Raw genomic sequence first — 288,358 nt, 5'->3', positions numbered from 1 at the left:
ACGATGGCAAAAACAACGGTGATAAAAACAACAACGGTGATAAAAACGACGATAATAACAACGATGACAATCGACACCGACAACATCGGTGGTAACAACGCAACGCCGTGGACAATGCAGGCGGCCGCCAACCGTGGCGGCGGGGAAACGTACCGACTTTGGTCTGCACGTAGACCTCGGCGTCGCTCTTGGCGTACGTGAAGTTGAAGTAGAACCAGCAGTCCTCCTCGTTCTTCACCTTGCAGAAGGCCGTGTGCTCCGTGCTCTCCCGCTTCTCCATCTCCTCCACCTTCTTCACCTCGAACTCGCACTTGTCGCATGTCTCCTTTTTGGGCCCCGTTTGGAAGGCCTTGCACTCCGCGCAGTCCCTGCGGAACGGCGTCGTAGATTAGGAGCTGGGACCGCGAGCCTCTAAACTTGACAAGGCCCGCGGGCCGCTGGCGGCCCCTGGTGGCCTTTAGTGTGACCCCACTGACGTGTGGTCCCCCGACAATGCACAAAAGTGAAAACACCCCCATCATGCTGTCAAACCCAATGGTTTAAAAATTGGTGGCCCTTATCGGCAAAGGTGGCCCACCTATGGAAATTAGTGAACACTGCTGCAAACTAAAACAATATTTACTTTACCAGGTAAAACCCACTGAGCTAACGAGCGCTTTTTCAGAAGAAACCGGGTCGCAAATGACAGCTCAACAAAGTGGCTTATTACGTGGACATTTAAAGCAGCCAAATATTCGAAGTGCACGTTTCTAAATGTGGTGGGGAAAAACTGGAGGACACGGAGAAAAATCCCGCCACCACAAGGATAACATGCAAACTCCAAATATCCAGGCATCAGGGTTGGGATTGAACCCACGACGTCCTGTATACCAGGTAAGGTAGTTAACATCTTGCCACCGTGGCTCCCATATAGAGCTTGGGCAATCGTTGGCGCCTGCATTGCCGCTCGTCTGCGGTTCCTCATCGCGCCTCTCGAGTCGTTCTCTCTTGACAAGAGCATGCAAACACTGCGCGGCGCATTATGCATTTAAATGATTACAGTATTACGATTCAAATCTACATTCGGGGCAGTGTGAAGTTATATTCATATTCTTAGGTTTTTTCGGTAAAGTCACGTAGGTAAAAAATCTAAATTAATAAAAGTTATGTAGACTAGACGTAGTCTCAAGCCGCACCTTACCATCCCCCTCCCCTAAACCAGTATATATACGGGGTAGTATCCCTTGGAATCTCTCATTTATTTGATTACAGCAAGCGTGCTGTGACGGTTCCACCTGAAGACGGAAGCTTGTGTTGCCTCCGAAACGTCGTGATTTTTATTTTATTTTTATTTTCACTTTTATTAATTTTGATTTTTTACCTACGTGACTTTACCGAAAAAAACCTAAGAATATGAATACTTGCAGTCACGAAAGCTTCAAATCTAGAATGAAGTTATATTCTCCGGCGTCGGCATTCGTCGCCGCAGTCGCACACAGGCGACCCACTTACTTGTGCAGCTCGCACGCGTCCGGGCACGAGGGACAGTGCTCGCACTTGGGCCCCTGGTACTTGGGGTCGGTGCAGGTGCACGTGCCGCAGGTGCAGTTGCCGCGGCCCGAGCACATCTCGCCGTTGCGGCCGATGCAGGAGCGCGCGTCCAACGAGCAGTCGCAGCTGCTGCCCGTGAAGTTGCTGAAGCACTCGCACTTGCCGCACTCGCAGCGTCCGTTACCTTGGGAGGGGGGGCCGGCGGAGGAATGGTGGGGTGGTGTGGGGGAAGGGGGGAGGCAGAGGGGGTGCGGAGGGGGGTAAGTTGGGATCAGGATGATAACGCGAGAGATAATGTATGAAAGGTCAGGGGGGGAAGGGGACATGAATGTAAAACTAAACTATAAAACCTTTTATTTTTTATTTTACCAGGTAAGGCCCACTGAGCTACGAAGCTATTTTTGAGAAGCAACCTGGCTATCACAAATGATAGCTCAACGAATGTTGATTCTAAATGCGGACAGGACTCGGAGAAAATCCACACAACCACGGAGAGAGACACGCAAACTCTAAATATATAGCAGCAGGGTCGGGATCGGGATCGAACCCATGACCTCCTGCGTACGAGGCGAAGTAGTTCACATCTCACCACTGCGGGGGATGGAGAGAGAGGAGCAGTGGCAGGGGGGCTGCACAACTTCGTATGGAGGTTTAGGGTTAAGGTCAGGCCAATAATTTGAGCCTAACGTCGGTCTTAGGCGATATAATCTCAGTGGATCCTTACTTAGCTGGTAAAAATAGTGTAGGGATGTTGGAGAGAGGGCCGTTATGCATGGCAGCCTATGGGAAAGAAACACAGTGGGCGGGGCTACGTGTGTGCACAGGGAGATGCCCTCTGCGACGTCCGAGCCAGACACCCTGGGGGGGGGCTGGTTCGGCGTTACGATCCCCCGGGGCCCCACCCCTCAAGGAGGGTTGGGTATAAAAAGGGGTCGTTATATGGGCTTAGTCAGTTATGTTATAGTTAAGCTAAGAAGTCGGAAGACGTCGTAGCTAGAGCCCTGGACTCCCCCTGATCGCCGCCCTTATCAGGGCCCCACGGGATCAGGCTCGAGCCAGTGGCGTGGTCCCGTGAACCAGAGCCAGTGCTCTGGGACTCCGGGTACCGAGCCCGATTACCAGTGTCGGGCCAGACAGCCTCCCCTAGCTCTTAGTGGAGGACTCAGGGGATAGGCTATGGATAGCTAGGGGTATTCCCTGAGTTATACGGGTGAGGGGGCCGCTACCCCCTCTAGGGCTGTCCTGTACTGGCAACTTGTTAAATAAATATACGTGTGCCTCAACTCCGTTGTCAAGCGTCCTCGACGGGTACTTCATCTGGCGTCAGAAGTGGTAAAAATGGAAACGCGCCATACAGCTCGGACCAGGGTACCACAAGAGGAGGACGCCGCGGAGATCGCCGAGCCCGAGACAGAGCAACAAGATGGGGTGCAGCCGGAGCCTGGCGCCTTCTCACCGGGACGTCAGCATGGAGAGGGGCCGCAGCCAGATGCACTACGACTGGCTCACGAACGGCTGGCGGAGCTACTTTATGCCGCTGCCGCCACACTGGAAGGCATTACGCGGTTGGGGGCTGGTGGTCCACCGCAGGGCGAGGAGAACCGGCGGCCGGAGCACTTTCCCGCCATTTCAGCGACTTCACAATTTGAATTTCCCGCCATGGACGCCGCGGCTGTTCGGGGCGTGGCCAGCTTAGACATCGGCTCCGACATCGCCGTCGCCGGGGCTGCAGCGTCATCGCAGCCGAAGGATGCGTCATCGCTGCCGCGACAGGCGATGCCATCGGCCAGTCGCGCCGAGGCACCGCCAAAGGGAGGTGAAAGCAACCTGCGGGAGTCCACATCGACCGCTGCGCTTCACCAAAGGCTGCCCCCGCTGAAGGAATTCATCGGTGCGGAGGGTGACTGGGGCGGCTTCCGGCGACGCTTCCTCGCCCATCAGGAGATGGCGCGGTGGTCCGACGAGGAGGCCCTTTGCGCGCTGCCGGCGCTCCTCGATGGGGACGCGCTCGCCGCACTCACGTCGGCGCCAAAAGAGAAGCGGGCTACACTACCAATGGCGCTACAGCTGCTGGCCGGGGTCTATGGACCTTCAGCCGAATGCCGTCAGCAGTTCTACGATCGCAGGCGGGGTGAAAAAGAGTCGCCTCTGGCTTTCCGGACAAGTCTTCTGGCGCTGGCAAAAACAGCCTTTCCCCGCATGGACGACGACGGCGTGGACGCAATGGTCGCGGAGAAGATCCTCCTCTTGGCGGACGACCTCGACATCGTCGTCATCGCACAAGGGGATGCAGAAATGACCTCCCTCCAGGCTGCGCGACTCCTCCACGCCAACCTTCTGCAGCAGCGGCGAAAGGCAAACAGGGCATCGGCTGGGCGTGCGGTGGCTGCAGCCACCCTTCCGTCAGAAGAACTTTATGCCGTCGACCATCGACGGCAACAGACGACGGGGGCGCGGCCGGGTCGGGACGGGCCGAGGCGTTTCAACCGTCCATCGTCTCCATCGGCGCTCCCGCGGTGCTTCAACTGCGGCATCCGGGGCCATGTCGCCTCGGGGTGCCGTTCTCCTCGACAGCGGGGGACGACGCCTCGACAGGACGCCGGCCCTCCTCTTCCTCCTCCCAAGCTCCAGCACCATGATCCGGCGAGTCGCGGCACCTCACATGTTTGGCCAACGCACCCACCTGTCGCACACTCTCGCACCGTAACGAACGGGGGGCCGGTGGGGCGCTGCGATGGACCGGCGCGGATCACTGCGGGGACTCAAATCGAGCCCGAGCGGTGGTCCGTGTTGGCCCATCGCGTGGTGGCCGCGGCGTCGGGATCGTCGGCCGTGGTCGGTTACATTGATGGGGTGGAGGTACGCATCATAGTCGATACAGGGGCATCGGCGACAATTATTTCGGAACTAATTTACAATATTCTACCGGTGCAGAGCCGTCCTTTGCTACCGGTTAATGTCCCTTTCTATGCCGCTAACGGGGGCTCTCTCGGCATCGTGGGACAGATTCGAGCGCAAATTTCTATCGGGGACATCAAATTGTCGGGGCCGATTTTTGTCTCCTCCTCACTGGCAGTTCCGTGCCTGCTGGGGACGGACTTCTTGGGCAGGATGCCAATTCGTATTTTGATCGACCAAGGATGCATTGAGCTTCCGTCGGGGCGACGTATGGCGTTCCTGCCTTCCCCTGTAGCGACTCGGACGGCGTTCGCGACGGTACCGGCGTTCGTCGTAAAAACAGTGCGTGTGCCGCCGGGGGCACAAATGCTGGTACCTCTTAAACTTCGTAGGCCCTTCGCTAAGGGTGTTGGGGATCAGGGTGTTGTGCTGGGGCCGTCTAGGGCCGGGGTTAATGGGCCTCATTTAATTCCGGCCCAGACCATCGTAAGGGGGGACGAGGATCCCTTCATCGCGGTCCTCAATGTCGGGTCGCAGACAGTAGTGGTTCCCCAAGGGACTGTGCTCGCTCACGCGACGCCGGTGCCCTGCGAGGAACCTGCCGTGAACCACATTGACACTGCTGCTCGGACGCACCCGCATTCGGACGGCGATGAAGGGTGGCTCGACGCGCTTTGTGCGGGATCGACGAACCTGTCCAATTTAGAGCGCCAACGGCTTAGATCGCTGCTAAAGGAATTTTCCGACGTTTTCAGTCGGAATAAATACGATTTGGGTTGTACTCACCTGCTGCGTCACCATATTGACACGGGTGACAGCGCGCCTATTCGCCAAAATCCTTTTCGGTTGAGTCCCGCCGAAAAGGACCATGTCAAATCAGCTGTCGATGACATGTTAGCCGCCGACATTATCTCTCCCTCTACCAGCCCTTGGGGAGCACCGATTGTCCTGGTTAAGAAACAGGATGGCTCGTTGCGGTTTTGCGTAGATTTCCGTCGCCTTAATAAGGTTTCGGTTGCCGACGCATACCCGCTCCCACGGATGGACGAATCGCTGGACGCCTTGGCGGGAGCGCGATTCTTCTCCACACTAGATTTACTTTTGGGATTCTGGCAGCTTCCTCTGGACGATGATTCGAAGCCTAAAACCGCTTTCCGTACACCGCACGGCCTGTTCCAATTCAACCGGTTGCCGATGGGCTTACACTCAGCGCCGGCAACCTTCCAGCGGTTGATGGAATTGGTTTTGGCTGGATTGCAATGGGAATCGTGCCTGATTTATTTGGATGACGTAATTGTTTTTGGAAGAACCTTTGACGAACATCTCCAGAGGCTGCGGGCGGTTTTCCAAAGGATGCGGGCTGCTAATTTGAAATTTAAGCCCCAAAAATGCTATTTGTTTCGCGAGTCAGTGCATTATTTGGGGCACATCGTGGGGCGCTCGGGTATTGCTACCGATCCCGCCAAAACGCAGTGTGTCAGCTCCTGGCCAATTCCGACCTCGGTGGGGGAGGTGAGGCGTTTTATTGGCTTCGCTTCATATTACCGACGGTTCGTCGCTAATTTTGCTACAATTGCCAAACCCCTACATGCTTTGACATCAAAAGGGGTTCGGTTCCACTGGGGTCGGGATGAGGAAGTAGCTTTCTGCTCCCTTCGGGATGCATTGGTGAAGGCTCCTCCTTTGACTTACCCCGATTTTTCGAGGCCGTTTTTGCTCGACACCGCTGCGAGCAACACAGGTATCGGAGGCGTGCTTTCCCAGGTGGTTGATGGCGTGGAACGGGTGGTTGCGTACGGCAGTCGGGTGTTGTCTCCAGCGGAGCAAAAATATTGTGTCACCCGTAGAGAACTGTTGGCAATTGTTTTCTTCATCCAACAGTACCGCCCATATCTGTACGGTCAGCATTTCACTGTCCGTACGGATCATGCGGCACTGCAGTACGCCCTGAAGGTTCAACAGCCATCGGGACAATTGTCCCGATGGCTGGAGGTCCTCCAGGATTTCGATTTTGACACCACCTATCGTAAGGGCATTCGCCACACAAATGCGGACGCTCTGTCGCGCATGCCAACCACCTCCGAATGCGCATGCCTCCTGGGGTCGGGGCGTTGCAAGCCAGCTGGGGACATGACGGTTCCAGTCCTGGCGGCCGCCGCCGATGTTGACACATCGCTCCCCGATGAGATCGGGAAACAGGGAAGGGATTCCCTGCTTGGGTTGCCTGTGATTGAGTGGGGACGCCTCCAGATGGAGGACGCCTCCCTCCTCGCGCTGCGTCGTCGCGCCAGGGAGAGGGGGTGTGGGACGGGTGATGCCGACAATTGGGAAATACACGCGGGCTTGCTCATGCATTGGGACGGTAAATCCCACCGTCACCGGCTGGTAGTTCCTGCGGGGTTACGGGGTAAGGTGGTGTGGGCTGCTCATGAGCGCCTCCTCCACCTGGGTACCCAAAAGACCCTCGCCTCGCTCCAGCTGGATTTTTTTTGGCCGGGCATGACACGGGATGTCACGGATCTCCTGGCAGCATGCCCCCGGTGTGCGCAACGCAAACCACCAGCTCGGGAGTCGAACCCGCCGTTGCAGTCCATCACAGTCTCCAGGGTGAACGAACTCGTAGCGTTGGATATCCTGGGGCCGTTTCCCGCCACCCCTAGGGGCAATAGATATTTGCTAACAGGGGTCGAATACTTCACACGCTGGCCTATGGCCTGGCCCCTGGCAAATCAGTCGGCAGCAGCCATCGTGGACGCCTTTGTCCAAGGCTACGTCATGGACAAAGGTGCTCCGGAGCGGCTGCTGACCGACCAGGGTAAAAATTTTTCCGGGAACCTCCTCAAACAAGTCTGTGATCTCCTAGGTACAAAGAAGATTCGTACCTCTCCCTATCACCCACAAACTGACGGGATGGTCGAGCGTCTGCATCGTACCATCACGTCTATGTTGTCGCACCTGGTTTCGGAGTCACAGACCAATTGGGACTTGCAAATTCAAGGGGTCCTGGCAGCATATCGATTGGCCCCCCATGCTGCCACGGGATTTTCACCCTTCTTTCTCATGTATGGTCGCGAACATGACCCACCTGTTCGGGCACAGCTGCAGATCCCCGCGCCTCTAGGTAAAATTAAATTGGACGAGCACGTTAAATTTAACCTTCAAAAGCTAACTGAGGCGCGGGATGCTGCCATGCTCAATTCCCGCATGCGCCAAAAGGCGAATGAGCGCCTCAGACTCGCGCGCGCGCACGTGCTGCAGTGGAAGCCAGGGGACAGGGCATGGCTGCACTGTCCCCAGGTACCGCTTGCGACCTCCTCGAAACTGGTACGGCCATGGCGGGGCCCCGTCGAGGTGGTCGAGGTTTTGCAACCGCAGTGCGTTCGTATCAAGTGGGGGAGGCGCCGGTGGTTCGTTCACCCCTCTAGACTAAAACCCTTCGTTGCGGTGCGGGACTCTGCTCCACACGCGCAGGGCCAAGCATGTGAGGGGTCGACCGACCCGGAGGGTCCGCCTCTGTTGATCTCACCTGACGTCTTGCCGGTTGCCCCGCCCCCAGGTTCTCCCGGAATGACGGGCTCGCGCACATCCCTCACGGGGGATGCCGAGGGTCCCGCCACTCCAATTGCGGACTCGCCTCGGATGGGACAGCGGCCACCGAATGGTCCGCCATCTGAGGTTGGCCCTTGTGACGGGCCTGCGGCAAGGACGCGCGCTAAAATGCGCAGACTCTTATAAAAACACTGGAACGCGAACAAGAAGTGAAAACGAAACGAAAATAAGAAGAAAATTTTTTTTATTTTTTTTTGCGTTTTCTGGTACACTTTCGTGTGCTATTGTTACTGGACGCTGCGTTCGTGTGGCGCTCTTGGCGCGTTGTTGTATTATGGCTGTGTGTGTGTGTGCGTCTTGTGTGCGTGTTGTGCGTGCGCTGAGGGTTCCGGGAAATGTACATATCTTGCCTCTACGGATTTCGTATTTATTCGGGGGGGGGGGTGCGTCGGTTTGTTCTCCCTTTAGGGGCATTGTTAGTGTTGTTGTTCAATTCTCGTTCTGTTAAATGAAAAAAATGGGGCACACACGGGGGGAGTCAAGGGGTAAAGATTCATTTGTTGAAATTGTTGCAGCCGGGACGGCTGCGAGCTATGCGGGGGGGAGTGATGTAGGGATGTTGGAGAGAGGGCCGTTATGCATGGCAGCCTATGGGAAAGAAACACAGTGGGCGGGGCTACGTGTGTGCACAGGGAGATGCCCTCTGCGACGTCCGAGCCAGACACCCTGGGGGGGGGCTGGTTCGGCGTTACGATCCCCCGGGGCCCCACCCCTCAAGGAGGGTTGGGTATAAAAAGGGGTCGTTATATGGGCTTAGTCAGTTATGTTATAGTTAAGCTAAGAAGTCGGAAGACGTCGTAGCTAGAGCCCTGGACTCCCCCTGATCGCCGCCCTTATCAGGGCCCCACGGGATCAGGCTCGAGCCAGTGGCGTGGTCCCGTGAACCAGAGCCAGTGCTCTGGGACTCCGGGTACCGAGCCCGATTACCAGTGTCGGGCCAGACAGCCTCCCCTAGCTCTTAGTGGAGGACTCAGGGGATAGGCTATGGATAGCTAGGGGTATTCCCTGAGTTATACGGGTGAGGGGGCCGCTACCCCCTCTAGGGCTGTCCTGTACTGGCAACTTGTTAAATAAATATACGTGTGCCTCAACTCCGTTGTCAAGCGTCCTCGACGGGTACTTCAATAGTTTATCGTTTATATCCCCCCACCTCCACAGATGAGTCCGTTGTGTCGGTCGCAGGAGAAGTTGTCGCACTCGCAGTGCTTGCCGGACACGAGCTCGGGGCTCTCGCGCTTGTAGCAGATGCACTCGCCGCACACGCAGTCGCCTCGCCCGCTGCACACGACGCTCGACGAGTTGTCGCGCTTGCACGACGCTTCGATGTCCTCCGAGTTCACCTCGTCGGTGCCGCACTCGCACAGGCGCCCCACCCGACCCTCGTTGCACCTTCGCCACGGGCACGCGGGGGCGACGGGGTCAACGTCGTCGTCGTCATCAACGTCGTCAACATTTTCGTCATCAACGTCGTGGTCAACGTTGTGATCGACGTCAATGTTGTTAATGTCGCCGTCAACGTCGTCAACGTCTTCGCCGTTGTCACGCCAATACGATCATTATTGTGGTCCTCGTCGTCATCATCATCGTCGTCGTCATCAACATTACCGTTATCCATCGTCATGGTCATCCTGGTTGCTACTCGCACCGTCATCGTCATCACTGCAATCATCATCATAATTGTAGGCATCATCATTATGACCGCCACCGTAGTTGTCGTCATCGTTGATATTGTGGTTGTCATTGTCACCGTGACAAAAAAAACATCATTATCAGTGTAGTTGTTCTGACTAGATCATTGTTGATCTCATTAGCCCACTTGTCTTCAGGCTCAAACCGAGGGCGTCAGCGATGCTGAATGGGCGATGGGGGGGATGGGGGGGGGACAAATTAAAGAGTTCATTGCTAACTGCCCTGCCATCTGCTGTCCACCTCACAACCCAGGTAAGGCCCACCCAAAGAAACCTGGCTTTAAATTTCGATTTAAAGATTTTCTGCCTGCAGGGATTCATCTTCTTGGTTCTTTCGGTAAAGTCACGTAGAAGGGAAATAATAAAATAATAAAAATAAAACATAATAAAATAATTCTCACGACGTTTCGGCCACAATGCAAGCAGCCGTCCTCGGGTGAAGAACAGGTCTGCCGGGAAGTATTTTTTTATTTCCCTTCTCCGTGACTTTACCGAAAGAACCAAGAATATGAAAACCTGGCTATCACAAATGATAGCTCTACGAAGTGGCTTATCATCACGTGAACATTTATAGCAGCCAAGTAATATAAGGGCATGCTTCTAAATGTGGAGGGAAAAACCGGAGGACCCGGAAAAAATCCGTATGACCACAGAGAGAGAGAGAGAGAAAACATGCAAACTCCAAATATACAGCCGTCGGGGTTGGGATCGAACCCACGACCTCCTGTATACCTAGAGAGGGAGTTAATATCTACGAACACTAGGGAAATTCATCTCGTCGCTCGGCGCCGTGCGTTCGGTTTGCAGTGATGCTAACGCGCGCTGTCGCACCAAGGCGAATTGGCAGGTGGCCAGAGAGGGAAACTTTTTGGCAGGCGGAGTTAGAATCTTTTGGAAACGATGAACGTTATTCAGCTGTAACGACATTACAAGGGATGGAGATGTATTCAAGAATCGACTGCGGTGCTGCTGCCATCTCTTGGCCACCTCGCAGCCCGAGCACTACAACACCCGACCCCGAGCCCAGGGGTCAAATCTATCCCCTTCAAATCAAATCATTTTTACATGGGTGTTCGCGCCATTCTTAAGAGTGCAAGGCTATCACGAAAGGCGCTCTTTCACGGATGAGTAGAAACTGCAGCAGGTTTACAGGAGGGGACAACGTTGCTGCGTAGCTTCAGGAAATTATGTAAGTCGAGAGTAATTTTCAAACTACATTCTACGCATCTTACGCGTTATCGCGGACTGTGCTTTACCCCCTATATTTGATATTATTTATCATCACGTGGTGTTCTTCAGGAACGAAACCACCGCGTTTTTTAGAACAGACTGGAAGCAACTTTTGACCGTGACGCCGGCACACATGGCCCTGCTCCTTTTGCAAATAACGTCACGGGGGGGGGGGGGGGGGTCCTTTAATGTCCACCACAAAGCAGACGGAGCGTGGGCATTCCAATATTTTGACACACCACGAGACTAATTATAACCAGGGCGGCCCTGCAGGGCTCAAAATCCGCGAACCTCTTGCCGCGGAGTGACCGACGCGCCACCCCGTCACCGCCACCGCGGGGGGGGGGGCGGCCGTCGCCGCCACCACCACCACCGCCGGCATCCGCCGACCTCGGCGCGTTGGCGGGAGAACCCGGGCGACGTGGGGGACGCCGGTACCTGCACGCGCCGCACTCCATCGTGCCGTTGCCGAAGTGGCACTCCATGGAGTTGCTGACGCCGGAGGTGTGGCACTGGCACTCGCACTCGAAGCGCAGCCGCACCGTCACCTTCTCCTGGAAGCCCAGCGGCCGGATCTCCACCTCGTGCGCCTTGCCGTTGTTGGGGCACTTTGTGGCGACCACCTCGATCGTGAACTGGACCTGCGCCCCCGTTCGATGCAAGCGCGTGCTCGTTAAAATAAACAAAACATTCAACTATTTCTCCCGAGTTACATCGCGAGCGCGCCGTTGCCTTATGAAAAAAATCACGAGAGGCGGACGACTTCCTTCGTGTAAACATCGTGATTTTTTATATTTTTTAGTCGATTGATCAAGTGACTCGTCTCGTCGTCCCGTGGGCCACGCGCGGCCCTCGCGCCCGTACCTCGTCGCCGATCTGGATGTCGGAGCACTTGCGGCCCTGCTCCCCGCGGAACACCTTGTTGTCCTTGCAGACGGCGGTGTAGCGGAACTGCAGGCCCTCGGGCACCTTGCTGTTCTCCAGAATAATCTCCGACGACAGTGCCTGCACGCCAGCGCCGCCACCGCATTGCCCGTGAGCCGCCACCCACGCACGTGCACCAGCGTCGCGGGGCACGCAGATTTCCGCCCCGAGCCGTGTGCGATTATCGTTTTGATCCCCACCAGAATTCTAACCCCCCCCCCCCACCCCCGTTGACCAACAGTGACCTTTCTGGATTCTCTGTAAATTCTAATTCCTAGAATCAATCGCCACAGAATTCTGCGGGGATCGATATTTGGAAGCCACTGGAGCACTGTGCACTTTTAAATCTAAATTGAAAACTCATTTATTTAGAACTGCTTTTTGTGTTTATTTTCTTGTCCCCCACCCACCTCCGATTAGCACGGTTGGCTACGTACGGTGCAAAATTGTGACCCCGGGTCAGAATAGAATCCTATTATTATTATCATTTCAAACTCCCCCCACCCAATGGTAGTTTGACCCCCGGCCTAATTCCAACCACAGTGATTAGAAACGTAACCCTCATCCTGAATCTTACACAAATTATACTGGGGGTATCCGACAAGCTATAAACCTCTTTTTCACAGATGTCCAGCTTGCGCTGTTTGTCAGTTTTTCTTTTTCCGTGCTCTTTCAAAGTTTGTTTTTCTCCGTAAGCATAATCATAACACACCGCCTGTATAACATCGGCTTGTCGACTCGCGCCCGTCAGGATCGACCGCTCACACGTTTTAAAGACGAGAGGGTGGTTCACTCACATCGTAGGCGTCGATGATGAGCTGGATGACGTTGCTGGAATTCGAAGAGAGAACTCCGACGGCCGATTTTGGGATCAAGTTGCTGAGTTCCTGAAGCAAATCGCGCAGCAAGGTAAAAAAAAAGGACACGTTCATTTAATTTTTTTTACTCCACACCAATACCTCGCAGATAAACCTTGGCAGATACGATGACACGTTGTGCCATCACAAGGGTGTGGACTAATTGTGAGGTATCAAATGAGCAAAAGTATTTTTGTTTAATTGGCAAACTGCAATTATAACTAACGGCCCTCATTGCTGAATGGGGACTCGGGGGTCAAAACGATGAAAGGAAGAAATCCAACGACGGCGGGTCTGTAGCCCTTTCGGAAAACTGAATTTAATCATGAAAATCAACAAAGCAATGTGCTTGAAGGAGAAAAAAGTTTTCCATCAGTGCACAACAAAACCTGCTATGACTTGGATCTGGAATATGATGAAGCGGTGGTCGAGACTCATGAGAGGAGTGGCAGCCAAAGGAGGGAACATGCCCAACAGGACTTCTACCGTGGACATGGAGCAATGAAACCAGCCCATGTGCGAGTGCTAGACGGATTGTTGTAGCACAGGGTCATGAGGAATAGTAGCGATGGCTTCGTGGAACCATCATCCAGGAGCGGATCATGGCTGATGATGACGATGATGATTCAAACTGTAACGTCACTAACAGTGCCGGATTAAGCTAGTGCAGGGCCTGTAGCAGATGTTATAAAGGGGCCCTAAATATAAAAAAACACAAATATTAAACCAAATACATTTTTAACTTGCACAGTATAGCAATTTTATTTTTTAATTTGATATACAGCCACAGATAATACGACAAATCGCTAACCGTAAACACCCATACTCTTAGGTTTTTTCGGTAAAGTCACGTAGGTAAAAATAAACACCCAGTTGTTCATAAAATTCTAGATTTGAAGCTTTCGTGACTGCAAGGATTCATACTCTTAGTTCTTTCGGTAAAGTCACGTAGGTAAAAAATGAAATTTTAATTAATAAAAATAAAATAAAAATCACGACGTTTCGGAGGCAACACAAGTCTCCGTCATCAGGTGGGACCGTCACAGCCAGATGCAGATTTGCTGCTGATGCTGATGCAGCAAATCTGGCTGTGACGGTCCCACCTGATGACGGAGACTTGCGTTGTTCATAAAAGTTGAAGGCAGTATAGTACTATAGTAAGAGCAAGTGCAGAATCACTGAACCGGAATTGATAGCTTGAAAGCGTTTAGCGTGGGGCCCTTGAAAGTGCAGGGCCCGTAGAATATGCTACTGTTGCTATTCTTTGGGTCTTTCGGTAAAGCCACGTTGCTACTACGATAATCCGGCACTGGTCACTAAGCTGACCAAACCCAGACGTTTACTTTTAATAAAGCAGATCCGTTCGCGCTGTCACACGGAAAAAATATTCTTCGTTACCTTGTAGACGTTATAGAACTCTTCCGTGACGGCGAAGATGGGCTGGATGCTGTTCTCCCCGAGTTTCTGCACCAGTTGCGCGACTGACGGGTAGTCCTGTAGGCACACACGGGTCCGCACGAGAGGTCACGGATAATTCCCACGGCTTTATCTCCATTTCCTCATCAGTGCTCTGCCCGGCGTGGTTGTCATCCTCCGACTGCTCCTAAATGGTGGCAATCGCCGCCAATCGAAGTCGGACTCGCCTCTTTAGGTGAAGCCACCCATTGGCCACTTGCTTCATCACAGCGACACCGGCTGTGGTCCGACATTCCGCCCCGCAACTTTCTCCCACAAGTTTCTCGTCGGCCGGCGGAATGGGCCCCGTTGACAGGAGGTACATTTAAAGGTAAAGGCGCAGCCCTGCAAAGGCTCGCTCACGCCACTGCTGCTGGAAGGGAGCTGTTGCGAGATGCCCCGTCTGCCTCACGTTAGCCGTACCATAGCACTGTCCAGCGCGAAGATGGTTGTGTAAAAAAATTAACCCGTAAAAACAAAGTTTTTCACTATAAATCCTTTATATGCGTGGCATCGGTTTTATTTTATTATTCATTTCTGTTTTTCTTGAGTAAGAGTTTCATTTTTATCACATTGGTATTTTAAATTAAATATGACATTTTTTTCCCCTAAAAAGTGCTAAATTTTGGAGAAAAAAAATTCACAAAAATAAATTGTCACGCACAACGAGTCTGTGTGGAAAATGTCAGCTCGATTGGATCACGGGAAGTGGGTTAAAAAACGACCGAAAGATTTGCACGGTCCTAAGCGCGCAAGCAAGTGAACTTAATATAAAGGATTTAAAAAGCCCCGGCACGGTGAGGTCAACACCTGGGTGACCGGTGGTGGCTGGGGTCACTGATGAGATAACGGTCGATTGCTGTCCATGATGATGGGCGGCTGCCATGGTTGTAACGGTCAGCACGCTGGACTTGCGATCGAGAGGTCCAATACATCTCCCAGCTTGTTGATACAATGGGGCACGTTTCCCAAATCTCCCTCCCCCGTTGCCTCTGCCCACCCAGCAGCATGAATGGGCACACCGCAGGCCGCTATTCGGCAGGTCACGTGTGGTGGGTTAGAGTGTGGGTACTGGCACCTCGATGTGGTTGTGATATTAGCCCCTCTCGACCTCTAGCGTGCCCTCCAATTGACTGTACACCTTTCACTGTCATGAAAATTGGGAAATATTAAGAAATGTAACGATTGAGCACTTTTAAAATTACAGAAAATTTTTTCCATGAGCTCATATTATTATTGTTGTTATGCTTGTTTACCCAGTAAAGCATCTTCTCTTTGGTTCTTTCGGTAAAGTCACGTAGATGGAAAAATAATAATACAAATAAAGTGAATGCAAATAATAAAAAGCACAAATGTAGACTGTAGCCTGGTTCTTAATCGGAGTGAGTGTACTGGCAGTCTATAATGTAGACTGTAGCAATGGTTATTAAGCTGGGTGAATGTACTGGCAGTCTATAATGTCGACTGTAGCCTGGTTCTAAACCTCGGTGAGCGTACTGTCAGTCTATAGTAATACAAACAAATTGCCGAGAGAACCAAGAATAAATCGACATTATAGACTGCCAGAACACTCACCAAACTTAATTACCAGGCTACAGTCCCCACGAGTGTTTTTTTGTTTAATCTTTTTATTTTATTTTAATTATTTATCTTTTTATTCACTTTATGTATTATTATTTTTCTATCTACGTGACTTTACCGAAAGAACCAAAGAATATGAATTCCTGCAGTCACGAAAGTTTCAAGTCAAAATTTACCCAGTAAACCCTCAATGAATCTCAAGACCTTTTCAGGAGCGTCCTGCCAATGTTTTCACAGTAGGGGGCGATGCTGCTGCCGTGAGTCACCCCAATTGAGTAGTTTGCAATGTAATAGCTCAGCATTGTGGATGTTTGGCCAATACTTACCAGTTGCATTGTACGATTTTCTTAGCTATCGGAAGAAACAGGAGAACCCAGAGGAAACCCATGCGGAACAGGCGGAGACCGCATGAACGCCGCACAGAAACGGTGCCCGCGTCGCAAATTGAACCCCCCGCAGATCAACCTTGCCGCGAGGAACATTCGCCAGACAAGAGAACACGGACGAGCGGGACCTTATCTTGTCAAAACTCACCTTATAAATCCTTTACCGAGGCGCTTCACAGCAATTATAAAATCGTACACGGGACGATAACGAATTCGAATGAAGCATTGGGTTATTGCAAGTGGTCGTGTAGTTTTGATGACCGCAGAACTACGGGAGATTGATACGGAGAGGGGGGGCGGTTGGGATAGGCCTGGTTGTAGCTGGAGGGGGGTGACAAATCTACGAGGCGCCGTGCGACTCACGTAGAAGTCGCTCTGCGTGTACATCCCCTTCCCGTCCAGGTGGCAGCGCCCGTCGTTGGGCAGCACGATGCCGCCCAGCTTCCCGTCGCCCGCAAAGTGGAAGCCGGCGTCCGTGGAGAACACGAGCAGACGCGTGTTGTTGCGCCAGCCGATCTTGTTCTGGGGGACACGGGGGAGGCGAGTGGTGGGGGGGCGGTGAGGGGTGGGGGGTGGTGAGGGTCGGGGCGACGAGGGAGCTGGCGCAGCGATAGCGACCGTCACCCTGGGTGGTGCCACCACGCAAGCTGTCGCGCTTGCGCCGCCGTGCAGCTCTCCGACGCGTTTCTGGGTCGAGCCGCTGAGCGTCGTTGGCGAACGGCGTCCGGCAATTTGCTCCGCACAGCGACCGGCTTGCTGGGAGCTTCACGAGAAACTAAATTATATTCAGGCCCAGGGCCGGTTCAGATAATCGTCACTGGTGTTGGTGACCGTGAGCGGGAATTGAACTCGGGTCGCCGGGTTTGTAGAGCAGCACGCGAACCGCCGCGCTACCGGCTCCCCACAGGCAAAGGTCCCCCCCGTATAGCCTTTAACAGACTGTTGGGGAAAGTGTTGTTAGAGAGCACCTATGAAGGTCGGCACGGCACACGAGGGGGTGGGTTCCCAGCGCCGCGCCCGGCCGCCTTTGTCTCCCTCGTGGCGATGTTTACACACCGCACCAGGTATTCATTCAAGACCGAGTCGACCTAGCGGAAGCCCAGGACCAGTTCAGATAAACGTCACTGGTGTTGTTCATGAGCAGTGTGCTAGCCGCTCCCCAAAGACGCACGCACGCTCGCACACTCGCACACTCACCCCGCACACGGCTGCCTGCATCATTGCGTCGAAGCCACCTTCGGGAGAGTCCAAGTTCCCGGAGATCTTCTGGCGACTCACGAGCGAGTTGAATTTATTTCCTTCCGAGGTGAGAGACAGCACGTTCTTGTAGCTGAACGGGCTGGTGCACACCTGGTACGGGCAGTGGGGACAGGGATGGGGGGAAAGGGGGGGGGGGACAGGGAGCTGTTGAGCGGCGACGGTACCTTAGGGTCATCGTTACGATCAGCCATTGTCTATACGCTGCAGGACGAAGGCCTTCCCATACTGTTGTCCAGTGATCTTTCTGGTCATCTCACTCCGACATAAGAACTGATATCGTGCCACTCAATCTCTCTCCACGGCGGTCGTACCCTTGGAGGTCTTCCCTTCTGTGGCTGCCATTCCCTCACCAGTCTTGTCCATTGGCCATTATCGAAACTAAACAATTTTTTTAGTTTACCCGGGAAGGCCCACTGAGCTATGTAGCTCTTTTTCAGAAGTGACCTGGCCATAGATGATAGGTCAGCAAAGTGGTTTATCATGTGGGCATCTAGAGCAGCAAAATACTCGGAAGGCATGTTTCTAAATGTGGAGGGATAAATAGGAGGACTCGGGGAAATATCCACGCGGCCACGGGGAGAACGTGCAAACTCCAAATATACAGGCGTCATGGTCGGGATCGAAGCCACGATCTCCTGCATACCAGGCGAGGTGGTTAACATCTCGCCACTGTGGCGTCTCACTTCGTGGCGTGCCCTGCTCGACCCCATTCACTTTCCCCGATTGTCAATATGAGCGGTGCCACTGGCAGAAGATGGATAGCTGTGGATAAGCCGTTTCCCAGTGTGCAGTTGAGTACGGGAAAGACTTCCAAGGTACAGCGATATTACATTTCCGCACCTCTGATTAGCACGGTTGGCTACGTACGGTGCGAAAGAAGTTCAACATCCACGCATACTTATTTTACTTGTATTACTGGAATAAACTCCCTGTTAAGACGTACACAAGTAACGGAAATATAAATATATTTTTTAAGCGATTACGTACAAACGTACCTGCTTTTCGTCATTGTTACCGCACGGGTTCTGCAGTTTCTTGGGAGTGGTGCTGATGTAGGGCATCACCGTCTTATCCACAAACGATCCAAAGCCTGCGCGCGGAAATTCGACGCAGAGGCAACGTCAAGAGCTCGCCGAGCAACGCCCCACACAGTGAAACTTCGACACGAGTTGGAGTGGGATGCTGCTGCTGCTGCTGCTGGTCAGCACACTGGACTTGTAATCCAGAGGCCACCGGTTCTATTCAAAACTCCCAGAGTGCAGCAGCTGAAACAAGGGGCGAGTTTCTTAAATCCCTCCGCCTCTGTCTAATCGACAGAATACAGAGGCACACCACAGTAAGGCCATCTGTAAGTTGGACTTACACTGATGTACCGCTCTTCTCTATAATTTTACAGCACTTCGGTAATTTTAACCAGTGGAAATTGAGCCTTTGAATTTGCACGTATGTTGAATTCTTTCGCACCGTACGTAGCCAACCACGCTCATCGGAGGTGCAAATTTGTGCAAACTGCACAAGTGGACAGTGTGCTGACCACAGGATACTGCCACGCACACTCCCCAATGCGTCATTACACCTCGTCGTTCAGATCCAGAGGTAATCACGGCCAATGCCGTTGATGCCACCGCACCTCGTAAGCGCTTTCCATCCCTCTGCCACACACGACCTCCAAGATGCGTGTACAGCATTCCCTCGTTATTCACGGACTTGCTACCCGCGATTCTGGCTATCCGCGAATCGCATGCGGAACTCAACAGGACTGCGTCGAGACAGAAAGTGATGAGATAAAGTGATGAGAGAGAATGTGATGCGAGAAAGCGATTTGTTAAAGTGATGTGATAATTTGCATATATTTAATTGCTTATTTACGTATTTAAAGCAATTGATTAAAAATATAGGTTACCGTCGGCCAAAATCATTATCCGCGAAATTAGCTGTTCGCGAATATCTCCGGAACGTATCCCTCGCGAATAACGAGGGAGAACTGGACTACGTACGCGCGTCGAAATTATTTCGCACCGTACGTAGCCAGCCGACGTGCCCTTGCAGTCTCCCAGCAACCACCCGCTGCTCTAAAGATCTTCCCCTTAGACGCGGGGGCCGAGTGGAGACCCCTCGGACGCCGCGGGGTTTTCACAGCTGTCGTTACGCCCCGGGGTAACTTTAGCGTCGAGTCAGGCTCGGCTCACCGATAAAGAAGTCGCTGGTGATGTCCTTCATGCGCTGCTGCAGCTCCGTGCCGAGCTTCTTGACGTTCTCCAGGTCGTCTTTCATGGAGTAGGAGAGGTCCATCAGGTAGTACAGGTCGATGGGGTAGTCGGCCGCGCGGCGGAAACGCAGGTCGATGTTCTGCGGTTGACCTGCCGGTCCGGTGGGCGGCAGTAAAGCAAATTGTTTTTTTTTTTTTACAACGCAGTGAATTGGGGGGGGGGGGGGGGAGGTCACAACTTAACCGCACCGAGAAATAACTCGCAACAACTGCCATGAGGGTAAGGTTGACCCACTAATTCGAGTAGGCTGCAATGACCGAGATACACACCATCGTTTTTGACAGGCAGGAAGGGTGTGAGCGGTGGCTGGCAATCACCGCCTATGAAAAACTAGCTTAACGCAAGTACCAAAAGCCCCGTTTATTCATCCGCCAGCAGCCACCGCCGGACGACACTACGTACGTTTGTCGAACTTTTTTCTCACCGTAACGTAGCCGACCGTGCTGTGATACTCGGGCAAGCAAAAATGAGGAGAGCAAAACGAGCCTCCAGACCGACGATTCACGAGCACTGCTGCGGCACCACGACTCTGTCGAGGAGCCACCGGTGATATCGTCGTTGTCGAGCTGCCAGTGCTCGACAAAGGTAGGAGGGGAACTCCACCAGCCAGAGGTCGCAAACGGGTTTTGATTCCTTACCCGTACCCGTACCCGGCCGCACCAGGGTCGCAAATGGGTACCCGTATCCGGCCGGGTACGGGTACCCGTTCCCTACCTGAAATGAGTGACAAATGGTTACTCACCAGTGACTCATGGCATACCCGTACCCGTACCCGGCCGCACCAGGGTCGCAAACGGTTACCCGTACCTGGCCGGGTACGGGTAGCCGGGTATCGGGTAGGGTACGGGTATCGGGTACCCGGTTGCGACCTCTGCCACACGGCCACCCTGCGCGCATGTACATGCACGCACACACACGCACGCGCACCTGAGCGGAGCGTGAGTTCGATCAGCTGCGGAGCAATCTGCGTGATGTCCTTGGCCGGCAGCTTGCTGCTGCGGTCGGTGAGTTTCTTGTCCTTGAGGATCTTCACCTTGCCCGTGGGGCTCTCTATGGACGTGGGCGGGCACTTGCGGCGCTCCAGGTTGTCCGCGTAGTCGCAGCGTGCCGAGTTCGACTCCCCCGGCCCGGTGAAGTCCTAAAATCGGCGAGCGACGGGCGGAGACAACGACACGAGCGGTGAGCGGGGGGTGACAGCGGTTCCTGTGCGCGTGTGTGTGTATTTTACATGTGTGTGTATGCACACGTGTGTGTGTGTGTGCTCAAGACTTTATTGAGTAGCTGGTGCAGTGTGTAAATATCGCCACTGGAGAGACAAAGGCGGCCGGACATGGTGTTGGTCACCCACTACCGCGGATGCTGTGCCGGCATTCATAGGTGCTCGCTAACAGCACTTGCTCCAACAATCGGGTCAGGCTATATGGGGGATCTTTATCTTTGTGTGCGGGTGTGGTTTAAAATTCTGCAGGCCACAGTGCTTACTTGCAAATTTTGTTCACAACATGCTCCTGAAATTCCTTCAATCGCTGCACTTGCTTTCTGTTGAATTCAGGATTGATTTAAAAATTCTGCTTACTACTTATTTGGCCTGTCATGGTATTGGGCCTTTATATGTTCAGGAACTGTTGATTCATTATGCAAGGCCCTTTAGTTGTTATGTTCTTGGCCTCCGGAACTCATATCAGGAATGCTGGAGCCGAAATTTTTTAAAGAAATAGTGCCTTTGTAAAGGCGGACATATGGAGAGCACACGTACAAACGTGAGTCAGAATCAGTATTTATACTCGAGGAATCTGATGAGCTATAAAGCTCAGTAGGGGCGGTCAGAAAGTTACAACAAACAACAATCTAAAAACATTATAGGAGTGCTAAGTATGGGAAAGGTAAAAAAGTCACAATTTTTTTTTTATAAACTATTTTTAAAAAAATTAAATTTTACCAGGTGAAGCCCACCGAGCTATTTAGCTTCTTGTTCAGGAGCAACCAGGCCACAAATGATAGCTCAACAAAGTGGCTTATTAGTTGGAAATGTATAGCAGCGAAATAATCGAAATGCATGTTTCTAAATGCGGAGGGAAGCTACCTGGCCACAAACTATAACTTAACGATTTTAAGCAGCCAAATAAAATAATTGTAACGCACGTTGCTACATGTGCAGTGAAAAAACTGGAAGACCCCGAAGAAAAAAAAATCCACTGGCTGATACACATACGTCGGTATACGTTCGATACGCCTAAATCGGCATTCGTCATTGGCACTACGACAGAGTTACCAATGCGGTTCCCATGTGTTTCCTCTACCTCTGTCACAGATCCAACCCCACGTTGACTCTCCAGAACCCCCCCCCACCTCCTCTGGGCTTGACAAACCACACGGCCTGTCGTCTTATGTGGCCCGATGTTTTAGTCCGGTGTTCTTCCTTGCAAGGCCTGCAGGAAGCCACTGGCGGCCCCCCCGATGGGTTTTAGTGCGGCCCCTGATGTGGCGACCCCTTGCAGGCGGTGTGGTGGCTCTTACGCTGAAGATGTCTTACTGGGCGAAAGTGGGCCCTCTAAAAATTAGTGAAGAACACTGCTTTATTTTTCGATTTAAAGCTTTCGTGACTGCAGGGATTCATCTTCTTGGTTCTTTTGGTAAAGTCACGTAGAATGAAAATAATAAAATAATAAAAATAAAACATAAAATAATTCTCACGACGTTTCACACTGCTTTAGTCCGATTACACACACACACCGGTGCAATTATCGCCATTAATCTACGCCTACTTTTCTGTTACTTAATTTGACTGCAAAAGTTTTTTTCCCAAAATAACTTGTCAAAGCAAACTTTTTCGAATTGTAAATGTATTTGAATTAATATTGGTTAATTTTCGCGATTTTTTTTATTTCTCCCATGACGTTATAAAATGTCCTTTTCCTTCATTGCTCAACTTGATTTTCATGTTCATTGCTTTTGCCATTTTGGGGACCATGGTCACTCTTGAAAACAAGACTCCATCCTGGCGCTCTTGCGTTTTTGCCTCGTCTAGACGAAATAATCCTGGAACCTGTGACTTCACCCGTAGGTTTTGTGCTTGGGGTATCGATGGAGCAGAGTAAAAGACTGACACATGAATAACCTCAAGCTCGAAAGCTTTCCGTGTCCGAGAAAAATGTCTAAATTGCTGTGTTGGTTATTCTGGCGAGGCGGCCAGGTTAATGATTTCATGAATTATTTTCGACCCGGGAAGAGCGTTGTTGTGCAACTCACAGGCTTTGTACACCAGGCACACTTGCCGCCAACCTGAATGCACTCTCCACATGACTTGGCATTAGCAGACAAACACTCGTTGGTCGTCTCTGCAAACGACAGGCAGCACACAAAACACACACACGTGTATAAACACAGCACAGTGTGAGTGCCTGTGTGCGTGTGTATTCTGTGTGTGTGGGGAGCAGTGGTGTAGCGTTAGCGCGCGCTGCATTGCAAACCTGGTGACCCGAATTCGATTCCCACTCACGGCCAACACCAGTGACGATTATCTGAACCGGTCCTGGGCCTCCCCTAGGTCGACCCAGCCTCAAATGAGTACCTGGTGCGGTGTGTAAAAATCGCCACTTGGGAGACAAAGGCGGCTGGGCGTGGTGCTGGCCACCCACCCCCTCGTATGCTGTGCCGGCCTTCATAGGTGCTCGCTAACAACACTTGCCCAAACAGTCTGTTAAGGCTATACGGATGTTCTTTGTCTTTGTTTTTGTCTTTGTATTGTGTGCGAGTATGGGGAGCGGTCGTGCAGGCGCTACGAATCCGGCCGCCCGAGTTCAATTCCCGCTCACGGCCAACAGCGGTGAAGATTATCTGAACTGGTCCTGGGCCTCCCCTAAGTCGACTCAGCCTCAAATGAGTACCTCACACGATGTGAAAAGATCGGCAATGGGGAGACAATGGAGGCCTGGGCGTGGTGCTTGCCACCCACCCCCTCGTGTGCCGTTCCGGCCTTTATAGGTGCTACTCGCTTACAGAACTCGCCCTGCCGTTTGTCTTATGTCGCTCATGCAGTCTTCGTCTTGGTAGAAGGCAACAAAGATTCCTGTTTACATTTTAAAATGCATGCTATATATGGTAAAAGCGTTGTTAGAGAGCGCTTATGAAGGCTGGCAGAGCACACTCGAGATGGATGTGGCCAGCACAATGCATACTCAGTACGGATTTCCAAAACTAAAACACATCAGGTACCCACTTTAGGCTAAGTAAACCTAACCAAGGTCCAGGCCTAGTTCAATTACCAAAATTAATTAATATAACGTGGATGCATCCTAATGAATGGGGAAATGTTACGTACAGTGCATGAATGCATCTCGAAGTATACATTCGGCTAAACTATGACACAAATACAATATTAAATTCATCCTGACACACGTGAATAACAGCCATAGATCTGGAAGCAAAGGCCACCAAGCTTGATTTGTAACAGTCTGACTCACCACAGTGGCATTTAATAGTGGAATGCATTCCAGAAGGGCCAGTGTAAAATTAGTAGCCGTGGGGCAAGATTTGGCCTCCGAGGCTGCTAAATATATTTTAATGACTTGAGATGCACTTCAAATCCAGGCACGTTCCGACATGTGCACTGGCGTGATAGCAAAGGCACAAGGTTATTTACCCAGGAATGTTGAATTATTTTACTCAAACTACACACATCCAATCCAACCATTGAACAATGACGGTTACCGTATCGCGCGATTTTAGTTGCGGTTCTGTGGCCATCTGGAACGCTCTTCCTTCCGATATTAGGAAGCCACTGGAGCTATGCACTTTTAAATTTAGATTGAAAACTCATTTCTCTAGAACTGCTTTTTGTTTTGTATTTGTTGTCCTTCCCCCGCACCTCCGATTAGCGCGTTTGGTTCCGTACGGTGCGAAATCAGCTCAACATACATGCATAGAAATGTGTACTTGCGTGATAGCAAAGGCACAAAGTGATTTACCCAGTAATGTAACATCATTGAGCTCAGAATACACACATCCAATCACGTGTGCAAGAATCAACGTGTTTTTATTTCTTACAAGTTGTATGGGGAGCAGTGGTGCATTGATTGGTTAGCGCAATAGTCAAGGCTATATCATCAGTGGCGAGTTAAATGTCTAAACTGGCCCTGCTCTCCCCCCCCCCCATCAGCAACACGCTGTGACCGGCATGGTGAAGTACGGTCAAACAATCCCCATGAGCAGAAAGGCGTGGGAAGGCCTGAATCCAGCAGTGGCTTGACGAAGGTCTGTAACTTAGCATTTATGATAATTATTCTTACACGTTGCATGTCATTTTTGTTACGTGACCTCTGGAAACATGTAGTGGCCACTTTAGTTGATGGAATTGTTAAAAAGTAATTGATTAATGAATCGTGACAATTCACAGAATGGGGGGGGGGGGTCTCGGGTGGGGGGGGGGAGTGGGGGTGACCCCTCTGCTGGTCATTGTCCCCGCTACCAAAGTTAAAGTTGTATTTTCAACTGGCCATCGTCGTGCACCGATTTTCTTTCTCAAAGCCTTTAGTTGTCGACGAAGTGGTTTAAAATAAAAGAGAAACGTACGCGTCGTTCAGACCAAGAGCAAAGCCCCGGCAAAGTAAACGCCGCTCACGTAATCGCGGGGCGTCACGCAGCAAACGCAAGCAACATCCTCCAACGTCTTCGTAAACACTTTGCGGGCGACGATAAAAAATTCGCGATAAATAACGGCGGCCCCGTTTGTTTTGGTTGGCACCGTGCTGTTGAGGAGCCGCCCACATTACTTTACGTAACCCGACAAAACGAAATAAACTCCTGGCGTAATACCTTCAGTGAAGATAAACACTTCCACCGCGTGGCATTAACCATGTGCACGGGTTGAATGTTCAAGCGGCTGGAAATTAAAATTCACAACTTGGCATCCAGATTATTTTTCTCACCTTGTTGGGCAAAGCACGCCGAGTTGATCATTAACATGCAGCAAAGTACGGCCACAACATCTCTCTTGGCTCCCATCTGTGAAAAATAAAACACATAAATTACACTTTGTTTAACACTATGCACTGTGATTCATAGAATATATTTACCTGTATATTACATCTGTTAAGCAATTGCTCAGTGGTTCGCTGGATTCCAATTCACGACATCCAAACTACGAGCCTTAAAGCAAACCACTGTGATCTGCGCTCTTTCAACGGAGAAGGAACAGTAAAACTACACGCACTCTCACTCTTAGATTTTTCGGTAAAGTCATATGACTTTAAGTCATATGACTTTAAGTCATATGACTTTACCGAAAAAACCTATGACTTAAAGTCATATGACTTTACCGAAAAAACCTAAGAGTACGAATCCTTGCAGTCACGAAAGCTTCAAATCTACACGCACGCTCTCATGAAGCCCTCTCTTCGTGGCCAACAGGCCTCAACATTGGCACGTCGCTTGCTGAACATATTGCTGCCATACGAAAGAAGGGAACAGTGGTTAGAGATCATTGCCCTAGGGCTGCGACTGCCGGCTATGGCAAACATGAGGCGGTGGTTCATAATGTGAACCGGTCCTGGGCTAAAGCCTCACCAACCCACAATAACCAGGGTGGTGTGGAGGTCTGATCAAACAAGTCTAATGACAACCCTAAGATGGTGGTCACCAATTTCAGACGCGCTTCTGCGGCCGTCTGGAACGCTCTTCCTCCTTTCGATATTAGGAAGCCACTGGAGCTGTGGCACTGTTAAATATAAATTGAAAACCGATTTCTTTAAAACTGCTTTTTGTGTTTAGTTTGTTGTCCTTCCCCCGCACCTCCAATTAGCACGGTTTGGCTACGTACGATCCGACAGAAGATTCAACATACAGACAATACATTTTGAAGGTTATATTTACGCCGAGACTATTTAACTATAACGTATGTTGAAATTCTTTCGCACCGTACGCAACTCCAGGAAATAGAGAACTCAAAGTTAATTCGGGGGAAAAACACCTCTAGCCTGCCTTCCTGACCTGCCACGCTTATTTACAAAAGCTATTCAAGCGACGGAATTTTAAATGGGAATGGCAATCTGACGGCAGACAGAATCCAAGACGCGGAATTGAAAATGACTGCTGCTATTGAGAACTCTAAAGAGTGGTCAAGAGAAACCCCCCCCCCCCACCAACCCCCAAAGCCAGCTTGCACGACCTGGCATATGGTTTCTACAATTATTTACTCCGCGAAACATTGAAGGTAACAAAGTGTGGCGCTCCAAAGTACCGCAAACAGACGACGGCTTTTGCTCGGCGATGTTGGCTGCAGGGAGGCACGGCGTGCGGCCACCGACAATGCCGGGCCAGCATCAACGCGAGCCGAAGCATTGTACGTATGCGTGCATGTTGAGCCACATTGTAGGGGCGCACTCGTTACACACAAAGCGCTCGCCACAAATGAACCAGCAAACACCACGCTGATCTCGTCAAAGAGCATAAACCATCGTCACGCCGACTCTTAGACCTTCACGCAGCAGCAGCGACGGCGGCGGCTTTTGGCCGGCCGGCGAACAAAGACGGCGGTCGCCGCATCGAGCTCTTTCAAATCAAGTTTTCAAGTTTAAAGTTTCATTTATTAGGTGTAGCACTGTGAGCCATGCGGCTCTTGAGTCGGGTGCAACCGCAACAAACAAAATATGAACAGAGAACATCTTAAAGCGACGACGCGCAACAGAAACATCCTGGAAAAACCAGCAAATCTTCCAGAAAAAAAACACTGTATTACCACGCTGTGTGCAAAAATCCCAATATGATGCAAGTCAAACAATAACAACCATAAGACATAATAATAATAGGTTGCGTGCTTCTGCGGCCGTTTGGAATGCTCTTCCTTTCGATATTAGGAAGCCAGTGGAGCTATGCACTTTTAAATCCAGATTGAAAACTCATCACTTAAGAATTGCTTTTTGTGTTTAGTTTGTTGCCTTTCTAGCACACCTACGATTAGCAAAGTTCGCCGAGTACGGTGCAAAGGACGTTAAAAATTACACACGTGCATTTGCATTTACGCAATGGAACACAAAAACAACAAAATAACAACTTCATCACGAATGCCAAAAGAGTCCGGATGCGGCAGCGCGCGCGCACACGCACGGTGGCCGCAGCGTCGCCCACCAACGGTCTGCCGTCACCGCGGAACTGAGCATGCAAAGCCATTGCCGTTGAGGGTGTGGCGATATCAGCGGAGAACAATAACAACCACAATGTGGGAGACCAGCGGGGACTTGAAGAAAGGGGGAACAGTTGTGGTGGCGGTGGCGGTGGGAGGATGTGCAGATGCCATGAGAAAGGGGGAAGGAAAAACGCATGATGAGGAACAATTCTAACGAGTCACAGCCCCAAGTGTCAGATAAGAACACTCATCTGATAACTGCCCTTCTTCACAGCAGCGAATGACCATTTCCCAAAATGTTGCCTTTAGATAGAGTTGATTCTCCTCTCTCGTGCTATTGACGGATGAGTTGAGTTTTTCTTGAGATGAAATTATTTCGAGAACCACTCGGCTATCCAACCGCAATGTTTGTATGTCGTTCGCTCGCAATCGAGGCGACCTATCGCCAAAGAATGCAGGGCGAACTGGCGAAAAGGCACAAATCATCCGCGTAGCAAGCAAAATTAACTCTAAACTAAACTATTTTGATTTCAGAAAGTAAGGCCCACTGAGCTATACGGCTCTTTTTTAAGAAGCGACCTGGCCACAAATGATAACTCGACGATGTGGCTTATGACGTGGAAAATGATCGCAACCAAATACTCTAAACACATGTTTCTAAATAAGGAGGGGAAAAACTGGAGAACCCAGAGAAAAATCCACATGACCACGGGGAGAGAAAACACGCCAACTTCAAATACACAGCAGACGTCAGGGTCGGGATCAAACCCAGGACCTCCTGTATACCAAGCGAGGTAGTTAACATCTCACCATGGGGAGAGACACACAAACTTCAAATATACAGCAGACTTCAGGGTCTGGATCGAACCCATGACCTCCTGTATACCAGGCGAGGTAGTTAACATCTCACCACGAGGAGAGAGACACGCCAACTTCAAATACACAGCAGACGTCAGGGTCGGGACCGAACCCAGGACCTCCTGTATACCAAGCGAGGTAGTTAACATCTCACCATGGGGAGAGACACACAAACTTCAAATATACAGCAGACTTCAGGGTCTGGATCGAACCCATGACCTCCTGTATACCAGGCGAGGTAGTTAACATCTCACCACGAGGAGAGAGACACGCCAACTTCAAATACACAGCAGACGTCAGGGTCGGGACCGAACCCAGGACCTCCTGTATACCAAGCGAGGTAGTTAACATCTCACCATGGGGAGAGACACACAAACTTCAAATATACAGCAGACTTCAGGGTCTGGATCGAACCCATGACCTCCTGTATACCAGGCGAGGTAGTTAACATATCACCACGAGGAGAGAGACACGCCAACTTCAAATACACAGCAGACGTCAGGGTCGGGACCGAACCCAGGACCTCCTGTGTACCAGGCAAGGTAGTTAACATCTCACCACGGGGAGAGAGAAACACGCAAACTTCAAATATACAGCAGATGTCAGGGTCGGGATCGAACCCAGGACCTCCTGTATACCAGGCAAGGTAGTTAACATCTCACCACGGGGAGAGAGAGACACGCAAACTTCAAATATACAGCAGACGTCAGGGTCGGGACCGAACCCAGGACCTCCTGTGTACCAAGAGAGGCAGTTAACATCTCACCACCACGGCGACCCAACAGAACTCCACGGACAACGATGCCCCTCAGCCCGGCACGGACTGTAGCGGCTGGAGCACCTCCTTGAAGAGCGGAGTCGCGAGCATCCCTCAGCAGTGACGCAGGCAGTGCCATCGCGCGCCGCGCAACACGCATTCCTTCTCCATATAGAGCGCATTGGTCGTTTCAAGCCGAAACTAACGACAAAACCAAATTTCCCGTGCGAGCGCACACACACACAACCCTCCGCATCCCTCTAACCCCTTCCGACGGTGGTGGGGGGTGGTGGGGGGGGGGGGGGTCAGCCACGCACCTTTTGTTTGTCGCCTCGTCCCAAGGAAAGTTGCAAGACGGAGTCGTAAAAAAAAAGATCCACGGGTTTTCTGGCTTTAAATCACTGTAATCCGTGGCACAAAGGCAAAACTCTCGCGGCCAAATGTCCCGAACAGCCCGGAGAGAGCGAGCGGGCCACAGCTCACGCACGCAGCGCGAATCTAACGGAAAGGCGTCCTCATCAAGCGCGCTCGCTCGCTCCAGATACGTTGGTGGTGACCTTTTCTGTGCCGCCGCCGCCTCCGCCACCCACCAGTCGCGCAACGGAACGCAAAGTTTAAAGAAGTCGGTCCCGGCGAGCCGGCTCTGGCAGCGGGAGAATGCGCGCGCGTGCGATGACCCTGCAGTGAGTGGGAGGACGGGGTGCGCGAGGGACGTGTGTTGCGTGTCTGTGTGCGTGCCTGGGGGAGAGGAAGAGAGGAAGAGAAGGGAGGGGGGGAGAGGCAGGCCGGGAGGCTTGGACTCACGAGAGACGGGCACTCCGGAGCAACTACCCTTCAGCGAGGCCCAACAGCTGATGGTGGGCGGCAGCATCACAAAGGAATGCGGGACGCCAGCCTCCACTGCTCCACTCACGGGCACGTGGTATTTGTGAAGAGGGGGCAACCGACTGGCTCGGGCTATTTAAGGGATCGTTACAAATAGCCGGCACTGCCGTTGCAGGCCTTGAACAGTGGTTCCGGCATGCTGTGCTCGAAAATACAAAAGTTTTAAAATATATATTTTTTAAATGTGTTGGCCGGGTAGCCGTGTGCCGCTCTATCTGCGCGGCAATAAGAGACGGAGACAATCTTGAACCAGACCTCCGATGTGTTTTTTGGGTTGTCTCCGAGTGATGTCTTGACGTCTTGCTTGTGTATTTGCCGGGGAGCTTCTTCAGGAACTCGTGCAGAACAACGCACGGCGCAAGCTACAAACGCATCGGAGAGCTAAATCCTCAAAACACGTGTTCGGTAAAAAGTTGGCTAATACAGTTTCTTGACTCATCACAGCCGAGTTCGGTCAAGGTGTCTCATTGCTCAGCAATGGGGGCGATACTCATCTCTGCCCACACCGAGTCATTGGTGTCGCCTCCACATTCCCAGGACGTGCGACAGTCGCTAGATGCGATGACCGCTGTTGACTTGCCCACGACCAAATCTCCCAAACGTGTCCGATATCGGTGGCCAATCGAAGCTAAGCAAAGTGGGCCCTGGATAGTCCTTGGATGGGCAACCACCATGTATAACATAGGTGTCGCAGGCTGCAATAGGGGTGGTGCATCCAAAGAACAAGTGTGCAAAAATATGAAGAGGCTTTTACCCTCTCTGGCAATACAACAGGAGGTGATAAGATGTTCAAACACCAAATAGAAACCTTTCGCAAGGAATCCAGTTAGTGCATTAACCACACCAGGTGCTTGTGGGGAACTTGCAAACAAACATGCTCTGATAATATATGGGCATCGTCTTCGCAAGTGATTGGCCTACACCAGAGACAGCCTTCTGCATACATTATTTTCCATGCTGTGGATTTCACACCTGATGATGATTGCTTGTGTTGCAGTCAAAACGTCGTGAGAATTTTTTATTGTTTTATATTTATATTATTTTATTATTTCCCTTCTACGTGACTTTACCGAAAGAACCAAGAATAGGGTAAAACCTATTCTTATTTGTCATACTTGGATACTGCCAAAAAGGTCCCGTGATGAAAGAACAATTGTTGGACTCGACGATGCTCCAAGGTCTAAATGCTGCTTGCTTTCAACAACCTACGCTGACCAAGTATGGTGAAGTAACCACCATGGCGCGCGTGGGGTGGAGAGGCCCTCATTTAGCAGTGGATGGACACCCAGTGCTGCTGCGCATGTGCATTGTTGACACCCCACTAAGGGTGAGCTCCGTTAATCCACCCGGGAGGGATGAGAGTGTGGGACAAACACGACGAAGATACATTCGTATTTTCCGCACTCCTATTCCGGTTGTTCTATTTCTTATCATGCGATGGGGACAGTTCCAATTCAGAACTGCCGCAGTACAGCATCGCACGACTCCCGTGTAAAAGTACGGCTTACAGTAGCAGGTGGATTTCAGAGATTCACTTGTGGGGTGGGCTGAGCTTTTGTGAGCTCCTGACAAAACAACTTGTTAACATTTCTCCGGTTTTCTGAAAAAACTAAAATAAATTGGCATATGTGACAACTTGATTTCATTGGCTCTGTTAGGTGGTGGAGGGTTATAGGGGTGCTGTGGTGGCGGGATGTTAACTACCTCACCTGGTATACAGGATGTCGTGAGTTCAACCCTGATATTTGGGGTTTCCATGTTCTCCCCGTGGTCCTGTGGATTTTTATCCGGGTCCTCCGTTTTTTCCCTTTACATTTATAAACATGCGTATAGTCTTCGGGGTGATAATTTCAGCGTAATAAGCCACTTCGTTGAGCTATCATCAGTAACAAAAAATACCTACGCGATGGTCTATTCCTAAAGAAACTACCGTAATTATGAACCATAGCAAAATTAGTCGTGAGAGCCTACGTATCAATATAAATTCTGAGCTTAAGTTTCAAGTAATATCTGATCCAAACACACTGCTACAAGCAAATCTTCACGGCACGACAACCAAACTAAACTGTATTACTCCCGACAGCTAGAATTTATATACAATGTTCAGAATCAAATTTTTAAGTGATAGGTTCGAATTTGTGTACGCAGTCATTGGTGGCTGGACCAATAAACCCAGTGCACTTCGAGCATCCGGTTCTAATCTCGGTTTGGTGGCTGAAACCAGAGGTCGCAAACGGGTTTTGATTCCTTACCCATACCCGTATCCGGCCGCACCAGGGTCGCAAATGGGTACCCGTACCCTACCCGATACCTGGCTAGGGTACGGGTACCCGATTGCGACCTCTGGGATGAAGCCATGTTGCAGGTGCGGGTGGGTTGATTCTAGGAACTTGAATTGGGAGAAGAGACAAGACGTTGGGAAATGAGTGACAAACGGTTACTCACCGGTGACTCACGGTCTACCGTACCCGTACCCGGCCGCACCAGGGTCGCAAACGGGTACCCGTACCCAGCCGGGTACGGGTAGCCGGGTATCGGGTAGGGTACGGGTATCGGGTACCCGGTTGCGACCTCTGCCCCATAGCCACTTACCACCCTTATCAGGAATTGAACTCGCTTATTTTTTGGTCAAGAGTCGAGCATTCGCAACTTCAGCAACCATGAGGGCAGTTTTGTTCGGTTGACTCGCTCTGCTCAAAGTGAATTGTAGGAACACAAAGGTCGCAATAAACGGAACTCAATCGGCCTTGAGACCTTCAAGGCAGATCCAGAGATGTTGTGTTCAAGCAATCGCAACTGGGAATTAGGTCCCGTAGGTTCACAGATTAAATGCGATTTCCTTCCGGTGGTTAAACAAAGCTCCTGAAGCTAATTCTTTATTTGAATTATACTGTAATTTTACCAAAACACTGGGCTCATTCACCGAGGTTTAAGGCTATACTGTAGCTGAAAAACTCATTAATACTCGTATCTGCATGTCCTTCACCAACGCTCGCTGACCAGCGCGGCGAAGTATGGTCAAATAACTCCCACCAGCCGCACAGTGCAGGAAGGCCCTCGTACAGAATTTAATTGACGCATCATCGTCCGTGGTCTATCCACTGCTGGATAAAGGTTTCCCTCATGCCACCATCATCTCTCACGATCCTGCGATGCAATTATCAACCTGGCACCGTCACAGGAACTGGTGTCATCTCCCCACCTCCTCGGACGCGTTCCATTTTCATCTCGTCAAGGAGCATAAACCTTCACGCAAACTCCGGTCATCATCGTAGACGGTCACTGCATCGCGCGCTTTAAGATGCGCGTCTGCGGCAGTCTGGAACGTTCTTTCTTTCTTTCGCTATTAGGAAGACAATGGAGCTATTCACTTTTAAATCTAGATTGAAAACTCACTTCTTTAGAACTCTTTTACTGTGTTTAATTTGTTGTCCTTCCCTCGCACCTCTAATTAGCATGGTTAGCTACGTATGGTGCAAAATAAGTTAAACATACAGTACATAATTCCTTGGTTGTACATGCCCAGTAATGTAGCCGCTGCATTCACCAGTTATCAGTGGAGGAAGTGGAACTTCGTTTTATCCCCACTGATACAAAGGGGCATTGTTGGGTGGATGTATTATCCGCCTATCTGCATATTTCAATGATCTTATTTTTCATGAAGACAGGCGGATGGTGGAAATTAAGTATATTTTGCCGGTAGTATCCGAAAAGAATCGTCAAACATTTTTCAGACACGTCGCTGGTGCCCATATTTTGAGCTCAACAAGTTCCGTGCAGGATTTGCACCTCCACGCGCATTATGGGACGAGTGTTTACACAGCTTGCGGATTTACCGCTCTTACCCGTGGAGAAAGTGCCGATATTCGGAAGAATCATTGCGTGGCTAAGCGCTAGATGTGCGGATCGATTCGGACTCGCGGACAATCGACATAGCAGCTAATAGGCGGACCGGTAGAGGGCACAGTGCATTGCGTCACTTGCTTCCCATGAGTTTATTGCTGGGAGCAAGCAGGAAGGAGTCGAGGGCTGCCCACGCAAGAGGTGGGCTGAAGGCAGAGGGGGAGTTGCAAGAGAAGAACGCAGGTCCAGGGCAGTGGTTTCTCAAGCGTGTTTGACTCGAGGACCACCCGGCCGATGCAAACATTTCCATGGACCACCCCCAGTACCCCCCCCGACTCCGCCCGCCCCCGGTGACAAAACACATTCACTTCTCTCTCCAAATACCAGGAACACAAAATAATTCACATTACCGGTATAATTTTCATGCAGCTTTAAGGTTTTTTTTAGGAGGCGGGGGGGGGGGGGGCATTTAGATTTCAGGGTTATGGTAGTTTACCTAACTTCAGCCAAAGCCAATAGATAACAGGGGAGACGGCGCGCGTTAGTAACACGCGTCCGTGCGGGAATTATTCAAAAAGCTCGGCAGGAGAACCTGCGAGTTGAAAGGAGGCGGCGGTCAGATGCGGTCAAATGTGATGAACGCTTTGGCAGCGGATTTAAAATCCGTCTTGGTAGAGTCTTAGCACGGTAAACGGACGCACTTTTTTGTGGCCTAGAGATGCGCCCCACGAGGAGGCGCGCGGCTTCGGACGTTAACCCAACGAAGGCGACGGTGGCCGATTTTACTCGTGGGGACCCGAAGGTCGCCGTTTGTCGTCACGCAAAACGAACCGAAAGCAGTCACAATGGTCACCGTTTGGCGGGGGGTGGTGCGGTGTGTGGGGGGGGGGGCAGCGTTGCGTTCGAGAGTGAAACGGTGGAACACAATGGACCCACAGGAGAAAAATGGACCGACAGGAGAAAAATGGAACATGCGTGCCCCACTTTTCAAGTCGCATGACAATTGCCCCCCCCCCCTTCCTCGGTACTCTTGGGAGGGAGGAATCAACTGCCCGCCGGTTAATCCGATGGGTCAGCACGCTTTGCCATCGAAGGCACGCGGCTTCGCTCGGTCGACCACTTCCAAAAAAATTGCGCAGCTCATAAATGCACGCATTGAGTGACACGTGCAAGAATTGTCGACATGGATAATTCGCGTGCGCACTGACGATCGTCACGAAGTAACCCAGAATCTACTTGTGTTCTCACAGGGCTAGAGATGATCATTTGGAGGCACAATTACGGTCACGTCTAAGCTTACAACCAGAAAACTCCAGAAAAAAACGTTTCAAATGGACATCCTGAAAAGAGACAACCCGGATTGCGAGCAGTTTCACCGAGAGCGCAGGTTCAGCCTAAATGTATAGATATCGCAAAGTCTCGTCGCAGCCAATACTTATAAACGTACAATTCCCATTCTCAGTGAACCAAGTAATTCACCTTCTCTTGTAATGCGACAATGAAGCCGCTAGAAAGCAGAGAATGCCCAAGCCTGTTTACTAGTGTTGCACGTAATCGACGCATGGAAACCGTGCACGCACGCTCTGAAACTCCACAACCACCACAGGGGGGGCCAAAACATTTAAAATAGATTCTCAAATCTAATCGGGACCGTGACCGTGAATAGTGACAATTCATGGAGTCGTGGAGCGGGTGAACTAAATAGTTACGTGGTCACACGATGCCTGGATGCTGTACCGTGCGGTGTAATGGTTAGCACACTGGACTTGCAATCCAGAACTCTCTGCTTAATTTCCATGTCCCTACGATGCAGTTGAAATAATGAGCACATTTATTAAATCTTCCCCCGCCCACCACCCCCAAGTCTCTGTACACACAGCAGTGTCAACGATAACACCACACAGTTAGTCGACTGGCATGTCACAAAAAATGGGATGAAGTGTGCGCACTCCGACCTCCTCCGAAACGTGTGGGCAGTGTGGGATATCATTCATTCAGGACCACCGTCCCGTATTCACCACAACGGCGTTGCGACCCTTGAGTTTTTATTTTTTACCGAATTCTAAAGAAATGGCTCTTCTTGTTATTTTGGTTGCCGAACACCAGCTCGAGAGGGCGGGCTCTTCAACTTGGTCGAGCAGCCAGCAAAGTGATTTCAGGATGGCACTTTAACCTTTTATTTTTTGTTGCTGTTGTTGTTGTTGTTGCTGCTGCTTTGCCCGCTCTACAGGGTGTGTCTCTGTATTCTCAGGACAGCGGACGCATCCTGCCTGACCTTCCGCGACGACAGCAGCGACTTTTCCCCGCGCTCCGACAAGTCCGGAACAGTTTACATTCAGCGGACCCACTCGTCACCGCGCGGTTTACACACAAAGAGTCTTCTTTGCGGTGGAAACAGCTTGCCGATTAGCTTTTTTTTGGCTTTTAAACTTTCCACGAGAAATTTACTTCGAGCGAGCCAAACGGAGGAAACATTCATTCTTCCAGCGGTACGCTCTCCGTCGCCGAGCGTATAGTCCTCGCCTTATAAGTGCACACCCCGTGCGTCGTCTGTGCCTCTGGCTGCTTTGCGAACAGCCGTATGGCGTGCGGGCACGGCTGAGGGCGCAGCGGTGGCCGAGCAGCGACGATCACCACAACGAGCGGAGCACCGGACAGTTAAAATTCAGCGAGTTGGCACGGTAGAGGGGCACAGCTGGTGCATCTGCTAGTCATCTCAGTCGGTCAACCCATGCATGGCATCTGGGTCTGTCCCGTGACATCCTGTCAGCGAGCCTTCAATGCTGCACATATCCTTGAAGTGCACCTGGCCTGGCACAGTGGCAAATGGTGGGTGTTGTTGTTGTTGCAGCAGTAATGTAGCGGTTAACGCGCTGCGCTATGAACCTGTCGACCAGAGTTAAATTACCGCTCACGGCCACCGACACCAGTGGTGATTATCTGAACCGGTCCTGGGCCTCTCCCCCAAGTTAACTCAGCCACAAATGAGTACCTGGTGTAGTGTGTAAACATCACCACTGGGGAGACAAAGGCGGCCGGGCATGGTGCTGGCCACCCACCTCCTCGTGTGCCGTGCTGCTGGCATTCATAGGTACCCACTAACAGCACTTGCCCAAAAAGTCTGTTCAGGCTATAAAGGGGAGATCTTTGTCTTTGTGCAGGGAAGGGTGAGTCACACCCGAAATTGCTGCTCTGGACACAACCGATCATTGTTATCCCAGTGGCAAATAATAAAATAAATGACACTGACCCATGAATCCCTGCATGCACGCCTGCGCCGACATTAAGCCTATAACGGAATGCACAAGGGGCCTAGATGACTTAAAGCCGTTTGCCAATCCACCACTGGATGAAAGCCTCCCCACGCCATGTCAGTGATTGGTGGGGGAGCGTGTAAGACCATACTTCACCACACTGATCAGTGCAGGTTGGCGAAGACATGGGGATCCCAGGAACAGTCGGTATATCACAAGCCACTGATGTCAGTCGCAGACAGGAACTGAGCTTGGGTTACCTGGTTTAAACCAAAGTGCGATAACCATTGGCGCCACTGATCAACCGCAAAAGGGAAAAATGCTATAACTCGTTTAAAGTGTAATTCAGGCCAACTCCAAAACTGCAAACACGGAGCCAGATATAGCCATGGTAACAGCAGCCATAAAGAGAAGAAACAACCATGTGAACCAATCTTGACTTCAAGCTTTCGTGACTGCAGGAATTCATATTCTTTGGGTCTTGCGGTAAAGTTACGTAGATAGGTTCAAAGAAAAAAACAAAAAACGATGACGTTTCGATCGCAACACAAGCGGTCGTCATCAGAACAACCATGCGAACATTAAAAAAAAGTCTAATTTTCACCGAACGCAAGCGCAGTATACAGAACTGTGCCTGCAAGGGATAACTGAGAATTCACAACCAATCAGACACTTTAGTGACAGGGCCAGTACCTGACTGCTATATGTGTGCGCTGTCTTTTATTATGTTGCGGTTGAGATTCACCGACTCACACGTCCGGGCAATAACATGAATTGTCGTCGCTCTTCAGGGTCGCGAATTAATTCCATAATTAATTGTCCCGTCTTCTTTGTACACGCTTTCATTTAACTCACTCTGTCTGTTGTTGTTGTATTCTCAAATATTGTAACTCAATTTTAACCCACTTCTCAATGTGGTATCGACTGCAAACTTGGTATACTTATGTCATACTGATGACAATACTATAAGATGTTAACTACCTCACCTGGAATACAGGAGGCCATCGGTTCGAACCCGACCGTGACAACAACCGTATATTTGGAGTTTGAATGCTCTTCCCGCTGGCCGCAAAATTTTTTTTCTCCAAATCCTCCGGTTTTTCACTCCACATTTACAAATAAATTTGCAATAAATTTCCACGTAATAAGCCACTTCATTGGGCTATCATTTGTGGCCAGGTCACTTCTGAAAAACAGCTATAAAGTACAGTGGGCCTTACCTGGTATTATAAAAATAGTAGTAGTATTATCCCTTTGGTCAGATCCCTCGACAGGGCGATGCAACCGTTTGTGTTGCAGAACGGCCTCGTGGAAGCAGACATCACAGACCTACATCCGAGATCAAATTCAAGTGACCTCTGGCTCACAAAGTCAGGGGCAACACCTTCCCAATAGCCCGGCCACAGAGAGTAACGTTAACGGCACGATGGTCAAACTCGTTACTTTGAAACCTCAGATTTGGAATTTAGCCCAATGAAGTGTAAAACCAAATTTTATACGATGTCTTTTGTGTTTGTGTGTGCATTCATTGCTGACTGAGTTGAGACCATCAAATTACTCCATTTAAGAACCAAGTTCATGCACAGCTGGCTGAAACCTCAGATTCGAGCCCAGGACCTCGGCAGTGTAAACTCGGCATTATGACCTCTGACCTCTGAGACACCAGACCACGTTTTACTTCACTTCCAAACAGAAACCCAGCAACACATGTTGGTATTGCCCTGCAGAAAGTCCCAGGCAGCTGTAACAGGAGTTGAACCAATGAATCATACATGCCGAATCGGCTGGAAGTAAGCAGACCGCCAGGCTACATAGTCACCCACGCACATAGTGGATAGTCAGTAGCGCTGTGTGGTACATTTCTGAGTGCTCTATATGCATAACAAACCGAGTCACACTTTGCACACGCAAAATTTGAGTCACTTCTGAATTGCAATGCAGAACACACGCTGGGAGCTTTTTCAGGAAGTGAAGCTGCCAGAGTGTGTAGCGAAACATCGGACATCCCGCCAGACAAACCCAGGCGCAAACAGAAACACATGAAAGAGCTGTACGGCACAGAAACAAAAAAACCCTCCCCAGTATCAAATACTCAATAGGCTAAGAATTCACGAAACAAGTGTTTATAATAATACGGATACGTCCATACGGAATTATTCTGGGCAACAGTGCGGAGTGCAGTAAGAGCCAATGTTGTACTGTTCTATGTTCCCAACCTTCACCAACCCCGACTGACCAGCGTGATGAAGTATGGTCAATTAAACCCCCACGCTCTGCACGGCGTGGGGCAAACCCTCATCCAAAAGTGGATTTCGAAAAAGGCTGACCATGAACATTTATACGCATTTAATTCACAAGCTCTATGCAAATTAACAATGGAAACGTTTTCAATGACACATCTTACAAAAAAAAAGTATGCTTAATGTTGCAATGTTATTGCGTAATGTTTTTCAAGAGTAGCCACGCTCGGGTGTGATGGTTTTTTTTGTTATTGTGACTTGTCCTGGACCTTAACCACAGACATTCCACCCAGTTCTCAGACTCGCAAGAATATTCCGCGAGAGTGACCTCTGTGCTTTGAGGTTTAAACCCTGGGAATAAGAGGTCAGTTTATCACGGTCAGAGGCTAGAAACCAGGTCTCGTGAAATTAAGACTAGTTTTTTGGGGTAATAGCACCGTAAACATTTTTTTCACTAATATTTTTTTAACTGTTTTATTTTACCGGGTAAAGCCCACTGAGCTATGTAGCTCTTATATTCTTGGTTCTTTCGGTAAGGTCACGTAGAAGGGAAATAATAAAATACATTTTCTTGCTGTGGATTTCGCACCTGATGATGATTGTTTGTGTTGCAGTCGAAGCGTCGTGAGAATTTATATTTTTTATATATTTATTATTTTATTATTTCCCTTCTACGTGACTTTACCGAAAGAACCAAGAATAGGAACCCCTGCTGTCACGAAAGCTTTAAATAAAAATTTATGTAGCTCTTTTTCAGAAGCGACCTAGCCACAATTGATAGCTCAACAAAGTGGCTTATCGCGTGGAAATTTATAGCAGCAGCCAATTACTCTAAACGCAAGTTTATAAAGAAAGGTGGACATGGTTCTGCAAATGACGGCTCAGCATTCACTTTCTTTTGCTTTTGGGCTGTTGTAAAATAAAAAAAAACCTGCATTGCAATAACCACCGTTTCTTTTCCCATCTATGCAAGAGTTGAGAACGCAGGTGAACCTCTGCTTGATCTGTATACGAGGGTTGACACCTTGGAGGTGTACCAATCTGGGACATGTAGTGAGAAGAAAAATATCTCACAATAATCACAAGAGGGGGGAAAACTTCATGTAGACGCATTGCCTTCAGTGGTGTAATATTACACGACTGACAAAAACAACTGGCACTCTTAATGTCCTGGGAAGACTTACAGATGTCCCAAAAAAAAGGATGACCCTGAGAAATCCAAAACAGGTGGAAAACCTCTCCGTACACCCAGAGCTTAGTTTTTTTTAATGAACATTCTCCCAGGTCGCTAGTGGACTGTGTAGTAGGTGGCATGTGACTATTAGCCACTGGCATAGCCAGAGATGGAGTGTGCCGGATGCAGAATCTTTTTTCCAGGTCACCGATCTAAAACGACCCGGCAAAAAAAATTCACGCCTGCGTTTATTTGTCATCCATTCTTCCTATTATCTCAGAATCTGCTCGGACAACAGGAGTGCCCTGGAGATGGAAGAAATTGCGTTTTTGCTATCCATATAAAAATTGCCATCCAGGTCTGCTAGGAATGCCAAGTTCTAGTCCTGAAACAATTCCATACCTCACCAGCACCCAAGCCCGTACCTTGCTATTTGAATTGTCATGATTTGCGATCAGAATTTGTATTAATTAATATTACATGGAGGGTGGGTAGAGCAGCCACAAGTGGTTACAGGTCATGTGATCCCACACTCCCCCCACGTTGGCCATTGCTGGTGAATGAACGTGGGGAGCCAACACATTCCTGCGGAGGGAGCTGGTTGGAACGTTGGGTTGCTCGGTCAATGGCCAGGGTCAACGGCGGCGTGGTGTATTCCGCAAATATGCCCGACTGTGAGAGCGGGCACAAGCCGGCGTGAGTAGGTTAAACGTTGAGTTTTATAAGGGCACCACGGGGTGACCAGCCCCTCCCCACCCAGCAACACCCCTCCCACTACCCATCCAGCCCCACCCTCCCCACCCAGCCCCTCCCCACCCTCCCCTCTCCTTTTTGGATGCACGACGGACGGACACAATAATCCCCTGTGGGCTGGTGTAACCAGGAGGTTCCTACCAGTAAAATGTGGGGGCATAATAAAGTCTGCTGCTCGCCACGTAGCCTTGCAACCAACCCAGAACAGCTGTGCATGAAACTATTTCTTTATTACTGCTTTTTTGAAGTTTGCTGTCCCTCCCCCCACACCTCCAGTTAGCACGGTTGGCTATGTACGGTGCGAAAGAAGTTCAACATACATACATTGTGGCCACCCATTCAAGCACTATTCAGGCTAAACCCTGCTTAACTTCCGAGGTCTGATGAGACTGGAGTCTTTCCGGGTGAACGGCTTTACTTTACAAACAATTTAATTGCATCTTTCAGTCAAAACACGACATCCTGATTACAAATATGAAATCCGCTTTCAGATCAGATAAACAAACATGTTTAGAAAACTAAAAATACCCATTACACGGGCACCGGGTCGTGGGCTGTCCTTTATCGCGCTAAACACGGCCATCATTACCCAGGTTTTTAACGTCACTGAATATTTTTCACAGAGACGTCCGTGTTTTTCTACTTGTAATTTTTTCTTCTCTATTCCTGCCACGATCCGGTGAGGAATGTTTGGCCATAGCTGTCAGCGTGGTAGAGCTATAGAGGGAGAGTCCGTGGCGGCGCTAGGCATGAGCAAACCAAGAAGAAACTTAGGGCCCACGATCCATCAAACCAAAAATTGTGATGAAGCAAATATCAGCTCAAACTCAAATTCTAATAAACATCATCATGATCATCAGACATGGTCAATCTACTTTTGGATGAAGACCTCCCCCAAGTCACCGTCACCTCTCATGATCCTGCTGCACGCAAAATTATTTAACCGCTCCATCTCCATGGTGCACATCCTCTCGGACACATTACAAGCTAATCACAGCAACATAAACAAAATCATTTTAATCTCTCTCATCTGTCTTGTCCCGAATGTCCCCTCTTCTTCTTCTTATCTCACCACATCGACATTTGTGTCTACATTTCTCTTATCTCACTACTTTAATAACTCTCGTCCACATCTCTTCTGTCGTCCCAATAGGACTGTAAACATCGAATACGGGAGGCGGGGGGCCTACAAAAGATAATTTCTGCTGACCCCCCCCGCCCCGCAATGGGCTAGCACCAACACCGGGGCAGGGTGGCGCGGGCTATATTTGTGTGCGTGCCGTTCGGGCTGGTTTTAGTGGGGCGTGCGGCGTGCCTAACCTTATTTGGTGACTGCTCTGAGCGCAACTAAGGACCTCACACCAAGCGCCCGCCGGTTCTGTTGGCGCGCAGTGCGATGAGGTTGAATTCTAGATTTGAAGTTTTCGTGACTGCAAGGATCCATACTCTTTGGTTCTTTCGGTAAAGTCACGTAGGTGAAAAAAAACAACTAAATTAAATCACGATGTTTCGGAGGCAACACAAGCTTCCGTCATCAGATGGGACAACCACAGCAAAAAAACTGAATTATTGTAGTTTGAAGTTCGCGCAGTGCGATGAGGTTGAATTCTAGATTTGAAGTTTTCGTGACTGCAAGGATTCATACTCTTTGGTTCTTTCGGTAAAGTCACGTAGGTGAAAAAAAATAACTAAATTAAATCACGATGTTTCGGAGGCAACACAAGCTTCCGTCATCAGATGGGACAACCACAGCAAAAAAACTGAATTATTGTAGTTTGAAGTTCGCGCAGTGCGATGAGGTTGAATTCTAGATTTGAAGTTTTCGTGACTGCAAGGATTCATACTCTTTGGTTCTTTCGGTAAAGTCACGTAGGTGAAAAAAAATAACTAAATTAAATCACGACGTTTTGGAGGCAACACAAGCTTCCGTCATCAGATGGGACAACCACAGCAAAAAAACTGAATTATTGTAGTTTGAAGTTCGCGCAGTGCGATGAGGTTGAATTCTAGATTTGAAGTTTTCGTGACTGCAAGGATCCATACTCTTTGGTTCTTTCGGTAAAGTCACGTAGGTGAAAAAAAACAACTAAATTAAATCACGATGTTTCGGAGGCAACACAAGCTTCCGTCATCAGATGGGACAACCACAGCAAAAAAACTGAATTATTGTAGTTTGAAGTTCGCGCAGTGCGATGAGGTTGAATTCTAGATTTGAAGTTTTCGTGACTGCAAGGATCCATACTCTTTGGTTCTTTCGGTAAAGTCACGTAGGTGAAAAAAAACAACTAAATTAAATCACGATGTTTCGGAGGCAACACAAGCTTCCGTCATCAGATGGGACAACCACAGCAAAAAAACAGAATTACTGTAGTTTGAAGTTCGCAAGCGGGCGCGGATAACGCCAGGGGACGAAGCCGGGTGACCGGCGTGTTTTTATTTCTCGCTAATCCTTTAAGAAAGTCCTGGCGAGCGAGCGAACACAACCCCACAGAGCCTCCCGCGCAGAGACCGGATTGATGGCATTCCGTAGATTAATGGCGAGAGCAAAGATATTACTTAATAAAGGGTTTACAAGTCCTGTCGTACAAAGTGCAAACATGAGTTAGTTGTGTTTTACGACAAAAAGAAACATCCTAAATATTTCATGGTTAGGAACGTATCATTGCAAGACATCTTATAGAGGTGGCCAACATGCTTATTACTGCAAGGGAAGTTATTATATCCCATGTTCGTTCATCCAAGCACACTTCAGATATCTTCAATAAAACTATAAAATGCTCAAACAAATGTCTACGAAACTCACCATCCAACTTACCGATTCCGGCGTTGAGAAATGTATAGCCTTTGGGCAAAATTAGCACAGAGAAATTAACGGTACATTATGTACCAGAGGGAAGGAGTGGTGATGCAGTGGTTAGCGTGCTGCACTACGAGCCGAGCAAGCCGAGTTCAATTCCTGGCCACATGTATGTATCGATGTTGAACTTATTTCGCACTGTTAGAAGAAAAACCTTATCTCGCATCAGCAGCGAGTGATTTAGAATCAGAATCCTTATTTGATACTGGAGGAATCCGATGCGCTATAAAGCTCTCTTTCACAGATGTCCAGCCAGGGCGGGTCAGAACGTTACAACAAAGAATACAAAAATTTTTATTTTAATGAAAATAAACAATTTTATACTCTTTGGCTCTTTCGGTAAAGTCACCGAGATATTTTACCAGGTAAATCCCGCTTGGCTATTAGCTTCCGTTTTCAGAAGCGACCTGGCCACAAATGATAGCTCAACGAAGCGGCTTATCACGTGGGAATTTATAGCAGCCATATAATCTATATGAATTGGTCCTGTGGGGGATGCCTCTCCTTCACCAATCCGCATTGAGCAATGTGCTGAAATACACACAACACCCATGACTAGCACGGCATGGAAGAGAAGCCTTTACCCGGCAGTGGAATGATAAAGGAATGAAAGTACCAGTGTGGTACACTCTGAAAATATGCATACGAGGGCTGTTAAGTCTCTTGCGTTACCCGCGTGTCACATACACACACTAGGGCCCCTGCTAACGCACGCTAGCCTCTCCCTACCCACAGACAGAACCAACTGCCACGGTTAACCATTCCCATGACCTTCACGCGCCGTTACCTCCACCTACGTTGAAACTCGGTCTACCGGACTTGGCTCTGGTCGTCTCACCCACGGCCGTGTTCAACCATCGTGCACTGCAGATAAAAACCCTTCTTCTTTGTGCTTCTATCCGAGCAATGCTCAACTTTGGAATTTCCCTTCCATAATCTCTTTCCTGAAGCTCTTGTAACCTTGCTTAACTGAAGAAGAATATTTGCTCTTGAACGGGTAGGCTTTCGTGACCAATTTTGTTCATGAATATTCATGCAACTGTTTTTTTGGGTTTGATCGTGTAAATGTATGCGAATATTCATGATGACTTTTTTTGGGTTAGATCACGAAGAAAGCTCCCAACACGTGGAGCGAAACATCGGGGCGCATCCTGCCGAACAACACGCGGTACACAACCCGAAGACCTATCAGAGGGCTTGCCATCTTGTTGAATTTTCTATGCCGGTCATGAAAGAAACAGCTATTGAGCACAGGAAGTTTAGGAACACATGACAAGCACCGATGACTTTGAATTGCCTCTCGGTGGTGCAGCATCACCACGTGGTGCTCATTTAACCCTTACCCTTGGAAGAGATGAGGGCGGAGCGGTGGCAGTGGTTAGCGCAATGCTCTTTGAACTTGGGAGATCCGAATCCAATTTCTGGCCAGGGCTAACGTCTGTCACGAGTGAAATGGAAACCGGTTCCTGGGTGCTGTCCAGAGGTCGCAAACGGGTTTTGATTCCTTACCCGTACCCGGCCGCACCAGGGTCACAAACGGGTACCCGTACCCTACCCGATACCCGGCTACCCGTACCCGGCCGGGTATCGGGTAGGGTACGGGTACCCGGTTGCGACCTCTGGTGCGGTCCCTCCAGCAACCTGTACTGGAGCAGCGAGGTGATGTATGATAATAAAAAACAATAAAAAACAATGCCCCATGATGGGGATGACGAGGCCTTCATCCAACAGTAAATTAACCAAGAGACGTAAATAAAAAAAAAAATCATCACTAGTATTTCTATTTGAGACGATGCGCCGAGTTACCAAAGACTCTGTGACGAAGACTCTTCAAGGTTGTTTTTATCGCTACGGTACAGAAACAAACTGCCAATGCAAGTTATCATTGTTGCGTTGTCATTGTGCGCCACATACTTTCAAGACAATATGAACGCAAAACTGTGAAACCGACGGTTGCCAATAACACGCATCACAATTTGCAAAGTACGCGCGAGATACTTCAACGTATTTTGGCTTTTGAGGTCCCTTTGTCAAGAATGTGCAATTTTTGGCCGTTATCCGATATGGTGGCATGGCTCTCGTCTCGTTCATTCTTTCTGCGGTCGACAGACTGTGGCTGCAGCTGTGCGCCACAAGCATTCATGTGTGCGCCACATGTCACTATAGGTCTTTTTGCAGGAATCCGGATCGTGCCGCCACACAGACCCACACTGCTCCTTAAAGAATGTGTGAGCGGCGGAACGAGCGCAAATCGGGACCCAATGTTGCTTTACATATTGGCCGTTGTGATGTGTGAAATACAACGGACAGCGGAAGCTATTGTGTGACGCGCCTCCTCAAATTGTAACAGTTCCTCTCTCAGAGGGTGTGGAGCTGATAAACAATATTTATGTCAGAGATCGGAACAAGATGCTTTACCACATTTAAATGCCCTTAACCCTGTACACGCGACGATTAATTTGTTGGGTCGTGCCGGGTGGTGGAGGGTTTTAACGACGCAACTTTGGCCAAACCAAAGAAAATACTGTAATTATAATTCGCATAACTGCATGTGAAAAGGCTGGATTCGTGAGCATTAACAGAACGTGAGTGAACACCATGCACAAATGAAAAGTAAGCTAAATTTTGGCAATTCTTACATTGAATCAAACTGCTCAATTCCTCAGTTCAAATCCAGGCGGCTCCTTACGATTAACCTGGGCTCTCAAGTGTAATGGGTTGATGGTCTAAGTCTGGTCACCAACGACTGGACAAAAAAACCATTAAATGTAATCCGTCACTTAAATTGGCTTAACCTGCAGCTCTGGGGATTAAAACATCGCTTTACCGTCACGCGGCAAATATTACTCATACGGCAGAGCTGGTGGGATAGTGGTGCCCTCTACTGTGCAGACTAGGTCACTTGGAGGGATCTCAGAGGTAACTCTGTGATATCCGCTTCTGGGGGTCATTGCACTGCTCTGCCAGAGATCCAGATGGATCATTCGCCGTGTTAAATTGAAGCTGAGAGCACAATCGAGGTAAATGAAATAAAAGTAAACACCCATGTGGGCAGGCGATGGGAACATTTCCTGTAGTGCGCATAGAGGTTTGGTTTGTTTGAAGCGAAGGTTCGTCTCCACTTGTGGTTGTGTAAATGTGCGTACGCTCAACGCGCAACTGCCAAGTTGTTGTAAGCCACAAGTGTTCAACATGCCACAGCTGCATACGCCATTCTGGAACCACAGCTGTTGTGTGAATAATGCACATGCAGCAAATGGACATGCATGCATGGGACACATGAGAACCGCTGAGAGATTTTGCGGAATGCTTCAGGTGAGGTTAACAATTTCAAATACTCCACGTTTTTCGTGGGTAAGTGCATTGGCCTATAAAACCCAGCTACCGGAGTTAATTTCCCAGCAATTGCTACGAACATCAGTGGCGAATGATATAAGAACCGGTCTGGTTCCTCCTCTCACGGACCAGTGAGGGGAAGTATGGTCAAACAACATGCATGACTGACACAGGATGGGGAAGATCCTGGCTGGCTGGCTGGAGGGACAAAATGTGCGCTTTGCCAATTGTTTATTATAATTAGCATTGCACTGTATTCTCAATAAGTCTTGCCTACAACCAAATCACCTTTAATGTGCCCAATATAGTTAGATCCCAGTAGCTAACCAGGGTTGATACTTGATTAAAGCCTGCCTGAAAAAAAAAACGAGATGCTGCGAGGTTGCCAGGGGAAGTCAGTATTGAAATATAACTTTTAAATCTGCGCGTGTATGCATGCTGAACTTCTTTCGCGCCGTACATAGCCAACTGTGCTTACCGAAGGTGCGGGGGAAGGACACGGTACCACGTAGCAATGGAATTGATCAAACATCCCAGTGTGTAGCAGGGCCTTTAAGAAAAAAAAGCCTAGAGCCTCAGTGAGCCCCCCCCCCCCCTTTTGTGGGTGAAGAGCATTTTTTTTCAGGAAATATTGTAATGTGCTTGGACATATGCTGGATAAATTTGCGAACGGTGCACTTAGTATGTAACGGTGAAGTTTGGAAGAACAAATTTTAACCAACATCGGGGAATGGAGTTACATAGGAAGATGTCCCGTTGCACAAATACAAGAAAAAACGAAGTTTCTATTCATCTTCTTGGTTCTTTCGGTAAAGTTACGTGACTTTACCGAAAGAACCAAGAAGATGAATCCCTGCAGTCACGAAAGCTTTAAGTCGAAATTTAAGTTTATATGCATCAACCGTGCACCTTCTGCAAAGTGTAAAGCACCTTTGCGTTCCACAAAGCCACTCTTCTCTCCAAGGTTATAATTAAGGCTTTTTGTCCACTTAAACCAATGGATGAGGAGTACCAATCGTAGGCAAGAAGATTAATGATGTTCAATAACAAACACATTTAAGTGTCCACCCTCCCAAGGACCACTCGTTTGCACGTGATTTCATTAACAATACTCTACGGTTCACTGGAACACAGGAAAAGGAGTGGTGGTGCACACCCACAGGTAGATTATGTCTGTCCTGTATATTTAACTTCCATATCCGGCTATTATCTGCCTTTTCATTTCTGCCGAGCTGCTGATTTAAGATTTGTACCCAAGAAATCCATGGCAGTCGGGTCAAACCCTCCATGCACCGTATCAGGTCTGCAATTCTTGAAATCAACTACATATCAGTGACTGTTATTTAGATCCTAGGAAGTTAAGCAAGGATGAGCTAGGATAACGCTTGGGTGGGTGACCCATCACGCACAGCAAGGATGTTGTTACAGGCTTCAGGGCAACGTAATGGGCAGGAGAATGTGTGTGGGGGGGGGGGGCTACTGCACATTGTTGTACTGTAACTCTATGCTCCCACATTCACCAAACCCGCACTGACCAGCGTGGTGAAGAAAGGTCAAATAATCTTCACAGAACGTGGTGGTGGGGGGCTCATCCAGCAGTGAATGTATAAATGGCTGTCTGTACACGTACATTGATAAGTTGTGTTGTTTTACAATTTAGGAAATCGGTGAGGATTGGTCGATGCTGAAAAATGTACCCTGTTGAGTGGCATCTACCCAGTGAGCATGCCAATGTTGAGCCAACGTTGGGCCACGTTGTGCCAACCTTATTCCAACGTTTCATATATAAATATGTACATTTTGTACATGTAACCCACTGCTGTGTCAATGAGTCACACGCACTCCAAAGTGAGAATAAAAATCAGTAATGTCTTCTTCAAATGTCCATCTCTGTAAATAAACAAACCCACAAACGATTTCTTACACAATCACTCGATCCGTCTGCTTATTTGCATTTCTGGAGGTCATCTTAAGCACGAGGCTGAACTCTCTGCAGAGTGCCCGAGTTGCATGACCACTCCGAACACCACGAACAAGTATAACCCGTAAAAACAAAGTTTTTCACTCTAAATCCTTTATATGCGTGGCGGCTAGAGTCCTCTCGTCCTCTGGCTTGAGATGGCTGCCACCTATGGGTCAGATAATTGTCTGCCAGTATTAAGCAATTGGTAATTAAATATTTAATTCGTTTTCCCTAAACAGTGTAAAATTTTGGAAAAAGATTTTCACGAACATTAATTGTCTCGCACAACGAGTCTGTGTGCAAAATGTCAGCTCGATTGGATCACGGGAAGTGGGTTAAAATACGACCGAAAGATTTGCACGGTCCTAAGCAAGCAAGCACGCAAGCAAGCGAACTTAATATAAAGGATTTAAAAATCCGCACGTGTGTATAATAAGTACAGTCGTGATAACACACGTGGTGTGACACCCACTTATCAACAGCAAAGATCGACTCAGCGGAGACGACTCACAGCAACATGGACTAGTTATGTAAACTGCTGTTTCACCGTATTTGTCATCGGCCAATTCTATAGAATTACAGTTATCTGGGTCAAACACAGCAGTCCGATGTTGTACACGTGTAGTGAGTGTACTGTACCACATCTAACACTTGAATAACAGTACACGTGGTGTACTATACCATAGAGCACACTTGAATAACAGTACACGTCTAGTGAGTGTACTATACAGTAGAGCACACTTGAATAACAGTACACGTGTAGTGAGTGTACTATACAGTAGAGCACACTTGAATAACAGTACACGTGTAGTGAGTGTACTATACAGTAGAGCACACTTGAATAACAGTACACGTGTAGTGAGTGTACTATACCATAGAGCACACTTGAATAACAGTACACGTCTAGTGAGTGTACTATACAGTAGAGCACACTTGAATAACAGTACACGTGTAGTGAGTGTACTATACAGTAGAGCACACTTGAATAACAGTACACGTGTAGTGAGTGTACTATACAGTAGAGCACACTTGAATAACAGTACACGTGTAGTGAGTGTACTATACAGTAGAGCACACTTGAATAACAGTACACGTGTATGTGTACTGTACCATAGAGCACACTTGAATAACAGTACCCGTGTATGGTGTACTATACAGTAGAGCACACTTGAATAACAGTACACGTGTTTGTGTGCTATACAGTAGAACACACTTGAATAACAGTACACGTGTATGGTGTACTGTACCATAGATCACATTTTAATCACAGCACACGTGGTGTACTATACCATAGAGCACACTTGAATCACAGTACACGTGTAGTGAGTGTACCACATCTAACACTTGAATAACAGTACACGTGTTTGTGTGCTATACCGTCCAGGAAACTTGAATAAAAGTAGAGCACACTAGTTCAGTGTACGATACTCGTGCATTTTCGTACACGTGTAAAGGAACAATGCAATCAAAGCTATGCCTCTTGATATGGACAATTTACTGCTGGATGAAGGCCCCGTTACCATGTTTGACCATACTTCACCACGCTGGTCAATGCCGGTTGGTGAAATGTGGGTCGGCGGTGTGGAGAGGTAGTAATGGGATCAATCGATCATCGTGTTGCCACTGATGTTAGCCGGGATTGGGGATTTAATTCAGAATGCCGGCTGGGTTCATATCACAGTGCGCTAACCACTGCGCCACCGCTCCACTCACAATACTGCAATAGGAGTACAACTGTACAGTGTTATACAACAAAAATACTTTTAATTAAACTGTTATACGATGTAACTTACGCAAGCATTGTGTATATGTACCGTGTGATGTTTTAAATACATTTAAACATGCAATACAGTACTCAATACAGTACTGTGTAGTAGCCGGTTGATTTTAAATGCAGTATTTAATTAGCGTGTTGGTTACAACAAGTTAATTTAACTAAAGTATGTGGTGCGGTAAACTTCAACAACACGGCGGTACATGTTGTATGCGTGTAACAACAACAACAACAATAATAAACAACAACAACAAAATAATCAACAAAGACGTTTACTGTACCGTATTGTTGTGTAAGACGAAGGCTTGTACCACTTTCTTGTCGAAGCGATCGGAAACTCGCACGGCGAAAATCGATCAACTATGCAACGTTTAAGACCCTTTTATTATTTGTTTAAACAGATAACTAATCAATAAATCAATAAAATTAAATATAAAAGGGTCCGATGGCGACGATGCAGTGAAGTGGTCGTGGAAGAACGGACCGCCCGAGACTCGATACTAAGTTATTGCGAAAAGCTTTATAACTTCTAACTCGAGTTTATCGTCGTTGTTATAATAACAATCATCATCATCATCGTTATTATTATTAGAGTAACTAAACCTCGCCACTCTTGTAGAAGCATTTAACGAAACAAAAATTCGATTGTTGCTTTGTGTGACCCGGCGAGGCGCGTGCGTTCCGTTTCATCCGAAGCAAACGCCACCACGTGGACTTTAAAGGGCACGACACAGAACCCACGTTCATTATAATATAATAATTATTATTAAGATAAAAGTAGGATTCCTGTCCATAATAAGTATAACCCGTAAAAACAAAGTTTTTCACTCTAAATCCTTTATATGCGTGGCGGCTAGAGTCCTCTCGTCCTCTGGCTTGAGATGGCTGCCACCTATGGGTCAGATGATTGTCTGCCAGTATTAAGCAATTGGTAATTAAATATTTAATTTGTTTTCCCTAAACAGTGTAAAATTTTGGGATTTTTTTTTCACGAACATTAATTGTCTGGCACAACGAGTCTGTGTGCAAAATGTCAGCTCGATTGGATCACGGGAAGTGGGTTAAAAAACGACCGAAAGATTTGCACGGTCGTAAGCAAGCAAGCAAGCACGCAAGCAAGCGAACTTAATATAAAGGATTTAAAAAGAGAGAAAGTGAGGTTTTTTTTTTTAAGCGGCTGAAATAAAAAGAGTATAACGCGTTATAACAGTCACAGATTTTTTATTTTGTTATCGCTAAACGCTTTTTTAGGTAAAGTCACGTAGGTAAAAAAAATAATGATAAAATAATAATAAATTAAAATAACTAAATTAGATCACGACGTTTCGGAGGCAACACAAGCTTCCTTCGTCAGGTGTAAAAAAGCTTAAAATCTAGCTTTGTACTATAACCACGCTTTTTTTAAATGGGACCTTTTTGCCAGAATCAAAAGTACTAATCGGTTTCAAAGGCAATGCGTAAAAAAATCAGAGAATGTTTGTTTGCATGTTAACCACAAGCACCGTGTGTGGTTAATGTAGTAATTGATTCCTTGCAAAAGGGGCCGTCCATAAATGACGTCACGCGATTTTGGACAAGTTTTGACCCCCCCCCCCCCTCGTCACACGGCGTCACAAAAAGTCAGACCCCCCCCCTCAAATATGACGTCACAAAGGTCTGCCCCCCCCCCCCAAAACCATATTTCTATTTGAAAATAAAACATGCTTCGAATCACTTTCAACTATTGTCATTGTATAGCGTATTTAATGTGGCGCTGCACTCTGATGTTGTAGGAGTGTTGTTATAACAATTAGTGTTGTTATAACAATTCTATATTTATTTAAAGTTGCGCATTTTGATGGGACGTCACATTTCTCAACACCCCCCCCCCCCTCGTCACACATCGTCACAAATGTCTGACCCCCCCCCACCCCTAGGTGCGTGACGTCATTTATGGACGGCCCCAAAGGTTTCTATTTGGTGTTTGAACATCTTAACGCCTCCTATGTTTTTGCCACAAAGGGTAAAACCTATTATTATTTATATTCTTGGTTCTTTCGGTAAAGTCACGTAGAAGGGAAATGATAAAATAATAAAACTATTAAACAATAAAAATTCTCACGACGTTTCGACTGCAACACAAGCACCCGACTTAAGAGCCGCATGGCTTCACAGGGTTATACCAAATAAATGAACATTGAAAACTTGAAATGAACTCACCCATCCAAGCACTCTCTCCAGGCTCAACGCATCTTGGATTTCGATAATCTAACGAGATCGGACGTACTCCGTGTGATTTGTTCACAGGCATTCTAAAGACGTCTTCATATATATTGTTTAAAAAAAGTGTGACGATGTTCAACCACCCTTTGCAAGGGATCAAGTCTGCATTAACCGCAGGGACTTGTGGCGAACATGGAAACAAAAACCAGAGCTTGCTTTGTCCGTGCTTTTAACTTCCTTCCAAAAAGGGTATCCCATTCAGTGTTCGAACATCTCAAAGCATTGTTTATTGCCTGAAAAGGGTGGGGGGAAAAACCCCACGATCATTATTCCGTTTGACAGCAGCTTAAACATTTCAGAATCTCGATCATAGTTTTTTTGGGGATAGCTTAAATATATCCTTAAACCCGCCACCACCCGACACAGCCAATTAGTAAGGTTTGTTACGTAAACAGAACGTGCCAATTCGTTACTAGTACATCACATCGGTGCGTTGGAGAGCCAAGCCACAACATTTACAATCCGAGTACGACGTTTCGCCAGTAATTACATCTAGCTTCATCAGGCGACACAGCCAGATTTGTGGAGAAGTCTTCCTGTTTCGTTCCTTAAATAGAGGCGTAGATGTGATGACAACACGTGTGCGCTCTGCTTGGGGGTTTAATGAATACATATAAACGACAATGGGTATCCATTGCCACTTGGGTTATTTATATGGTAATAAATGTCGAGTGTGTGTCCTATAATCGCCGTACCAACGGTAATCCCTATTGAAGTAAGGTTACCTGCATAGCCATGCAGTGAAACAATGTATTATTTGATTATTCGCTTCCAAGCAGCACGAAGTCTGTAGCTATCCGAACGGTTAAAATTATTTTTTATTTCTCTCAATTTCGATAATTGGCCAATAGTAACTAGTTTTGCACAGAACTTGTAACTATCAATATCAATTGAGTGTCCGCGTTGACACGCGTGTTCCGCTACTGCTGACAGTTGCATTCGAAATAATTTAATATTTCTTTGGTGTTCCTTCAGTTATATATTTACGCGATCTCACAAAAAAACACCGATATTATTGATTATATTGGTCGCGAAATCCTGCTAACTTAAGTGTTCAAACATTTCAGTGTTCAAACATTTCAGTGTGAAACATTTCAGATTAATATTTCTTTGGTGTTCCTCCAGTTATATGTCTACGCGATCTCACCCAACAAAAAAAACACCGATATTATCGATGATATTGGTCGCGAAAGCCTGCTAACTTAAGTGTTCTAACATTTCAGGGTTAAAACATTTCAGTGTAAAACATTTCAGATTAATATGTATTTGGTGTTCCTCCAGTTATATATTTACGCGATCTCACCCAACACAAAAAACACCGATATTATCGATGCTATTGGACGCAAAAGCCTGCTAACTTAAGTGTTCAAACATTTCAGTGTTAATACATTTCAGTGTTAAAACATTTCAGTGTTAAAACATTTCAGATTAATATTTCTTTGGTGTTCCTCCAGTTATATATCTACGCGATCTTACCCAACAAAAAACACCGATATTATCGATTATATTGGTCATGAAAGCCTGCTACTTAAATGTTAAAACATTTCAGTGTTAAAACATTTCAGTGTTAAAACATTTCAGTGTGAAAATTTTCAGTGTGAAACATTTCAGATGAATATTTCGTTGGTGTTCCTCCAGTTATATATTCACGCGATCTCACCCAACAAAAAATACCCTATATCATCGATGATATTGGTCGCGAAAGCCTGCTAACTCAAGTGTTAAAACATTTCAGTGATAAAACATTTCAATGTTCAAACATTTCAGTGTGAAACATTTCAGATTAATATTTCTTTGGTGTTCCTCCAGTTATATATCTACGCGATCTCACCCAACAAAAAAAACACCGATATCATCGATGATATTGGTCGCGAAAGCCTCCTAACTAGTTCAAACATTTCAGATTCTGAACACGAGGAATGCCCCCCCCCCACGGGGGATGACCTCTGACCCCGGCCGAATCCGGTTCCACGTTTTGGATTCGGAGGGCGGCAAGGCCTGGGCTCAGACAAAAGCCTGCGCCCTCAAAACCTCCCACACTCAGCAACTCGGGTAAACGTCTTCGCCGCGTTTTTGTTTAAATTCTCATCGTAAACGAATTCTACGTGATAGACAGCTGGCTGTGGAATTGTGTGCGGGTTTAAGGTCGTGCGTGCGAAGGGATTGGAGGTGCTTTTAAAGGTTTGACGCGACGCGGTTTTTGTCCTTAGGCCCCCCCCAGGTCTGCCCTTGACAGGTGACGGCGGTGCGGAGTTTTAAGTCGGGTTTGTTTCGCCACCGTTAATTGTAATAATCACTAGATTTTGTCATCGCTAAAGTAAATTGTGCGAAGGGATACGGGTGTTGTTTAAGCCGCTCGTTGAACAACATTGATGCGGTGGTTACGAGGCGCCCGTACGATCACGTACGAGGCCCTTCGTAATGTGATGACGTTAAGTTAAATGTAACTGGGTTAAAAGCATTTCTATACACTTGTGCTGAATTAAGTATAGGTTATATCAGCCGTAAGTGTATTGTTATTCTACGCTTTGTATGAAAACATACGCATTGTGTGATTCTCTGGACTTGTAAACAACATTACGGAGACGTTAATGCGTAGAGGGCGCTGTTTGTACTTCTTTAATGACCTCTTTACCCTTACTGCTGTGTTCGTCTTACGATTAAATGCTTATTTTTTGCTCTCAACACACAATTAACACAACTTTAGGAACGAAACAAGGACATATTTACAGCGCTCAGAGTCTTTAATGGAAGTTACTTTTTCTCCAAAATGCGGTATTTTTTTCTGTCAATATTTAAGTTGTACATGTACTGTACAACATGTCATTGAAATTATAATGCCATTAAGCCCGCAGTCCCGCAATGTATTATTAAATCCGTTGTTTCATACCATAACTTGCATTACAGGAAACGTTTACAAAAGTTTGTCGTTGTGTGTGACTTTTGCAGTCTCTGCAGTCATGCAGCGCATTCGGACCCTGGCCACTTTGGCCAAGAACATGAAGACACCTTTGCCCGCTACTCATCAGAGTGAGTGACTTAACCGCATGGAAATTAATTATTCGTGTTGTTGTGTCGTAGACAGTAAAGTATAAGCTGGCTTAAACATGTTGTCAGAGATTAGTCAGAGAGCACACCCGTAATGCAAATGTTTTAGACAACACACTGGGTTCCATCATTGGACCTCCTTTGCCAGAACCAAAATGTGATAATAGGTTTTTCCCATTTTTTCTGGCAACAAAACAAGTGTTAAGATGTTAAAATACCAAACTGAAACCTTTTACAAGGAATCATGTCGCAGAACCACAATGCTTGTCATCAGAATGCAAGCAAAACACATGCTCTGATAATATATGCATTGTCCTTGAAACTGATTGGTCTACACCAGAGACAGCTTTCTTTTGAGCCTCGTCTCAAACATGTATTACTTACGTGTTAAATGTCTTTTGATTAGTCATTATTTTCTGTATTTGTATGACATTTATTATACAGTACTACCCTGGGATAATGTTATATTATTGTCATAGAAATGCATGATAATATTTTGCACTAGTGCCATTAAATTGTGTAAATGGTGAGAAAACATTACGCTAGAAAGATGAGTGCAGGCTGGAAAACAAATGGACTCAACAACACACAAAAATGCTGGTGGTCTGCATAAGGGACAGAGCTCTTGTAAATGCAATACACATCTTTGAGTGTTAAATCTGAAGCCAATTAAGTTGACGGCCATGGAATTGTATTCATCGTTTCGTTCCGCATTGCGATGAACAACGTGCGACGTTCACGTTCATCGTGATACCACATTGCAATATATGCATACTCGTGCATATCCTACACCAAATCATTTTAATCTGTGTGATGCCTCTCACAGTTCACACAAGTGCTGCTGCGAGCAATGCGATCGAAGTGTTTGTCGACGGGCAGTCGGTGATGGTTGAGCCGGGCACCACGGTGTTACAGGTGATGAATGTACCTTCAGTTCTTTCTTCATTTCCTTGTGTTGGGCATTGCATTTTTCAAACCTAGGCTCCATGTTTCTTGATTCATACGCATGTGTTGCGGTGAAATTAATGGCTGCTATAAAAAGTAAAACTGCCGCCAATCAGAATTAGTTTCGGAGATAAAAGAGTGTAGTAATGGGCATGCTACTGGGTGTGTGATCAAAATCGCGCATGGGGAAAAAGGAGATGATACGTTTTTAAATCCTTTATATTAAGTTTGTGTGCTTGCTTGCTTGCGTGCTTGCGTGCTTGCTTGCTTACGACCGTACAAACCTTTCGGTCGTTTTTTAACCCACTTCCCGTGATCCAATCGAGCTGACATTTTGCACACATACTCGTTGTGCGAGACAATTAATGTTCGTGAAATTTTTTTTCCAAAATTTTACACTGTTTAGGGAAAACAAATTAAATATTTAATTACCAATTGTTTAATACTGCAGACAATCATGTGACCCATAGGTGGCAGCCATCTCAAGCCAGAGGACGAGAGGACTCTAGCCGCCACGCATATAAAGGATTTATAGTGAAAAACTTTGTTTTTACGGGTTTACTTGTTTTTAGGGATATGATTGGCTACTGCATAGTTTTTCAGAGGGATAGTATTTTTCACTTCAGTGCCACTACAACCAGATTTTATTGAACCCCCTTAACGACTCATGTGGACTGCAGGCATGTGAGAAGGTTGGTGTTCAGATCCCACGGTTCTGCTACCATGATCGTCTGTCCGTCGCTGGCAACTGCAGGATGTGCCTGGTGGAGATAGAACGGGCACCCAAGGTGGGTCTGCACATTCATCGGTGTTATTACTCAATACAGACAGTACATTTTATTGGTTACGTAAAGAAATATGTATTTTTCCTAAGTTTATATCATAGCGCACCTTTTCTGTTACAATGTTTCTCTCATGTAAAGAAGATTTAAGTGGAATATTGTGTGTTTAAGGGTCTTGCAGTACCAATATTTACCATAGTCTAGCTAGTGCTGTTAGGTAGAGTAATAATATATCTTTGTAACATCTTGTCTTTCAGCCGGTTGCAGCCTGTGCCATGCCAGTTATGAAGGGCTGGAATATCTTAACAAATTCTGAAAAGACCAAAAAAGCCAGGTACAGCAATGTGCTTTATATAAAAACATGATGAGTGATATAATGTTTGTTTTGTATGCATGTAGATTGGCTATCAAGAAACAAATCCCATCTGTTTCAAAGAGCAATTTTATACGTTTGGATAATGTCTCATTGCAGGGAAGGCGTGATGGAGTTTCTGCTTGCAAACCATCCCTTGGATTGCCCCATCTGTGACCAAGGTGGCGAGTGTGATCTGCAGGTAAGCGCGCATTCATAAAACCAGACATGAGGTTTAAACTAAGGTTTAATCCTGTGTTGCCTCAATTTTTTGAACAGAAACATAATAATTAGCACCCGGAACCACACAGGCATATATTTTTTCGTACCTCCGATTAGTATGGTTGGCTACGTACGGTGCGAAAGAAGTTCAACATACATACATACACATACCTTACGTGGAATTGATACCTGCGCACACAGGACCAATCGATGATGTTCGGCAGTGATCGGAGCCGTTTCACCGAGGGCAAGCGAGCCGTCGAGGACAAGAACATCGGGCCGCTAGTGAAGACCATCATGACGCGCTGCATCCACTGCACGCGATGCATCAGGTCAATTTGCCATTGTTGTGAAACCTCTGTGTTGGTTACCCTTGGGACAAATTAAGACGCATTGACTTGGTAGAGGTGAGCCAGATTGAGTTGGTAAGCTGAGTCACGTTGACTTAGCAGATTGTAAGCTCATTAGCGGCACTACTTTCAAGTGTTCTGTTGGCAAGGTGTTGTGTAACATAAAAAAAAGTCTTAGTTCATTGACTCAAAGAAGAAAGAAGTGGGATTCATGCCTGTTTCTTGTGGGTTACATGCCTGTTTTTGCATGGTGTGGTAATATCTATGGGCGAAAATGATATTTCTTTACTGGATGACTTAAAAAATATTCTTGGTATAATGCATAGCTCCAGTGGCTTCCTAATATTGGAGACAAGCATTTCATTTGGTCGCAGACGCACATCTGAAAGCACACAATGCGGTGTTTAATAGACTGGAACATTAGTGTTTTAATGAAAGAGCACATTGGGATGTGGTGTTCGTTCTGTGTACACGTTTGGAGTCTAACGTAACCATTAGCTTAGTGATTCACAAAGACCGTGCTTGGTCCTGGCGTTGGTGCACGCTAGGTTCGGGAGCGAGGTGGCCGGCGTGGACGACCTAGGCACAACAGGCCGTGGCAGCGACATGCAGGTCGGCACCTACATTGAGAAGATGTTCCACTCGGAGCTCTCGGGCAACGTCATTGACCTGTGCCCCGTGGGGGCCCTCACCTCCAAGCCCTACGCCTTCACCGCCCGCCCGTGGGAAACAAGGTCCCTCTGCCTTCATTATTTCGCCTTTGTTGTGCATGTTTTGTAGTTTGCTGTGATGGTTGGGGTGCCCCGGTGATTTTGTGAAGTCTCTTTTAAGTTTAAGGCTTGCTTGGTGAATCTCCAGTCCTTGGGCGGTGACGCGGCCTCGTGCTTGTTGCAGAGGTTCACGGTTAAAGTTATTGGCCACCATGGTTATTATTGCGGGTGTAAAAACCATGATACTGTGTGCCATCTGCTTCACAGTGGACGTGAAAGATCCCCTGGTGTCATTCGCGAGAATAAGCCATTGTGTGCTGGTGTCGGGGGTTCAAATTTACCAAATTTTAAAATTACACAATTTGGATTATGCATAGAAATCATCACCCCCTTCTGACAGACGAATTCCCCGTTTGCAGGCCAGGTGCTGAATCACCCATGTGCCCTCAGAGACAGCTGCCGCTGGTGGTGCCCTTTCAACTGTTTGAGATGAGATGATGTAAAGTGCTCTTGAGATGTCAGCATAGAGAGTGCTATATCAAACATATTATATTATAAAGATGTTATCTCCCTCGCCTGGTTTGCAGTAGGTCGTGGGTTCGATCCCAAACCTGACACCTGCATATTTATAGTTTGCATGTTTTCTCTCCATGGTCACGTGGATGTTTTCTTCTTTCTATCCAGTTTTTCCCTCCGCATTTAGAAACGTGCATTTAGATTACTTGGCGATTATAAATCCCACACTTCGATGCACGGGCTTTATCTGGTAAATAAAACATAGTTTAGTTTCAAATTGGGCAGCTGTAGCACTGTATCAGAATCCAAATCAGAATCTTTATTTAGACTTGAGGAATCTGATGAGCTATGGAGCTCTTTTTCAAAGATGTCCAGTATGGTGGGAGGGTGTGTTGAGGTTGCCGTTTTACCATCACGGACAACTTACCATCACATTGCCGTGTGCAGGAAGACCGAGTCGGTGGACGTGCTGGACGCCGTTGGCAGTAACATCGTGGTGAGCACGCGTGGTGGCGAGGTTATGCGCATCCTGCCACGCCTGCACGAGGACATCAACGAGGAGTGGATATCCGACAAGACCAGGTGGGGGTGCCCCGGGGTCTGTTCCACCCTCGTTTGCTAGTGGGTGACAAATACCGGATGATATAGGACGAGGTGAAAAACTAAATCAAGTTGCATGGGAAATATGGGAGAACAACATCTCACTCGGTTTAACACGTAGGCTTTCGCGACCAATATTATCCATAGTACAGGTTTTTGGGTTAGATCACGTAAAAATATAAATGTGTCGTTAAACCCTTCACCACCCGACAGCCAATTAGTGAGGTTTGTCGCGTAAACAGAACGTGCCAATTCGTTAATAGTACAGCACACCGGTGTGTTGGCGAGCAAGAAAAGATTGTAAATGTCGTGGCTTTGTTCTCCAACACACCGGTGTGCTGTACTAGTAATTGGCATGTTCTGTTTACGTGACGAACCTTACTAATTGGTTGTGTCAGGTGGTGGTGGGTTTAACGACACATTAATATATTTACGCGATCTAACCCAAAAAAAACTGTATTATGGACATCTCACTCACTGAAGAGATCCTGAATCACAGTGGTCTCTTGTTTATAAAAAGTTGACAAAACTCAGAAAAAAATATATCTGTCACCTTTTAGATGCGTGCATAATATTGCTTTGAAGCTTTTTTCATGAAAAAAATACTTTTAGTGTCGCAAATAATAGCACCGCCATCGTGTGCTGCAATGAAGTCTTAACACGTATGAATGTAGCATCACTAGAGCAACTTCATGATGAGATTGACCAAAATTTTTACTCTGCGAGTTATTTTCACACAAACAAACGATCTAACTCGGCATAAACAGCCGGGAACACCGCTTAAGGACTTATCCAACAAGTTCACACCTGTTTTACGTATTGAGTCATCCTCAAAAGAGTAAAGGGTACTGGATTTCATGATTGACCTACTGATCGACTTTTTCCTTCGAAAAGTGCGATGGCTATACGAGTGTTAACGCCACCACATCCTGCGTGGCAGGGCCCTGGAAGTACGGCCGTAGAGGCTGTCGCAGCAGGGGGTATGTACGTATGTACGTAGAACTTCTTTCGCACCGTACATAGTCAACCGTGCTAATCTGGGGTGCGGGGGAAGGGCAACAAACTTAAGTGACCGATGTCAAGCTGCCCCCCTTTGCAGGTTTGCGTACGATGGGCTCAAGAGGCAGAGGCTCACGCAGCCGATGGTGAGAGACGATCAGGGCCGCCTGGTGCCCTGTGGGTGGGAGGAGGCATTGGGTCGAGCAGCAGGCGCGGTGAGTTTATCCTTTCCCTCACTTTTAACGCAGAATCCCCTTTCTCGGGCCGATTCGACTCAGGGCAGGGTTCTTCAGCTGGGCATGTGCTGGCAGCCAAGTGACGTTATTTGGTGATGCGTTGTGTCGTCGATGGAATGGCTCACAATAAAAAAAAGCAATTGTAGCCTTTTGCTTTTTTTAAAACTCTCATATAAAGAAGATAGTCTGTAAATCATGTGCTAATCTATACCCCCTGTCTCCAGGTCTCTTAATTCTTTGTGTGTATCACATGTATACAGTGTTGTTATCTTTGTCTCTCTCTTATCTGATTAATGTGTTTCTCTGATTCTGTGAGCCATTAATCTCATCAGGCCAATGTCAATGCAGTTGAAACTGCCCCCTCTTAATTATCCTCTATGTATTCCATGAAAAAAAATACCCTAATTGTCTCAGTGAATTATCATCTTGGTATAAGGCTACGTATCTACCAACCTGTATTCCTACCCACAAACAAAGACAAAGATCCTCCTTATAGCCTGACCGGACTTTTGGGACAAGTGCTGTTGGCGAGCACCTATGAAGGCTGGAACGGTACATGAGGGGAAGAGTCGCCTTTGTCTCCCAAGTGGCGATGTTTACACCGCACCAGGTACTCATTTTAGGCTGAGTCGACCTTGAGGAGGCCCAGGACCGGTTCAGATAATTGTCACTGGTGTTGGCCATGGGACGGAATTGAACCCTGGATTCGTAGCACTGCGAGCTAACCGCTACATGAACGCTCCCTACCCACACACACACATTCACCTTCCCATTTACTCACCAATCCACCTGCCTGCCCAGATACCTAGTCACCTACTTACCCACTTAGTCATCCGCCTGCCCACGCACCGGCTAATGATCCTGTGTTGTATCTCTGTGGATTCAGTTGCACGGAGTCTCTGGAAGTGAGATCGCGGCGATCGCGGGCGGAATGGCGGACGCCGAGTCCTTGGTGGCCCTGAAAGACCTGCTCAACAAGCTGGACAGCGAGAGCCTCTGCACGGAGGAGATCTTTCCCATGTCTGGTGCTGGGTGAGCTGTGGCACGGCAGAGACGCCGGCATTGACAGCGAAACGGTGATTTGGATTTTTTGTGTTAGATGGCAGCGTTTGGCCAGCCGCTTGTGTACCGTAAACACTGTGTGTGTTGGATTGGATTCGCAGCACTGACTTGCGGTCGAACTACTTGCTAAATACGAGCATCGCGGGCGTGGAGGAGGCGGATGTGCTGCTGCTCGTGGGGACTAACCCGCGCTACGAAGCGCCGCTCTTCAACACGCGCATCCGCAAGAGGTCAGCCGTCCACGAACGCCTTATCCACTCGCACCTTTCACTCTCATATCCGCTGTCTCGCTCCCTTGGCGCATTACCTCTCTCACCTCACACTCTTTACACGCTCGCTCACCAGCTCACTTGCGCCCTCGCCAGTTCACTCGCTCCGTCTCCTGCTAACTGTCATTCTCTCATATTTCCTATCCACTGTCTCGTTCGTTCAGACACGCCTCGCTCGAACGCTCTCATTCGTCCAATCGCTCCCTTGTTTGCTCCCCCTTGCCTCTTCACTCGCTTGATCGCCGCTCACCTTCGCACTCACTTGTTTACCTGCTCATTCACACGTCCACCAGCTCGCTTGCCGGACCACTTGCTCGCCAGCCTTCCCATTCACCTGGTCGCCTGTTCACAGTTTGAACTGCGTCGCACATTTCGGTTGTCTGTATGTGTCCTGGCAGCTGGCTGCACAACGAGCTGCAGGTGGCTGTCGTGGGCACCAAGGTGGACTTGACCTACACCTACGACCACCTGGGTGACTCCCCACAGGTTTTGAAGGATCTGGCCTCTGGGACGCATCCCTTCGCAAAGGTACAGGGAGCAAATGTGCGACCGTGATCAAGTCAAATAAAATACGCAATCAATCGATATCCTATTTATTCATCCAATAAACAGACTGCTAAAATGTATTCTCGCTTTTGTAGACAAAGGCTAAATGTCAGTGTACTTAAAATGTCGTACCTGTGTGGTTAGACCAAATATGCCCGACTGTGAGGGCGGGCACAAGCCGGCGTGAGTAGGTTAAACGTTGAGTTTTATAAGGGCACCACGGGGTGACCAGCCCCTCCCCACCCAGCCCCCACCCCTCCCACCCCCCACTGAGCCCCACCCTCCCCACTCAGCCCCTCCCTGCATGACGGACGGACACAATAATCCCCTGTGGGCTGGTGTAACCAGGAGGTTCCTACCAGTATAATTGTTCTGATCGGACCAATGCCAAGAGAGCCAATTGTAGTGCTCCTGCTGATCATGATGATGATGACGGTGATGTGTTATCCAGGTTCTTGCGGCTGCCAAGAAGCCCATGGTGGTGGTGGGCAGTGCCGTTCTGCAGCGCGGCGACGGGGCTGCAGTCCACGCAGCAGTGAGTGCCATCGCACAGAGCGCCCGCCTTGCCATCGCTGGCACCTCCCCCGAGTGGAAGGTCCTCAACGTCCTGCACAGGTGATGCCCAGTGTCTTCTGACCAGTTGTGTGGAGTTCGGCAGCTGCGTGCGGCTCTTTAAGGACTGCTTCGTGACGTTATCTACTCGGGGCCACCGTCTCGTATTCACGTGCATTGAGGCTCTTGAAATATTTGTTTTTTAGTTTTTATCGAATTCTAAAAAATGGCTTTTCCTGTTATTTTTTGGTTGCCGACCCCTGAGATAGGAGAAAAATAACCGTTACTTGATCATTTAGGTTTTACGTTAGAATAAAACCCTGGCTAGCTGGACTAATAGGGGGGAGCCCTGGTCTAGTGAGCTGAATGTACAGACCATGACATTCGGTGTGCTCTACAATACTGCATGTTGGTGCGAGGGTACGCCGCACGATTGATGTAATCTTCTAGGTTGTATTAAATGACAATATGTACGAGATTGCTTATTATGCTAAACAGAGCTCCATCATAAGGAAGTAGTGCTCTTGCCAATAACATTAGGGCATTCCAGCAGTATTGTTTCAACCCTATTGATGAAACCTGCAAGGTCAAAGCTGGTGGTGTAGAGTTTTGATAGCTTAAACAAATGCCGTCGGATAAGATTGGCCTGGAAATCCATATGTTATTGGGTAAAAATGCATTTTAATTGGAGAGAGACAAATTGAAGTCTCTAATTTTCCATAATTATCCACAACAGTGCCTCAAGAGTTATGCAATTTTCTAGAGAGGTGATTATTCCCAAAAACGTATTTTTGACTCTCAACCTGGTATGCGATAAAATAATTTTCGTTGTTGCACGCTCTCGAAGAGTGATTGTTGCCATCTGTTCAGAGTGGCGAGTCAGGTGGCTGCCTTGGACCTGGGCTACAAGGCGGGCGTGGACACTATCCGTAAGAGCCCTCCCAAGGTGCTGTACCTGCTGGGGGCTGATGGGGAGACTGTGACACGTGCACAGCTGCCTAAGGGCTCCTTCATCATCTACCAAGGTGAGAGAGCCCCAAACTGTGATGCCTTCAAAAATAACTTGGGGGTCATTTAAACCAAACGTCCCAGGATTTTATATACAGTAGACTCTCGATTTATCCGCGTGCGGTTTACCCGATTTGCAGATTAACTGCGCACCTGAGATTTTGACGTAAATTAATGACTCGTGGATTTTCTCTGATGCCCAAATTAATATTCTGTTATTCTTGGAAATGTTTGTTACAAGTCATGTGCTTAAACCGAGCAAATATGTGCTCGGGTTAATCCGAAATCCACATGATGGCCTCTACAGTAAGGTCCACCAGTCGCATATCTTTACAATAGTGGGCGGAGTTTGATTGATGTTGATTGACGTGGCTCTGCCGCTTTCCACTCAGTAGGCCGAGTCTTCTGCGCGCGAGTAGGAAAGTTTTATAACTGAGCACGCGCATCGATCGGATGATCGTTAGTTTTTGGCATAGAGATCCGCGGAAAAAGGATATTTTTGAAATATCTGTGGCAATCCTCCCCATTAGCACGGATAATCGAGAGTCTACTGTACCTTGTATTGTGCTACTGTTGATTTATTGAATGCTGTTTGGTGGGGAGAGGTAGGGATTGGCTCTGCGTATGTGTGATTGACCAATCACCAAATTAGCCTGAATGCTCCCGAACTCAACCTATGTCGGAAGCTAAGCAGATTTGAGCCTGGAGAGCATTTGGATGGGTGTAACTATCACAGAAACACATTTTCATAAGACTTGCGGAGCAAGTGCAGTACAGCAACATTCATCATTGAACTGCAGTTGGATACTCCAGCATGCCTTCACCAACCCCGTACTGCCCAGCGTTCAAGGGCTGTACTTGTACATGCTCGATTGGCTTTGGAATCCCAGAGCGTTATTTCCAGCACCCCATAACGCACACGCCTTCCTGTATCGACTGTGGTGAACACCCCCACCCCCTGCCCCCCCTCTGTGTCGCCATAGGCCACCACGGGGACACGGGTGCCCCCATGGCCGACGTAATCCTGCCCGGCGCGGCCTACACAGAGAAGACTGCAACGTACGTCAACACAGAGGGACGTGCCCAGATGACGCACTTGGCCATCACGCCACCCGGCATGGCGCGCGAGGACTGGAAGATCATCCGCGCACTCTCGGAGGTAGGGGCTCAGTCGGTGATGGCTCGTGGTATTGGTTGGATTGGTGAGGCTGCTGCGGTTTGGTGAGGTTCGTGGGATCGGTAAAGCTTGGAGGAGCTAGTAGGGTTGGTGGGGCTGTTTGGATTGATGACGAGGCTGGTTGGGTTTGTGAGGGTAGTGGGGATTGGCGAAGTAGAGGTGTGGTCTGAGGGTTGACTAAATTGGTGGGCTGTTTGGATTCATGTGCCTGGCGTGGCTTGTGGGAGCTCATGCAGCTGGTATGGATGGTGGGGGTTTGTGCAGGAGCTGTGTCTTGTGCAGTTGGTGTGCTTGGTTTGGATTGGCTTTGTTAGTGGGACTGATTTTTTTTATTTAAATCAGTCTGGCTGTGGTGGGGGTTGGTGTTCATATACAGTGTGCTTAAAAAAATGTTAACTCTTCTATGGGACTATCGTTTTTAATGGAAAAATAACGGATTAATTTACTGTTACATGATAACAAATGTATGCTAATAGCTTCAAAAAGTCAAAGAGTCTCCACTTGATCGCCATCGTTGTCAACACATGGCCTGGAATCTTCTCCAGGTGGTCTCCAGAGCCCAGAGGCACATTTCTTGTGGTATTGTTGCAAATTCTCAGAAGTGTTAACATTTTCTTTGAAGCACCCTGTATTGTTAGGGCCATTATATATGGCGTGTTGGTGTGGGTTTGGTGTGACTAGTGCAGTTGGTGGGAACACTGTTATAGCTGGTATAGTTGCAGGGTTGGTGTCTGGTACAGCTGGTGTGGCTGATGTGGTTGGTGGGTCTGATTGCGCTGACAGTGGCTTTAGTTGGGCCGGTGGGGTCTGGATGCTGGGTGGGATTGGTGTGGTCTCGTCAAGCCGCCGAAACCGGTGGTTCCTCTAAACCTTGCATAACGCCGGCTTCCCCGACACCCCTGGGATTGCCGTGCGGCAGGTGGCTGAGATGACCCTGCCGTACGACTCGCTGAAAGAGGTGCGGAAGCGTCTGGCCGAGGTGTCCCCCAACCTGGTGCGCTACAACGATGTGGAGGAGGCAAACTACTTCACTCAGGCGACCGAGATGGCCAAGGTCTGTCTCTGGCATTCCATAGTTCAACTCATGCACCCAAGAATAAGGATTTTGCACTTATTTTGCGCTTGAATGTAAAGCATCAATTAATACAATACATTGCTATGTATTTAAAATAAAGAATTGCCGTGTCATTGCACAAGACGTGCGTTTGTTTTATGAGTCCCTGGAAACTCGACTGAATTATAAGATCTAAGTTCAACAAAGGTTACAAGTCAGAAATAAGATGGTAAAACAATCCCAAGTTACACATGAGACGAGAGGCTGATTTGGTGCCCCTATTTCAAAGTGTGACATTTAACTCAATGCCCTGTTCTACTTTATAAAATATTAAACTGGTGAAATGTATGCCATTTACAGTTTATAGAGTCTAAATGCCCAGTGCATTTCCATCTTCTATGGTTTGATGTGGTGTTAGATGCAAACCTTAGTTTTTCTCGCATGCATTGTGTATTGAAAGTGTTGAACCATGTACATTGCCTCGTATCACTGGGGGCTGATGTTGTATTGTCTGCTTGCAGCTGGTGAACCACGAGCTGTTAAATGAGCCCCTGCAGCCTCCACAGCTGACATTGAAGGACTTCTACATGACAGGTCATTGTTGCAATGTGTTGTCGTACACTTATGAACAATAACCATAGTGCAACTGAAATTGCAGGTATTTTAGAAATAAGTTGGGCATGCATAAACACATATGGTGGTTTGTGTAGTGCAGAGCAGTATAAGTGAATTTATGCACGTGCCACACATGCTGAAACACAACTCACTCGTAACACACCATGTATATTGATATTACCACACAAGAACATTCACACGCTCCACCCATACTCACACTACTCACATGCAAACTGCATTCCACACTCACCTACTTACACACACTAATCCACATTCATGCACATTACTCACCCACAAGCATATATTCACATTGCTCACCTCCACACACAATCACATTTTTTAACACACTACTCGCCTGTATACACATGCACCCATTCACCACACATGAACCCATTCACCACACATGAACTTCTGTGCGTGCGTGTTCTTTCTCACAGACTCCATCAGCCGGGCCTCCCAAACCATGGCGAAGTGTGTGAAGGCGGTGTCGGAGGGAGTCAGGGCTGTCAAGGAGCCCCTCTGAGCAAACGACAAAAAATTGCCCACCCCAATGGGTGGACTAACCAATGGCGTCACTTGGAGATAGAGGCTGAGCCTCCCTTGTTACTCCATTGTGGGTGGATGTTTAGCTTCTTGCTAGGGATGAAAAGCTAAAACCGAGCTGATTTATTGTTTAGGCTGGTCTCCATTTTACAGCACTTGTGACGCTACTGGTTAAAAATAAGTGTGGTCCCTTCTAAAAAATATCAACCGCGCACATAGTCCAAGGTAATAACGACGTCTCTTGCATGGTCGGTCATCCACGTCTGTAAATGGCGTTAATTAAAATGAAGAGCTTTTGCTGTGACTGTGTATAATGGCACAAGTACCTTTACACTGTTGCAGAGTGCTTGGTTGTCTCCGTTATAAATAAAGCCTACTTGTCTAAACACATTCGATTCATTGTCAAGTTATTTTAAACGTTAACGGTGTACCCCAACAACGCATGACACATTGAGAGTAGAGTACTCGATAAGGGCAATTAAAATATAATTTTAACTGTATCGTGCATGGTATAAACAAAACGTGCAAATTTTTTGGGCAATGTATATTGAGCAAATAGGTGCAGAATTAAGATGAGAATGAGATAGTGCAAATCAGAGATTAGACTTCCAAATTGCCAGACCTTGCTTGAATTGTGACATAGAATCTCGAGGTGAATCATAACGTTTACCATAAAAACATGACCCTCACACCACTGAATATTATCTGTGATATTTATTCACGTTATATACAGATGTTACAGCATTTGTACACTGGAAATTCTTTACAGTCGTAAACTCGGGGATGAACATCAACAGCTTTACAGGACTTTTTAAAAAGTGTGAAATTACACAAAATCTAAACGCTACAGCAACGGTTTAATATACATTCAAAAATACACCGAGAAACACTAGTCACTGTCCCGACCAGCCTGCAATCTCACAATTTGTAAAGGCAAGTGTTTTAAGGAAGGGGGTGTATGCTGCAAAAAGTAACCGTGACCATTACAGTGTGCATTAAATTTTACGTGCGAGTTAGGTGAAATTATCAACGGGGAAAGAAAAGCTTTTTTTCCATGAATGCTTAAGTGAAGATGTCTACATCTAAAGCTTTAACTTCCCAAAGGGTGTGGGGAGAGGCAGGGGAAAAGGAGTATTTGCATTTGCTTTATTTGATTTAAAAAAATTCCATTGGTTTTAATTCAGCACCACAAACCCTTCCAAACAACACTTGCAAACCGGTGCAAAGGTTACAGGCCTCAACGTGTGACCTGCCCCTGCACCGGTGAACTTTTACCAGAGGAAGTGAAACGCTCCACGCGAAACCCACCGCGAGGCTACGCTCGTTTTCGAGTGACGCCACGTGGCGGCACCTCCACCCAGAAGTAAAACCGCGTGCGCGCCTCCCAAACCGCCGACGATTAGGTAGAATCAGTTATGAAAACCTGATTGCCATCACAGATCTGTAACGCGAAGTGTGGTTTTGGATTCTGAGTGTAGGAAAGAGGACAAAGTGCATTTTTCAAAAAAACCGAAATAAAAAAAAATCGAACAAATTAAAAAAAGCGATCATTCATGGCTTTCAGTTTCATGTAATTGGTTTGTCGCAGTAAACATGAGCATCTGAGGTTATTTGACTAACAATGCATTTGCTAGGGCCATGAAACAGGGCAATTGAAGTGGCACATACCACCACCACCTATATACACGTATCACTTGTTGAAATACACGGTGGGCTTGGAATCTTAAGAGCACAATTTCCGTTTGTGGGGCTATGGGGAAAGGGTATAAATTCAAACTATAAACGTCATGGGAACTCATCACAATTGTTAAATTGGCCGTTTCTTACCTAAAGCACAGCTGGCGTGTCTTTGAAGCAATTCACCTCTGCCCTGTATTCAATCCCCTGCCGACATTTTTCATGCCATGTCACAATTTGTAGGAAGTGTCGCAAGCTTAGATCTTTTACTTTAACACCGCGCACAAGAAATATACATTTAGTTAAGTGTCAAATAAATAGAGCAGTAAAAAAATAAATTGGCTGGTAATAGTAGACAAAACAATTGGTCGTTTTAAATCAAACTTCAGTTTCTGCCCAGTTACCACTAACTGCTTATTTCCAAAACGAAAAGTCACACGTAAAAAAAGCTTAGCACACGTTTTTTTCCTGATTATCTTCTATTCAAAAACATGTCGGCACACAGTCAACAATCACCTCATATACAAGTGTACAGCAATGATTTAAACGGACAATTTTTCGTGTTTTATTTTTCTCCTTTAAATCTGGGATCATTTAGAATAGAATACAATGCATACGATACAATCTCACTGACAAAAGACGCAAATTAATATTCCTAAGTCACCCGGCCTCGCCAATTCACAAAACGCCACGTTCACAGTGCGTCCTTAGCTCTGTGGCAATGTCTTTTGAGGGCAGTGGACAATTTATAGAATAAAAAAATAGGTCGCTTTACAGGATAATTATATTAACAGCACGACCTTTACCAGGTGAGCATTCCAATAAATCTGTATACCTTACACTTGTATTTCACCATCGACAAGCAACCACGAAGATTTAAAAATGGTGCACCTTGCGGGAGCCCTAAGTGTTCATAAGTACCACCCGGTCTTTTGCCATCGCATTGACAGTGGTGTACAACTACGAATGAAACCACCGTCAAATGAAGTTAGTGATACATATTACGACTCACTCTCTTCAGGCGTTCTCCTCCGTTTGTGAGGATCGAGTTTCCTGCTGAACGCAGTCCGGGCACTCAACGCGGGTACTTTCCTCACAGGCATTACGAGTGGCACGCACAACCAACCCCAAGCTCTCCTGCCTCTTGTTGAAAATCGGGAGAACGCAACAGCGCACCGTTCAACATGATAATTTAATGGGATAAACAAAAACAACTTTTGGGCTTGGTTTTATTTGAGATTCCACCCTTTCGAGTGTGGGCTTAATATTTCATTTGTAGTGCTTCGACTTTACTGAGATAAACACTTACAAGCACGCACAATCGCACAACTTAAAAAGTACACTTGGCTCAGAAGAGCTACTGCGTACACAAGTGTCTCGGCCTATTGTTGGGTCTCACCAGCAGTACAGCTGCTTTGTGGTCATACGCACACAACTGCTTATAACCCGTTCAATGCCCATACTGAAGTTTTAGTTGAGAGAAAACTAAACAGTTGTTACCTTTATCCCATCGTTCACAAAGCTCATTGAGAGAGAATTATGGTTGACCATTTACAAGTTTACCTACCCACGATGTTGTTTGACCATACTTCACGCGAGCTCGTGTGGGTTGGTAAAAGGTGGGGGGGGGGGGGGGCAGGATTGCTTCAGATTACCACTCGGCACTAATTTAATCTGTGGCTGAGAATCAAAATAAGGTGGCCCGGGTCACATAACCACTGCGCTTCAATTATTTCCCTTACACATTACTTTTTACATAGATACACGTGCACAGCAAAGAGCTTCTGATAAATTATTTCTGTAAGTGCTCTTCCGATATGTTTATCAGGCGGCATGTCCACATGCCAAATAGTACAATGCGGTCAAGCTGGTGTACCGAAAGGGTGGTCCTCTCTCAGTGACCAACTCACACCCATAACCCACCAGCATTTCCGGCTGTTTGTAACTGTGGCATACAGCTGGCTATGTCTGGACGTGACACAAGCACTTTGGTGTCCTAACATATTAATGACTGTCAGTGAGCCAACCGTGGGCCAAGCATTACTGGATGGCAATTAATACTATATAGCAAGAGGTGGGAAAGATTCCTGGCTTAATTGTAAAATTCCTAAAATCCAACCGTACTGCATGATGAACTTCAACACCGCTCTTATATGCGCTTCCCACACCCACTCCCTTAACCAGGCTTGCATATTATGCCAAGACAGAGTTTGGGGAAAAAATAACCCTCCCAAAACATTGTTACATTCTAAGATCCTTATACACTTTTGTAACTATAAAGTCACACACACGCACCTCGCACACACCTGTTCATCACAGCTTTCCCTGTCATGACTCACCTCACTCTGCACTCAAATGCCAACGACTGCTGCACAACTTTTCAAATCGCCTACGGAGCATTTCATCACCGATTTGCAAATCTCCAGAGCTGCATTCATTGTCCGCCAAGATCCACCACCGCTTTTTCCCCGCAAACCCAAGCAATGCCCGAGCGGCGTACGTTTCTTTATTATTGTTTTTTTTTTGCCAGTGGCTGTCAGCGTCACAGTGCTAGAAGTAAGAGTCGTTGCGTTTCACAAGCGTTCGCAGCCACGAGTCACGATTTGCTCTGCGATGGCGATGTGGGAGGTGGGGGAGAGGTGGAGGAAGGTGGTTGTGGAGGTACCGTGGGAGGCATCGCGTTGATGGTGCTGCTGACACCGCCGTCGCCACTGCCGCCCGAGTTCGACAGTGTCGAGGCGGTCGTTGAGTGAGCCAACGGTGGCACCACCGAGCATAGCGGCTGCACATCTTTGGGAATCCCACCTCGGCCACTCGACAGCTGCGAGCCAAATGCTGCGCTGAACTGTGGCAGTTTATGCTGCTGCGCAAGTGACGAGTTCCAACTTCCTGTCTGCTGCTGCTGCTGCAGCAGCTGCGCTTGAGTCTGCAGTTGCGCAGAGTTCGAAAGAGGCGCTGTCCCCATGCTGGCCACGGCCGCTGCAGTCGCCAAGTCCTGCCCAGCGCTCGTGCCGGGGGAGCTCAGCACCTGCCCGGTTGCGTGCGCCTGAGCGAGTGGCCCCAGCGGCGATGCCGCCAGCTCTGCCGTGAGCAGAGCGGGCGACTGAGCTGCCGCCCCCGTGGTGCCGCTCGCGGAGAATGGGGAATGCGTGGTGACATCAAGAGCCTGCGGGAGACCGTGCGCGCTGGTTGACGCTAGCGTCTGAACGAGGCTGGTGCCGATGGGTGCGGGGATGCCGTCCGGGGAGTACGCGAGCATTGTGGACGCCGTGCATGGCACCGCCCCGTCCTGCGCCGCCCCTGCGGCAAACGCACTAGCGTCGGTTAACACCAGCGACCCCCAGGAGGGCGACCTCTGCATTACCAGCCCGGCGGTGGTGGTGGTGGTCACAGTGCCGGGGGGTACGGACAGCGACATGGAGGGCGGCAGCGAGTGTCCCAGCATGGCCTGCGATTCCTCGCTCCCCGTAAATTGGGTCGTGACAGCGACCGTAAGTCCGCTCACCGACGCCGGCTCCTCGCCACTGTCGATGCCAAGGAATGGTGACGGCACTCGCTCGCTGCCGAAGAGGGAACTATCCTGCAGCGGCGACTGCACCGATCGCTCACCGCTTCCATCACCGACAAAACCGGCTGGTATCAGCGGCGGAGGTGTTGACGACGATGCTTGACCGTCTGGCTTAACAAGCAGCGGCCTTGCGGGCAGGAGCGGCAACGTCTGGAAGGACGGCATTGGTGGCGAAAAGTGCGTGATGACAGACACACCGCCACAGTCCTGCTGATGTTGGTGGTGGAGCTGCTGGTGGGGGTGGTGCTGATGGTGGTGGTGGTGGTGCTCCAGACCCAGGCTCAGCTGCGTTGCCGCGGCCGCCGCCGCCGCCACGACGGCACCGGCGCTGCCGAAGTGCTGCTCGAGGTCGAGGGCTGAAAAGGAGTCGGCGGCGATGGTGCCGCCCAGCAGCTCGTGCAGGTCGGGGTTGAAGGAGCCGAGGTCGTCGCTGGGCACGAGCTCCTCGTCGTCGTCCATGGAGCCCAGGTGCTCGAGGGAGGTGACGGCGTGCGATGCCGCCACCAGCGCCCGCTCCAGCGCCTCCGCCTCCTCCTTGGTCGGGAGCAGCTCGCCATTCTTGCCTGTGCCAAGGGACGAGAAATGTGTCGGGTGTTTTACAGATTCACCGAATCTTCACTCAAACTAGATCGTTATATTCGTAACACTGCTGTCGTGCAATGGTTGGCAACTGGACCGAATTTAATCTCCTGGTACGGCATTAAAACATTGGGCTAGTTTCCCGAATCCCCCCCCCCCTCTCCCGCCCCGCCTGTCTACCTACCAAATGGATACACCACGGTAAGTCAATCGGCAGGTCTCGCCGCAGTGGAAGAGTCGAACCAATGCCCTCTAGTGGAGGCAGGGCCTTGTGGCAGCAGGGATGCACTGAAAATACGTATTTAAAAATCGAATTGTGTGCAAGAATCAACTATTTATGGCCCATCAGATCTCAGCAGCAGAGCAGAGCTGAGCATGGATAGTGCTTGGCCAGGTGACCACAGGCAGTGTAGCAAAATCCAATGATGTACTGTTTGTACTATGCTCAAATGCCTATGCTCACCACCTTCGTACTGCACTGGCCAGCATGGTGAAATATGTTCAAACAAACATACACCGCCGCAGTGGTCAGATGTTAACTACCTCGCCTCGTACACCGGAGCTTCTGGTTTCGATCCCGATCCAGATGCTTGTATATTTGGAGTTTGCATATTCACCCCGTGGTCATAGTTTGGGGAGGCCTTGATCCCGTCGTGAGATAAAAGGCTGCAATCTTTTATTATTATAATGGCGTGATAGATATTGACCTAAACCCGAGAGAATGCATTGCATTCACGAGCCTCCTCCAGCTCAGTGCTACCTTCGAAGAGGTCGAAGTCGTGCAGGTCCACGTGCAGCTTCGGCAGCACCTCGTCCAGGTCCTCTTGGTTCAGCTCCAGCTCGTCCGACAGCTCCGGGGCGATGTCATCCTCCTCCACGTCTCCGCTCACCGGGCTGTGGGGGATCCGCGGGGTGGGGTGTGGGAGAATGGTGCCGCGGTGGCGAAATGTTAACCACCTCGCCCGGTATACAGGAGGTCGTGGGTTCGAACCCAACCCTGACGCCTGTTGTACATTTGTAGTTTGCGCGTCTCTCTCCCTGTGGTCGCGTGGATTTTTCTCCACGTTCTCCGGTTTTTCCCTCCACATTAAGAAACATGCGTTGAGAGTATTTTGCTACTATAAATTTATACATAAGCCGCTTTGTTGAGCTATTATGTATGGCCAGGTCACTTCTGAAAAAGAGCTATACAGCTAAGTGGGCCTTACCTGGTAAAATAAAAATTGTTGAGTATTTTAGTTTATGAGAAGTAGTTGCAGTAAAGGTGCAGCCCTGCAATTATCACTGTTGGCAGAAGGATCTCACGTCAGAGGGAGCTCCCAGGAGCCCTCCAAATGTAATTTTAGTCTACTCTGCCACACTGGCCAGATGTCTTTGAAGGTGGAAGTACCCACACTTTACCCCGCCACATGCGACCTGCCGGTCGACTGCGGTGCACACACTTATACTGCGGGGTTGACACAAGGCCGGGAGATTCAATAAACTTGTCCACTGTTTCATGTTCCACTCCAGGAGATCAAATCGAACCGGCCCCCCCTCTGGCTTGCAAGTCCAGTGTGTTAATAATTACACCATGGCAGTGGCAGATCTTAAATGCAAATAGATAAGAGGAGGGGGGGGGGGCGTTGATTCACACCTAACTATTTACCATGTGCTTTAATCGCAAGCTTGCCGTACACAACGCAAAGGGAACCATAGCAGGAAATATTAATTCATCACTGTTTAGTGTTAATATTTATTGCAATATTTTTTTCCATTGCAGGGGTGGAGTGGTAGTTCCGTGGTTTACACACTTCAGATGTACTTCTACGGCTGTCTGGAACACTCTTCCTTAGGATATTACGACGCCACTGGAGTTATGCACTTTTAATCTAGATTCAAAACTCGTTACTTTAGAACTGCTTTTGTGTTCAGTTTGCCGTCCTTCCTCCACACCTTTGATTAGCGTGGTTGGCTACGTACAGTGCGAAAGAAGTTCAACATGCAACCACAAGTAGCAATCGATAAAAAAAACACTAATTTTGACGCTCCGGGCAAGGCGTACCTTAGGCGTGCCACACAAGGAATACTAATGTGGGTGCTTCGGGCAAAGGGGTACCTTAGGCGTGCCACACAGGACGGCTCGGTGACGAAGGGTGTGGAGGGTGGCGGAGTGGCCGCCGGGATGCACAGGTTGCCCTGCGGCTCTGCGGGAGGGATGGGTTTCTGGGGTCGCATGGTCGGGCGCCGCCGCTTCTTCTTGTGCTTCTTGCTGAGCGCCGGCGGTTTTGACTTCTTACGTGGTTTCCGCTGCTGCTGTTGCTGTTGCTGCGCCTTCCGGCTCCAATCTCCGCGTAGGAAGTTGTCCTGGGGAAAGATGAAAAGCTTTTTTTTAATGATTTATTCATGTTGTTGACGTTTTAACTAGGATCAATCAGGCATGTGAAGATGCGTCGCTTTGTCGTTTGACATTATTACATTAACGATGCTGGCCAACATATAAATGCATCTAACTGTATTTCCGCACCTCCGATTAGTACGATTGGCTACGTATGGATCTCCAGATATCGTACAGAAAAACAGGGCATGCCTATTACAGTGAAAAAAGGTAGTTGCTAATATCAATTTGGTTGACGAAAATTAGAATGAAATCATGATACACATACGGTGAGGTGAAGTAGACAAAAGTTGCGACATTAAAAATATCCACCAAACGTAAAACTCCTATAAGTTAGTTGTGTTTGCATTCACTTTATTAAAGGGTCAGTAGACAATCCGGACTATCATTTCATGCAAGGTTATCATCGGATTGACGATTAAGGATGGTTCGAACATCTGCATCGTACGGATGAGTACCACCATTTGCAAGGCAGTGAACTGAAACATGGTGAAGAGAACATAGGACCACAGGAAGCAGAGAGATTTGGAGAGATACGATCGACAAAGATTTAAAGATAGGATGATGTGGCCAAGTCGACTGAAGACTGCACATTGTTGCAAAAAGCTGTTGCCCGACGTGTAGTACAGCACAGGACTCGGCTTAAGGCGTTACATTGAGTCCTCGTTACAAGCAAACAATGATACACATCGATGTAAATATAATTTTGTTTTTATAAAGAACATTTATAATTATAAATGACAGGAACCGGAAAGAGAGGAAGACCTTACAGAGAATGGCTTTATGACATTAGAGATTGGTGCCAGAAAGATGTGGCACTACTTGAGCATGATTGGCACGAGGCGAGAGTAAAGTGGAAACAAATGAGGAAACGTGCAGTGTACACCTACGGGCTATCTGCCCATGGGTCGAGACGACGATGATGAATGACACAAATGCATACAGGCGGTCGCGAAAACAACGATGGTGGCGGCGACGGAAGAATGCTGACCATGCTGGCGGGCCGGGGCCGCGCACGCACCATTTTCTTGGCGTGCTCCTCGCACAGCGGCGTCTGGTGCACGATGTCGAACACAGGCACGGAGCACTGCTGCCCGTCGGCGAAGCGCGCTGTGCAGCTGGAGAAGAGCCGCTGCGAGTTGCTGCACAGGATATCTGGGGCCCGCCACGCGGTTGAGCGTCAAGGAGCCAGCCCGCTTGCCGAGATGACGGCGCTAAAACGTTCTGGCGGAGCGTGCGCCAGTTAAATTAAAGAGGCTTCAGAGTTGCCCGCCCGTCGAGTGGTTGCAGTGTGGCCGCGTGTTAAAAGGGCGATGATGTAATCGCGTGATACAGTGTTGCTGTGCATTAAGATGCTGTAGTGGAGGTAATGTTAAGCGGCGGGAGAGTTGTGGTAAGAGGCTGGAGCCCTTCGATGCTAGGAGGGTTGTGACTTAAAGCAGCAGTCTGGTGACCACCTGTGTCAAGGGGATGTACTGTGACTTAAGCAGCTGCAATGTGTATAAAGAGGTTCTAGCTGTAGAGTGAATTTAGCAGCTGTATTGTGACCAACTGTAAATAATGTGAAGAAGCGAAATGTATGTGTAGAGGCTGGAGTCTGACTGTATGGCTGTGTAGTAGAGGCGGTAGTGTGACTATTTTAAGTGAATGTATACATAGACTTTCTAAAGAGATGTCATGTAGCTATGAGCCAAGAGGCTGGATGCACCATAGACTTTCTAAAGAGATGACATCTCTTTAGAAAGTCTATGTATACAGTCACTTAAAATAGTCACACTACCGCCTCTACTACACAAGTTTGTACTTAAGGCCGTGCTCAAGGTGCCAAGGATACGCTGGAAGCAGTGCAGGCTGTACGGCAGCGTCGGGCTCCTGCACAGCTGGCCCTTGACCTGCACACAGCACTGCCCGGCTCGCACGGTCTCTGCAGACGCCGCTGGTGCCCTGTGCAGAGTTAGCAGGGGAAGAACTCCTGAAACTCACATCTTTATGCCAAGGACTGCATACGTCAACATTTTTTAATTGTATGAATAGAGTACACTTTGGTTCCTTGAACACCTGTGTGCGAATGCATTCCAATTCCTTTTCAGCTTATCTTCGTGGTCATTTTGATTATCCGAACCGAGCCAATGAAATAGTAAGGAAAGAGAAAATTATCAACAAACGCAAAACGGTTCCGTACGCACTCTTTCGAAGCAAGGGGATGCGTCGCGGGCTGCTGGTGCAACGTCGCGGGCTGCTGCGTCGCGGCGGGCTGCTTGTCCCGGCGCAGTAACACTGCCACGCCGTCCGGGCACACGGCTGCCCCGCGTAACAAGGCACGGCTGTGAGCGCGTAGGTGCCTCTGCCTTCGCGCCGCCGCTCGCTCCACGCGGCTCAGCTGCAAGTAGCGATGCCGCAGCGAGCTGTAGAGCGCCGCTATCCGCGTCTCACGGTCCGAGCCTGTGCACTCCGACCTGACGCCACGCCGGCCAAGCCAACAAGTGAGCGGACTATAAAAATAACGTCACACCGTCGTCGCCTTCCAAGTTCCTACGACGAAGTATCTGGATCGTGCCCGATCATCACATTGGAGGCCAAGCAAGGATTGAACCTGAATGATACTCGTATGGCTAATTACAAGTCTAATTAGGTGTTTGGAGGTTGCTGTTGAGCTACATTGTCAGCAGAGGCAAAAGCAGAAAAATAACATTGTTGTACTGTATTAAGCTCCAATGTCTATGTTCCTCACACTTTACCACACTGCATATGGGCAAATAACCCCTACGTCTAAGTCTGCAGAGGCCCTCCTCCAGCAGTGGATTGACAAATAGGGCTGTACAATTTCGATTCTGTCTACTCGACAGACCTGCTCTCCACCTGAGGATGGCTGCTTGCGTTGTGGCCGAAACGTCGTGAGAATTATTTTATTATGTTTTATTTTTATTATTTATTATTTCCATTCTACGCGACTTTACCGAAAGAACCAAGAAGAGGGCTGTACAATGTTGCGAAGAAGCTTAAGACGCCCCTAATCAACAGCCATGCAGCTAAATTTCGATTTAAAGCTTACGTGACTGCAGGGATTCATCTTCTTGGTTCTTTCGGTAAAGTCACGAAAGAACCAAGAAGAAGAGCCATGCAGCTATTACGAAGTTTACTGCGAGTACCAATATACAATGTTTTGGCTGATAACTTATAACTTGCAACTATTGAACACTCTTGCAGTCAAGCAGCACTCCGTACAAAACACAATTAACACCAAGGCATCAGATAAAAAACAAAACTTCAAGTTTAAAGATTAACATGAGAACTAAAGGCCCTTTTATGGATATATGCACATAAGCAGTGGGTTTCCTGTTGTATAACACAAACATGAAGCTTCATTTAAAAAAGGACTTCAAAATCGCAATCATTATTTACAGATTTTTTTTTGTTTAATGTCCTGAATGTTATCCTGATTGTCCTGTCAGTGTTATGAGACAAAGCATCTATTTGGATCTCACACAGAGCAGTGCAACCCTTCTTCGTACAGATCTGCCCTAAGAAGCAGACATCACAAAGCTATCTCTGAGATCACTTCAAGTGATCTCTGTTGCATAAAACGGGGCAGCACTTTCACACCGGCCCTGTCACAATGTCAATGGCATTACTGTCAAACAGATAATTTTTCTCAAAGATGGAATTGAACCAAATCAAGTGCAGAACCAAACGTGATGTTAGGGTCTTGATTTGAAGCTTTCGTGACTGCAGGAAGCCATACTCTTTGGTTCTTTCGATAAAGTCACGTAGGTAGAAAATTAATAGCTCACGACGTTTCGATCGCAACACAAGCAACCGTCATCAGGTGAGACAAAAACAGCAGAAGAACTGCTGACGCAGGAGAAAGAGCTGTGTTTGTCTCACCTGATGATGGTTGCTTGTGTTGCGATCGAAACGTCGTGATCTATTAATTTTCAATCTACGTGACTTTACCGAAAGAACCATAGAGTAGTGATGTTAGGGATTGTTTGTGCGGTTATTGATGTTCGGGTTGACATCAACTCACTATGCTTTGAGAAAACAGTTTAAACACAGATGGCTGTCTGGATTTGAACCCAGAATCCCAACAGTGCCAGCTCAGCACTCTGACCTGTGTGACTTGGGCTTTGTACGTTATCAGGATTAATTGAACCTTGAAAAGCTTGTGGCAAGTTGCCTTTGTTTAAAAGGCCACACAATGACCACTTGGCCGTAGTAGTGTACACATTGCTCTCTCCGTGTTTAGTTTATTGTCCTTCCTCCGCACCTCCGATTAGCACGGTTGGCTATGTACGGTGTGAAAGTTCAACATACATACATACAAGGAACTTGGAACTTGTATGTATGTGGTCTGCAGCAATGCGAGCAAGCTGAATTACATTGGTTTACCTGTAGAGGACTCCATGTTCACTGAGCCGGTCTTGGTGGGATAGCCACGTTGATTGGCAAGGAAGTACCTTATCCTCATCTTCACTGCTTTCATCCTCTGACCATTCACAGCCTGCATGGGAATTCATAAAAAAAAATGGGTTAACCCATAAAGGTGTGAACACAAAGTGTACAGTGTATCTATACTTAGCAAATAAATCAGTCTATCAAGTAGCCCATGCTTCTCCTTGCTAACAATGGCTATGATCATCATCCTTTTGACCTGATTGTAAAGCGATTCAGTAGCGCCCATAGGCTATTAAGTCAATGACGAAAGTATCCATAAACAGTTAATTCACAGCACAAAATTGGCAAAGCTGAACCGTAAATGGAAATTATTGACGTTTTTCAAAGTAATTGTATAGTTTTCAAGCATAAACGTCAATCAATTGAAAGTGGTCAATGATGATGATGATTGATCCATGCTGCCTCAGTCCAAGCATGAAGGGGGGGTTACCCCCTAAAAAAAAAACCCACTCCTGAAGTGCAAACATTGAACAGCATGGGAAGCAATGCTCGTCTGTTAGCGCTGTCCCCATCCTGGCAATTAATTAACTCCTGTAAGGCTGGATCGTGCATTCCTGACACAGTTTGTGATTTTTGATGGTTTCAGTGATGCTTTGTTAGTATATTTACTTAGCTTTTATGTGTTCTATAATAAATAAAAAGTACCATAATATTACAAGGTGCAAACAGTATAAAAGTAGTTTTCACGGAAATAATGGGGTTTTGTTTAGAAAACTGCTACAAAGTACCGTGGGCATCCCACTTCCCTGAATTTGCCCCGGTATAGAAAACCGTGTAGCCTCACTTTTGTTCCCGCAATTGACCAAAAATTTGAATTAATTTTGCGGGGTTCTCGCTTGTAGTTGGACCACAGTCCGAGTGGAGGGGGACAATGAAACCTTCTGACGTACCTCGACTGTTTTCCATAGCGACAGAGCCTATGGGCAGAACAGGGTGCCAACCTATATGTGTGTCTGTCTCCTGCCCTTCAGATATCCTTTGCTTCTAAAAAGGAATGTTCTCAGATGTTGCCACACCACCAAACTCGAGCTGAGCTCATGGCCAAAAACTCAAAAGTGCTGGAATTTGCTTTACTTGACTCTAAGTTGAGCCCAATGAGTCACTATTATTTATTTTGCAATGAAGAGGTGGAAAAAAATAGCATATGCCTGAAGACTCGTTTATATTTGACTGGATAAAGGATATTATTCTTATTTAATATCAGGTGAGGTAGAATGATGGCACAGTGGTTCAAGCACTGCACGATTAACTCAGTGACCAGAATTACATTTCCAGCCATAATCTAGTGATATCTGAACTGGTCCTGGGCCCCAATTCCATAAACCCGTGCTAAACAGCTTGAAGTCTGGTAAAAACAAAACAATGAACACATATCAGAAAGTGGGGAGGTTTTCATCCGGCATTAGATAGACAAAGGCTGCAGATTATTATTGTATTAATAAGGTGTAGTGCAAACAAACACCTCCCCATACCTAAGTGTGTGAACAGGTCTTGATCGAGCAGCTTCCGCTGTCTGCTCCGGTACAGCAACCGGCGCAGTGCTCGACTTCTCTCACAATCCGGTTGGGTATGCCATTGGGCCGCCCTGGCGGAGGTATGCGACGAGGACGACGATGACGACGAGGACGACGAGGCGCTAGCAGCGGCACCAGTGGTGGCTCCTCCCAACGCTTTGCCACCAGCCACCCGTGACTCGGGGAGCGTGAGTGGTACAAGCCCCCTCTGTGCCGCCGTTGTGGTGCCCACAGGAGTCCTCGACAAACAGCGCTCCCCGTGCCGGTGTACCATTGGCAGGGGCTGGGCCGACCTCAAGGACGCGGCGGCACCATGAGCCTCAGCTTTCGCCGGAGGCGGCGTCCCCTTGTGTGGCTTTAGGTGGCCCGGTGAAGAGGCCGAGGTATTTATAATCGCACCGCTGCCGCAAATGTCCTTGACCTCGCCGTTTTTTTCGGCCACAAGTCTCGAGCGACTCCCGCCGCCGCTAGTGCCTATCGGTGGCCTTCCCTGGAGCTTGCGCTTCACGGCGACCTTTCGAAGGCCATGCTCGTCGTCTTCGGGAAAGGCGAAGGGGTCATCCGTCGGGGCTCCAGCTGTGGCTGGCGCCATATGAGGGTGGTGGTGCGGGGATTGGCTAAGCGTCTGCCACGCCGGCGTGAGCGCGTGCAGGCCGTTTGGCACCCGCGTAAGCACCGGCGGGGCCTCGAGCTCGGCGATGTGCTGCACCACGCGCTCGCGCTGCCGCTCCCTCGGCTCGTCCAGCTGCTCCGACTTTTTCTTCCGCTCTTTCTTAGGCACCAGCCCCAGAACCTGCAGGTGACTGTTGCAGTACCTGAATGAAATACAGTTGCGTGCACATAGCAGCTTTTTTTATGAAGCTAAGTAGGTATGAGCCTGGATAGTACTGTTATGAGAGTATGCCAGAGATTACCACGTGCTGTAGGCTTGGGCTGCCAGTTTCCCCCCACACAGCGAACAGATTTATTGAACGAGTCAAATATCCCAACGGAGGACTGCCAGAAAGAACATTATAAGCTCTCCTGGATACATTTTCTTAGTTAAACTTAACAGGGATTTGAATCAAGATTTGTTTTTACTTCCTTTCAGTTTCAAAATTCAAATATATTGAATGAAAACACTGCACTTGCTACTTTTATAAGCCAGTGCATCCCGCCTACAAAACACGCACAAAACTCCAAGCCTGATAATTTCCTTGACGAACATCTACATCATCAATATTATGTTCAAAGTGTTGCACCAGCGAAAATTAAGCCAGTGTTTACAAATGTATGTTTTCACCCAAACTATGTTACACATCAACAAACCTATCTACAAATAAAAGCGTTCTATGCTAAACCAACATTCAGATTTCCAGCAAAGCACAAAGTGAATGTAGAGTTCAAATGCAGGGACTCACACGCGATCTTCCGCTTTAGGGATGGGGTTGGTACAGCGCTGGTTGTTGTACTTGGCCACATATTGGCACTGCTTAAAGGGGGCCGTCTTGTCCTCCAGGACGTGACGGATGCAGAAAGCGTAGCCATTCAGCCGGCGCTGCTTGCAGAGCTTGGGGCTGTACGAGCACAGCGGCTTGTTGTCGATCTCCGAGAAGTGGATGTGTTTGCCCTCATACATCACGCGTCCCGGCTTCCCACGATCATCGGCTGCAAAGACATCACAACACCATCATCACCACCACCACCACCACCATTAATAGAGGTATAACCGATTCACTCTGTATCTATCATTCACTTCCCCAGCAATTAAATTGTGATTCATGGCCATATTCTTTTGCGGAGTCCAACTAAAGTTTAAAGTCTTTATGAATTATCTCTGTCCTTTGTAACGGGAGAGCACTAACTTCCGAAAAGATGAGTCAATATAAATGAAACTGCATGAAGTTGAATTACTATTCGGGACTTAACCTATTTAAAAAAATCTACGAAATCGAACAAAGTGTGCCCCAAAACTTGGAGACTCAAACATGGACTGACTAGTAGCTGTTGGCATTCATCTGCTATTTCAATATGTCCATGGACAAAGCGTTTTTCCAAACTTGTTTAAGCAGAGGTGAACATGTAGCATACTCGAGCCCCTACAGGGGTCACACATACAACATTCACAAATAATAATAATACATTGTTATACAAACAACTTGAAATGTGCATCATAACCTTAAGAGATTTTATATATATCGATGCATTGTTACCGCAATAATTGTCATTGTGCGTTGTATGCTACATTTTGCCTTAATTCGAATTTTGGATTGATGGAACTGTTCCCCAACTAGAAACAGGAAGACGGCATTTCGACCAATCAAGTCCCCCCCCCCCCCCGGGTTACCACATTCTTTTCACTTACACCAAATGTTGGTAACTATTACAATATGTGTCAAGGACACTGATACACAATTAAACACACTTGAAACTGTTCCAATGGATTACGGATATGTATATTATTGCAGAGTGCATTTTTTTTTCTAGAATAGGAAGAAATATCCGAGTTCGAATGAATTCAAACTGATGAACCCTAAACCGATTTACAAAGTACAGTACAAACACACAAAACTATCATATTTTTGACGTTTATGAAATAAAAATATACGCAGCAGCGATTACGTTGGATATGTTATGTTTAGTAAGTCTAAAACAATGGAAAACATTCTCAAGTTGACAATATTATCTGATGTATACAAGTGCACATAATATTTATATCTCACATCCTGTACCTGGACATTGCTCTATTGTTTAAAAACAAGAGTAAAATGTGAAAATACAGCAATGTTACGTCAATTACTGACACAAACGTCAGGAATAAATTAGTGCGGTGTTGTTTCAACACAATTTCAAATCTACTTCTATATTTCTAATTTACTGTATTACACGTGGGTGCAAATGGGATCTGGAAGCCTTAAAATTTAGGCTACCTTTTAATGACGAAAAGGCTAAAACAATCATCATATAAACTAAACAGCCGCCGGTTGACACTTGTATACAATTTTAAATAGCCAATTAATACAAGTTTGGTTTAGTCACAAAATACATGGAGCTTATGGCTCACTCCTTGTCATTATAGTAATTAATAACATAGGGATGTGTGATTAAGTGTGTCAAGGGCCAACATTTCAATAGCAATTTATCACATTTTCTTAACGAGTGACCACAACATGCACGGCCGCATGTAATAATGCGTGCGGTGTTATTAATTGTATAAACAGCCGACAATTAACAACGTAACTATTGAGGCTTGAAGCTTGAAGCTCACATAAACGTACACGCTAAGATCCCCAACAACCCCCAACAACATCCCGACTCTCATTCAGCACCGCTCTCTCGTGTAAACTCGCACAGAACCGCGCCAACATATCGGCGGAGCTGCAACTACACGAACCCAACGTAAAATACAATTGTTGAAGCACAACGAGACATTTCTAAACCATGAGATATTTGGCGAGGCAGGCACAGGTGATCAGGCAGGCAGGCGGGCCCTTGGCTATTTTTAAGCGAGAGGCGCCTTCGAATCCAACCAGAGTCTGGTGGTGCAAGCGACTCGTTAGCCCCGGGGACACGGGACAAGGTTGCGACAAACAAAGGCGAGGAGGAGAGAAAGAGAGATGAGACCATCACCAGAAGCGCGGGCTCCCGTCCCATCACCACTCGAGCCCCGAGGAGACGCAGCCACTACAAACCCCACAAGCGCTAGGCCCGAGTTGCTAGGCTGAACAAAATTTTACAAACCACGCAACGCCCCCGGGGCGTCTCGCGATAGCGAAACGCTCGCACGCTCAATGTAAAAGGGCGAGCAAAGAGAAACGTATTTGCCCTCAGAGCGTTGTCGATTTCCGAAACGACAAAAAAAATCGCCTCCCCCCCTCACCCCCCGCCCCGCGGCCCGTGTGACTCAAGGGGCCTGGTCACAATGTAGAAGCCTGCGTTCTTGCCTAGCGCTGCGACCCGGGCAGTCCCCCGCGCAAGCTCGCTAGGAAATGTCGAAGGCTTCGGCCTAAATAGTCACCTACAACCCCCGCATGACCCACCACCTCCTCAATCGCGGCCGTTAAACCGCGGGCTCCCGCAGCCTGAGGCTCGGAGTCGAAACCCTCCCCCGGTTTTAGCGTCGCGGCGGCCCCGGGGAAACTCGAAGCGAGGCCGCAGACCCGAATGGTAGCACCCCACCCCCCCTCAACTCCCGCGCGAAGCCTACGGCCTTGCCTAGCATCCACGGCCGGACCAACTCCGCCTACGTCGCTAGGCAACACCGTAGGTCGCGGCCTAGTCGCCACCCCCCCCCCGCCGTTCTTCGCTATTCTGTTTTTTGTTTGTTACATTAGTAAATTATCACCCGATTTTAACCCCCCCCCCTCAAAACAATTCCATTAAAACGAGCACGTGAAAGGCATTCTTTTTTATTTTAAACCTTTAGTTCGCAAGAAGCTTTGTCTTTAAAAAAAATCTACCTCGACGTTTGTGTTTTTTGTTCGCCGTTCGTGGTGGTGGTTGTGGTCGTGGTTACCTCCTCGACGCGTCGGGCTCCTCGGGAGGTCTCGCCTCAGCCGTGAGAGCGGCGAACGGCCGACAAGGCGGGCAACATCGAGGATTCGGTGCGATGCCTGCGCGTGTAGGTTTTGTGTGCTTGTTCGTGACGGAATGCGTGGGTTTGTTGTGTAATATATTTATATATTTAAATCACGAATTCTCTTCCTTGCTGGTTCCGCCGCCTCGGCCTCCGCTGTCGTCGTCTTCCGCTGTTGCCAGATCCAGGGGATAAAAAACCTCTAAAGTGAGAGGCACAAACTGAGTGTGTTTTGTAAATGTTGTGATATAAACTTGCAATATTTTGCCCGAAATTGTTTAGATTTTGTATGTAAATACGGCAAAAATTTTAAGTGCAAAGAGTCAACGAATTAATTGCAATTGACAGCATTGTTTTAAAGCTGGGGAGGGAAGCCCTTATATTAAAACGCTTAGGACTAGTTTATAAACAATCCACTTGTAAACTTTGTGATTTTTTTTAGCACAGACTCATACACCTTTACATCCATAGGCCAAATGCAGTATTTTCGTCTTGTAAAACTGTCTCAACCCTTTCATTAAAGCACCGTAATTGAAACGATAACAATGATGAAAAAAAATCAAAGTGCATCCATCCACACGGAGGTGCTTCATGTATTAGGTATAGCCCTGTGAGCCATTCGGCTCTTGAATCGGGTGCGACCGCAACAAACAAAAAGCAAAAACATGAACAAGAAAACATCTTAAAGTGACTATGTGCAAACAGAAAATCCAAGAAAAACAGCAAAATATTGCAGAAAAGGCACACCAACACTGTGTGCAAAAATCCCAGTGGGATGCAAGTCAAACAACAACAACCACGAGACAACTTAGATTAAGGCCATCAGTCAAACTCTGTACTACAACAAACAAACATGGCCAAACCAAAAAACTTTTCGAAAATCACCAAAATAATGCCATATGAACTGTGACCGAATTTTCACAATAAACGACATAAACAACATGTACCACCAAACTCTGCTTGACAATACAAATACAACAACCATCTGTTGTAGTTCGCCAAACGGGTTCAACTCTCATTAAAGAAGAGGTCCCGTGTAGCCTCAGGAATCGAAGACTTTTCCACCACTCTTTATTGCATATCTGTCAACCCACACGGTTTACCCCGTATTCCTTTACAGGGAAATTGAGATTCCAGGTCCATATGGAGTACAGCCGTTTCAATACGGGCAACATTTTTTTTGTCTATTTATTTGGGTTTCTCCCTTGTGATCGGACTTTGTAGGATGAACGTTGAGGTTTATAAGGGTACAAGGTGACCAATAAGGTCTGAATTGGTCTATAATAAGGTATGGCACTGATAAGGGGTTGACAGGTATGTTATTGGATTTCGTGGGGATCCTCATGGTGGACTCAAAGAGACAATGTAGGCGTATGTATGTTGAACTTCTTTCACACCGTACGTAGCCAACTGTGCTAACAAAGTAAAACACAAAAAGCAGTTCCAAAGGAAAGAGTTTTCAATCGAGATTTTAAAGTGCATAGGCTCCAGTGGCTTCTTAATATCGGAAGGAATAGCGTTCCAGACGGCCGCAGAAAGACTGGAATATTAATATTTTATATTAATCTGGAATATATTTAAGACTGTAATCTTAATCCCGTTGTCAACTCGCTGATGGATGTATAAGTCATGGGAATTGAAAGCTCAAGGCTGCTTAGCTTTAGAGACAGAATATGATACAGGTTGGAACAACAGTTCCACACTGCCCACCAGGGATTATTTGTCTGTCGTGCACGGCCCCGCCCCACCAGAGCCATCCCATTGGCTCGGGGGCGCCGACCAATGGGAGCGGTGGGTTGGGGTTGGTAGAGGGGGGAGAGGGTTAGTGGTGGGGGGGCACCACCGTGACTCGGGTCAATGAGGAGACGGGCGATGTTTCATTCACAAAATGGAACTGGGGGAGGGTGGGACTGGGTTGAGAGGGGAGGGTGTGGAGGAGCTGGGTGGGGAGGGAGGGGCTGGGTGGGGAGGGTGGGGAGTGGCTGGGTGGGGAGGGGCTGGGTGGGGAGGGTGGGGAAGGGCTGGGTGGGGAGGGTGGGGAGGATGGGGCTGGGTGGGGGGTAGGAGGGGTGGGGCTGGGTGGGGAGGGGCTGGGTGGGGAGGGGCTGGTCACCCCTCAATGGATAAAGGAAGGGCATTTCATTCCAGTTCTTCACACTGATAGCGAACTCGGATACAAACATTGATTGCAGTAAAATTTGCTTAACACTCATGCGAACTCAACAAGACGCAACGGTGAACCTAATATGTTGCGTTAGATTAACCATGACAAAATTAAGGCAGATCGTTTGTATCATAATGTTTTCAAAGAGTAATGGATTCTGACCGACCAAAACTACATATCGTCACCATGGTTGACACACTTGTGGTGCCACGACCGCGGAGCAACTCCGCAAGTGCTGCGACTCTCTCCCGGCCCTTGCACTAAACACACACCCACACGCAGCGTACACACGTAGTGTCCTGGTGGGGGATTGCCGGGCACAACGAGTTTTCATCCAAGTGCCCCTAGAGGGGAAGTTCCATGGTTTCCCAGTGCCAAGAGATTGGTCGCCCCCCCCCCCCAGGACAAATTACATTGCGGCCCCCTAAATTGGCTTAAAATTGTATGGGCGCACCGAAGCTCACCGGGCTAACCGCAATGAGACGCTCACAGCACTGGGGAGGGGCCAGGGTGAAATATTACTCGAGCAGCGCAGACGAGGAGGTGGGAGGGAAACCCCTGGGCACCCCGCGGCCGGGCGCCACTCAGGGCAGACGGGCTGAGTTAGGGGTAAGGAATGCGGGCGCGCACCATTGGCTGTGCAGGATAATGTCACGTAACCCTGGATTGTCTAAATCCCAGGGCATAAAAAGGGGGAGCCGAAAATGGCTAAGTTAGTTCTGATCTCCAGCCTCTTCGAGCCGCCCGCAGCGTTCGTGAGACTCCAGCGAATGCCGCGATAGGAAAAGTCTCTTCTGTCTTCGTCCCTCCGCCTCTCTCCGCGTCCGTGCGACGCCGTGATAATGGCTGCGAGGTAAGTAAAAGGGCGTGTGAATATTTGGGGAATTTGATCGTGATAGGATAGGTGCTGCTCGCATAATATTTCCTCCGGGCAGTGCAGCGTTTTTATGCGCCGTGAATAAACGTTAGCACAGATTATCGGTGCAGTGTGATTTGTGTGTGGGTAGAACCTCGGTGTGGTGTTGGTAATTTGAGTGTGTGAGGCGCACGTGCATTAAAAACATAAACGGCCGCCGACGCTTGCGCGTCCGTGCCGCGCGAGTATTAGGGCAGGGTGAGTTAAAACCGCTCGCTGACGACGCGCGCGTATTTACGCACGAGCGTGTGTTAAATGAATCGCCTGCAGGTGTGCCCGCGTTCGCGCTGCCACTTTAGAGCGCCTCTTAACGCGGGTAGCGGGGTAGCGGAATGACACCCACCGACGCGCACGTGTTCGTGCAGCCGCTTGAGCGCTAGTCTTTGTATGTGAACGGATTAGGATATAACCGGCCGCGTATTCACGTCGCCGCTGTAGTGGGGCGTGCACATAGTCGAGGATAATCACCAGCGGGAGCGCGCGCGTGCTCGCCGCCACGTGAGCATTAGGGGTGGTGTGCGCGGGCTTGTGTGGAGTAACCCCGTGCGGCGGTGAGCCAGCCATTCAAGCTATGTTTTGACTTCAAACTTTCGTGACTGCAGGAATTTATATTCTTGGTTCTTTCGGTAAAGTCACGTAGATAGAAAATAAAAATAGATAATAAAAATAAATTACAAATTCTCAATTGAAAATAATAAAAGCAAAAAACCACGACGTTTCGATCGCAACACAAGTGGTCTTCATCAGGCGGAGAGAAAAGAGGGGACAAGCCTCCAAATGCAACTGCTTATAAGGGCTTTCAAAGTGAATGGGCAGGGCAGCCAGCAATAATGTAAGAGACAATGGGGGGAAGGAGGGGGCAGAGACAGGGGGAGAGAGAGGGGGGAGTAGAGATAGAGGTGGAGCTGAAAGGCGAGGGCACAGTCCAAGTGTGTTAGACAATGGGCGGAGGAAGAGGGTAGAGATAGGGGGGAGAGAGGGGGGTAGAGATAGGGGGAGAGAGAGGGGTACAAGTAGTGCGTTAGACAATGGGGGGAGGGAGGAGGCAGCAAAATTGCAATTAAACTTTCATCACATAAGTCCAAGAGCTAAAATAAAAATACGTGGTGGCTATGCATGTCTGTAATTTAGTGCTTCCATGGTGAGGAGTTGGTGGATAATGCAGAGATCATCATTTGGGTATGTCTAACCTACAGGGCTGCGAGATGGCCTGTTAGTTGCAATATAGCATGTATGTTGTTACTCTTCAATATATGTACAGACTAGCTTTATTACCCGGCTTCGCCCGAGACTTGGATTCTTGTCTTTGATTAATACACGGCCTACGTGGAGGGTGGGGGGGATGCATGACGTCAGCAGGCTACCGCATGCGGGTGACATGACAGATGTGACGTCACCACTCACTTGCCGTGCAAAATATACACACACTAGCATAAGTACCCGGCGTTGCCCGGGTGAAAAATATATTTCTTAATAACCTTACATATATACACAGATGGGCTGCTACCCCCCCCCCCCCCCAGCCACGATCTCCTCGGCCGCTGTGCAGTAATATGTACGGCCTATAGTGTGGTGGGGTGTCGAGGCCTAGTACCGTGCAGAGCCTCCGGCCTCGCCTAAATTGCCCACCCGGCTGAGGCTGGGTACAGGGTGCCATTCCCCCCCCCCCCGCGCTACAATAATACTGTCTAATCGCTATAATTTTATTATCTACCGACCCTATAATAGTAATTGCACACATTGTGGTGGAGGGGGGAGTGAAGAGGACGTGAAACTTTGATAAATTTACCTCAGTCGCGTGTTAATGCGTGCGCATATTTTTAACGGGAATTAAAAATGGCGTCCACCCGGCAGCGAATGCGTCGCTACCCGTTGCCAGGGGCAACCGCCGTCCAATGAAACTGCGTATGGTCCGGCCACACAGGCACACACACAGACAGACCGACAGACAGACAGATTTGCGATTTTATATATATAGATTCACAAATTTCCCTTTTATACATATAGATATGGCAGCAAACACGCTTTAAGTATTAGTATGACATTTGAGTGTTACAGTATATTTATTTTGAACTTCTTTCGCACCGTGCTAATCGGAGGTTCAGGGGAAGGACAACAAACTAAACACAAAAAGCAGTTCCAAAGAAATGAGTATCCACAGATAAGAGATATTCCCCATCAACATTTCTATATTTAAACAAAAATATAAACGGTGATATAATCATGAGTTTTAGTTATATTTGGATGGTCAAATAGGCAGCTGCATTAATTGGTGTTTAAAACTATATAGGAACAAGGAGGAAAAACATCTCAATAAAACGAACTCCAAAACTATAACCATATTAAATCTTGACTTAAAGCTTTCGTGACTGCAGGAATTCATATTCTTTGGGTCTTTCGGTAAAGCCACGCAGATAGAAAAATAATACAATATTACGACGTTTTGATCGCAATCGTCATCAGGTGAAAAATATAGCAGGAAAGCAGGTAAAATTAAGGTAGGAATTTTTTTTCTTGCCTTTATATTTACCGAAAGACCCAAATAATATAACCATATTAAAAAATAGGTCGCAGGTGTGCATTTATCCGAATGCAAGTTCAACATCTCCGTCGAGAGAAGCAACATTGAAAATAAAGTCAAAATTATAGAGGTAAAAGTCAAAATTATAGAGGTAAAAAACCTTTGTGTTACGATACTAAACAAAAACTCGAAAAAATCCCGAGGTAAAACCTCTGCGTCCTGACACCATATTTTGTCTTCAGCCCTTGAGCAACACAATTGGAATGTACCACTTTAGCATGGAGGGGAGTTCATTTTAATTAAAATTCCTAAAAACCTTACAGTGCGAGTAAACTTTACTCACAACGACACGAATAAAGCATTTAATTTTAGATTATCATTTTTTTATAAATTATTATGAAACTCGAAAAATAATCGCTTTTAGTAGCAGTTTGTACAACCACTAATCCCCTCTCATAGTGGTACGGCCCAGAGTGCAGTGCCCGCGACTGGCTGGAAGGTGTCGCCATCTCGGCACGCCTCAAATTCAGGGTGATAATCGGCATCGTTGTGTTGTTGTTGTTGTCGCTGTCGCTGTGGCAAATTGTACTCCCTGCTCGTTAATGATTCGCAAGACGACCCCTCCGAGAGCGAACCGAAAGGAACGCCTGTGACCACAGGCAGTTTCGGACTTGCAAGCGATCAGTGTATCATTGAGTTATCAAGGTAGGGACTGAATTCGCGAAGCCCTGGGCCCTCTTAAGGCCTCAATATATTTTATAGATAATTGTTATTAAAGACTGATATTTTTATAACTGTTGTATCCTTATGCGTCTAGTACTTTACATTGTGTGTGTATTTTTTAACATCTGTATTTGCATCATGGCCATATGCACGTGATTATGATGCACTCGGGTACAGTAAGAATCAACATTGCCATGTTGGGGATAAACATTCGCGGGCAATTAGGTCTGCAGCGTATTTAAGTCAGGAATGTGTACAGTATAAAGTCAAATTGTGTACAAGTACAAATTGTGTACACGTATACAACCCTTGTTTGTCAATCCACTGGTGGATGAGGTTCGTAACTGGTTGTTGAGCTTCATTATATATACGCTGGTCAGTGCAGGTTTGTGAGGTGGGGAGAATTGACGTGCAGTGATATACAACGATGCCCTCTGCTGCCCACAACGTAGCCACACAGCAGCCTCTGTAACAACACGTTTTGTACAAGGTGGTCATCCATCCAAACACTAACCAGGGGAGTCAAACGCAGCAAGCTTGGACCGTCACGAAGTTGACGCAATTAGGTGCATCTCAAATGATTTGGTCATTTACCGTGTGATTGTGCATGTGGCGGGCATGTGGCAAGGGTGGTGGTGGGCATGTGGCAAGGGTGGTGGTGGCCATGTGGTGGGCATGTGGGAAGGGTGGTGGTGGCCATGTGGTGGGCATGTGGCACAAGGGTGATTAGGTGATCTGATAACCGCACGTGTCTCTGTGTTTAATATGAGGCCATGACCTCAAACGGACCTTAATGAGTTTCCATCCGGGTCAGAATGTTGGACTTTTTTTTACAGTTCAACGATAACATAAACTTCCCGATTTCTCTTTTATACACAAGTGCATGCTTTGGGGGAGGGGCGTAGCAATTTCACGGCAGGATAGTGTATAATTAACTTGGAATTTTGGACTAGAATGTGACAGGGAGGTGTATATAAAGTCAGGAAGAGAATATTTAAATGTGTTGGATGTGTGCAGGATGGAGTGGGGGGGTCAGGTCGCCTACAGGACGGAAGAGGGCAGGCTACCTATAGGATGGGGGTGGGGCTGGTTACCTCTTGGATGGATAGCGGGGGGAGCAGGTTACCTATAGGATGTAGGTGGGGCTGGTTACCTCTAGGATGGATAGGGGGGGGGGAGCAGGTTACCTATAGGATGGGGGTGGGGCTGGTTACCTCTTGGATGGATAGGGAGGGGGAGCAGGTTATCTACATGATGGAGGGAGGCGGGTTTAGCTGCAGGATGGAGGGTGGCAGGCATTTGATTGGCACCCAGAGGGCATATGTCAGCAACCAAGAGGAAGGTCTTACACCAGATGGTGAGATATTGTAAACTCGAGTTTGTGTGGGGCCGTTGTCACCGAAACTAGCTGGGTAACTGGCTAAACGAGATTTCCCATGCTACACATAAACATTGCATTGAAACGGTGGAAGAAGTTCAGAAGACAATAGCGACACCGATGAGGTGCGAGTAATGATTACAGAAGACTGGCATGGTTTATTTTAAATGGCTTAAACTCTTAAATTATATATATGAAAAAAATATTTTCATATTGCATTAAAAAACTGATTACTTTTAGTGCTCAGAGTATAGGATTGTGAGCAGAGTATGAAAATGTCCAAGCTGTCTCTTATTTTCCATTGCATTGCAATTGGGTTCTCAACGAGTTACTTTAGTATAGGAGACAATTACAATTTAAGCAGATAACAACCCAGAGTTTCATTATAACAGATGTAGCAATGCAGTGTTCTTTGATTAATCAGGTGAGCTGCTGCATGTCACATTTGTTTTATCTTTTGCAAGTGATGTTTTGAGGATAATTTTCACATGCGGGAGGCCGTGAAACCTGCACACAATGGGCTATGCTATTATATTGCAATTGCACGAGGTTTTCAAAATTAAATACATCTTTACATGCCAAATGATGCCAAACATGGGCCCCTTACGTTTATAAATAGGTAATAAGGGGGAGAATGTGCTTACAAAGATATCCATTTAAATATACAGCAATTTGGTGCAATATATTGCTGATTATTGAGCCACGTGCAGGCAAATCAAAGGCACCTTGATGGAAGTTTGAATGCTCTTGTCAATCATTGAATTACCTAGGCGCCTAATAAATGCATAACTTGTGTTTGCTTCAATAAGCTGTTACATATATATCATGTATAACATTACTGTATTTATTCAGAAAACCATTGCATTTTAACTAATTTCATAACATACAGTATTGCTATTATGAAAATTGTACAATGATAATTAAAAAACAGTTCATTTTCAGTACAATGTTGCATGCGTCTTCATGGCGTGTCATAACACCGAGGTGTTTTTTAAACATTACCTTCCTTTATCTATTGCACATAGAGCCGTGTTGCTAAGTTACAATGGGCACTTGTGCATGTGTAGTGAAGCAATCCTCATGAAGATATGGAAACGCTAACGGCACCAATGAAGAGTGGTTAGAGCCGCTCCCCTACAGTGCATGGGTGTGACATTAGCATGATATGCGGACAGAGACACGAGGCTGTCGGTAAAGGGAGTTCAAATGCAGTTACGGTAGTTAAGTGAATTGAAGGACAGATACACATGGGTGGAAGAGCGTGTTTGCATTATGAGAGCTGTGCATGAAGTTGTAGAATAATAGAAGTGTCAGAGTGAAAGTAGACACGCTGCCGATTGTTCCAAGCGTAGAGTAGTATGCTTGATTTAATTGTGTTACCCATTTGGGTTCAAATGTTTATATAGTAAAATTTATGCGACGTTAAATGTGCACCATTGTATGTATGTTGAACTTTCGGACCGTACGTAGCCAACCGTGCTAATCGGAGGTGTGGAATTGCTCACATTGTTCAACACACATACAGATATTGTTGTCAGAAAAAAAATGCATTTTTGGCACAACAAATGTCTCTCATGTCTTCAAATAATTAACTAACGTTCACAAACACTGTACATCGTATGCGGCGCTGGGCCAGCCAGTTCACGAGTTTCACGGTCAGCTGGCCGATAGGAATTCTTAGATCGAGGGGAGTACTGCTTCCACTCTTAAGCATTTGTGGGGGGTGGTGGTGGTGGGCTGTTCTCTTGTCTTGCGCAGGGAGGGCCGAGGCAGGATGCCGATAGAGGGCAGCGGTGGCATCGCCGCAGGAGGCGTCTCGCGTCCCTCGACGAAGCAGAAGCGCAAGGCCCACAGCCTCTCTATCGGTCGCACCAACAGCGGAGAGCCCGATCGGAACGCAGTGCACCGCGACATGCTGGAAGGGCAGGTACTCGCTCCCTGAATGGTCACAACAGTCCCCATTGCCACCACCGCTACCTCCACCACCAACACCTGCACAAGGGTTTACCGGCATTGGTGTCGGTATTGTCATAAAGCATCATTATCATGGCAGCAGGATCATCGGTGGCATCGCCGTCATCTTCATTGTCAAATTTTGTAGTACTATAATAGTCTTGGGATTATCATTTGGGATTGTCATTCTTATCGTTATCTTCACGGATCACCAGTGCCATTATTGTAATAATTATTTACAAATTAGCAGAATCATCAAGAATAAATTGTGTACTTTTATTAAAAATCATTGTCATTATAATCGCATCATTTGTGGTCTCATGATTATCATAACCCATCCCTAGGATTTTATAATGGTGGGAAATACATTTGAATGCACATCTGCTGTTGTATACAATATACAAATACAGACATTTTGCAAGAACGTTAGTGGTAACAGTAACATAGTACCTCCTGTGCATTATCACACTCCTCTTGCAAAGGTAAGCTTGTGTCTGAATGAGTTTTCACCTGCTCTTTAAAGTCAACATGTGGTTTGACAAATGATTGCGAGACCACCACATGCTGCATGTAGATGCCTTTCGGCAGAAGACACACATGATATACTCCATTCTGCACTATTATCCACGTTATTTGTTCTTGTCTGCACAATTCCATATTAAATGTCAGTGTTGGCTCTGATAAATTGACTTTGCCAGCTCTATGGCTGCCTCAACTGGCTGTGTGGGTGTAATTGTCATATGACCTAAAGTGGACAGGGTGCATGGTTTGGTTCCGAGGCCTAATGGCGCAAATCGCTTCACAGCTTGAGAAGTGGCAGCTCTGTATCAACAGTGCAGGTTTTTTTAAACGTTTTTTGTAAAAAAATATACGTTTAATGCTTGACGTTGTTACTGTGTTGCTCAGAGGGTTAACATCTGTGCTGGAGTGTTGCAGCGGCGAGACGCTAACTACCTCGCCTGGTATGCAGGTCGTTGGTTCGATCCCGACCCTGATGCCTGCTGTATATTTGGAGTTTGCATGTTCTCCCTGCGGTCGCGTGGATTTTTCTCCGGGTCCTCCAGTTTTTCTCTCCAGGAACATGCGTTTAGAGCATTTGGCTGCTATAAATTTCCACACAATAAGCCACTTCTTTGAGCTATCATTTGTGGCCAGGTTGCTTCTGAAAAAGAGCTATACAGCTCAGTGGGCCTTACCTAGTAAAATAATAATTATTAAGTAGTAGTCGTTAGCACTGTTGAGATGTTACGTTAAAGTTCTGGGTTCTCGACAAAAATGCAATCCAGCTTCTTGTGTGTAGTGAATTTAATGGGATGTTTCCCTGGTCAGCAGTGCAGAAAAATTTAAATGTAACTTGGAATTTAGTTTTGTTCCTAATTCGTTTAACATTGACAAATTTTAGTCGTCGCCCTTAACCGTTGACGATTGCCAAGAATTAAACCCATATTATATTGGGATTGTAACACAGTATGCAAACCACTACATCATCTAACATGCACATGCGTACGCAAAAGAACCGATTGCATAACTTGAAACAACATGTTTATTTTAAAATACTCGAAGTCTGGCTATGGACACCGATTGAGTGCGAACGTTTTTTGATGAAGTTGATGGTACATTGAAATTGAAAAAAGCAGGTATTGGCAGGTGTTATTATTGAGCAACATTATTAAAATATGGCACATACCTCATTGATTGCAATGGAATTCACACTTTGCAAATGTATGAATAGACTTCCAATAAAGTGTCTGCAACACCAGAAACCGTTGTTAGCGGTGTGACATTGCCGTGTTGGCAAATCACTCGTGATACACTATGAGACCTCCTTTACCAGTGGCAAAATATAGTAATAGGTTTTTACCCTTTCAACTGGTACAAAAACTGACACCTTTGTGATATGTTTTCATGGCCATTGGAAAACAGGCCTGAGTCATGCTGGGCCGTTCCTGGAATGGCCAAGCAATGCTCTTTTCATGTCCTATTACTTGAGAGCCCCCTCCCCTTCTCTATCTGCCCCTTCCACACCCTACTGCCCCCACTTCTTTGGCCAGAGGGAAGCAAACTTGTGTATCTATATTACATTGTGTATTCCCTAAATTGTATCCTGCTGCCAGCAGTAGTGTGAGTCAGGAATTGCAGGGCTGCACATTTGAACCTTATGTATGGCGGGTCCCGAATAAATGGAAGTAAAAATCGCAATTCATTTAAAAATTTTTGGCAACTCCGTCCCTTTGCGCACACATAAACGCCGCGACCCACCTGGCGCGGATCATTCTGTTGTCATGTCGTCCAAGCGCAGCGAGGACGACATGCGCAGAAGAAACAAAACTTTGAAACTTTGATTAGCGCATCGTGTAGAGCTCGTCGAGAGGAATAGATGCCATATCGTTCGCCTTCAACAGACATGAAATGACGTTGCAACGCAGTTTATGCGAGAGCCGGGGGCTTATGGGACCCCGGGGTCCCGCCATAAGGTTCATTTATCGGTAAAACCGTGATTTAATGTAAGTATTTAAATATTTGAATTTTAAGCAAAATTGATGCCATGCGTCATCAAACTTGCACAATTATCTGCAGGAAAAACACAAAAGTGAGGCGTGAAAGTGACATCACTTCCTGTGACATCACATGTTCAGATAAATCTTAACATTATCTAGCTATGCACTTATCTTATATCCTGTTCATGTTATGGTTTCCTACATATCCAGTATGTACCTCTACCCTTGATCATGTCTTTTTTTGTTTCTCTGTGGTCTTATATAGTTATTTAATGTTAGAATTTCACAATGGGTCAGCCTTATTATATGCAATTTGCATGACGCTATAGAAAATACAACTATTGTTATGATTCCCTGTTTTAATCATATTTCTGATAAAGCAATACATCGAGAACACATCCCTCGTGTATACAATTCCTGGAGAAAGCTTTCCTGTTACTTTATTGCAATAAAAGTGGCAGTGGTTAATACAGTTGTAGATGCGAGTGTCAGTCTCAGTGGGACCGTGGTAACTAATCAGAATATCAGAATCTGAATATTTATTTATACTGGAGGAATCCGATGAGCGTTAAAGCTCTTTTTCGCGCATGTCCAGGAGGGGTGTGCGTCAGAACCTCGCATCGACAAACGGTACGAAAACACAATTGGAGTGCAAAGTATAGGACATGTAAACAAATCACTTGAACAAAATATAGAAATAAAACTAAATAACAGGCGGCCAAGCAGATGTGCCATATTTTATTTTAGGACGATTGAATTGAAAGATGTGTTGTGCTTGCAGCATTGGCATCACTATGAACGTGTTTAAACTTATGAATACCACTGATATTAATATTACAGGGGCTTTGCTTTAACCCTCGTGTTGCCAAATTACATTTTTATTGAGTTTGAAAGATCAACAAGGTATAAATGAAAACATTCTAAAATTACATCTCATTCTAATGGTCTCACATTAGCCGTAACCTAATTCTAACCAACACTTACATATCTGTGTTCTGCAGTAATTCAGAATGATGATGATTGCTTGTGTTGCAATCGAAACGTCGTAATATGCTTTTATTTTAATTTATTATTTTATCTTTAGACGTGACTTAACCGAAAGAACCAAAGAATAATTCCTGCAATCACGAAAGCTCCATAATTAAGATTTCACCGTAGGGCAGTTTTTGCTATGGACTCGAGTTCCATTCTACCAGTGTGAAGGATGATGTATCCCTCTGATGAAGTTATCCTACCTATCTGTGTGCCTATATATGTGTCTCTTTCTCTATGTATATCTGTGTTATCTCTCTCTGCTTATATGTCTGTCTATATGTCTCCGGTTCTATGTTTTATCTCTCTCTCAAATTTAGCATTCTCTGGAAGAACGTAATCAACCAGGTAGGGTGTTGACTGTTATGTTAGCCGACTCTCTGTGTTGTATTGCATTATATTTCTAAGTATACTAGGTTTGTTTTCTATTTCATTTATACCTGACGATGATTGCTTGTGTTGCAATCGAAACGTCGTATGCTAGTATTAAATTTATAATTTTCTCTTTATACGTGACTTTACCGAAAGAACCAAAGAGTAATTCCTGCAGTCACGAAAGCTCCAAATTAAGTTTGTATCCTACCTGATTCAGTCCAGCGACACGCGCTCACTCTTAAGATGTCAATTTGGTAGCGTTTCATCTCATGGACAACTTGGGCCGTCTTGGAAGGTCTGGTACATTGAACGTACGTTCCAGGCTCGAACCTTGATGTTTTGCTTTGGATCCACCTTTCCAACGTCCCGTTTGAGGACTTTGATTAGAGAGGATCATCCTGCCAGATTCGTGGCTAGGTGCCTCCTGGTATGTGACTACTGCAGCCACCACACATTTTATTGAATCGTGATCCTGTATCTTGAAAATTGATTGAATTGTGACAGGTGGTGAAACGTTACATTCCTACGTGATGCCATTTTACCTGCGTGGGGAGACCCATCTGGTTTTAGTTTAGTTTTACTTTTTTCCCCACTGTTTTTGCCTCGGGGGTCAAGAATAGAATCTATTTTAAACTACAAAATTGTCCTCTGCGGAAATTGCAAAAGACTCATAATCACTGCTGACACACCTGTGTGGAGCCACACCAGCTGTTAGAATTGGAATGAGATAAGGATGTGAGCGCGTTGGAAAATCTGGACAGTCTTCTGTGACCTTTTTAAACCCATAATGGTGCCGACTTTTTTTCCGTGAACAAAAAAAAGCATGGTTGCCATGGAAACCTAATTGACTTTTAGTCCGTTTTCAGAAATTATGGTTGTCTTATGTTTCCACGCATTCGTGAGGTAGTGTTTTGAATTGTGTTTTAAAGTGATCAGCCTACTTTTTTACGTATCATTAACATACTGTGAACATAAGGTGAACATTTTGTTCACCTTATGTATATATTTTTTCGAACAAAAGCAAGCTTATTTGATCCTAGAAAGGTATTAGAATAAATCCAAGATTTACATTCATAGTCGCTATACAATGCACTAGTTTTATCTTAACGCTACAGTTCAGTTATATTGCTCCGTGACCAAGTACAGTTTTAAAGTTGAGAGGCTGACTGTATAAGTTTTAAACGAATTAATTTTTTTTATTTCCTTGATGTATTTCTGCAACATTTATAAACATTGCCTGCGGGCACGGGGATGGCTTGGGCTGTAAATAATTGTTGGTGACCATGGGTCTAGGAAAACTCATGAATGGCGACCTTTGTAAGGCAAGAAGGGCCCCGCCTTCCAGAAATGTAAACAAAGGTTCGAGACACGTCAGCTGTCTCACCTTGTCACGTGTGTGCAGCTGTGCTCAAGTGGTAACACCAGTTTCGCAAGGCTCATTCTACCCGACGCCCCAAGCTGACGACAACTGACTTTTGCGAGCTGTGCCGTTGCAGTTTTTTCTTTTTTTACTTCACAACTTTACCGCAGTGTCATCCACGCGCGACCGCTTCCATTGATTCTCACAAACGAATTGTTCACCTTAATCCGAAATTTACAGTTGGCCCTCGAGCGTTCATCTATCTCTTTTATTTGTTTCTTCCTATTGTTTTCAATTTTTAATTGATACTTTTCTTTTACTTACTCGGTCCGTTGATTTCCTTTTCGCTTCCAAGAGTTCGCCGTCAACATCGCTGTGTTCGCCCGGCACCGCAATGTCTTCGCACCCGACCTGACAGTGCCTCCCTAGGCGGTTCTAAAAGAGGGGCGGCAGTGGCGATTGCCAGGCCGCTGTGTTTGCTTAGCGAGCGAGCGTGCGTGCGTGCACGCGTGCTGTGGTGTGCGTGTTGTGCATCGCAACCTCTCGTTTTGGCCGGGTGGACGCTTGAGCAAACAACGTGGCAGCAGACTTGTTAGATACGAGCCGGGGGCGGTCTCCCAACTTCGAATGCGGTCGCTGCCGTCGTAAGTTCCGACATTCATTCGGGCCTCCTCCTGGTGTTGGGCGGCAGAAGATGGAACTTGATAACAACAACGCGGAGCGAGATTGCGAGAGTGTCAATCGCAGGCCCTCGCAGACCCAGGTACCGATTGCGAACGTGTCACCGTTTTTAGTGCCAGAGGGCAAGGTGCGAGGCTAAAGTCTTTTGGAGGATGTGGTATGTACAGCGAGCCTTGTGTAGAACGCCTTGTGACATTGAGATGAGCATTATGTTATTGTTGCTTCATTTAAGGTATATTATAATGGAATTTGTACGTTTATGTAAAAATACAGCAATTTTCTGGTGAATTCAATTGTCTCTCTCTCTCGTGGTTTGTACAACTTCAATCGGTGTAGCCCACTGGTGTGGGTTGTCATGTTTATCAATCATCAGGCACATTCTTACACTTAAAGTCCTAATTTTGACTTTTCTCCATTTTTCTGTTCTGACGAGTTGAGAACCCCTGATCTATACAAATACTGTATCATCGTCATCAATCGTGAATGACCATTTTTTGTTTATTCAGTTCCCTTAAAAATGTGCTGAAAAAACGAGACATTTACACTAAATAGAATACAACTTAAACATTGCATAAGCTATGTCAACTGTGCATGCTATATTAACATTGTCATCACGCAAACCTGACATTGCTTACCAGTGCGATTGATACACACTTAACTCTGCTGCTCTGCCTAAAATACAATTCACCGTGAGTAAGGAATGTGCACATGATGTAGACTCAATTGTGGTATCTCGTTCAACTTGACGTTTCCTTTAACTGTGCATCCTCAACATAAAACGTCACAAACGTTTGTGACACAAACGCCCGTGTTCATGCATGCATGCGTACATGTGTGTGTGTGTGTTTGCGTGTGTACAGGATTCGCGGCTGCCACCAGCCATAAGGCAGACATTGCTGGAGCTGTTTGGGCAGATTGAGAAGGAGTTTGAAGTCCTATACGTGGAGAACGTGGAACGTGAGTCTGAGCAGGGCATCGCCTCCGCTTTATCAAACATCATTCAGTGTTTACGGAGCGGCCGCTGTCTGGCACGCTGAGATAAGAGCCTTTACTGTGCGTGTGTGCTTGGTTGCGTAGGTGGTTGCTAGTAGCACTTGCCCCAACAGTCTTATAAGGATAAGGGGGGGGGGGGGGAATATATTTTTTACAGCACAGACAAAAAATCCCCTGGGTAGCCTTTAATGGACTGTTTTTGCAAGTGCTGTTACAAAGCACCTCCACATGCACACATGGCTGTGGTCCTTATCTTAAATGAGGGTACTTTGTCTTACATCAAAGGCAAAGATCTCCCTTGATACCTTACATAGGCTGTGGGGGAAAGTTCTTTTAGCAAGCACCTATTAAGGCCAGCATAGCACACTAAGGGGTAATCTGACCAGCAATTTGCCGGGCAACCTCTTGTCTCCCCAAGTTTTGGTTTTCACACACAATAGCAGCACCTAATTTAAGGCTGAGTTGACCTATGGAGGCCCTGGAAAGGTTCAGTTACCGCTTGCCACTGGTGTTAGCTGTGATCAGGAATCGAACCCATGTCGCCTGGATTGTATTGTGGTCCAGTAACCACTAGCATCGCTGCCTCTCGTGAACTTCAGTACAGACCTGTAAAACGGAGTTTAATGTGCGGTCATGGAAAACTTCAATCGCAAGTCCATATCAGAACATATTCTTGGCCTCTCCCAGGTCGATTCAGCCTTAATTGAGATACCTGCTGTGATGTGTACATTTCAGCACTGGGGAGACAAAGATGCCCTGACACAGTCCGCACTACACCACATAGCCTTAATAGGCTCTGACAATGCATGCCTTTTTAGTTTGTAAGGCTAAATGGGGGATCTTTCCGTGTGTTTTGAGATTCGGGGTCCCCCGAGGCAGGGGACAAGTGCTAGTTTTATACAAGGGATAAAGATGGAAAAAGTAAAATAAATGTTGTGTTGAAGAGTTGTATTTAGGAGTTAAGTTTTTATCTAGTTTATCAAAGAATATACATGCTCTGTCGAACAGTTAATATAGAAATACCTGTTGATACAAGAAAATTAAACAAGTTGTGTTATTATGCTCGTGATAAAGGTTTCCCTGTTGTGACGTATACAGGTGTGTATTCACGTGTTTACATTCCTGGTGAAAATATTTTCGATTATGTATAACACGTTTTACCTTGGGTTGTCACCACTGCAATTTTTGTGAAATGTAGAATGCAGTACAGTCATTTATGACTCATGCCAAAACTGTTTGGGTAAAAAAAAAAGTTCATCAGAATGAGCCTTATTTCATGACTATTTATGGCTCTGAGCTGAAGAGTGGTGTCTCTCCAACTTTAATGAGCCGTGTTTTGTAACACAAATCGCTTCTATAAATTCAAAGGCAAGGTGGCTGCAGGCATGTGTCGTGGTTTTGCTCGATCGTTAATATTATTGGAGCTTGTAATGAGCGTTGCTATTTAAGTTGCAGACTTGAAATACATGCAGTTGTGCGTTTAATGTTATTCAGTTAAACAAAAACACGATGAAAGTTTTAAGTAATATTAATTTAATGTGATCTAATTGCAGGATACATTTGCGAATAAATCATTAAAAACCAACATGTTAATTTTTCACCGACGTTTGTTCTCCACATGAGAAGGGTAATTTCTCACGATTGCTGAGAACTGTTACCACATTGTAATTGCGTGTAATGCATTATTACTGAAGCAGTGACTTTTCACAGCTCATCTTTTTTTGTCGTACATTAAAATGAGTAAATATTAGTTTCCGGTAATTGAAATACGTTTTGAAACACACGTGGAGATGCTTAACTTAACTTCGCAAATGGTGTAGCTTGCATAAAAAAAAGCGTGACATCAATTCGAATACTTCGTATGTATTTTTAATGCTTTAATCAGCAGCTGACACATATGCCCACGTGGGAATTTATGCGAGTGCACACATACGCGCACTGCACATGCACGAGTATAATTTTAGCACATTTACTGATACGTCGCATTAATTTTCGTTGGACCGTGACAATACTCTGACCCCCCCCCCCCCGCCGTTATTGGCAGCGGCTCATTAATAAACTGGTGAGGTCAAGAATAACCGACACACTTTGACTTGTGCAGATCCACGCAAGTAACTTTTCCCCTTGCCTCTTCTGCCTCCAGTACGTAAGGAGATTGATAGCTTGAACGAGCGGCTGGCCTCTGAAGGAGCCGTCACCGATGGCTCTGAACTCTCCAAGGGAGTCTTTAAAACCAAGAGTGAGTAACGAGCCCTCTCGCTTTCAAAACCTTACCCCGCCCTTGTTTACGTTGGCAGATAGCATACAGGCCACGGGCGCCCGCATCAGCTTGCATAGTGAGACATTGACCTTCAGCCTTGTGGCTCGGCCACTTTTTTTGTAGCTGGTCGACCCCGACATTCCCTTGCTTACATGAATGTGTATACAGCGGTACCTCGGTATACGTCATTAATTCGTTCCAGAAGGTAGGACTTGTACCGAAAATGACGTATACCAAACGGATTTTTCCCATGAGAAATAAAGGGAGAGGAAATAATCCGTTCTAGAGTATAAGAAATTATATTTTATACGGCATATTATACATTAATGGGGTTGTATAAAATAATTTAGACACTACTTATTACTAAAATGCATAAATAAATCAAAATAAATTGAAATAAAAATAAAATGTAACGCCACTTTACCTTGCTGAGAGGAGTTGATAGCCGACGAGGATGGTGGTGAGGAAGGGGAGGAGTCGTTAACGGGGTCTACGCGGCGGGTCCGCGGTGACTCATCCCGACCCATACAAGTTCTAGCAAGCACGTCGTATCTCAAGCAAGACGTCGCATCCCAAGACATTTTTTTAGTCAAAACACGACGTGTACCAAATTCTACGTATTCCAAAGCGGTCGTATACTGAGGTTGATACTGTATGCACTTTTGTCCTCTCGGTCACTCTTCTTCATAATTTAATGCTAAGAGCTCATCCATGAGCGATTTGTGTTGGGTGTTTATGAAAGCAAATTAATTCTCTGCTTGCAGAAAGGGTATTACGACAAGCTATATGTTTAATGAAAATTCTTTCTGCCTCAATTTGTGTGCCTGTTGACACCACACCATCTACCACTATCTGATTTGTGTAATTGTAAATAATGTTGTTTCAAGATAATTGCGAATTAATGTTTTTGCAGTCCCCTTAATCACCTGAGATATATTCGTCCTAAGTGCTCTCAGCGGCAATGTAAATGATTGCGCTTCTTAAAATATTAATCCTTGTCTCTTGCTTTAGATAATCTTTGCCGTCCTTGCAGTTTTTACAGGCATAGTCAATGCGCTCATAACCATGCTATATTCCAAAGATTTGATCAGCATAGTTGCTTTTACTATGAATGGTTTTCTTACATTTATCAGCACAATCCAATGTGAAAATACATAGCCACTGTCATCGTTACCGCTGCATTATAGTTGAAAATGATAGAGCTGAAAAAGACATGAAATGTCTCTGGTAGTGACCCCTGCTTCACAGGAGAGAAAATTTTAATGCATAAGATTTAGACTTAAAATTAAAGACCTGCCTGGAAATTATTGAGCGAAAAATAAATCAGGACTCTATGGGAACAGCTATCTGTGAAGATATATGTTGGTAAATGGTTAAAGATGTGCTGGTAAGGTTTAATGTAATCTGGCATTGGCTGTGGTGAACTCTTGACCCCGGTGAAGATAGTAAAATATTTTCATTCTTGTTTGTACATGATGCCAATGTGACCCCAAAATTTGTATTCTGAGCACCGCAATAGCATTTTCCCACTTAATTGAACTAAGGGGCAGTGCAGTTAATTTAATCATCAACAGCAATGATCATTCCACTCCTGGATGAAGATATTCCCAAGCCTATCGCCTTCTCTCATGATCCTGCGAAGCAAAGATCTTTGCAGCATCCGCAAATTAGTTGATTTGAACGCGCAATCTCCGTGATGGATATATTTTCAGGCGCGTCTCCTCCTTTGGCTGCCAATCTGTCATTCGTCCCGACCACTGAGCGTCATCCCCTATTAACAGCGGTGTCAGTATTGCGTCCCCAACTTGCGCATGTTCTCTTAATGCACGCGTTGCAGTTCATTTACGCTACCGATTTTGTATTTTAATGTTTCACTGCATACTAATGGTTAAGCTTTGTTTGGTTTTCTGTACTGTGGTATCAACAGCCGGGCATTCTACGAGTCAACTTTCACAGAAGCTGAAAACGACTTACAAAGCGTCAACAAGCAAGGTATAACAAAGCCCTGGGAATTGCATCTCACCCTGACACTGCATTTTGCCAGTTTGCAGTAAAGATGGCTCATTAATCCAGTGGTATCCATTAAAGGGGTCCGATTCACATCCGTCATCCTTTTATCGTCATTTGCCATTCCCTTCAGCATTCACTGGGCTGTGCCGTCCTCCCATCTGTAAAATCTGTCACCCCAAAGGCTCATTTGAATTCATTCACGCATGTGTACGAGATGGAAAACATGGGTGTATGTCGGCGTGTTTGTATGTGTGTCTGTGCATACGTGTTTGTGTACGTAGCCATGGGCATGCATGGGACAGCACTATTCAAGTTATTAATTTTGAGCTTCATTAAATATTTTAGTTTAGTTTATGTTGGTGTAAATTATCATAGTTTAATATAATAGTTTTTCAAAATCATTAAATTTTTTCCCAAAATTTGGTGTAAGATCGTGCTTCACATTTGTTTCACTTCCCGATGACACTTGCGCACTATGGCGTTTGTTTGTGTTTGCTCAAGTTAACTGCATTTTTGAGGTTCGGAGCAGGCGTACATTTGTCTCACCACGTGGCCTGTGTGCGTGCGTGTGTGTGCGTCTGCGTGTGGGATGTGCAACGCAGGCGTGCGTCTGTGCAACCGTGAGTGCGCTTGTACGTGGGTGTGTGCGAGTTTACCATTTTTGGACGCGCGCCCATGTGCCGCGTGTATTTCTCTCCCGCCGGCACTGCTGTAGCGTACAGATGTGAGTGGAGCCCTCAATTTCAACGTTGGGAGCTGGGAGCTCTGGGGAGGAGATTCCTGGGTAATGGGAATGCTGTCCCACGGAATGCCCCTGAAATATTTCCCCCCTCCCCGCACTCCAGTGCCCCTAACCTCGCTTTATGCATGCGAGACGTGTGATGGGAGTCTTTGCTAAGAGCCTGTTGACCCCATTGAACGCCGTTCCACACTCCGTGAGCCGTTTTCTGTCAATCGTTTGCGACGGGACTATTAATTTTGCAACCGCCGACTGTTCCGTTGTTTAAGTGTGATGTTTCTCTTCCCGTTTGTTGCCTAACTCGCACCGATGTTACTGAATTCCAAAGCGCCGTGCTGTGGAGTTTGTGATTGTGGTTTCCAACATCTTGAGCACAGTCAGGCTGTGGGTTATCTGTAAATTGTTTAAAAGGTTTCGCTTGGTCAGCTTAAAGCAGCTTAAAGGAGTTAGTGGTGAACAATGTTAGTGTTTGTGAGGTTGCAAGATCTCATGGTGACTTCTGTTTGGGCAAAAAACAGTCGTGCTGTATTGTGTAAATTTGCTTGCATGAAATATTTATTTTAGTTTACCAAAGGCTGGGTTCTTTGTAAAGACACTGCATTTTTTTGCCACCAAAGTACATGACTAGCTGGAGGTGGTCTAGATGAAATGTGGTTAATATTTAATTTCAACTCTTGCCGTGTTGGCGAAAAAAAATCCCTGGCAATTATGTTTTGAATGGAAGTAGCATAGCTGGGGTTGTCAGCAATATTTTGTGAGATTTCACAATTTCGCACGTGTGGTTTATTGTAGCGTGCATATTCTCTTCGTTTATCTTTATTGCCTGGAGCTGGTGTGGGTTATTTGAACAAATCGTGTATAGTCACACGCTTACAGGTTTTCTCTGTCCTGGTGTCATTGAATGGGCTTAAGGAATTTTTGGGTGACAGTGAATTTACAGGGTCAAGGTGAAGGCTAATCCTTTATGCACTGCATGTCAACTTGTAGCGTAATACAGATGTTTTTAGTCATGGTAAATATTGGCAATGCATGCTTTCTCAGGTTGAGGATAATATGCAGGGCTAAAGGGTGCCCTGAGTCTTTGCGTGTTTTCACAGTTTATTTTATGGCCAGCGCTTACGTTTTGAGTTACAGTATCTCTGTTTGGATTGAAAGTTAGCATTCAGGTAAGCACAAGAGGCTGTTTTTTTTGTCTTTGCTGCAGGCTACACATCTGCAATTTATGGCTACAGTGTGATTTACAGCACAGAAGTTACGGTTACTTATGCAGTAAAACTGTAATGATTTAACATGCAGGGGCATGAATGCGTGAATGTGGAGGAGACAATGACTGATTGTTTCGTGAAAAACGAACGTGTGTGCGTGTGCCGGACCGCGTGTTTGTGCGTGCGGTACCGTGTGCGTGCACGTTCGTCTGCTGTTCAGATCGTGTCCAGTTTCAAGGCCACGACTACACGTGCCGTCTGCCAGCTGCAGAAGGAGTACGCCGGACACCGTGACGGCCTCTGGGATGTGGCCGCCACTCGCATCGCCCCCGTTGTGCTCGGCACTGCGTCTGCCGGTGTGTGCCATCATTTCCAATCGCTCTTCCAATGCTTTCCAACTTGGGTTGAAAGCATTTATGCGTTAGCTCTGTCCGTCTACCTATCGGTAACGGTGAGGTACGACAACTCTTGTAAATATGGTACAAAAATAATGTACCTGTAGTACTCGGTTGTGTTGCTGGTAGGGGACCCTATTGGATATCGGTCAAACTGATAAAAGGGTTTGTTTAAACTTGAAGAAACAAACCAGAGTGAAATATTACTGTGTAGAAATGTGCAAACGCATTTATCTTTCACAGCTACTTGTCTACTTCTGTCCTGCTAAATAAATACATGTTGAAAAGCATTACATAATATGGGTGTTGTATGATTTATAGCTTGGCTCATTTTACGTTTTTCCCTCCACATTTAGAAACATGCGTTTACACTATTTCGATTATTTTTCTGCTATAAATGTCCAAATGATGAGCCACTTTGTTGCGCTATCATTTGTGGCCGGGTTGGTTTTGAACAATAAGTTAATACCTCGGTGGGCTTTGCCTGGTGGGATGGAGATGGTTTAGTTTGATTTATGTGTGTTTGGGTGATTTGTTTATCTTTCTTGCACTTTACACTCCTGCCATGTTTTTGTGTTGTTTGTTGTTGTAACATTCTTACCCGCCCTAACTGAATCTTTTTTTCAAAATGTAATTGCTATAGCAGTGTGCCTGGAATCTACATGGTTGTGGATTTATTTTTTCTCTCTCATACGTTTTCGAATTCCCTTTGGATAGCCTGTGATACACAAACTAGGTATTTTGTAAATACGAAATAAAATTTCGTGTTTTTGAGTGGTATTTTGTTTGATCCAGCATCTTTCAAGTAAGCAGGCCCCCTAATATTGTATTTCTATGATGATGACAGGCATCTCTTTTCAAAGGGACATTCCAGCACGTTTATAAATGTGTGGAGGAGGGTGGCTTAAGTAGCATAATTGGGGCGACATGGTGACGTGTCACCACCGATAATTTTCTTCATATGAGGCTTATAGAAAATTGCTTTATAGTGGGAAAGAGTCACTTGTAGTTTTCTCTGCCGAGCTGAGCTAGAGAACCATGGTAACTCCCCGTGTCGTTATTTGAACAACAGTCGCCTGGATAGACTTGCTCCTGCCATAGAAACGTGACATTTTTACCAATGGTTCAGGGCAGTTTATGGAACATGGGAAACAATATTAACCGTGACTTTTGTTGTTACTTCTCTTTGAAAGTAAATGTATCGACCTTCTCTCTGATCTGCATTTTTTTCTGTGCCCAGATCACACTGCCATGCTATGGAGCATAGAGACTGGGAAATGTATCTTAAAGTATGTTGGACATGCAGGCTCAGGTACTATGCCCGGTCCAACACACCCTTTGGCAACAGCACACATTACCCCAATTCTCATTAGTTTATCGACCAGTGATGGATTGTTAAAATGGCTACTTTTTTGGGATCACACAGTGATGAGAGCCTGAATTCATGGGTTTTACCAAGAGCCTTGATGATTGTGCGTGACATCCATCTGCGCACGTGCACACACACACACACAGAAGAGCCACCTTTTGCCACTAGGTAACGGTGATGTCACCGCGTGAGTGCCAGGCGAGATACGTTATGATCACGTACATACACACGTGCACAAACACAAAGATAATCATCCTAAAAACTCATAGAGCTGTTGAGACAAATTATTTCGAGAAGCCATTAAGACTTCTACTGAACATAAGGAGGTGGTGTGGCAAGAACCACACCTTGAAATAATTGCTCATTGCTGGTGTTTATACACCACACCAGGTACTTCTGAAACAATTATGACCTTGTGGAGGCCAAGGAAAGGGTCATTACCACGCGCCACTATTATCCTTGGCGAAGAATTGAACCCAGATCTCTGGGTTTGTAGCACAGTAGCACATGTGTGCAAACAACTGTGCAAACAAACTGCATCACCACTCCAAAATTGCGCACACATGCGCGTAGGGACTCCATAAACAAGTTATTTTTTAGTTAATCTTACAGATTATTTAGCCAAGTACTGTTCTCAAACTGCTGTTTTTAGAAGAGCAGCACTGTAATTATGTTTGTGACTTGACAATGCATTTAACGTGTAAATGTAATTTATTATTGAGCGTCATGTGTTATTGATCAGGAATAACATTTTTATAAACGCAAAATTTAAAACAATGTAGTTAATGGGTAGAGCATATCTTAACTTCCCTTGTTGATGCAACATGACAGTGAGTAGGATATAAGATCTGCTTTGCAGTGTCAACGGAAAATTTGCAAGACTGCAGCGAACATGGACAGTGAATTGTTTTCATCGGCATGGTTCATGCAAAGTTATGCTACAATTGCCACTTTTTCACGTATAACAATCTACCGTTCAATGTATAGTTGCATCAACGCCAGAAGCTTAGTGTGGGATTTTGTTTTCGAGAAATGTCTAATTTAGAGAAAAAATTCTGCAAATAATGACATTTGAATTGAACTGTTGGCTAGAATAGGGGGTGATTTATGAACTGAATTTTTGCTCAACAGTAGCGCATGTGTGCTCACTTTAGATTACTTTGCTTTCACAGTGCGTATTGTTTTGTGAAATTACCAACTGGTAGCTTGCTAAAATTGATGTTCAACTTGTCATTTTTAATGGAGTTGCAGAGCTGGAATAATTGTACATCTTGGTTTATTTAGAATTTCACAATGGTCTGTTGTTTGTTTATGTGTATAGTTTGTGATTTTTTGCCAACATTTGATTAGTGATCCATAAATGCTGTCAGAAATTAAAGTTAATGGTGCACATATTCTTAATTTGTGTTGTGTGCAGTTGTTTATATTTACAGCAATGTTGTGTTCATAAAAGTGACTGGGTTTCTCATTATATTATGTTTTTGTCCCTATTGCCCCACAGTTAATTCTATCAAATTCCATCCAACGGACCAGCTTGCTCTGACAGGTAACGAACAACACGCACACATACAGAAATATGGCATGAGCATACATGAATGTGCTCGAAGCTAAAAGGTCCTCTTTTTAGCCTTTTAAGTTGTACAGGTGAGCATTGTTAATAAGCTTGCTATGATTCATCAATGAAAATTATTTCTTACCCTCTCAATAAAAAAATTTAATTATGGATGTATGAATCGGTTATTTTAGTTTTATATATACAGAGTATGCGAGTAGTTGATGTAAAACCTGCAACCGCTGGATTTTACAAGCTATGCAATGGCAAAAAATCCCATCGATTTGTGAATCCATTGGCCGAATGGGCTTAGCCTGAATTAATTGAATTGTGGAGCCGTGAATTGTTGTGATACCTCGGTGTTGGTGAGTACCTATTAAGGCCATCACCGATGATAGCTTATCTAATTGCAATTATGGCACATTTCAACGGCCACTGGGAAGTGGGCCAGCTCGGTTAGCTGAGCCGCCTTGAATTCCAATGCCAGCCTTACCGAGCCTATCTAATCTGGGTGCTTGGGGGCCCTCTTTCTCATGTGCAGAAGCATAGAGCACAATTGTCACATCACGGGGCCAGCATGGAAGGGAAACGCACGGGCAATAGCATTTGTATCTTTCGATTTAAAGCTTTCGTGACTGCAGGGATTCATCTTCTTGGTTCTTTCGGTAAAGTTACGTGACTTTACCGAAAGAACCAAGAAGAAGCATTTGTATCGTGACTCGATTTCGAGTCCTTGTTTTTGTAACAAAAAAAGATGATTGCCTGGGGTATCCCGACCTAATCCAAGCCTGCATTAAACTTTGTCTTAATTATTTTTTACAATGGCTTCCTTCTGGCCGTGGATGTTATGGAGTGGTATGATTCAATCCCATTGAGTTTATGATCCGTGAAGCATTGGGACAGCATCTCAGCCAATCCAGAAGAGCCGATGACCATTCCTGGTCAAGCGAGCCCACTCTTTATTGGTTGTTGGAACATTGCAGAGGTGATGCGGCTAACCCAAAAAACCTGGCAAATATTTGACGTACGTTTGGAGAAACCCTTCATTGTTTGCATTGAGATTAAACTATCTCTTCTGTCAATATGTGTTTCCAAAATTAGATGTGTGTTTCTGTGACTGGCGCATGTTATGAATTTGTGAAGAAGACCACACTGTGGCATCATGAGTAAAGAGTAACTTGTGCCCTGTTTAGTTTGCGTGGGTGACACTGCCTCCTATTGTGTCAACAGCATCGGGTGACCACTCGGCGCATGTGTGGCGTTACCTGGTGCAGTTGCCGTTGACCCAGACCAGCATCGACTCAAATGTACGTCCCTGCACAGCTAGACGCCAAGTGACATACACAATCTGGCCAAATTTCCAGTACCTCGGAGTTTTGGTTATGTTTACAGTGGTAACTGATTAACAGGCATAGGTCTAACTTGTGTCACATTTATACCTAGTAGAGCTGGGCAGCTATATTGAGATCTTTCTTTCCTCTTGGTGACAAAAAACATACGACGTTTTATTCATTATTACTTCTAGATTTGAAGCTTTCGTGACTGCAAGGATTCATACTCTTAGTTTTTTCGGTAAAGTCACGTAGGTAAAAATGAAATTAAAATTAATAAAAATAAAATAATAAAAATCTATAAAAAAAAAATTTAATTTAATTATTACTTGTTTTTTTACAGTTTTGCTGTACCCATTTAAAATTAGTTATTTATTGATAGGGATACTTTTGGTCAAACTGGTCTCTTAAATGTACAGCCCTTTGTCAGTCCACTGCTTATTGAACACCTCCTCCCACACTGTATCGGTAATGGCAGTAGTTTTCCCGTATTTCAGCATGCGGGTTGATAAAGCAGGGGTCCCAGAATGGGTTCGGATATCACTCACAACTGACGGTAGCCATGGCGAGCAATCAATCTCATACCGCTTGGTTTGGTAGCACATTGCACTAACTAAAACTGAGACTAGGTGAGGACCACTAAGTAATCTAGCTCTCTTTCATAAGCGACCTGGCCATCACAAATTATAGCCCAACGAAAGTGGCTTATCATCACGTGGACATTTATAGTAGCCAAATACTTTAAACGCATGTTGATTCTAAATGTGGAAGGAAAAACTGGAGGACCAGGAGAAAAATGCACACCCCCATAGGGAGAGGGACATGAAAACTCCAAATATACAGGTGTCAAGAGTTGGAATCGAACCCACGACATTCTCCATACCAGGCGAGGTAGTTAACATCTCACCACTGTGATGCCCCTTTCCACCACTGATCCCCCAACGCTCTCTTATCTGGTAACATTTTTGAAAAGCATTAATACAAATCCAAAACACTCTGCTTGGTTGTCGGCCTTGACGACGACCAGAAGACGACGAGGCCACTCCCCTGCGCTACGCGGCCCAATCGTTGCTCTGTCCCTCGTTTCCACAGCCGTCGGGAGAGGACGAGGTTGACGCGTCGGACAAGGATGAGGCGGAGGCGTTGGACGCGGCGGAGGCGGCGAGCGAGGCGGCGCTGACGGTGCGCGCTCCCGTCACGGCGCTCAAGGGCCACCAGGGCGTCATCATCGCGGCCGACTGGCTCGTCGGGGGCAAGCAGCTCATCACTGCATCGTGGGACCGCACAGCCAACGTGTATGACGCAGAGACCTCTGAGCTGCTGCACTCGCTCACAGGTGGCTACTGCTGCGGGGGTGGGGGGTCCGCAATGTCTCCTGCCTGTGGTCTCTAAATGACACTTCCCGTGGGAAGAGAATTGTGGATGGTAATGGGGATACATAAACGTTTTTTGGGTTTAGATCGCGTTGTTTATAAATGTGTCGTAACCCTCCACCACCCGACACGGCCAATCAGCAAAACAGTGTCACGTTGACAAAAGACAAATAGTTCGCTACTTTAGCCCACCGGTGTGTTGAAGAGTGAAACCACAACATTTACAATTTTTGAGTACGACGTTTCGCTGGTAATTGCATCCAGCATCATCGGGCAATTCGCCAGAATGGTGAGGCTCTACTCTTGCTCTCGGTCTTAAATAGAGCAGCAGCAGGGTGACGTCATCATTTAACACATTTATAAATAACGCGATCTAACCCAAAACACTTTTATTATGAATAATATTGGTCGCGAAAGCCTACGTGTTAAACTGGGGATACATAAAAGCAGAATGAGTGAGAATGCGTGTATGTGTGTGTGCCATTGAGACATACACACCCAATGGCGGAGCCAGGATTTTCAGCTAGGGGGGGGTAACCCCTCCAGCAATGAAAAGGACTTGTCCCTTTTTATTCGACGCGTGTGCGGCGATGACGCAGCCATCGATTGGGGGTCGAATTCGAACCATGTGTGATCGGCATCGCGCGAGCTGAAGGTATGTCTTCAGGGAAGTCGTGTACTGTATACGCAACTGCACGCAATTCTGAGTCACTTATAACTGCTTTGCTGTTACTTATTGTCAATTATGGACTATTGTCCTATCATCTCATAGAGTCCCTGGCACATAAATAATATGCTACACAGTGGCAGTGGGAGTCGCAAAATGCCGATTTATTACTAATAAACTCCAATGATCCGATCGTAATGAGGGATTTCGATCGGATCATTGGGGGGCACGTGCCACCCCACCCCCTACTGGCTCTGCCAGTGTACACACCCCCACCCCTTTGTGTGCCGTGCTGGCCTAAATAGGGGCTCGCAAACAGCACTTGCCCTAACAGTCTCTATTTGTGTTTGTTTATATCTTCATATCGAGACGACCAAATGTTTAACCAACCTCTTCCTATGGTTCAACGTTTGGTCATCTCCATAGGAATCGCACCTTCTCAAGACAAACTAATTTGTGAAAATGTTTTTGCGCCAACGTGGTGTGCCGTGGATTATGGGAGGAAATATCCGCGCTTCCAAAAATAGCGATGCTTCCAAAAATTTGCTGATTGCTGGGAGAGTGCGGACTTGTGGCTGGATTAATCTGCAAAAAAAATAGCGGGTTATAAGGTTTAGAAGTTTTTTTTGAGATTCAAATGGTGCAAAACTTGCATCTGGGTCTATGTAAAAATCTTTTTTTGCATTTTTTTTTTAGACTTCATAGACAAATATAAGTAAAAGCAACATTCTTTTTTTTTTACCAAATAAATCACATCAGCACTGCCACTTCTACAGTTCACAGTTTGTGTTCAGCAAAGCATTTTCAATCTTGCATGGATTATGGGGGCAGTCACGAACAGCCAATAATCTGTGAATGACAGAAATGATAGATTATTGCAGTTGTGCTGTACTTTGTGTGCCGACTAAACGTAAGCACTGAAGAGCTAAAGTTAACCGACTGTGCATGGTGCTGGCTACAGCACACCTCTTACCATGTGGCAAGCCAGCATTAATAGGTGCTTGCTAACACCACTGCTTTCCAGCTGCTGGCATAAGGATAAACGGCGGCTGTTTTTGGTTTCTTTTGTGCGCAGGGCACGATCAGGAGCTGACGCACTGCAGCACCCACCCGGCCCAGCGCCTGGTGGTGACGTCCTCTCGCGACACCACCTTCCGCCTGTGGGATTTCCGTGATCCCTCCATCCACTCGGTCAACGTCTTCCAGGGCCACACCGAGTCAGTATTTGCCTCCCTTTCTCCGTTGTGTAGTTTCTCCCAGAGACGGCATTCAAAAGCGCTGTTGTGTAACGATATCATCTGGTGGCATTGTTCGGGTCTCTCTTATCAAATTATTGTAGATGTTTGTCTGTTGCACTTGAGTCGATCTCATCATTAGCCCAGTAAATAGCGGTGCGGTCTTTTGTTATAAAACGTAGGTATTGGCGCTGAGCCGTAACCTGAATGAAGCACAATCGTTTTCGATGGATTTCTTTTGTGCAGTCACTGCTGACTGCGCAGAGACGATAAAACGCATCCCATGTCAGGACCTTGTTCTTACAGTCCACATTCTAAGTGTTGTTTGGCTGCATGCTCTGACAAGGCCCATCAGCCTTCCCGAGCTACCCGGCCACCCCCCTGTCTCTAACATTGGCGCCCAGTGAATTGCGCCGCCGAATGTATTTTGGAGATTGCTCATTGCCCCTAAGGAGCGCATGTTTGAGCAATGCAGATCCATTTGAAGGCGATACCTACTCTGTGGCTTGCATCCGAAACTAGCACACTACCTGTGCGAGTCACGAGCTTAATCTGTTGGGTCTGCCTTTGCTGCTGATACGGACCCTCCCTATAATGTACGTGTGCGCTTATACACACACGCACACGCGGGAGTATTTTAATGATGTGCACCCTTGGAGTCACATTGCAAAATAGCGCTGGCACATAACTTAATTTTTAGTTTTTGGAAAGAAAAATAAATAAACGGTTGCCTGGGTTTGGAAAATTGTGCCTTTTAATTATAGCAGATGTTACACTCAAGCACTTATATGCGGTGCTTAGATTGGGTACGGCGGCACTAATGGCGTGTGCTGTCGGTGCAGGTTCATTAAGTAAGACGTATTGACACTTCCCGGTATTCCGTGATGTGCACGTGCGGGCCCCGGTGCTGCCTCAGGTGCAGTCGCGGCAGTTGTTAAACTGGGTCATCCATCTGCCTCTGTCGCCAGGATAATGGCGTCGCGTTTATCGCGGATTCGTCATCGGCGTACATTCGGAAGGGAGACACTGTTGTTATCCCCGCAAATTTGTCGAACGTGAAGGTTTAGCCCCAGAACACGCTGCTCATGTCAGTAGATGTGTAGCCGCCTGTCGATTTTTGTTGGCGCTTTCAGACCAGCTTCTCCATGGTGGGGTGAAATGTCTCTTGGAGATTACCCAACCTCTACCCCCACCATGAGTGGTCATTTACATATGAAAATATCACTGGCTTCTTTCTAACACAACCTTCAGTTTAACACGTAGGCTTTTGCGACTCTGGCTGTCCGCCTGATGATGCCTGTTGTAATTACTGGTGAAACGTGGTATTCTCATTGTAAATGCTGTGGGTTTACTCTCCAACACACCAGTGTGCTGAACTAGTAACTAATTAATTATCATGTTTTGTTTAAATGACAAACCTTACTAATTGGCTGTGTCGGGTGAGGGCGGCTATAACGACACATTTATACATAGGCGATCTAACCCCAAAACCTCTTGTGGATAACACAACCTTGGTTTTTCAAAGATTTGTATGTTTATGGTCAATAATGAAGCTCCAGAGTGTTTTTGATTATAACGTCGCTGACGGAGAGACGCGTTGTAGCAAGGTTACGTCATCCGTATATCGTGTTCTACTCACCTCGCCTGCGTGTGTGCGTGCGTGCATGCGCAGCACCGTGACGTCGGCCGTGTTTGCATCGAGTGAGAACGTGGTGTCCGGCAGCGACGACCGCACCGTCAAGGTGTGGGACCTGAAGAACATGCGCTCGCCCATCGCCACCATCCGCACCGACTCCGCCGTCAACCGGCAAGTCTTTCTTTCACACCGGCAGACCGCGGCGCCGCTTGGCGCGGGCATGATTGCGGTGGCTCTTTTTAAAATCGAGCAGCCCATTGAGAAAAAAAGTCACAGGTTCGCATTCACCTGTCGTTGCCAACTGTTTATTTTGTTGTTCGAGCAGAGAGAGAGAGAATGTGATATGTACACGTTGTTCTTCTGTGTATACGCAAGGCTACAGTGTGCAGCGCCAGGCCTCAAAAATCTACATTTAAAAGTATTACAGAGACATTCGCCAAAGCGTTGGTCATACATTTCAATGCCTACCCAGTGCTTAATCTGCTCGGTCGGGCAGACTGCAGAGCCTTTCCTTCTTTCCTTAACGAATGCCACACCAAGCAGCAGCTTACTGGTACCCCCCTCCCCCCACTGGTCCCTCCTCAGTCATATATTCATTTCATAATGGGATCACAATTCCAAAACAGAAATCGTAAGACTCACCCAAAATATTTGAATTCGGCAATATTCGTAAAACAGCTCCTACATGCAAAATCCCTAAACTGTGCTGGGTTATCTTAGAAATGTTCGTTTAGATTATTTGGCTGCTATAAAATTCCACACAATACACTTAATTGAGCAATCATTTGTGGCCAGGTCGCTTCTGAAAAAGAGCTACATAGCTCAGTGGGCCTTACCTAGTAAAATAAAAAAAATAGTTTAGTTTGTCCACTGGGTGGCAGGGTAGGATCAGGATTATCAGCTTGGCCTTGGGTCTCAATTTCCAGAATTGTTTTTCTCCCGTTCCAGCCGACCACTGTGCTGTGATCATTGCCCACTCGCAAGCTCTTGCTGAGTGTGGATGTTAATTTGGCCTCCTGCTGATCCGTTGATTATCGGAGTTAACAATGCCACAATGAACTGTGTGCACGAGTTGGCCATTGTGCGAGGGTTTTGTGTCGTAGTTGAATAGACACGTAACAATCTCTCAGTTCATAGAACCCATTTAATTTGTCACGCTCACAAGGCATGCATTGAATTGCGCATATCTAAATCTACGGTTTACTTTGTAGGCAAATTATATGGAAAGTATAGGCCAATGTTAAAATTAGGCTAATGTAGCAGACAGAACTGTACAAATGAAATAGGAAAAGCAGGAAACAATACAAGCAAAAATAGAAGTATAACTAATGTATTCATGAATTGCATTGTGGCAATTCATCAAATCGCTTAGCAGGTAAGTTCTTAAATGCGCATAAAAACGACAGTGTTCATTCCAATTGTCACATTACAAGCAAACCTCATCTGTTTGTCCTTAATACCGTTGTGCCGTTTTGGAACAACAGAGATTAGCCGTTTTTTGCAGAGAGGTTAACTTTTGTTGTGTTTGAAAATTGCCGGTTTCACGCACACTAACATATGGGCACGTCAAAGCCACGTTCCATTAAAGCTTCACACACCACTAACATTGCACGAGTGTGCGAGGTGTTTTTGTTTTTCATTTGCAATAACATGGCATTTGTAAACACAACCAAGCACATAACTAATGTTGCTTTTATGTTTTGTATTTGAATGGTTCTACACAAATAACACATTGCCGTAAAGTATAAAAAGACACGTGAGCTTAGATTTGCCGCACCTCTGATTAGCGGGGTTGGCTATGTATGGGTCGAAGGAAGTGCGACATACACACACGTGCAGATGTTTGGATATGATGGACATACGTAGATGAGCTATGCTCATTCTGATAACATTAATAGAACCCTCCCTTGAGTGGCTGAGTAGCCTAATGGGCAGTGCCCTTTTCTCTGCATCAGATTTCACGGATTTGATTTAACATATTAATTTCCTACATCAATACTCCTTCAGTTTCTGCCAGAGAATGTACGGATGTTAGAGTAAAAAAAACCGGTGGTGTCATTTTCACGATTGGGCCAGTGTATATTCGTGGTATATCTTAAATTCCATCTCGGACGTAAAATTGTAAAATAAAATGATTACTTATTTATGTTTTTCAGGCGTATATAAAAATATATTTTCAGCCGGCAAGATCCTCAGTAAAGCAAGATGCAACCCAAAAGGCACATTTTTCTTGTCGATATGCACAAAAAATGTGTGTTTTGTGCTGTCCAAATTAATTTTGAATCTTCATTAATGAGATAAAATACTTGAACATCACCGTCAAGGCATGCTCTAGTCGTGCCACTGCAACGCTGCTCCCATACTTTTGTATAAGATATGACAAGAGCACACCTGACTGATTTTAAGTAATATCATTACTTAAAACCTTTTGTGACTGCAGGAATTAATATTCTTTGGGTCTTTCGGTAAAGTCACGTAGATCGGTTCAGAGGAAATAACGAAAAACTACGACGTTTCGATCGTAACACAAGCGTTCTTCGTCATCCCAATGACAACCGCTTGTGTTGCCTATCTACGTGACTTTACCGAAAGACCCAAAGAATATGATTTAAAGTTCTTGTTTTCCCATTAATCAAGATGAAAACACGTTGAGATAGCCTGGAACGTATTGCATCTCTATTTAAATAAAGGACATCAGTTACAAAGAAACAATCATAGTTCGCTCGTGAATTTAAATCAAAAGGATATGTATATAAAAATACATATTGCATCTCACCCAACCACACATTTGTCCAAATTTATTCTTACACAAGCTGTTTACTTATCGAAGACCATGTCGTCAAGTGGAAGTGACATTGAAATTAATTGAAGCAGCTTGTGCACACTGGTTATTGGCAGCACATTAGGGTCTTGTACAAACTGTGGTGACTGCAAACAGAGACACCCACACATTATTTGCAGATTGCTTTCCGCTGTGGAGCGATTGAAATGTCAATAATTTAGTAGGCAGAAAAAAAAATGAAATGCACACAGGTATCTTTTGTTAATGCACTTCATCCGTGCAGCATTCAAAATGATCACAGTTATAGTTGACTCTTACAGAATGATAACAACTCAATTATTGTTTACCGCAGACGACCGCTGTATGCATTATAAGATTTGATCAGCCGTTTCATGCCTCTTTTTTTCCGACGTTATTCAGTTTCCGTAGCTTATACGTCGTCGTTTCCAAACACAGCTGTGCACAGGCCCCTGGAAAGGTCGTCAATGAATTGGCATTTGTTTAGTCTTTACTGGGTAAACACATGCATGGACAGAGGGGGGGTGGTCACTTACAAACCGGGTCATGGGGTCCCAGTGCAACTGTGGTAAGGAGCTGTTCGGGACGATACCTGTATGCAGGAGCTGAGAGCACGTTGTAGTCGTGTCGAAAATTAATGGTTGCCTGAGGCGCTGGGATGATTAGTTGTCTTGAGTTATCTTTAGACTAGGGACATTGTGAACACACATGACAATTATATAATCAATCACAATTTTATTTAAACTGATTGAATGGGCATGAATCGTGGGGCAGCTGAAAATGTGTTACATTATGGTTATTTGAATTGAGTGTCAGAATGGCTATGAATTTCGGCAAGATTTTTAGAAAGCTATATTTATTACCGACAACGATTTTATCACCCAGAATGCATCAGTTCTCGGAAGATAAGCGGGGTTGAAACTGAATGAACTGTTTACATGTGCAAACAGGTATGTTGCGAGGCTACATGATCAGCAGCAGAGGGCCGTGCTGCTAGAAAATATGTTGAACTGTACTATGCTCCCACGTCTATGCTCCCCTTTCACCAACCGACACTGATCAACGTGATGACGTATGGTCAAATAACCCCCATGACCTCTGCATGGCCTAAGCACAGCCGTTGTCCAGCAGCGAATTGACAAAGGGCTGTACATATATTGATCCTATTTTGTTTGCATCCGTATTTATACAATGTTGATGTCTCTCCTGTGGTCTGTTTAACTTGATCCCACCTCTCAGGCTCAGTGTGTCACCCACGCACAAGATCATTGCACTGCCTCACGACAACAGGCACGTGCGTCTGTTTGACATGTCTGGCGTTCGCCTGGCTCGTTTGCCAAGGAGCAACCGGCAGGTAAGAGTAATAATAATGATCATGAGCAAGTGTGATTCACCTTTTATGATTTGACCCATCCCCTAATTGCCCCTTTTCACTATTTTTTTAAAATCCTTTATATTAAGTTCACTTGCTTTGCTTGCTTGCGCGCTTACGACCGTGCAAATCTTTCGGTCGTTTTTTAACCCACTTCCCGTAATCCAATCGAGCTGACATTTTCTACACAGACTCGTTGTGCGTGACAATTAATTTTCGTGAAATTTTTTTTCCAAAATTTTACACTTTTTAGGGAAAAAAAAGATATTTAATTACCAATTGCTTAATGGTGGTAGGCAATCATCTGGCCCATAGGTGGCAGCCATCTCAAGCCAGAGGACGAGAGGACTCTAGCCGCCACGCATATAAAGGATTTATAGTGAAAAACTTTGTTTTTACGGGTTAATTTTTTTTCACTTTTCACTTCTGGTGCTGATGATTATTATCATCATCGTCATTAGTGTTTTCACATGTGCAATCAGCACGAGTTGCCTTCACCTCTTCGGATCTTTTGCGGCCTTCTCTTGTTAGCATTATTAGATTTTATTCTGCCAGGTCTCTCCATCTGGTCCTCCTCGATCCTTCCCGTCCATCTTCTGTGTGTCGGTTGCATTGCATCCATTTTCACAGTCACCTCTTTGCTGTATCCATCATTAGTCGATTTGTTGAAGAACCCTGCTATTGGGAATATGCTCATGGCACATGTAAGTACACGCATGGTGGAAGTGTTAATGCACGTAGGTTATCAACGGTGCCGTCAAAACTAAACTGTTCCCGTTGCTGTCACAGCTGAATAGTCTCAACTTTTCACTTTTTCCCCCGGGACATGTCACAGAGCCAACTGCTTTACGGTTCCCATGACCTGTGATCACCTACAATAAAATGTAACTGAAAAGTGTGAAAGCAGGCTGGGTTTAGAGACAGATATGGTGGCTCTGGTTATGGTTAGGGGCTGGGATAGTGTTGGCTCTAGTGGTAGTTTGGCTTGTGTACGGTTAGGGATAGGATCTGGTTGGGTAGTTTCATGAGAGTTTGGGGTTAGGGTTAAGTGTATTGGTTTAGCCATGTTTATTTGTTGTAGTACAGAGTTAGACTGATGGCCTTAATCTAAGTTGTCTTGTGGTTGTTGTTGTTGGTTGTTTGACTTGCATCCCACTGGGATTTTTGCACACAGTGTTGGTGTGTAACGGTGCTTTTTCTGCAATATTTTGCTGTCTTTTCTTGGATTTTCTGTTTGCACTTAGTCACATAGTCACTTTAAGATGTTTTTTTGTTCATGATTTTGTTTTTTGTTTGTTGCGGTTGCACCCGATTCAAGAGCCGAATGGCTCACAGGGCTATACCTAATAAATGAACTTGAACTTGAAGTGTTTGGTTAAAGGTACAAATGGGATTGATACCATATTGGAACAACTGTATGACCCGTGTCGGGTAAGGGCTATGGTATGGCTCGGTAGTGTCATTCGGGTTCGGGGTAGGATTAGGGGCCATCCATTTAATCCACACAGAAACGATCAAGGATTCATAATATGAACGTGTTTTAAACAAACAGTCCACCGCCGGACTATCTAACTAATTTGAAGGCCGATGTAGACAAATTATTATCGAGGCATCACCCCCCCCCCCCCCCCCCGCTTCCTATGCGTACGTACATTATCAGTAGACATACGTACACATTTGGGTTACCCCCCCCCCCTCGCCTCTCCATGCGTACGTACTAAAGAGTATCTAAAAGGATGGCCCCATCGAGTACATCTGGGGTTTGGTATCTGTTCATACGATTTGGTGTAGGACTATTATTGTGGATGCAAAGCATAGTTAAGAGTTATGGGTGAGGATAGTTTCTGTTTGGCGAGTGTGATTCACCTCTTGTGATTTTACCCCCCCCATCCCCTAATTGCCCTTTTCACTTTCACTTTTGCTGCCCACAGCACTTCTAGTGAATGTGATGCGCATGTGTGTGCTTGTGCGTGCAAGCTCTGCCATGTGTACGACGCGTTTTAAGTGAAGGAATAACTCGTCAAACGAGTTTGCGTTTTGTCTTACATTTGTATCATCATCATCATGAATATTTAATGTTCAGTTCTGGAGCCCGTTGAGACCAGTTTTCTTGCAATAGAGACAGGAACGAACAGGGTTCGTTAGTGCAAATTTAAAATAACGATTGTAAAATTTAACATGTTGCAAATCATAAACAAGTGTGGAAAATATTCCGATAACATGGGGCTAATCGAAGTAATTTATTGTTAAGTGAAAAGTGTTGTGTAAGATTTTAAAAGTGGAAAGATGTAATGAATTTGAATGTTCTAAATCTAAATCGTTTGGGTAAACAGCATTATGAGTGCGATCCCCAGAGTAGTCAGCAGGGGATATAAGAATCACTGGCAGTGTTTTTTTCTGAACTGTCAAAGAATCCGAATTTCTCACAGCCACAGATTTAGCAGATTTTAGAATTTCTCCCGAAGTAAAGCAATGACCTCGACTTGTACACATGCAAGGCGTTCTTAAGCACCATGTACTTCCACCGTGTGGCTTCTGAATTTATGCTTAGGCGCGATTAGAGCCGTACTCTTCACATTTTAGCCGCGTCTTAATTATTGAGCAGCTGCATGCTTTTAACAAGCGGCAGGTCACAGCCCTGGACTGCGCGTAACCAATAGATGGTCTGTTAATGACACCAACCAGAGTAAGTGCTGAGAGAAGGCATTTAGTCTGCTCGTCTCGCTTGAAAAGAACTCCGTTTGTGTCTTCTGTCAAAATGAAAGTTCTGGGAAATGCTGCTCGTGTTGCCGTTGGTGCTTTGTGCTTACAGCAGTGGTGGTGGATATGTGGAGGGGGGGATATTGTGGAATAAAGCTGTAGAGTAGTGAACGGCGTCAGACTGGCAGGACTCATGTTCACCGTCACACGGACGCAGCGGCATTACCCTGCACGTGGGAGTGTGACAACGACTATTTGAAAAACAAAACCCGGCAATTAAAGGCTTGCGTGATTGTCACATTTTGGCAGCACAGCTTTCACAGTTTCACTTGCAACCCACACTGCTCAAAGCCCATACTTGCCTGCAAATGAAAACTTTCGTTGGCAGGGTTGCATATCCTTCCCCACTCCAATTAATGCCTCATCCCCATGGCAAGTGTAGTGGCCAAAAACAGACTGGGTTGACCCTTGACCAATGAAGGAAGTAACTGCCACTGATGGTTTAAAGAAGGGGTGTGCAACCTGCAGGGTGTGGCATGTTTTTGTTTATATAACCCGCGAGCACCACGGGTACATGATCGCTGAGCAAAGTCTTTTGGGGCTGTTCACCGCAAACAGGATATCGTGATGTCCGGCTTATGAACGTGACAGCCCGTGGGGAGCTAGGAGATTCCCAATTCCAGTGTGGTTCATGCTTGGAAAAGGTTGCACACCCAATGGTTTAAAGCGTGAGGATGCATCGCTTTACCACCGTTTTTCTCCTATCCTGGCAATGAGAGTATTGAGTGCGTGAACCAGCTGTTGCCTGGCTAAGAAGTTGCAATTATGATAAGGCTTCACGTGACTTTATGAAAATTGGCTGAAGCGCAGGCTCTTTGTAAATCTCTCACGAGTGGAACCATGGTCAATTTCCTAGCGACCGAGATGCATTTGTGCTAAACTTGTTGCTAGCAGTTAAGCCACCTGCCATTTTAGGTAGCCAAATGGAATGTAAACAACAACAACAACAAAAACAACTTTGGCAGCATGGGTGTCGACACGGAACACTTTTCATAAGTATACACACTGGGCAGAGCATGAAACTGTATTCTTAGGTGTTTTCGGTAAAGTCACGTAGGTAAAACATCAAAAATAATAAAATAATAAAATAAAAATAAAGATCACGACGGAGACTTGTGTTGCCTCCGAAACGTCGTGATCTTTATTTTTATTTTATTATTTTATTAATTTTGATGTTTTACCTACGTGACTTTACCGAAAACACCTAAGAATATGATTCCTTGCAGTCACGAAAGCTTCAAGTCTAGAAGCATGAAACTGGTTCACACACCAGTGAATGGCAGGGTCGGCTTTAATGCGAATGAAATCCTCCGGCGTCATAGCTTGTCAGCACTGCAGCTTTGTAGCGTCTTTGTGCCCGTTTCTTGCCCTGAATGTTAAAGTTTATTTCCCCCCCCCCCACCCACGTGTGCAGGGCCATCGTCGAATGGTTTGCAGCGCCGTGTGGAGTGAGGAGAACAGCACCTGCAATCTGTTCACCTGTGGCTTTGACCGGCAAGCACTGGGCTGGAACATCAACACCACTGCCCTGATTCAAGAGAAAAAGGCTCCGTAGCATCAACCGCACACCGACAGAGGCAGCCTCTTCTGTCTTAGTTTACTAACGATTGTTGCAACGGCATCCAGTTTATTTGTGGAGACGAGGTTTTTTTTTTTGCGCTTGCTCCACATTTCCATCGTCTTTCAATTTGGGTCCTAGTGAATGTTGAATCGCATCATAAAACGCCGTTTTGGAAAGTATAATTTCTGCAAAGTGGTAGGGAAATTTGGAAGAAAATCACGCTCGGAACCTGGGTCGCATTAAAATTAACAGAAGTGCACAAGTCAGGGGCCGTTAATTTAAGCCGCATACAAACTTAACTTTAAAGCAGTTGTAATTAGCATATAGAGCAGTGTGGCTTACTCGCTGGCGTCTGCATTACTGATGAGGCAGTGCTCCTTGCTCGGATAATTTACCCACGTTCTGCGTGTCCAGACCGCCCATGGAGTTACCAGTACATTTCCATAACCTCTTATTGATGCCGTATATTTAAGGCGGAACACCCACACACCACATATGCGCGAGTCCACAATTCATTTGACTAATTCGGTACATATTGCAATGTGGTGGTATCATTTTAACACATTTAAGTAAAAAAACTGCTAATTTTAATTAACATCTTGCAGCAATTAAAGCAGAGAGAGCAACAACTGTTGCATCGAATTAAGTACAGTTCACACAATCGTCAAAAAAAATCTAACTTAACCGGCTTTATTGGCCCAAATGGCTGCAAATCCAACCTTCGCCAAATAATGGATGAGCCCAATGGTTTCTCTTTCACTCAAAAGCAAGTTGTTGAACCCTTACCGCCAAGCTGGCAATTCATCTCCTCGCGAGTCCACGTGGGATGTCTTTCACTTCACATTTTCGTCACGGCAGCTAGGGCTCACTAATTGTCACTCCACTGAGATCCGTTGGGCCGCGTGTGCGCACTCGTGGGCATCCGACCAAACAACCAAACCTCCTCTCATCCCACCCCCACCCCAGGAAGCGCACCTACGGCACACAGGCTGAGGGAGCATTGATTGAACCGCATCTATCTCATCCCGATGTGGCATCGCTACGGTGGTGGTCACGCATGGGGCCAGAACTTAAAGCACGGTGAAGTGCGGTGCATTTTGAAAGCTGCGGTGCGAGAGACTCGATTGTGTGAAGTTAGGGGTGCGGCTTGGAGCAATTCATCAGTCATTTTTGAACACCCGCGATAAAATGCAAAGAAATGGGCGTGGAATGCCGGTTAACGTTTCTGCTAATAATATGAGAACGTTACCTTCAGGTTATTATCATGCTCGTTTACCCGCAGGGGCAAATGAGGCATATGATTTTTGAATTGTGACTTTTCATTGAATTGCTTCGGTAGGTGGGGGAGGGCACGGGACAGGGCAAGGTGTGGATTTAATTGTTGATAGTTTGAAAATATGTAACAATTATCATCGGCCATCTAATATTTGGTGTGTGTGCAAACTCTTCACAGACACACACGGACTTATTTCTTGGGAAGTCCGATGATATCTCATCTCAATCCACCTTTCATGGCAAATCCCTCATCGGAAGGTCTTGCAGAAGCAGAATATTTACTCAATAGTGTTGATATATTCAGAGATTTCATACGTTATTAGGTGGGCAAGCTCCTAAGTCACTTGTTCAATATGGGTTGAAAACATCAATCACATTTGTTATTTTCTCCAGTCTTAAATACTTTATGATGTATTATAAAGTATTTAATAATATATAATAAAGTAATGTCAAGTGAGATATTACCATCCAGATACAAGTTGAATTCCAAATCTATTCTGAAAGAAATTGCCTTCCGTGTTACATTTTTCAGAATAGCAGATGGGTCTTTAATTTTGAGAAATAAATTTTTCTAAAGCACAGACACTCGCTACTATGGTGTTGCAATTGTGGAAACGGGAGCATTTCCTGTCTCGGTGAGAATAGCGTTACATTCGATGTGTGGTAACGCATTGGTCAATGTTCTGTCGTAAAATTCACTTGCAGCTCTTCGTGGATGTTATTTTCAAGTGGGGTTTCTATTTTAAGTGCAGTTATCGGAGCACATCACAGCCACATATCAGCGCAATATGAACATTATCCATGCTCTTAATTGAAGAGTGTCAACAAATGAAGGTAGTATTCGGTTAACAAACAAAAAGTTTCTTGTGTAAGAATTCATCATTGCCGTTTTCGGTCGCTCATTACATAAAATAAACCAGATTAGTGCAAGTTTAGACGATAAACTTCTTGAGTTCATATTCTTTGGGTCTTTCGATAAAGCCACGTAGAAAAAATTATAAAAATATCCCGAAGTTTCTATCTACGTGGCTTTACCGAAAGACCCAAAGAATATGAATTCCTGCAGTCACGAAAGCTTTAAGTCAAGATATAAACTTCTTGAGGTTTGATTATTTTTGAGATGTTTTTGATAGTTTTATTGTACATCCCATATAGTGAATGCATTGAGCATGGCTATTACACCAACTTCAGGAAAACTGGGGTTGTGTGGCTGTTTAAGCTGGTGAACGAGTCGGAATATATATAATGGCGCGTGCTATCGCATGCACACACCGCAACGCAAAGTTTATGTACAAAGAAGCATTAATATTTATTCGCAAGTGTGGCGGCTTGCCAATAGTTGAATAAGATATAACTATATCACCAAGGTTGTCCCTGCTCGTGTTTACGCGCCCGCATTCAAGGTGCGTGGGTTTGGGAGTAGTCTAGTTTGGATGCATGGGGTGGTTGTGCATCCCGTGACCTGTTGCGTGAACAATGTGATGTCCCCTTTGAATGTGCGATTGCATCTGTCCCTCTTATTCATCACTGGCCCTCTGCATTTTCACTTGCACACCCCGACTTGAAGGATAAAGCGCCCCTCGTTGGCAGTTCAGCACCGTTTTTACACATGGGAAGAAAAAAACCAACCTGATCCACAATACGCTTTAAAATGAGCCGAAATGGGAAGAGGGAACGACATTGAAAAATCTTCCATTTGTACTCAATGTCTCCACAGCTGTTACATGTACATAGAACTTATCTTTAAACATTGATCCATGCCGACCTGACAAGCCGCACCCTTTCGAGGGTAGATGCCGATGAAGATTAACTTGTGGGCAGGGCAGCCTTGGGTAAGTGTTTGGCTTAATCCTGTAAATATTAATCTGCGTTGGTGTCGATGTTTTTGCGATGCTAATTTCCTCGGGACTGAACCGAATGAGGTTGGTGGCAAGACTACCCGGCTTGGTTGCGTTTCAACTCCCGAAAGAAAAAGGTGCTGCATCACGTGTCCAAAAACCAATGCTGCTCATTCGCTACTACCATGCTTCAGTGTGTCAAATTATTACGAGTAAAGGTCCTTTGTCACTATAGTGTTTTGCCTTGCAAGTGCGTATTGCGTAGAAGTTGTCGTGTGTGCAGCTTAACTATACACGTTTATTTTTACGGCGATGTAAATTAAGATTAATGGAGCCACCCATTTCTCCAGCACGGAATGCACATCCGCCCAGAAAGCACCACCACCACCACTTAGTGTCTTCAGCGGATCCTGTTTGCCGTTCATTAATGGGCAAAGCGAGCAAGCGCTGTGTGCCTATCCTGATTAAGGGCACTCCGCGTCCCCCCACTACATGGCCAATTAAAGGGTAATCTAATTGCCTTTGTGCGCGCGCCCCCCACGGAAAGTGACGACGCGTTTTGTGTGAACGCGTTGGGCGCCAGCATTGATCGCGTAATATACGGTATACCTATCCCGCGTGCCGTTCGCTGTGAAGCTACAAGTGATTGTACAATGCATGCTTATTGTGGAGCACTTTATGCGTGCGAGAGAGCCTAGTGGTGTTGATGTGACTGCTTTGGTTGGACTGAAGAAAAGACGGAACGAAAATGCACGGACGCTGCATTTGGTTGTAAAGGACTTGTATTTCTACCAAACCAATAAAACATTGAATGAGTTGCCCATGGTTCAGATCTGCAAGCCCTAACGGTCGCCTGTACATTGAGGACTTAAATTGGTTTTGAATTACCAAAGCATGCCTACTGTGGGAGGATTCCAATACAACATGTTTCACGTCTTCAAACATACTGGCTATTATCAATTTAATTAAACAGCAGCACCAAAAGGTACTGTAATATAGGAAATTAGCTCAGGGGTATTTTCTTAAATTTCCTCTTTAAATATAATGCAGTAACTTAAACCAAATAACGCATTTAATGGATTACAGTTAAAGTAAACACAAGGAAAAAGTTTGACCCAGTGGGCATTTGACCGACTTGCATTCTTTTTCACAGGTGCATTTATTCCCTTTCAAAGCAAAACGAGATTCCATATGTTTTGTAAAGCAAGGACTCATTATGCAGCAATATACATCAAATATGTACATGTGTAAAACATCCTTGCTTTCGAAAGATAAAGGGAATACTTAAAAGATCCATCTTGCAGAGCATTCGCTTTGGGGAGTAAATAATGATTTGGACAATATTTATAATCTCCGGCAGTGCTGCAGAGTTTTCTGAACGCTTAATATTCACGAATGCGGTCAACATTTAAATTTCCAGTTAATTTGTTCACAGTTAAAATTTAAGGAACGTTAAAATCTTCCAATATTCAATATATACACAAACGTAGTGTACCTTAGTAAGATCGGAGCTCAGAAAACCACAGTATGATGGGCAGAGTGCAATTTCATATACCTATGTCACACATGTACAGATAAGTTTCACTTCACCTTTTGCGTTTAACACTTCGAAAGCGGGTAAATTTCATTGGTTCAGTGTGATTACGAATAAAAGGAGGGCTATTGTTGCCAAGTTGGCACACCGCACTAAAAAACAATCGGCCATCAACATTAAAACTTTTAATTTGGGCGGTGAGTTCTATTTATGGACAAGTGAAGGGCCAGTGGCCACTAATGCCAACCACGAACTGCTGTGGAATGGAAATTAATTTCAAGCAGCTGAGATTGTCTCCTGGAGCCTCATTGGACACAGCCAAGCGCGAGTGGGCAGCAAGCAGGGCTAACAGATCAGACATTTAAATACCACCTCTCTCCAATTCAATCTCCTCCCTTACGTACATATCACATAACTGGTACTACTTCCAGCCCTTTTCATTGGGCCCAAACCCTGATCATCCTCATGGCTTTTGAGTTCTGAACAAACAGGATAAAACGAAAGGTTACATTTGGCTACGTTGCTCGCCTTGGGACTCGCACAACGTAGGAGAGAGACAGGTTGGTGGATGGGTGCTGGTGAGGGTGTGGGCTGTACCCCAGACTAGAGATTCCACCTTGTTTTTTTCCCTCCAGTTTTGCCCTCTTGTTGAGGTTGCTGCTCAGGGAAATCTGTAAGTCGTCCCGAGGGAATTAAAAGTTATCACTTTCAGTTTTTGTTGTTGCCATTGCACGATAATATACCCACTCAAAAACAAAGCAGTCAAATAACTTATCCCCCTCTTATGGAATGGTGAGGTATTATTCTACCCGTGATAGGTCTCGATTTTTTTTTGTATCTAGGAGATGGCAACCCTAACCAACACCCCAACAGGAGCACCAAGGAGCAATCGGCTGCCATGTAACGAAGCCACTGGCCATGGACCAAGAGCCACGCTGCTTGCAAACAAGCGCGCGCTCCTTCGCACATCGGCCACTTGGTTTTCCTCGTTAAAAAGGTGTGAGCGATAGGGATTTAATGCACGCCCGTGCGCTCTGTTTACACACCTTAAAATGACGGGACAAGATCATTTTGTTTGTTAGTGCCAGTCTTTGGGGCAGAAACGGACATTAGGGTAGCGTGGTAAAGGAATGCGGTTCAACGGAGATACTAAAAAGCACACGCTCACATTTTATTTTTTACAAAAAGGTACATTTTAAAAAAGCAGGAGCTGTTCAAATGACTAAACTTAAAGGTGACGATTAAAAATCTACATTGAGCACAGGTGAAAAAGTATTTCCATATTGGGCTAAACGAAAAGTTGAAGTGACACCAATGAAGATGCACCGACATTCATTCCAACATCTCTGCACACCTACTAATTATGCAGGGTATCTCTACCACATTAAATCAAACACAGCTTATAAAATGTATGAACAGATGCCACAAAACTGCATTGCAACATTTTGGTGGCAATGCTGTAAAATTGAATGATTTTTTTCTTAATTTTTTAATTATTATTTAAACACCCTCTTTTTTCTCTTGCCCGCCCCATATCCTTCACCTCCCTCTACCTAGGGCTCCTCATTTCCCCCCCCCACCCCCCCGGTTCTGCTTTTGTTCCCTCGACAATACACTTTATTCTGGAGGTGCCACCAGCCAGACTCACACCGCGACAGTAAACTGGTCTTGCTCAATGGGTTTTTTGATCCAGGCTCCCAGTCCCGCTCCCTGGAAGCTGAGGTCAAGCTGCTGTTTGGCGAGCTGATAATCGCCGACTTCCAGCTTGGCCATGCTGTACAGCGTGGGGCGTTCCGGCTTCAGAGGTACGCGGCTTTTCAGCTGCACAGGTAAAAAGTAAATACAAACAATAATAATTGGCAGCAGCTACACCGGCTGCATCATCATCATCAGCAAGAAGAATATCCACTCAAGCAGCAGCATGTATCTGCTTCCTTCAGTATTAAAGCAGCAGCATCAGCCAGTCGAGTAGCTTTTGAGCATGCAGGCAGGGCAACTGCACCAAGCTTCAGGAGGGGTGGGGGGGGGGCAGATGGAAAGGGGGGGGCATGTCAAATCATGCACTCGGGCCCATGCCAACCACACTAAGCGACTGACATCAGCAGAATGATATCAATGGCACAATCATGATCAGCAAGAGCAGTATTGATGCTGTCAACCGACTGCTCTCGATAAGGCCGTCACTCTGTCATTAGTGTCCACCTCACCTCACACAGCAGGCCCGTAACTCTTGGCCGAAATTACTGGGTCGACTTAATTACTTGAACAAACTCTTTAAGTCCGTATCCAGTGGAAATATTGCGAGTCGCGAAGCTATTCTGCCGACAACGTGGTTAACATGAATGCAGAAGTAACATTTTAAGCATATTCAATGTTAAGCAAGGAGAATATGGGCATTATATATTTTATGACTTCTACCAAGGCCAAAAAATAAAGGAATTTCCTCTAAGGACATGTTTATTCATTTCTCTTTTAAGCGGCCAATTAAAAAACATGTTTTTGAAGTGTAAAAATATCAGCGCTCGCAGATGTACATAAATCATCATGGCGTTGGGGGGGGGGGGATTTAATAACCTCCAGGGAAATGGGAATAGCAATCCACACTGCCATTCACGAGACGCTGATTGCAAAATACGCAGCGATCACGGCGAGGTTTTTGGGGGAAATCCTTCCTCTATGGCTCTAATTGCACTCGGGGTGCCACGCGTAGTAATAACGACACACATAGAGCAGCGGGCTTTAAAAACACCCCCCTCCCCCCCCTGTTGATAAACTACTGTGGTCAATGTCAGCCCAACCTTGAAGGAGAAGCCACACCCCCAGCCATCGTGGCAACCAATCATCAGTGACAGAGCGTGTACCATCACTCACACGTAGCAGCGGGGGGGGGGGGGGATACAATCCCGAGAAAGGGTGACCTCTTTAAAGAGTTAGGGACGGGCCAGCGTGCGGGTGCCTCCCCCCCCGCTCGAACTAATGGAACAGTCCCGGCTATTGTTGGCAGTGCGTGATGAAATGGAATACCTGCTATGCAGAGCAAGCCCTAAGACCATTGAATTGGTAATGAAAGTTGGTGGGAAAAATTGAGTTCATGACCAAAAACCAATTTTAACATCGGGCTCCTAAAACAAAAGGCAGCGCTGTGAAATTAAGTGCTCGGGTGTTATGTATGATGTTACCGTTAATGGCATTAAGAGACGATGCATTGCGTGTTAATATATTAGATATTTACATATATCCGTGCGCTCTGAAGTGTTTGTAATGAATGCTGATGTGTTAAATGCCTTAATTGTTAAAGCATCAAGTGTTCATGATAAACGAGTATTAAGTGAAAATATATTAATGGCATACCAAGTGTTTACATATCAAATGTTAATTCATAGCAAGTGTTAAAGGATTAGGTGTTCGCGTATTGAACGCGACAGTGGTAGTAATGTATGAAACTGTATGCATTAAACATATTTATTGTTTAAGTGGTAATGCATGGATCAGCAATGTGGTAATGGTTAAACTATTCACACTAATTTTATTCAGTGATAATTTACACAAGTGTCTACAACGAACAAAGAGGATCCTTGGTGAATGTCAAGTATTTATTTATAAACATCAATCCTCTGCGATTCAACTTTGGGAGGAAAAATTCGAAAATAACTCCGACACTTACACACCGGGTCTGGCACTGATGTGGAAAAATGCATAAAATTATTAAAGTATGAATGAATTAATTTATTTAACCGTTAATGTATTATGTGTGGAGTGTCAGTGCACTGGCCATTCCCATTCAGGCCAGAAGCAGCTGCATTAAAAGCTTCACAAAACTAAAAAAAAGTATCAAAATTCAAAGCCACACGCAGAACAAGGCACGCCCTTGTTTCAATCCTACCTGACCCAGCTAATGAGCAAACTCTGGAATAAAATATAATTAACACTTAATTAGGCTCGCGTTTAAAACGCGATGAATACCTGTGCACCGCCGCACTTCAAGAGTCCTGCGATCTTATCGAGCTGTGGGGTAAAGCAGCCACAGATGTGCGTGCCCGCGCTCATTAATGCGCGTGGGAAGTGAGGTGCGCCCGAATCAAAAGCACTTCCTGGTGCTGCGCAAAAGGCTCCTCTTAGTAATTGGGTTCCGAGGAATGAGGCCCCCTTTCTTGGGTGTCAAAGTCACAGCGACACCGATTCGCACTTTCACGTCTTTCATCTCCCGGAAACTTATTAAACCTCCGAAACAAGAGGCTGGGGGGGGGGGGATACACCAGAGGAAGAAGGCTCTATCCGCATACAATTAGCCCCACAATCCCGGAGCAAAGGAGAAAGAAAGGGGACGAGGCAACACAGCGTGGCACACACCAATCCTGCGGCACACAACTTTTAAAGGCGGTAAAGGTATTTCTGAACTAAGCGCGATGGCTGGGATCGCTTCGTACGCCCGCGTTTAATTAACGCTGACGCGGGGCGGACTTAAAAGTGCGACGCGCATGTGGTGCGGCTAACGACACTAGTAGTAAGCCGAGTTAACCGGGCTAAAATCAAATTCTACCTGCGTTGAGGTCTGTGTAGTTTCCCAGTGGCACTTGTTTTTAAGTTGTGGTTTTCATTGGAGTGAAGCTCTAAGCTAATTCAGTCCGGGTTTAATTGTAGTCGAAGGAAGTCGAAAAGTGCAGCCTAATTTTTGGAAGTCTGGGTGTGTTTTAGTCAGGGTATACGTTTAGTTTTTGCTCACTTCAGTCTGCGTGAAAGGAATTACAAGAATGAAAACTTGTACCACACCACCGAATGCACACAGTGACGTGCAAACAATACATTGATAGACATGAAGCAATGCACAAGCAAAACAAACATGTAAAATAAAAAAGTGAAAACACACACGCACAACACACACGCATGCATAAGCCGTTTAACGGTTTCAAACATGCACACACGTGCACTGGGAGCGTTATGGCGAGAAACATGCCAAGCCACATTCGTATCATCAATGCGAACTTTGGTACACCAAAGCTACTTATTTTAGGTCAAACTGACCTAGGGGCGGCAGAGGCCAGGTTGGTTCCAACTTAAATTTTCACTGGTGGTATGCACCACGGGCAAGCAAACGGACCCACATCACCGACTTTGTGGTTCAGCAGTAACCAACAATTTGCCGGGACATGCAAACACAGAGCTCTCCTCTGTGCAGCCTGTGTAGGCTGCCGGGGCAAGTCCAATTTTACGAGCATCTGTCAAGGCCGGAACGGTGCCCGGTGGGGGTGATGTGGCCAGCAACACTAATAGCCAGCCGCCTTTGTCTCCCCCAGTGTGAATGTTTATTTACTGCCCAAGACACTCATTTAAGGTCCGTGTCAACCTAGGGGATGGGGGGGGGGCAGGATTGGTTCGACATCACCAGCAATTAACGTTGGCCGTGGCCAGAAATCAGTCTCAGGTCGACCGGGTTCATGGCACGGTGCGCTCACCAACACACTGCCGCACCCCCCCCCCCCCCAATAAAAACAACAGCTGCCGTTTGCCACTAAGTGGGGTTGACATCACCTCAGCGCTTGTGCCAGGCTATGTAACAGCCTCCCGTATCCCCAAAAAGACAAAGACCACCCATATGACTGTTGGGGCAAGTGCTGTTAGCGAGCACCTATGAAGGCCGGCACTGTACAGGAGGGGATGGGTGGCCAGCACCACGTCCGACCGCCTTTGTCTCCCCGGTGGCGATGGTAACACACCGCATCAGGTACTCATTTGAAGCCGAGTCGACCTAGCAGAGGCCCAGGACCGGTTCAGATAAATCGTCACGAGTGTTGGCCGTGGGCAGGAATAGAACTCTGGTCATAGCCGGGTTCGTAGCGCAAGTGCGCTAACCGCGACACCACCGCTCTCCACGCGTACAAGCGCACGCACACACGCACGCACGCGAGCCCACCTTTCCATAGAGCCGCACCCATCGGGTGAAGAAGGCGTTCTTGGCGAGGCGAGAGGGCCGCCCCGTGTCGTCCTTGCCCGTGGTGGCATTGACCACCTCCAGGCTGTGGTCGCCCACCGTCCAGTTCACGCTGAAGCTGGGCGCCTTGCCCGGCTGACGCGACTCAGCGTTGCTGATTCCTGCACCCAAAAACAAAAAAACAAAAAATAAACGATGGTAACGCTGCCCGGCGGAATGCGCAGCCGCCCACGCCGGAGCCAGTCAACCACCTTCACAAGTGGAAAATCAAAGGAGGCCCCCGCAGTGTGACCACGGGAGATCCTGGCCAAACTGCAGGGGCGTGCGATGTGAACCTGCTGCCAACTTCGCAAATTCAACAGAGGCAGCAGCAGCAGCAGTAATTAATTCAGCCTCACCTAAAACCAGATATAGATCTCTGGGTTACTATTCACGAATCCAAGAGAGGCAAGAGGATACCTGCCCACATGAGCAGAATGTAGAGGGAGAGAGTGCAGGGCATGAGAATAAAAAATAAATCAATCTGTATAAACAATATCTCTAACGACTCGACTTGACATTTGTGAGGACCCCAGCATGAGTGTAGTGTTGCACGTGTAGGGGTTATTACGGGAGAAACGGCGGACAACAAACACAGGGCTGTCGGCACTCACATACACGGGGGGTCACACCGACGTCCGCATCAGTTATTGCCCACGCCCCCAGCCCTCGGAGGCGATCCCTATAAAAGGTGGAACCCAAAGAGCTCGAGGGAGTTCGACACGAAGCTGACCAGTGAAGATCCAAGACTCGGAGATTAGGCCCTGGGACTCCCCGGTCTCGCCGTCCTTATAAGGGCCGAGCCGGGTAAGCCAGTGGCGCGGCCCAAGAGCTTCCAGACCGCTGCCCTTATCAGGGCAAGGCTGGTTAGCTGGTGCCGAGATCTGTGCTTGCCAGGGCCAGATCAGTCAGCCTCCCGTAGCCCAGTAGAGGAGGACTGGGGGACAGGACAGAGGGCTTAGTACTAGGGTGGGTTTCCCATAGTACGGGTGAAGGGGCCGATACCCCTTCAACTATTGTATCTGTCCCGGAGTTAATAAACAGTGTGTCTCAACTTCCTCATCGTCTCCTCATCAACTTACTACATCTGGTGTTGGAAGTGGGCCAAGCATGGATACGAGACGGAAGACTCGTGCCCAAGACCCAGGAGAGGATGACGACGAGGGAGGGGCAGTGCAAGACATCGCCGCCGACGTACCTGCACAACTGCTGCCGGCTCCGACATCGGCGGGGCCGTCGGAGAGGGCCGGGACGTCGACTGACGAGTTGGCGTTGGCTCACTCACGGCTGGCGGAGCTCTTGTATGCAGCGGCCGCTATGCTGGAACAAATAACTCGCCTGGGGCCGGGAGGAGCGACGCGGCGGGAAGATGGACAACGCCCGCCAGAAACTCCCGCCTTTACAACAGCGGGGCGACTCGAAAATCCCGCCACGAAGACAGTAGGGGCGGAGGGAGGAGTCCCAGCTCGTCACGCGGGAGACGGTGCCCAGCCAGCAGCCGCCACGTCATCGGCGGAGGCGGGTCGCGGTGGCAGCCTATCAGGGGTTGAAACGTCACCACCAGCTGACGCCAGCACCGACCATACAGTACGGGGACGCGCTACGGATGCTGCAAGAGACGCTCCAAGAGGATCGGAGACGGAGCCGACATTCCAGCAACGCCTGCCGGCCCTGCAGGTATTTGTTGCAAGCGACGGCGATTGGGGGGGGTTCCAGCGCCGGTTCTTGGCCCACCAAGAGATGGCAGGCTGGTCGGACAACGAGGCGCTGTGTGCTCTCCCGGCGTTATTGGACGGCGACGCCCTGGGCACCCTCACTGCTGCACCCAAGTCGGCACGCTCCACCATTCAGTCGGCGCTGCAGCTGCTGGCCACCGTTTATGGGCCGCCCTCCGATTGTCGCCAGCTCTTCTATGAACGGCAGAAGGGTGATAAGGAATCGCCACTCGCTTATCGCACGGCCCTGCTGTCATTGGCGAAAGACGCTTTCCCGCGTATGGATGAAGAGGGGATCGACGCGATGGTGGCCGAGAAAATTTTGCTGCTGGCTGACGATCTGGACTTCACCATCTTAGCGCAGGACGATGCGGATATGTCATCACTGCGGGCTGCAAGGCACATTCACGCCAATCTCATCTCCCAGCGGAGGAAGGCGAACAAAGCTGCTGCACGACACACCGTGGCGGCAACCTCTTCTGGAATGGAGGGAGCCTTCGCTGCGGATCGTTCTGCAGGATGGCGATCTGCCGAGCGACCGGCTCGGGACGTTCCAAGCCACCGAGACCAGCCCAAGTCCTCTGGAACGCTCGTCGTCTGCTATAATTGTGGCCTCCGGGGCCACGTGGCGTCCGGATGCCGGGCTCCTCGACAGCGCGGTGCGAGACCTGGAGCTGCGGACGGCCCTCCTCACAAGCCTTCGCAACATCCTCGGGCAAGTCATGGCACCCCACATGTTCGGCCTGCACACACACCCACTTTCCTATCACATGGTCCGATACACAATTCTCGGGGGTTGGGTGCTGGTGCGTCGGGTCGCGGCATGTCGGGGAGGGCGCTCCAACCGGGCCAATGGTCCGAGTTGGCTCACCGAGTTGTGGCTGCATCAGCGGGGTCGTCCGTTGTCGCGGGGCATATTGACGGGGTGGAGGTACGGCTATTGGTCGATACGGGAGCTTCGGCAACTATCATTTCAGATTTGATTTATAATATCCTGCCCGTTCAGAGTCGCCCGTTGCTCCCTGTCGATATACCGTTTTACGCTGCGAATGGGGGCTCGTTGGGTATTATCGGTCAAATTCGAGCGCAAATTTCGATAGGGGACATTAAACTATCTGGCCCGGTGTTCGTCTCCTCCTCGCTGGCTATTCCGTGCCTGTTGGGGACAGACTTTTTGGCCAAATTGCCCATCAAAATTCTGATTGACCAGCAATGCATCGAGCTTCCATCGGGCCGACGTATGACGTTCCTACCTGCCACCCCTGCCGTGCGTGTTGCCTGTGCTACGGTACAGGCGCTTGTTGCTCGGACGGTGCGTGTACCCCCGGGGGCACAGATGTTGGTACCCCTGCGCTTGCGTCGACCGTTCGATAAAGGAGTCTCTGACCGGGGCGTTATTTTGGGACCATCTAGAGCCGGGGTGAGTGGGCCAGATCTGGTGACGGCCCAGACTATTGTTAAAGGGGATGGGGACCCGTTTATCGCGGTCCTCAATGTCGGGACACGGACGGCAGTGGTTTCGCAAGGTACCGTGTTCGCACATGCGGTTCCGGTACCTGCGGAAACGCCGATCATTGGCCAGGTGGCCACCGATTCTCAAACGCGATTAGCCTCAGACGCTGACGAGGTTTGGCTGGATGCGTTGTGTGCTGAGTCACCTGACCTGTCTGACGCACAACGTGCTAGATTACGCGCCTTATTGCGAGAATTTTCCGACGTCTTCAGTAAACACAAATACGATATCGGATGTACCAAATTGCTACGCCACCATATTGACACCGGTGACAACGCTCCTATCCGCCAAAATCCTTTTCGGTTAAGTCCCGCCGAAAAGGATCATGTCAAATCGGCTGTAGATGACATGTTGAAATCGGACATCATTTCTCCCTCGACCAGCCCTTGGGGTGCACCCATAGTGTTGGTCAAAAAGCACGACGGGTCCCTAAGGTTCTGCGTTGATTTCCGGCGATTAAATAAGATCTCGGTGGCCGATGCTTATCCGCTTCCTCGAATGGACGAATCGCTGGATGCCCTCGCGGGATCGCGATTCTTTTCCACTTTGGATTTGCTCTCAGGATTTTGGCAACTTCCCTTGGACGACGAATCCAGGCCCAAAACAGCTTTCCGAACGCCGCACGGCCTCTTCCAATTCAATCGCTTACCCATGGGATTACACTCTGCTCCCGCGACGTTCCAGCGCCTGATGGAATTGGTCCTCGCTGGCTTGCAATGGGAGGTGTGTTTGATTTACCTGGATGACGTTATCGTATTCAGTAAGACGTTCGAGGAACACCTTGATAGGCTTCGGGCCGTCTTTCTCAAAATGCGCGCTGCTAATTTGAAATTCAAGCCACAAAAGTGCCATTTGCTGCGCGAATCTGTTAAATATTTGGGTCACATCGTCGGCCGGTCAGGTATCTCAACCGATCCCGCCAAAACGCGTTGTGTCAGCTCCTGGCCTATTCCCACCTCGGTGGGGGAGGTTAGAAGCTTCATCGGCTTTGCTTCATATTACCGCCGGTTTGTTGCGGACTTTGCTTCCATCGCTAAGCCACTACATGCCTTGACGTCAAAAGGGGTCAAATTTCATTGGGGGCCGGTGGAGAACGCCGCTTTTGTCTCTCTTCGGGATGCCCTGGTGGGGGCCCCGCCGTTAAGCTACCCCGATTTTTCCATGCCGTTCGTGCTCGACACGGACGCAAGCAATACCGGGATTGGAGGCGTGCTGTCACAAATTGTGGGTGGCGTGGAGCGCGTTGTGGCTTATGGTAGTAGAGTACTGTCCCCGGCCGAGCAGCGGTACTGCGTCACCCGCCGCGAACTGTTGGCTATCGTGTTCTTTATCCAACAGTACCGGCCATATCTGTACGGCCGGCATTTCACCGTCCGTACAGATCATGCAGCGTTGCAGTATGCCCTACGAATTAACCAGCCATCGGGGCAGTTGTCCCGATGGCTCGAGATCATGCAGGATTTCGATTTTGAGACAACTTACCGGAAGGGGATTCGCCACACCAACGCCGATGCCCTATCACGCCTGCCGATCGCCCCGGATTGCACTTGTTTCTTGGGTTCGGGCCGTTGCAAATCGGCAAGTGACGGCCGGGATCGGGTTCTTGCGGCCGCAGTTGATACTCCTTCGGACGCTGGTCCTATTTCGGAGGGTGGGAGTGATTCCCTACTTGGCTTGTCAAGTACTGAGTGGGGTCGCCTCCAAATGGAGGATGCGACCCTCCTGGCGCTACGACGTCGCGCGGAAGGATCAGGTCAAGGGAAGTCGGGCGTTGACTCATGGGGGTGGTGCCAGGGCTTACTCATGCATTGGGACGGGACGATCCGCCGTCACAGGCTGGTGGTGCCTTCCACGTTGAGGGGTAGGGCTGTATGGGCTGCTCATGAACGGCTCCTGCACCTGGGTACCCTCAAAACACTTGCCATGCTCCAGCTTAATTACTTTTGGCCGGGCATGGCAAGAGACGTGGACGATCTGCTGCGGTCCTGTACCCAGTGTGCACAACGGAAGCCGCCGGCGAAGGGAGCCAGTCCACCGCTCCAGTCCATTTCGGTCACCCGGGTTAACGAGCTGGTCGCCCTTGATATTTTGGGACCGTTTCCTTCCACGCCGAGGGGTAATAAGTACCTGCTGGTTGGCGTGGAATATTTCACGCGATGGCCTATGGCTTGGCCCCTCGCCAACCAGTCCGCAGCGGCCGTTGCGGAGGCTTTTGTTCAGGGCTACGTCCTCGACAAAGGCGCTCCGGAACGGTTGTTGACCGATCAGGGAAAGAATTTCACTAGTACCCTTTTACACGAGGTATGTGGCCTTCTGGGTACAAAGAAAGTTCGTACCTCGCCTTACCATCCACAAACGGATGGGATGGTGGAACGCTTGCATAGGACTCTTACGTCCATGCTATCCCACCAGGTATCTGAGTCCCAAAACGATTGGGATCTACGGATCGGGGGAGTCCTGGCGGCATACAGGATGGCTCCTCACGCGGCGACCGGGTTCTCGCCATTTTTTTTGATGTATGGTCGCGAGGTTGACCCGCCTGTCGCGACTCAGCTGACGATTGCCGCGCCTCATGCTAAGTCGAAAATCGCCGACCATGTTAAATTTAACATCCTTCGCTTGGCGGAGGCACGGCAGGCGGCCATGCAAAACTCTGACTCTCGCCAGAAACAAAACGAGAGATTGCGGTCGCGCCGGACTCACACGCACGAATGGCACCCGGGCGACCGAGCATGGTTGCACTGCCCTCAGGTGCCATTGGCCACCTCGGCTAAGTTGTTGCGACCATGGAGGGGCCCCGTTGAAATTGTGCAGGTTGTGCGGCCTCAATGTGTGCGCATTAAGTGGGGGAAGCGTCGGTGGTTTGTGCACCCTTCACGGTTAAAGCCATTTTTTGCTCCGCACGCTTCCTCCCACGTAAATGGCCGAACATGTGGGGAGTCCTCTGACTCCGGGGGGGTGGGATCGATGCCAGCCTCTGATCCACTAATGACTGTCCCGTCTTCAGGAGCCCCAGGACTGAAGCCCTCTGGGCTGCCAGCCTCCCCCGTGGGGGGCGGCGCTGGCACGTCCGGGAAACCGGACGACCAGGCACCTGCTGATGCGACACCTGCCACTGACTCTACCAAGCCGGCCCCTTGTGACGGGCCCGCTGCACGGACTCGCGCCAAAACGCGCCGGTTGTTACGATTAGCTTTCCGCGCGTGTTCCGTTGCTGCGGAACCCGCTCATTGTATATATGTTTTTTTAATGGTTGTATGTGTGTGTAATAACGATGACCACGCTATCTGCTTGTTGCTTGCTGTCCATGTAAGTGTGTGCGTGTGTTGGGAATGGACGGAGAGTCTGCTGTGGTTGCTGAGTTTCAAAGGGAGTGTGTGCGCTGCTGCGTGGAGTTGTTATCTTGATGGTAAAGTTAATTATTAACGTGGGAGCGTCGGGTATCCTGTGCTGTACCATCTCGTGGGTCACCGTGCGCGATGGGCTTAATTGAAAAAAAAAAATGTTTTTTTTGGGCTGTATTATGCTGCGAGGTGCTGTGTGCGATGCGGTCGTTGCATGAGAGGGAATAACTGTGTTGTGGTTGAAAAGTTACGACGGGATTGATGGTGTGTTGGTCGCCTGCAGATTTGCTTGCTATTGTGCTTCAATGTACGCGTGTGATCGCGATATGCTGATTGCATGTGCTGTTATACCGTTCTGTATATGTGTTGCGGTTCCGGGTGGGGGGTTTTTTTTTTTTTTTTAGGGAACCATCGGTTGATGTTACGCTTGTTCTTGTTATTGTTACTGTTACGAGGCACACGTGTATTGACGGTGTTAATCTTTATTCTTGGGGGTTGAGGGATTGTTGCAGCCGGGACGGCTGCGAGCTGTACAGGGGGGGGTGATGTAGGGGTTATTACGGGAGAAACGGCGGACAACAAACACAGGGCTGTCGGCACTCACATACACGGGGGGTCACACCGACGTCCGCATCAGTTATTGCCCACGCCCCCAGCCCTCGGAGGCGATCCCTATAAAAGGTGGAACCCAAAGAGCTCGAGGGAGTTCGACACGAAGCTGACCAGTGAAGATCCAAGACTCGGAGATTAGGCCCTGGGACTCCCCGGTCTCGCCGTCCTTATAAGGGCCGAGCCGGGTAAGCCAGTGGCGCGGCCCAAGAGCTTCCAGACCGCTGCCCTTATCAGGGCAAGGCTGGTTAGCTGGTGCCGAGATCTGTGCTTGCCAGGGCCAGATCAGTCAGCCTCCCGTAGCCCAGTAGAGGAGGACTGGGGGACAGGACAGAGGGCTTAGTACTAGGGTGGGTTTCCCATAGTACGGGTGAAGGGGCCGATACCCCTTCAACTATTGTATCTGTCCCGGAGTTAATAAACAGTGTGTCTCAACTTCCTCATCGTCTCCTCATCAACTTACTACACACGTGGCACACACTGAAGAAAGCTGTATACGTGTCCACTAATAATCACGTCTTCCTTTCCGAGTGTGGCATCGAATGGAGAAAATCAGATGTAGGGAAAGAGTAACGAGCAAGTTGGAGAACAATCCAGAGAAGGAGAAATGGTGTGTGAACTGGGGCACATCGCCAGAGGCGAGAGCTTGACGAGGTCAAATCTGGAAGGCTATTTGAAGAGAGACGTTAAAAAAAAAAATGCTCGACTTGAAAAAATTGACGACTCAAAAGAAGCAAGGGGGAGGGCACCAAAGGGTGAAATGAAGACGCTCAAGATCAGCCTGGATGGAGAACGTTTGAGCTCAAGACAAAACATTGGGCAAAGGACGAAAAGATGATACCTTCATAATTTAACACAGCCTCATGGGAGTACGGATATTGTAGGTTCGCGTGTCTGGTGGTGTGCTCCTGCTCATTTATAGATTATTTTGTCTTCCTCAGCAGAGAAGGCAGATATACATCTGATGTATAGTTGTAGATGGCTCTCACAACACATTGGCAAACGTGAAAACATTTGCCAATAAAACTTTTGAATGGTCACGAACAGTTTTCCATTAGCAGATGAGCAGATAAGTTAATGTGAAAGAACCTGTCATATGAACAGTTCTGAATTGACATACCAAGTCTGCATTAGAAGATAATAAGTTAACATTGGAGGAATTTGGCATATAAATAGTTTCTATTCGCATATGTACATGAACATGCCTTGGTCAATCCACTGCTGGATGAAGGCCTCCCCACGCTGGCAGTTATTGGTGGCAGTTGTTGTGAAATTTCGGTCACAGTTCCTATGATCACTGTTACATTGCTTATGGCTTTATTTTGGTGATTTCAAAAAGTTTTTAGGTTTGGCCATTTTTGTTTGTTGTAGTACGGAGTTAGAATGATGGCTTTAATCTAAGTTGTCTTGTGGTTGTTGTTTGACTTGCATCCCACTGGGATTTTTGCACACAGCGTTGGTGTACGGTGCTTTTTTCTGGAAGACTTTGCAGTTTTGTACTGGATTTTTCTGTTTGCGCATAGTCACTTTAAGATGTTTTCTTGTTCATGTTTTAGTTTTTTGTTTGTTGCGGTTGCACCCGATTCAAGAGCCGAATGGGTCACAGGGCTATACCTAATAAATTAAACTGAAGTTATGACCATACCTCACCACACTGGTTAGTGCGGGTTGGTGAAAGTGTAGAGCATAAATGTGGGAGAATACGAGTACACACAACAATTGCAGCCCGACTGCAGCCTACAACACTTGGTTCATGAGAGGTGGTCGCTCATCCAAGCGCTATACAGGGCCAAAGCCTGCTTAGCTTCCAAGATCTGAGGAGGTATTTCGTAACAGACCATGTACGTATATTTTCAGCATATCTCGAGTAAAAAATCTGATGAATTGCCGCACGGGAACACATTCAAATGAATGTGGGTCGCTAAAAAGGAAAACATGTCAAAAGGTAATTGGCAATCCCGACTTCACTGTTATAAATAAATGTAATTGGCACTTGTTAATTATTACAAATTACCGCAATTTTCAAGGCCCCAGAACTGTTCAATGAAGTGTCAAAGTCAAAAAAATTGTTGTGAACTCATTGCTGTTAGCTTGTTAAATAAAATATATGAGGGTGGAAAAAAGGAACACACACCACATATAGGCATGATCAATTGCAATGTTTTTTCTTTTGAGCTGTGCATGGAAAATAAAGCAATAACCAGGACCGTTCGTGGATGAAAACCAATAAACATCTCGTGCAAATGTGTGCTAATAGAGACTATAATGACAAGATGAGTATGACTGATGTAAATTATTTAAGCAGGCCAAAGTCCATTGAGATTCATGACATGCTGCAAAAAGACCCAGGAATCCATAGTTGGGTGTAGTTCTGCGATTTAACTTAGCGTGTTAGTGTTCTAATTTGCTACCTAGATTTTCACGAGAATACAACAGCCCACTCTCGCAAACGAGAGCTAAAGCAGCATTTTGGCAAACTCCATTCTCCACGTGCCACACCAAGGTACGTACTTCACCCCTTCCGTTCACATCTCCTGCAAGTATCCGACGATTGCTAAACACAGCCCTAGTGGCGGCGTAGAGAATGCCGATTCAAACAAAGACCGCGTGTGTGTAAATGTATCCATAAGAGGTTTTTTTGGGGTTAGATCGCGTAAATACCAAAGTGTCGTTAAACCCGCCACCATCCGACACAGCCAATTAAAAAAGGCTCGTCACGTAAACAGAACGTGCCAATGTTTTACGAGCACAGCACACCGCTTGTGTGTTGGAGAGTAAACCCACAAGACTTACAATTCGAGTACGACGTTTTGCCGTTAATAACAACCTACATCATCATGTGACATATTTATATTTATGCGATCTAACCCAAATAAAATCCCTCTATTATGGATATTGGTCACGAAAGGCCAACGTGTTAAACCGTGTAAATGTAAAATGTCGCATAGCCCTTTTATCAATCCACTGCTAGATAGTCTCCCCATACTCTTCAGGTGACGGGGGCTGAGCGAGCATACTTCACCACACTGGTCTGTGTGCAGGTCGGGGTCGAGGGAATGTGCTCCGAAGCTGCCGCTTCCCTCCGCGTGGAATCTTTGCACCGAATAATTTGAGTGGGTCCTTTACAATGCGACGCGCGACATGTTTAGTGTTATTTGCATTATTATTTGTAATTGATTTTTACCCCCCCTGGACACGAGCGAATTTGAGCGCTCCATCTCCGTTGATTGACTGCCTCTCTGTGCACGTTCCCTCCCTTGACCGTCACACCCCTTCATCGTCCTTGCACCACCGGCCATTATCCCTTCGACAAGTGTGTCCTGTCCAAGTCCACTTCCCTTGCCTAACAGTCAAAATGATATACAGTAACACCTTGGATTGCGAGCATAATTCGTTCCGGAAACGTGTTCGTAATCCAAAGCACTCGTATATCAGTTGTGATCACGTGACGCTCGGCAGACAAAGCGTATACACGCACTACTCGTAATGCAAGACCTCGCTTGTTTATCAAATTAATATTTATTTAAAATTTTAGCTCGTCTTGCAAAACACTCGCAGACCAAGTAACTCGCAATCCAAGGTTCTACTGTAGCATGAACCTGCCTGTGTTCCCATATCATGAAAAAAAACTGTTTAGTATTATTTGTATATTTTAAAAGTGATTTATTTACCTTTGCTCACCTATCGTGCTTTTTTGTGTTGTTTGTTGTTGTGCCGTTTTGAAAAAAAGAGCTTTACAGCGCATCGGATTCCTTCGGTATAAATACAGATTCTGATTCTGTTTGTGCACCAAATTTATTTGCACCTGAACGGCGTTAAATTGGTAACACTCTGAGCGCCGTGGTAGCATGGTGCAAACTCCACGTTATAACGGCACTACACGCTTTGGCAATTAACCACGGAAATGACTCTGGAGGTGTGGAGGAATCTCACCGTTTGCCTTTGTATAAAACCTGGCTTAGTGGTCAACACGGACCATGGGGCTGTGCTGCATCTCACAGAAACACTCAAGACTAATAAACACAAACTTATGAGAATGGAATCCTGATTATTCTCATGAGCACTTTCAATCTTTTTGCGCGAGTTCAGTGCAGCCAAGGAGTTGATTAAGGAGTTTGTTGTGGATATAAATAGGGTATCTGCAATGTAACCCTAATGAAAGCTACAATTTCCCCCCCTTTTTAATTTCACAACTTTTGCATTCGAAAATGTATAAAGGCAAATTAATATTCACTTTTGAGATGTAATTTCTTACATTCAAACTTCACGTGTTTTTTCTAAACGACAGCATTTAGCCTTTGATTGATTACACTGGAGGATAACGATAATATTTAACCTCGTGTAATTAAACAAAAGTATAACGAGACTATGATGGAACGAAGGCTGATCAATAAGTATCCATCAGCCGCATGTCCAAATGCCTCGAGGAACTAAAACATATACCAACTTTGGGCCTCGACATCAGCTTCCTGAAGAACTGAGGTCCACAATAATCTCCACCCGTCTTGGCAAAGTACCAAATCGTCGGTAATGGAGAAGTCCACGTTGTCGTGAAGATAAAAAAAAATCGGGCAGAAAATGTTCACTCACCAACGAGCGACATGGGCAGAGAATTCGTCGCAACTTTCAACATCCACCACGCATGAGTTATGCTACAACTATTTGACTTTGGAAAGATGTTTGCCATTTTTGCTTATAACTCGAGAATAAAACATTGTACATGGATGAGCAATGCAATAAAAATTCAACAATGAAAGTATCTTCGCAAAAAAAAAATTTTTGTTTCTTATTGAGAGGGGGTGACCTTTCATACTTCCCTTCCCATAAAATCTAAAATAATTGTCTCTTTATTTATTATTTATTTTCTTTACTACTTACCTTTCTTATGCTATTCTTTGCGCACGGTTGAACTTTATTTTGCGCGCGGTCGTAATTTACTTTGCGCAGTCGGTGTTAGCCGCTGAGGTCGTGACGGGGTTTCTTTAATTATTCCTGTTGCTCTATGCCCCCCCCTCCCGCACCGTCCCCGTTCCGTTGTAATGTGGCACCGATGCACGACTTTATTGAGGGCGATATTGACACGTGAAACGCAGACTGATTGATTGATCCGACGAGCAGAAAACAACTTTTAACGGAGTGATGGGCTGGTTGCGATTGCTCGTAAAAAAAAAACACCTGCCGAACCTGCCGATGATCGGCTTATTGAAAGAAAATCATCCTCCACACCATACCAGTACTGGATGTGTTGGAATTTTTTTGTTTTGTCTGTCACTTCACTCTAAACTCAACAATGTTAGGACAAAGCATAAAGCCCCCCCCCCCCCCGCCCCGTGTAGAGCGTCGCCTTCCTGTGTAGACGGAAGGTGCCACACGGAATCGAGTTACCGAATCGGTGTCGAGTTGAACCTTTGCATCATGCCAATTCCATGGCAAGAGCACCGCTAGCAGGGTTATACATCTCCCAAGGTCCCATCTCCCTGCGAAAATAAGCAATCGGGTGGCGTTCACCCCCGTTGGCGGCCGTGAGATATGGAAATTCCGCATTCCCATGTTGGACGAGAAACCTCTCTAAAGTCCCTACGATTCATGACCCAGCGTAGGGAGTCTTGCTGTGAAAAACAAGTAGCGGCGTTCCACTACGCCTCGATAAGCAGTACAGGGAGTCTCTATATGACTAACTGACCAGTACTGGGAGTATCTGTACGACTCATTAACCAGTGCAAGAAATTATGACTATGCATGCTGTGTTCTGCTATTATTCTGTAACCAGGGCAGGAAGTTCCACTACAGCTCATTAACCAGTACAGGGAGTCTCTGTATTAAATCAACCGGTGCAAGAAGTTTTTGCCATGCAGTGTTCTGCTGCGGTTATTTAACCGGTGAAATGATTCGTTTGCGAGACTCATTAACCAGTGCATAGAGTTCCCCGTCCACTACGGTTCATTGCCCAGCACAGGGCGTCTCCAGTTTGATAGGCGACGCGGTGCGGTGCTGGTTAACGTTCACCTTAACCCTCTTCTAGTTAGGGTGGGGACGGGGCACTCACCGCTGAGCAGGGGCCGGTTGAGCTTAAATAGCGGGGGAAGCTCCCCCACGTCGGCCATGCGCTGGCAGACGGCGCGTGACAGGTGCTCGCCGTGGTACAAGCTGCCCAGGATGATGCTGTCCAGGTAGATGGGATCCACGTAGTGGCTGAGCAGTGAGCCCTGGATCCCCACCACGTTCCACCTGTAAAGACGAGCCAAGGCAAAGATCCACCCCCCCCGTATAGCCTCTGACAAAACTGTTGGGGCAAGTGCTGTTAAGCGAGTAGTGCCTTTGAAGGCCGGCACAGCGCACGAGGGGGTGGGTGGCCAGCACCAAACGCGGCCGCCTTTGTCTCCCGAGTGGCGACGTTTACACATCGCATCAGGTACTCAATCGGGGCTCAGCCGACCTAGGTGAGGCCCAGGACCAGTTTAGATAATCGTTACCGGTGTTGGCCGTGAGCGTGAATCGAACTCGGGTTGCCGGGGTTCGTAGCACGGGGCGCTAACCGCTACACTGTGTGCGCACACCCGTGCACAGTGCTGCTCACATCACTGTCAATCGATCAGTTGAGACTGCCAGGTGGCTAAGCAATGACCCGCGCGGTCGGACTGTGTGGTTCAGCTCACAATGTGGCGTGCTTAATTCCCGGCATGCGTTTTTCCCAAGCGCATCGTACGACGTGAAGCCCAACCTTCGCACAGCGCGGGAGTCGGCTAACAACTCCCCCCACCCTCCCCCCCCAAAACCAACTAGCACACCCGTGTGGACACCTGCCCACTCACAAAAACAAAGATCCCCCGTGTAGCCTTAAGAGATTGTTGGGGCAAGTGCTCTTAGCAAGCACCTATGAAGGCTGGCGCGGCATACGAGGGGGTGGGTAGCCAGCACCACACCCGGCTGCATTTGTCTTCCAAGTGACGATGTTTACACACCACACCAGGTACTCATTTGAGGCCGAGTCGACCTAGGAGAAGCCCAGGAACGGTTCAGATAATCGTCTCTGGTGTTGATGGCCATGAGCAGGAATCAAACTCGGGGCCGCCGGGTTCGTAGAGCACAAAATGCTCACCGCTACACTACCGTTCCACGCACACACTGATACGCACACAGAGACACAGTCACACACTCGTACGCACACAGAGACACACAGACACACACAGAGACACAGACACACATTGGTACACACACAGAGACACACAGACACACACTGGTACACACACAGAGACATACAGACACACACTGGTACACACACAGAGACACACAGACACACACTCGTACGCACACACAGAGACACAGACACACACAGAGACACACAGACACACACTCGTACGCACACAGAGATACACAGACACACACTCGTACGCACACACACATGCAATCGTAACACTTCTCCCCATGTGTACACCCACCCAATCGCGCACACAACCACCCGCACGCACAACAATTCACGAGCCCACCGGGACACCTGCCCCCCCCACCCCGCCCCCCCCCACCCCAGGCCCGCGTGCCCTTGCCTCGCGATCTTGTCGCTGCAGGACATGGTGAGGAGGCGTTCCCCCTGCAGCACGCCGTCCCACGTCTGGATGGCGTTGCATGAGCGCACGGGGATGGTGCCCTCCCCGGACTCGATCTTCGTCCGCAGTTGTCCCCGCGCTTTCCGGTTCGGGTGCTTGTCGCCGCGTTCCACTGAGCGCACAAAGACACCACCCCACGCCCCCCCACATGGCCTGTTGGAGCAAGTCCTGTCTTACGAGCGCCAATTGTGGCTGGAGCTTCGTACGCCAGTGCAGTGTGCCCACCAAAAGATCCCCCGTGTAGCCTTAACAAACTGTTGGGGCAAGTGCTGTTAGTGGAGACCTATGAAGGCACGGCACAAGAGGGAGTGGGTGGCCGGTACCACGCCCGGCTGCCTTCGTCTCCCCAGTGACGATGTTTACACACTACACCAGGTACTCATTTGAGGCCGAGTCTACCTAGGGGAGGCCCAGGACCGGTTCAGATAATCGTCACTAGTGTTGGCGGTGAGCGGGAATTGAACTCAGTTCACCGGGTTCATTGCGCAGCACCCTAACCGCTACACCACCGCTCACCACTGGCTGGAGCTTCGCACGCGCCAGTGTGGTGTCGCCACCACTACCATCATCACACCCAGCCGCTGCTGTCTCCCCAGTGTAGACATTTACACAGCGCGTCAAGTTCACACTTTAAGACCGAATCAACCGAGCAATGACCAAGATTGGTTCACATATCGCTCTGCACCTAGATTAGCCGTGGCCAGGAATCAAACTCTGGTTGTTACGTTCGCAGCGCAGTGCTCAAAGCACTCCGCCGCCTCTCCGCTTAGGCACGCGTGCGTACGTACACATGGACGCACGTGCACACAACCACACACACGCAGGAGAACGCATGGTGGGCAAGTGGATCACACTCGGTCGCCTGTGCACTGTGGAAAAGTTTGACAAAGTGGGGCTCAATATTTATCCCATTCCTTAGCAGACCCGAGGCAGCTTATTTACTAAACACACGTACTGCATATGTTACGGGAATTTTAACACAGACCCCCTTCTAGATGTTGTGCCAAACTCAAGGAAGAAAGGCGAGATACTGCCCATTATAGCATCACCAGTGCCATGTCACGTTGGCGAATAACCCAGCAAAAATTACCATGAGCGTTGCATTTGCTGCCTTTTACACTGGCCCATTTTGCAACAAGATTGGGCGCTAGCTTTCGCTGCATGAAGAGCATTTTGCAATGTGTCCATCTCCTATAACAGGGCCACTCAATTATATTTCTGGTGGGCCACGTGACGTCAAGCGGTGTCACGTGCACAGGCGCTCTGACGTCGCGTCATAACGTCTGTACATGTGACCACTTATCTGTACCTCTTGTCTCCAGGGCTCTCATCTCGAGCTCTTGTAGATCTCAATATCATCCCACTCATCTTCATCACGCGTCTAAAGCGCTCTCATTTCCACCCATGGTTTATCTCACTTTAATCTCGCAAATATTAATCTTTTGCCTCCGGGTCTCTCATCTCTCTTTTTTTTTTCATCTCGCTTTCAAATCATTAATCTGTATTTCTCTCCGTCCGGGTGGGCCGCAATTCCGCGTGGGGCCGGATGTGACCAGCGGGTCGGCAGTTGAAGACCCTGGCGTTTCGCATACAAACGATGACCCACAGAGCTCCACTGAAGCTGGTTGTTGTAATCACCAGCGAAACGTCGTACTCGAATTGTAAATGTTGTGGGTTTACTCTCCAATACACCGGTGTGCTGCAGTAGTAACCAATTGGCATGTTTTGTTTACGTGGTAAACCTCACTAGGTGGCAGGTTTAATGACATTCATATTAACGCGATCTAACCCCAAAAAACCCACTTTATTATGCAAAATTTAATTAAAATTCCATTTAAAAATCATTTAGCGATCATTAAACTAATTTCACAAGAGGACCTGCGTTTAATCTCAGGCGGAAGTCTGGGATTTGTATCGAGCATCTCAGCGGTGCTGCGTCGATGCTGACGCAGGCAAAGGGACCGGTCCTCAGAGCCGCCCCTGCCGGCTGACTAAGCGGTTTTTAAAGGCATTCTAGAGGCAATGAGAACTGCTATTGTGTCAAGCAATTGACCTTCCACCACAGTCGGAGAGAAATTTTCTTTCGAGCACAATCTACAGAATTATTGAGTGTTTTTTTTAGTTTGTCAGACGTCACCCACGCCGATGTAATTTCATTGACCAATCGGAAATGATTTAGTGTAATGTTTGGAAAGAAAAACTCCAAACAAATCAAACGTTGCATTAAACGGCTTCCAAAAAAATGGTCTAAGCGACCTCCCTAACGCACTCACAATAAAATGGTCTTGAGTTCTCATTTTGCGTTTTCACCGAGCTAAATCAATTCAATTTCTATTGTACTTTTCGAAAGGCACAGGCCATCCAGCACCCATGAGGTTGACAGGGCGAGGAGGTCAAACGCTTCGTAATTACGGGACTTGAGTGTGCACATGTACGCACATTGTGTGAATGCAAGGGTAAACCCTGGGCCTCATGAAACAAGAGCCCATTCTTTTTGCAGAGAGAGGGAGGAAGTCATGGCTTATCTCCCATGTTTCCTGTGTCACTAATCCCCGTCTGTGTCTCCTTACCCCATGTCTACTTGGTCTCCCTTGCCTCTGCGTATCACCCCTCCACCCCACGACCTCTATCTCCTTACCTTCCATGTCATTTGTGGCGAGATGTTAACTCCCTCGTCTGGTATGCAGGAGGTTGTGGGTTTGATCCCGACCCTGCCGCCTGAAAATTTGGAGTTTGCGTGTTGTCCCTGTGGTCGCGTGGATTTTTTTTCCATATCCTCCATATTTAGAAACACGCGTCGAAGAGTATATTTGGCTGCTACAAATTTCCACGTGATAAGCCACTTCGTTGAGCTATCATTTGTGGCCAGGTCGCTTGTGAAAAATAGCTATGTAGCTCAGTGAACATTACCTGGTAAAATTAAAAGTTTATTTTAATTTAGTATTCTACGCTCAATGTCTCCACACCCTTTACGGCTTCACCACCACCCTCTGTTTCCTTTGCTAGAGTCCTCTCATTACAATCCCCGGTGCCCAATTACCCCCTGTACCCCCTCGCAACTGTGTTTCTCACACCCGTCGTCGTCTCCTTGACCCCCTGCGCTTCCGCTTACCCTCCATGCTGGCCTCGTGCGGAGAGAAGATGCGTGCGTCCCCGCACGGCGACGTGCTGATGTACAAGTGAAACTGGATGTGCGGCTTCAGCTGGTATCCGCCGCCTCCCTCCCGCTCGCAGAAAATGCAGCCGTCCTCGGCGTCGCCTTCGCTGCAAGCGACACGGGCAGCCGCGGGGCACAAAGCGCGCGCGCCGACGATGATCATCGACGAATCTACTCCCCCCCTCTCCTCTTGGCTTGCGTCCCCAAGGACAATCGACTGACCGAGAACAGAAGGACACGACAAGTGCCGCGTTTCCACGCTGACCATTTGGAAAACGCAGACGCAAGCCGTGCTGGGACATTCCAGGAGCGGCCCAGCATGGCCCCATTGTTTAAAGAGTCACCGATAGTTCTGTAGCCTCTGTGCCTGAAGGTAGCGATTTCATTATTAGTTAATTTAATTTCGAGAGGCGTAGCGCCGCTGTTTTTAAAGACATTGTACTCACCGCAGAGAACTACAGCGACACGACCACACTCGATGATAGCTAGCGGCAAACTGTTCCACACGCCCTCCCGCACTGTCTTTTACTTCCGATTCCACTCCGATGACGTACGCGAAGTTAAACCGACGACGTACACGTACATCATCGGAATGGGAAAGGGTTAACATCTCATTACATGAAGGGATCAAGCCATTTTTTGTGAGTAAAAGCAAATCATTGTTTGCACGGGTCTACCTGACCTGCCCACTGAACAATGTAGAGTGCGCCAGGGCTGCATCTTCAGATTCAGAAACGCAACACAATATCCAGCATACAAATTTCGATTTAAAGCTTTCGTGACTGCAGGGATTCATATTCTTGGTTCTTTCGGTAAAGTCACGTAGAAGGGAAATAATCAAATAATAAAAATATTAAACAATAAAATTCTCACGACGTTTCGATTGCAACACAAGAAATCATCATCAGGTGTGAAAATAACAGCAAGAAATTTAGAAAAAAGCGTCGTGAGAATTGTATTATTTTATTTGTATTATTTCCCTTCTACGTGACTTTACCGAAAGAACCAAGAATATGAATCTTGCATACACTTCACGCAATGGTCTTCAAATGTGTGTCCTGGTAACTACAAATTTCACAACACGACCCGCCTATACTGTACAGCATTACTTTGAAGCCAGTATTTGGGCCTCTGGTGTGTAATTAATATTGTATTGTGAGGAACAATGTTGGAAAATATTGCATATTTGAAGTAGAAAGATAACTGTGATGTAAAGATGCATTATCATCTAAAGGTAAGTACACACTCATTATGTTCCCTTTCAAAATATGTATTGCAGATATTAATTTAAATTCAGACTTTAATTAAGTCACGCAAATACAATTCTGCAACTGCACATAAATCAGGATTCAACATCAAAATATTAAATACTTGGCAGGAGTTAAAGATGGACTCTTCCATCTGACCAACTGCCAAATCGCTGTCCGTGGTGCTGACGTTAAAAAAAAACGCCACTTTTTTCAAATTTTCTTGCTGTGGATTTTACACCTGATGATGATTGCTTATGTTGCAGTCGAAACGTCGTGAGAATTTTATAGTTTTATATTAGCATTATTTTAATATTTCCATTCTACGTGACTTTACCAAAAGAACCAATAATATGAATCCCTGCAGTCACGAAAGCTTTAAATCAAGATTCTTGTACCGTTTTGACCTGTCCCTTCTGGAGTATTATTCCACCGTCTGCCCGTGTCATCCCACACATGCTGAACGCCGCGTATGCTGCGTTTCCTTGCCGACCCTGGCGCGCGCCAAGCGTCAAGCGCCTCCTATCTCACACCTTAACTCTGGACCTCATTACCCACCCGCGTCTTTCCACCAGATTACAATTTGGCTTTTTATTTTTTTAAAGTATAATTTCAAAAACACCTAACGCACTGATGTCTACCGATGCTGACGGTGACCTTTCGTCGTAACTTTTTTTAAAATAAAAAGTGAAGTATTTTTGTTTGCCTGAAGGTCATTTAGCACAAGAAATTTATTTTAAGTATCAGAAAAAGCAAAGACCCAACCACCAGATTGCAGAGTACAGATTTCAGTTATAGTTGTTTTGAAGTATTTCCTTTTCAGCCTAGACATGCGCAATAGTTTCTGTGGGATTAATTTCGATTCTGAACTTGGAGGGCATGAGGATCACTTAGGCAGGCTTAAGCAACGCGAGTCATCAAATTAATACGATCACAGAGTTTGGCAGTCGTGATATTTGGAATGGGGTATTCGCCAAGACCCAGAAGTTGAGAAGCAGCACTAATTCTTCATTAACATAAATATTAAAATCGCTACGAAGACGTGGACTGAGGACTGGCTTTCAGGCTGTACGACCATTTGGGGAAAGATGTGTGATATTATCAGAATCTTTATAACAACTGAAGGAATCCGATGAGCTATGAAGCTCTTTTTGGTAGATGTCCAGTAGGGGCAGGTCAGAACATTACAACAACCGATAAAAAAACACGATAGGTGTGCATAGCATAGGAAATGTAAATAAATCACTTAAAAAGATACAAATAATACTTGACAATTTTTTTCATACATGGGAACACGGGCAGGTTCAAGCTATATCATTGTGACTGTTAAGAAAGGTAAGTGGACTTGGACAAGACACACTTCTAGAAGGCATAATGGCCGGTGATGCAAGAACGATGAAGGGGTGACGGTCACGGGAGGGAACGTGCACCGAGAGGCAGTCGAACAACGGAGATGGAGCGCTGAAATTCGCTCGTGTGCAGAAGGTGGGGGGGGGGGGGGGGGACTTCGATGGATTAATACTCAGCAGGACGGTGAGAGATGGCGATGGCTTGGGGAGGGTCATTATCCAGCTGTGGATTGATTACGGTCGATAGCGATGACGACTTAGACACAGACTTAGATTCGTAGATTAAAAGAAACATAATTGAGCGCGTTCAACTGTCAACCTCCCTCCTGCAACAAACAGGGACACAACATAAACGCTCGCTGCTGTTCCATTCGGCTTTGCGGTGACATCGCAATTAAAGATATTAACCTCACTTGACGGGCTGACGTGCCAGCTTGTTGCGACGCGCAGTCCGTGCGAGTCTGGGCTCTTTGCAGAAACAGTGAAAACGCCGACTCTTTCGGCAGATGTTCTATACCCGTCGCCTAATTTCCCAAACACGCGCCTTGTTGAAAACTGCTGCGCTACATTCTTGATTCCTGCTGCAGGCTCAGGCACCGCAGATTAAAATAACGACACTCCCGCGTTGGGGGTCAGCATGCACACTCGGGGATTAAAACACAGTTGCCAAGGGGCCAATTTAATGGTCGAAATCCCCACAGCGAATACGAGAAACCATTTGGCTCAGGCACCCGGTGTCGATTAGCGCACAGCGTGAGTTCACACCTAAATTATTGTAATTTTAAACAAGCTACTGCAACGATTAATTGTTGGAGGGTTTTTGTTCTTTTGCACGAAATTACATTTCACGTGAACTGTGTATACATATACGCAGAGCCCTTTTATGAATCCACTGCTATGAGGACCTCCAGTTATGTGACCATACTTCACCTGGCTGGTGTTGAAGATGAATGACACGCAGACAAATGGTTTGTTATGTCCATTTCTCCAACCCCCCCCCCCCCTACGACCGGGTTGTAATTATGCTATTTAGTAGGCTTGTAATGGTTTATCAATTCGTAAATGAAATCGATTATTATGTTTACAATACACACATTGATCTGCCATCAGAAGAATTCATTATTTACAATGTGTGCCAATTAACGTCAAACATATACGCTCATGGAGTGCTTAAGAAAGCACACATTAGAAATAACAAAACAATACAAATGAGACAGAACAAGTCATCGACTCAACTGAATGGCAAACACACGAGTCAGGAGCGACTCATCGCATGTGTCCCGGTTGCGAGTCAGCAGTACTTTGAAAGCTCATGCTGTTGTACGACTTCACGATTTAAACCAATATTTATATTCTTGGTTCTTTCGGTAAAGTCACGTAGAAGGGAAATAATAAAATTATAAAAATAAAACAATAAAATTCTTACGACGTTTCGATTGCAACACGAGCAATCATTATCAGGTGTGAAAACCACAATAAATATTTGTTAGACTGTAGCCTGGTGTTTAAGATGGTGATCGTATTGGCAGTCTATGATGTAGAGTGTAGCAATGGTTATTAAACTGAGTGAGCGTTCTGGCAGTCTGTAATGTAGACTTTAGCCTGGTTTTAACCTGAATAAAATCAAAACAAAAACCTTGACGTTTCGATCGGAACACAAGCGGTCATCATCAGGAAAAAGGGGGGTTTAGCCTCTAAAGGCAAACTGTTTTGCAACCCTACTGGCCTACTGGCTATCAACAAAGATTCGTTCATGAAGCCATCCATATCTACAGACACAGACACAATTTCAACCGAGAAGATGGTTATAAACTCAGCAATCATTGGAAAGATGTCAACCACTTTGGGTCATGACTTGATTTGTGTTTTCTTGTCAACCTCCACCGTCAGCAGTGTGGGTGTGTGGAGCGAGGTGCAATGATTGCCTGGAGGCCCTTTTAGTGGAAACCCACTAACTGCCGAGTTGTTTCTACATTAACATTAGCTGCCCCGCCCATGCAGCTGACACACTTGGGCTACGCCCATCTCTAAACCTTTATAAACAGTTTGCCTTTAGAGGATAACCCCCCTTTTTCCTGACGACGACCGCTCGTGTTGCGATCGAAACGTCATGGTTGTTGTTTTTATTTGATATTTATTTTATTCAGGTTAGAACCAGGCTACAGTCTACATTATAGACTGCCAGTACGCTCACTACGATTTAGAACCAGGCTACAGTCTACATTAGTTTTTATTATTATTTTTTATTTTATTTTATATTGACTTTCTTTTTTTTTATCTACGCGACTTTACCGAAAGAACCAAATAATATTAATTCCTGCAGTCACGGAAGTTTTAAGTCAAAATTTGGGTGATTTATTTACCTTTCTTGTACTTTGCACTGCTATCATGTTTTGTACTGTTTGTTGTTGTAATGTTCTTACCCGCCCCGACTGGACATGTGTGAAAAATAACTTTATAGCTCATTGGATCCCTGCAGTATAAATGCACATTCTGATTCAGATTTTGCATCCACATTTATAAACACGCTTTTAGAATATTTGCCTGTTATACATTTGAACCTTATGGGGGTACCCCAGGGTACATAATGTCCATGATGCAGTCATTAAATCCTTTATATTAAGTTCGCTTGCTTGCTTGCGTGCTTGCGTGCTTGCGACCGTGCAAATATTTCGGTCGTTTTTTAACCCACTTCCCGTGATCCAATCGAGCTGACATTTTGCACACAGACTCGTTGTGCGTGACAATTAATTTTCGTGAAAAAAAATTCCAAAATTTCAAACTGTTTAGGGATTTTTTTTAAAATATTTAATTACCAATTGCTTAACGCTGGCAGACAATCATCTGACCCATAGGTGGCAGCCATCTCAAGCCAGAGGACGAGAGGACTCTAGCCGCCATGCATATAAAGGATTTATAGTGAAAAACTTTGTTTTTACGGGTTATACTCATTTTTAGTCTGTCGATGGTCGGCGATGCGGCAATCGACTCATCTAGACGAGCTGTACACTACGATGCACCGCCACGGTGCGTACGAGTGTTCAGGGTTTCAGCGCAATCGTGCTCGCTGCGTTTCGACATTGCGGAGTAGCGCCGATTTCGGATTGATTGGTACCCCAGTCGCGAAGTGAAGTACACCCCTGGAAAAAATAGTGTCCCAGAAATAAAACATTTAATTACCTCGTATTATTTGGTACCCCGGGGTACTGCCCTAAGGACAATTTCTACATAAGCCACTTCGTTGAGCAATCATTTGTGAGAGCCAGGTTGTTTCTGAGAATGAGCTATATTGCTCAGTGGGCCTTACCTGGTAAAAAAAATATATAGTTTCATTTTATAGTTTAGTTTAGCTGCCACTTGAACGAAAGGAACCAGCATCCCTGAAACCAAGTTTCCCCTACAAACTGCCACCCATTATGATCAAATGACATTGAATAACACCAAGATACCGTCTAACGCTGGCAGCTCACAAATTGAACTGAAATAAAATGTACACACAACGGCTTTGGCAATTCCGCGAAAATCTAAAACACAAAGTATTGTCATGAAATTTTTACCGGCGACTGTGCTTCGGGGAAGAGGAGATGGGAGTGTTATTACATTGCATGAATAATACTCCTGCTGTTATCTTGGCTCATCAGTTTGCTGACATGGTTAATCCTCCGCTGTTCAAACTCATCCCTCCCCAGCTCGGAGGAAGGACATGGCATCATCTCACATTCTGCGTTTGTAGGCGGCTGCTCATGCTGGCATGCAGTTAAAATATCACCGGTGCGGCACAGGGTAGGGAGATAAGGCCTTTTCTTTCCATACACGAAAAAAACATTATTTAGTGAAGAGCCTGGGAGTTAAATGTCAAACTAAGGCGCCATAATGAGACAAAAAAAAGCATAGGGGCTGTGCAACTCGCAATGCCGGGTTGATATTTACGACAATTCATGCCTGTGAGGAGGCACAGAGCGGCATTATGTTTTCGTCTTCACGCACGCATAACGATCCTTTTGTTGTCCACTTGCTGGGGTAATAAACCCCCATGCTAAACTACACAAAGTTCACCTTCACCGAGCAATCATACACACAGAAACATTTTTTTTCTCCGACGGTGTGCGCCGGAGGGGAGGCCCTCCTGGACACTGAAAATTTTCCGAGACAAATTTCTTTTCCCCCCTTTAAATGTTGCGTTACGTTGCTATTCTTATTATGCTGGTTTAGCCGCAAAAGCCTCGCCGTGTCTCCAGGCTCGTTTTCAGGAGGGTCCTGCCAAGTTTTCGCAGCACGGGGCGACGTAGCTGCTGCTTGCTGCAGTGCGTAATCCCAACTGAATAATTTGCAGGTAATTTTTCATCGTTGGGATGTCTGGCCAATACGAGTAACACTGTGTGTGTGTTTAGCTACGAGAGGAGAACGTGGAGGAAACCCATGCAAGCAGAAGGGGAGAATATACAAATGAATAATGAAATGGTTTATTTACAGTCAAGCATTGCAGGAATTTAAATTCTTGGCAAGAGGTAAGTGGCTCGGAGAGCTAATGAGCATGTTGAAGCGCGTGAGTTATCGCCGTTGAGATGCTGGACATCCACCAGAGATACAATTTGGTTCTCCTGTGCAATGAGTTTATGGTCCCAGTCTGATTACTAATTACTGTAGATAAAATATGCAAATTTCTCCTAATTCTCACATCAACTATTCACAAATTCAGCCCATTCACAATCTGTTTCAGCGTACACGTTATTGATTTAATAAAATATAAAACGTTTATTGTTCAAAGATTAGTATTTTGCTGCCTTGTATTTTACAATTGCATGTTATATTTGGTAATAAATATTAAATACACCGTAAGCGGGTTGAGAGTTTATCAATTTCTCCCTATGCCTGCATTTGTGCTTATGCGTTTTCCCTAATCACACAAGACAATTTTTTTTGATTACTATGCCTGTTTTACATAGGAAAACTTCACTGATTGAGTCTCATGATTCTCTTTCAAGAGGGTCCTGACAGGCTTTTTGCACGAGGGGACAACGATCGCTATGCACGTTTCAACTGAGCAATTTTCGGGCGTCATTTTACCTTGGGCGTTGGCACACAATGGCCTACTCTTGCGAATGACGTCAGGGGGTGTGTAATGTCTGCTGCAAAGCAGACGGCGAAGAGTATTTCTTTGGTTAATAATACACCCAAAGTAATAACCAGGGTGGCCACTAGATTCAAACTGTGAACCTCTGCAACAAGCATGAATGCGCTACCGGTCGAGCCATAATTCAACCATGCTCACAGCAGGAGTATCATCCTGTTTTTCCTCCGTGTCAATTTTTGTAAAACACGAGCACACTACCGATCCCGTACCTCCAAACCCCCACACCTGCGATGAGCACAGTTGGCTACGTATGGTGCAAAATAAGTTTAGCATAAGTACGTACAAAGACGATAGGTTTTCTTACAAATCTATTTTCAATTTAATTCAGCTTTGCTCTTCTCCAGATTCTCATTTAGAGGAATAAAGCTACGAAAGTAGAAGAGGCTGTGATAGAAGGGAGATGTGTGGAGCATCAGGAAGGGCAGGTGACCAAGACAGTGAATTAGCAGTGATGAGACTGCATGAGAGGTCCTTGAAATAGATGCCAAATGTGCACCAAGAGAAAGATCTAAAGCCAGATGGTGAGATGTCGTAATAGCAGACCCTGGAGGTCAGGTGTCAACTGTGCCACAGACGAGGGATCTGGCAAAGGGAAGGAAGTAATGGTGAGGTGTGACAGTATGAACGGTTCTAGCCGTGATGACCTATTTAACTTGACCTCTGCACTGCTATTGAGAAAACAACCGAGAGAATGCAGTAACAGGGCTGTCAAGAGTGTCAATCAAAATAATTGTTAAGTCAATGCTGGGAGATGCCCCAAATTTGACATGTGGCTCAGCTGTCATTGGAAAGTTTCTGAAAGGAAAACGCAATGCTTCTCTGCTCCTAGACGCCAACAGCAAAACAACTTGAATATAATTGCTGAAAGAAAAAAGCAGACGGAAAAAACGATTTTTTTTAAAGTTCCTGCCAAAAAAATTAAAGCGGATGACTCAATCATCCGTGCCTGACAGACGGCTGAATGAGATGCGGGCACATTGGCAGACTTAGATGGCACGTTCGCAAGCGATGGGAGGTCCACTGTGGGTGAACAGGCTTACACTCCCAAACTCATTGCAAATGACACGTCTGCTAGGAGAGCCAAATTTGTACGCAAACGGCGGTGCAATCGCAGGAACACGTTGCAAGCTTCCAGCGCTGTGATGCGTCCTCTGTGATGCTATCTCTCCCTGTTGCTCTATCGCTGCTACCGCTGCCTCATCGCAAACCTTTGGAATGACAAAGTCTTCTCCTTCTCTTGTGTCGTTATTTATTTATGCCATCCTTCTTGTTTACCCATATACTAGCTTAAAGGATTCCACCTTCGAGAAGTCTTACAATACTGGTTATTCCCAATGAATATAATAAAAATAAACATCTCTCTTTGGAATCCCACTGGGATGCTGTGTTAATTAGTGATGAGCTTATTATTTTTTGATAATTGTTGCTTACATTTGTGATACATATCTTGCTTCATGTGCGGTGCACGTTGGTTAGCACACTCTACGAAGAGCCCGGCGATAAGAACTTCATTATCAGTGGCTAGGGACATCTGGACCAGTGCTGCACCGCCCACCTCATTGAGAACCGGCACTGACCAGCATGGTGAAGTATGGTCGAAACAACCCCCGCGGCTAAATGGCGTGAAGAGGCTTTCATTCGGCAGGACACTGACAAAAGGACGGTAAATTATTATCATTATTCTTACGCGTCAAGACCTACGCACGTATTAAGACGCTACGCAAGTCCTGAGAGTGAACGTAATTGTGTGGCAGACCCTCCGTGAGCGCTCCATGAAGACACGCGCCCGTAGCAGAGTAACGTGCACTTGCGATGAAAATAATTCCACCTTCTCAGCCCCAATCGATCACCGCCTCCTGTGATTCGACGTGGCACGCCCTGCCTCCACACGTGCCACGAAGGCAGACACTGAAACTTGCGACAAATCGCTGGCGTGGAGAGAAAACCTCGCTGCGAGGTTTATCGATGACGCAATAAAATTCGGCCGCCGGGTTGCCATCCGAGGCTGCCAAAAAATGGGGGCGCGAGTCGGTGAGGCTTGCCCAGCTGAAAGCAAGACTCAAATGTTGTGGCCAGTTGAGCTGAACGGGTTGACAACATTAAATAAGCAAAATATAGCCTTTGGGCTCCCGTGGAGAATGAAGGAACTCAACAGACATGATGCCTAATTATGCATCTAATCTCATGTGCAATCATCAACTCCCCCCCGCCCCCGCCCCTGTTCACTTATTTTTTAATTGCTACTTACGCCGAATACATTTTTGTGGAGGTACATTACGGTGGAAAAATTAGAAATTTATGAAAATCGTCCTCAAGTTTCCGTTGTGTGCGGTTGGGCGAAAGGACGTGAAAATATTTGATAATGCACAAAGCCCCGTGCCAATAAATCTGCAGCTATCCATTTGGCAGTAATGCAACCCATAAATTTAGGCCCATTAAGTCACGATCATTTCTTTTCTCAACTCGAACGAAATTCTGCTGCTTCGTCCAATAACAGCGATGCATAAATTACGTGACAATTTCAACACCGTTTGTTTTTTAGCTTGCTTGTGCCTTCCTAATGTCCTTGAATTAAAATGGACAATATATATATATTTTTTTACTCCAATACATTTTCATTCAAAGATGATTTACTGCAGGGTATATTTTTAGTTCGGAAAGCAATGCTTATGTAAAACTACTGCATGCACCACAGGCAAGGCAGTATATGTCTGAAGCAACCTTTACTGATTGACAATGTACCTAATTTTCAAGTCTGACAGTTTTAAAAATGGCCAACTAATTAATTTTTCACACTCACCTGACTCACAGCGTCATTGTCTCATTTTAAGATTTTATTTTACACTAGAGGGAAGTAAACGGCGTTGCCCGGGGGAAAAATATTTTTCAAAACTTCTCTTAAGAACATAACACATACATACACAAATACTAAGCTATTGTGAAAGCCCGGCGGGCCGATTGTCTGTACATTTGTCCGTCAACAAAATTATAAGAGGCTTGCAGAAGTCCAAAAAGTTTAAGAAAGTGGGGGGTAAATAGTTGATCTGAAAGGTTTCCAAAAATTGTCGACCCCCACGTAGGCCTACATACAATAAAGTACTGTACTATCTAGTGACTTTATAGTAGTATCTGACTCTACAGTAGTATCTATTGACTCTATAGTATTATCGAACAACTATAGTAGTATCTGCTGACTGTAGTTGTATCTACTGACTGTACAGTAGTATCTACTGAGCCCAGTAGTAGCTACTGACTGTAGTAGTATCTACCGACTCTATAGTAATAACTCTATAGTAGTAACTACTAACTCCATAGTAGTATCCGCTGACTAAAGTAGTTACTAACTCTATAACAGTATCTACTGACTCTATAGTAGTATCTGCTGACTCTATAGTCGTTACTACTGACTCTGCAGCACTATATACTGACTGTAGTGGAATCTACCGACTGCCGTATTATCTACTGACGACAGTAGTATCTATACTCTTTGGTTCTTTCGGTTAAAGTTACGTAGGTAGAAATAAAATAAATCACGACGTTTCGATCGCAACACAAGCAATCCTCATCAGATGGAACACCCACAGCAATAAAATGCTGAGGTAGGCGGGAGAGCTGCCGTGGCAAGAGGTTATACAGTGATCCCTCGTTTATCGCGGTTAATGGGGACCGGAACCCCTCGCGATAGGTGAAAATCCGCGAAGTAGGATTGGCCCCCTAGGAATTTCCGTATATGTGTGTGTAGGTACCAGAATGTTTAAAATATGTATATTTATACTTTATATATATATTTTACTTAAATCGATTTAATTATAAAACCTTAATATTATACATTCACTCTCTCTCTCTCTCATACGATACGTATTATGGTGTTCTACACTCACCAATGACAGTAGTATCTTGAGACTTGACTCCAGTAATGACGACGACAACGACGATGACAATGACGATGATGACAGACCTGTGCAGTTCGATGAATGTGATGATGAATGATGATGATGATGGTGTTACTGCACAGGTATAATGAGGCCTTTAAATCAGTTCGAAAAATCCGCGATGCACTGAGGATTGAACCGCGAAGTGGCGAGGGATTACTGTATAGGTAAGAGGGGGGGAGGAGCAAGGGGGGAGAGAAAGAGGGGGGGGGGGGAAGTGGGCGGGGCTAGAAGTGGGAAGCTGAGTGTGGACACGGGGGGGAACAGGAAAAGTGCTAGTAGACCGGAGGAGCAAGGGGGGAGAGACTGTAGCAGAGGTGGGACAAAGTCATTGTTATGCAAGTCCAAGTCGAGTTGCAAGTCTTTGTACATTTTGCCGAGTCGAGTCTGAAGTCATCAAATTCATGACTCGAGTCTGACTCGAGTCCAAGTCACATGACTCGAGTCCACACCTCTGGACTGTAGTAGTATCAACTGACTCAATAGTAGTATCTGCCGACTCTATAGTCATATCAAAAAACTCTATAGTAGAAATACTGACGCTACACTAGGTATCTAATGACTATAGTAGTATCTACGGAATCTATAGTCGTATCTACTGACCGTAGTGGTATCTACTGACTGTAGTGGTATATACTGACTGCAGTAGTATCTACTGACTGTAGCAGTATTTACTGACCGCAGTAGTATCTACTGACTCTATAGTAGTAACTACTAACTCTACAGTAGTAAATATTGACTCTAAAGTAGTATCAACTGACCATAGTAGTAAATATTAACTTTATAATGTCTGCTGACTATAGCAGTATCTGCTGATTATAGCAGTATCTACTGACTATAGTAATATCTACCGACTTTAGTAGTAACTACTGACTAAAGCAGTATCAACTGAATCTATAGTAGTATCTATTAACTCTATAGTAGTATCTATCGACGATAGTCGTAACTACTAATGCTACAGTAGTATCTGCGGACTCTATAGCAGTATCAGTTTACTCTATAGCAGTATCTGCTTACTCAAGAGAGTGCCGTGGTGAGGCCTAGTCCCGTGCAGAGCCCCCGGTCTCCCAAAGATTGCCCAGTTGGCCAAGGTGGCACCTTGGCAGGTTGGGGCTGGGCTGCTACACCCCCCACCCACCTTCCGCTCTACAATAGCAGTAACTACAAACTCTACAGTAGTATCTACCTACTCTACAGTGGTATCTACCTACTCTATAGTCGTATATAGCGACTCTATAATACTAACTTAACAGAGTGCCGTGGTGAGGCCTAGTCCCGTGCAGAGCCCCCGGCCTTGCCTAGCTTGCCCAGCCGGCAGAGCTAGTACCTTTGGCCACCATCCCCCCGCACTACAGTAGTAGTATCTACGGACTATAGTAGTAGTATCTACGGACTCTATAGTAGTAACTGCGGGTGGGGGGGGGGGGGAGAAGAGGACAAGACACATTTGGATTTTGAACGCGAATTTCCCCCCCACCGAGTCAGTTCTCGCGCATGTGCATATGCGTACTTTGGCGCCACCCTCTGCTTATAAAAGGAACTGCTTATAATAGTAATACATTGTTAATTTAACTACTTTACATTTGTCTGATGGGAAAAAGAAATATCGATTTGTCGGTCGGGGGCTTTTTGTGTCGTACGTGTGTAGTTTGTTGAAATGTAAACCCAGCAGTTTGTGAGTTAAATGGGTCACAAGGTGTGTCCACACACACACAGACAAAAAATGTCATTTATAGGTAAGATATTGCATGTTGAACTTTTTTCAGTGTATGTAGAATACCGTGCTAATAGGTGTGGGGGAAGGACACCTAAACACAAAAAAGTTATTCTAAATAAATGAGTATTCAATCTAAATTATTTAAAGGCAATAGCTCCAGTGGCTTCCTAATATCGGAAGAGTGTTCCACACGACTGCAAGAGGGCATCTGAAAGCGCGCGATGCAGAGGTCGCAACCGGGTACCCGATACCCGTACCCTACCCGATACCCGGCTACCCGTACCCGGCCGGCCGGGTACGGGTACCCGTTTGCGACCCTGGTGCAACCGGGTACGGGTAAGGAATCAAAACCCGTTTGCGACCTCTGGCGCGACGTAGTGACCGTCTTTGTAAAGCACATAATGAAAGCACCTCGGCATACTTACCACCCAACCCCTTCACATCACAACCACTCACCCGCCTCCCATCAATACACAACCCACACCTCTCTCCACTTCTCCCCAGCAAGACACTCCACTCAACACCCACCTCACCCTCCATATCACCCATAAAAAACAAATTCATAAAAATATTTTTTTTTTAGAAAGCAATTTGCACTGAAATATGTTTCAAAACAATCCTAACAAGTAAAGAGATAGATGGTTTGATTCTAATCGGGGACATATTGCATGCACGACACTCGTAAAATGTAAACTAGGTCGTAGCCTGCACACCATTCATAAACCCTAAAACAAGTGGCAGTAGCATTGCCAAACATATAAAACACACAGCATTGTGACATACACATAATGACATACATTTTTTGTCAAGTTCCAGCTCTGAGAATTAAGAAAGAAATAAATAATCATTCCGGTTTGACTGGCACACGACGGATTCCTTGACGAGCAGAATGCGGCTCCTTGTGAAGTTAACCCATTCTTTCCCGTTCCGAGACACCTGCAAGTTGCAGGGTGGGTGTCCCGTTCACCTCTGAATCTAGAGAGGCGTAGAGCCGTTGTTTTACAGGTAGGAACAACAGGTTCCACACTGCCCACCAGGGATTATTTGTCTGTCTGTTGTACATATGGGAAGGGTGGGGGGTGGGAGGGGTGGGGCTGGGTGGGGAGGGGCTGGGTGGGGAGGGAGGGGCTGGGTGGGGAGGGGCTGGGTGGGGAAGGTGGGGCTGGGTGGGGAGGAGAGGGTGGGGAGGGTGGGGCTGGGTGGGGCTGGGTGGGGAGGGGCTGGCTGAGTGGGGGGTGGGAGGGGTGGGGCTGGGTGGGGAGGGGCTGGGTGGGGAGGGGCTGGTCACCCCGTGGTGCCCTTATAAAACTCAATGTTTAACCAACACACTACACTATACACGACACGATACCCTACACTTATACAGGTAGGAACAACAGGTTCCACACTGCCCACCAGGATTTATTTTTCTGTCTGCCTTGCACGAATGCACTGTCCAACCAAGTTCCTACCTGCCCACTCCGAAGGAACGTGTTTAAAGACATTGCACTCACCACAGAGAATAGTAGCGTCGCGACCGCACTCTACCATAGCTGGCGCCCACACGCCCTCCCGCGTGGCCTTGTGGGAGCCTCGGTACCGATAGTTATTTTACTTTAGTACTCTTTGGTTCTTTCGGTGAAGTCACGTAGGTATAAAAAATAAAATAAATTTAATCACATTTCGGGCACAACACAAGCGTCCGTCATCATTATTTTACTGTAGTATTTCTTTAGTTTATTTTCTTCTGATAATGTGCAGGTACATCATCGGAATGGCAAAAGGTTAAAAGGACATGTGGAGAGAACTCAGAAGTAGCTCTCAATAGTAAAGAAGGCAATCCTCTGTGAGAGTTCCAAATGGACATATCTGCATCTTGGGACATGATGCCATTATAAGCACAATTGATAAATAATTGTGTGCGTGTGAGTTTGTGAGACCAGGAAGATGAGCATTAAAACATGAATAAACTAATCAAGCGGCAATCCCTGAAAAGATCTGTACGGCATGCAAGATAAAATGGTCAAACGTCACAAGCCAGAGGGATATGATGTATTATGCACTTTGCAAATATCATGTGCAAATGCAGACTTTAAAAACAGCTCATGTCGGATTATCTGCAGTTGTCTGCCTTCTGCTGAGAAACCACATGCAAACCTTGCAAAAATATCGTGTTAATGCGGTGAGCCGCAGCAAACTCAGAGGGGTCTGCAAATAATTGTCTGACGTGCATACTCGATTTGAATGTCATTGATGTAACCAGGTAAGGCCCACTGAGATTTGCACAGGATAAAATGTGGAGCTTTTATAGTAGATATTAGATATGATTATGCATGCATATGACCATATCACCCAGAATGCACTCAGTCCCATTAGACCTTGGAAGCTAGGCAGTGTTGAACCTGGATAGTGCTTGGATGGGTGACCAGCATGCATAAAACTGGTGTCGCAGGTGTTGTACAGCAAAACCCACAGTTCTGTACCAACCTCACTGACACAAACACGCACTGACCAGCGTGGTGAAGTATGGTCAAAGAACCCTCACTGCCTGCAATGAATGGGGAGGCTTCTCATCGAGCAATTAAATGACAACTAGGCTGCATGTGCACAATGTATGTCACGTAACCTGTGACACTCACACACAACCACCTACTTACAATCTGGTGACCAGTGGACCCACACCAACTATGAGTGGCCTCCACATGCACAACACTCGAGCAAGAGAAGGTCGTTGGAGGGCAGCAGTGCTGTCTAGACGGTGACACTGACACCCACACTCCATTTGCAGGAGCCCATTAATGCGTGAGAGTAATTATTTGATGAGACCTGGATAGTAGTGAAACTCGGGAAAAGAGCTCGGTTTCTTAATTTGCGAGCGTGGCGGGTGAAACCAGAAAAACAAAATATTAACAAATCATCCAATCCTGAAGATGGATGGGGGAGGAGGGGGTGACTCGTTACATGCCGCCTTCTGCACAATACCAGTGGGAAGACTTTGATCATTTCCTGCATAAATAACTCAAACGGCACAAATCAAACTGCTGACTCTGTGTTGTATGGATCAGTGATGAACGCGACTCTCAACGAGGCTACAACGTTTTGATAAATTGCTGCCATGCTGCACAACCTGAAGAAGCGCTGATTTATCCTTCCAGGGAGAAGTGCTCACCACCGTAGGAAGGTGGAATTCACACAATTGGCTTAGGCTAACCAATTGAGATAATCTTCTTGTTTCTTTCGGTAAAGTCACGTAGAAGGGAAGTAATAAAATAATAAAAATAAAACATAATAAAACAATTCTCACGACGTTTCGGCTACAACGCAAGCAGCCGTCTTCAGGTGAAGACGGCTTCTTCACCTGAAGACGGCTGCTTGCGTTGTAGCCGAAACGTCGTGAGAATTGTTTTATTATGTTTTATTTTTATTATTTTATTACTTCCCTTCTACGTGACTTTACCGAAAGAAACAAGAAGATGAATCCCTGCAGTCACGAAAGCTTTAAATCAATTGAGATAAGGCATCACACATTTTTGACCCTGGCGTATTCTGACTGTTCTCTTCCAGAGATTCAACCTCCTTTTGCCTATATTCCTCACCACGAACATACCATTCTACATGATCACTTTCATTATTAAGCTTCTTTACCTAGGAAAGCCTGAGGCTCAGGACTCTCTTTCAGGAGGGTCCTGCCAAGTTTTCGAAGCAGGTGGGCAACGATTGCCGAGTGTATTCCAACCGAGTAATCCAACACACACTTTGACACTACCAACAAACCCACACACATGCCAACAGCTATGAACACACCCTTCGGCATGTTCTCAACCCACCAGTCCACAAACTCGTGCCTCGAACTAAACTCTTGCACACGCGCTCTTAACCAGCGAGAGCAGCCTGACACACGCACGCGTGCGGGCCCCTTCACCACAACCAGCCCACCCGTCACGCACGCCCACATCACAGCAACCCCCGCCTCGCTCGCCTCACCCGGCGAGCATCTCGAGTTGCGAGTAGAGGAAGCGCAGAAGGCAGCGACGCGACACGATCTCGGCGTGGCAGTCGTTGAGGGCCAGTCCGCGGTCACTCATGTACTCGCCGTTGATGCACTTGGTGCCCGTCGAAACTGAGATCACACGTGCGTCCTTCACATCCGGGCCTGCACACACAAGCGGACGAGCGCGCGCGCACATACATGCAAGCAACATGCACGCGCACACACATGGGAGGATATGCACACATATAAGCACAGGCACGCATGCATACACACACGCTGCATACACGAACACGCACGCATGCGCACATACAGGAGAGGAAACAAACACATGGAAGCAAGCACACACATACATACAGGCATACACAAACAAACATGTGTGCATGTGTGTGTGCGCACACAGACAGATACAAGGGTATACAAACATATCCCCCTCGTGTGCATTGCGGGTGGGCAAAAGAGAAGGGAGAGGTGCAGACAAGAAACACACAGACACACACACAGACGTAGTCACTGAACGTCAAAGAGGAAAACGCACATTACACCACTGCAATGGAATTAAAGGCGGCGAGGAGCGGCAGCGGTGTGACAAAATTAATTTTAAAGTGCCAAAGACGCTGTGTCTTTAAGCAGTTTTTATCAATCCGACAAACGCACCGCACTGTTCACTTAACACGGCCTTCACACGGGGAACTGCTTCTAAAAGGTAATTACGATCCACCGGCATGACACCCTTGATTTTCTACCCTTTCTTTAAAGACTCTATGGAGATCAGATGCCATTAATTAACCAGCGAACTGCTCTTTTTGAAAACCAAATGTTTTGATGTTTGGGGGGGAAAAAAAAAGTCTAAATAAACTCATGAACACTCACATATATGCCACACAGCGAGCGCATCGTGCCTAAATTAATTCCTGTAGAACAAGACGTCAACTTGACGTCTGCTAAATTTCACATTGCACTACCTTGCAATTTTTGCTAAGCTAGGGGGAAAGCACCATAAGCAAAATAAAACATGTTTGAATATTGATATGGCCCCGGCATGGAACATAAGCATATGTAATGTAAAACACGCTATATATTTCGATTTAAAGCTTTCGTGACTGCAGGGATTCATCTTCTTGGTTCTTTCGGTAAAGTCTACGTGACTTTACCGAAAGAACCAAGAAGATGACACGCTATATAATTGCATGGGAGGCTAAGGAAAGCAATGTCAACATTCAGAATGAAAGTGTTGAAAGATGTAATGAGGAAGTAGGGGCTGGATGCAATGGGTGGGATGTGTGCAGGATCAAGAGGACAGGGTGGAAGACAGGGTGGCGCTCATGTAGACAATCCAGGTTGTGTGCCTGCTGTACGACGGCTAATGGATCTGGCAGAAGGAAGGAAGTGATGGTGAGCCGTTGGTTGTATTTTCAACAGCACCGCCCACAACGACCCCCTTGAATTCAAGTCTGGCATTTCCGTTGAACCACAGCGAGCAAAGCAGCGATACATAACGCACTCAATAAGCTCCGGTCTCGCCAGGGTGCCATCTATCACCATCAATCAATGACGAGCAGCGATGGCTTTTAATCATTGATGAATGCGCAGGCGGTACGCCGGCATACCAAGGGGCGAGCTTCATTTCACATTCAGAGTGACGCGCCTTCCAGCTGGTGAGTAAGGGAAGCTCGAATCAATCCGTCTGCATCGCGGCGGTACTTACAGCATGATGTGCGCTGAGACAACTCCTTTCGTTGCTGGGGCACGAAGCTATGATGTTTTCTCCCCCACATGCAATTCGTCAATGTTTTCCTCACCACCCTGCCCCAAAACCCCACTAACCCTTGCCCGCTCGTAGTCCATGGGGCCACCACCGAGCGCTCGTCTTGGAACGTGTGACAACGCGTCAACGGCGCGCCCAAGAGCAACCAACAGCAATATGTTACACGATTAAACGGCTTCGTTCGCTTTCCATCGGCTTCAGTGTCACACTCCGCGCTAGGCGGAATAATTATTTCACTGATGATGGGGATGGTATGTTTTGCACGTGTTCACGAAACTTAAATGCAGAACTTAAGGCTGACCTTTAAAACATTGAGTCCACATTGAAAAATGATGGGGGGGGGGGGGTTTCTCAGATTTATATAGCTTTCAGCATAGCCTTTATGAGTATTTGTGTCAAATGTCAGCTTTCTAGCCTTTCTACGACATCAACAGATGTTATATCCATCACTCACGATGTCACGACGTGTTAGCTGTTGCTCTATCACGTGTGTGTTTATCGTATTTTATATTGCTGCTGGGCATCACAGCAAAGAGGATAGATATGCACTCCCTTAAAGATCACGTAAAGATAAGTATCTGTAGGTGAGCAAAAATGAAGACTGGGGCCTGGTGGGGTGGATGTGGCCATGCACACCTGTCTCCCCATTGCTAATGTTCACAGAACCACACCAGGTAGTGTATGTATGTTGAACTTCTTTCGCCCCGTACTTAGCCAACCATGTTAATCGGATTCAGAGGTGCGGGATCGGTAGTGTACTCGTGTTTGACAAAACTTTACACAGGTGAGGCCGAGGCCAATTCCTATTCCTGTTGAGCATCGTGGTCAGGATTTCAACCTGGATCACCAGCATTGCAGAAGTGCATTTATCACTATGGGATATCTTATCACACACTGTCAAGCATCTTTCCTCTTTTGGCTGCCACTCGGTTATTCGTCTCGACCACTGGCGAGTAAGACAAGCCCACCATGGTGGCGAGATTTTAAATACCTCGCCAGGTATACAGCAGGTTGTGGGTTCGATCCCAATTCTGACACCTATATATTTGGAATTTGGATATTCTCCCTGTGGTCGCATGATTTTTCTCGGGGTCCTCCGATTTTTCCCTTCACATTTAGAATCAACGTGCATGTCAAGTATTTGGCTGCTATAAATTTCCACGTGACAAGCCACTTCGTTGAGCTATCATTTGTGGCCACGGCGCTTCTGAAAGAGAGCTAAATAGCTCGGTGGGCCTTACCTGGTATAAATAAAAAGTTTAGTTTATAGTTTTAATAGTTTCTACCCTTCTTGCCCGGCCCCAGACCACTTCCTATTTTCAACATGACGTCTCTAACCTGCATTTTTTCTCCGATCCACGCATTTATCTTTCTCTCTCTCAGCATAATTCCTCACGTATACTTCTCCACGCTTCTTTGTACCCATTTAAGGCTTTGCGCCATTTTGTCAGTGCTCACACTTCAGATCCATATGTCACGGCAGTTAATATGCACCGACTGAAGTACAGTCATACGTGAAGTCTATTAACGCAGAGGTCGTGAATCTTAAAGATGAGCGCCGTGATCAAAACCCTCCATGGTAAGCTTGGCAGCCAATAACTCCGGAAAAAGTCTCGACAAGAGGTATGCCCAGAATCTGCCTAACACCAGCAAGTTTACCAGTACTGCATTCTAGCCAAATCTGTCAGGCGGTGTTCAGAAACCTACCGTTGGTCTTCGTGACGCGCCAAGCGGGCAAAATTTCTGTCCAGATTCTGCAGCGTAAAGTCAACTTAAAACCTTGCGCGTCACCTGACAGAGTCACATTATATATCCTACACGTCAGTTTTGCGTGAGCGTTGTTCAGCAACGGCACACATATATGTATGTGTGCAGAGCCTGCATCTACTTACAGTAGTTTTTGTGTGTATGAAAAGGCTTTTGCAACAAGGAAATAAAATAATGAAGACCGATTAATCTTTTGTCACGAGGCAAAAAATAAAGCTTGTTATGATTAGCGTCTGATATATTCCACCGGAATGAAAAATAATGACATTTAAGTCTAGCATTATATTCAATTCCCTTTGACTTTTAGTTTTCAAAGAAACCGTATAAATACACTCGCATTTACATCTATATGTCTATCCCAATTACAAAGAATCCTGTAACGTATTAAATTTAGAATGCTAGACAAAATGCAGGCCGCTCATGGCCAAAGTCTTTCTCTTCGACAACCAAACAAGACACACAAGCGCAGCTCTTTGTTGAATGTTAAAAAGGAGGGGATAACATTTGTTCATGCAGAAAGATTAATCGAGTTGCTACGGACGCACAGTCACCCGATCCCCGACTTGCATAACATCTGCAGCAACATTTTTGTTTTCCACAATGCAAATCGCGTTCGAAATGCGCAACTATTATATTTTTGGACCTCATCCGTTGTTCATAAAACAAAAAAAAAGGACCTTGAAATATATCCCTTGAAACTTCTTTTAAAATATTAAATGGAGGACGTCGGTGCAGGCAGAACCACGTATTGTAAGTGACAGGTCCTGCTTAGTGCGATATTTCACTGTAATGAATGAGCTACATGCATCGCCAACACTATAAAAGACAAACAGGGCCAAATTACAGACTTGCTTTTTACGACCGCCACCTATCGTTTCACAGCTGCCGCAGTTGTCAATTCTTTACACCTGACCAAGAGGCCCTGCGTGCAAGAGTGAAACGGCAAGCGTCAATAATTCAATTTCCCCCTACATTTTACGGGAGGACGGCCGTAAGTGAAACCAGCCTTACCATGGCCGCTCTTTGATTGAGCGTCACTTGCCCCGCATTTACCTCCGCAAAAATGACGTCACCGGAGGGCAATGCGCATGGTGGTGGTGGTGGTGGCGGTGCTTGCAAAAGCCCGGCAGCCGCTGACTGCGCAAATAAGTCGAGCGGAGCGCACGTTCGTAAATAAATCATTATTCGGAGCCGAGCCCCAGGAGTAATGACCCTCTGATTACTCGCGACGTTAACGGTTCGGCGGGGCCAATCGGCACGTAACCCGTTCTTGCCGAGACTGCCGTTAGCCCGTCGACATTTAGAGTGTTCAGGGCGAGCAAGCGTTGGTGCTGCGAGGAGAGTATCTGTATTCTGTGCTCCTTTATAACATCGACAGAGAAATGTATCGTGTAGGTGTTCCGCAGTCACTCGTAATCCAAATGTGGTTACCGAGCGTTAGGCCTTGTTTTGAGCATTTCTACCCTCAAGCTTTTGCTACGCATGACTTCTGTCAAGTTTTCACCATGTGAGCAGTGGTGAAACAGGTAACTTGGGGCCATAACTGGAAGACCACACCTGGAGAAATGTAAGACTCACATAATGCGCCCTTACCTTCTTAAGTAAAACATCGTCGACTATTTTACAAGTTTCATCATTTGTGGTTGAGGAAAAAGGCCAACGGCACTCGTAAGCATGTCAACTGAAACGTTTCTTGTTCATTTGGGTAGAAAAGAAACAAAATGTGAGAATTAACAGATTACAATTGTGCGATCATTGCCATAAGTGGCATAAAAGGTAGTCTGGGGTTAAACATTCATATTTCGGTACGCCATTTTTCCTTACGACAATAAACCACCATGTCGATTTTCAGCCTCAAGTGATAATGTTTCATTATTATACGCTATAAATATATTTGCGACCATTTTATTTCAATATTTTGATTGTCTTCATATATTGTCACTTCCACATTCCTGCTCTCCTTGCTTTTTTGAACCCAATCATTTCCTGCAAAATGAGATTCTATTTAAAGTGGGATGTTGTCGTGCGGTGGTGGCTATGCACGTGGCACACTGTGGAGGCGAGGACTGGTGGACCATTCGCACAACTCTCTTCCCGTGGGCATCAAGGTGCCATAGCGTGAGAATGTGGCAAGCCAAGTGCAAACTAATATCTGTCGTCCATATAGGACAGTGTTTCCCTCTGAAACAAATCTGATAGTCTCACAGTGAGGACGTTACTTTCCCTCTATTTAAGACCGAAAACAGTAAGCCTTGTTCACAATTCTGCAAAATTGCCTGATAAAGTTGGTTGTAATCATCCGGTGAAACGTCGTACTCAAAATGTAAATGTTGTGGGTTTACTCTTCAACACAACATGTGTGCTGAAGTAATAACTAATTGGCACGTTTTGTTGACGTGACAAATCTCACTATTTGGCTGTGTCGGATGGTGGCCTGTTAACGACACATTTATATTTACGCGATGTAACCCAAAAAAACTTTTCATGCAAAAATATTGGTCGCGAAAGCCTACTAGGTGTTAAACGGATCTTAATATATAGAGGACTGCAGAGCTTGGGCAATTGTTATCGACGGCTCACTGCCTGGCCTCCTTCCAGCTGATCCTCAGCGATTGAGACGTGCAATTTGCATGAACGACCCTATATAAAACAAAACATTCGGCTGTCTCTAAATGCATTAAAATTATTAAGCAAATTCATGATTCTTACTGTTGAACCCAGCAATGGCATGCATGATGACACTACATTTAAAATGCATTTTTATCCATCTCCACACATAGCAATGTACTTCTCCATATATATAAAAGGCAAAGTTGTGATTATGTGTGTCTGTTCAAAATGTTTAGCGTACTTCCCGACATGCAACAAACTTGAAATTTGCCATGTGGGTACTTTCCAGACTGTATACCATGCAAAAGTTATTAAAATACACTTGTGTTTTTTTTTGGGGGGGGGGAGCTCAATAATGCATTGATTCTTTGCACGGCAAGTGAGCTGTGATGTCAAATCTGTCACGTGACCCGCGCATGTGGAAGCGTAACGCATTGTAGCTGCGCTACAAAACCGGCGACCCGAGTTCGATTCCCGCTCACGGCGACCACCAGCGACGATTATTTGAACCGGTCCTGGGCCTCCCCTAGGTCGACTCAGCCTCAAATCAGTACATGGTGTGGTGTGTGAACATCGCCACTAGGGAGACAAAGGTGGCCGGGCGTGGTGAATCGAAGTCCCGGGCGAAGCCGGGTAGTACAGCTAGTTATTCATAAGAGAAAAATTTTGACTGCTGGATGAAGTCCCCTCCACATTGTGTCAGTCAGGGGCTTTTTAAATCCTTTATATTAAGTTCGCGTGCTTGCTTGCTTGCTTAGGACCATGCAAATCTTTCGGTCGTTTTTAACCCACTTCCCGTGATCCAATCGAGCTGACATTTTCCACACAGACTCGTTGTGCCAGACAATTATTGTTCGTGAAAAAAAATTCCCAAAATTTTACACTTTTTAGGCAAAAAAAATTTATTTTACATATATTCAAATAGAATTAATTCATGGCTTTGGCTGAACGTCAGAGTGTAAGAGCCAAGAGCGTAACCCCTCCACAGGCCGTGGCGGAGTAGCGCAGTTGGTAGCGCCCTCGCTTCCCATGCCAAAGGTCGCGGGATCGATCCACGCGTCCTCCAAAGGCGAATATATTTTTAAATCCTTTATATTAAGTTCGCTGCCACGCATATAAAGGATTTATAGTGAAAAACTTTGTTTTTACGGGTTATACTTATTTCTTACCACGTTTGACCACAATGGACAATGTACGTTGGTGCAGCAGGGATCCAAGAATGCTGTAGATATCACTCGCCACTGACTTTAGGCATGGCTAGGAATCAAACTCGGGTTGCTGGGTTCAAGGCGCATTGCTCAAACCTATGTGCTGCCAACCCACCACCAACCCACCCCCGCTCCCGCTCACTGACTAAACACAATTGTGTTGTGGGATTGCGTTTGCAAGACTGCACTTGCACGTTATGTTCGTGCGCAAACTTTCCCGGCGCCTTTCTACTCTACTTCGGAGCCGTGCCCAAAAAGCCGAGATGCAATCCAAAAAGCAGACGGCAATAATTAAACTCAGCAGCTGCAGCGATGACAACGTAATAAGTGCCTTTTCATGAGTTAGAGGGAATACGGGAGAAGCTTTGCTGTTTTTTTTTTGCTTCCTTCTCACTCCACTTTTCTATTGCCCCAAAGCCCTCCCCCACCAAGCGAACACGCCCCGGCCACCTGCAGTCATGACGATGCCAGCCAGCACTTTCCGGCGAGCGTTGGGCGACGTGAAATTGTCGGTTAGCTCGCCAAACTTGTCCTGGATCAATCGAGCCACCGCATCTGCCAGTACCTGGAGGGAGGGAAAGAAAGAAAAAAAGAGAAAGAGATGGCAATCAGCGCTGCTGCTGGCAGCACGACACCGCGCGATGATTGATGTACTGCACCGCACCGAAACCTGGAATATCAAGTGAATTGCCAGCCTGGCGCAGTCATTAAAAAAGCGGTAAGAGCCGATGCCAACGATTTCTCGCAAATGCGGTGCAGCCAAAATGAACTGTCCTCAAACAATGGCAGCAAAAGTAAAAACATCTAATTACCGAAATTTATTAATGAAATATTTAAGTGCGCAAAGTTTAAAGTTTTCAAATAGAGTCTTAAATTACTATTTTGTCAGATTGTCATCTTCTTAAATACGGTCACGTCAGGTTTAACGAGACCAAAATTACCCGTGAAATCAATTACCGTTCCACGTGTAAGTAAACGTGCACTGCACCGGCGACAATGGGATGAATGGAGGAGTGTGCACAACGCCACCATAAGTCTGCAAGGGTACCGCCTTCAACCCGTGGTCGGTGTGCTCGACAATGGCCCAGTTTACATTTCTTCCGCGTGATAGTTTAATTTTTTATGGCGATTTATATGTCGTGTGCTGTTACATGTAATCTACAGTCCAATGTCAGTGCTGGTTGGTGAAAGGCGGGGGAGAGGAGTCAGGACCGGTTCAGATATCACTCACCACACGAACAAAGACAGTCACTGCATTGCGTGCTTTCAGATGCATTTCTGTGGCCGTCTGGAATGCTTTTCCTTCGAATATTAGGATGCTACTTTTCTGACCATATCGATCCAGTGCTCACCGAGCTGCATTGGCATCCAGTTGACGAACAAATACATTATAAGGTCGCACTCATTAGACACAAAGTGCTTGCCACAAATGAACCACAGTACCTTGCTGATCTCATCAAGGAGCATAAACCACCACGCAAACTCCGGTCATCCTCGCGGCGGCTTTTGGCTAGCAATTGCACAAAGACAGTCACTGAATCGCGCGCTTTCAGATGCGCTTCTGTGGCCGTCTGTAACGATCATCCTTCCGATATTAGGAAGCTAATAGAGCTATGCACTTTTAAATCTGGATTGTAAACTAATTTCTCAAGAACTGCTTTTGCTGTTTCGTTTGTTGTCCTTTCCTTTCATCCCCAACAAGCACGGTTGGCTTTGTATGGTGCGAAAGAAGTTAAACATACATACATACACTCATGTAAGCTGTAGCTGGAAATGGAACTCAAGTAGCCAGGTTCATAGTGCTGTACACTCACCACTGCGTCACTGCTCCACACACAGCTCTATTATATACCCTGTGCTATGAAGTGGATATAAAATACCTTTTCACATCATTACCATTTGTAAGAATAGGTTACTATCTATAGGCCACTATCTAATCAGACGGATGTGTTGAGTTTTTTTTTTAAACCAAGTCCAAAGTCTTACCCGCAAGTCGACAGTAAAACGCGCACGTTAACGGTTTTTTGGTAACCGTATTTACACAATTTCCCATTGTAAAAACAAGAACAAAACTCAACCAAATCCACCTGCTTAAATAAAGGTCAATCAGTCAACAGTTTGCACACAATCACCGTGCTTCATTTGGCAATAAAGATGAAGGAGTTGCTACTATTGAGTCGGTTTTCATGGTCGCACCGTAAAGCTCTCCTGTGCTTAGGGGTTAAATCGCGTGCCGTTCGGCACGATGTCCGACGATTCAGCCCCACACTAAGCTCCCCAGAAGCGAAACCGTGAAGACGATGTGGGGAATATCGCTCCCAAACGACACTGCATGAATCTTCAAGCACGTGGAGCAACAAAGACGGCGAACAACACGTGATACAACACATGGTACAAAGACAAAGATCCCCCATGTAGCCTTAACAGACTGTCAGGGCAAGTGCTGTTAGCGAGCACCTATGAAGGCCAGAACGGCACACGAGGGGGTGTGTGGCCAGCACCATGCCCGGCCGCCTTTGTCTTCCTAGTGGCGATGTTTACACACCGCACCAGGTACTCACTTGAGGCCGACTCGACCAAGGGAAGGCCCAGGACCGGTTCAGATAATTGTCACTGATGTTGGCCGTGAGTGGGAATCAAACTCGGGGAGCCAGGTAGCTACACTACCGCTCCCCAACATTCTGTACAACACGCAAACACATCGCAGACCTAAAACGATGTAACGCACACACACACACACAAATCCCCATCAGCCTGGTCAGCCACCTCCTGCTGCAGCTGCGATTACAGTCACCACGGCACAACAAAGCTGAGTGGGTGTCAGAATCATAACCTGCCTAGCATTGCCAGACGAGCGGATTGCGCACATTTTTGAGCCAGAAATTGGCGCTTGCTGCTCAATTCTAGAGTCAAATGAATTAATTGGTGATGCTGCGCGCGTTGGCCGGTGGTGCACGAGCACAACAAAGAACTCAATCCGCAGCTGTTGCTTCGAAGAAGGGTCATTGCCGGAAAAATCGCCTGTATTTTATAAAACAAATTCCTTTTAAGGCAGTGTTATTGATGAATGGGCGCTATATAAATCTGAAATAAAATAGAATGAGTAATTTTTTGTGTTTTTTATAATCACGCAATTTAAGAGGGGGGCCCCCGCTGCAGGAATTTACGATTGTGGTGCGATACCTACTAAGGCAACGCAACGCGGACGAAAGAGATGAATGTCTCCCCATTCAGTGTTACGGGCAGTTGAGGCAAGTTCTGTTAGTGAAGACCTATGGAGGCTGCCGTGGCACACAAGGGGTTTGTGGGATCTGCACTCCACCTTGTCTCGTCTGAGTCAAGGTTCACCCCACAGCATTAAAATGTCTGGTTGAGTTGACTTAGGAGGAATGGTTCAGACAATATTTAGAAACGTGCATTGAGAATATTTTTGCCGATATAAATTTTCACGTGATAAGCCACTTCATTGAGCTATCATTTGCAGCCAGCTCCCTTCTGAAAAGAAGCAAATAGCTCATTTGGGCTTTACCTGGTTTAGTTTTATTTATATATATATTTTAAAAGTGATTATGTTTAGCTTTCCTATACTTTGCACTCCTATTGTGGTTTTTTATTGCTTGTTGTTTGTAACGTTCTGAACTGCCCCGACTGGAAATCTATGAAAAAGAGCTTGAAAGCTCATTGGATTCCTCCAGCATACGTAAATATTCCGATTCTGAATAATAACTGATATGCAACACCAGGAATTGAACGCAGATGAACCTGGAATGTAACCTGCTGCACTCTGACAACACTGCTCCACAAAACTGCAGGCACTACACAACAACAACGTGTATCTGTATTATCACCTAAAGGCATTAGAAATTGTTGTACACCAACAGTATAAAATATCTCCCGCTGAGAAAGTCCTCGCAACACCGATGTAGCCCGATATACAAATTTACATAGTCACAAACACACACAAAGACAAAGATCCCCCGATTCAACCTACACAAAGCTGCTGGGGAAAGTGTTGTTCACGATCATTTACGGAGGCAGGCACAGCATGCAAGGGGATTAGGTGGCCAGCATCGTGCTCAGCTGCCTTTATCTCTCGAGTTCTGATCGTTGACACACCATACCAAGTAGGCACGTAAGGTTGAGTTGATCTCGGGAAGGACCAGTTTAGATAATCACCTCTGTTTGCCGTGGCCAGGAATCGAATGCGTGTGCACAAAAGACAAAGATCCCCTGGAGAGCCTGAACAGACTGTTGGGGCAAGTGCTGTTAGCGAGCACCTACGAAGGCTGGCACGGTACACGAGGGGGTGGGTTGGCCAACACCAGGCCAATTGCCGGTTCAGTTAATCGTCACTGCTGTTGGTGGCCGTGAGCAGGAATCAAACTTGGGTCGCTGGGTGCGTAGCAAAGCGCGCTAACCGCAAAAAGCCGATCTCACACACACACACACGTGAGTACATTTCAACATGTGCATATACATACACATATTAACTGCTTGGGAACAGGGTCACTCTGATGGAACAGGGGCACATGGTTCCCCAAAAAGCGTGCGAAGACGAGCACACGAACCCAGGCCAGAGAGCACGCACATGCGCACACACACACACATAGAAAACGGGCACTCGCACGCAAACATCGCGTGCAACATCGCTCCAAAACGGCACACTAATACCCTATACGACCCACGCTGCGGCTCAGCCACTCGGCGCTGGGCTCGGGAACAAAACCATCAGTCTCTCGCCTGCTGAAGCTCTAATGCATTTAAGCGAGTGTGTATTGATTGCTCTTGGAGAAAGGGACCAATGCCCTGCCATCAAGCAAACCCACTACCGTAGATCACCACAACTAAGCCCCCCCCCCAACCCTTTTTTAACCTGCTACTGGTCAAAGAAAAAAACAGAAGGAAAAAAAAATCGTATTTTTATTTTGCAAAAGACGTAACAACGTAACTTATTTTAAGAAGTGGCACGCGATGCATTACATTAATTGTGACTGCGTGCCTCGACGTGCAAACAACGCCAGTTAATTAAGCGTGTTTTCTTTGTCTTGGTAAATTGCGCCGGGTGTCATCAAATTCGCCGCGTGTAAACACTGCCGGCTGCTCTAAGCAATTGTTCAATGATGAATTCACGCCGACGCCACGCAGAAATTGAGTTATTTTAAACCTCGGCTGGGATCAATGCTTTGAGCAAATATGTTTTTTGGGCCCGTTCCACATTTCCGAGGACTTGAGCCGCAGATTAACGATGCTGTCCATTGCGAGCGGTCCCTAAAGCCTCTTAAGGTGGCAAAGAGGATCTTGGAAGCAAAAGGTAGCCATGAAGAATGGATAAAAAGAACAGCCAACAATATAAATCAATCAGATCATTATCATCATTATCATCAGCAGCAGTCAATCCACTGCTGCAAGAATAACTTTCTCAGCTGCCAATCCTGTGATGTAAGAATCCTCCTGGCATCTGCACATGGAACTAATTTCAGAAAAGGTTGAGAAGAAAACAATCGGCCACTCACTGTCATTGGTTGCGGTCTTAATGCAATACAACCCTCAATGACTAATTTGCACCCGGATGCACGTTTTCCTGCCCTAATGCAGCAGTGCAGCAAAACTGGCGAGATGCCGTACACAGAGCTGCACAGCAGCCAGGGCGGTGGGCTGCAATAAAAAACGAGACGCGGAGCCATTAAGCAGAGAGTTCATTATTCAAATCCGATCAACAAAATTAGTCCATTCTAATAAGTGCGGAATCCCATGAGCGGATAATATTGAGTATGCTGCCTTTTTGGAAATTAAGCCTCGATTTGTAAAATAAAAGCGGCTTCCACGAACCAAAATGCAGATTGGAAGTACGTACAACAACCCACTGGCTGAAAAACACTCTTCAGGATGAAAACGAAGCCCATTGTCCTCTGAGACCTCAAGATATGCCCCCGCCACTTCAGGTTAACATGAACTGCATTAGGACGATAGCTGTTCTAGGCAGGACACAAAAGATAAAAAAAACTCTGCTTACAGGGCCAATAAAAACCTGCACAAGCGGCAGGCCCCTTTCCCAACATCTACTCAACGTCTGGTAACATGAAAAGCTCGAGAGGAGAGTCAATCTGACGTCAACATAATACAAACGTGCTTGGCTCTTCGTTCTGCAATTACTCCAACAACGGGGGCCAAAGTTTATTGGATCCATCAGTGGCTCCTGCACATTTCCACCAGCGTGGCCCTTCTGCCTGGCAGCTGGTATGTTTTGTTTTTAAATCCCCGAAGAAAAGGCACGTGTAAAAGTTTTGAAAACAAACGGCTACGGACGAGTACCGCTAAAGTAATGGTCCATGGGTAAGGCAATTTCCCACTTGCCTACGACATTTACACTTTTAAGATCCACCTAGCACCCTGCACACGAACCGATCTTATTTTCCTCCTCTCCTCTGCGCCAGGTCAGTATCCTTGGCTGCCACTCCCTTCATTATTCTTGACCATCGGCCATAATTCCTTCGAGCGATGTGCCATGCCCGAACCCACTAAAGTTTTCTTAACAGTTTGAATGATGTCAATAACTTCTTCTTTCATTCAACATCATTCTAAGCGTGCATCTCAGTCAAGGCAGAAGAAAACACGCTTCCTATTATAGAACTCCTTCACTCACTAACGTCATAACAAACTGTTAACAACAGGTCCGGAAAAAATATCATAAAACTGCTTCCATAAAATTTACTTCAACTGGCCTCACACCCAACCTCAGACTCTTTACAGAGTGGATAAACTGAAGTTAATCATTCAATGCGTTTGCAGCTTTTGGACCTCATAACTCAGTGAGGGGAAGAGCTGTGACGCAACGATTGGCTGTGGTTTGATTTCAGTCATCCCCAGCTGGATTCCCGACCCACGGCTGCCAACGGTAGCGAGTGATATCTGAACGACAACTCCTGGGGCATACCCACCCTGTATGAGCAAATGACCCACATAACCAATATCACATGGCGGGGTGGGGGGGGGGGGAGCTTCACTCGGCAGTGGATTCACAAAAGTCTGCAATTATAATAACTGGGTGAGAATGAATGAAGCATCACACTTACATATCTAACATTTTTTACGCAGTCATCAGTAACTGAGAATATTATCTCACCACACTTGAATAACTAATTTACTTAATGGTGGGATTACCACAATTAATCCAATGCTCTGCAATGTGCATTAACCCTCAATCCACCAAGTATTCTCTGTTTCAGCATTCACTGATCGAGGGGCGCAAGGCGAGAGATGGAACGATACGAGTGACTGTCAATGTAGATTAAAGATGCAAAAATTAATTTAGTGGGGAGGGAGGGGGGAGGTGTAAGTGGTGTTTAAAGGTTCAAAAGGTTTTATATGAACTTTAATATCACCCCCACACAAGGAGGTTATGAGTGTAATGTTCTAATTAACCCGTCTGGCTACAGCGAGCACCAGTGGCGAGTGATTTCAGAAGCAGTCTTGGGCCAAGCTATCACAAACCCACGTGGATAGGTCTGGTCAAACAGTCTCCGCGGGTGTGTGGAGGCCGTCATCCAGAAGTGGATTGACAAAAGGTTTTTTAGTGTTATAACAGAATAATACATTATTTCAATAAACTTGCTCTTTTGTTTATCACAACGCAGACGCGTGGAATTATATTGCTACAGTGTCTCAAAGTATCCAACTTGTAACACGAAACTATTGACTTATTGATGTGTTTGTCATCCCACATATAACTTGAGAAAAGAAAGTATCACAAGCATGAGTAAGACACCAAAGAGCAGTACAACAAAACAAAAATCACTTTCCAAGTTGTACATTCGTTCTTGGCAAGGGCACGCCCTAACCTGCAGCAGAGTGAGAAAAACATGTTGAATAGATTTGTTTGTTGGTTGCGATTGCTCGCTTCAGACAGCTATTGACTGATGGCTGAACTTTGTCCATTCGTCTGCTTTCCACCACAGAACCAAAAACGGTACAAATTTGAACCTCCGACGACAATGAAGCAGATTTGAAGCTTTCGTGACTGCAAGGATTCGTATTCTTAGGTTTTTTTGGTAAAGTCACGTAGGTAAAAAATTAAAATCTAAATTAAAAAAACAAAATAAAAATACAGCAAGCGTGCTGTGACGGTTCCACCTGAAGACGGAAGCTTGTGTTGCGCCTCCGAAACGTCGTGATTTTTATTTTATTTTACTTTTATTAATTTTTATTTTTTACCTACGTGACTTCACCGAAAAAACCTAAAAATATGACAATGAAGCACCCCCCACCCCGGCCCCACCTTTTGTGTACAGAGCTGTGGTGGCAGGACAGCATTGAAGACGCCACGGAGGCTAGTTCTACATAAGTACAAATCGAATTAGCACTGCACAACAGTGAGCGGCGCCACTTTACGTGCTTTGTGCTGGCCCCTGACCGATTTGTCAGTGTTAGTGGCAGGGCCGCAGATGACGGCAATACACAAATTAATCCGTGTAATGGAGTCTACTAAAGCTGGCACAGTGATACATCCCCTATTAAGCCAAAACTTTCTTATTAAAACCAGGAAACTAAAAAAAAAATCCCATGTTTGGGTATGTAATCCCCTGGGCATTCAAACTCTGCATAGCAAAGTAAGAAGAAAAAAAAAACTGATTACTATAAACCGTGCGTATAAATGATGAACCTTGCTATTCTGCACGAAAATATAATTTTAAATGACATTGTGGGAGTTTAATTTGTACGAGATTAAACGAGTGAATTGCCAAAATGGTCTGGATTACCATTTTAAGCAGTTATGGTGGGCATGCAGGGAGGCCATAAATAACACGCATTGTATTATTTTTCCAGTCAATCATAGCTGATCACCATTAAGCTGCAAACGTATTTGAATGTATCACGTGGAATTACATTAAAATGTACACCTCTATATGCAGCTTATTTCCATTTCAATTGCTCTCTTATAACCAATTGTTCTGTCACTTAATTTTCATTACACAACTTCTCCTTGCGCTCTCATTCGTTCTTTAAATCCAGAAAATAATGCACAACTGAAATAGAAAAACACACATCTTACTTAATGTGGTGAAGAGAGAAAGCCCACAACTGTAATTCACACTTGTAGTTACTTTCAGCAACCTTCTGAACACTGGTGGAGCCATGGGGGGGGGGGGGGGGGGGGTGGGTGGCACGTGCCCCCCCAATGATCCGATCATAATTCCAAATTTCGATCGGATCATTGGGGTTTATTAGTAATAAATCGGCATTTTGCGACCCCCATTGCCACTGTGTAGCATATTACGTGGCAGGGACTCTATGACATAATAGGACAATAGTCTGAGTCCATAATTGGCAATAAGTAACGGCAAAGCAGTTATAAGTGACTAACAGAATTGTGCGCAGTTGCGTATACAGTACACGACTTCCCTGAAGGCATTCACCTTCAGCGAGCGCGATGCCGATCACACGGTTCGAATTCGACCCTCGATTGATGGCTGCGCCATCGCCGCACACGCGTCGAATAAAAGCAAGGGGGACAAGTCCTTACTTACTAACAACTCCTCTATCATTTTTCATTGCTGGAGGGGTTGCCCCCCCTATCTGAAAATCCTGGCTCCGCCATTGCTTCTGAAATGTCACGCAAAAGCACACCACACTCGACTTATGAGACGAGTAGAATCGAGAGAGAGTCACAGTCAGCCTCTGTTATTACCGAAATAAGTTACTGCATATCAAGCAACTCCATATCAGAGTGTAGCTGCTTGCGCGACAGGGTGATGCAGTGGTAACAACTCATGTCTCACAGCAAGATGGGCATGTGCTAAATTCCTGACTCGGGTGCCTTTCCGTCTGGAGTTTACACGTTGTCCTCCTGTTCTGGCATGGCTTTCCTCCAAAAGCTCAAAAATGATATAATGTGACCGGTATTGGCAAAACATTGTTAAATAGAAAAATTAACTACCACTTACTCAATTGGAATTACATATAGCAGCATTGCCCCCGAATGCAATAATTTGGCAGAACCCTCTTGAAAAGGAGTATTGGGACTCAGTGACACATTCCTGGGTAAACCAGCGTAATCACAAATTTTTAAAAATATAATAAAAATACAAATTTATTGCAGTGTCTACAAAACCCTAATCCTTCTCAAAAATAATAAAAAACACAATCAAAAAGTGTTGCAGATTAACTGCACAGTTTCTACAAAACGCGGAAATTTAAGAACGCAGATATAGTCACATCTCCCCGAGGTGGCAATGCCGTTTGCACGAGGCAACATGCCTCAACAGCTCGCCGATAAAATCACACGTTGGGCGACAGACAAACTCACAGCCTCCTGACTCATCTTCCACCAGATGTACACGTCAACTAATTGGGCGCTGTTTTCAAACATGTTTGGCATGAGTGTGGCAAGTCGGTGCAAACCGCTGCAATCCTCATCATTACCGCTTGACATCACACTGCCTTAATAAGGAAACCGAAAACGCTGTCCGTGCACAAGCGTTGGCATCTGTTGTCGGCGTTTACAGATAAAAAAAAAACTCCATACATAATAAACATGGCAAGCATGAATCCTGCTGTTGCTAAGACAATCAGGCTCTGGGTAGAATGTTGCACTTATGCCTATACGTTTTGTATTGTATTACGCTCGTTTACCCAGGAAAGTCTCAGTCTCAAGCCGAATTTTCAGGAGGGTCCTGCCAAATTTTCGCAATGGGTGGAGATGCTGTTACGTGTAAAACCAATAAAGTAATTTGTAGGTAACTTTTCAGCATTGGGATGTTTGGTCAATACCAGTAAAAAATTATGTTTTTTTGAGCTATGGGAGAAAAACTGAAGAAAACCCATGCAGAACATGGAGAGAACATATAAACTCCACACGAGTGGGAAATCAAACCCACGACCTTCTTGCTGCGAGGCACGAATGTTATCACCGCCCCACCCTGTCACCCAATATAGGCTTTAAAGACAAGGGCTGAATAATCACACATACCTGGGGGAAAGACTTCCAAAACTCAGCCGTGCCGAGGCAGCTGGGGAATGGCAGTTACAGCAAGTGGGTTGTGAATCATTCCACTCGGACCTAGATTATAACTCTTAACGCGTGGGGTTTCTCCTGGCTGTGCCGTGTGATGTTCGGCACAATATACCCACGTGGCTGGGAGAGATTCTTCAGGAATGTGAGACCATCATACTAAAAACACATTGGAGAGCTGTACAGCACGACTGGAAGAAGCTATGCGGTGTGTTTTCTCCTGGTTTCCACCCACGTGGGAGTTTGTTCAAGCATTCTAATGCAGGGAGACTTGGGGAGGCTTACTGAATAAATGAAAATAAAATTTTTATTAGATCCTCTGTTGGCTAGAAATTCCAGGCAGGCACATGGGCAAACAGCTTTCGCAATATTATTTAGGGATGGGGAAAACTTCAGTTGAATAAGTGGCCGGCCAAACTAATTGGACACCATACTCTTAGGTTTTTTTGGTAAAGTCACATAATAATAAATGAAAAAAACGAAATTTTATTTAGTTATTTTCATTTATTATTATTTTATTATTATTTTTTACCTACGTGACTTTACCGACAAAACCTAAGAGTATGAACCCTTGCAGTCACGAAAGCTTCAAATCTAGAATTGGACACCACCGTTATTAATTTACTCCCATTTGTCGTAGCTGTTTGAAGTCCTCCGAGCTTCAGATTTATACTGTTTTCAAAAGGTGGCTCAGTTTCCAGAGACGAATGCCAAAAAATAACTGTCCCCCTTCGCTCCTCCCTCGTCATTGAATGCTGTGCCAACTGCTTGCAATTTAAAAAATAGGATTCGGTTTATTCTCAACGGCATTAAAAAATATATATTAATGCAGTTAATTTGAGGTCACAACGCACACAAATGATACAATGGGAATGGCAACACAAATGCTGACGTTAATCCACCATACACCATGGGAGCGTATTATATTGCGCGAATTTATTCCATTAAAACGTTTTCTTTTTTTTTCTCTTCAGTTAAATCGTCTTTGATTAAGTCAAGCTTATTTTATTCGAAAGTTGCAGACATATTGTGAGAATGTGTCCATCTGGAACCTCTGTTTGGCAGTCAACAAAATATATATTTCCAAAAAGCCTCCATCACCACATAATTGTAGGATGCAATTCATCCATGCTGCCCAGTGGTTAAGCAAATGTCAGATTGTCAGATACGAACACATTTTTACTTCTACAGAAAAGGGCTTTGCTCAATAAAATAAAAAAAAACAGCCAGCTGTCCAGGATTTAAACCTGACAAGAACTCCGCAAGCAATTAGTACCATGTATGGCTGTGTACACATGTACGTCCATAAATTCAAATGCAAGTTTTGGTGGATCACAGTAAAATCTGTGCAACTCAAAAAAGCCGCCGGACTGAAAATAAAGTAGCCAGGAGATGGCGGTACAAGAAGTTGATTGAGGAACCCATATATTCAAACCTCTGAGGGTTATCCCCTCTCTACTACGTGCTTCATTCTACAGGTATGTAATCTTCCTCCCATATGGGAAATACATCATAAATGCAATTGGCCCGAATATCCAAATCGATTCTTGACGCTCAATGCAACTTAACCAAGATAAATAAATGGCATCATAATTATCTGTATGACGAGGTGACACATGGCCTAGTGGAAGCAAGTTTTCTGCTCGTCTGCAGAGGTTCGTGGTTCGACTCCAGCGGTCCGCCCCGGCGATTCGTGCAGGTATACTAACCGTGAAACAGGTGCCGCCTGCTTCACATTGGATGCTGACATCCCGCAATGCGATTTACAATACCAGGCCATTGTCCACTGGCGTCATGGTCCAAATGAAAAAATGTACCTGCAAATGACTCAACTGGGATTATACATAGCCATCATCGCCCTCCCCCCCCCCCGGCGAAAATCTGGCAAGACCCTCCTTGAAAACAAGTCATGAGACTGATCGAGGCCTCACTTGGTAAACAAGCATAGTAAAATAATAATAATAAAACAGTACCCTTGATGCTAACTAATACTTGCAAATATGATTGCAGATATTTTTTCACCCCAACTCATGAACATCTCCGCTGAGCACAAAGAAACGGTGACCCCTCCAACATGGTAATGCCTGCACATGACCTTGCCTTTGGACAAAACATTAAAATTAAAAAACCTTATACGGCTCAACTGCTACAAAGGCCGATGTGTTGAGCAACAGAAGCAATTTTCTCTCTTTATCTGTCCAGGATGATTAAAAACAGGTTCACTAGCAAGTCACAGCTACTGGGCTTCATTAAAGGCATTTTTTTTCCTATAGAATAGTGTCGACCAGAGCAGAGAACAGATGAATGCAAGGGAGGTCTGAGTCGGAATACATCAAACATAAGCCCCTGGGCTGCTAAGCATCAGCAGCAGGACTCTGCAATTTTCTACTTTTGTTCATTTACGTTAACGCTTCTATCGTCCAGTCGCACGTTGTTAAAACCTAGACGCTCATCCCACTGGAGAATGTGGCCATATCTACTACACACCATTTAAACGCAGCACTCACTAAGAAACCGAAATTTCGTTTCTATTTGCGGCACCAACGATCTCAGAATAATGAACATTCAAAAACCGAAGTTACATTTTGGTCCCAAGAATTAAGAAATGTAAAATAAAAAAAATGTTAAAATAATGACAGTGAAGAATGTGGTGCGGCTTATTTTGGACAGATGAACACCAGGGGCCGGTTTTATGCTAAGTTGGCTGCACCACCTAAAATCAATACGGGGGAATGAAAAATGCACCGGCGTAGCTTTTATGCTTGCCCACGCATGGGAGCATCTCGCAATTAAAAATGCCTCCCCCCCCCCACCACGAGCAGGTTAACGGAACGCACTAATTACGCGGCGCCGTCAGCCGAAGGCCTGCCTAGACACAGCCGCACGCGTCTCGTCGTGCGTGCCGTGCGCCACTCGAGATGTCCCCACTGAAGACGCTGGGCAGAGCGACTCGTGATGGCTCTGCAACACAATTACAATCTGTAAATTAAACACCAGGGTTTAGCTATTTATGCACATTGTGTGTGTGTTTTTTATATACGTATTACAAAAGTAGTAAGGTTGCAGCCCCAATATTTCATGCTCACCCCACTGCTGATAGATTAGGCCCTCCACTAAGAGCTCTAAGGGCAAGCCCCTCTAGGGGCGTATTTTTGGCCTACTCTTCCAAGAGGAGTGGGAGCACCCAACACTTTACCCTACTACACCCACACTTCTGATTAGCATGCTTGTGCTACGTACGGTGCGAAAGAATTTCAACATACATGCCCAACAGACTGGTGTATCAATTTATACTTTTCGGTGGACGGAGGTGGTGGGATTTAAGAAACCTACTCCAATGTTTCAACCGAAACGTGGCCGGGAGCGAACTCTGGGACGCTAGTCCAGCTTGCTAACCATTACACCACTACAGGGCCAGCATCCCTTTTTCCGCATATGAAAAATATATTTCATTGACAGTCGCGAGTTTAATAACACCGTCAAATTAATCATTCATGAACCTGCGTTGTTTCGTAATAAAAAAAAATCCGTCACCGGTTTTAATATCTGCATTAATATCTTTTAATATCTGCATTAATCAGTGTCGCCAAAAAAAATGTGTTGCCCATTAATCAGTGTCGCCCAAAATGTTTGGGAGGCACTTGTGGCACTGCTGTCATAAAAAAAAGTGCAACAAACTCTCGTGCATTTGATGCCACTAATTGAGGTTAGTTTTTGCGTACGCCCGACCGCGCGAAAATGCATTTCCCACTCACCAACGCTACAAAGGGAATTATTCCCCGATTCAAAGCACCCACAAAGCTCAACTGGGGAGCTGTTAAAACAGCAGTGAACCCCCCCCACCCCCCCATATTCAAATGTGGATTTTATTTCAGGTTATAATTTATGACGTGTTTGCGTCTCACAACGGAATAGTGTATATGTGTACATCGGCTAAAAGCGTATGCGGAGCACTCGGGAAGCGTGCAATACCGAGTCCATATTTACGCGTGGGTTGGAGGGGAACGAGCATGTGGGCAGGATTGTTAGGATAATTTGTTGGGAGTTACGCACTCGTGTGAATGGATGTTACCTACAACATCGCAAATAATTATAATACGTTGAAGCCCGATATAAATCCACTACTGCATGAAAGCCTCCCCACATTGTGAGAATAGGTTATCCCCTTTTTTCTGGTAACAGGTGTTAAGATGTTAAAACACCCAAACTGAAACCGTTACAAAGAATCATGTCTGCATTAACCCCAATACTTGTGGTCAGAATGCAAACAAAAAACATACTCTGATAATATAGGCCTTGTTCCCACATTGTTCAGTCCCGGGGATTGTTTTGACCATATTTCATCATTTAAAAAAAAATTGTAAATGATGTGAATTCACTCTTCAACACACCGGTGGGCTAAAATAGTTAACTATTTGTCTTTTGTCAACGTGACACTTTTTTGCCGATTGGCCGTGTCGGGTGGTGGAGGGTTACGCCACATTTATAAATAACGCGATCTAACCCAAAAACGTGTATTATGCATATTTCATCATGCTGGTCAATGCATGCTGATGAAGCGGTGGGCTCAGAACTAGCTTTGATAACACACGCCACTGATATATGAGCGTGGCCAGGAACCAAACTCAGAAAGGGGAGTTCATAGCAATGAAGGTGAATTAATAGCAGAGTGCGCTTACCACCGTGCCACTGCCTTACCACCTGCAGTACCAGGTAAAAAAGCAATACAACAGGGGTGGACAATCTTCCTGACACTACGAGTTCACAATACCAAAATATTTATATGGCCGACAGTTAAAAGATGCACACGTCACATGGGGGTGTTCACGTGACAAATTCGCTCATGCTGGTTGGCCGTTGAGTTTCAAATTTAGAAATCTGCAGGTGGACCCTGGGAGTACTCGTGTCTGGACCCCACTGCCAGGGGCGAGTGCCCTTGGGCTGCTCCCACTTACGCAGATTTTCCTCCAACAAAGTTACGTTGAAGAGTTACAAATCAGCCGTGTCTCTGGAGGGCTGCAGCATGTGGCTCATGGGCTACGGGTTTAGGTCACCCCGATAAATTTTTCTTCCAGACTTGGTCAAATAAAAGCGCACATTACATTTCATAGTTCACACGAGGGGTGTATTTGGCATCTGCTACACTACAGTGGGGTGGAATATAAAGCGGCAGTTTGCGGCCTAGGGGCTCGGTGGTGTTCATCTGCTCGTCAACAGAACAGATGTATTGCAGCACATATCAGTAGATTTACATATGAATGAAATACCTGCTTTGCATACCAATAGAATGCACCTGGTTGACATGGAAAATGTTGGGGGGAGGGGGGGTTGCCACAGTTGTTGAAGAACCTACGACCTAAAGCACAGATTGTTCCATCCCTGGCTTTCCGCATTTCCCATCTCAGACGCAATGCAGAAACATGATCGGGATTGGAAAGGATGCGTCGCGAGAAGGAACGAGGCCCATCACAAAGACTGACAATTGAGTGGCTGTCAAATGACGAAACATGCCTGAGAGGCCATCCACCGTGGAGATGGAGCGATGCCATCAGCTTTTGTGCAAGTGCTGACTACGACGTGCTACAACATTGCGGGACTGTGAGATGTGGCAAAGGCTTTCATCAAGCAGTGGACTGATCATGAATAATGGTGATGTGACACACACAGAAGTGCATTGGTGTCACGTTCATGTGAATGTTGTTACCGAGAGAGCCAGAGGCAGTAACCTATACTTTCAAGTCCTCATCTCCAAACTAATGCCCATACAGATCAAGCCCTTTATATCCAAGGCTAGACACCCCCATTATTATAAGGTGACGGGTTTTGGTAATAAACATAGGTGCTAACAAATGCATGGATACCCGACCACAAGCTGTGTAGTAGGTTACTGCCTGTCAATGGAAATAGCCAAATTAGCCAGGTGCATTCCACAAGCAGAAAAACAAGAATGTAACACAAAATATAAGAAGCTTCCGTGTGATCATACCGTACACAGGTAGTGATATATACACGCGAAAATAAATTATCAGGCATCAGCTGGGGATAGAATACTTATTGGAACAAGCCTTGCAACTATTTACTGGTTATTATCATTCATGCATGACTACGTTTAATGTATGTAGACGGAATGTGTGTGTCAATGTTAAAAAAACCAGTAGAGGAGTCACAAGTTAGTTCTGCTCCTGGTGCAAATCTCAAAACACTGAATAAAAAAACTTGGCCTTCAATTACTAACCACATTTACATATTAGCACTTTCCTGGGAGAGATGGGCTCAGGATGATTTTGCAAGCCTGCGACGAGTGCTTTGGAGACACGGCAGAATGATCGGAGTTATTTTTTCTGATTTTAGGCATTTATACTCAACTGTGTATTATTCCTGTGGTATTAATTTAAACACAGGGAGCACATAGGCATTATCGTGGTAATGTAGGAACAACTTGCGCGGAAATCCAGTCGTTTCTGCAAGCCAAATATTCCACGGCGTGGCATGCCAGCTTGCAAATATTCCACAAAATTATAATAATCTTGGCCTTAAATAATAAAACAAAAGAGAGCACGTGATTATGATTTGCTGCAGCCCATGACCTTTTCACCGAAAGGATAATCCAACTGGCCAAACATATGAAAATATGGGACAAGGCGACAAGAATGTACATACAACATAATGCATAAAAAAACACATACAATGCAATGTCCTTAATTCGGAACATAAAATATACATGGTCACAGCGTAAATGATAGCGTGTTATGGATTTTTTTACCATCAAAAATAAATGAGGGTCTGTTAGAGGGCATTCTTAACGTATTTATCACCACTGCCAATCAGCAAGTCATGAAGCAAGACAGCCGTTCAGTTGCGCGTCCCTGGCAATTTATTTACCATTCTCCTTCAACGGCATGCATTTTCTTTGGGGAGGGGATATGAAAATAAATTCTGCCAGGAATTCTTTTGCACTTTTTTTTAGTTTTCTCTGCTGCAGAACTGTTGGCACAAGAAGCCTGGATCACCCGCAATGATTTCCAAAAAAAAAGCAACGATGTGAACATGGGATTTTCAAAAAATAATTTCCCAATCGGTTGGTCGTTTCTTAAAATCACAGCAAACTTTGAATAAACACGCAATGCACTTGTGATAAGAGTATCAAATTTGTCACCAGTATCATGTGAAACAAATGGCTAAATTAAACATGTTGAATATTATATTTAACTTTAGATTTAAAGATTTCGTGACTGCAGGGATTCATCTTCTTGGTTCTTTCGGTAAAGTCACGTAGAAGGGAAGTAATAAAATAATAAAAATAATAAAACAATTCTCACGACGTTTCGGTTTTCACCTGAGGACGGCTGCTTGCGTTGTGGCCGAAACGTCGTGAGAATTATTTTATTATGTTTTATTTTTATTATTTTATTACGTGACTTTACTGAAAGAACCAAGAAGATTATATTTAACGTTTGAGCACACCTAACCACAGCACCCATAAGCCACACGAGCTAAGCTGTTGGGAGTATGAGAGCCAATATGATTGGCTACAATGCTTTAAAGCAAGTCAGCTGCATGACTGCAATAAACACACATCTCCCAGCAGGCAGTTTCAGCCTCCCATGGAGACACAAGGAGTGCAATATGATCTGCAATAGAAAATGAACAAATCAAATAACGCATTCTCAATCGGGGGTCCGGGCCAGCCTTGGGCTTGTGTCACTTAACATCTGGAAAGGACTAACAACTTCATCATGTAGCGGAAAATAAAATGCCCTTTCGGTACCCGTACTTTCTGTTCTCCTCCACAGTAATTCACATTCGGACTTAGCTCCAAGCCAGGTGCCCGGCCACCTCCCCAAGCATCCCCTATCCATCTGCAGCCAAACAACAATGGAGCAGTGGCATTCAAGTCGCAGTTTTTGCTGCTTGGGCAAGGATCCCTATGAAGGGAATGAAGGATGAGCTCTCGTCTCTTAAATCCTGGTGCACGGTCAACAGGTTGTTCATTCGCCCGTTAAGCGAGGCCGACCTTGCCCATACATGACACTCCCGTCGGAAGAGTTCGTAATGCGGCCACCTCAACCCATGGCGAAAGAAAGCCTGCCGCCCTGCCATCCCAGCTACAGCACGGGCAGCTCCCGTTCTGTATTGCAAGAGTGCTGAGGAATCATCCTGTCAGTGAACCACACTGAAAGGAGTCAAACACGGTGTGCGGGCGCCTTTATCCAACAGTTTATTAATAAAGGGCTGAAAAGAATTACCTCTTAAAATAATTTTCAGTATCACCCGAATTCCAGTAGTGTTCTTTATTTAAATGAGATGGGGGTGGAGTAAATCGTGAATCCTTGCTTAAGCAAAAATAAAACCTGGTTACTTTTGAGGCAGAGATCATGTTTAGGAAACGACATCTACACAATAACGGGCAACAAGGTCATTACCCTCCCAAACATGAGCTTCGTGATGCTGTCAGATTTCCTTGGGTGAACCATAACATTCACTCACATATGACAGCGAGCACAGGTCAATCCTACTTACCTTCGCACGACCAAGGAATCTGGAAAATTACAACCGACACAGGAAAATAACCCACGTCTCTTCTTGCACACTCACTCATGCATGGCACCATATCTCTCTCCCCCTCTCTCACCGTACCTGGGGCAGGTGCAGCTGTAGGCCCTCGCTGGGGATGGGCTGGCGGCTCGGTGCTACGTCCAGCTGGACGTTGAAGATGTTCTGCAAGGCAGCCTGTGCCGCGCGTGCCTTGGCCAGCTTCTTGTTGCGCCCGGAGCCCTCAAAGGTCTGCTCGTCCAGCGTCACCGACATGACGAAGTTCTTGGCGTGGCTCTCGCCCGACTCCGACACGTAGTCGTACTTGAGGCCCGGCCGCAGCTCGTTGAGGATCATCACGGGGTTCTTTCCGCTCGCCGTCACAAGCGACGCCAGGTTCTGCGGGAAGGGGCTGTCGAGTGGGGGCTTCTGATCAGCCACGGAGTGACCGCCCCCGCCGTTTGTGCCGGCCGTTGCCGCCACCGCCGCGGCTGCGGCGGCCGCCGCGGCCGCCGCAGCCGCCGCGGCCGCCGCAGCCGCCGCGGCCGCCAATGCCTCGGGCTCTGGAGGTGGCAGCTCAAAGCCGTTAAAGAGCACGTCAGGCAGCTCGCCCAGGTCGGACGTGAAGTCGGCGGCCATGATGGGCACGCGCACGCCACCGCGGGCGAGACAGGCGTCGTACTCGTTGTGGAACTGCACGAACGAGCGCATCGCCTTCTCGGCCGCCTGCTGCTTGGCCTTCTTCTTGGTGGGGCCGGAGCCCTCGTACTTCTGGCCGTTCACCTCCACGGCCATGATGAAGCACGGCGCGTGCACAGGTCCTGTCTGCGACACGAGCGTGAACTGCAGGCCCGGCTGGATCTCATTGAGGTGCATGAGCGCGTTCTTGGGTAGGGCCGGGCCCGGCACCTTCCTCTTCTTGATGGGACGCCTACCCATCAAGAAGCCTCTCTCGCCATTGTTGCCGCCGTCTTCTAGGGGCCGCTTTCGCGGGTTGTTGCCATTCGCAACACCCCCGAATAGACCGCCGGTTGTGGCCATGTTTTCTTTGACGTCAGCGCCGACTGAACCTACGACGATGCCCAAAAGGAGCAACTTATGACACTTTTGTTGTGGGATCTTGTAAATGACAAGATCAAACAGGACAGAGGACTTTAACTTTACTCTGGACAATGGATGACTTTTTGTTTCAATGAACACGACGGAGTTTAAAGATTGCAACAAGGACAAATGGTGGATGAAAATGTGGTCTGCAGTCCTACATTTTTTTAATCGCGTGGGTGATCAAACCCGGAACTGTCGCAGATTTCTGGCCGATTTGCCCACAAGACAGGAATTTGGATGAATGTTGCCGAGAAGGTAGCACTACCGCGTTAGCCACTGAGCCTTCGTACCTTTAATATTTTATTGTTTCAATTGCATGACGCCAACTGTTATATGGTCCGAAAACTGATTGAGAATATTTGCCAAGAAATTAAGATTTGGGAAACAAGGGTTTGAAATTTCAAGCACTGCAGATGTTTTTCGAAAGCATAAAGAGTAATATATGAGTGATATATTGTAAACATGGACAAGACGTAATAGAGTATAATGTTAATCTTGTGAATTAAAAAGGAAAGAATACAAAATTTAATCAACTTATATTGGCATAATTAAAAAAATAATGAGTTCAAATGATAAATTTCAACTAAAGTGAGAATGTAGTGACAAGGTAGGTGAGCACATCGGAATGAAAACCATAATTATTCCATATGGCCACCAATTAACAATAATTGGTATCCATGCAATCAGATTTGGACGAGAAAACAAACCCATTATAAAATACATATTGTAAGGAAATCAAAAACGCATGCAAACACAATGTGGCAAAGCACACCCATGGTTCCAGCAGTAAAGTTATTAAGCCTATTAACACTTTATAGTCTGGCGTGTTGCAACTGGTGTTTGAGAGCGAGATGGTGAGAGAGGAGAAAGATGAGAGAGAGAATGAGAGGCAGAGAGAATGTCGGGCATTGAGAGCGAAAACAGGTAGAAGACCCAGACTGTAAAGCATCAATAGCAACAACTCATTTATAACATCCTGCAGCAAAAGGGCAATAGGTTACTCTTAGAGGGCACTCAAAAAATGTTTGAAATCTTGCTCCAAAATCAGGACAAATTACTACATTCAGGAAAAAAACAGCAGAACAGCGCATCGGTCAGTCAGTTGCACGCATTTGACAAATGATGCAAACGTTGCTCACGAAATAACACATGGGGCAATGCACATGGGAATAGTTATAAATAAACACGAAGCAATTCAATTATACAAAATTAAAATGGAACATGCATTGAGAAAGATACGAGCGGTGTCAAATGCAAACCACACGTCTCACTAAAAAAAATACAATTTAATTGATTAATAGCAGATATTAAGCAAGTTTAAAAAAAACTATAGTAAGATCTAGCTCCAATTAAGTATGCGATAAAGCAGCAACTGTTTCCAAAACCAGAAAACCAAGGACATTTGGTTTGTATTAATGGTTAATGTGCCCCAAAGCGTTCATAGATCACAACAACAAAGTATTGCTGATCACTTGTTTCAAGCCTTGAGTGCAGTCATGAGAGTGGAATTAAAAGAGAAAGCATAATTTTTGAATTTCATATTCTAAAAGGAAAGCCCATTGAAGTTAATGATTTAACAGGGGACACCAGGCAACAAGTTATTAAATATATTCCATGATAACGATGTTATTATATAATTTAGCTCCGTCATTTTCAAGTTTGGATTTCAGGCCATGATGCCAGGCAAACAGGTGAATATGCCACAGGGTCTGTAACAATCACTTCCGATAGAAACGGATCCCTAGCAATGAAAGATTGGTGTTTGAGGCAGGAGGAATAATTGTGTCATTTTATGGATCTGCGAGCTGGGGATTTAACTAGAAGCCTTTTAACACAGGCGCATGCTAAGGATGCTCGGAATTTCATGGCAAGATATGGTGGGTTACACAGAAATTTCAAATAAAAAGGCAGATGATAAATTGTTGTAAATTGTAATAAGTAATTAGAAATTGCATGTAAAATGGTGGAAGACAGATCACCAAGACAGGCATCGGAATGGCACCCAGAGGTCAGATCTAAAAAGCCAGGTGGTGGAATAGTATGAGAGGGCATTACAATATATATTTTTTGCCAATTTATCCTTAATGTTAATACTGGTAGGAACTTCCTGGTTACACCAGCCCACAGGGGATTATTGTGTCCGTCCGTCTGTCGTGCAGGGAGGGGCTGGGTGGGGAGGGGCTGGGTGGGGAGGGTGGGGCTGGATGGGGGGTGGGACTGGGTGGGGAGGGGCTGGTCACCCCGTGGTGCCCTTATAAAACGTTTAACCTCCTCACGTCGGCTTGTGCCCGCCCTCACAGTCGGGCATATTTGTGGAATACACCACGCCACAGTTGACCCTGGCCATTGAACGAGCAACCCAACATTCCTACCAGCTACCTCCGCAGGAATGTGTTTCCAATGAGCTATTGGAGTCATGCAATGAGACAAAACATTCGGATCTCTTGCATAGCACTGCAACCCTGGGAAGCGGATAACACAGCTGTCCGAGATCCCTTTAAGTGACCTCTGATCCACACGGGAAGAAGCAGTATGAGAATGATGCTCGTCATGTGACAGTAATAGTAATTTTCGATTTAAAGCTTTCGTGACTGCAGGGATTCATCTTCTTGGTTCTTTCGGTAAAGTCACGTAGAAGGGAAATAATAAAATAACAAAAAGAAAACATAATAAAATAAAATTCTCACAACGTTTCGGCCACAACACAAGTTGCAGTTACATGCTAATTCCTCACATTAACATCATGCTAATCTCCCAGTTACATGCTAATTTCTCACTTTAATATCATGCTAATCTCTCACATTATCATAGCAACTTTTATGCTAAATTCCTCTGTTCATATGTAAACTTCTTTGTCAAGGTGCTCTGCTCCTCCCACCCAGCTTAAATACGCTGCCAAGCTTAGCAGTGTTCATTGGAGCGCTGTCTTTCCGACAGCTCTGTTTCTTCACCTGAGGACGGCTGCTTGTGTTGTGGCCGAAACGTCGTGAGCATTGTATTTTAATGTTTTATTTTTATTATATTATTATTTCCCTTCTACGTGACTTTACCAAAAGAAGAAGAGTAATAGTAAAAATTTTGATTCTCAGAGCTGAAATGTATCCAGATTAAGTACAGCACCATATTTTGTGATGTTTTTTTTGTGTGTGTGTGGTCATTCATGATCAGATTCAGACCATTAGTGCACTATACTTGAGTTTAACCATTAGGCAGCTGTCGAGATTCAAGCCCAGGATCTCATTAATGGCAGCTCAGCGCTCTCCCCCCTCTGACCTCTGAACCACCCAGCAACCTCATTGTCATAAACCTTGATCTTGAGTGGGAATCGATCCATCCATCCCATGCTGAATGTATCAGCAGTGAAGGCACCAAACACTTTCATCGGACCAGGATTTCATGCATCTATCCGATAGGCAGTAAATTTGAGGATTTGAAGATGGCCTTGAATGCAAATCTTTCTGGAAATGCAGTAAACTATTCATCTGCTCCACTTAAATTGGACAGGCTTATTGAAGGGGGGAGTGTAACCACCGCACATGAGTGACAGGAATTTTCATTGGGCTTTGGAGCACACAAAAGATGCCGGACCACAAATACTGATGCACACGCATCAATTTTCTCGTACAGGAACAAAAATATAGACGACAAAAAAAGAACTCAAGTATGCAAGCACAATAGTGTCTAAAAGGTAGGATGGAACAACTGTAATGCTTCCATGACACACGTTTAAGGAGCTGCAATGCCATTAAAGAGGTGCGTATCCACATTTTCGAGCATCTGTATTTGTATGTCATTCCTCAATGCACACTGCAGAGTAGCCAAACATTCCCTTTAATATATGAATGATTAAAAGATTTGTTGCTCCGACTACCTAGACATATGAAAAATGACCCACACTCTTCAAATGTAAATTATAAAAAAAAAAGCTCCGTTACTTTTATTGGCGGCCTTCAGTTAAACTTTTATACGCCATTCATCATTTAAAAGTTTGGTGACTTTTCTGAAAAAGAGAGCAAACTTGACTCTGCTCAGAAGTGTTCAAAGCCGAGATGTGATTGAAAAAGAAAAAAGATGCATCTTAAATTAAATGAAACGTGTCCACCCATGCTTTATTTATCTGCTACTTACCTCCTGAATAATGCACGATAAATAAAGCAAATAAAATATATATATCCATTCGCCACGTCCCATGCACAGGGACACATCACGTGCAGGGAGCATAAAATTCAACTTGCACACATTAAGGGCCATTAGTTGTGGTTATTGCTTAAAGCAGGGTATATATTATGGATTACATATTGCCATCCCGGAGATGAAAGATGAAGGGCCCCGAAGATGCATCATCATGGTCCCACTTTGTCGACAAGGTTATTGCGTTACCACGAGCAGTGCGAAATGTCGACTGGGGAACCACTACAACACCGCTGATAAATTTAATGCAGCTCCTAACGCTAGCTGGTATTAGTTTCTCCCACAAAACGAGATTCTTGCTGCTACTGCAGCTGCTGCTGCTGCGTCACAGCCAAGCATCCCAATGCAGGACCCTCCTGATTGAGTCTCGAGACTCGACGAGTCGTTTCTGCACAGCCGTTTTCTCAACCTATTGCTGGGTAAGGGGCCTCACCATGTCATGAGCATTATTTGAACATACTTCACCAGCATGGTTAGTTCAGCAGGTTGGTGAACACGGGGAGCATTGATGGACGAGTTCATATACAATGGACGAGAATATACAATTTGTGCATGGTGGTCACCCATCCAAGCAGTGTCTAGGCTCAAATATACTTATCTTCCAAGATTGTATATGATTGGGTTTCATTCTAGGTGAACTGGTCATAGGTAAACGACCAATATCACTTCTTATTGATTAAATAGAGCCAAATGGCATGGTTCACACACTCACCTAAAAAGACGTGTTATGCTTTTGGGCTATATTTCAAGGGATTTTCTGCATCCCTTTCTTTCGTATGTAATATCTGGGGCATGTCCAGTGTTCATTAAAATATGAAACTACTGCTTGTATTGAAGCTCAATATAGCCAATATCTAAAACCACAAGAAATAATCGTGCACAGGTGATAATTTAAACGAGCATTCTGTGGCAAAACAAAGTTGGCTTCTGCGGGCAAAGCTCGTGCAATATTTACACGAAGTGACTCCATTAGGCCACGTGAAATTTGCGTGTTTACAAGCGAACCTGTGCTTTATTTGGAAATCATTAATTATTAAACGTGCGCGGTTAATTTGGGCTCAACGCAGACGCACAACGGGCCCTCTCTTGCAAAGTGCCGCAGGGGTCTTTAATGTACGCGGGCGCACGAGGCCTGCTTTTTTTGATACCATGCCAGCAGCACAATTATGTATTCAATTGTCTCCGTGTAATGGGGTAAGCCGAAAAGAGGAGCTGAGCGGGAACATTGTTTATTAAGAGTGGAACAAGGTGGATTATTGTATGGTACTGAACGCTGGCTCCCACGTGCAACAATTCATCGGTGGGATTCAGAGCAAGAAAGACTTGCCTAAGGGAAAGTTGTCAGTTTCGCCTTTTGCGGCATCACAACAAAGCAGGTGTACTAATTGATAGGTAAATTGGCTTCTCTCCTGGTTACAAATAAACGCTACGACGGCCGTGGGATATGGCTATGACACGTAGGACAGCGCTGTCCACTGGTAGACGTGGAAATCTGCACAACACTGGTAAATCTCAGGATAAAAGTCGTGCACCCTCCCATAAGATCAGTGTTTTCTGCTACTCCCAATAAAAGCCAGATAATGTCCAAATTGTGCAACAGATTTCACATAATATATAGACTAGCCTGCACGTTTGAGCAATCTTGAAACGCCCGCGCCAGGCTAATACTCTCATCAAAGGCAGACATTGAAGTTATCACTTCATATTAAGTGAGGTAACAAGAAGGATTTGACGTTTCCAATTAGTTTAAGATGTTCTTCTTACTCATATCACCATCACTCCCATCTTCCATCTTCATAGCCTCCTCCTGGTCATCACCTGTCAAAAGCACAAGTCCCAAGAGGCGTCTGTTAATCACGAATCCACAATCAGTCAACGCACGATCAATTAGCTGCGCAAATGGGGCCCGGACAATGAACACCAATGTCTTTTGGAAACGCCAGGGTGATAACACAGTCATTAAGGGGTAGAATAATACCGGCACCTGGCCCTTTTGAATGGCAAATGTACGCACACTTTGTTCTCTGAATTAATTTCTAATGAAGTGTTTAAATGCATTCTCATTCAATATGCCACATGCTGTTTTAGAATAAAGGGTTTCCCATTTAGCACACTGATTATCTGGCTGCACCAATCGAGTGCGTTCGTTAATTTCTTAGTTTCCAGGGGACAGGCTGATGGTCGAATGAAAAATGCTGATGACAAAAGAAGCTGTTGCGTTGAACAGTCAATTAATTCAGGGAGCGGAACTATTAAGGCCGTAACCTCTTTGTGGAATGGTCATTATAGAAACCCATTGTTTGGCCTCCATGCTATTTACAATTAAACCATTCACTTTCAAGTCCAGTTACATCACTATTGATATGCTGCACATGTACAGCATGTGTATTTAATCAACATGCAACGACGTTATTTTAATTCACTGAAAAGGCATACCAAGTATTTCTTTAAAGCAACAATTAAAGGTTGGACACAAGAAAACTTGCCAAATGTTAGTGGTGCGACCACATGGCAATATAAATTTAAAAAATTAACCCGTAAAAACAAAGTTTTTCACTATAAATCCTTTATATGCGTGGCGGCTAGAGTCCTCTCGTCCTCTGGCTTGAGATGGCTGCCACCTACGGGTCAGATGATTGTCTGGCAGCATTAAGCAATTGGTAATTAAGTATTTTAAAAAAATTCCCTAAACAGTGTAAAATTTTGGAACAAAAATTTTCACTAAAATTAATTGTCAGGCACAACGAGTCTGTGTGCAAAATGTCAGCTCGACTGGATCATGGGAAGTGGGTTAAAAAACGACCGAAAGATTTGCACGGTCATAAGCAAGCAAGCACGCAAGCAAGCGAACTTAATATAAAGGATTTAAAAAGGCGACCGCATCGACCGAAAAATTACGTAAAATTTAATGCACAGCCTCGATGTGTTTTTTTGAAGCTGTCGGTAAATTTCAGGGGAAAGTAACCAAGGAATTTAATGAAAGCTGACCATCTGCCACGTGGATTTACAGATTAGGAATACAGCACAAACGGCACGTGCGTATCTAGCGATCCAATGCATGACAGAAGGTACCTACTGGCGCGAAGAGATGGGAGAAATGTCAATCTCCAATGTGCCATCCCAGGGCACCTGTTTCATTGCACAATGTGAATTTTAGGATTGTCAGCCAGGAGAGCACAACTTCTTTAAAGGCCCAATTCAAGCCAGGACACAAAGCGTGTGTCATGCGCACTCGGATGTGTGTGCGTTTGGGTTGTGCCACGTGTTTTTTCGGTGTAATAGCTGACGTTTCGTGCCGAGAGCTTATCGTCGTTTACGTTTTCAATGCGGGCAATGCACCACAGACTGGCGCAAACGCCAAATGACGTTCCAATCGTCGTCGGGCACAGTGCCGAAGAAAATCGATCCAGCTCGAAAACACGTTGGAGAGAGTTATACGGCACAGCCCGTAAAAGAAAGAAAAAAAGCTATGCAGCAGTGGCATGTTTTTATTAGTTCATGTTGATCGTATCGTGCAAAGAGTGTGGTTTTGAAGAGCTCAAACAGGCGAATGACCAATTGAACATATGTCTTGTTGACAAGTGCTAGGTTGCACCGTTTGTCTATTCGAATTGAAAATAACACTGTTGAGACAATGTAACCGCATCTATTCTTACATTAAAACGTGATTCATCAATACGCTATAATTACACGCAAGTGGCCTCTGTAAATAAGAAGTATCAAATATAATCAGATTTGTCACCTGCATTTTCAATGCGGGAACTGTTCGACTTCGTGCAAATGCTGCTTTTTTTTAGGGTGATGATCACGTCTTAAAAAGAGAGAAGTTCTCTGCGCGTAGGTCACACACGCACGCCCATTCCACTTTGAATATGACAGTCAAGGATTTTCTGATGATATCTGGCCCCTGTCAGGGCAGCATGGTAAGAGGGATGGTGTTTACATGTAAAATCTGCAGCTCTCTCCCGAGGATATCACCACCCAAATCAGACCTCATATATTCCCACTGCCATTGAAATTGTACTGCTTAGTGGCGATAAAAAACACACAATATACCTGTACGATTAAATATTAAAACAATCTTTGTAAAAACAAGCAAAGTGCACTCTATTAATTCTCGTAAATTATATACCCAGGTTCATTTAATTAATATGATCGGACAAAAGGTTAAATAGTTTGTGCATTGAATGAGTCTCTGCACATTATGTTGGCTATAAACACATTTTAAAAATACATTTGTAGCATTTAATGCAGGAGACAGACACCAAAGCCAGATACATTTGAGGCACACATTTAGTCTGTTCTAAATGTTCAAGTCACTGGCTGCTCGTTGCCTCGAATGCAGCGGTTCTCAAAGTGCGGTCCCCGGTACCACAGGGTGGTCCCGCAGGGCTGTGACGCAAACGCAAATTGATCCGGAAATAAAGACAACGTTTTTACCTTCGGTTTCGGACATTAATTGATATTTTACTGATGATATCATACCTGTCGCCCCCTTATCAGTGCCCTACCTTATTACAGACCAATTCAGACAGTATTGATCACCCAGTGCCCTTATAAATGTCAACGTTCATCCTACAAAGTCCCATCACAAGGGAAAAACACAAACAAATAGACAACAAAACATTTTTTGCCCTTATTGAAACGGCTGAATGCCGCATGGACCTGAAAACTCAATTTCCCTGTACAAGAATATGGGTAAACCGTATGGGTTGACAGATATGTGATATTTAATTTAAAAATGAAGTTAGATTAAACTATTCTAACCCCAAGATTTAAATGCCACTGCCCCAACATAAAAAAGAAACCTGATAGCGGCATTAAAAGAATATACGTCTTTACGTTCCGTTAATATGAATCATTTTGTATGACTGGTATTTTGATATTTGGAGAGAGAAGCGAATGCGTTGACACCAGGAGCAGGGGCTGGGTGGTCTGCTGAAATGTTTGCATCGGCCGAGTGGTCCGCGGGCGAACATAAGTTTGAGAAACAGCACTCTAATGCATTCGGGAATGCTACGACATCCACATTAAAGCTAGCTAGCGCACAAATGCTTTTGGGAGTAAAAAGGTGAACTGAAGTAGCCTTGCTGATGGTAATGCAGTGATATTTTATATGCAGCAAGTGTTAAAAAAAGCTTACAAATGGTTTATTGAGCACGATGCACTGGAATAATGCCAATAGGAATCTAAAACGTATCTAAGAGCAATACAACGCTATGTACGGCATATATCTAATATCTCCAGAGCATTCCAATCTTCTTCTCCGTTTGCGTTAATACAAGGACAGCAATTTAAGTAACTGGGACAGTGTGGCCCCATACGTATGCATTCATGTATATGAATTCACCACTTCATGCGGTACACATTTACACAGTACAATCTCATCCAGTCAGAATAATTTAGCCTGAAAGTTTTCGGAAATTCCTGAATTCAGGAGATGTATGTCCCACGGGAGCCGTATAAAACGAACATGCCATTTCATGCATCCCCTGTTAGCACACACGGACTGCTGCATATAAATAAGGCAAAATGTCATAAAATATGCAGTAAAACAATGAGAGGCAATAACAAATTGACAGCTTCACTTCCGGGCAGGTGTTTGATAATCTCAACTTTTCGAGGCCCTTCGAGTCATGGTCAAAATTGTCCTATTTTCATTCTCACTCGGTGCTAAGCGCGCACAAACTCGGCTCATTTTACTCATCGAATATAGGCTCAATTCAACTATGAGGTCGCTTCACAAAAGGCAAGTTTGGGGGCTCAATAGGTTATTTTATGTATTTTTACTAACTCCACGCTTGTCCATTGGGAGAAGTTATTCTCAGCTTAAAATAATTCCTGTCAGGGCATGGAACGTCAGCCTCGAGTAGGGCAGGTTTATTTTTGTTCCTCAATGGGAAAAAAATGGTGTCTGTTCTCTCGGGGTGCAATGATTCACCCCATCCCTGCGATTCCATTAATTGTCATGATTTGAGGTCACGATACAGCTCAAGAATCGATTTAGTTTGTTGGTAATTTTACGCCTCGCTTTCAGAGTTTTGTCCACCGCAATAGTCTAAACAGAGTATAGTGTGAAAAAGTCTAAATTGATTTTCACGCGCACAATCAGTTGCGTCTACCGAGAGTGTAAGAATCAATTATAATCGATGGAATGATTCGTCGTAACTTGTCTTCCATTCAAAGATGTTGAGTGTTTTAAACAAAAAAATCCACTTACACGTTCGTATTTACACCCGAGCTAGATGTCAGATGACGTTAAAAAACACAAGGGTGAAAAGTGCATAGAGAAACATTGCAGGAAGCATGCTTGCAATTACACCGAGTAACAAAAAGACGGACACATGAACTCAAGAAAATACAAATATAAGCCATCGCATTGATTACAGTATTTAAAAAAGTAAGCGGATTTGGGCAGGGCACGTTGCTCTCAGGGATGATAGCTAGTCAGTGGTCAAGGTTGAAAGTGGCAGCCAATGAAGGAAATGTGCCCCCAGAGTACACCCAGCTTCCACGGAAGCTGCAGCGACGGGCATCAGCTCTTGGGCAAGAGCTAAACCGATTGTCACATCGCAGAACCATAAGAGACGGTAATGACTATGGGAGGCCTTCATTAATCGTGACTGCTAACGCTAGTGTAGAATGTAACGCGATGGTGAAGAAAAACCACACCGAGGAATCTTTCACCCCGAATGTGGTAACAAGTCCAATGACCCGAGCACCTCAATATTACCAGAGTATCATGAACAAAATTACTCTGCTGCTCCAACAAGACCTAAAAGAATCCAAAAGCCACAGGCTTCAAATCCAGGAAACATTTCTGGATGGGCGCCTTCACTCTAGCGGCCGCAAATTAACACATCTGCACTCGCTCGACTGAATCGCGGGATGGTTATGGACCTGGGAAACAAACACCACGTTGAGGACCCAGACCATGGAAGCACTGGGCTTCTCTCTCCCATGACAACTAAGGACATCGCTAAACCGCGCTCGAACGTAACGTGGCAAATGGGCGATGAAAGAATCGCCGAACTTCGACGATGGTGGTGAAGTCCAAACCATCAAGCACGTCACCGACGAACGTGCCATCCCAACCCGCACAGTGTCTACCGCCTCCTCGGATTAGTTGGAAATATCTTCTTGGTTCTTTCGGTAAAGTCACGTAAAAGGGAAATAATAAAATAATAATAAAACATAATAAAATAATTCTCACGACGTTTCGGCCACAACGCAAGCAGCCGTCCTCAGGTGAAGAACAGGTCTGTCGGAAAGACAGCTGTCTTTCCAGACGGCTGCTTGCGTTGTGGCCGAAACGTCGTGAGAATTATTTTCTTATGTTTAATTTTAATTATTTTATTATTTCCCTTCTACGTGACTTTACCGAAAGAACCAAGAAGATGAATCCCTGCAGTCACGAAAGCTTTAAATCGAAACCTAAAAATGTGTTATTTTTATTTATTTTATTATTTCCCTTCTACGTGACTTTACCGAAAGAACCAAGAAGATGAATCCCTGCAGTCACGAAAGCTTTAAATCGAAACCTAAAAATGTTTTATTTTCATTTATTTTATTATTTCCCTTCTACGTGACTTTACCGAAAGAACCAAGAAGATGAATCCCTGCAGTCACGAAAGCTTTAAATCGAAACCTAAAAATGTGTTATTTTTATTTATTTTATTATTTCCCTTCTACGTGACTTTACCGAAAGAACCAAGAAGATGAATCCCTGCAGTCACGAAAGCTTTAAATCTAAAAATGGTTGGAAATACTTCACCTTCAACTATGACACGTTTAAGATCCCCTCCACATGAAATAAGTCCAATGTTAAAATCACTCGTGTTCAAATGTTGCAATTAACATAATAATAGTTACGACTTATTTACCCAGGAAAGTCAGGTGGGTCTTGCAATGAAATATTTGTCCATTACCAATTACATTGTATGTTTTCAGCCAAAAATAACAATGCAAATTTAAATAATGTACCTGTGACAGCAGTAGCTACAATTCATAGAATACACCTGGAGATTGCATCATTATTTTCAGTTTCAAAAGAAACCTTTATGTTCGAGATATAAAAGGAGTAAAGTTGTCAGGCAGGGAGGGGGTTCGGTAAATGTTTTCTTTTGCATCTCATACAAGCGAATACATCTCCCGTAACACATTTATTTTTACTGACTTTATTTAATTTCATAGTTTCTTTTCTAATTGGGAATCCTGCTGCTTTGTCAGAGGGAATACTTAACTGGGCAAACCAGTGTTCATGTTTAAAGAATGTAAAGTTGCAAATAACATATGGAACATACAACACACTTGGTGAATATGTAATTTCAGCAACCTCAGCTTTGGAAACACGACGCTCACATTTCATCGGCCATGATAAATCCACTGCGAGATGAAGGCCCCCCCCCCCCAACTTGTCACCATCTCTCACGGTTTTGCTATGCTACAATACACCAAAGCGCTGCACATGAGCCAATTTCAGCACTCCATCTCCTTGGCGGATGTCACCCTCAGAAGCATTGTTCCTTGGCTGCATACTCCGTCACGATCATTGGTCCATGACGTGTCCTGCCCAAGCCCACTAACTTTTTTTTAGCAGTGTGAATTATGTCGCTAGCCTGCACACGATCTCGAACGGTACGGGTTGCCTTTACAGTGTTCAATGTAAATACAAGGACGCAATCTCTCAGCGCACGCTTGTAATTACATTGATTCGAAAGGAGAAAAACTACACGTGAAGATTAGCATCGCATTTCCGGTATTTTATATGGGGAAAAAACACGAGATCAGAATTCAGCTGAAGTGCAATACCTCAGGGTATCCAAATGAGACATTGCTGAAGAGTGCCCATGGGCAAAAAAACCTGGGAGTCATTGCGCAACCTCATCTCACAAAAGTCACATTCATCTCAGGAGGACAAATGAATAATCGGCAACACTAAACTTTCCGGTAGTATTCCACAGATTAAACCGTGGCGTTTTTCATTTTTATTGGTTTCGCAGCTCCTGCGGGGAGGTTAAATAAAACCCATCCGACCAATTAAAATGTAGCCAATATCCACCAAGCGAAGACCCCCCCCCCCCCCCCCATCTCAAAGCACACACTCTCCAGCACATTTTTCAAGGAACAGCAGCACCATGGAATTGTGACTGTGGTCCACAATCGAAGGCAATGCAATCGCAATACATCTGACCATGTGTCTGGGTAATTTGGCTGATTAAGTGCATTCCAGAAGCCCTTAAAATGTAATCAATATGCTGCGATATAGTGGAAAAATACTGAAGAACTTTTAATATGAAAATCCACTTGCCTGTCCATTTAAAGCATTGCAGATCTCTTAAATTATAACATATAATGCACTGAATGTGCAGCATTGCATTTGTGAAATTAACACAGAGTAGATCGTTAACCAAAGCACGATGATAGGTTTTCCCCTTTTTTACACGCTTTTTATTAACGCACTCTGTCTGTTGTTGTTGTTGTATCCTCAAATCTTGTAACTCAATTATAACCCACTTCCCAATGTGGTATCGACTGCAAACTTGATATACTTATGTCATACTGATGACAAGACACTATTCGATCATAAAAAAATAAATAAAAATTAACATTCTTTTTTATATGTTATGTTTCGGCTTGGGTCTAATTGTCCACGCTCAACTAACGTTGGCTGTAAATCACCATAGTCCCTTACGCTATGGCAAGCTTTGGGGCCACTTCCTGGAGTCATGGAGTTCTGCCATTACTCGTACGGTACATTTCATTAAACCGTGTTTTAAAAAAGTTTTTTTAAATATTATTCTGGCAACAAAACAGGTGTTAACATGTTAAAACACCAAACTGAAACCTTTTACAAGGAATCATGTCCGCATTCACAACAATGTTTGTGGACAGAATGCAAACAAAAAAACACTCTGAAAATATATGTATTGTCCTTGAAACTTATTGGTCCACACCAGAGACAGCTTTCTTTTGAGCCTCGTCTCAAACGGTGTTAGACCAGAGGACGCCAAAAGGCAGACAGCCCAAAGACAATGCACTATCAGAAAAAAGGGGGAAAAATCTATTATCATATTTTGGTACTGGCAAAGGAGGTCCCATGATGTAGATTCTCACCCCGAGCTCTTATTATTCTGATAGTGCGTTGTCTTTGGGCTGTACGCATTTTGGCGTCCTCTGGTCTAACACCATTTGAGACTAGGCTCAAAAGAAAGCTGTCTCTGGTGTGGACCACTCAGTTTCAAAGACAATGCATATATTATCAGAGTATGTTTTTTTTACATTCTGACCACAAGCATTGTGGTTAATGCAGACATGATTCCTTGTAAAAGGTTTCAGTTTGGTGTTTTTACATCTTTACACCCGTTTTGTTGGCAGATAAAAGGGGAAAACCTATTATCATATTTTGGTGCTGGCAAAGGAGGTCCCATGTTAACCAAAGCGTTCGTGCTTGTATATGGCCGGCGTTCGAGTGAAACAAAAACGTCTGCTACTTTGAAGTGCTCGGACATGCACTGCGATGACGTCAAATTCTGGAATTCAGCAAAAAATATTATATCACGCGCGTCATTGGTTCTGCGGCAATGCCAGATGCTGCACCACGTAGACGGAAAGACAGACACAACACACATTGGTATTTACCCTCGTATTTGTAACTCTCTACCACCCTTCACCTCTGGCCTCACCACACATTCGCAACTGGTCGACTTTAAAAAGGCTGCCCGGAACCCATCAGAGTTCATCTATCGCAAGTCATTACTCACCAGTTTAAGATGTATTACAAAAGGTCTATTAAAATTATTAACCTAAAGAAGCTTGCAAATTGAGTGTTAATGTAAGTTGCAGCCCTTTGAAAATGTTTGAGCGCGGATGAGTTGGAGGAAAAAAATTAATCCACCGAGCGTATGTTGTAAGTATGTCGTGAAAAAAACTATTAAGGACAGCTGTCGTATTCATGAAATGCAGGATTATTTTTTTAACCAACGACTTGCTCGGAGCCAAATTTGTCTCTTTTCTTGACTCAATCCGTAAAGGCTGGTCTCTCTTCACTTGTGGCACGGGTAACCCCGCAAAACTTTCTCGGCAATGGTTCAATCCTCGTGGCCAGCGCTGCACGGTTCTGCGAGGGCTCAAAACGTGTCAAGAAACATAAAACTGGCAAAGTGCAGGCACGTCTCATCTCGGCGTTGGAATTCATCAAGGCAAACACTTCGGTGGTCATGTCATGGGCGTGACGCGCAGTGGCACAGCAAATTAAAGACATCTAAAAAAGCACTTCGTTTAAAAATCTAATGCATTGATCAGGCAAAATGGGCTGCACAGGCACCAATTAGAGGGAGGAAGCGATGCCTACATTTCAACGTTTGGATAAGTGATAAACGCACACGGTGCATATTGTGCTGGGCACCGCCACATTAGTTAATTAAGTCTAGGTTTATTGGTTGTAAGCAGGCTGTGCATGCTTTTAGCCTATTAAATATGAATAACCGAGCATGTGCCAACATTGAGAAAAGTTTGGAGCCATCTACTCTTCCATCCATCATCCCTGGCACTTTCACACGCACGCACGCCTCTGAATGCAGTGCACACAAAAACGTACGCACGCATATGCCCGCCTGTGTGTGCGTACGTGCATGCACTGTGCACGCGTGCGCGCGCACACACACGTATCACAAGTACGGCCATACTGAGAGGTGGCCAGCGGCAATGTGTATGCAAAGCACTCAGGAATATTAAACACACGGTTTGGAGCGATGCAATTGATGCTGGCTGCAGCATATGCCCTCTGATTTCTACAAGTACTCAAAACTGGAATTGTGACCCATAGCTATAAACTAATAATATGTCCATTCTCGAACGTAGAGATTTGCTTTTTTGTCCTTTAAAAAAAATACACAGGCGTATTAACACAATGCGTTGTGTACAAAAGCAAAGGAATATTGAATGTAAAATGAGACACTGGAATTGTGAACCATAGCATAATATTTAAATATATATACTGTACGTTCACACTTTACAATGTAAAAAAGCTTTTTGTCCTTTGAATAAAATATACGTGGGGATGCAAATAATGATGCATTGCGTACAGAAACATAACATCGTTGAACATTAAATGAGACGCACTTCCTTTGTGAAAACAATATAGGATTCTCTCTCTATAGTGGAGCTAGATGAGCTGTGTTTTGTGATGTCCTGGGCTGATAATAATTTGATGACCACCTCAAAAGAGCCACCTTCAAAATGGTCCCTACTGCTCTTGGCCGTCAAATGTATTTTTAAAAATAACAACAACATCACTCATCCAATTAAGTGCACTTATCACACACAACAATGCGTGAAATGTCTTCCCGAAAATACAGATGGCCTGATTTCAGCCACTTGGATCAAGAGGCTCAACGAGTTAGTGTTCCTAGCTGACCTCTGTGCTGAGGATCCCCCAGTTTGAATCTATTGCGAAGTGGGAGCAACATCAAATCAACGCACCATCTGCCGCTTTGTTTGGATGTGAATTGTCCCGTGACATTGTTTTCGAGATCGGGCGATTGTGTGATCTTGCCCGGCCAACTTTGGATAATTTATACAAGCCAACAGTAAATTACAAGATTGTTCCTGCATGAATGCATGTAAAGGCCAAAGGCTCTCGTGGGCCAAATTACTTTAAGGCAATACTTGGCGTATACATTAAAACGATGATGATGATGATGATAGCAATGACAAAATTAAACCTGGCTGCTTCCTGGGGTTTAAATTACAGCTTTAGCCAATAATTAAAACGATTTCATTTTGTGTAATTAATTAACTTGGTCTCATGCATTTCTGCAACCATCTTAAGAACCACATTAATTTTTTTCGGCAGCCATTTCTTGAAACATTAGCCGTTATGAGTCATGCTTTGAAGCAGATCAATTTTGGCCAAATTAACCATTTTTACATGCTAATTAGAACTAATGTGGATGTGCTTTGGCACAATAACGTGCAAATTGCACTTAGGCGACACATTTTTAAAACATAAAGTGGTAGTTGTCATTCCGTGAAGGTTCATCAGTCATGCAGATTACTTTTTGCCCATTTGCTAATTGCAGTCCTGCTTGTATACACAGGTCTGTTTGCATCACTGCTGTAAGTGATGAAACTCAGGATTAACTAATTTCGCTTGCTGATGGGGCGAGCGAACTAAATCGATTGTCGTGCTTGCAGCTTTTCTTTGAATAAGCAACACAATTCATACATCTTGCCTACCCCACTCCGATTTCAATTTCCTCGGGCCTTCATTTGCAGTAATGCTGATTCGCAAAGGTCACAAAACAAGTGTGTAGTTAAAATGTGATTTCAAACACTTTGCGATTACAATCTTACATATGTGATTTTTATTACCATGTTCATACGCTTCATTTATCGAGGCAATTTATTTTTGAAATATTACCTCATTTCATTATGGTAATTAGAGCAAGAAAAAATGTATATATTTAACAATGCCTCAATAACAGCTTTTGTTGCATGGCACGTTACATCTTTAAAAAACAAATCTTAATGTTGTACCTGTAAGCAATTTGCACATGGTTAAAATTGTCTTCTTTTTCTTGTACATGCAAAAGCTTTTAAGTTTAGCCAATTCATGACATTAGCCACTTTGGCAACTGCTTCAGTTGCTACACACATGATATCTCAACAACGCTGCAAGGAATTCGATTGTAAACATTAAGGAAATGTGACGGGCCAGAAAAAAATCTGAAGCACATCAAATCACAAAGGTGGAGTTTGTCTTTACTAGGACCGGTGAGACAAAGGCAGCGAGGATTCATCCTACGACACTGCTCGCTCATGAGCCATGCGGGCCTGAATAGATGCTCGCTAACAACAGTACATTCCCAATACTCGACAAATATATATATATAACCTTATTCTTTGGTTTCTTCGGTAAAGTCACGTAGGTAAGAAATAAAATAAAATAAATGAAAACAACTAAATTAAATCACGACGTTTCGGGCGCAACACAAACGTCCGTCATCAGGTGAGAAAGCGTGGCCTGCTGCTGATGTAGACTATTTTTAAAAAAATTATAATTTTTTTTATTTTATTTTAAAATAGTCTGCATCAGCAGTAGGCCATGCTTTCCTACCTGATGACAGACGCTTGTGTTGCGCCCGAAACGTCGTGATTTCTTTTATTTTATACCCAAATGACTTTACCGAAAGAACCAAAGAGTATAAATATACAATTGTCCATTCAGCGCATCGCACTGGTTCATAATAATAAAAAAAACAATGATGGAATTGCGGCAAACGTTCCACGCAGTGCAATTACAGTGAGAGCGGAGGTGTTAATATAGGTGCAAAATTAGCGGGGAAAAAACTTAAGCAGCTTGTCCCTTGTTTATTTACTTATATTCACCATAGCAAACCCGATGGAAATGTTTTCAAAGCAGGCAGCACAGCACAACAGCTTGCGAAGCCTCACTATTACACAAACGTGCAGGCCACCGGCAGTGCAGGGAAACAGCGGTATATCGGTACAGTGTCTAGCAAATTGTTGCCTTTCCTCGAGGGGTCTCCCCCAACCCACCTCTTGCCAGATTAGTAGCAATGCTCGCTTATCCGGCTTCAACAATGTAATCCTTGGCCTCCCTCCCATCAAATCTTCAACTGAACTTAATCAAGAGAGTCTCACATCAAGCTTGGAGGTAGAAGCTGGCCCCAGTGTGGTGTGGGGGCCCTATTATTGCGAGTAGTCAGGTTTATTACGTTAAATCCTTGGCTCAGGTGCTTGTCACTGCAATAACGTGAATCCACAACTGATTGGGTCGCCACTTGGTGAGTTGCACCAAGTAAAAAGTTAAGAGTTTTTTAGGAAATGCAATTCTGGATAAAGGCCTCCCCACAACGTATGGCGATGAATCTTTTTTAAGCGTACACAAACACGTTGGTCTTCTTTCATATGGATCAATAACAGCGGATTAAAGATGTAATTTAAGATTTGTTATCCACTCAATTGTTTGTTCAGAAGCAGAGTGGATCTCGTCCATTCCTCCTTTATAGGAGTGAAGACAACAGAATGTCAACAATATGCTGCTTGCGTTGTGGCCCAAACGTCGTGGGAATTGTATTTTATTATGTTTTATTTTTATTATTTTATTATTTCCCTTCTACGTGACTTTACCGAAAGAACCAAGAAAATGTGCTGGATGGTTGGGGATTCGTGGTCAAACTCGCAGGCCACACTCACGTTGGTGAATAGGGGTTAGTGAATGGGTGGCTCATGATCAAACTTAACTCACCACCGATGTCAGCCACGGTTGGGAATGGAACACGGCTCAGAAAGGTTCGTCATAGTGCAGTGCACCAACCATTGTGGCACCTACACACACTGTGAATTAAACTGAATTCAGCTGACACTAGCTTTAGATGGGTGAATTTTTTATGGATGAGCGAATGCCCACTATAAAGCCCACTATAAACTCATGAATTACTTTTAATTGACATTTAATTGTCCACAATTAGCATTTGCCACTTGCAACTCAAAGTAAGTGCAGGTATTACATGCGGGCCATGTGCAGTCTATTTTAATCTTTAATTATGATTACTTTAACACGTACGATAATGCTAAAAGTTGCAATTACTAAGCTGTGCGAATTAAAAACAAAACAATGATAAAAGTTCCATAATTTGTGGATTAAAATGTGATTTTCTTTCACTATCTCTGGATTTCAGTCTGCTTATTAATTCATATCCATTAAGTACATCAGCAATTAGGTGCAAAATGTTAAGACACTGTAGGCAGGTGGTAAATTGTGCTTTCAATCCTCTGCTCAAGAGGGCTTAAACGTCAGGGTTTTAATTCTAATTTGATTTTATAAACAATTAAAGTGTCAATATAAAGGGGGTTCAAACTAGCAAGGCAGTGGACATTCAATGCGTCAGAAAATGTTAATGCGCTGAGGAAAATAGCACCTTTCGTTCTCCGTTGTTTTCACTTGGTAGTTATGTAACCTGTTACCTTCAAGGGTAAGTGGACATTTTCACATATAACTCTTACTCAGGAATTGATGGTAGCAATGTACAAAAAAAAATACCAGCACGGTTTGAATAGCAGAGTCCATACTCTCTCCTACAGCATAACAATGAGAGAGAGAAGAGACAATTCGGGGAGCAAATGAAAGCTTTTTAACACATTTTCGAGCCGAACTGATAATAGAGCCCATTTGTGGGATAAAAGATTAAACTGTGAATATAGATGGGAGATTAAGCAGAGGATTGTGAGCTGTACAGTTCAGACTTATCGCATACGAGAACGACACAACCACTCCGTTTAAAGGACACGGCACAAGTCTGCATACGGACACCAAAATTCATTGATTTGAAACTTTCTCTATCGGCCCATAAAAATGTCAAATCTTCAGCACTGAACCGTGTGGGAAAACGAAAGTCAAACAAAACACCTGCAATATATTTCTAACTGACTGCTACAAAGTAAGCATACTGTGCATTATATGACACATGAACACATACCCTGCAAACTATAATAAATAAGACCTACAATAAACAAGATATATGCAAAGACTGTACCTGCAGAGTTTATAAAATATTACAACACTTTTGCTTTGCAGAATTATCCATATCCATCAGGAGTGTGAATGCTGATTTTTTATATAATATATACAGTAAAACCTTGGATTGCGAGCATAATTCGTTCCAGAAATGTGTTTGTAATCCAAAGCACTCGTATATCAAAGCACTCATATAAGTTGTGATCACGCGACGCTCGGCAGACAAAGCGTATACACGTACGACTCGTATTGCAAGACCTCGCTCGTTTATCAAATTAATATTTATTTAAAATGTTGCTCGTCTTGCAAAACACTCGCAGACCAAGTTACTCGCAATCCAAGGTTTTACTGTATTTAAAGGCCCAGAATGGTTTGAATGCTGTACAGCGCATGGATGTAGACATTGCACGGATGTACACATTGCATGGATGCACACATTGCACGTATATAAAAGGTGCACATCGCCCGGCACAAATGCCGTGGCAATGTTTCCCATCACTGCAGTGGAAAATAGCGTTTTGTTGTTGCTGCGTTGATGTTTACACCTCGTACGTTACACGTATACTCACCTCTACTCTAAGGGTTTCTCTACTGGTTGCTAATAAAATAACTATATTTATTGAATGAGCCAAAAGGAAAACAATGAGAGGGCATGGTCTCACCTACGAAGAGAAGTATCGATTATTAGAGAAAAAGCCATTCCATGTGTCCCCCATGTGCATCTAAGTCTGGGAATATATTGCAGTCAATGTGCACAAGAAGTAGCAGTCAACAATAATGTTCATATCTACGTTATATATATTTTAACCGAGATTCAGCCAATGGGAGCATGCGAGACAAACATGCTGTAAAAAGCGTTCCAGCAGTGTTAACCTAGGCTCAAAGTAATTCCAAATACGATGTAATTTTAGCACTTGTGTATTGGGCTGCCTTGGCGAGGTAATTAAAACATAGAGTTTCATTAGCAATTAAAACACAGGCAATTATTGTTATTGCTCCTGCAAGTACAACACATTTTGGGCATACATCAAGCATCTACACACACACAACAAAAACATTTAGCTGATTAATATTCCGTTTTGCTCATGATAGAGCAATAAAAGTGTAATGGCACACAGTTTGTTATCCCAGCTATGCAGCCCATGTCAATACATGGGGCGTATACTTTGAGAATGCCTGATCAACCGCAGTTTCACGTCAAGTCTCACCAGGGAATGAACCTGGAAAATGTAAACCAAGGAATTTTAGCCGACATTTCGTCAAAACAGGCCTCTCCAAACACAGACAATTCGGTGCAGAGCGGTGTAGCGTATGCCTATAAACTGACGTGTGTGTGGAGATGCTTTTTGTGTGTTCATTTGGTGTCCTTCCCCCACACCTCCTGATTAGCACGGTTGGCTACATACAGTGCGAAAGAAGTTCAACATACTGCCCATAGACTCAACACTGCCCATAGACTCAACACTGCCCATAGACTCAACACTGCCCATAGACTCAACACTGCCCATAGACTCAACACTGCCCATAGACTCAACACTGCCCATAGACTCAACACTGCCCATAGACTCAACACTGCCCATAGACTCAACACTGCCCATAGACTCAACACTGCCCATAGACTCAACACTGCCCATAGACTCACACTGCCCATAGACTAACACTGCCCATAGACTCAACACTGCCCATAGACTCAACACTGCCCATAGACTCAACACTGCCCATAGACTCAACACTGCCCATAGACTCAACACTGCCCATAGACTCAACACTGCACCATAGACTCAACACTGCCCATAGACTCAACACTGCCCATAGACTAACACTGCCCATAGACTAACACTGCCCATAGACTCAACACTGCCCATAGACTCAACACTGCCCATAGACTCAACACTGCCCATAGACTCAACACTGCCCATAGACTCAACACTGCCCATAGACTCAACACTGCCCATAGACTCAACACTGCCCATAGACTCAACACTGCCCATAGACTAACACTGCCCATAGACTCAACACTGCCCATAGACTCAACACTGCCCATAGACTCAACACTGCCCATAGACTCAACACTGCCCATAGACTCAACACTGCCCATAGACTCAACACTGCCCATAGACTCAACACTGCCCATAGACTCAACACTGCCCATAGACTCAACACTGCCCATAGACTCAACACTGCCCATAGACTCAACACTGCCCATAGACTCAACACTGCCCATAGACTCAACACTGCCCATAGACTCAACACTGCCCATAGACTCAACACTGCCCATAGACTCAACACTGCCCATAGACTCAACACTGCCCATAGACTCAACACTGCCCATAGACTCAACACTGCCCATAGACTCAACACTGCCCATAGACTCAACACTGCCCATAGACTCAACACTGCCCATAGACTCAACACTGCCCATAGACTCAACACTGCCCATAGACTCAACACTGCCCATAAACTCAACACTGCACCATAGACTCAACACTGCCCCTCTGATGAGCACGGTTGGCTACGTACGGTGAGAAATAAGTTCAACGTACATGCCTACATAGAGTGCAAGTTCCCCCTTCGGTGCAGGTGTCTCTGGTGAGCGGGGCGAGGACACACTTGCGACTCTTTGGAGACAGCGTGGCTCGTGCGTATCACCAGTCAAGATCGCTGGGTCATGATGACGATGATGGGTGCAGGTATGGAAATGCAATTAACTATTCTACAACAAGAAGAGGAAAGTGTCAAAGACAGCTGTAAGAAAAAGCCGGGCAGTAATCTGAAGCGCAAGCCTGGGATATGAAGCGAAGGGTCTCAGCGGAGCTGGCTCAGTGCAAGAACACAAGCATAGCATCAGGCCTCCTGAATCATGAAGCCCTACGCTGCTCTCAATAGGTGTATTCACTTTGTTTATGAATGCTTCCTATCCATTTCCTCTGCATTTATTTAATGACACACATTAGCTTTTGATTTGATCAAATTACCAGGAATATTAGCATGTCACATATGCAAGAGTAAAAAAAAAACATTCTGTTCCTGTTCACGAAAAATTAACCTGACTCAAGATCCGTGAAAATGTCAGAATCGGCACAAATGCATTATGTAATATCTATGCCTGACATTTTTAAAGCCAAAGCCTGAGGTTCACAATGTTGAGACAGGTACTGCCGGTCAAGTGGTACATCTCTTAACCTGCAGAAGCCAAAAACACAACTGCAGGCCTTTTCCCCAATGTGTACGGCATTGGAATTGTGCACACAGAGGCCGGACTATAACTCGCAAATTATTAATTTGTTTATGCAAATCCGCAGCCCCCACAATTAGCCGGTACGCTGCACAACTCAACTCGCCATCCCTCTAACCATTGCCCTTTTTAAGAGACCCCTCGTGCCCTTTATCAGAGAAATTACCCTGCCCTTTTCTTCCTTGGAGCCAGCCGCATATTCTACAGTGTTGTTGTCGCTCAACATGACACAGCAGCGAGCAAAACAATTCAAAGCCAACCCACGCCAGCCTTTGCTTTTGGTAAGGCTCCAATTTTCAACAGCTGCAGCCACGCACTGAGACTTTTCCTTCGTATATATGGCGAAGTCTGTCGGTCACGCACATCCACTAATTAATATTCTAATGGCCGTGTATTAATTTTCCACTGTAACGTGGAGAAATGAGAAGCCATAAAAGCGACGCACGGACGCACGCACAATGCCCCATTTGCGCCGTATTCCTTACCATTTGGTGTCGGTGCCATATGCTTTAACATCTGTGACATATTTAAAACATTCATGGCACAATCGTTAATATCTGTGGCACACTCATTAACTAAGACAATGTCTCACAATAACACTGCGGCAGAGCAAAGGACAAGGACTACGTCAGGTGTTTCTTTCGTGCACAGCCTTGAGGATCCTGGTGTGTGGTAGGGCTCGGGTTTGTGCTATTTCTGGAGCCTGTAATAGGGTGCACGCTTGTGTAAAGACTAGGATTTTGGTCACATTGAGGGTATCTTTCTTCATTATTGACAACTTGCAGCGCAGCACACGGCAGATGCCTGCGCAGCGCGACTCACGACCTCCTCTCGATACCAAGATCCAGGATGGTCATGTCTACGCGCCGCTTCTCGGTGGCAGCCCCAACAGTCTGGAACGATATCCCTCTGCACATTCGCAGCATCACCTCAATCGCCTCCTTCAAGAGACACTTAAAAACTCACCTCTACAATCATGCTTTTGAGCGACTCTGAGCTTGGCTCCGCGCCTCTGAGTTGCGGCCACTACGTCTGCAAATTTGCGCGCGTTACAAATTGTACTATTATTATTAACGCAGGGCTTTCCATCTTCAGGAATTGAGCTAATTCACCTCCTGAAGATGTCAGCAGCAGTGTGCATTCACAAGTAGATAAACTCGGAAAACTGCACTTCTAATACGTGTTAAATGTACATATGGTGTGTTGGAGGTAATTTAAGGGCTCTGGTTTCACATTAACACATGTACATGTTCCCGATGAATTGTATGCATGGTTTTCAAGCTGTAAGGATAACTTGTAATCACACTTCCAAGTTATCTTTAAACTGTTTTTATTTTACCAGGTAATGTCCACTGAGCGATATAGCTCTTTCCAGAAGCGACCTGGCCACAAATGATAGCTCAACCAAGTGGCTTATCATGTGAAAATTTATAGCAGCCAAATATTCCATCCAAAGCTGACTTGTTCTACCAATGGGCTGCAATCTACCGACCCCAACCTACCCAAGCCACAACAGATTTAGACATTCTTTCTAGAATGTGGCACTTGTCAAACCAACGTTGGTTTTCTCCAGGAACTCTGGTATTATTCCACGTACAAACACGCTGAGAATCAGGGATGCAGTATTTTCCAAAGCAGGACCCTCCCTGAACGAGCCTTGAGACACAGTGAGGCTCTCTGGGTAAACTAGCGAATTCATTTATTTAAAAAAACCATCGTATCCAGCCAAAGTCACTGTTTACACTCATTGGGCTCCGTGTGCGATAGACAAATTTTTTTTTCAAATTAATATTCGTTCCTGCAGTCAAGCAGTGATTGGGAGGATAACCTGTGAACAAACTAACCACTTGACATCATTTGTGTGTATACCTGTGTGGCCTATGGACGTGAACCGCGAATCTCAGGGACACTGGCTCTGATCATGAATAGGAATCCTACCCTCGAAAGAAATTACACTCGCAGGAGTGTAGGGATGCAGCGGGGATGAGACATTTTATACAACCCCACAAAATAATGACCATCAATAACGTGGCTTATCATGTGCAAATGTATAGCAGCCAACTACTCTAAATTTGTGACCCAGAGAGACCAATGTCACAAAGCAATAAAGTAAATACCAAATAATTGGTCAAAACGTCTCACATCACAACCTGCTGTCATTCATCATAAAAGTTTTTCGGTTATATCACGTAAAAGAAAATCCTTTATTATGGATATTTGTCGTGAAAGCTTATGTTAAAAACCTGCCATCAACACAATGATTAAGATAAAAATTGACTATAAATACTATTATACAATGAAAGACCATAATATAGATTTTTGGGTTAAATCGCGTAAATATAAATGTGTCGTTAACCTTGCCACCACCCGACACAGCCAATTAGAGGTTTTGTCACTGTGGCCAATTCGTTACTAGTGTTGTGGTGCAAAGTATGACGCGGAGACGGATCTTCAGAGGGGCTGACGCCGAGGTTTATTTTGAGACTTACGCCTAACTTGTTATTGCTCCCGCCTACACTCCTGGCTATTCTATTCTCCCACCCCAGGGAAGGGTACTGGGAATTCCGAACACACCCTTAACTATCTGGGCTCTTCTCCCAGACTCGCCGAGGGATGATCCAACCCTGGTCAGTCGGGAACAGAGCCACTCTGAGTCCACTTGTTAGATTCCCCTACCCTGAGCCTCATACCTAGCCTTCACCTTTCTCGGAGCCCCACGACGACCCCCCTTATGATAATTGATTTTTTACCCTTTTATCTGGCAACAAAACTGACACCTTTTTTACAAGGAGTCATGTTTGCATAGACCACAATACCTGCAGCCATAATGCAAACAAAAAACATAACTCTGATAATGTATGCACTGTCCTTGAAGTTGATTGGTCCACACCCGAGACAGCTTTCCTTAGAGCCTAGTCTCACATGGGTTGGACCAGATGACGCCAAAAGGCGCACAACTCAAAGACAATGCACCATCAGAGTATGAGAGCTCGGGGTAAGCATTTACACCATTGGAACCTCATTTGCCCCCTTAAATACCCCAGGGGGACATCCCGTCACCGTACCGGAGGCGAGCGTGACATGACGTCACTCACTAATCCTCAACACTAGTACAGCACACCGGTGTGTTGGAGAGAAAATCTACAACATTTATAATCTGGGTGGTGGTGGCGGGTTTAACGACACATTTATCTTTGCACGATAAAACCCCAAAAAACCTATATTATGGATATTGATTGGGAAAGCCTACATATTAAACTCACAATTAAAGACATTCTATTGTAACAAAAACATGGCTTTGTGAGCAGCAAGGAAAATACTGGAATTTCATTTCAAACATTGTTGCAAAATAAATGGGGAAACTGTTATAAGTTTAAATTACAAGGTAATAATAAAAACGTTCAGATCTTTTTTCCACTTCTGAATGAAGGCTTCCCACACTATGTCAGCAATGGGGGTTTGACAACATTTTAGTCATTCATTCATAATAAAATTCATAAGGTGCACAAATTGAACTTCAAAAGGACATTCGGAGGCATGGGAAAATAAATTGAAGAAAAGTCTTCAGATTCAGACAGAAAGTCAACAGAAATGATGGTCAGTACGAGTTGGTGAAAGAAGAGACTCAGGGGGACTGGTTGAATGATCACTCGGCAGCAACGTATAACCGTAGCTGGGAAACTTACCTGGGCTTGTAGAACAGTTTGCAAACCATTGCGCCGCCACTCCCCCTTTATATATTATCAAATAAATTAATATGTACAACGGCAGCTGAGTAAAACGCTGACGTAGTAGTATCACACAACGCTAAACAGCCACGGGATTTCTTGGCAATCATGGGACTTGCCAGCTGCAGCATAGTGGCAATAATGTATTCCCATTCAACGTACCTTGAAACTCAATTTCCTCTGCCTGCCCAACCAAATAATCAATTGTGTGCTTCCATACTCACCTCTGTTACAAATACAACACCCGTGATTGGTTTGGCTAATTTCTAGAGGACAGGAGAAAGCAGTCGGCCAGGAATTGAGCTGCTGCAGGCAGTGGGGTCGTCACAATCAGGTCACGTTTCATGTGTATACATTCCACGAATGCATAACTAAATCGCGAGAGCAAAGCTGCAGTTGGTTAAAAATCGATACATTCCTACAGAGATTGCTATGTGCTCACATATATCATCATCAGCCATGATAAAAGCCACCAAACTATGTTTTTCTTTACCAGATAAGGCCCACTGAGCTACATAGCTCTTTTTCAGAAGCAACCTGGCCACAAATGATAGCTCAAAGCGGCTTATCACGTGGAAATGTACACTTGAAACGAACGTTTCTAAATGTGGAGAGAAAAACCTGAGTACCCGGAAAAAATACCACGCGAACACGAGGGAGAACATGCGAACTCCAAATATACAGGCATAAGGGTCGGGATCGAACCCGCGATCTCCTGTATACCAGGCGAGGTAGGTAACAATCTCGCCACCGTGGCACTATAGGGGAGCCACAAAGCCATTGGGCCCTGCCTCAAAAGGACAGGGGGGATACGGAAGAAAGCCTTCTTTGGCCCCTTGGCCATCTGCATCGATGACCATGGCTTGGGCGACCGCCTCAAGACTGATAAAGGAATCCTGTCCGACCGGAAAGCCAGTGAGAAAACTCTCAGTGCTTCGAGGGCACCCCTCTGGCAATATGATCCTCCTGTAGGCACGCATTCTGCCATTACCTTTGCTGAAGTAGGTTATGACATCAATGCAAATGTTCTCACAGCAGACAAAAGTGTGTTGTGAGATCAACAGAGGATTGGGACAAAGTGCCTACACAGGGACGTAGAAATGCTTCAGCAGGGAGTGAAACAGCTCGCCCAGGTACGTGTAATTATACAGAACTCCTCTTATCTGTGGTGATATGGGCGACCAATATTGCAGATCCTTTTATATTCACGGTTATCCGCAATTTAACTCCTCTCATCCACGGGATGAACATTCGTGGATAGCCCAGCAGGTAATAGGATGAATTTGCCACGCAGCTTGCACACGACTGTAAACACACGTGGTGTGTCGAAACAAAATTGTCTGTCTCTGTGTACGCAACCCAGACAGATACGTAGACACACAGCTACACACAAACGCACAATAACACGGAGACACAGCTACACAGAGAAATTCAGGAAATACACACAGACATACAAAGACCGAGACACAAACCAGACAGGTGTCTCTTTGTATCTCTTTTTAAGCAACAGACACGGAGGTAAAGAAATGCACACGGAGAGATACATGCACAAGTTAACGTGGAAAGAGATAAAGACACTCAAAGGTGCAGGTGATCCTGTACATGATTTTCTCAATTCGTGTACTGTCGGTGTTAATGGCTAGCGATGTGTCCGCCCCAAGCCCACCTAGAGACGAGGGTGAGTGCTTCCCTGTCTCTACGCCTCTGTCTTCTTTCTCAGTGTCTTTGTGTATCTGCCTTCCTCTTGTCGTTTCGTATGTTTGTCTTCATGGCGTTTATGTGGCTCTCTGGGTCTCCGTATTTGCCTTTGGTTCTCCGTGTCTCTGTGAGGGTATTCATGTCTGTGTTGTTTCGTGATATAAGGAGTAAATTACCGCGCAACTTCTCTTATCGCCAGAGAACCCGCGAGTATTTGTAAGCCGTTTCGCTATGCAGCATGGGTAAAATTGCAGAGAACTGCAGATAATAGGAATAAATGGGGCTGCGGAAAACAGGAGTTTTGTGGACCCTACAGCTGTCGTGGGTAATAGAAGTGATGGGTAAGAGTATCGCGGATAAGAGGAGTTCTACTGTAGGTGGAAGCCCGATGCTACACGGAAGAGCGTTCCAGACGGCTGCAGAAGGGCATCTGAAAAGCGCGTTATGCAGTGACTGATTGTGTTCGATGGCCAGCCAATTTCGGGTGGCCGTCAAGGGGCGCAGAGGTCTCGTGGGATAAAACACGGTTGGCTTTGGCATCCTCGACGGGGGGTTTAAAATGAAAGAATTGTATTATTTTAGTTTGTAGAGTTTTTCTTGATTGAGCCATTAATGTCTCTCTCTGGTGACTAAGCACGGGCGAAGCTTCACATATGGTGGAGGCGTCTGGATGTTATATAATTAAAACTTTCAGGCTGTCAAAAGTGTTCCTATCACAAGCAGGAAATCCATGTCAACTTTCTTTTAATGAGCACCTGCTGTATCGCACAGTGAGAAATCCATTTTTACAAGCAGAGAAGTAAGTGAAAAAACGTCTGCAAATGCTTGAATACAATTATATAGCAATGCGCATATATATGTAAAGTACACAACATGAAAAAAAAACTGGTGCCAATGTAATGAAATAGCAGCAATACAAATTCCGAAAAAAAGCTGCATTTAGTGCCAAACAGATCCAGTCATGCAGATATTTCGCACAAGACTCTTTTCATACCTGGTACTCGGAAGACAGCGGTCATTTATTTTTTGCTCATAATTGTATACAAATTAAAGACCGGCCTTTCATTTAATACCAATGCACATCTTTTATTCCTTCATTACATTTAGAGGGTATTGTTTTGAGCATCACATTTCATCAGTCTTATGTATGACATTTGGTTCACTTCCCATGAACTGTATGGTGCAAACATGCCCTCTGAATAAGAGAGCTTACCAATGATGCAGATGGTAAGTCTTAATTCAAGCACAAAAGATTGGAGTCGTTAGTGCAAATAGTCACCATAATTGCACTTAACAACTGCTATACAGTGCCAAAAGATATTTAGCGTACCATAGAAATTAACGGATATTTTCTGACTCAATTGGGTAATGCCATCAACTTTTACTCACAACCAAATTTAATCAAAGTCTCGTCTTATTGTAAGGGTCTTATTAACAATGGAAAAGCAGTGATGTTAACAAAAGCCCTGGTGATGTGAAGATATCTGTTTTTAACACTCAACTGTTTCCTTTGTGTTTGCGTAGACACGTGCTCGAAATGGATACCGTAGAGAAAAGGTGTAAATTGCCACGCACACACACACACTCTTCCACTTTAAATCAGACATCCATACATATAGGAGACAGGTAAAGAGGACAGGTGTTAAATCTGACACTTGTGGCAGTTCTAGATTTGAAGTTTTCGTGACTGCAAGGTTCCCTACTCTTGGGTTCTTTCGGTAAAGTCAAGGAGGTGAAAAAAATAAGAATAAAAATAAAAAATAAAAATAACCAAAGAGTACTTGTGGCAGTGTAGAATATATATTTACAGCATTGAAATGTTATGTTTTGTACAAAACAAGTAACCAATTTGTATACATTCTTGCACCCCCCCCAGGCTGATGCTGTGCCCAGGCAGCTGCAGAGTTTCTTCAGACAAAATTTTACTCGGATGCTTTGGCGTTATTCGGTGGCATTGTAACGATTTGGGGTTACGATTTCACTTCCAATATTCTGTATTTATTTTGTCTAGTTTTACTCTTTCCATTGTAAGTCTCTAGTTTGTACGATTTGGGGTTACGATTTCACTTCCAATATTCTGTATTTATTTTGTCTAGTTTTACTCTTTCCATTGTAAGTCTCTAGTTTGTACAGTCTTCGTTTGTAATGTCTTGTTTGCTGCATTAGCCGCAATCTAAAACATGCATGAACTCAACATATAATTAGCATGACATGTAAACAAATAATTCTTACGCGCACAATTCAGTGCATGTATTGTGTGTATTTTAATTTCTGAATAATTGCGTGACTCAAGTCAACATTGTGGGTTTTATGCCTGGATGGAACACAAACTCTCAGCGGCACTGGCACTTTGCGAGCACATTGATTGTCGGCACTCTTTCCCAAGATTAAAGTAATAAGTGGAAGGCCACTTTTTACACAACATGCTGCTTAATACCCTTGGTATCCTCTGAACTATGCAGAAAATGCTGAGCCTAATGTTTTAGAGAAAGTAACTCAGCTCTGTATTTTCTTCAACTGTGCGTGCAATAGACCTCTTGCATTGCCGCAAAATAACTAATCTTATCAAGTTACGTACGCAACAAACTCGGTGCCTCTCAAATGTCTTTTGAATGAGTCTTGCCGCCGAGGCGATTCTGCTATGAATTTAACTCCATGGTCCCTTTCAGACAGGCTCACGATGAATGGTGCAGCGTGGACAAATTGCACAACTGCAGGCGCTTTATTGGTGTATTGAACCAAACTAAAATTGAGGAGTGGTTATCGTGCAGATCCTACAAGGACCCTTTGCCAAGTCAAATACCCAATAAGCCTTTTTTTCACACCTCTTAATGAAATCTTCAGCCCCTTTATAGTGCTCAAAAATCACCCCTCACCCCCCTTGTTAACCGACTGGACATAGGGCTTCTACATGAGATGTGTCGCTCTCATCGCAAAAACTGGCACACAAGTGCATGGGGATCGACAACCAATGGGCTCCCGCTGAGTTTTTTGTGTGTGTGTACAGCGCACACACTACAATGAACCCGTAAGTGGTGGTAAAATAGCACAGCATGTATGCTGGCCCGCGGATCTCCTTTGCTTGGGCACCACACTGCAAATTTCCTTCAAACATTTTTTGCTCATCCAAATTTTGGATCCAAAATAGGCCTGATCTCAATTAGTCTGCAACAGCGGGGGTCGAATGTATTATACATGCTATGGCAACACAGCCATCCTGTGTATGAATGGTTGTAAAAAGTGGGTTTTACAACACCATACTCTAATGAATTATGGATATGTTGTAGGCATAAACACCAGACATCAGGTACTCTGCTGAATATGCATTTTCATTCAATAGGATAGAATAATACACTTAAAACACTTTATAGAAAATGCTTCATGCAATCGCATAATGAACCAATCCCCCGTATAGTCTTTAACAGACAGCTGAGACAAGTGCTATTAGCGAGTATCACCTATGAAGGCTGGCACGGCACACGAGCGGGTGGGTGGCCAGCACCACACATGGCCGCCTTTGTCTTCCCAGTGGCAAAGTTTAGACACCACACCAAACATTAATTTGAGGCTGAGTCAACGTAGGGGAATTTTCCTCACTTGATGCAGTAATTTTAGCTGTGACGGTCCCACCTGATGACGGAGACTTGTGTTGCCTCCGAAACGTCGTGATTTATTATTTTATTTTATTTCCATTATTACTTTTATTAACTTTTAATTTTATTTTTGACCTACGTGACTTTACCGAAAAAACCTAAGAGTACGGTTCAGATAATCGCTATTACTGCTGTTGGCTGTGAGCGGGAATCGAACTTGAGTCGCCGGGTTCGTAGCGCAGTGTGCTAACCGCTACACCACCAATCCTCCAACACACACAGTCCCACATGCCCCATACAAGTGACCGGCCTTCTAATTAAAATCAGATCTCTCCTTTCAATTCCTCTCTACTTGGTCGTGCTGGTGGCTCGACACACCATGAGTGTATGGGGCTAGGAGGGGGGGCTATACACCCACAAGTCAGCCTACAACAAGCGATGTGCAAATGCGCCTGATTGCAGCACACCCCCACTTCACCATTGGGTGAGCAAAAGCCGTTGGAAAGAAACTTGTCAGAACAGTTCCAAGCATTTAACCAGGAATACGGGTACAGCAGTTTTGCCCAACAGTTCACATCCTGCGATATGCAGCCAGAGAGCTGAGTTCGATTCCTGGCCACAGATAAGATCAGTGGCACGTGATATCCAAACGAATCCTGGTGCCCCCTCCACCACCACTCCCTTTAACAACTTGCACTCGTGTGGGGAAGTCAGACACAATAAAACCCATAACCGACACTGCATGGGAGGCTTTCCTACAGCAGTACATTAACAAACGGCTATACTATCCGTCTAACCAGGCATAAAACCCACAATGTTGACTTGAGTCACGCAATTATTCAGAAATTAAAATACACACAATACATGCACTGAATTGTGCGCGTAAGAATTATTTGTTTACATGTCATGCTAATTATATGTTGAGTTCATGCATGTTTTAGATTGCGGCTAATGCAGCAAACAAGACATTACAAACGAAGACTGTACAAACTAGAGACTTACAATGGAAAGAGTAAAACTAGACAAAATAAATACAGAATATTGGAAGTGAAATCGTAACCCCAAATCGTTACAATGCCACCGAATAACGCCAAAGGAAGTGAATCGTTATAAAAGCCTTTCCAGCATTGTCAAGTGGCATACTAATTTCTGCAATGTTCAGCAAACCAGCTATTGCAAATCAAAAAGTAAAAAATCCGATTGCAATCACTGGGGCAATTAAAAGTCGCTAAATGTGCACAAGTGTTTATTCCTTTGTGGTTCTTTTGGTAAAGTCACGTAGATGAAAAATAAAAATAATAGAATGAAAATAACTAAGTTAAATCACTACAAAAATTTTACTGTGGATGTTCCACCTGATGACGGAAGCTTGTGTTGCCTCCGAAACGTCGTGATTTAATTTAGTTATTTTCATTTTATTGTTTTTGTTATTCTTTTTTTTTCATCTACGCGACTTTACCGAAAGAACCAAAGAGTATGGATCATTGCAGTCACGAAAACTTCAAATCTAGGTTAAATCTTAATTTTGGAGCTTTCGTGACTGCAGGAATTATTCTTTGGTTTTTTCGGTAAAGTCACGTATAAAGATAAAATAATAAATTAAATAATAGCATACGACGTTTCGATTGCAACACAAGCAATCATCATCAGGTATAATGAAATAGCGACATAGAATCTAACCAGAAAACTATAGACAGACATATAAGCAGACCGTCTCTCTGTGTCGTTTTACATAACATTTCGATACTTTGCTAGGTTATTTAATTTAGTGTGTTCCGTCTCCTTCTAAGCCTGCGTACTTTACTACGCCTCTCTTCGTACTCATTGACATGTAATTTTTTTCCCTACCCCCTCCCTCTCTCTGCCTCCGCCCCCCTCTGTCTATTTAAGGCCACCCCACAGAGACGATCACCCCTCTCTGTACCTGGGTTGCTCTCTCTATGCATCTTGGTGATATCTGTCTGCTTATATGTCTGTCTACAGTTTTCTGGTTAGATTCTATGTCGCTATTTAATTATACCTGATGATGATTGCTTGTGTTGCAATCGAAACGTGGTATGCTATTATTTAATTTATTATTTTATCTTTAGACGTGACTTTACCGAAAAAACAAATAATTCAAATCTAGGTGTTTATTATATGAATATAAAAGCTTCACTACAGGGGCCAGACGAATAAACATTGACAGTATTACCATTGATGTAGTTTTATTTAGCTATTTAAAAATAACTATTACCTATGTTACTAGGTAAGGCCCACTGAGCTATACAGCCCTTTTCAAAAATGATACCTCAACCAAGTGGTTGAGGTATCATTGGAAATGTATCGCAGCCAAATCCTAAAAACTCCAAATACTCTAAACAACCAGGGCCCACCAGCTTACATTTCTCTTGATAAACAGATCCACAAGCTTCTAAGTCTCAAAGCGAATTATTGGCAACATCTATAGTTAAACACCAATTATGAATGCTTAAACATTTAATATAATTTCTTAATCTGGAATTAAAGATTAAATATTATTAAATGTAACGTGCAATTAATACATTGCTATGCTGACTAGAGTGGCTGATCAAATATTTATCCCTTTTCGAAAGATGAACTGTATTTGTATTAATGAGTGCGACTCTTCGGAAAACATTTAGTTGGACTTGAGAAACATGCAATGTCTTGGGTACATTCTGTATAAATGATCGCACATTTACTTCATCCAGCTGTCAAATTGCTTGTCAGTGGAGTGGAGAATGTCTTCAGGTGAGGCAGTCTATTAGGTTTTCTGTTCCACTGTTTTACGATCCTTTTTCACCGCAAGACAAAAGTGTTGGATGTGTCGGAATCACCTTCCGATGAGATTCAAACACTTAAAATTGGCTATATTTTATTTCAATATTGCTATTCAAGCACACGCGGTAACAGAAATGAAATCATTTATGGATTACAGCACAGCCTTCTAAAATGCTACTTTGTTTCGCCAATGTTAATTTAAGTATTTCAATAACTCCTTCGCAAGGTCTTTTTAAAGTTGTCAAACGTTCAATAACATTAAATGACTCCAAAGTGTGAATACAATGCTTGCCACTCGCATGCATTCCTCTATAGAACGATAAAGAGCCGGATGTCTTGTAACCACAGCAACAACAATCATCCTCTTTAAATCAATTATTATAATAAAGGATCATCAATGAAACCAATCAAAGCCTACATCTCGTTTCGCCAAAGAACAAAGGAAGGACGCTCAACATTCATTCAACATCACCCTGAGCCACATTCTTAACAACCTAATGACCAACCCTGGCAACACTTTTTGTGGTGTCCATAAGGGGGGGTTGTAACGTGCAATGCAACATGTTAAATGCCAACAATTTGTTTTCTAAAAATGAAAAAAATGCTTGCACAATACTTACCCTAAAAGCAGACACCTTGTCCACCCAGAAACCCATGATTTGGGATATCGATTCTATCCACCAATACATTATCTCATTTTTTTATATAATTGTCATTGAATGTAACGGTATCTAGTGACTGCAGAAGTCATGCGAACTCATTCGACGTATTCGAATCTTAAACATGAATGAATTCAATGCATGTATCGAGAGCCTACAGAATATAGATATATTAACTGATTAATCGATGTGCTAGTAACATCATCTCATACCACGAAGATTCCATTGGGAACTCTTGCACTGCAGTGCTTCACTCCATGTTAGAGAATGGACTGCAAGAGGCAATATCATCATAGAACAGCGACTGAATATCTTCCAAGTGTTTTTTTATGCACACTAGGGCAGGGGTCGGGAACCTTTTTGACTGGGAGAGCCATAAAAGCCAAATATTTCTAAATATATTTCATTGAGAGCCATATAGTATTTTTAACGTATAATAAATTAAATGTCTTACTTTTAATGCGACTTCTGGTGCTGCATGGTTTTGCTGATGGCCTTGTAGTCTGGTTCATACGTGGTGAGGTTGAGCTTCGTGCAGGCGTGACCCGTGAAATTTATCTTCAAAACTAATTTCTGTTTACTTTAAAATGACACAGTATTATTAAGCAATATCACAAGTATTTTAAAATCAGTTCCAAACTGATTTTTTAATTTTTTTTCAACTCAAAATTGTCTGGGAGTCATATGCCGTCACTGGAAGAGCCATATATGGCTCGCGAGCCATAGGTTCCCGACCGCTGCACTAGGGCGTGTACTTTTCAACATGCACTGATAGAGTATTCCCTCGCTATTTACAAACTGCCTATCCGCAAATCGCATCTGGAACTCTACACGACTGCATCGAGAAAGTGATGAGATAAAGTGATGAGAGGTAACGTGATGAGAGGTAACGTGATGAGATAAAAAGGTGTTATTATATTTGTTATGTATTTAACAAATCATTTACATATTTATTTAAGGTGATTCATTAAAAAAAGGCAATATTATTATCATCCGCAGAATTTGCTATTCATGAACATCTCCGGAACGTATCCCGAGTGAGTAACAAAGGAATATTGTGCAGAGAAATATTCTTTGCATAGCAAAAAAAACATTGTTAATTGTCAGAAATGTAATTTATCCATACTCTTTGTTTTTTTCGGTAAAGTCACGTAGGTAAAAAATATAAAACATATTAAAATGAAAACAAATTAATTAAATCACGATGTTTCGGAAGCAACACAAGCAACCGTTATCAGGTGTGTGTTGCTTCCGAAACGTCGTGATTTAATTTATTTGTTTTCATTTTTATTTATTTTATATTTTTTACCTACGTGACTTCACCGAAAAAAACAAAGAGTATAGATCCTTACAGTCACGAAAACTCCAAATTTAGAATACATTTAAGTTCAGACAACTTTAATATGATTACATTTTTTGTGCAGTTATTGGTGATCGGACGGAGATTGTCAACTCACAGCACTTGAGAACCTGGTTTATTCTATGCCAGTTGACACCCAGGTAACAGTTATCTCATTCTGCTTCGGTCATAACAATGTATATATCCATTAATTAATTCCAATTCTTCAAGATCATGATACATGCACTGAATCCCGTGTGTAAGAATCAATGTTTTTGTTAATTCGTATATGTTGTACGTAATGGGGTACACGTGACCCCTGGGCCACTAGAGGTCGCTATTATTATCACATTCAATTAAATGTTAAAAAAGGAATCGATTCTTCAATTTAACCATGGCCCTGGATTGCAATAACTCATTGAATCTCAAGAGGGAAGAATCGTTACACCCCCCAATTTACATTCTCCTAAGATCTCCCGTACGAAAGAAGTAATTGATTCCGATGGGCCTTCAGCCAGGTTAATAAAAGGCATATAAAGAAGGCTCAGCCTATGATCAACCCACCTGGAATGTGCCCAATCTCTTCATATCTCATAAGCTAAGCAGGGTTGAGTGTGGATAGTCGTTGGATGGGTAACCACAATGCACAAAACGTGTGTTAGAGGGTGCATCAGAGCAATGCTTCAGAGGGCAGTGCAACAACAGATTTCGTTGCACTGTGCTATGCTCCAAATGCTCATCACCTTCACCAATTTGCACTGACCAGCACGTTAAAGTATGGTCAAATAAACCCCACAGCCCACACGGCATCAACAGGCATCATCCAGCAGTGGATTTGCAAAAAGGCTGCACATGTACAAGAAGGCTCAGCGTACAAACGTAACTATAAACAACATACAGCATCAATCGCACTATAAACAGCATACTGTACCTGTAAGTAGAAATATGGTAATGCTTCGTTAACACAGTTTAAAGGAATGACTCGGCTCATATGAGTGGTTCACAAGGCAGAAACATTATGAAACGCATATAAAACAGCCTAGAGGCACATCAATCAACACGTCGCAACTCTTCCACGAAAATGCAACGCAAAACATGTAACACTTCTACAGCACACTATTATTTATGCCTCATGAGCAATTCGCTAATCAACCAAAACACCTGAAATTCAGGGGGCCATATGGAATGTTGTCGTCATGACATTTTCAGCTTCACCCCTTGCACTAAATATAAAGCAGTGTCTAAACACAGGCACGCAGGTTTTACACGATTTTTTTGTCACGGGCACGCAAGGCATTTGGTAGAGGAACATTGCACGCATACAAATGCTTCCTAATTGCGGTGTCTTTAGTAAACACCACATTGCAATGCCGTCTCATCAACCAACCCAACCGATTTTTGGAGGATGTAACTGCATCAACAACAGACCCCGTGTTGGTTCAACGCTTCCGTCAAATATTATACTCAGCCCTGCAATATCTTGGTTATGCCGTGGCTGGTGGAAGAGCCCCCCAATAGAAGGAATTCTACAGAGCCTCTCAAAGAGAGTATATTCGCCGAGTTGTTTCCACGCTGGTCACAAGTGTTGGAAGAGGTTGGAGCACTCACACTTTACCCCACCACACACAACCTGTCATGTGACTAACACAACTCATTTATATCTGCTGGGCAGACAGAGGCGGCTCTTGGCTGGCCATCGAACTAAGACAGTGGACATTGCATCGAGCGCTCCCAGGTAGCGCTTCTGCGGCCACCTGGAATGCTCTTCCTTCCGATATTAAGAAACAATTGAAGCTTTGCACTTTTGTATCTAGATTGAAAACTCATTTTTAAAAATCTGATTTTTGTGTTTAAGTTTGTTGTCCTTTCCCCCCCACTTCCGAGTAGCACGGTTGGCTACGTACGGTGCGAAAGAAGTTCAACATACATACTGCCCATCGACTAACACTACCCATAGACCCGTGGTTGTGAGATGTCAACTCCCTCGCCTGCTATGCAGGAGGTCCAGGGTTCGATCCCGACCCTGACGCCTGCTGTTGTATATTTGGGAGTTTGCGTGTCTCTCCGTCTCCCCGTGGTCGATGTGGGAATTTTCTCTGGGTCCTGAGAGTTTTTCCCCCCTCCGCATTTAGAATCAACATCACGCGTTCACAGAGGGGGAATTTAAGAAATTTGCCCAGTGTTTCAAATGTCGCGCCAGGAGATCAAGCCAGCACCCTCTGGTTTGCAAGTTCAGTGTGTGATTAGACCATGGAGGTATCCCCATATATGATTAAAAAAAACAGCAATACAAAAGCATACACGGAAGTGTATTAACTGTCACGTAACAGCAGCATGAAATGGAAAAGGCTAAGATTATTAATTGCACTACGGGCAGTCAGTCCAAAAAGCTGATATTGGAAGAGTTTGCACAATTAAATAAACTTGGTGCACAATTATCCTGATACGATTAAAAAATTTGAAGTTGTTAAGTGTATAAAATAATAGATCACGACGTTTCGATCGCAACACAAGCAATCGTCATCAGGTGGGACAACCACAGCAAGAAAAAACTGATGACGATTGCTTGTGTTGCGATCGAAACGTCGTGATCTATTATTTTTCTACCTACGTGACTTAACCGAAAGAACCAAAGAGTATGGAGTCCTGCAGTCACGAGCTTCAAATCAAGATTGTTAAGTGCGATTTAGAGAATATGAGTAATATACATTAAATTATAGTTGGTTTTTTTTTATTTTACCGATTTCTGAAACCAATTATGCGCAAACAAAGTAAAACATATGCACTCATTAAATATGTGAATAATTGAAAAGCCTTTGTTGGAGTTGTTGACAAGCTTGATAACAGAGTGAAAAAATATCCTGACATGGCAAATGTGCAAGGCACATCATTACATGTGAGCAGAAGTGTAAGGTCATGACCTTGGGCTGAAACAAATGCATAAGCTACGGGCAAGTGAGACTGCGAAAAGGTGCTCAGCAATTCATCACAATGTAAGCTCTCCTTTTGATTCCTTACTCAAATGTATTATTTAGTTTACAAGTTAAACGCTCATAACATGCACTTAACTTTATTGGTTAATACTGATTACCTGCTAGAGATTAAAATAAAAAAAATGTCCATGCAGCCTTATTAGAATATTAAATTTCAAAGTTGGTGCAAATGCAATGCACGTTCGTGCCAAGTCTCAGTGTTCTTGTGCAAATTGGTGTGCGATCCCCCCCCCCCCCACCTCCCCACCTCAAAATAAGATAATATGCAAATTCCCAAGTCCCAAAAATGCACACGCTGTGATAATTGACCAAAAGAAAGCAGCAACCGTCTTCATCATGCAAAGTGACATTCAAATTGTGGCACAAAAGCAGCGACACTTAAAATGAAAGAAAAAACCCAACTCTTACATAAATAATTTAGGGACCATAGATGTGCCACTGAAACAGTGCTGGTCTCGTTGTTCTCTCGGCCACCAGAGTGTTTAATGACCCAAGTCCATCTGCTTGTGCAAACACAAGTGAATTGACGAGCATCGCCTCCTGCAGAGACCGCCTGAATAACTAAGTGTGGGGGGGGGGGTCACACGTAAACCCCTCAGCAGGGCCCGACCATCAACAGCTACAAATTGTTCATCTGTCACGGACGCGTTCACTGCATAGTTTTGAATAATTGAATGGCGATGATAGCCCTGAGATGAAATGCCCGATACGGGAGTGGGGAACGTCGTGAGCTAATGTTGGGGCCCACCCAGGAGATTCGATGAATAACGGCAATCTGATGAATCCTCACACATGCCCCGTTTGTTTAATGTTTACTATAATCACACATACTTTTGGAGAAATTTCCCATATGCAAATAGGTTTTTGTTTTACTTTGCTTAATTATTATGTTATTGCTGGAGAGCACTATCGAAAGAAATTTCACAAAACCTTACTCTGCAGTGAAATAGAACCGCTTCGAATGTAAAACACTGCAACACCGCAGCACTTAATGAAGGGCGCTTATGTGATTTACAGTGCCACTTGATTTATTACTAAAAACTGTCACGGCAGGATTGGGGGGGGGGTACAATCCCACCAACCTTCCCTTGTCCAATGCTTAACAGAGTGCAGGAGTGAATTACATGCTGATGGAGAAGCGGCCCTCAGGTGTCATTGTGATGCCCGCTCCACCGAATGCCACAGCGACTCGTAGGGTCTGCACTGCCAACGGGCACACATCTCTCAGGAGGAACAACAACCCCATGGTCGGTTCCCGAGTGACTGGGATTCGTTGCGCCAACACTCCACCTGTGCCCCGGGCAGATTATACACCGCGAGTGTATTGCCAATGATGACCGTGATTGCTGCGATCATAACTTGTACGATCGCGTGGCCCCGACATTGCCAAAGTGAGGGCAGCAATGGCGAGTTGGAGCACCTCACCCCCATGGCTCCACACACATGATCACCGACACTTGAACGTCAATCAACCATGATCAATCTACCGCCGGATGAAGGCCTGTTCTCTCATGATCCAGTCAAATCATAACAATAATAACCTCCCACCGCCTTGCACCTACACATCAGTTGATTTCATCGCTCCATATGCCCTGTGAACGTCCTTTCAGCAAATTCGAATTTGTCAACAAACCCACGTTGCATGCACTGCTTTACCAGACCAAAATTGGTCCCTAGTCAGAATGCACGGCTAAATAATCAATCAGGCACGGTCCCCTCATCAGCTTTTGGGCTTTTACCATGGTTGGTGTACAGCTCAGCAGGGCTCCCATTCATTAGAGTTTGAGTTTAAATCCCACGCAAGTCAGCTCACACGCATTACGATGATCATCATAGCTTCAGAAGCTTCAACACGAGCACCTACCCTCCTAGTGCGGCGACACAGATTGATGCTGCTGGAGCAGTGTTATTCTCTATTAGACTTGTCTCTGCCATAGAAGCGTGTAATTTCAGTGTCGCCTTCCCACCAAAATGGGCACCTCAGAAATGCCAATTAAAGCGGAGGCATGACTGTTAAGATTATTTTGGCTTTGAGAAATAAAAAGACTCCCAATCAAGTGCACAGAGATGATGCAAAATGCGTCTTCAATAAATATTCAATCAAAGTGCATATACTTTGATCGAGGATGGTGCCAAAGGGCTGTACGTTGTCAAAACCTACATCTTGTCGCACCAAACTCAAAGACACCTCTTTAAGCCATTACATTTAGGTCAACGTGAGGCATGCTAGAAACTCTCTTATGCACGCGCCTGAATGAATAGCGTCAGTACAAAACAGAAACAACAAAAACAACAACAGTACAAAACAGAAATAACCAAATTAATTCCATCTAAACAATCGCATTGTGCATCGGCGGATCATGTGACGAACTGGAGTTCGGTGTAATTTAAAACACCTAACACGGCACAGAGCTCAAAAAGCACGACATCTCTAATTGCGTATTAAATTATACAACAAACGTACCGTACGTGCGTGAGGCGGCGACGGTGTGTTGATTTAAAAAATCCAGTAGCGACAACAATAATTGTGTTAATTTAATTTCACGAAAACGAAAGCATCCGTTGAGTGCGCAAGCTTCAATTAAGCTTTAAGGAAGTGAGAACAATTTGCGCTGTCTTATACCGCATAAACGTGCTCCGTCGCTGTTATTGCCGATAGAATAATTGATTGTTCTTGTTGTTATCATCGAGCCCGTAGGAAGGCGGCTTAAATAGCTCTACGTCGGACAATTAAAAAACACGAGTTGCAAAAATAAGAGTAACACAGACTTACGGGGGGAAGCCCCAGCAAAATGTGCGCAGCAGTGGGACAGCGTGCGACGACCGGGGAGACGACTAAGCTGAACGCAACGCACGCAACACACGCAACCAGGTCGCATGCAACACACACACGCAACCAAGTCGCACGCAACACACGTAACCAGGTCGCACGCAACACACGCAACCAGGTCGCACGCAACACGCGCAACCAGGTCGCACGCAACACACACACACGCAACCGCAACCAGGTCGCACGCAACACACACAAACTAGGTTGCACGCAACACACAAACTAGGTTGCACGCAACACACACACACAACCAGGTCGCACGCAACCCACACAAACTAGATCTCACACACACGCAACCAAATCGCACGCCACACACAAACCAGATCACACGCAACACACACACACACACAACCAGACAGACGCAGCGCGGCGCACTAAGCCCGCCGCCACCACCACCGCCACCAACTACTGCTACTACTATACTACTACGTGTGCGCACCGGGGGCTGCTGAGGGGACACATCGGCAATTAAATACACCCACACCACACCAAACACGGCCACGCGCCCAAGTTAACAACACTTATAATCACACGAGTGCCAGGCCCTGCTTGTTGTTGTTGTTGACAACAACGATAGCAATCGCGCCGAGGTATTTTTCTAAGAAGCGAGAGAGAGGAAAAAGGAAGTGGAAGGAGAGGGGGGGGGGAGCAGCATGGGGATAAGAAACCGACCTGCTGTGGTGGTGGCCGCTTCGTCCAACAGCGCGAAGCTCGCGTCCGCCATGTTGCCTCTGCACACCGAGGCGCGTGCTTCACGCGAGGGGGCGGGGCTATAATCCAGGGGGCGGGGCTATGATCCAAGGGGCGGAGCTATGATCCAAGGGGGCGGGGCTATGAGCCAAGGGGGGCGGAGCTATAACCCAGGGAGGCGGGGCCATAATCCAAGCGGGGGCGGAGACTTTAATTGAGGGGGGAGGGGCTTCTTAAAGGGGGCGGCCTATCAAAGGCGGGGCTTAGCTAGAGAGAGGCGGAGTCTGCGCGATGACGTCATCGTCCCACCCGGGAATCGGGGAGGAGGGAGGGGGAACCCTGGAGTGTTGCAAGAGAAGCGCGCGCTTTTGATTGGACAATGACGGCGTTGCCGTGGGTGATGAGGGGGCGGAGATTGGGTGGTGACGTCAGCGAAGAACGAGATGCTGATTGGATGTTGGTTGGCGGGGTGGGGGGAGATGAAGGTGGGGGTTGGGGGGGGAGGGTGTGAGCGGTAGGCGGGGATAGAGGCGTGACGATGGGCGTGGCTTCCAGTTTGATTGACGGGATGAGTGGGGATGGGGCATGCGCCGTTATGTTTTGATTGAACAATAATCATTAAACCAGGGAAGAGCGTGAGAACGCTATTATGTGTAGGCTTTTACACTTCATTATAGTAAGGACCTTTCATTAGGCGGGTATAACACACAAAAGGAAAACTATTCTGAGAAATAAAATATATGCAAGTGTAAAAAAAAAACATCTAATGTTATTTGTGAAATCGTTATTGCATGCAGGAAATGCACATTACAATTCTGCGATGCTATCATCACTCGTGAGCAATCCACTGCTAGGTGAAGGCCTCCCCACATGACATGGCCATGCCCCATATATGTCACTACTGCATGTCAGTCCTGCACCAGAGCTCATCGCATAATCTCCCCCCGGTGATTGTCCAAACTTCCACAAGTATCATTCTAGATTGTTCCACAAGTATGACATCTAGAACATCCACATCTGCAAATTACCTTGATTCTTAGAGTTTATTGTGTTTTTTTGCTAAATCGATCTACATCGCATTTTCCCCACTAGTTTTATGCTTTTCTTTGTCTCGTCAATGATGATTCAATCTTTCCTTGATAAGGGCTGATAATTTAGATTTATCGATCCTCAATTTTAAAAAATGTTACTGCTTTTATGCTTCCATTACCTATGACATCTCAAATATTTTTTTGGTAACGAATTAGTGACAGTATCTCATTATTTTCCTCATGATTTGACATAGTTTGGTGTACACGTACTGCATTATATATTTGTTATTTCATTTTCATCCCTATCCTTATTCTAAATCACGCTTACTGTGGTGTTATCCATCCACTTACTCACTCTGCTTATCAATGGGTATGAGGCTGTTCCTTAGACTTTAAACTCTCCTACCTTCTGAACTAGACCTTTGATATTAACTGTTTTAATTTGTACTCTTTGGTTCTTTCGGTAAAGTCACGTAGAAAGAAAATAAATGAAATAATAGAATACGACATTTCGATTGCAACACAAGCAATCGTCATCAGGTAGAACTAAATTTGAGAGAGAGACAAAACACAGACACGGAGACACACAGACAGACACAAGCAGAGAGAGACAACACAGAGACACACAGAGAGAGACACACAACATAGACACACAGACAACACAGAGACACACAGAGAGAAACACACAGAGACACACAGAGAGAAACACACAACATAGACACACAGACAGACACACAAGCAGAGAGAGACAACACAGATACACACAAAGAGAGACACACAACATAGACACACATTTAAGGCCTTGACACAGCCTCGACACAGAGGCATTGGGTATCTGTGTGTCTATGTTGTGTGTGTCTCTCTGTGTGTCTCTGTGTTGTCTCTCTCTCTCTGCTTGTGTGTCTGTCTGTGTGTCTCCATGTCTGTGTTTTGTCTCTCTTTCAAATTTTTTTTTACCTGATGACGGTTGCTTGTTTTGCAATCGAAACGTCGTATTCTATTAGTTGAAAAATGTCTTTCTACGTGACTTTATCGAAAGAACCAAAGAGTAATTCCTGCAGTCACAAAAGCTTCAAATCAAGTTTGTTAAAAAAAATTCCTGGACTGTAATTAGCTTTATTCTATATTTGGCTATGTTGAAGTGTAATTTGCATCGCACTCGTCTGTGAGCACTTGCTTGTGATGCTGAATTTGCCAATGATAGAGAAGTCTTTCCTAATGTGAAGTTTGCACGTGACAATAAAGGTTGGGCTCCTTTATGTCCATAACCTTAGACTCCTTGAAAAAGTGATGAATTATCTTCATGTCCCTATGAGTTGGAAACTCCAATAAATGCCCTCTCTCCCTTCCGAGTGCGGTCTTTCACGTTTGGCCGTGCACTGACCACTTATTCCCTCAAGCTTTTGCCACGCACCGTTCGTGTGGGCATCTTCAAGAGTTGAATCGTGGACAGCTGTCAGCAGTAGCGCTTGGTGATGAAAGTTTGAGACGTGAAATTCTAAACATACTGACTACCCTGAGAGACCAAACTCGGATTGTGCGTGACTGCACAACAACCTACATTCCAAAGTTATCCTCTGTTGTGGAAAAAAAACAAGCATTGAATCAATTATATATTTTACATTCAAGGTTGCAGTATATGTTTGCGTCCGTTCAGTTGTCACTTACTGTAGACATGTTAAATTTATACCACTGACCCAGGGCTGTAAAACAAAAATATGATCGCCACTCACCACTCCACACTCATGTTAGTCACTGATCTAATGTTGTGAGGAATTACCAAAGCTTGCAAGCTGCTGAGAAGAGGACGTTAAGGAGTTCTGTGACATCATTATTTGCACGAGGATGCCGTTTTGTCCGATGGTGTTCTGACCCTAATTACAAATTTGAAGATTTAGCTACGGCATGTCTGGTCTTGGTCTTGTGAAATGCGTAACTCAGTGGGCTGCAAACCTGGTGAATTAATGGAATTCAATGAAATCAAATGAATCAACATAACTGTAGTAATAACGATGACAATCCGAATAATAGTTGTGTCATTTCTGCGCGTGTTTTATGACCGTACGATATTTTATTCTGATGCAATTTTTTTTTTCCTCCGGAGCATTTTGTGGAGCCATTTCCAAAAATGCGTATTTTTCAAAACGTCTGTGGCCAACCGCAGACTGATGGCTTCGCTTTTCTGAGGTCACATATTCTTTCATAGCCTGGGGTATCGATACAAGCAGCCTCAAATGACCAGTGCGACATTTTCGTTTATTTTCCAAACACAATGACTTGTTTCGTCTACGGGTATTTCAGAGGCTGATGTCTGTGTTTTTTTTTTTCACGACCCATTGGAGAACAACTTTTTCAGGTTGATGGCCCTATTTTTAAAAGGTCACGTATACAATTTTATATAAACGTATGAAGCGTGCGCGCGCGAAGTGTTTATTCATAACCTTCACAGGCTTTTGCGTAACCCAGTTCAACCACCAACTTTGACACTGAGACGGAGTATAGAAGGGGCCTTTGTAAAGTGGGGACCGTACAGCGTTTGACACCGGCGAGCCACGATTCTCAATGCCGGCTGCTAAACTCCGTCACACGAGTGGCTGGCTCCATCTGCGAGCGTCAAATCGTTCAGCACGGAAAATCTGAGACGACTAAAATGTGTGTGTGTGTGTGCTTAGTTTGTTGTCAAAGATGGAGAGTGGTGCGCTACGAACCTGACGAACCGAGTTCGATTCCTGCTCACAGCCAAAACTAAGTGACGATTATCTGAGCTGGTCCTGGGCCTCCGCTAGGTCGACTCAGGCTCAAATGAGTACCTGGTGCGGTGTGTAAAATATCGCTTCTGGGGAGACAAAGGTGGCCGGGCGTGGTGCTGGCCACCCACCCCTTTGTGTGTCGTGCCGGCCTTCATAGGTGCTCGCTAACAGCTCTTGCCCCAACAATCTGTTAAGGCTATACGGGGATCTTTGTCTTCGTTTGTTGTCCTTCCCCCGCACATCCGATTAGCGCGGTTAGCTAGTACGGTGCGAAAGAGGTTAAATATACATTCGTACAGATATCTCTCTCTCTCCCTTGCACCAGATCTCGGAAGATAAGCAAGATTTATCCTGGACAGTGCTTCGATTCGCCATCATTATAAAAAGTAGGCAGGTTGTTGGAGGCTGTGGAAATCCGTGGTAGGTAGCAGAAATCATTTTAGAAAAAAATGCCACTGTTGTTCTGTACTTCTATGATCCCACATCCATGCTCACCAGGCTGCACCGACTAGCAAGGTTAAGTATGGTCAAATAACTTATAAACATGCACTGCATTGGGAGAACCTCTTCCAGCAATGGACTGATAGAGGTCTGTCTATATCCTGTACAAGTACGTTTATATATGAAAGTCTCCCTCTTGGGGAACAACTAACAAAAGCCCAAAATTTCATTGTTGGTTCCCTCGTAAAGGCTATTGGAAATCCACTCAAGTGTATTATATACTCGGTTGAGATAAAGTATGGCATACACGGGAGTGACTTTCCAATTTCGGCAAATACCACTATTCCATCTGTATGTCAAGGTTATGGTGGGAGAGTCTTTAAATGGCCTTAGACGGCCTAAAGCCCTGTTGAATTGTGTGTACACGTTAATGTAGATGGCTATACTTGCTGCAGGTTGAGGAATGATTTCGTAATACTAACTCGATTGTAGTGTTCATACGTATTACTGCTGCAGCGCTATTAATCAGCTGATGATTTACAAACGGGAGTACAATTTTTTGCACATTTCTTGGAGACTAAAAAAAATGTAAAATGGAAGTCATATAACAAATAGACAGCAGTAGTGTTCCCAACACAACGCTCGATTATTCATTTCTTATGTGAGAGCTAGGCATTAGCTTGACCGGATGCAATAGCTCTTTTGCAAAGAATATCGAGGAAACTCGACAAGGTTGCTTAGATATATAAGCTGAAAAGTACATCAACAAAAAAAACATGCAGAGATGCATGCTTGAAATGACACTGACAGACGCACATATAACTCATCGATAAGGATTCACATGTATTATGTAGACTGTTAAGGAAGTAAGTGGGCTTGGGAAGGATAGATTAATAGTGCAGATGGCCAATGGATGAGGCTGATGATGGAATGGTAGCCGAATACCCAAGAGGATGACTACCACAGAGATTGTGTGATCAGAATGAAAATCTTGATTTTGTCCTGGAGAAATATGATGTATGTCCGTCGAAATTCTTTCGCACCGTACGTAGCCATAACGCGTTAATCGGGGGGGCGGGTCAGTAAATTGGCAGCGAGGTTAGTAGTTCGCGTGCAGGAGCGAAATGTTTTATGGCATCACATGATTTTTTAGGGATTGCAATGATGTGGGGAGGCCTTTATCCAACAGTGGATAGACAATGGCTAATCACTGTGATGATACAGGGAAGGGGCCATTATGACAGTTGGTGATTGATTTAGAAAATGTTGGGCTTGCACTATGATTCTTAGAGTCTGTCATATGCAGTAATATTACAGGTTCTATAACTGCCACTTTACAAAAGTCTCAAATCAAAGTCAGGTTACCAGATTCTAAAGCACATTGTGCTAACCACTGCACCAAAACTCCCCACATCCTATACCAAGACAAAGATCCCCCGTCTAGCCTTACTATATTGTTGGGGCAAGTGCTGTGAGCAAGCACCTATGAAGGCCGGCACGTTACAGCGAGGGGGTGGGTGGCCAGCACCACACCCGGCTGCCTTTGTCTCCCTAGTAGCGATGTTTAGATACTGCACCAGGTACGCATTTGAGGTTGAGTCGACCTAGGGGAGGCCCAGGGCCGGTTTATATTTTCGTCTACCGATGTTGGTCGTGAGCAGGACTCGAACTGGGGTCGCTGGCTTTGTAGCGCAGAGCGCAAACCGCTTGCACTATGGCTCCCCCTCCCCACATCCTACATACATACACACACACAGACACAGCTGTGCATAACCCCAGCAGTAACATAGACGCAAGAAGAAAAACGAAATAAAGAAAAATATTTCTTTGCTATCTGCAGAATTAATGCATTGGCTCGTGGTGGCTTTTTTTTTAGCCAACCCGTTTTTTTCAATACTGCGTTGTTGTCTGTCGATCAGTGTAATAGCGACGACTCGAGAGCGAATGCTACACGCTGTGTGCTCACTCGTATATCGCCCTTGCACGCCGAGAGCACGCGATGCTGAGCTGTCCATCACTGCTTCTGGCCGCAGTGAAATGAAGGTGGTTTGTCTGCACGGAGGCAGCGGCATCAGCAGAAGCAGCAGCAACAACAACAAACAAACAAATCCCAGCCGCGTGCTCAGCGCCGGTATAACTTTCAGATATCCTACAGTTCGCTTCCCAAAGATTACGATCTTAATTGGAGAGGCTGTGCACGCGAGAGAGAGAGAGAGACACTTCAGCCTGCTAACACACTCACTTCAGCCTTATCGGCTGAGAAGCACAGATGCAATATTCTGTTTTGCTTTCAGAATTGGTTGTTGTTGTTGTTGCTGGAATAGAGAAGTCAATATTTATTCTGAAATAACACGTGTTCGTAATTATACCATTTTTTTTGCCCATTGTCAATCCTCGACCGAAATGATGGCTTTACAATGCCTTATTGGAAGTGTGGGGGTTATTTTACCAAAAAAATTCATGCCAGTCAGTTCGGGTTGGTGTAGGAGTAGTGAAGGACACTGCCGGACGGTGAGTTAGTGGGCCGGTTAGGACTGGTGCATTGTTTGCCAGTGATGTTAACCTTGGCCGGGGATCGAACTCAGGTGACTGGTGTTTCGTGGTGCAGTGTGATAAAGCGTTACGCTCCATCCGACCAATGTTTTGCACCCATACTCTTTGGTTCTTTCGGTAAAGTCACGTAGGTATAAAATAAAATAAATTAAATCACGACGTTTCGGGCGCCCGATCAACGTGGTGTGACTGGCACCACACCCAGTAACCTTTGTCTCCTGAGTTTTGATGTTTGCACACTGCACCCAGGCTTAGTTGACCTAGGGGAGGCCCAGAGATGATACCACTTGCCACTGACGTTATTCATATATGGGAATTGAACTCTGGTTGTTGAGTTTGAAGCCCAGTGTGCTAACCACTGCACTACCACTCCCCATACTTTATGCACACACAAAGAAGCTGAATGGTGTAGTGACTAATGTGCCTGCCACTAAGCCAGATAAAATGGTTTGACCATTCAAATTCCACCTCTGCCATGTGATGTCAATTAATCATTGAATGCAATCCTTTTGATGCCTTCTGATGCTCAGAATAGAAAATACCTATAACGCATACATCATGCGTATATACAGAGCTTCAAATATTCACTATTGAAATAATTCAATCCATCAATTATTGCTTTGATTAATGGAATAAAAATTAGACAAGATAGAGATGAAATAGATTAATGAGCTTTTTATGTTAATCGACGCCTTATGTTAATTAGCATTTAAAATTGAGCTGATATTTTATACGGCCACATATTTTCAATGAACCTGGGGCTCCCTGATCCTCTTGGGAGCTTCAACATTTGCTTAGTTTCTTTGCGCTTAAAGCCACCACTGCCTACGAAAATACACAAGCAATACTTGTCGGGCACAACTGCTGTTTGACCACAACGCACCTCTCCGTCTTTCGCCGTAGGCGCCACCAGGTGAGGAAGGACAAAAAAAGACAAAATCCCCCATAAAGCCTGAACAGACTGTTGGGGTAAGCGCTGTTATCGAACACCAATGAAGGCCGGTACAGCACACCAGAGGATGGGTGACCAGCACCACGCCTGGTCGCCTTTATCTCCCTCTTGGCGATGTTTACGCACCACACTAGGTACTCATTTGAGGCTGAATCGACCTAGGGGAGGCCCAGGACCGGTTTAGATAATCGTCACTGGTGTTGACCGTGAGTGGGATCCGAACTCGGGTCGCCAGGTTCGTAGCGCAGCGTGCTAACCGCTACACAGGGGGGTCCATAAGCGTTCGGGCCAGGTCACACCGGCGGCGTATCATGAATTAATTTCACGCAAGGGCTACCAGGCCATTTTTTAAAGACCTTCAGCGACCCAGTCGCGAGCTGGCCCTGCATGCCACAGACTTTTACAAGAAAAGAGAATTTGATTTAGTGGAAGCCATGACCGACACGCCATGGGGAGGCCTTCATCGAGCAGTGGATTTACCAAGGGCTGTGCATAGTTTTTTTTCCTATAATAAAAATAGTAAAAGGTGGCTTTTTTGTGCTGCTCTGCTCGGTGATGCAAAGCAGTAATTCTCAATGTTTTTACAGTATTCCTGAGTTGCTATTGTATTTCGACGCGACATAATCCCACGTTTTATTGTATTAATTTCAGGATAAGAAACCTCATTGTTAATGTTTCAATGAAATTGCGTATTAATGCATGAAAATGACACGTGCATTGCCACAATGACCTTAAATGTCCTGTATGTGCGGAGCGGAGCGTGGCCTAAATTACCATCAAATTACCCCTCTGCTGCGTGCGTTACATCTGGGTATTAAATATTTCACAATGTGCCCTTCCATTGTCACAGTCATTCTCTATCCGCCTGTTGATGACACATGCGTGTGTGCGGAGTATTTGACAATTTGCCAACGTTGTTACTTTTGTTTTAGAATAATAATTGAATATATTACGCGAAACAGTTAGGCAAATGACTGTGCATGTAAATGACGTAGTAAATAGTGACACTATTGTTGAGATTCAATCAGGGGCGGTTTCTTCATTAGGGCGATTGGGCGACGCACCACCAATGTCATTCAACCACAGTCACGCTAGCCGTCACTGTCAGCCTCTAGATATAGTCCAATCAGCGTCATGTCACGTTCTGTGGAGTACCGCCTCTTTTGGGGCGATTTCACTCCGGCTGAGAATCGCCCCGAGTGGCCCCATAGACTTACATTCAAAGATGTTTTTTTTTCGAACGGGGCGCTTCCATGCATTCTCTATGGCTTCCGGGAGGGCGAGCCCTAACGTGTTTACGTCATCATACGTGCTTACGTCATCATACGTGCTAACGTCATCATACGTAAGCACGTTTCATCCAACAATATAATTTATCGCTACCTAGTGGAATCTTTAATAAAATAAACTTGAGTGGTTTGTTTTAATAGTGAGTATATAAACAAACAAGATGTATTGTAAGAGTCACTTTATTTTTCATTAATATTAAAGAAGTGAAGTTGCCTTTACATGCTTAAGCTGTTAATTTATTCATTGCATGGGTGGACCTTATCCTTATCAATCATCCAGACATTTGCCCCCCCTGAGAGATTTTGCAGGAGCCGCCACTGGATTCAATATGTCCCTACAATCTATTTCCATCATTACTTTTCTTTATTTGTTTAGCTTTCGCCATTTTGGTGATTGAGCCCATTCTTGCAAATTAGACTATCCTTGGTCTCTTCAGTTCTTCTTCTTGGTTCTTTCGGTAAAGTCACGTAGAAGGGAAGTAATAAAATAATAAAAATAAAACACAATAAAATAATTCTCACGACGTTTCAGCCACAACGCAAGCAGCCGTCCTCAGGTGAAAACCAGGTCTGTCGAGGTGACAGAGTCTGAATCAAACAGCACACGAGCTTGGAGCCTTGTGGCCGAAACGTCGTGAGAATAATTTTATTGTGTTTTATTTTTATTATTTTATTACTTCCCTTCTACGTGACTTTACCGAAAGAACCAAGAAGATGAATCCCTGCAGTCACGAAAGCTTTAAATCGAAAAATCTTCAGTTTTTGTTTGGTTGAACAAATAAACTTCACTTACTCCAGCACATGCCGCTCCTCATAGAGCTGACGTCGTGCATTGAGTTCTTGTAAACGGTTGGTAGATAAGTAGTGCCGGGGCGATAAGCCTAATTGGCCAAATCATCAAGTCAAAGGTCAGTTTTCCCCATCATTTTGACCTCGTTCGCATAAACTGCACAAAATGAGTTTTCCAATTACATCTCATTCATAATAAATTGGTGGAGCGGTCTCAGAGGAATTCTCCGGACAAACATACAGGCATACAGATTAGTGGCCTATGGTGTAGCTCATAATTTATAGCCTCTCGTTGATCCACCGCTGGATAAAGTCTCTCACATGCCGTTTTGTTCAAAGGGGTGATTTAACTTTATTTCACCACACTGGTTAATGGAGGCTGGGTATATGGGTGGCGTGGGGGTGGTCCAAGACTGGTAGATATCATTCGTCACTGATGTTAACCGCACCCTGGAATGGAACTCGGGATGCCCGTTTGACAGCACAGTGCGTTAACCGCCGTTGCGTAATAACACGGTCATAATACTATCTCAACGCGCAATAAAATATATGACTGTGTATATATATACAAGTTTTAAGGGACGTTGATGATACGGGTCTCACTCAGACAACGTTGAAATATTTTAGGTTAGCGAGAAAATGACGGTGTTTTTTTGTATATATCTAGCCAAGGCAGTTGCTGTATTCATATGCACGTATGCACCCAACCTGTGATGCTGTAACTAAGTGATCTGCATTGATAGGTCACGCATTAAATTCCAACCGCAGCATAACAGTTTCCTGGGTTTCCATAAAATGTTTCCGTTCAGGCGATGGTGTGACAATTTTAAAAGTCGCTTTCGCTTGCAGCCCAAACTTTCATTTGTCCACACATTCCTCGCTTTCACCGACACGGCGAAGACACACTGATTGCCACTACATAATTAGTAAGGTGCCGGGGAAGAAAGGAAAATAGGCAGGATCTTTTACTATTTAAGCCCTTGGGCAGAGTGGAAACTATCTGTGCAACAATGTATTATATAATATTATTATATAAAAGTATAATATTTTATTATTATTTTAATTTATTATTTATTATATTATTTTATTATGTTTTATTTTTATTATTTCCCTTCTACGTGACTTTACCGAAAGAACCACGAAGAAGAAAAATGTATGAACGGTCGAAGTGATCTCTTGCTCAAATGCACATTGAGGCAGTGACCCTGTCCTCTCCTGCTTCAAGCCCTGAGGCAGTGGCGAGAATTCCACATTCCTTTTGCCAGAGGTGAGTATCTCCATAGGACAATCGCTGTAAACGTATCCTCAAAAGTGGAATTCGTCATAATTGCTTCATCAAATAAGATCAGTAATGCTTGCGATACATACACCGAACCTTGTGTGTGCACGAATCAGTTCATTTCGATGTGTATATATTGTTGCCGTGCCTGCAGTGTTGCAGTGGTTGGCGTATGTATGTTGAACTTCTTTCGCACCATACGTAGCCAACCGTGCCAATCAGAGGTGCAGGGGAAGGATAGCGAACTAAATAAATAAAAATCAGTTGTAAAGAAATTAGTTTTCAACTTATATTTAAAAGTGCCTAACCCCAGTGGCTTTCCAGTATCGGAAGGAAGAGCGTTGCAGACGGAAGCACATTCTGTGGCCGCAGCAACGCTTTAAACGTGGGCTTCCTGAGTTCGATTCGTGGCCGTGGCTAACATCATAACATAACTCGGTATCTGCACGCTCTCTGAAACGTAGGAGCGGTTCTCCTCTCCACGAAAGTGTCAGACGTACGATCACAAAAAGTGAAGTCTGTGTTGGAACTGGTTCTGGACTGACCCACGCGTCCCTTTTGTAATGGATAATGCGAGGCCGATTCGATGTCAGAGCAGCACGAGCTTCCAAATTCATGGTTTGAATGCTTTGTTGTTATAACACCAGGTGCGTCCAATTAAAGAACCCCTGAGAAAAACAAAATTGTGGGAAAAATTATAATTTGCACAATCACGTGCACGTAACGGCAATTAATATGCACATTAATATAGCTTACCAGAGGTATATACATCCTGAGAACAGACTCCGTTCAAATATCACATAATTGATCACACCAGGCATCGGAATCGTACGCAAATGTTCTTCGTACATGCAGATCTTTAATTTGCAATGCAAGAAAAGCATTAATTGTCTTGAAAAATTGTCTTGAAATTGTCCTGAAAAATAGCCATAGGGTGGGGGGTGGGGGGTTTGGCCATGAGCCCCAAAATCTGAAGCATTACCATATATGGATTCCTTTTATGAAATATTCTATGATGTATTCTGCATTTTTCAGTCTAATAGATGTTTTTAATTCCATTGCTTTTATGACTTGTTATTAGAAATAGTTCCCTACGATTTCACAATTTAACTTTTTGTTGGCAGTGCTAGGAGGGTGATTTCACTAAGATATCTGCTAATGATCCAGCAACTGAAGTTTTGGGAACATTATAGGGCCAGACTTCTAAATCACAGACACAAAAGGTGATCTAAGTTGTGTGAGCGTACATTTTACTCACTCGGAGGTTTATTTTGTGCTCTCAGAGCTGATCTTCTGTCTTCGTCAATCCATCACGCAAACTCCGGTCATCCTCACAGTGGCTTCTGGCTGGCCATCGAACAAAGATGGCCACTGCAACGAGCGCTCTCAGAAGCGCTTCTGCGGCCGTCTGGAATGTTCTTCCTTCCAATATTAGGAAGCCACTGCAGCTATCCACTTTTAAATCTAGATTGACATACTCACTTGTTTAGAACCGATTTTTGTGCTTAGTTTGTTGTACTTACCCTGCACCTTGGTTTAGCACGATTGGCTATGTACGGTGCTAAAGAAGTCCACCATACATACGTACATTTCTGGATGAAGGCATCTCCCCACACTATGTCAGATATGGGGATTGTTTGACCATGCTTCACCATGCTGGTCAAAAGTTGGTTGGTGAAAGGGGGCGAAGGTGACCAAGCACTGGTTCAGATATCACTGGACGTTGATGTTTGTCATGGCTGGAACTTGAACTCAGGAATTTGGGTTCACAGCACAGTACGTGGACCACTACACCTCACCTTACACTTAACCCTTCACCCCAGAGCTGTATATGGTCAAACCCAGGGCAAGAGAAAATCTACTTGAGAAGCCCTTTCCTTTTTTCCCAGTCATGCGTGATGTGCCCGCCCATTGAACTTGCCACAGAGTGAAATATTTCCACATCCCTTGGGCAACCGAGGGCTTGAACCCGGGACCCTGAGCTGAGAGAGGCCAGCTAAGTGCCCAGACATAAGCGCCCCCCGCCCCCCCCCCCCCCCCTGCGCCTCCAAGGCACTGCTGTGTCATGAGATGTTGTAAAGAAGCAGATGGCCGGGGCAGTTTCAAGGCTCTTTGGGTCTCTCGTGGTGACCGCTGATATGGCCCCCAGTTAATAAATGTTTTTTTTTCCCTCTGGAGGAAACTTGCACGTTAAAATTGACTAAAGCGCAGCGGTACGGCGGTGTAGCTATCGAGTATGCAGGGGGTGCATCTACACCGGTGCCCACATGCCAGAGGGGCCCAGCTAAATACTTCAGCAAACCACCTATTATCACAGGAACAAATGCAAAAGAATAGCTCCAGCAGTGAATGGAAAATAACGGAAGTGACCGTCTCAGCTGAAAATCATTCTCAGATATTGTACGTGGTATGAAGCAATTGTTAATTATGCAAATGATCAGACCATGTTGAGATTTTATATATCGACTAGGCATAAAAAAATACGAATATGCACGTGCTCTGTAACACTTTGCAACATGTGTTTGTTCTCGGAAATATACGATTCGTGACAATGTTACCTTCCGAGCCACACCACGAGATGAAGTCACACGGCACCCGTTTTTTTAACAGTATTGCCTTGCCCAAATAGGCTTTTCCATTAAGCAATTGCTTTTATTGCCATGGTTTAGGACAGCCCTTTGATCAATTTCGCCAGTTTTCTTTTTTACAGGAAAACTCCTTAATAACGGCACAACTTGACACCAACGTTACATTTAGATTGTATTGATTTCGGCATTTCATGGATGTCCTGCGCGAATTGGAGCACCTCTGTGAAGGTAGTATCGTGATCTCAGGTTACAGATAGACCGACAGACAAAATAAAAACACATGGACAAGGCTTATACATGACCGATTTTAATCTTAGTCCGAAAGACTGATTAGCTGACCGACCCTGCTTACAAATGATCCGCGTGATGTAGTGTGTACGACCGTACTTAAGGCTTTGGCTTGTCACACTTCACTCGGTGACTTCGAATGACCTCTACTTTAATGCTCCTTACAAAGACTAACGTGCTCGGAAAATCCCCTACACAATTCCTTAACCAAGACGCCACTCTTAATGTGCACAAGACACACCCCGCCGGTGCCGTACAGAGGCAACAGCAGTGGAATTGACAAATGAGCCCCAACGCGATTTGGCTTGAGAATCGATTCACACGAATTAGTAAATAATGATAATAATAACGTCTAAAGTGCTATAACATAGCAAGTCATTATAAGCACACTGAATACGTCTAAGACTCAGGCAGCTAAAAAAGTCACACCTAAAAAAAATAGTATTATGGTCTACAGCCTTCATCAACCCGTTGTTGAACGAAGGGGTAAAGTCCTCCCCACGCTGTGTTTTGCCACCATACTTCACCACGCTATAGAGGGGGTACTCAGGACCGGTTCAAAGATTCCTCGCCTTGATTGGGAGTACAACTAAGGTGGCCGGGTTCCGAATTTCAGTACGCTTACCACCACACCACTGCTCCACCTCCGAACACGAAATAATGAATTGAAATTGGGGAAAGCGAAGGCCAATAGTTACAACGGTGACATGCGATTGTTGTAAATATAAATGTCCCATTGAGAGCCAGCTCCCAAAACACCAATAAATGTCTCGTTCACAGCTAATGGCAACCACGCTCAGTGTTCGCACAAGGTGGGGTAAGCCCAAGAGCCTGGACTCCCATGGGAACAGGGCTTGGTTGAGCTGATCCCATGCAGTTCCAGAACTGGTCCCCTGGGCCTCAAACTGAACAATAGGATTCAGAGCCAGGCTCACCCAGGAAGCAGTTGTAATGTCACGAGGTCGACGTGGAAGTGATGGACACTCGTGAAATTGCACTCATTTGAATTCCCAGGTCATATTTGTGTCAAATAAATAAAGACATTGGAAAACAAACCGAGGCTAACTCGAGTTAATCTAACCTATAGGGGTTGGCAACGTGTGGCTCTGGAGTCGTATGGGGCTATTTAAAGGCTGCCGAATTACGTTATTCGTCAAGGAGCGTCTTCTATTCACATGCATTGCGGCTCTTGAAATATTGAGGCTTTTTTACACCGATTTCGAAAAATATGGCTGTTCTTGTTATTTTGGTTGCCTACGCCTGGTCGAACCTAACCACCTTCCTGAATATTGATAAAAAAACACCTATTTTTAAAAGTCTATCCCTGACCACAATTCCCTTGCCCCTGAAGGGTACAGAGGAGGAAGTGGTGAAGATCAAGTGGTGAGAGCTGAGCCCATCAAGCTCATCAGAATATGTATTTATATACTGGAGGAATCCGATGAGCTATGAAGCACTTTAGTTTCATAGATGTCCCTGTAGTTTCACTGCATTGGGACTCATGCTCGGCCCTAGTGCCGATCATGAGCCAGTACTGACTGAGTGACTTCTGGACCACTCATAGGCCAGCTAAATCAAGTTTACCGATGGTCCAGGGAACCAAGGGCTCATTTCCGATTCCCTACGGAACTTAAGCAAGGGGAATGCGTAGAATCTTAATTTTGGAGCTTTCGTGACTGCAGGAATTATTCTTTGGTTTTTTCGGTAAAGTCACGTATAAAGATAAAATAATAAATTAAATAATAGCATACGACGTTTCGATTGCAACACAAGCAATCATCATCAGGTATAATGAAATAGCGACATAGAATCTAACCAGAAAACTATAGACAGACATATAAGCAGACAGATATCACCAAGATACATAGAGAGAGCAACACAGGTACAGAGAGGGGTGATCTCTCTGTGGGGTGGCCTTAAATAGACAGAGGGCGGCGGAGGCAGAGAGAGGGAGGGGGTAGGGAAAACATTTACATGTCAATGAGTACGAAGGGAGGGGAGTAAGGTAAGCAGGCTTAGAGGGAGACAGAACACACTAAATTAAATAACCTAGCAAAGTATCGAAATGTTATTGTAAAACGACACAGAGAGTCGGTCAACACACAATTAACGCATAGCCTGGTCGATTACGTATTTCAAAGATTGCTAAGTTAGAATTTAAGTGTAGAATTCCGCCAGAATGTCAGAGCGATAGTGAGCATTAACTCACTGACACCGTTGCTGGGGAATGAGAGATCTGTGTTTGTGCTTTTGTTTGAACGGTTGTATTTGCGTGTCGCGCACTTTTTGAGGCGTATGCTTGCGGTTGTTTGAATAGTTTGTCGCTATATAATAAGGGGCCGTCCATAAATGACGTCACGCACCTGGTGGGGGGTGGGGGGTCAGACATTTGTGACGATGTGTGACGAGGGGGGGGGGGGGGGTGAGAAATGTGACGTCACATCAAAATGCGCAACTTTAAATATATATAGACAACGCGTTCTACTTAATTAAAGACTTTAAAATAAATGTTTTCTCCTACAACATCAGAGTGCAGCGCCACATTAAATACGCACTACAATGACAATAGTTTAAAGCGATTTGAAGCATGTTTTATATATTTTTTTTGGGGGGGGGGGGCAGAGCTTTGTGACGTCATATTTGAGGGGGGGGGGAGGTCTGACTTTTTGTGACGCCGTGTGACGAGTTCAAAAATCGTCCCAAAATCGCGTGACGTCATTTATGGACGGCCCCTAAGCTGGAACTGTATAATATTAATAACATTGCTGTGCCGCGCACACTCCTATTTCTCGCGTGGCTGCCGCTAAATGCCGGGTTAATTTCACGGAGGTGGACACCGCCCGCAGCGTAGACGAGGGAGACCACCTCATCACGCGTGAAATTTGCTCTTTTCCCCGAGAAAAGAAGTGGAGCAGTGAAATTGGCGCCAAAAAAAATCGCGGAAATTTCTGTAAAAAGACACGGAAATTGGGGGCGGTGGGGGAGGAGAAACACAGACATTTAGGCATTTTTTTTGTTACAGAAATTGGCGACAAAAATCTATTCCCGAAAATTGGCGCCAAAATTACAGGGAAGTTGGAGCCGAAACCCCAGCCGATTGGCTGGTGGAGCGGGAGTCGTGACGTCATCCATAGCAACGGTTGTCCTGCCCCCCGCGGCTGTAAAATGGCTACAGACACGCGGTCAGAAATTTCACTTTTTGCACGACGCATTTCGTTCTTTGCACGACGTATTTCGTTCTTTGCACGACGTATTTCGTTCTTTGCACGACGTTTTTCGTTCTTTGCACGACGTATTTCGTTCTTTGCACGATGTTTTTTGTTCTTTGCACGACGCATTTCGTGCTTTGCACGACGCATTTCGCTCCTTGCACGACGTATTTCGTTCTTTGCATGACGCATTTCGTTCTTTGCACGACGCATTTCGCTCGTTGCACGACGCATTTCGTTCTTTGCACGACGCATTTCGTTCTTTGCACGACGCATTTCGCTCGTTGCACGGCGCATTTCGTTCTTTGCACGACGCATTTCGCTTTTTGCAAGACGCATTTCGTTCTTTGCACGACGCATTTCGCTCGTTGCACGACGCATTTCGTTCTTTGCACGACGCATTTCGCTTTTTGCACGACGTATTTCGTTCTTTGCACGACGCATTTCCGCAGCGTACGCAACTCGCTTCATGGCATGATTTATGCCTAGGCCCGCGCAGGTTTTGCTACCTTAGCTGCACAAAACCGGGACATATCGTAAGAAGAATGTCTCACAATACGGACAGGGGCCGTCCATAAATGACGTCACTCGATTTAGGACGGGTTTTTACCCCCTCCTCCCTTCGTCACACGGTGTCACAAAAAGTCAGACCCCCCTCATATATGACGTCACAAAGCTCTGCCCCCCCCCCCCCCCCAAATAAAACATGCTTCAAATCGCTTTAAACTATTGTCATTGTAGTGCGTATTTAATGTGTCGCTGCACTCTGATGTTGTCGGATAAAGCATTTAACAAAAGTCTATTTAATTACTGTACGTAGAACGCGTTGTCTATATTTATTTAAAGTTGCGCATTTTTATGTGACGTCACACTTCTCACCCCCCCCCCCTCCTCGTCACACATCGTCACAAATGTCTGACCACCCCCCCCCCCCCCAGGTGCGTCACATAATTTATGGACGGCCCTAAAGATGGGAGAACTATATGTAAGTGACAAAAAAATGCATTTAAAGTTTAGTGGCATATTCATCTGTATTCATACTGGAGGAGTCCGATGAGCTATACATTTATTTTTCACAGATGTCCACACGGGGCGAGTCAGAACGTTACAACAGATTTCCCAGAACAGCTACCTCATAAAGAGAAGAAAAAACTCAGCACATTCGTCAACAAGACATATAGAATAGGCGACGTTTCTGGCAACGGCTCATCTTCATAGCACATAAAGTTGCCATTGCCCGTAACAACGCATTTTTTCCCCTCCATTTAAGACGGCGTCATATCATCCAAATACTGTCAATATTTTTCAATTTAACAAGATCCTGGTAAAACCACGGACAGGTGCTAACCCAAGGGTCGGGCCTCGGTGGCCTCTGCTATAACCCAAACATGCAGGAAATGTTCCATCGCCTCCCAATTCTGTAATTAAGTCATTTGTGTCACGAGTTTATAACAGTTTTGCCAAATCTGAAAAGGTGTCTTGTCATGTCGAACAAAACGTAGCAAACAAACAGCACGTGGGGAAAGGCGCGGCGCATTTTGTGTTCGAACAAGTCCAACAAACCGCATTACAAACGTCAAAAAACGCCAAAAATAAATCTGTGAATGCCCCAGCCCTCCTGCTGTGCGTACACTCCAGAACATTCGAGTTATTTGATGTTTCTGACTGAGATAAGTGCGGGCTCTGCAACATTCAATATACGATATTAACTCTGCCAAAATAGCTGTATAGCCGGCAAGTGTGATGGAAGTTCACGTGAGGAGCATTGAGGGAGTAAGGAACTCCCATTTACTTGATAATAGGTCTTATGAGAAGGAATCCCATGTCCATGATACTGTAAAAAAAAGCCAGGATATACAATGGAAAAACGAATAGGCCACACTTCTAACAGAGGGAAGAACTACAAGTAAATTAATTTGAGTGTTCTTGGTTCTTTCGGTAAAGTCACGTAGAAGGGAAGTAATACATGACTTTACCGAAAGAACCAAGAAGATGATGAATCCCTGCAGTCACGAAAGCTTTAAATCGAAAATTAATTTGAGTGGTTTATTGTTATTATTGTTGTTGTTTTTACGTAACTGACAAAAACTCGGATTTCCAATAACCCGCGAGGACTTACATATTTCCTAGGATAGCTAACTCAACAAGATGATTATCCTGGGAAAACCAGAGCTGGTGGCAACCATTATTACGAGAGCTCATTTTGTAGGGATGAGAGGAGTGCTTGAATATGTTTTAGTGGATTGAAAAATAAAAGCCAACCTACTAAGGTATGCGGGTACCTTAAGCCTGAGAGCAATGGGCCATCACGTGAGATCCAAAGTTAGAATCCATATTGAAATCACCTGTGGTTAAACTTTGTTCTGAAGTGTAGCGAACTCCCTAATATGGATAAGAAGTCACTGGAAGGAATTCGATACGTAGTTATGTGATGTCTCCTTCCCCGGGCTATTATCTGACAAAAATTTGCAAATGGAAACTTTGATCTCACACAAAAATTCGACTTTGTCTCAAGGAATACCTGTAATACAGTTATAAGGATTTTCTTTGAAGATTAATACCAATGGACTTCTTTGGCAGTGGTGTACAAGCACACACTGTTAAAACCTCAGCACCACCATCATACAAAAAGCATACACAGCACACTAACATTTTGAACAATAGCCCTTCTTGGCAATGAGGTTATTTTGCTTTTATGGTGTTTCCGTGGGAAAGGGCCTGAGAGTACGGTGTGTATACCATGGCATCACATAAATATTGCAAATGTATCCCATAAAAATATTTCACTAACCCCTAGCATTCCGCACACGCATACACATGAATTAGGGGTGCAGCTGACTTTGGGCAGATATCCAAGCGCAAATAAGTTGTTGTCATTCGCGTGAGAACGTCTTGTTAAGGATTCGATATATATTTTTCCCCACGGTGTGAAGTGGGAACGCTGTGAGATCAGAAGGTGAGAGCGATATAAACCTCTGGGGTGTGGGTGGAAGAGGGATTGGCTTTGCCAACCCACTGACTCACCCTCTACTCAGCAAAACAATAAATACGGAGAGGGGCACATGCACCGGACATGACCTGTGCCTCAGTCATTTTGCCAAGAGTGAACCAACCATGTCCACTAGCCCAGGCTCACAGCACACATTTTCCTTTCCCTGAACACTGAATGCTAATTTGTAATAATTTACTGAACGTCCGCTCGTTTCCTTTCATCTTCCCTCTTCTTCCGTTTTATTTAACAAAGTTTTTTTTTATATGTATGCATGTATTTATTAATTCCTTCCTGCGCGAGGGTTATTAAGCTGCGGGAGTGTATCTGAATCAGCTCGCGTTAATTAAGGAGCGGTCACAATTTCAAGGATAACATTTGCATAATTTGTTTAAATCATGCCGCCGTAATATCCGTTGCCTTTAATGTAACGGCGTGTAATCAAATAAAAAGGGTGGCTGCTATAAGGGGTGGGCAAACAATTTCGAGCACAGCAGATTAAAAGTATCGGTGTATGCCTATGCTCAAGTATATTGCTTTAAAAATATATATAATGTACTCCGGTCACCCCGATGCCAATACACTTTTTCTAGGATTAGTGCATAAATAATATTCCCTCGTTATTCGCGAGGGATACGTTCCAGAGATGCTCGTGAACAGCAAATTTCGCGGATAATTATGTTGGCCTACAGAAGCCTAGGTTGAAACATTTTTTTATTATCTTAAATAAAAACGTAAACAAGCTATTAAATACATGAACACTATCATAACACAGTAAGGACACCACATTAAACACAAAACGCAGATCTAAAGAAATAATTAATTTAAATCTCGATTTAAAAATGCATATCTATAGTTACATCCTAATATCGGAAGGAAGAGCGTTCCAGACGGCCGCACAGGCGCATCTAAAACCGCGCAATGCAATAAATGCCTTTGTTCGAAAATATGTCACGTAACTGACGAATAAATAACATATTGCAGTTTGCCTGTTGTTTGTGTACCTTCTGTTGGCTCTCACTTGAATGTAATTTATGAATATAACTTTCCAAGGACAGTTCTGACAGCACGTCAGAGTTGCACAAAGATGAAGGCCACAATTGACAATGGTGGTGAAATTGGATTTATTTAATTCTGCTTATTTTGTCACAGCATGAAGCGTATTTCACATAAGCACTTACATTTAAGTACAGTACTGACAATGAAGAACTTACCATCACTGGTGGGTGATATATGACTTAGTCCTGGCCTTTCCTTTACCAACCATCACTGACTGGTGAAGTATTGTCAATTCCCCCATGACCAATAAGTCACGTGGTGACCTTCACGCAGCAATGGATTGACACAGGAAGGACCGTTAATCAATTAATTTCAATACGTAAGAAAGAAACGTAACAACAATAATGGCGGCACAGCTTTGTTTATAAACATTTTCTCAAAACACCTTTGACCAGCCACGGTGACGTGACTGGGATGCACAGTTCCTGGCTACAAAGAATGGCGATGGAGGGCAACACCGGACAGTGCTCGGGGAAGAGTGAGACTTGCGGTCTGACCCGACGTCAAACACACCAAACACTAAACGGAATGGAAGCTGACTCGGTTTGACGGACGCAGCGACGGACAGAGAGAAGTGGAGAGAGAGAAAGAGCACGGCAAAGGAGATATCGGCGACGATAACGGCGAGGCTCTGATGGCCCAAAGGGTCAAGGAATTGAGGAAGATGAAAATATCAGCATGATGGTAATATACAATTTAAATGCGGCCGGACATCGGCCGAGTGCCTGACTGCACAATCAGGACGCACGTCTTCTGAGCTGTCATGCTAATCGAAGCGTTGGGAGTTTGCGTGGCTGCCAAGCTCCGCGGTTGAATTCCCCATCAAAGGCATGGGGCATTGCGGCGGAGTCTGATGCAAGAAATGTCTCGTGGCCAGAGCGAGAATTCACCGCGGGACAAAACCGTTAACATTTCAGGGGGGAGAATTCCTTCAAATGTACACACGCGACAGCATGAAACAATCCGCATTTGGGATGCTGAAACAGCCTTGAGTCGTGGCAATTCCCAAATTGCAATGCTGGACATTTTGTATGCATGTGTCCTATGAAACTGAATTATATGCACTTATATGTGTAATAAAGAATGATGATGTGTCTATTTTACGAGCGGGGATGTTTTTTGTTGTTGCTTTATATTTTCTGGGAAATAGTTGCAAAGTGAATACATAATGCGTTTGGAGGCACTCTTAGGAATGATGCTTTCTAAATTCCACATACAGTTGTACACTCGACAATGAAACAAAAACCATGTCTTTGTGTAATCGCCAATGCAGCTAATACATTATTTCAGCATTTTGACTGTTTAAGTTGAAGCATAACCTTTGTCAACTGTACGAGTGGGAACTTAATGGCTTCGCATTGTATTTCAAGTTTTAAAAATATTGTATTGCACATTTATAAAGGCCATGCATGTTGAGTTTTTTTCCCTTTAATGTATTCACGTTACTAATTATCATCGTTTACTCCTTTCTAATAAACTGAAACTAAACTATGTTTTATGTTACCAGGTAATGTTCACTGAGCTATATAGCTCTTTTTCCGAAGCGACCTGGCCACAAATGATAGTTCAACCAAGTGGCTTATCTTGTGAAAATTAATAGCAGCCAAATATTCCATCGCAAAGCTGACTTGTTCTACAAATGAGCTACAACCTACCGACCTACCTAAACCATTACAGATTTAGACATTCTTTCAAGAATGTGGCTCCTGTCAAACCAAAAATGTTGATTTTCTCCAGGCACTCTGGTATTATTTCACATGCAAACACACTGAGAATCAGAGGTGCAGTATTTTCCAAGGAGCCTTGAAGCTCAGTGAGGCTCTCTGGGTAAACTAGCGAATTAATTTATAAACAAAAATCATCGTATCCGGCAAAGGTCACCGTTTACACTCTGTGCGCTCCGTGTAACCAAATAAATGCGATTGACAATTTTTAAGATTTATTTTCTAATTAATATTTGTTTATGCAGTCAAGGAGTGATTAGAAGGATAACCTTTGAAAATCAAACTCCTCACTTGACATAATCTTTGCGTGGCCTATGGGCACGAACTGCGAGTCTCAGGGACACTGGCTCTGATCGCGAATAGGAATCCTACCTTCCTTGAGCCATATAAGTGACCTCGCAAGAAATAATACTCGCAGGAGTACACGATGTAACAGGGATGAGACGTTTTGTACAACCCCACGAAATAATTACACTGTGTAACACAATTTTTGTCTCTGGGTAGTAAGTGCAATTTCCTAATTGCTTATGCCTAGAACGTATAGAAAAGAGCTATTCCCCACAAACTTTGCTGTTGTGACCAGGATAGTGATATTTTGAAATTACCTATTTTCAATGAGAAAATGGGCGAATTTGTGTCTTTTCGTTCACGTAAATTAAGAAAAAACAACATGTGAATTAAAATTAACATTATTTATACTAAAGTAATACAAAAATGACTACAAAAGATTTAGAAGTGAGTAGTTTTTCTAGATTTACGATTATACTGTAAATCACTTTCACGAATCAACCCCCAAATGTAGTCTCCCATCATGTTCTCGTGATACTGTCCTTGATAGCGCTGTTCAAAGTCCAGTGTATCCTGGTGGAAGCGCTCACCTTGCTCCTCTGAGTACGCTCCCATGTTCTCCTTGAATTTATCAAGATGAGCATCAAGGATGTGGACTTTGAGGGACATCCTACAGCCTACTGTGCCGTAGTCTCAACCAGCTCCACATAGTTTTCGGCCTTGTGATTGCCCAGGAAGCCACGAACCACTGTGACAAAGCTGTCCCAGGCCGCTTTCTTCTTACTAGTGAGCTTCTTGGGGAATTCATTGCACTCCAGGATTTTCTTTACCTGTGGTCCGACGAAGACACCGGCTTTGACCTTTGCCTCAGACAGCTTAGGAAAGAAGTCTTGACGGTACTTGAAGGCTGCTGACTCATCTACAGCTCTGACACATTGTTTCATAAGGCTCAATTTGATGTGCAGTGGTGGCTCCCACTTTAAGTTGTTCCTTCCCACAGAGAACTCGGTCCACTGTGGCCAGTCCCGCCTGTAGTAGTGCGCCTTGGTGTCCCTGCTGTCCCAAAGGCAAAGATAGCAGGGAAAATTGATGAAACCGCCTTGGAGACCCATCAGGAATTCCACCATTTTGAAGTCTCCGATGACCTCCCATCCGTACTCATCATACTTCAAGGCGTCCAGCAAGGTCTTGATGCTGTTGTAATCCTCTTAGGTGCACCAAGTGAGCCAGGGGAAGAGACGGGTACTTTTTACCCATTATGGAGCAACACGGCTTTGAGGCTCCTGGATGAGCTGTCAATGACGAGGCGCCACTCATTCTGGTTACAGGCGATTCCGATTGCCTCGAAAAGACTGGTCACATTGTGGCAGAAGCAGAGCCCATCTTGACAGGTGAAGAAGCTGCCAAAAGGTTGGTGATGCATCCTCTGATCTGCGACTTGCACACTTTCATCCAACAAGTTCCACTGCTTGAGCCTAGACATCAAAAGCTCGCCATTAGACTTGGTGAGACCATGATCTCTGATCAAGTCGTTGAGGTATTTTTGGTTGGGGTAGTATTGGTTTCTCTCCTCAGCTCCACCCTTTAAATTGTCATCTTGATCTACAACGTCTTCCTCACTATCTGACTTGCTGCTCTCTTCTAAAAACGGCTGCTCTCTCTCCGGAGGAGTGGGTACGGGGAGCTCATGGCAGTGTGGCATGGATGAAGGAAGGTCCAGATACTTGATAGCAGGTGCATTCTTGCCAGTCCGACGTTTGGAAGGGTCCACCATGCAGAAGTAGCAATTGTTGAGTGGTCAGTGGGTTCCCACCAAATTCCTGGGATAGCGAACTTCATGGCTCTCTTTTCTCCTCTGTACCATCCTACAAAAATAAATTTATTTCACCCATGACTAATTTGTAAGAGATTCTCACAACATTTTTAATATATGATGTATTTTTCAATAACATTGAAAACTATAAAACTTTTCCAAGAAAAGTTTTTTTGAACAAATTTTATAACATAAAATTGCGAGCAACAATTGTCCATCTTACCCTCTAGAGTTTTTTTGCATTGTTCGCAGGTGAAATGAGGTTCCCACGGTTTATCTTGTCCCCGACAGGCATGCCGAAATATGCCTTGTAGGCCTCACACATCTTAGCAGATGCTTCCACATAGTACTACATTGGCCGCAGACATTGCAAAATGCGTCTGCCGGATGCTTGCAGCCTTTTGATGCCGTCTCAGAAAAATGCAGATATGTATCCACTTTGGCAGCTGGAATTAAACTGAACTAGTGGGCTTAAGGCTCCTCTATTTATACTACTATTTATATTACTGGAAAATTCTAGAATATTCTAGAAGTTACTCCAAGTTTACTCAGCACTGAATCTATCTGGAATGTTTTGGAAAATAGGTAAATTAAAAAATATCACTGTCCTGGTCACAAAAGCAAATGTTGTGGGGAATAATAGCCATTTGCTGTACTGTTGAGGCATAATCAATTAGGAAATAACACTTACTACCCAGGAACAAAAATAAAATAAACAATTATTTCACCCATGGCTAATGTTACACAGTGTGGGGTTACAATATATACAATATATAGTTATTACGCAAGGTACCACACCGCAGCTGGTGTCAACTAAATAAAATGTAACAGTCTACATTTATTTAGATTAAATTATCGCAGCTGGTGATTTCGTGTACTTGAGATGGGTTTCGTCTCGGCGGGTGAGAAGGTTTTTTTTTTGTTTAAAGCCTTAAGTCGTCTGTGCCGACACCTTCACTCGCACCCTAGGAGGCAACGTGAAGAAGGCTGTTGAACCAGATTTGCCCCAGGGTTCAAACCCAGGATCATAGAGTGACTGGGCTCACTACTCTGGCAATGATTATGTGAGTGAAGTGGCCACCATTGTTACGAGATATATTCAACCGGAAAGAAAAGAAAAACCTGAAAAAGAAACGAGATTACAGAGCACAAGGAGAAAGCGCGGTAAATAGAACATTTTTACACACAAAGGGATTTTTTGTCTACTATGGCAAAAAGAGCACTTTTATACTACTTTCATGAATTGGCTTTTTAAAAAGCTTTTCATATGATTGAGCCCCATGCCAATGGCAAAGTCAGCCCTGACATTGTTCTAAAAACTATGTTACTTTCTGCGGGGAAATTTTTAGAAAAAAAGCGCCTTTGTAGTATAGCGCAACCGCTTTCAAAATGCTAATTTCACATGCAAACCCTCACCCTCCCCTTCCCCCCCCAAAAAAAAAAAATGCCTTACACATTTATAATTGGTAGTTTAGCGTAGGTCAAGAAACGCATGTATTACCTTCATTTTACATTATTTACGAGCCGTAGGTTTCCGTCGCAGACGTAGATGGTTGAATGAAAAGGTTACCCTTGTCACGCTTGGAATTCACGCGTGCGTTCAGGACACAGGGAGTCGAAAACTCAAAAAACGCCGTAGCCGCTGTTTGCTGCAATTACTGCATTTCTCTTATCAAGGGAAGCAGGCGACAATGTGCGCGGTTGCTTTCGTCCGGCGGTGTGCTTTATTCCGTGAACACAAAATCCCAGCGATTTGAGCAAACAGCGCCTCTGTGTCCACATGCCACTAAACTATGTAACACGCGTAGCACAAATTGTGCATGAAATTCGTGCATTCGCGCAGGAGACGGCGGGTTGATGTGCGCCAATTTTTGCCGCTGCTCACTCAGCCCGTAGGTCCGTACTCGAACGTGAAAATCCACGGTATCATTTGTCCCGTACGTCTCGGCGCGACTCGACGGCCCCGCGATGCACTCCGTGTGCTCGCCGATGAGAAAGACTACAACGATGAAGGTGCTCACGCCGCCGCTGCTGCCCGAAGGGTCTACCACTAAAAGGGAGTGCGAGAGAGGTCCTCGAAATGCTTAATTTGTCCTCTTCGTCACCGCTGGCCACACGTCTTGGAAGATCTGGGAGTAGCCGAACACTCTGCCCCGCCACTCCCGGACCTGCCAATCAACTATTTGCGGTGCATCCATTTATACTGCTGGATGAAACAGACGCGGGGCGAGTGACGAAACCTGTCCTATTATTTCACAACTGTCGCGCCGACAAATCGAACCGAACTTTGGCATGCAAGGCCAGTGTGCTCGCCGATACACCGTGGTGGTGGTGTCCCAAGACATTATGCAGCATGCAGGCAAGCCTGGTTCGATGCCCAAAGGCTAATTATCGAGGTCTCCTGTGAATAGGCAATAGTGAATCTCGGTAACCTGTCACCTGGTTAAATAATGGGGAATCAATCATTAAATGCATAATATATGCAGAAGATATAACATATTAATTAAACAGCCCTTTGCAATCTGCTGGTTGGATGAAGACTCCTCCCTCCTCCTCCTCCCTCTTTCCTTCTCCTCCTTTCTCCTCCTCCTCCTTAATAAATGCATATCGCGGACAACCCCAAAATTGCAAATGACTAATTCTGTTATTAATATTTAAATGTATCCTTCTGAACTGATCCTTAATTATTTTTCTATGTCATGCAAGGTCTATATGGCGCACGAGGTGATGGTGGGAACAGCACCATGCCTGGCCATCTTTTTCTCCCCAGTGCTCATTTGAGGCTGAGGTGACTTAAGAGATGGCCAGAACCAGTTCAGATAATCACTACTGATGTTATCTGTGGCTGTGAATCACGCCCAGGTCACTGGCTTCGTAGCACAGTGCACGAACCACTGTGCTGATTCACACACCACGCGTGCATGGACACACAGACAAAGACCCCCCGTATAGCCTCAAGAGACTTTTGTGGCAAGTGCTGTTAGCAATCACCTATGAAGGCCGGCACGGCACACGAGGGGGTGGGTGGCCAACACCACGCCCGGCCGCCTTTGTCTCCCCAGTGGCGATGTTTACACATCGCACCAGGCAGGTATTCATTTGAGGTTGAGTCGACCTAGGGGAGGCCCAGGACCGGTTCAGACAATCATCACTGGTGTTGGCCGTGAGCGGGAATCGAACTCGGGTGGCCGGGTTCGTAGCGCAGCGTACTAGGCGCGACACCACTGTCCCCCCCCCCCCCCCACACGCATGCACAAACAACACACACACACAATATTTCCCCTTAATTTTAAAAGCGCTTATCCGAAGCTCCTTTCAATCACTTATCGAGGCAAAGACGGAAAATCATTTTCCAGCACAATATTGTGACATATCCGTCGACACTTGTCGGAGAACGCCGCCGTAATAAAAAAAAAAAAGTGCAAAAATGAAGAGCTTTTGTTCATCGCCCGTGAGACCACCGCAACGGCATCGCCGGCACGGGGCTTCCACGTGTCGAGCGACGTTTCGCAGCTCTCGCCTTCTCAAGCCAGAGCGATCACTCTACGTTATTCATCAATTTCAGAGTTAAAAAGCAACCTCCGGTCGGAAAGCCACCGGACAAAAAAAAAGAAAGAACGATCACAGGTCACGCGCGCGCGTGCGCATGGCTTCGCCGTAATTACAGCAGCAAGTGTGTTTTGTATGGTCCAGACCCGTGCGATGAACGTTAATAAATCGTGCAAAATGTGCAAGCGACGTTTTTTTTATGCCAGGTAGAAATTACTTTGCTAACGCGATTGTATATTTAAGCATTTCAGAGCACGAGACGAGGCCACGGCAAAGCTGCACACCCTGGGGTGGCCGGGTTGGCCATAGCGGCTGCCACTTGGCCATTTTGCACCCAGTTGGATGACCTATTCCGAGCTGCGAGATGCTCAGTGAATTTTTGAATGATTTTCCCAAGACATCGAAACTGCACGCCATCAAGTGTGGGAGTGGGCATTGATGAGAACCTGTGACATCGTTTGCAAAAGTAGGCCATTGCACGATCTTTCATAGCACAGAAACGTTAATGATGACATTGCAAGTACAGTTTTTTTTTTTTAAATGAAAGCATCGTAAAGGAGGTTGATGATTGGTAATTCAGAAATGGTAGCCCTTTACAGAGAAACATGGAACCATAAGGCATGACAAAGTGGGCTTCATAGCCCTGTGACATTGGCTCCGGTAATCTATTTTGTATTGTTTAAGAGTAAAAATGTGACATTCATCTATGATGCCAGCGCAGGTAGTTTGGGGAGAATGAATGCAGCAGAAAGGAACTTAATTGGTGATTCTCAAATGGTAGCTCTTAAGAGAGAATAATGGAACGATAAAGCATAATAGAGACCGAATCCTACGCTTGGTGGATGATCTCTGTAGCGAAAAATAACGTGTCCCGGGAATCAATCCATGCTTAAGACGAATAGGAGGAAGCTCCGGATGTTACGCTGTACTTGAATGAGTAACATTGCCCTGGTCGGGATGGAAGAAGGGAAAAGCTCCTGACGCAAATGGAACACTGTGGACATTTCCACGCCATGGCGCGGAAATTAAAAAAAACTTTCAATCGGTGCATATCACCTGGAAAACACGGACACACACAAATACACGCACACTTAATGGGAGTGTGAAAGTTGAAGAGTGTGCAACGCATCGTGTATAGATGTGGAAGCATGGAATTGCACCAAGCGCCACAGTTATATATATAGTTATAATAATAAAACCCGAAATCGGAGAACACATGCAGATTAGAGACATGATGTTGACTTTTATGAGATGTTAAGTGAACTTGGGCAGGACACATTTTCCTTGAACGAATGGTGGCCGGCGGGTAAGACTGCCGGCAGAAGGGCAGTGCCCGTGGTTCTGATTCATCACAGAGTTGGAGAGATTGAATCTTTCATCGACAGACCGAGGGACGGTGACGACTTGTTGATGCCTCCATTTAGCAGCGGGTAGATCGTGACTGATGATGATCTAAAGTAATGTTTTTTTTGTAACCAAAAAAACCCCCAATACGTCTCTGTATTTGAGTAGAATTCCATGTCCTCATAATAAGGGATGCGTGCACCTGCTTGGACACACACTTATTTAAATCAACGAGATTAAGAACGCTTATACTAGTTCTTCCATATGGTATGGAGAAAATAGTAATTTAATATGTGTATATCGAGGTTGTTATGGGATTCAGTGGCCTCTGTGAAGGTTTTGGTGGATGTTGGTGATTTAGTCCAAATATCGGAGGCGCGGGCAGTGTGAGTTCAGTGATCCGTGGTCTGTGAATCGGAGGTGCGGGCAATGCGAGCGGTGTTGTTGTGTTAAGAGCTTCAGCCCTGTCCCAGAAGGGGGACCAGGATTGAGGCATGACATTGGAGGGGGGGGGGGGTCTTTGAGAGCTCCTCGTGAATATGAAGCTCCAGGTTGTCCATTATGCGCTGGTTACATCTGGCAGGTTGCTAACTGCCAATCTGCGTGCCTTCCTGCATTGGCCCCCCAATGTGGATGGGTGGCTACGGGCCCCCCAGTGTGGGTAGGTGGCTACGGGGCCTCCCAGTGTGGATGGGTGGCTACGGGGCCTCCCAGTGTGGATGGGTGGCTACGGGGCCTCCCAGTGTGGATGGGTGGCTACGGGGCCTCCCAATGTGGATGGGTGGCTACGGGGCCTCCCAGTGTGGATGGGTGGCTACGGGGCCTCCCAATGTGGATGGGTGGCTACGGGGCCTCCCAGTGTGGGTGGGTGGCTACGGGGCCTCCCAGTGTGGATGGGTGGCTACGGGGCCTCCCAGTGTGGATGGGTGGCTACGGGGCCTCCCAGTGTGGATGGGTGGCTACGGGGCCTCCCAATGTGGGTGGGTGGCTATGGGGCCTCCCAATGTGGATGGGTGGCTGCGGGCCTCCCAATGTGGATGGGTGGCTACGGGGCCTCCCAATGTGGATGGGTGGCTACGGGCTTCCCAGTGTGGATGGGTGGCTACGGGGCTTCCCAGTGTGGATGGGTGGCTACGGGGCCTCCCAATGTGGATGGGTGGCTATGGGGCCTCCCAGTGTGGATGGGTGGCTACGGGGCCTCCCAGTGTGGGTGGGTGGTTACGGGGCCTCCCAGTGTGGATGGGTGGCTACGGGGCCTCCCAGTGTGGATGGGTGGCTACGGGGCCTCCCAGTGTGGATGGGTGGCTACGGGGCCTCCCAGTGTGGATGGGTGGCTACGGGGCCTCCCAGTGTGGGTGGGTGGCTACGGGGCCTCCCAATGTGGATGGGTGGCTACGGGGCCTCCCAATGTGGATGGGTGGCTACGGGGCCTCCCAATGTGGATGGGTGGCTACGGGGCCTCCCAATGTGGATGGGTGGCTATGGGGCCTCCCAGTGTGGGTGGGTGGCTACGGGGCCTCCCAGTGTGGATGGGTGGCTACGGGGCCTCCCAGTGTGGGTGGGTGGCTACGGGGCCTCCCAGTGTGGATGGGTGGTTACGGGGCCTCCCAGTGTGGGTGGGTGGTTACGGGGCCTCCCAATGTGGATGGGTGGTTACGGGAGCCTCCCAGTGTGGATGGGTGGTTACGGGGCCTCCCAATGTGGATGGGTGGCTACGGGGCCTCCCAATGTGGATGGGTGGCTACGGGGCCTCCCAATGTGGATGGGTGGCTATGGGGCCTCCCAGTGTGGGTGGGTGGCTACGGGGCCTCCCAGTGTGGATGGGTGGCTACGGGGCCTCCCAGTGTGGGTGGGTGGCTACGGGGCCTCCCAGTGTGGATGGGTGGTTACGGGGCCTCCCAGTGTGGGTGGGTGGTTACGGGGCCTCCCAATGTGGATGGGTGGTTACGGGAGCCTCCCAGTGTGGCCAACCGTTTCAGCGAGGGGTCGATTCGAACGCCACCCCGCTTAGCGGTGCGCATTGCGTATCGGTCTCGGAGCTGACTCGAGTTCAGGCCGGTAAAAGGTTTCGCGGGCTCTAGCGGTGACTTGTCTGCTGTTGGGTTAAGAGGGGGAGGGAGGTGAGGCACGGGGGGGGGGGGGGTCGGTCAAGGGTGCCGCACAATGAAAAGGGCATTCAAACTGCCACCGCCTTGTCAGACATCACGACGGGAACGAGAGGGAACGCAGCGCCGTAAAACATTCCCGCTGAGAGAGAGAAAGAGACCTCCGATATATATTTTTTTACGTTCGCCGCACGCGTGTCGATGAAAAATAGCGTGACGTCGGTTATTAATTGGCATTACTTACTAAATGACCAAATTAATTACACCGATGTCGCAAATAATTGATCAAATGAAAGCGTGTAACACTTTCGCGCGATGATTCTTATTTTTTGTTATCACCCCCCCCCCCCCGTTAGGCCGCCAAGTCGGGGGTGTGTACATTTGACCGAGGCAATGTGCTCAGCTCCAAAGAAAAACTTCGACCTACCCCCCCCACCCCCCACACAAACTAATCGCCAATCAATCAAGAGATAGGAGAACTCTTCTTGAAAAAAAAAGTCATGCACGTTTCATTCGGGGGGCAACAAAGGGAAGAGGAGAAAAAAAAGCGGAGAAGACAGACAGAGTCATCATTAAACACTCATATGTCAGCACCCGCCTCCCAACCCGTGATGAACTCTGAAAGAAAATCAATTTTGCCCAGACTCGCGAGACGGCTGTAAAACCAACATTGTGGTTGACCTTCACTCGCGAAGGACACAAAGCGAGAAGAAGGAGTAGGAGACAAAAAAGTATTATTTCTTAATGAAATCAGCACTGTTTATATCTTGGCACCACTGGGGCTCTGCCACAGAATACCGACGACGAGCACGTTCACCTCAATTCAATTAGCAAGCGGACGAACGCCAACGCAAGGTGGCACGCAGGATGGAGGTTCGCGCTATACGCTGCACTACGAACCCCGGCGACATCGGGTTCGAGTCCCTGCTCACGGCCACCAACACCGATGACGATTATCTCAACCGGTCCTGGACCTCCCCGAGGTCGACTCAGCCCCAAACGAGTACCAGGCGCGGTGTGTAAACATCGCCACTGGGGAGACAAATGTTGCTGGGCGTGGTGCTGGCCACCCAACCCCTCGTGTGCCGTACCGGCCTTCGTAGGTGCTACTCGCGCACAGCACTGGCCCCAACAGTCCGTTAAAGGATCTACGAGGAATCTGTCTTTGGTTGGTGGCATTACGTGTGGGGTAAGGGTGCAATATGCCACGAGGAGCATGGTGTGTGCTGGCACTGGGCACGGCGTTTCAGAGGGGCCTTTCTTCGACGGGGAGGGGCAGCTTGGTGTGGAGGGGAGAGTACCGTGGGCTGGGTGGTGGGTTTCTGTGTGCCTGGGAGCATTCGGTGTAATGCGTATTGTGGGCGAGGGCGGTATGACAGGCATGGCATGGTGTGCCAGGTAGATCTCCGTGTGCCAGGGCATGGTCCAGTGTGCCTGGAATTGTCTCAGTGTGCTGCGGCAAACGTTGTGCGGCAGGGAAGGCTCAGGGTGCTGAGTGCTGTGTGCCAGGGTAGACGGGCGTGGTGTAGCAGAGAAGGCACCGTGTGACAGGGAAAAGGCAGGATTTGATGTGCCAAGAAGGGCTCTATGTGCTCGGGTGAGTGCTGTGTGCCGCGGAGAGGGTCCGCTGTGCCAACGAGAGACATTTGTTGCCACGGTTGTGCGGCGGAGATTGCTTTGCGCCAGAAAGGGTGCGGCCTGCAGTCGGTTGGACAGGGAAATTGGGCTTTCGCTTGGTCAGCCGGATCTGGAGTTAGGCTGTCTCATACTGGACACGACTTCAGGAGGGAGCCACGTGGTTCAGAGGTCAGAACACTGGGGCCGGCACTGCTGAGATGATGCTGTGTTAAAGTCACCTGTGATTGAATTGAGTTGTCAAGTGCAGTGAGTCGATGATTTTCACCTGGCCACCAATGATTGTACAAAAATAAAACCATTACGGTTTTTTTTTCTCTTTCTCGGTTTGAATGCCATGCGAAGGAACAGTTTTCTATAGCGGTGGGGGTGTGTGGGGAAGCTTGCTTCGTAGTGTGGACGTATGAAAGGTGACTAAAAGGGAGCGTGGAAGTGAAATCTTCCTTCAACGGGCAGCTCTGCGCTGCAAGAGTTATGGACACTTCGTCTCCCCGACGTGATGCTGATAAAAATGTGCCCGAATAAAAATGTTCTATGTATATATTTAAAAAAAAACTGACATTCAATCAGCCGTTTCATCTCCGTTAAGCGGCTTACGTGCGTAAATTCTCCGTTGCTCGCTGACCCAGGCCAACTAAGCCAACGATGGTACAGGCGTCAAGGCGTGATGTGCCACGTTAATTACATTCATGGTGATATCTAAGATTCCACAAGCCAGTTTACAACAGTTAGCATTTCATTACCAGTGTTATGGTCCACTATGTGTAATCTCACTTGCGTAATTTTCAGGAAATTGTCAGCCATTGGGATGTTTTGGCCAATACCAGTAACATTCATACTCTTTGGTTCTTTCGGTAAAGTCACTTAGGTTAAAAAAATAAGAATAAAAAAAATAGAAATAACTAAATTAAATCACGAGTTACCAGTTACATTGTATGTCATTAGCTTTTGCAGGAAATCGCAGAATCTGGAGGAAACGCATGCAGAACAGGGTGAGAACGTAGAAACTCCACACAGAAAGGAGCCAGAGTCAAGACACCGACCAGGGCAAGTTCTTGCTGCGAGGCACAGGTGTTACACAGCGCTTGCACTACCTTGCCACCAACAACGCCACGATGCTGTAATAACGAAGGCGCATCTGGGTGGTGTAGCGTCTGTGAGTGGCGCCCCGTGTGTGTGTGAGAGAGCCCCCACCCCCCCTCCCTCGCACTCGCAATCCCCCGCCAGCTCGCATTCGGTATTCTACTCACAGACCGCGACAGCATCACGCGCCGTGCGATGTATCCCATTTGTGCCAATATAAGGCAAAGCATATCGAATAAGGAATACATAGAAACAAAGACAAAGATCCCCCGTATGGTCTTCACAGACTGTTGGGGCGAGTGCTATTAGCGAGTCGCGCCTATGAAGGCCAGTACGGCACACGAGGGGGTGGGTGGCCAACACCACGCCCGGCCGCCTTTGTCTCCCCAGTGGCGATGATTACACACCGCACCAGGTACCTAGGGTAGGCCCATGGCCGGATTGGATAATCGTCACTGGTGTTGGCCGTGAGCGGGAATCGAACTCGAGTAGCCGGGTCCGTAGTGCAGGACGCTAACCGCTACACCACCGCTCCCCCCCCCCCACACATGCACATAGATAGAAACAAATGGACAGACATTAGGATCACCTGAATAAACTGGGAAACAAGAGATCCCAAGAGAGGAGGCAGTCGTTGCGTAAATGTAAAGGTCCATTCTCACGCAATGCACGAGGGAACGTTTTCATGAAGGGTGATTACACAAGAGAGGTAGGCCAAGGATTGGGGATGCTGGAGGAGCTAAAGGAAGGGGTCGTTGGTGCAAATGAAGAGGAGGGCTGAGAATCAAGAGAAAGATAGAGAAGTTGGTAGCCAGCCAGAAAAACGGTGCAGCCCTACAAATGCTCGCTCGAACCAAAAACGATGAAAATAGAACAAATACAATTTTTTTCTTGATTTGAAGCTTTCGTGATTGCAGAAAATCCATACTCTTTGGTTCTTTCGGTAAAGTCACGTAGGTATAAAATACAAATAAATCACGACGTTTAAACAAAAAAACCTTTTAAAACAGTCTGCATCAGCAGCAGACCATGCTTTCCCACCTGACGATGGACGCTTGTGTTGTGCCAGAAACGTCGTAATCTATTTTATTTTATTTTATACCTACGTGACTTTACCGAAAGAACCAAAGAGTATGAATTCCTGCAGTCACGAAAGCTTCAAATCAAGATTGATACTCTGATAATAAATGCATTGTCTTTGAAACTGATTGGTCCACACCAGAGACAGCTTTCTTTTGAGCCTCGACTCAAACGGTGTTAAACCAGAGGACGCCAAAAGGCGTACAGCTTTTCAAAAAAATCCTTTAAATGTCCGGATCCTTGAAATGTCCGTAGACAGCAGTCGCTAGGGATGCATCACAAAGCATTGCCGAGCAAATATTGGAGCTGAACCACCGTGGCACCCGTAATGTCCCATAGCTCAGGGGGTAAAGCATGTCTCTGTGTACCGCAGTGGTCCATGATACCCCACGCCGCACAGACACGCACGGTGTGCGGTGGCAGCGTGAGCGTGGGCGCCCAGGGATTTATAGCCAATATCCTCTTTTAGCATTGCTACTAAATTACACTAATACCGATGTTTCACAAAACTGCCCTTCTCACAGTTAACGGCTCACCCCTGTTGAAAGGTTACAGTTTGAAGCATTGATATTGTGTTTTCCTAAATGCATTTTGGCAGTTTAATGAGCACGAGATGAGTTTGTTTTATACGCTGCATAAGCCAACACAGCCAGCAACAGTTTCATATGTATATATTCACACAGTGCGTGTGTGCAAGATAGGAGTTTAGTGGTTTTGTTCAACTTCTTTTGCACCGTACGTAGCCAACCGTGCTAATCGAACCCGGCAACCCGAGTTCGATTCCCACTCACGGCCACCAACAGCAGCGAAGATGATCCGAAGCGGTCCTGGGCCTCAGCCGTCAATGCGTACCTGGCGCGGTGTGTCGTTAACTTCGCCACTGGGGAAACAAAGTCGGCCAGGGGTGGCACTGGCCAACCTGCCCGCTTCGTCTGCCGTGCCGCCCTTCTTCGTAAGGATGTTTTGTGCCTTGTCCTTGTCACATATGAGAGAGAGAGATGGAAATAAATTGGGACGTAGTTGAACTCTGTGACGTCAGGAGACAAATGCAGAGACAGCGATCCTTTTACTGGTAGGAACTTCCTGGTTACACCAGCCCATAGGGGATTATTGTGTCCGTCCGTCCGTCGTGCATCCAAAAATGGGAGGGGTGGGACTGGGTGGAGAGGGGAGGGTGGGAAGGGTGGGGAGGGGCTGGGTGAGGAGGGTGGGGCTGGCTGGGGGGTGGGAGGGGTCGGGCTGGGTGGGGAGGGGCTGGTCTCTCCGTGGTGCCCTTATAAAATTCAACGTTTAACCTACTCACGCCGGCTTGTGCCCGCCCTCACAGTCGCCCATATTTGCGGAATACACCACGCCGCCGTTGACCCTGGCCATTGACCGAGCAACCCAACGTTCCTACCAGCTTCCTCTGCAGGAATGTGTTAAACTGAGGCAAACTTCTCTATTAGGGAGAGTCTGCAGTCATACTTATGGAGAAGTGTGAGTTTGTCTGGGAATGAAACACAGAGTTTAAGGACTCAAGAGTTGCCCAAGTGACAGAAAGGCTTTTTGAACCTGCTAGAAGTTGAAATAAAACAAATCACACGGGCACTCCAACAACAAACAAACTATGGTTTGAGAACGAAACTCGGTGTTTGAAAACTCAAAAAATTGGCCAGCTTCTGATTGAGGGAAGAACGCACCACAGCATTTTAAAGGGAGAGTTCAGTGCCAATGTTGATTAAAGGGTCAGAGACGGGAGGATGATTTGGTAAATTTCGCTTAGAAGTAAGGAACAAATAGCCAGGACATTGATTGCAGCTCACATCCATCCAAACAAAGAATGCTATACAAATACATGGATGAGCCCAAACGGATAAATACAAAAATACATTGACTTGATGATAATATACACAGTATGATTTTGTGGATGGAGCAATGGTGGTGGAGTGGTTAGTCCAGTACATTGTGAGCCTGGCGACATGAGTTTGAATCCCGACGATGGCTAATATCAGCCGTGAGTGATATATCTGTCCTGCCAGTTTCACTAACCCACACTGATCAGCGTGGTGAAGTACGGTCAAAAGTTCCCTCATACCGAACAAAGTACGTGACGTGGAGGCCTTCATCTAGCAGTGGAGTGACAAAGGAATGTACACTTTTAAGTTAATATGTAAATTTGTTTTACCATTAAATACATATTCTTGGTTCTTTCGGTAAAGTCACGTAGAAGGGAAATAAAAAAAACAATAGAATTCTCACGACGTTTCGATTGCAACACAAGCAATCATCATCAGGTGTGAAAATCACAGCAATAAAATTTGAAAATAAGTAGCGGGTTTGTTCTTAACATCAGCACCACGGACAGCAACTGTCCGTGGTGCTGACGTTAGGAAAAGAAAGTGGCGATTTTTTTCAAATTTCCTTCTACACGACTTTACCGAAAGAACCAAGAATATGAATCCCTGCAGTCATTAAAGCTTTAAATCATTAGATACATCTTAAATATATGCAGAACTATTCAGCTAAGCAATTTTAATTTGATCAGTAAAGGCCCACTGAACTGCATAGCTCTTTTTCAAAAGCGACCTGGCCACAAATGATAGCTCAAAGAAGTGGCTTGTCACGTGGGCATTTTAGGGACTCTTCATCGTACTCTAAACGCGTGTTTCAAAATGTGGAGGGAAATGCACGCGACCACGGGGAGAGAGGCACGCAAACTTAAATATACAGCAGGCGTCAGGGTCAGGATCGAACCCACGAACTGCTGCATACCAGGCGAGGGAGTTAATGCCTCGCCACATCGGTGCCCCACGTGCCCACACATTGCAAATATACCCCTGTCCTGTATAGTATAATTAGGGCAAGTGCTGTTAGCGAGCAGCACCTATGAAGGCACGGCGCGCTAGGGGGTGGGTAGCCAGCACCACGCCCGGCCGCCTTTGTCTCCCCAGTGGCGATGTTCACACGCCACACAAGGCACTCGTTTGAGGCTGAGTCGACCTGGGGGAGATCCAGAACCGGTTCAGATAATCGTCACCGTGCGTTGGTGGCCGCGAGCAAGAGTCGAACTCGGGTGGCCGGGTTCGTAGCGCAAGGGTGGCGCTAACTGCTGCGCTGCCCTTTCCCCACACCACGCTGGTACGGAGATGTAGTGCTCCGCGCATCGCGAGGAAACATTTGCAAAGTGCACGCAAAATGTTCTGGTGTGGACGTGCATCATCGCTGGCGTGCGAGCTGCCTCGAGGGCCATAAATGAATGCCGTCTCCCGTGTCCCTAACGGACATCTGAAACACCAGCCCGTTAATTAATTGCCGGGGAAATTTGTCGTTGTCAGTGACCTGAAGGAATCCAGCCTTAATTAAAATTTCATAACCATTTTTGTTGTGTTTGGTGGCATCAAATGCTTCCCTGGGATCTTTACTGCTGCAGCCCCAGCTCCTGAGGAAAATATTAACGCAGTTTATTTTTGGTTGTTGGAATAAACAGACACATCAGCATGTTTACCGCCAGCCGCAGTTAATGGGACCATCGTTGCCTCCCCATGCGCATCTGACTGTTTTGATGATATATTTAAAAGAAAAAATATCAGTAAAAAATATATTATCATCGGGTTGTGGAGAAGTGGTGCCGTGGTCAGTGTATTCCATTACAAACCGAACTAAAACGAACTACAGTATTTTTTTTTATCTTACCAGGTAAGGCCCACTGAGCTATGTAGCTATTTTTCAGAAGCGACCTGGCCACAAATGATTGCTCAACGATGTCATCTATCATCATCATCATCATGTGGACATTATAGCAGCCAATTTACTCTAAACGCGTGATGTTGATTCTAAACGTGGAGGGAAAATCGGAGGACCCGAAGAAAAATCCACCCGAGCACGGGGAGAGAGAGAAAGAGACGCAAACTCAAAATATACAGCAGCAGGCGTCAGGATCAGGCTCAGAGCCCACGACCTTCTGCATACGAGGCGAGGGAGTTAACATCTCGCCACCGCGACGTCTCCGTTGGTCACCGGAGTTCAATTGGCAGCCATGGCTAACATCGCTGCGGAGTGACATTTGATCTCAGCTAGTCCTGGGCCCGCCCCTTTCATCAACCCACACTGACCAGCGTGGTGAAGTATGGTCAAACGACCCGCGTATCCGACACGGTGTGGGGAGACCTTCGTCCAGCAGTGGACTGACAAATGGCTGTAGAGTGCTTCTTAAAAAAAATAGTTGGCATGATGTGATGGAAGGCGATTGTAAACTTACACCCTGTTGGTGTTCAAATAGGCATGATTGAGTGTCCTAACATTGCTTCGGATGTGCGTGATACCCCACTCAAATGCAAAAGATTTTCTACAGACACCGCGGTTTCAATCCAAAGTGGGGGGGCTCCCGTAAAGGTCCTAGAGACCCAGTGAGGCTTTCTTGGATAACATTTTCAAACTATTATAAATTGCTGCTCAAATAGCTCGTGAATATTGACAATAACGTGTTCTTCCACAGACAAAATAACCAATCGTCTTCACGGAGGAGGTAAGACTCGGTAAAACAATTCAATTCCATGCATGCAATTTGCAGAGCAGGGAGCCTATCATTCTGTACGTGCGATAGATAGGCTAGAAGATTATGCTCGTGTTCGCTTTTTCGTCTGTGAGTGTACCTGTGCATGGGTTTGCTGGCAAGTGTAATTCGTTGCATGTGTGTTTGCTCGTCTGTGCGTGTGCGGTTGTGTAGTTCGGGCGTGGTGCTGGCCACCCCACCACCTGATGTACCGTGCCGACCTTCATAGGTGCTGTCTAACAGCACTTGTCCCAAAAGTACGTTAATGCTATAAGGGGGATCTTTGTGTTTGTATGATTCCTAGCCTGTGTGTGTATGACTGCGAGTCACCCATCTGGACAAAGTCCCAACGGTGAGCTCCTCCGGCAGGCAAGGCTGCGTTGACTGGGTCATGTAGCACGCATGCCCAGCCACGGCATACCTAAACAGCTTTTGTTCGGCCGGATCGAGGGAGCTATACGGGCGCGGCATGGGCTAGAGAATGAAATGGAGTGATGTGGTACAAGAGGATGAGGAGCTGAGTGGACTTGCTGATGACTGGTACCAGCGGTGTCAAGATCGGCCTCTGTGGAGGAGGCTCGTGAAGGACGCTGCTGCTGGGCAGTTGGAGGCAGTCGCCCTCCAACAACAACGGAGGGCATATGAGCGACGCTCACAACAACAAAAGCACAGCAAGTCGTTAAAGGAGGGCCAGTCATCTCAGTCAGTCCACCCGTGGCACCTGGGTCTTCCCCGTGACCTCCTGCCGTCGGGCGTTCGACGCTTCACGTGGCCTCAACGTGCATCTAGCCTGGCACAAGCGCCGTGGTGACGTCACAGCCACTTAGTGGCGAATGGCGTTGTTGTTGTTGTTGCGAGTCACCCACCACT

General features: G+C 45.7%; 5 protein-coding genes across 15 annotated transcripts in view; 2 read left to right on the top strand and 3 right to left on the bottom strand.

Moving 5' to 3' along the window:
* LOC133349689 (integrin beta-1-like) overlaps positions 1-52,181 on the bottom strand; it is a 59,830-nt gene extending 7,649 nt beyond the window's left edge. For 2 of the 5 annotated variants that reach the window (XM_061563343.1, XM_061563344.1), the window contains exons 1-15: positions 26,926-27,150; positions 25,616-25,691; positions 22,938-23,026; positions 20,616-20,826; positions 19,608-19,778; positions 18,414-18,508; positions 17,356-17,508; positions 16,522-16,680; positions 14,135-14,230; positions 12,677-12,766; positions 11,820-11,960; positions 11,394-11,596; positions 9,188-9,426; positions 1,492-1,714; positions 154-368 (exon numbers count right to left, since the gene is read on the bottom strand). In XM_061563343.1, the coding sequence (XP_061419327.1) occupies positions 154-368; positions 1,492-1,714; positions 9,188-9,426; positions 11,394-11,596; positions 11,820-11,960; positions 12,677-12,766; positions 14,135-14,230; positions 16,522-16,680; positions 17,356-17,508; positions 18,414-18,508; positions 19,608-19,778; positions 20,616-20,826; positions 22,938-23,026; positions 25,616-25,691; positions 26,926-27,135 (2,371 nt within the window). In that variant the 5' untranslated portion in view covers positions 27,136-27,150. Of the gene's footprint in view, positions 1-153; positions 369-1,491; positions 1,715-9,187; positions 9,427-11,393; positions 11,597-11,819; positions 11,961-12,676; positions 12,767-14,134; positions 14,231-16,521; positions 16,681-17,355; positions 17,509-18,413; positions 18,509-19,607; positions 19,779-20,615; positions 20,827-22,937; positions 23,027-25,615; positions 25,692-26,925; positions 27,151-29,434; positions 29,568-29,742; positions 30,217-51,785 lie in introns of those variants that run through there. The other 3 variants (XM_061563346.1, XM_061563345.1, XM_061563347.1) reach the window with 3 other exon arrangements.
* Positions 52,182-55,711: 3,530 nt separating this feature from the next.
* On the top strand, positions 55,712-69,742 carry NDUFS1 (NADH:ubiquinone oxidoreductase core subunit S1). The gene is made up of 19 exons (XM_061563342.1): positions 55,712-55,818; positions 56,716-56,796; positions 57,641-57,729; positions 58,440-58,547; positions 58,799-58,875; positions 59,014-59,095; positions 59,317-59,447; positions 60,014-60,199; positions 61,139-61,273; positions 62,391-62,505; positions 63,413-63,558; positions 63,690-63,818; positions 64,256-64,385; positions 64,855-65,018; positions 65,826-65,980; positions 66,947-67,122; positions 68,060-68,194; positions 68,716-68,788; positions 69,247-69,742. The coding sequence occupies exons 2-19, from the start codon at positions 56,727-56,729 to the stop codon at positions 69,330-69,332; spliced, it is 2,187 nt and encodes a 728-aa protein (XP_061419326.1). The 5' UTR covers positions 55,712-55,818; positions 56,716-56,726; the 3' UTR covers positions 69,333-69,742.
* Positions 69,743-70,051: 309 nt separating this feature from the next.
* On the bottom strand, positions 70,052-88,226 carry INO80D (INO80 complex subunit D). Of its 3 annotated transcripts, none has more exons than XM_061563337.1 (10): positions 88,018-88,226; positions 84,923-85,169; positions 83,481-84,337; positions 81,943-82,054; positions 79,740-80,009; positions 79,388-79,497; positions 78,545-78,708; positions 77,275-77,522; positions 75,937-76,070; positions 70,052-75,160 (listed from the first exon to the last, which is right to left on the bottom strand). In XM_061563337.1, exons 2-10 carry the CDS (start codon positions 85,138-85,140, stop codon positions 73,626-73,628), a joined length of 3,648 nt encoding a protein of 1,215 aa, XP_061419321.1. In that variant the 5' UTR covers positions 85,141-85,169; positions 88,018-88,226; the 3' UTR covers positions 70,052-73,625. The 3 variants fall into 3 exon arrangements, with proteins under 3 accessions (XP_061419321.1, XP_061419323.1, XP_061419322.1); XM_061563339.1 differs by having other exon boundaries at positions 78,575-78,708; XM_061563338.1 differs by lacking the exon at positions 88,018-88,226 and adding an exon at positions 87,132-87,209.
* A 5,955-nt stretch (positions 88,227-94,181) lies between these two features.
* WDR37 (WD repeat domain 37) lies at positions 94,182-133,167 on the top strand. Of its 3 annotated transcripts, none has more exons than XM_061563335.1 (14): positions 94,182-94,209; positions 97,538-97,706; positions 104,539-104,635; positions 106,815-106,910; positions 108,859-108,923; positions 111,106-111,241; positions 112,521-112,592; positions 114,151-114,195; positions 115,432-115,508; positions 116,625-116,868; positions 118,648-118,789; positions 120,480-120,614; positions 124,483-124,597; positions 128,790-133,167. In XM_061563335.1, exons 2-14 carry the CDS (start codon positions 97,554-97,556, stop codon positions 128,928-128,930), a joined length of 1,518 nt encoding a protein of 505 aa, XP_061419319.1. In that variant the 5' UTR covers positions 94,182-94,209; positions 97,538-97,553; the 3' UTR covers positions 128,931-133,167. The 3 variants fall into 3 exon arrangements, with proteins under 3 accessions (XP_061419319.1, XP_061419318.1, XP_061419320.1); XM_061563334.1 differs by lacking the exon at positions 94,182-94,209 and adding an exon at positions 94,216-94,383; XM_061563336.1 differs by lacking the exons at positions 94,182-94,209; positions 97,538-97,706 and adding an exon at positions 103,072-103,760.
* Positions 133,168-133,189: 22 nt separating this feature from the next.
* Positions 133,190-284,056, bottom strand: LOC133349684 (double-stranded RNA-specific editase 1-like). Of its 3 annotated transcripts, none has more exons than XM_061563332.1 (10): positions 283,807-284,056; positions 208,792-208,845; positions 201,838-202,802; positions 182,643-182,757; positions 174,836-175,004; positions 157,449-157,600; positions 154,277-154,448; positions 152,779-152,960; positions 139,495-139,673; positions 133,190-135,404 (listed from the first exon to the last, which is right to left on the bottom strand). In XM_061563332.1, exons 2-10 carry the CDS (start codon positions 208,823-208,825, stop codon positions 135,228-135,230), a joined length of 2,145 nt encoding a protein of 714 aa, XP_061419316.1. In that variant the 5' UTR covers positions 208,826-208,845; positions 283,807-284,056; the 3' UTR covers positions 133,190-135,227. The 3 variants fall into 3 exon arrangements, with proteins under 3 accessions (XP_061419316.1, XP_061419315.1, XP_061419317.1); XM_061563331.1 differs by lacking the exon at positions 283,807-284,056 and adding an exon at positions 247,099-247,201; XM_061563333.1 differs by lacking the exon at positions 283,807-284,056 and adding an exon at positions 246,371-246,430.
* Positions 284,057-288,358: the final 4,302 nt, after the last annotated feature.

Source organism: Lethenteron reissneri, chromosome 31 (genome assembly GCF_015708825.2).
Source record: "Lethenteron reissneri isolate LAM-NWPU_2019-01 chromosome 31, ASM1570882v1, whole genome shotgun sequence".
NCBI lineage: Eukaryota > Metazoa > Chordata > Hyperoartia > Petromyzontiformes > Petromyzontidae > Lethenteron > Lethenteron reissneri.
The sequence above is the reverse complement of the archived record's forward strand: the minus strand, read 5'-3'. Positions and strand labels throughout refer to the sequence as shown.

Excerpts from the sequence above, each read along its gene's own strand:
- WDR37 (XM_061563335.1), top strand. The coding sequence starts at position 97,554 with ATGCCGATAGAGGGCAGCGGTGGCATCGCCGCAGGAGGCGTCTCGCGT. Across the intron at positions 104,636-106,814 it reads ATACGTGGAGAACGTGGAAC|TACGTAAGGAGATTGATAGC; the intron begins GTGAGTCTGAGC and ends TTCTGCCTCCAG. Across the intron at positions 108,924-111,105 it reads ACAAAGCGTCAACAAGCAAG|ATCGTGTCCAGTTTCAAGGC; the intron begins GTATAACAAAGC and ends TCTGCTGTTCAG.
- LOC133349684 (XM_061563331.1), bottom strand. The coding sequence starts at position 247,150 with ATGGCGGACGCGAGCTTCGCGCTGTTGGACGAAGCGGCCACCACCACA. Across the intron at positions 175,005-182,642 it reads TGGCATCGTCATGACTGCAG|GCCCGGATGTGAAGGACGCA; the intron begins GTGGCCGGGGCG and ends TTGTGTGTGCAG. Across the intron at positions 157,601-174,835 it reads CAACTCGAGATGCTCGCCGG|CGAAGGCGACGCCGAGGACG; the intron begins GTGAGGCGAGCG and ends TGTCGCTTGCAG.
- NDUFS1 (XM_061563342.1), top strand. The coding sequence starts at position 56,727 with ATGCAGCGCATTCGGACCCTGGCCACTTTGGCCAAGAACATGAAGACA. Across the intron at positions 58,876-59,013 it reads GAAAAGACCAAAAAAGCCAG|GGAAGGCGTGATGGAGTTTC; the intron begins GTACAGCAATGT and ends GTCTCATTGCAG. Across the intron at positions 62,506-63,412 it reads TGGGTCGAGCAGCAGGCGCG|TTGCACGGAGTCTCTGGAAG; the intron begins GTGAGTTTATCC and ends CTGTGGATTCAG.
- INO80D (XM_061563337.1), bottom strand. The coding sequence starts at position 85,140 with ATGTATGAGGGCAAACACATCCACTTCTCGGAGATCGACAACAAGCCG. Across the intron at positions 78,709-79,387 it reads CAGCCTGCACTGCTTCCAGC|ATATCCTGTGCAGCAACTCG; the intron begins GTATCCTTGGCA and ends GGCGGGCCCCAG. Across the intron at positions 77,523-78,544 it reads GGCCCCGGCCCGCCAGCATG|GACAACTTCCTACGCGGAGA; the intron begins GTCAGCATTCTT and ends ATCTTTCCCCAG.